This window comes from Apodemus sylvaticus, chromosome 15 (assembly GCF_947179515.1).
Source record: "Apodemus sylvaticus chromosome 15, mApoSyl1.1, whole genome shotgun sequence".
In the NCBI taxonomy this organism is placed as follows: domain Eukaryota; kingdom Metazoa; phylum Chordata; class Mammalia; order Rodentia; family Muridae; genus Apodemus; species Apodemus sylvaticus.
Window position 1 is genome coordinate 75,175,706 of NC_067486.1, and position 288,358 is coordinate 75,464,063.

General features: G+C 39.7%; 1 protein-coding gene, 1 long non-coding RNA gene and 1 pseudogene across 2 annotated transcripts in view; 1 reads left to right on the plus strand and 2 right to left on the minus strand.

Moving 5' to 3' along the window:
* The first annotated feature begins 106,829 nt into the window (after window positions 1-106,829).
* LOC127665663 (heterogeneous nuclear ribonucleoprotein H2-like) lies at window positions 106,830-108,133 on the plus strand (annotated as a pseudogene).
* Window positions 108,134-125,558: 17,425 nt separating this feature from the next.
* On the minus strand, window positions 125,559-239,222 carry Tprg1 (tumor protein p63 regulated 1). The gene is made up of 5 exons (XM_052158817.1): window positions 239,001-239,222; window positions 229,210-229,301; window positions 190,936-191,112; window positions 135,140-135,293; window positions 125,559-125,753 (listed from the first exon to the last, which is right to left on the minus strand). The coding sequence occupies exons 1-5, from the start codon at window positions 239,220-239,222 to the stop codon at window positions 125,559-125,561; spliced, it is 840 nt and encodes a 279-aa protein (XP_052014777.1).
* Window positions 239,223-275,778: 36,556 nt separating this feature from the next.
* LOC127666165 (uncharacterized) overlaps window positions 275,779-288,358 on the minus strand; it is a 20,997-nt gene continuing 8,417 nt past the window's right edge. The window contains exons 2-3 of the long non-coding RNA XR_007973555.1: window positions 277,626-277,746; window positions 275,779-276,220 (exon numbers count right to left, since the gene is read on the minus strand). This is a non-coding gene — a long non-coding RNA (uncharacterized LOC127666165). The remainder of the gene's footprint in view (window positions 276,221-277,625; window positions 277,747-288,358) is intronic.

Genomic DNA, 288,358 nt, shown 5'->3' on the forward strand with positions numbered 1-288,358 from the left:
TCTTTCATTTCTCAGTTTTGGGTTCTTTCCCTCACCCCCCAGGGAAATTCTGTCCCTGTGATAAAAACAAATGTAAAGTAGTTCTCTTTGACTATATGTAAGTTCCCAGTAATATCAGCCACAAATTAAGACCTGGAATACTCTAGTAGTGAATGCTACACAGTAGTTTGCCTAGGTGGTGTCTTAGTCAGGGTTTCCATTGCTGTGAGGAGGCACCATGACCAAGACAACTCTTATAAAGGACTACATTTAATTGAGGCTGGCTTACAGATTTAGAGGTTCATTCCATTAGCATCAAGGCAGTGTCCAGGCAGGCATGGTGCTAGACACAGAGCTAAGAGTTCTACATCTTGTTCTGAAAGGAACCAGAAGACTGTCTTCCAAGCATCTAGAAGGGTCTCAAAGTCAACCCCCACAGAGGTTGAATTTCTCCAACAAGGCCACACCTACTCCAAAAAGGCTACACCTCCTATTAGTGCAACTCCCTGGGCCAAGAATACTTAAACCACCTTAGGTAGGAATCCATGACAAAAGAATGAGTTCAAGTTTATGACTAAAGCCATAGAGTCTTAAATACATTATGAATTAAATATTGATAATTTGATCATAATAAGTGAATAATAAACTTCAGCTTTTGGTTAGGACATGGAAAGATAGGTATTAAAAGCTTCCTTACAGATAGCATGAACCACAGATTCATAGCTTCAATTTGTTGGATAAAAGAAATTAGTCCCTGGTTTTCTACTTGGCAGAATAAAAGTGATAGAGGATATTACCACAATGGGAGTAATTACTGTTTGCCCTTCAAAGTTTAGTCTCAGTGTAAGCTGTAATGTCTGAGTTCATTGCTGATGGTCAGGAGACATTCAAACACAGGTAAGTGAGTATATAACAAAATATAGTCTTAATATTTCCCCTCAATATATACTTTTCTGGTGTTCCATTTCTTCTCAAAATTTGGACTTCCCTCTGAGAAAATTTCCTTTTCTCCAGCATACTTTATTATCATTTCTTAAAATGCCAAGATAGTAATGCACTGTAGGCTTTATTTCAGTTGCTTCACATACTTAGTAAAAAGTATGGTTAATAAAAATTAAGTAAATAAACCAATAAAAGAAAAAAATAAAGTATGAAAGGATTAAGAGGACAAGAGCCTAAAGAAGATGGTAGGATTTACGAAATCCTCAATAAGTACACCAAGTGTAGGAATAAACATTGAAATTAATAAGCAGTGACTATCAGGCTGAATTTAAGTGGTAAGATGCAACTATTTGTTTTGTTTTGTTTTCAGTTCTTGGTTCTTTATTACTGTGAACCCCAAGCCACTGGTAACCAGAACAATCCAGTAAGACAGGGAAAGACACAGTTTTAAAGTAAAATACACAGAATATAGTGAATCCAAATAAAAGCTTTAAAAAATGACCCAGACAGGGGCATTTGCTGTTAAGAAATCCCCTTGTGACCAGGGTATATTGTGCAAACACACAGGTTTGCAAACTAGTAAAAGGGCTAAGGGAAGATATCTTGGCTTTGGTATGGGCCAAATGGTAGCTTCATGCTGTGGTGCAGAGGCTGTGGGAAGGGATAGGAGCAGAAACTGATGGTCAGCAGCTGGTACCACAGGCTCCAGGTGGGCAGTGCCTGGTTGCCTTAGGGAAAGTCAAGGGGCACCCAGGCCTTTCCAGTGTCACCTGCAGCACTAACTGGAATGGGGCCACATGGGATGGAATCTGCAGTGGCTGGTTCCCCTGACTGACAACTTGTGATGCTGACAATTTGTCCAGTGTCTGATAAAATGCTAAATGTATTTCAAATGTAAAATTGTAAAATAGTGAAAATAAATAAAAATGTTTAAATGAAAAAGAAAGGTAAGTGACAAACTCCATCTTGAGTCTCCCCTTTCTCTAAGATAAGAAGTGGGCTCAGAAGGAAAAGCTCTTCATAGTATACTTGTAAACAATGTAAGTGTCAACCATTTGATGGTAAACATGACAAGGATCAAAAGACATTTTAGGATAATACAACAGAAAGATGGCTGAGCCATATTTTATTGATTAATGATCTGCTAAAGCCTCCTAGGCTTCATTATGAGGAAAAGTTATTCCAATTGTGTAACCTTCATTCTCAAGTATTTTTTTTAAATTGGCATCCTATTTATTTCCAACTATTCTTATTTCTGAAAATAAAGAGCTGCAAATTAAAAAATAAGCACGTTGAATTTCTCTACCATTACATCAGCACTAAGTTGTAGACATAGAAGAAGAGGCAGGAAGGATGAAGAGATTCTCATTCCACAAGAGTTGGCAAGTCAGCATCGCGCCTTGGATGACAATTTAACAATAGTTAATAATTTGGGGTCATGCCTGTCTTAAAATTAATTTCAATTCTTTAGAGAAATATCCCATGCTACTTAAGTAGATACAAAGTAGGATGTGTATTATAATTTTTTCTCTCAAGAATGACTGTAAATCTATCAATTAATTAGATATATCAACAAATCATGGAATAGACTTATAGAATTGAAGTATCAAATAGGTGTATTGTGCTAATATGAATGAATCTTGAAGACATCATTTTGAATGATAATGTGGTATTTGGAGAAATGGGCCTAAAGAAAGTGCCACTCACAGGAAATCAGTCTGAAGGCATGTGTGCATTTTACAGTTTTCATGGACATACACTTTGCATTGGAATATTAGCCTTTCCCAGAGATTTATCTTTACTTCATTGTGGTATGTTTTCCTTTAATATCGGAGAATTCTGAATCTGTATATTTTTTCTTTAAAAATCTATATTTACATTAAAATGGTCATTTTGTTAAAATCTTAAAACAAAATCAAGTGAATGAGCAATATTGTTCTAATTTTGAGCACATCTTTTTAATGTCTGATTTTATGTGAGACAGGTGGAATCTCATATCTCTGCATTTAATCCATAGTTGTGTTGTTTTTACTTAAAATAGGAAGAAATTTTCCTTTATGTGCCATTGATGCAAGAAAAGTAAGGTTTTTGAAGACACCTGGAAAATTACCAAGAATTCCAAGAGCCCTGACTCTGAGCTCAGAAAGCTGTTACCTTTGGAAGGTATAAGATGGAGAAAGTTCACAGCACAGAAGCTGACTACCTACCCAGAGTCTCCACCTCACAGGAACCTACATTTCTGCCTGCCTTAGGCCAGTGTGCTTGGAAGACTGTAGATCTTAAAGTTTATTTTATACTCCAAGCAACATAAACACTAGATAAGGTATATATACACACACACACACACACGTGTGTGTGTGTGTGTGTGTGTGTAAATATTGTAGTTCTATAATTATTCAAATAGATTTGTTTGTGTGATATTCTATATGTGTCATAAAAGAGAGAGAGAGAGGTAATATAGTTATAAACTTTTAAGATAATAATTAGGTTTTCTTTGGGTTAGAATACTGCCATATGTACACACACACACACACACACACAGGGCAAGGCTTAGAAAGATCACCTCTATGACCTGGTGGTACTCCCCTAAATTCATTTATTAGCCTTGTGCAGTGGTATTAGAAGGTGAGTTCTTTGGGGGGTAACAATATTATAAGGCTAGAACCTTCAGGGATAAGATTAACATTTTCTAGGAGAAAACCAGAAGACTAGTCAGCTCTTTTGCACCAGTGGGGTTTCATGGAGAAGTTGGCACTCTACAATGGGAAAGAGCTATCACCAGAACTTGGTGATGCAACACTGCAAAACCACATTTCTGTAAAGCTTTTGGCAGAGTGAGGATCAAGTGTTTGTTCTTTTACTGGATACATAGATGGTGGTAGTTCATTTTAGCAACCAACACTGACTAAAAGAACTCCAGATGTGATTGCATAGTTTATTTGGTCTAAAAATATGTTTGAAAAAAAGTTGACCTATATATCAGCCTTTGCTAACTATGCATAGTATGTACTTGGTTAATAGTAAACCATTTCCTATATGTAAGAGTTCTATAACAAACATTTTAGGAGAACTATTGAACAGAAAACTGAATCTATATCTGTGCAGCATGTCTCCTTGTGCTCTCAAGATATCAATTTTTGTTGTTTTTCTTCACATATAGAAAGTTTGACCTTAGGAAACACTGCAGATTTATAGTTATTCAAAAAGATAATCAAATGAGTTAATTAAGAAAGGAGAGTATGCATGCATGATTAAATGCATAAGGAATCTTTTACACATTACCATGTTTACCTCAAATCTTTTAAAGGAACAAATATGTTTTCTTAGGGTAGAATACTAATATATATTTTCATTGTATTACTTATTGTGATACTGGTTTTTAAATGCAAACTTTTGAAATAATGCTTATTAGTAATTATTACATACTTTATATATTTACAATTCAAAAATGGTGTGGCAATCCATTATTTTGCACTGTTGTGGATAACAATATTCCTATTTATTAGGTAGTATCTACATTATTAATATACTATAACATTATAGGGAAACAAAGATGCAGAGAAGTTAAGCAGTGTCCTCAAGGCCACATAACAAGTTCAGCTATTTATTTAAATGCCAAATAAATTTTGCATTTGAATCTAAACCTATAACTTTATTTGAATTTTTTTTCAAAATGTAGGAAGTAAGGGATCACTTCCATTGACCTGAATATCAGGATTATCAGCCATTCTAAGCCACAAGCTTATGTGGAGGACAGGCAGGCATGCCTGTATGTTCATGACTGTATGTACCTGTCTGTGTAGTGTAAATCTTGCCATTTTCTGAGACTGTCAAAGGGTGCTACCTTTCCTAAGTGTTTTGCCACACTTCAGACCAAAGGAAATACATTCTGCTGACAAAGTTTGTTTCAATGTCTACTGGGTTGACAATCAGTCTATTCCATAGCAACCAAGGTGTTTCTGTAATTTGTATGAACGCCTTCTTTGTATTAGATGACATAAAATAAGGCAAACACCAGTGTGTGATCTAGACATTGTTCTCCAAAAGCAGTAGAGCATGTATATTGTTACATACTCTATAACAAGTTCAGCTATTTATTTAAATGCCCAAATAAATTTTGCATTTGAATCTAAACCTATAACTTTATTTGAATTTTTTTCAAAATGTAGGAAGTAAGGGATCAATTAATTTATATATATATAAATTAATTGGGCTAAGCTTTCATGTCAAGCTTGAACTTGTTTATATATTTGGTTTGTCTTCAAACTTGGAACCAGCAGTTACATAGGCAACAAAACAAAAGTCTCTGCCAAAACTCCCTGCATATGTTACTTTTGTATTATCCAAAGAGTACAGAATAAAGAACGGTTTTAGTGTTCTTGAGCAGGGAGCTATACATTCAGGGACCTAGCACTTCCCCTGGTGGTTTGTTCAGAGAACTCTCCAGGCCAGGCAGAGTTACCTCACAGTAGACACAGGATACTCACAGCTGTGGAAAGTCCCTTGATGTCACTGGAACATACACCGGAGTGTGTGTGTCCATGGATATAAATATAAAATGCTTCACTCATTTCAACCACTGAGCCTGACCTCAATTATCAGTGCTACCTTGGCTGGGTGCAGAGGTTAAGGAAGAGGACCATCCTGACCAGCTGATGCTTTGACAGGTGTGGGTGGGGCATGCGTACCCAAGGCAGACACTAAGCCCTGGTAAAGCCAATCTGGCTTCTGCAGCCTGGAGAGCAAGTTCCAGATTCTTCTGTTGCTGGGTTTTGTTGAACATAATTATTCCTTATAAAAGTATGCCATCTGAATATTTACAGCGTAAAATATAAAAGAAAAAAGAAATTTATAATTTTTACCAAGCAGCATAATCACTTTAGAACTTTGGTAAAGATATTGTGGTCTTTTCTACCATTTAAAAATGTTTTTCTTTTACTCCTGACATTCATTTCATATAAAACATAGCAAAGGAAAATGGCTGTGCTATTTCTAGAGTGGTCATATGAGTTTAATCAGGACAATTTTGAGAAATTAGTGATAACTATAACTTTCAAAGATATTGAAGTACCAGAGTAAAATCTTCAAAATTGACTTTACAAACTTAAAAGTTCATTCTACAAATTAAAGTAATTTATATATTTCAAAGTAGAAAAATATTTCTTTATAGTTGCATTCTATAATCAATTTGAAAGGCTTAACAGTTTCCACTTATTCTCCTAGTAGACATTGTAAATGAAATTTAGTCATTGAAACAACTGATAACCTCAAACAAATCTATACAAAATGAATGATCTTCTCTGTCCTAGTATATTTTATATGAAATAGATATTTTAGCCCAGAACTCCTCACAAGCATTAACTTTTCATTTTGGCTAAATGAGTCTTCAATAAATATGTCTATAACTCAAACCTAAGGACACAAATTATCCATTTTTTATCTGAAAGCTTCAACAAACCTAATATTAAATAAAATGATTATTTCATATTGTTTTTAGTGTAAAATAGAATATAAATTGATCTACTGCAAATAGGAAGTTCATTAAAAGTCTTAACAATTTAACATAATGTAAAACATCATTCACCAATCTCAGATGAGGTATTCTACAGTTTATTCTTTCATCTTTATATTTGTTTGCTCCACTTTTGTATTTATAAGAATATAATTCCAGACCTCTTGTTTGTAAGTTTTATTTTTAATTACTACTTGTTCATTCACTGAATATATAGGTTTATCTGTCCAATTACTAATAGATGAAAGATAAATAAAATGTCTTGTACTTCACTGAAAAAAATTCCTTTCATTGAAGGACAGTTCATTCTTCTTGTATAATAATGCCTTATTTCTGTGTCTACATGGTAGCATTAGCTGCCACATAGGCACTTTGAAGGAGAGGCATGATTACAAGCTTCTTGTCAACCAGAATTAGAAACTGAGACTGTCTTTTAAAAAAAAAAAAAAAAAAGCAACAAGAAACTGAAATATTTAAACAGTCGATGGCTAACAGTTTGACAATCTTTTTAATCTATTCAAAGAACCAACTCTAAGCTAAAAAAGGAAACAGAGGAGAAAATGAGGAATGGGGCTGTGAGCAATAGGACTCGTGAGCCCAGAAATGGTAGCAAGAGAATACATAAGCCAGGGAAGCAGAAAGGAGGTTAGACAAGAAGCCCAAGATCACCAAAATGGGCAGAGAAGTAGGGAAAGGAGAGTTAACAGAAGTCATTTCTTAGGGTGCTGTAATAAAAAATGGTATGCATACTGATTTAAAAAAAAAAAGAAACTCTGAAAAGCGTTAATGGAGACAAGATGTGCAAATGAAGCAGTTAGCACTTCCATGCTGCAGTATTTATGGTTTTAGTGTTGGCCAATTGTTGCATCATAAACAAGAAGGTGATGGCTCTGGGTATCACTTGTGGTGCATTTTTCTGCTTGGCTGTCGTCCTCAGTGCTTGGGAACTCTCTTGGAGGCAACACTGGGCACAAGTTTTCCAGGACTTTGGGCTCCTGAATGATATGAATTTGCAAGCAGGTCTTGTTTGTCTTTGGGTTTCCCCATGTTTAGCTAAATAGTTGTAAAGTAATCTCTCTGTCTCCCCTCACAGAACAGTACAGAGAGTCTCCAGGATGAGGAAGTAAAGTTTGATATCTGATCTCACCTGGCCTCCATCTCACAGTTAATGAGCTGGACAAAGCAGGCTCTGCCTTTCTTCTCTTCCTGGGAGCTCAATGTCTTCTTTTAACAAAATGCTACAGCCAAGACAGTCAGACTTTGTTAAAGCAGGAAATGGGAGAATTGAGGACTTTCGTCTCTTTGTTAACCAGCCTAATTTTCATTTGATTATCTTCCTGTGACCATAAAGTGCCAATTTTGCTCATCAGAATCAAAATTAACTTTCTTCTTTCTACATTCCTAATAGAACAGTCACAATTGTGGTTTCCATCTCTGATGATCCAAGCTGAGTGGGGTGATAGTCAGGTATAAATAAGTGCAAAAGAGAAAAGCATATTCACAGATTTCCAAAATATTACTGTCACATAATGTATTAGTACAGGACTAATTACTACTCAAAATGTTTCATATGAAATATTGTTATCTGATAATATTTACAGGTTGAATTGTAACAGATTTTTTTCAGTCTTTTCACACCATACATGAGAACACATGGGTTTTCATGACATCTTTGTGAACACCACCACTTTCAAAGTCTTGTTGATTTAATAATCAGTGATTAACCAAGGAATAGTATGTAAATTGTCCCTTTTATCCTAGTGTCAATAATCCCTCAAGTGGCTAGCCTGAACTAATGAGATGCACAACTTAATAACTTGACTATTAATTAAGACTAGGGGGGCAATGTAGCAAAGCAATATGCGCAAATAAGACTAAAACTTTAATTATTGAGATCAAGACACACCCATGTTGTCTTTTATACCAGGGTTCTATCTCAGCTATTTCATAGTATGACAATCTTTTAGGTTTGTTTAGCTCTAAAACTTTCAATTGTTTTCTGTTTTACATTTTAAATATTATAAAGTGCTATCAGTCAGATTTCCCAGGGAGAGTAAATAAATAGTATTAGTCTAAATTGGTATTCTGACTCTATGTTCTTTCTGAGATGGTCTAAGAATTTCCTAACATCCTTAAATTGATATTTTTCTCTGCCAATCAAAAATGTAGATACAAGCTCTTATGATTATACGGATATAAAATGATAATTCTATTATACCATTTTCCTCTTGGTTGCCCACCAGAACTTGAGGATAATAGCTTGTTCCTGAAGCCATCAGACATCTCAGTTGCAATATATAAAGAAAACTTGCTGAAGCTGAGTTGGATGCTTTCTCCTTGCTGTCTACTTTTCAAAGTACCATAAGATATTCAGCAGGCTGCTGGGGAAAGAAGCCACCAATGGTCTTACAGCTCTGTGAACCTGTGAATTTAGAAACCAAAAGGCCACATAAGATGTGCTCACTTGAGCCAGCCCACCAAGCACCAAAAGACATCTGCAAGCACATGGTGACACAGAAAGCCATATTAAATTCCAGGGGTCACAAAACAAGATGAATGTAGGCATAGATGTGAAAAAAATAGAACTAAGGAAAAGATCAGAAGTAGAGGAAGAAAAGAGATGGAAAAGAATAGAAGGGGGCAGTAACTGGTACACATAATGGATTCGGATGAAACTGGCAGAGAACAAAGTAGTTAAGATTTTTAAGTCTTAAAAAAATTGCAAAGGATTGTAAAAGAGGGAGAAAAAATGTCCTGCTACTTGCAAAAGATGCTTTATCCAGTAGTTGGAAGGTGGCAACCAGTTAATGGATGATAACAACAGTGCCAGGATTGCTCTTTTCCACTATGATATCTTTTTAACAAATCTGTTTAAACTTAGAACATGATATAATGGCATTATAGCAAGGATCGGAGTAACGAAAGGGAAATTGGCTAGAGGGGGTTTAATTTTGAACTTACAATGCAAAATGATAGAAGGAACAGTCTAGAACTGTGAGATTATTATATATTGACATCTCTAACCAGCCATAGAAAATTGAGTGTGGAATGGTAATAGAAGAGTCAGGGATCGGTGGGTCGGGTTCTAGGAAAAGGAAAATCCAGTTCTGTTTTCTTTTAGAGTCAGGGTCACCAAAATCAGATCCAGGTTTTCTAATAAATGAAATGTTTTATCCTTTGCAAATCAGGCAAGAAGACCCATGGGGTTTACCCATGAGAAGCAGGAAGTCTTGCCAAAATTCCGACCAGCTCTGCACACTTTCTGGGCATCTGCCGAGGACCAGGGCTGATGCCAAGTGTTCTGGGGCACAGAGTTGAGTAAGTCATGGTCATTGCTCTCACATTCAGTGCTGAAAGCAGGAGCGCACTCAAGCAACCGGATCCCAAAGCCGGCTGTGATAAGTGTTAGCTTAGATCCCTGCAGGAGACAGGTCACACGACTGGAATAGCATGAAGTCAGGCCTGCGGCTGAGGGCATGCTGTTATTTAGGAAACCTATCAGGTTCATCTCACCACTTGGCAATGACCCCCTCCCCCACAACCCCATCCCTGCAGTTTCTTGTCCTGAGTGTGCTGGGTCAGGGCATTTCCATTTGCCTCTCCTGGAGTCTACTGTTAAGGCTACTGGTGTTTGAGGGTGCCTAATGAGAGGGAAGGAAAGATTGGTCCCATTTTCTTTGCAAAGTTTCTAAGCTCACTGGCACTATGGAGAAATGGTGCATTTAGAGGTATCTCTCTTCTCTTCTAACATGTCAGGAGGGGTGCCAAATTCTGGAGGCCCAGTATTTTATGCATCCAAAAAGTGAATGAAGCTGAAAATATCTTCTTAATCTCATTTGGTTTTGCCCCAGTTGTTTGCCTGTCTTTTTTCCTGTCTGGAACTGGGCACTGCCAGCAAACAGAGACCCCCTGATTTAACGCTTGATCTCTTAGAACACTGAGCAGAAGCTTCAGCAAATGAAGCCACTCAGTTCCCTCCTACTGAATTCAGTCTCCATGCTGTGCCTTAAGCTCATGCCCATTTCCAAAGTGGCTGCCAAGTTTTCCAAAGGGCCTCTAAGGCTGGATTTAAAAGTAAAAGGAAAGAAATAAGACCTTTCTCTACCAGATATTATATCATTTTCGAGTTGGTTTAAAATACTAAGCTTAAGGGAGAAATTAATTTGAATGGCGAAAGGAACAAAGGCTTAAAAGGAAGTCAGAGTTATGACTTGGACACTGTCCGTAACCTCTGATAACTTCGGCTTCTTCTAAGAACTGTTCTTCTTTTTGAGGGACCTATCCCCTTATTTACTCATTCTTTGCACTCTCTACAATAAGAACAATAATGATCTACAGATTTATAGTTTATAAAGGATTGATTCTATACAACGCAAAGATAAGCCCACCCTTTCAATGTCACAGTGCCGTGACCAAGACCTATTTAAACGGAAGGCAAACTGAAGCCAAGTAGCGCTCCACCCCAGACTTGCTTTAAGGCAGGACTGACCTCGATGGCTGACTATCCTATGAGTCAGACGCCTGTGGTGTAACTGAGACGCAAAAGAAGCACTGTGGCTTTGGAATGGTCTGCTCTCTGATCTGAAGAGATCCAAGGAAGCCACAAGTTTGGGCTTCTGCTCAGGGTTGTCACTGCGAGCAGAGTTCAAGGAAAGCTTCCTGCTTCTTTGCCCTTCAGTCTTCACTGCTCCTGTTCACCCAGGGTTCCAGTCACCCCTCAATAGCGACAGTGAATCAACTCAGGAAGAAAACACGGAGTTGGCATTGCAGCTCGTGTCTTGCTTGTCTAATCACCTCTCAACTGTGTCCATGAAGGTCCGGGCGACCCACACCTCATAACACAGTAACCTCCCTGGCTTTCTAACCCTGGTAATACTTGCCTTTGCAATTTGACTCCACCATCCTGTTTTCCCTTCATGACTTCTACAGCTGATCAATAATCAAGTCTAAGAGACACCCTGCTCCTGTGATCGATATAACCGGATGACATTTATATCTCCAAGTAAATTGTATCATTTACTTAGACAAAGACATTAGCATTTTTCATTGAGTTGGGAAGACACAGGTTCTGATGGAAGCAGAGGCTGACCTTGAACTCACTAAGGTATATGTAAGGTAGGCATCCAGTTCCAAATGCTCCTGCCTTTACCTGATAAATGCTGGGATTAAAAGTGTGCTCCACAATACCTGGCATCCTTTATTATGTGCTCTCTGAACTATTTCATAGGCTTGAACTTCTTTTTATTCACTTGACATTTCTGAAGTTCAGACACATTGTCTCCTGCTTCCTTTCACCCATCTCTCTGTTTAAACACTGGTGCCCAAGGTGCTCTGAAATCTGACATCAACCATTCTGGGTATATTGTTTTCCCACTGTGTGAACTATGTTATTATTATCCAAACTTGCCCCCACATACACACATGCCTTTCAAACACTGATAACTTAGTGCTGCTACCCTAGTTCTCCATGGTTCATTCAAATACAACTCCATTTTCAGAGACACACCTTAAATGATAGCTCCCCCATTACATGTTGACTAGGCTAGATATCTCTTCATTTTCTGACCATTCTTTGTTGTAGTTTCTTCCTAGGGAAAGGCACTCATAATATCTTACTTAATTCGAACAGTTCTATACTTCTGGTAGACTCGCAGAAATGAGGACTCTACTTTGCTCTAGGGCTTGGTCATTGGTGGATAAGAGGCAAGTGAGCTACACCAAAAAGAAAACGATCAACAACACTCAGCCAGGTTGAGAAAACGGTGGCCAGGCAGCTCTGTCAAGCTCCTTTTAAGCTTCACATCCATGTGTGGAAGCACATTTCTGGTATTATATTTCTCATCCTGGCTTGCCTGTCAATGTGCGTCACTGGAAAGCTCAACACAAGGAAAAAGCCCTCAATAGCAACATGGGTGCAGTGACACGACAGAGGAGCATCTCAAAGAAAGTCAGCCACAAAGGGGCTTATGGGACTTTCGGGGAGTGGGGGGGCTAGAAAAGGGGAAATCATTTGAAATGTAAATAAAAAATTATATTGAATAAAAAAAAAAGTCAGCCACAATGGATAAAGGCAAGATTTTACAGCTTAGACGTTGCATGTCTGCTTCATTCTTGTCTGCTACATTCATTTCATGTAAGCAGCTTCCAGCTACAGCATGACTACCCTTGACCGACTTTCTTAGAAAAACTGGTTCATGGCAATCTTAAAATTCCATACCTAGGTGGAGCTTTAGAAAAAAAATGCAACTCAGAGTAAGAAAGCAGTTTCTACCAAAGTACAAATTTCAGTTAGCCACTGAACCATTATAAAGTCTCTTTATTCTGATATTTAGCGTGCCCCATGTCTACTGTTATTCTAAGCATAATTATTGACTTAGTCAAGGATTCAGCGGGCAGAGATACCTATGTTTGAGTAGTATTAACCTTACATTGATAAAGGATGATTGGTTTTCTCCAAACCTAAACTCAGTCTTTGCTTGCCTAAGATAAAAGTAGTATCAGATAAAGTAATATACATAGGACTTTTCTGTCTGTCACCCAAACAAGAACTCTGTCTGGAGGACATAGCCCCTCAAACTTGTCTGTTCGTGATATAGCACATAAGCTAAAATCAACTTAAAATTTTCAGTCAGTGGCTAAACTAAATGGAGCAAATGCAGCCTCGTGGTGTTTCAAAGCTCTTCCCCACGTATGAGTTTTCATTACAGTCTCCATGGGCTTTCTGACCTAACCTTGCCAGGTAGGATTCCTCTTGCAAAAGAATAAATTTGTTCCATGCATTCCTAATAACCATTCAACCCCCACAGGACAAGAAACTGGATTCCCAGTCCAAATAGCCAGGCTTTTGGACACAAAGTGAGCACACTGTGCCCAGCCAGGCCTCAGAGCAGGGACATAGCATGCCTGAGGCCAAAGCCTGGCCCTCTGTCCCAGCAGCTGCACTCTGAGGATGAGGGGCAGGGACATGGCCACCTGGTGCTTACCCGCCCCTTCCACCTGACAGGAAGATGGTTTAAACTTTCTCTTGCACAATGTGCTGGACGTGGAAGAAGGAAGGGGACAAAAAGAATTGGGCAGGTGGATTTCATCAGCCTCGTGGCTGGGGTAGCACCCCAGCTTTTCTTTGAGAAAAGATGTTTGGCAGCTTAGGCCCAGCATGCTCAGACAGATTCCACTTAACAGGACATCTGAGCAGACTCCAGCTTTCTCCTCCCTACCTCACCTCTCCTCTTTCTCCTACCCTCCAGAAAGAAGTTTTTTAATCGGATGGTAAAAGAGGTTTATGTGTTTAATTTCAGCAAACATGAACTTTTCTTCAATAGTAAGTTCTCTGCAGCTATTGGGAAATAAGCATGCAATATACATTTATCTCTCTGTTTAAAAATAACTGGGGTCTGTTTGTTGTTCTTGTTGTCCCCTATATAAGAGTAAAATGCTCATTTTAGGAATTTGGAGCATTTTATTACATACACGTACATAAGAACCACACATTCATCAAAGCCTATGTTGACATAAGCAAATTTACTTGAATATGTTACTTAAATATGTATATGTAATTAAATATATACTATATACTGTACATATATGTATATGTATATATGTATATGACTGAAGGCATGTGTTCATGTATGTGTATGGATATATGCATGGATGTGTGTGCATATCCAGTGGAGACCATAGGTTGCTACCAAGTATTGTTTTCTTAAGTATAGAGTATTTTTTCAAATAGGGTCTTTCACTGTGAACTGGGGCTTCCCAGTTAGGCTGGCTGGCCTACAGATCTACCCATCTCTGCTTCCTCTGGGAATTGCACATACACAACAGCATGCTCATGTTATTGTGTGTGTTCTGGGAAATCAAACTCAAGTTCTTGTACTTGTACAGCAAGAAATTTACCAAATGAACTGTCTCCTAACACATCGAGTATATATTAGAGACTTAAAACATCAGTACACAGAAGAACTCTGATTATACATGCTCCTGGTATAGTGTCTTGATAAAAAGAAATTAACTTAACTCTATATTTGTGAACACTCAAAGTCGATTTCTTGGTTACTACATGCAGATGGTGGCATATTTCCTGCTCAGGATTTTTTGGTGTAGGTATTCATATGGGGAAAAAATAAGAGAAATAGAAAAGAATGTTCTTTCTCTTGTGTAAGCAATGGATGGACTTGGATTCACAGACATAGTGAACAGATCCAAGATTGGGCTATATGGGAGGTTTGAGACTTATAGAGAATGAGGAAGGAAAGATAAATTCTGAGGCTACAATTGGCTCATTACAGACTACAATTTACCATTGCCAAGATCCCTCCTTATTAAGCAACCCTCCCCAAGATGCTCAGACTTTAATTGAAAAGCAGCTTTTTAATTTTCTCTTCCTTTTAATTACAGTCCTAAAGTACTCAGAGACCAATGTGGCTCAATCCATGAACTACAGTTCAACTGGTGTAGTTGCAATAGGTGAAAGTAATTACAGAAAGTTCATTCTTTACTTTGAACAATTTAATGACTTTAAGATGCATCCAAATAAGCAATCTATAGCAACGATTACAGAATTTTAGAAGTTGCTTAATCACATGACAACTATGACACCATTGTCTTAGCCCGTTTATTTTGTATACCAATTCACTCTCCTCAGTGATTAGAACCTTTCCTCAATAGAACATAAAAAAAAATTGTAAAGAGACTAGAGGATTCAGCTCTCTGGGATGACTAAAGAAAGTCAGTACTTGCATAATCTGGAGCAGTCAGTTATTTCTGTTCTATATCATGGATATTCCTCAAATGCTTCCTGGACCTGGAAAGCTAGAATCTGTGCCAGCTCATATAAGGAAGACAACCTCTCCCACTGAGAAAGTTGAAAGTTTGAATGGTGAAGTGTTTGAGAAGGGACCTGGTTTCCCATCACAAAACCTCAAGTTCTGTATTATTGGTTCCTAGTTCCTTGTTTCTGTTGCATCATGGGAAGGATACACATCCAGATTGTGTATGTAAAAGCTTAGCTAAAGATACAAGCAAGAGGAGCCCTGTAAAAATACATTTCACACTTAGTTTAACCAGTGGGACTTTGCATTTATAGTTAGACTACTAACATCCTTTCTTGTGGAATCGTGGCTAAACAATTATTAAAGGAATTATATGAAAGGTAAGTACCAACAAATTTTGAAGAAATAACATGTCCAGAGCAGTTGGTTAGAAAGGGTTAAGGAAAGAAATAGAGGTTATAGAACTAGGATGGGGTTTTCCTTTCTTGTAGAAGAGAGTAAATATCTTCAGTTAGCACCACTTACTGTAATGGGCCTGGTGTGTTTACTATGAGCTACATGATACGTCATCATATTCTGGATATCCCAATACGGACCAAACATGGAACCCCACTATAGTTACCATGAGGAGAACACACTCACATTTGCAGGGTAGGTTCTATACTTTATTCAAAGGTTTTAGACAATAGGTGATAAATTTCTACAGTAGACATTATTAACTCTACCATCTATGAAAGCAAACCCAGTAAGGCAAACCACAGGCAAGGGAAAGAGGAAATATGCCTCGGCGTCTGCACTTGTCTCACAGGTTCAGTCTGCATTCTACCCGTGGGTCTGGATTTTATACAAATGAAGTGATCTTTAGTCCTCTCATCCAGGATTATTCAGTTGAACAATTGCAATGATCATTTGTAATTTGTTTCTTAGATATTTGTCTGTTTCTTAATTTAGAGCTTTAATATTCTAACAATTGGGTGAGATAGCTTCTGGCATCTGGGACTAAATTGTCTGCTTTCTATGACATTTACTGAGAGCCAAAGAGTTGGCTGAATTTATTAGTCAGCTATGCATAATTTCCATGTGTTTTTCTCAAATTTTATGTTGAAACATTTAATTTTCCAGTCTCCTATAACTTTATGTAAGTTTGGATCTCCTATGTCATATTATTTGTTCTAGCATAAAACATGAGTCAATTTTCTGCATTTTAATTTTATAGTATTTGTAGAAAATTAATATATATATATATAAATCATATAATATATTAACATAATATCTACCAATACTATAAAATTCAAATGCAGAAAAATAACTCATGCTATATTTTAGAATAGATATGACATAATATTAATACATTACACACACACACACACACACACACACACACACACACACATATATATATATATATATATATATATATATATATATATATATATATATATTATATTTTAGAGTTTGGAAGTAGTTTCAGCCTTCTAAGCTGTTGAAATTTAGTTCTCAATGTCACCTTCTGAAGATGTAAGGTGTTGACTGATGGCAGCTGTAGGAGATACAGAATTGGGAGGGCAATGCCCTCAAGAGGAGTCAATGCTGTCATCAAAAGACAGAAAAACTCTTAAAACAGTCAGCAACTCTTGTTCTTATGAGATCAAATAATTGCCAAAGATGGTGTTACTACAACACACAGTGAGCTTCTTGCACATTTGCTTACCTTTCTACTACATTTTGTGGTATCATGATGCCACATGAGGCCTTGTTAAGATGGAGCCATTGGATCATGGACTTCTACCTTCCAGATTTATAACTAAAAAGAAGTCTTTTTTGTACATTACTCAGTTTGGGGGGTTTTGTCATGACAGAAAATGAAATAATATAAATATGATATTAGAAAATAATCATTATCTAATAGTTCTAGTGATCTGGCAATTGCAGTAAATTATAAATATGCCTTTCATGTAAACCAAAAAATAATTGTGTGACAACCTTATTCTGACTGAATATTTTGCACTTACATGTCTCTCTTTTTCAAAACAAACAGAAGAGCTCCTACTTTACAAGTAAATCAAGGCTCTTATAACCCTATTTGCTCCCCTAATATCACATGCCTAGCTAGTGAAAATAAAACCAACCAACCACACAAACAAACCAACCAACAAACAAAAACCAGGCCATGTCCAAATGAATAATTTTCCCTTCAGGATTAAAACATGGAAATGAAATTGTCCCTGACAGTAACTAAAGCCTTGTATTGTTGAAATTGTTCAATTTGGTACCTAGAATTAAATGTTGGCTAGTTCCATTCACTGATGTCCTATTAATACATTTGTGGCAGACTCAAATTTTGAAGTTTTATCATTAACAATGAAACAATAAGTCCATTGCTATTATAACAGACATCATTTTCCTTCCTTATGGATTTGCTTTTGCTTGGCAACTTCTCTTAGTGTTCTTATGCAAATGTGTAATCTGATCATCTCAGGGTTTCCTCCTCCCCAATTTCCACCCCCACAATGTACTTACTTTCAATGGAAGCAGTCTCCCTAACAGAAGGTCCTGGAGAGAATTCTATCTCAACACTGCCAGATGATAAAATGACACCTTTCTTCTGGTGACTGTGAAGGGCTCTTGAAAATAGTCTCATCTCATCGGCAATATGGTCCCACATAATACTTGGAGAATGTAGTACGTACTGTGCTTCATTTTTCTCAGTGTTTAGTTTCTCACTCTTGAGTAAAAGACATCAGAACCAAGGTCAATAAAGTTAATGAAGAGACATGAAATATTTACCATTTACTTATTTGAGAAATTAAACGTTCTTTCCTTAAAGTTAAAATCTTCAGGCTTGTCTTAGAGTTTCTATTTTTGTCATAAAACATCACAGCCGACAGCATCTGCTGATAACTAAAGGGCTAGTTTGATCTTCCAATGTTCCAATACTGCTCCATCAGTGAGGAAAGTCAGGGCAGGAACTCAAGGCAGGAACGTGGAGGCAGGAACTAAAGTAGAAGCCATGTAGGAAGCTGGATTACTGCCTGGCTCGTCATGGTTTCCTTAGCTTCCTTTTGTATCCAGCTCCAGTGGGCTATGTCCTTCCACCTCAATCATTTATCAAGTAAATGCTCAGAGTATTACTGTGGTAGTTTGAATATGCTTGGCTCAGAGAGTGACACTATTAGGAGCCTTGTTGGAGAAAGTGTTGCCTTGTTGGAGGAAGTGTGTCACTATGGGGGTCAGCTTTGAGACCTTCCTCCTAGCTGTTTGAGGTCAGTCTGCTACTGGCTTATTTTAGATGAAGATGTAGAAATTTCAACTCCTACAGTACCAGGCCTGCCTGGATGCTACAGTGCTTCCTGCCTTGGTGATAATGGACTGAAATTCTGAACCTGTGAGCCAGCAGCTATTAAACACTGCTTTTCCCTAACTAAGACACTGACCCAAAGAGTCTGGTGGAGACATATTTTTTTTTCAGTTGAGGTTCCTGCTTTCTAAATGACTCCACCTTGTATCAATTTGAGAAACATTAACCAGGAAAAGATTTTTTGTCACATTGTCACATCTGTCTTATACTTCTGCTCCAGTATAATAGGGGCTTTGATTTTGCTTTGATAGATTGACTCACCTTCCAAAGCAAATGTGTTCTCAAAATTGTTAGTACTAAGATAAAATGCACAGTCAGGCTCCATGTGACTCACAAACCTGTCCAGGACCACTCAGAGTAGTTAATCATGAGTGGAGTGAGTATATGTCTAGACCAGAAGACTGAGTGTCTTCCTAGACATTAGTTTTTCTGTACACAGTTAACCTCATCTTCATATGAGGTAGTGTTTTAGGGAAACAGTTCTTGCATAATTTAGAAGGGACAGGAAATACACTATTAAATACTAGGCACAGTTCTACATGTGGACATACTGCAGAGTAGCTGTAGGTGCTTATATTTGAGACTTTTTTCCAACTCCTTTCCATAAAATGAAAAGATTGACATGGTCTATTTAGCAAGGATTACCGGGAGCCTCCTACATATCATAACACATTCTTGGACATGTGTAATACATATGTGTGAGGGTACATTTCTTGATTCCAGATGTGGAACAACTAGTGGGGAAAATAGAATTAAACCAATGACAATAATTGAATCAACAATCTCTTATGACACTTCTAGTTTGGGATTAAAAATGGAATCCACCATCTTCATTACTATGTGTGGATTGCAAATACACACATTGTCATAAGCAAACTGGTTGTAGAAAAATTCATCAGAGATACACTCAAAAGAAAATTGTCAATTATAGATTACCTATCCTGCCCAAGTACTCAGAGCTTATCCTGTGCCACAGCACTACATATGTAAATAAGACCAGGAGAGAGCTAGTCTCCCAGGAGTGCAGACATGACTGTGAGCACAGGTAAGAACAACATTTCTGATCAAATTCCTGGCCCAAGAGGGACCAACCCAGAGCCCACAAGACACAGGAACCTAGAAGAAACCTGGGACACGATCCTTCAGATTTCCATCTGTGTGCGGAATTGACCCTGAGCCACAGCTCTCCATATCCAAAGAACAACAGGAGAGAGCTGGTCTTCCAGAAGTGCTGACACTCATGTGAGCACAGGTAAGACCACCATTTCTGCTCAAAATTCTGGCCCAAGAGGGACCTGCCCAGAGTTATTAGGACACAGGAACCAAGGAACAGCCTGGGACAGGATCCTTCCTGTTTCCCTCAGTACCCCAGAGTTGACCCTGTGCCACAGTTCTCCATACACAGTCCCCCTGAAGAAAACTTGTCTCCCAGTAGTACTGACTCACAGGCTTGCAGGAGGGACAAGCTACAGTCAGAAACAGCAAGACCAGTTAACACCAGAGATAGCCAGATGGCAAGAGGCAAGGGCAAGAACATAAGTCAAGATACTCCAAGGCTACTTGGAATCATCAGAACCCAGTTCTCCCACCACTTCAAGTCCTGGATACCCCAAAACACCAGAAAATCAAGACTTTTGATTTAAAATCACCTCTCATGATGATGATAGAGGACTTTTAAAAAGACAGAAATAACTTCCTTAAAGAAATACAGGAGAGTACAAATAAACAGATAAAGGAATTGAAGAAAGCCATCCAGGATCTAAAAATAGAAATAGAAACAATAAAGAAATCACAAAGGAAGACAACCTTGAAGATAGAAAACCTAGAAAGAAAACCAGTTGTCATAGATGCAAGCAAGCATCATCAACAGAATACAAAAGATAGAAGAAAGAATCTCAGGTGCAAAAGGTACCATAGAAAACATTGACAGAACAGTCAAAGAAAATGAAAAATGCAAAAAACTCCTAACCCAAAACATCTAGGAAATCCAAGACACAGTGACAAGACCCAACATCCAGGAAATTTAAGACACAGTGAGAAGAGCAAACATCCAGGAAATCCAATACACAATGAGAAGAGAGCAAAGATTTCCAACTTAAAGGGCCAGTAAATATCTTCAACAAAACTATACAAAACTTTCCTGCCAGTGGTGGTGGCGCAGACCTTTAATCCCAGCACTTGGGAGGCAGAGGTAGGCAAATTTCTGAGTTTGAGGCCAGCCTGGTCTACAGTGTTAGTTCCAGGACAGCCAGGGCTATTCAGAGAAATCCTGTCTCAAAAACAAAACAAAACAACAAAACAAAACAAAAGCCAAAACTTTCCTAACCTGAAGAAAGAGCTGAAGAAAGACAAGAAATCTAGAGAACTTCAAATGGACTGGACCAGAAAAGAAATTCCTCCTGTTAAATAATAGTCAAATACCAAATGCACAAAACAATGAAAGAACATTAAAAGCATTAAGGCAAATATGTCAAGTGGTATATAAAGGCAGACCTATCAGAATTATGCTAGACTTCTTACTAGAGACTATGAAAGCTAAAAGATCCTGGGTCAGATGTCATACAGACCCTAAGAAAGAACAAATGTCAGCCTAGGCTACTATGCCCATCAAAACTCTCAATTACCATAGATGGAAAAACCAAGATATTTCATGACAAAATCAAATTTATACAATATCTTTCCACAAATCCAGCCCTACAAAGAATAATAGATGGAAAACGCTAACACAAGGAGGGAAACACTACCCTAGAAAAAGGAAGAAAGTAATCTTTCAACAAATCCAAAAGAAGGTAACCACAGAAACATAACTTCACATCTAAACAACAAAAATGACAGGAAACAATAATCACTATTCCTTAATATCTATTAAAATCAATGGGCTCAATTACCTGATAAAAAGACATAGACTAACAGACTGCATAAGTAAACAGGACCCAACTTTTTGCTGCATACAAGAAACACACCTCAGTGTCAAAGACAGACACTACCTCAGAGTAAAGGGCTGGAAAATAATTTTCCAAGCAAATGGTCCCAAGAAACAAACTGTAATAGCCATTCTAATATTGAATAAAATCAACTATTAACCAAAAGTTATCAAAAAGCATAAGAAAGGATACTTCATAATTATCAAAGAAAAAAATATACCAAGAATAACTCACAATTCTGAACATCTATGCTCTAAATGCAAGAGTACCAACATTTTTAAAAGAAACTTTACTAAATTTTAAAGCACACATTGAAACTTACACAACAATAGTGAGAGACTTCAGCAACTCACTCTCATCAATGGACAGCTCACAGAAACACAAACTAAACAGAAACATATTGAAACTAACAGAAGTTATAGACAAAATAGATTTTACAGATATCTACAGAACATTTCATTCTAAAATCTGAATTTCCTACTAATGTGCCTAGTGGTGGGAATTATTTGTGGCAGATATAAAAATGGGAATGGGAATGCTGTTATTGTAGTAGAGAGCTTTCTGAGCATTCATGGAGCCTTGGATCTCAGTCCCATGAGTCCCAGGTATGATAGTGTAAACACCAAGTAATCTTAGCATTATAGAGGTGATGGCAGGGGCATAAGACATTCAATGCCATCAGACTACAGAGTGAGTTTCAGTCCAACATGGGATATTTAAGACACTTCATGAAATGGGAAAATAGTATGCAACAAGATAAATGATTTTATAGAAAGAGTTTTAGGGGAAAGGAGTTTTGTCTTTTAAATAGGAATGGCTCTCATAGGTTCATTTGAATACTTAGTCATCAGGGAATGGTACTAAGGATTAGAATATATGACTTTGTTGAAGGAATTATGTCACTAGGAATGGGATTTGGGGTTTCACTAGAAGCCTGAACCACCCAGTGTCTCTCTCACTTCCTGCTCAAATTTGGATCCTGATGTTTGCCTGCATGCCATCGATCTCCCCACCATGAACATAAAGGACTAAAACTCTGAAACTACAAAAATAATTTTAAAAAGAAAGATTGATTATACATCATGGAGCTCTTGGTGTGCAACTAGATATTTCTCATACTGCCAGTCTTCCCATACTTCTGTTGTGGAAACAATATCTCTACCTTACTGCAAGTTCCCTAAAGTGCAGCCATTTTGATTAATCAAGAGACTGTCTTAAGTACTATACTGACTAGTTTTACATCAACATGATACAAGTTAAGTCATATGAGACATTAAGAAAATGTGTACAGAAGATTGGACTATAAACATGCTTACAGGGCATTTTCTTACTTGGTCATTTATGGGAGAGGAGAGAATGCCACCCATTGTGGGCAGTGCCAGTCCTGAGCTAGTGGTTTTGGGTTCTGTAAGAATGCAGGCTGAGCAAGTTATGTAGAGCAAGCCAGTAAGCAGCACAGCTCCAAGACCTGTACATCAGTTCTTGCTTCCAAGTTCCTGTTCTGTGTAAGTCACTGCCCTCACTACTTTTGATAATAAACTATTATATGGAAATATTTCCTATCCTGTCTATTAATCATATCCACAGCCAACATTGGGCAATAACCCTACGGATACAGTAATATGCATACATTGGTGGTAATCAATTGTTCTCTAATTGGACTTAAGATACACTCAACAAGAGGAGTACCAATCCTGTTCTTGGAGCCCTACCTAACTGCTCAATGCTTGTAAAATCGTGATTGATAGAGAAAAATCTGCAATCACTAATTTACTAAACCAGCATATTCCATAATAACAACCTACAAAACATTGTTCTCATGCCTACAGATAACTATAGTCTTTACCTGATATCAAAGAAACTTTTCTTTGTAACAGATAGATAACACTATAGAAAACTACAGCCTATCAAGGTGTATAGAGCTTTGGAGTGCCATCTCAATGGATATATGTTTAAAATAGTCCCATACCTAGGAGAGTATTGTGAAAGAAGGGATAGAAAGACTATAAGAACCAGAGGATTGAAGGTGTCCATAAAGTCTCTAACGTGGCCAACATAACCATCAAAATTTGAGCTGAACAAAAGGGTACCAATGAGCATGTCACACTTGACAGAGAAAATTCCATGAGGCCTCAATCTTACAAAAGGAAAAACAAATAATTTAGTAAAGCTGACAGAGGAAGAAACAGTCTTTCATTGGGAAGAGCACACCAATCAGTTGTGTTGTGCCAAATAGTATTCCTAAAAGCATTTATATAAGTAACATTATGCAGACTTAGTGGGTTATTTTCAGGAATATATGCAAATATATATATACATACATACCCAAATACATATATGTATAAAATAACAGTTGATGAAAAAAGAGACTGATTTTGAAGGAGAGTAGAGAAGGATACATGGGAAGGTTTGGAGGGAGAAAGGGGAAGGGAGAAATGTAATTAAAATACCATTTCAAAAATAACAGAAAACATATAATACATGTAATTTGGTGTATAAATGTACATATATAGTTTTAATGAACTTTTCTCATCTGGGCAACAATAATTCCTCTAAGAGCCAAAGACTAGCTAATAGAAATTCCTATACTTCAATTCACTTGACAGTTTCTTTCTAGATGGAATTTTCTATTCACAAAGTATATTTTCTCAGGAGAAACTTTCTCTAAGGACACTGAGACATATTAAGAAATAACTGTGAAAGTTTTTTTAGTCAGGATTCTGAATTCCTATGTCTTCGGATGCCCCATGCTTCCTTTCAGTGTTTATTCTAGAATAACATTTCATTATACTTATTCTTTGTAGAACTTGGAGTCAGATTCAGGGCCTAATGTGTGCAAGACCAGTACTCAGCCACAGTGTTCCACGCTGTTCCATGAACCTTGCCTTTTTGGCCTTCCTTCGGAGAGAAATTCATCCAAACCCTCTTGTATTTCCAGCTAGCCTTCACACACTCCTCTGGCTCACAGACAACCTGAAGCTATAAAAGTCACAGTGACCATCAGGAAAAGAATTATGCATAGGCCTTGCCATAAGTTTTTTTTTTTCATTTAAAATTTTTAATTAGGTCTGTAAATAATATACAGACTAATGAGTTTCACTGTATTTTCTCTCATCTCATTTTAGTTTCTAAAATCTTTCTAAAGATATATATTGTGTGCAGACCATATTCCCCTTAGCCCTGCCCCCCATTCCCAGAGTTAATCCCCTTGTTCCTTTAGAAGTTTTGACTTTTATTTTCATTTCACATGTATACATGTGAAATTTTGTTATTATACAAACTCTAGGAGCCATAAAAGAGTAAACAACATCAGATGCGTGTTGGTTGATATGATGGTTTGAAAGAAAATGACCCCCATATGCCCATAGGGAATGACAGTATTAAGAGGTATGGTTTTATTACAATAGGTGTGGCTTTGTTGGAGGAAGTATGTCATTGTGGGGATAATCTTATAATTCTCAAGCAATCCACAGTGTGGTACAGTCTTCTTCTGTTGCCTATGAATGAAGATGTAGAACGCTCTGATCCTCTGCAACATCATGACTAGCTGCATGCCGCCATGTTTCCTAGTATGATGATAATGGGCTTATCCTCTGAAACTGTAAATCAACCCCAATTAAATGTTTTCCTTTATAAGAGTGGTCATGGTGACTTTTTACAGCAATAGAAACCCTAAGACAGTTTGTTTTTAGTTTTTTCTTTTGAGCAGAACCACAAAATGCTCTTTGTCCTTCCTGTATCTAAGATGAGTCTGGTAAACAGTTTTGATACATAGTGGTCATATCTCCTTAAACAAAGGGCAGTCACTTTACATTTCAAAACCCAGCACTCCCTGAGCCTCCATTTGTAACTTTCTATGTGTTGACATCTCTTCAACCAATAGCAGATCTATGGCTATCAGACTGTTCCTACAGCACAGAGGAATTGTCCACGACCTACCAGACCAATGCCTTCTGCCAGCATGCACAAAAATCACACCCTTACAAATTTCCAATTGTTGGCTGAACCGTAGCTTCTACCTAGCTTTGCTATTAAGTATGTTTCCATTTATTTATCAGTTCTACCCTCATGGACAATTAATTTCATTCCTGCTTCAGAAGGCGTCTTAATCAGTATGTGCTATGAAGAAACACCATGACCAAAATGCAAGTTGGAGAGGAAAGGATTTACACTTCCATATCACAATCCATTATTGGAGCAAGTCAGGACAGGAATGTAAGCAGGGTTGGCACTTGGAGGCAGAAACTGATGCAGAGACCATTTAGGGATTCTGCTTACTGGCTTGCTTCCCCTGACTTGCTCAGCTTACTTATAGAACCCATGACCTCCATCCCAGGGATGACACCATACACAATGGGCAGGGCTCTCCCCCATTGATCACTAACTGATATAATGCCTTGCTGCTGCATCTCATGGAGGCATTTCCTCTACTGAAGTTTCTTCCTGTCCAATTATACTAGCTTGTGTCAAGTTGACACACAGAATCAGCCAAGAGATAAAGAATGGTTGACCAAGATGTCAAGGTTAAGGGGTCAATGGACTTGGTACAATGGAGGCAGTTTCTAGTTCTTTTAAAATCAGAGGAGGAAAAACCTTTTACCTCTCATGGGGTGATGCCATGATTCCCCAGTAAGTACAATATCTAGTGACATTTCAGCCATCTTTCCACAGCCCTGGAGATGACATATCCAGATACCAGGAAGCCAGAGATCAAATAATTGGTTCTGATTTCAAACATGAAGCCACCTGTTAGACAGCTATTATATGGGACAATGTGTTCCTCCTTATCCCTTATTGTCTCTTTGGAGGCTTCAATTTATTTTCATCCATGTATTTCCTGACATAAAAGTATAGGCTATGTATTTACTATATGTTTTCTATCGTCCCATTGCAGGGAGACTTCTGTAACCCCTATAACAATGACTTTAATCATTAATTATTTGTTGTTGCTTCAGTATACACAGGGTCGGTATGATAAATATTGTAATTAAACTTTAACATTTCTGCAGTTAGCATACAAAGTATTTTGTTTTATTACACTACTTTTCAAACAAAAGTTGTGCTGCTTATTCACCTTCCCTGCTCTTTGTCCCTACACCCCAACAACCTCTTGTACTGTTCCACCATCCCTATAGCCTCTTTTCTCCTTCCATGCCCCATGCACTCTCTCCATCCCCCTTTTCTTTCCCCCTCTTCCCTCTCTACTTCTGGTCTCTTTTCTACTTTCATAGCCCATACTCATTCAAACTTACAAGCATATACATAATCATTATGAACTAGGATCCACATACAAGAGAGAACATGAAATTTTTGTCTCTCTGAATCTGAGTTATCTCACTTAATATAAATCACTCCAGCTTCTGATCCTAAGGTCCTATTCCCCAGTTGGTTCTTGACTTGTCAGTAAAGAAAGCCCGGGGTTAATTGCTGTGAGAAAGGTACAGGAGGGACTTCTGCTTCCCAGAAGGCACAAAGAAAGAGAAAGGAGTTTTCTGTCATGCTTTGAGGAAGAAAAATATAACAACCATGTGAAGTCTCAAGGAGAGCTGGTTCCTGTGGCTACCACTAGATGCAGGTGGTCATGAATGTTTGGCAGGGGCTAGATGGTAATAACCAATGGAATTTAAGGGCAGGTGGAGAGACATAGATAAAAATAATAAGGGCATGTCTTTCCAGGTGGGAGACAGTAACACCCAGTAATTGTGCGAAGAAGGCAAATTGTAAAGGAACAAACTATGTATGTGTTTCTTTTACCCACCAATTCAAGGGAAGCTGGGAAGGGGCTGGAAGTACAGTCACTTCCCAGAGCTAAAGGCTGGTAGAGCAAAAGGGAAGCAGGCTAGGGGCTTTCCCCGAGCAAAGGCAGTAGCATAAACTGCATAAAACAAGCTCCATTCATTTCTCTACAAATTTTATTCTGTTTCCTTCCTTTACAGATAAATACAATACAATTGTGTGTATGTATCTGCTACATTTTTCTCCACTAGTTTTCTCCAGCTAGTTTTTCTCCACTTTCCTGATACTGTGTATATAATGCAGTGATAAACACAGATGAGCAAAGATATCTGTAGTAAGTTACTTGGTGATGTGTCCAGGGGATGTGTAGCTGGGTTATACTAAAGTTCTACTCTTAAGCTTTTAAGTTTTGACATTTTTTGCTAACTTTCACACTGATTTCTAGAATGACTGAACTAAATTACATTTCTTCTAGCCATGAATGAGGGCTCCTCTTTGCTTATATCCTCACCAGCTCTTCTGTCATAGGAAATTTTGATCTGAGCCGTTCTAACTAGAGCAAGATGCAATATATAAAAATTTGCATATATTTGGAGGAATGGAATGTTGAACATTTTTTTAAATATTTAATGGTCATTGTGTTTCCTTAGAAAACTCTCCATTTTCCTGACTCATTTGTGACCCAGCAGTTTTGATTCTCTGGTTTTGAACTTTCCCCATTCTTTATGTAGTCTAGTCTGAGATGTAGTTGGCAAAGATTTTCTCCCATGCCATGGGCTGTCGGTTATCTCTGTTGCTACTTTCCTTTGCCACGCAGAAAGTTTTTACTTTTACGTACTCCCATTTATTGATCCTTGGAAATAATTCCTATGCTGTTGGAAGCCTGATCATAAAGTTTGAAAGGGGAAAGCTTTTGGAATGTAAGCAAAGAATATAGAAAATAGAAATTAAAAAAAAAGAAAGTTTTGTTCCTATATATTGAAGCAGCACATTATTTGTGGTTTTTATCTGGAAGTTTCAATATTTCAGGTTTGAAATGTAGGTCTGTGATTCACTATGATCTAAAGTTTTACATTTTGAAATAAAGCCAGACCTCAATCATACATTATGTAATCAAATATTGGAGGCATAGCAGAAGGCCCCTCATATGTTACTCAAACCATCATCCCTCACTCTCCTCCTAGACATACCAGCTATCTAAAATTTTGCTATAGCCACTAGGATCTTTTCTTCAGTGCTTCTTCCTTGAGAATGTACTCCCAGTTAGTATAGGTCAGCTCTTGAACTACCTATAAACAGAATGCTACTCTCTATATTGTTTTTTATATCCATCAGTATCTTTGCTTTTCATCTTTTTAATTTTTTTTTGAGACAAGGTCTTGCTTTGAGATCTTTTGGCCGTTTGGTGTGTAGCTCAGGCTGGCCTTGATCTGGGCACACTTATCCTGCCTCAGCCCCCACAGTGCTAGTATTAAAGGCCTGTGCCACCATACACATTGTCTTTATAGTATATCCATGAGTACTGTGTAAAAACATCCTCATTTGCATCATTGAATACTATTTTATTGTTTGATTATGCTGCCATTTACCACAGTTGGTAGGTATTCAGGTGATTTTTTCAGTTGAAACAAGGAATAAAATCCTGACACCCACAGCCTTGTAAATAAATCTCAGTTGATATCTTTAAGATGTTTTTCTAGATTATATACCTAGAGGAGAAATTTCTGGATAATAAGTTATGCATGCTTTCAATTTTACAGGAAAATGCCAAACGTGTTTTTTCAAAATGCCAACAAATTTATACTCCCACTAAAAATATGTGAGATTATTCCTCATACCACACTCTCAGCAAAGTATTACTAGACTTTACATATTTTTTCCAAAGCCGTTAAGGAAATTTCATTGTTCTTTTCATTTGCATTTATATGATTACTAATTAAGTAGTAATCGTTTATATTTTAATGAACATTTGCTTATATCCAGTTGAAATTTGCATATATAAACAATTAACACATTTCTTTATCATGTTGTCTACCTTTTTATGCTTATTATAAGAGCTCTTTGTATATGCAGGCATTGAGTCTAGATATTTTGCTAGAAAGAGAATCCACTATTGTGTGTGGGTTTCTTTAATTTATGATGATTTAAATAATACAAGTTCAAATATGCATTTTTGTACATTACCAAATCCTTTCTGTTTACTAGGTTTTCAGGCTAACTAAGAAAATCCTTCCTTAAATTAAGGCAATGAGGAACCTGTATATTATTTTCTCAAACTTTTGGGTTTAATCCACATGAAATTTATGGCACACTTATGGCAATTTATGGCAAATGTCTTAGCACCACCTCTGTCAAAACCTCAGTAAAGGACCTCTTCTGTCAGAAACAAGTGTCCAATGTCTGTTTATAAGTCCTCCATGATGTTCAGAAGATAAATGACATGGCCACCACAAAATGTAAAATAATATGACTGACATGTGTTCAGTGTTCAAAAAGGCAAGTGGGAAATGGGTTCCTTCTATGTAGTCTCTAAGAACAGTCAAATGATTGTATTTTGTTCAGAGAATTGACTGTCTCTGAGAAGGTGAGTGGATCCCCACGATCTGAACCTGGGTGTTTATTTCAAACGCATCATTACTGATGAGTTGGCACTCAGAGGTCTTTATATGCCCATAACTTATTTTTTTTTACCTCTGAGAAAAGAGGTATGACACCAGTCAGGACAGTATTTTTCTCAAGGCAAGTTTTGTCATTAAAACAGATTTAAACATGTTCAGATAATCACCATAACTAGAGCAAAGCATTTCTTTTCTTATTCTTGAGAACTTTTATTTTGTTTATATTGTTATTAATCAAAGTTCTCTAAAGTAGCAGAAATGATAGAATCAATACAACCCTGTCTGTGTGCCTCTCTCACTCTGCTCACTCTGTGTGTATGTGTGTGTGCGTGTGTGTGTGTGTGTGTGTGTGTGTGTGTGTGTGTGGTATATGAATGCATGCAATCACACATGCACACACATGTGCACGCTTATGTGTTTATAAAGTGGCACACAGATTGGCTATTGATGGAATCCATGTGCTCCAACAATGGCCATTTATGTTGGAGAGACACCTTTCTCCAAAATACAAATGAACTGAATAGAATCAAACAGAACAGAGCTAAACTAATGCAAACAAACTAAACAGAATGGAATAGATCTGAACTGAACCAAAATAGAACCTTTTAGAGCCATGCAAATCTGAACAGAGGAGATACACCCAGTACTAAACCTAACTGTACTAGATAGAATAAAACATAACATCACACTGCATTGTCACAATCATAATAATAGCCCCACCTAGAGAGAACCATTTTTCTTAGGTCACTGGTAGGTTGTTCATGCAAGCACAGATTCACTCCATACACATGTGCACATGGGGAACACTAAGTGAATTCAGTGAGTTATTAAAAAGAAGAGGGCATGAAGTTGTGAGGGAGGTATGTCAGGAGAGTCCAACTGGAGTTGAAATCATTGGGAAGTGAATGTGACCAATGTTCACTGTATAGATGTATGACATTGTCAAAGAACTTAAAAATTCATTATACCAGCACTCACCATGTAACACCTACCATATCCAAGTCAGTGAGTCAAATGTATGGGATGTCCTGGCCAGTTGTCCCCATCATCTCTTAGCTCTGTCCAGCCTCAAAAGAGTTGAATGTTATTGGCGAGGAAAAGCCATGGGTTCAGGCTTGAATCAATGGTTGTTATGTTGTTAGTTTGAACAACACAGATTTCTGCTCTCAGCTACTACTTGATGTCAAACAGAGAAGGCCAGAGGTGAATTCCCAATATAATTTCATGCTTTGGGAGGATGATCATCCTTGGCTGGAAGTGGACTACATTATGTTGTATCTTGTAGAAGTCAATAGTCATATACACTGGAATGGATTTTTCTTCTTTGCCTTTGTTGACCTTTCTAACCCTACTAGGCAAGGGTGTTTCAGTATGCTCAGCTATTTAGCACTCAGTCATAAATTCATCTTTGTGTCAAATTAGATCCACCAATAAGTACATGAGTAGTTCATGCTTGTTACATGACTCAGGCATTGCCAGCACACATTATAGCGCGGTAGTCTTTTGAAGCCATAGGAGATATAGCTGGTAGCCATAGCCTGGTAGCCAGGCTAGGATGTCATTCTCCAGCAAGTGATGTAAAACTGACTGGGTGAGCATTGCAGGGTACTGCTCCCAGTAGGCAGGACAGAGAAGTATAAGAAACAAGAGCAACCAAAGTATGTAATTTACCATCACAGCCATCACTACTCTTGTGGTATCTGTATTCCATATCTCAGCATCTCTTGTCCCTAGTATCTCTCAGCTCTTTCCAGCCTCAAAAGAGTTGAATGCTATTGGTAACAAAAAGCCACGGGTGCAAGCTTGAATTTATGGTTGTTATGTTGCCAGTATGAACAACATACACATACATACATCATCTTTGTGTGTTTCAATCTCTCATTTTCATGCAAAGTATTATTTGAAACGAATAACAGATAAAGATGTGGTCACAGATTTTATAGTAATAAGATAGAAAACTGGAATAAATTATAGTAATAAAAGGAGCGATCACAATTATTTTGAAAACACAGAGAGGAAGCTAAAATGAATGTGTTTTCTATTGTTCTGGATGTATGCTTGTCCTGCATTTCACGGGGAGACAGGAATGGAGTCAAGAGAATGATACGTGGCATGAAAGGTGATGGTGAGATGGCTCAGTGGGTAAGAGTGTCTGATGAATGAGCTGAGCATCAGAGTTTAGATCCAATCATTCTCCAGTGAGTGCCATGAGCTCAGCACAGGAAGGTGACACCAAAGGGATCAGTGAGTCTTAATGGAAGCAAGCTTCTCTCAAGTTTCAGCGAGAAACATTCTCTTAGGGGAGAGTGTTAAAGCAGCACACTTAGCAATTTATCTTTTTTATAACCTACAGTAGGGCACAGAGGTGCACACAAATGTGCACACATAGCACACCCACATGCATACATACATTCACATACAAAATAAATGTTTAAAGAAACAGCAGAATAGACTTCCAGAACAAAGTAAAGTGGATCTGGGATGGAAAGAGTAGTTAGCCATGTTGATATGGAAGAGGAAGCCGTTTGGGCACAAGCGATCCTGTGTGAAAATGAGGATGTGTTGAGATTTCAATAACTGGATTGAGAAGGAGTGAAACTGAAAGGAATAGGCCAGGATCACTACAGAGCAGAGAGAAGACAAGAACAGCTCCTTTGAACCAAGGCCACTGGGTCCAGCAGAAAGCTTTCATGAGGAAGAGGGCATCCAGTGCACTGAGCAAACTGGTGTAAGAAGCACATCTGGCATCTCCTGTCCTCATGCCCTCATTCAAAAGAGAAAAGCCTTGCTTTACAAAACATAACTGTATCTTCAAATAATCATACAGCTCAGAACCAAATGTTCTTTTGATGGAGGAAGATAATATTCAATAATAATGGCCATTTTCCTCTTATGTGTTTGTGTCTCTTGTTTTGGTTGATGGAAGAAGGAAGAGAGAACATTTGATTTCTGGAACATCAGGCAGCATATCAAAGAACCAGGTTAGAATATGATTACTTCTGTAACTTGCTGGCTGAGAGACTCTAGTTTCACTAGGAGAACCTTCCACAGAATCCTCCAGAGCCACACTGCTGGGTCATAGTTCTGTGAAGAACTGTTAAAATTAAATACAAGATTGCATTTGCTGAGAGGCAGGAATAAGAAAAAGAAAAATATAAATTAAGATGATAGCTGACTTCTTTAATGAAGTGTCTGCATCCCTGGCAGTCCTGAAGAACATTTACTCCTGAGCAGTATTCTGTCTGCAGTGTGCAGTGGAGTTTCAAGTGGACAGCCCAGGATGCATTAGGAAACTTGAATCATTGATTACATGAATTCTTTTCTACTGCTTCAGTTTTTTTCTTTTACCGTTTATAATTACCATGAATGAACCCTCTATCTTCAAGATTTACATTTTGCAGTTGGCTTCTGTGCCCGTCTCATGGCATTGCTACTGCCCAAGTTGGTAGAGGTTCTAGGTCGGAGAAATCTTGAATTTAATCAGAGGGATCCTGCCATTTTCCAGAGGCCTGGGCTGACTAAACTCACTAGGTGACCAATGGTATGGCTATCAATGGAGCCACAAGCACTCTAATGGAGTCCTTATATTGGCCCTTTGCCAAGTGGACCTTGGTCAAGATATTCATAAGAATCATATAAGAACCTTCTTAAAAGCCTATGCCAGTTTCTATTCTTAGATAATATAATTTGATAGACCAAGGGATTTGTATTCTTTTGTTAAATTTTCTAACATAATATTTAATGTATAGACAAAGTTGTAAACCATAGTGCTTAAAAAATTATCCCAGCTACAACCCATGGAATGTAGCACAAATAATCCCAAGGCCACAATACTGTTCTTCCCTCACCTAACCAGCAAATCCCAGAGGCATGTTAGAGGCTATTACTGCAGATAGCAGACTCTCGGGCAACTCTCCTGCCGATATGAGGGCTAAGCAGGGAAGCCAAAGACTCTTCACTTCACTTACTTAGCTTGTAGCTACTCCACACCTTCCTCTTTTAACAATTCAGAACAGGACATTTTCCAGGAAGCTTTGTGCTCTGCCCATAGTCCTTGGAAGAGCCTGGTGAGTTAAGAATATGAACTGATGTTTGGGTAAATCTTTGCTATCAATGCAAATCTCCATTCAGCTGGTACACGGACCCTAGCTCTCTGATGTCTGTCTACAGAGGAGACTCTGCCAACTTTTAGTGAGACTCAGAGGCTGTGAAGATGACACGGACCATAGAACAGACATGTTTCTCACTGCCACCAGACTTGTCTCAACCAGTTGTTCTCAATCTTTAACATGGATCAGAAATACCAGAGGATTAGAAGGAGTACAAACAAAGAATCAAAGATGAGTTGAATAACTTAAAAATATATAAACCTAATAAATAGTATTGATAAATATAAAATGTAAGGATGAAGATATGAAAAAAAAAAGAACTCATTTAGTGAAAATCAGTCCCAGGGCCTAACTCTCCATTCTCAGTATCTCTGCTGAGGTTCTTCACTGTGAGAGGTATGCATTCCTGTGCAAGGCTGATGGAATGGATCCAAGGACTAACCTATGCTCACACTTCAAGGGCAATCACATCACAGAGCTCCTGAGATAGATGTATAATAAAGAACTGGTAATAAAGAACTTATTTATTCTGCTTTTTTCAGTGGGCTTTGATTATATTTTGATAATTAATATAGGTGTAAATAAAGGACTCTTTTTTTATTCTGGAAAACAAGTCAAATATTTAAAAATACCATTATGAAGAGTGTTGGGTTTTGTTTGTTTTCTCTACTAGAAGTGATGTAAGATCAGTTGCCAGCTCAGATAGAAGACTGGACAATGAGGATCCTGAAGGGAGGAGAGAGAAGTTTAATATCAGCAATAAAGATGCTTTGTCAGGAGTTTATTACGTTTTGCTCTTCTTTAAATAATGATTCTGGAAAAGTTCTATGTGTTATGTCAAAATATCACCAATTTACCTGTTTGTTCACATATTTTAGTTTTTTTCCAAAAGCCCTTCTATCGAAATGACTATTTTTACTCTATAATTCATATACTTTTCACCATTTGTCATTATTCTTCATTTTTATTTAATTAATGGGTAAATGGACTAACCAAACACACCTCTACTGTGTGTGAAATGCACTATTTTCTCTTCTTATTTTGAATTCAAATATATAGGATGCAAATTGATTGTGGAGATATGAAAGCAATGTGTAGCAAAGGAGGAAAGAGCACTTTGTTCTGGGTTATTAGGTGAAACAGTCACTTATATATCACAAACACATGTATTTTGGTAAACTCTTTTTCCTTTGTTCAGTACTTAATTAGGAGAGAAAATTTTAATAATTCTAGAGACTGGCATTTTGAATTCAGTATAACACAATTTCTTCTCAAAGAAATTTCTTCTTTTGTTCTTACATTTATTTTGAATCATACCTCGAAATTTAGTGGTTCTTACCTTCCTAGTACTGCAACCCTTTATGAGAGCTGCTTATGTTGTGATGACCCCATAACACAATGCTATTTTTGTTGCTGTTTCATAATATTGCTTGTATTTTTGCTCATAATCTTGCTATTTTTATGAATTGTAAAGTAAATATCTGTGTTTTCCAATGGTCTTTGGGGACCCCTGTGAAACCTTGTTTGACCCTTAAAGATGTTATGGTGCACAGGTTGAGAACTACTGTTTTATGACAATATTAGTTTATTCTATATCATAAAAGTGTGTGTGTGTGTGTGTGTGTGTGTGTGTGTGTGTGTGTGTGTGTGTGTAACTTATAGAAAACAAAGCACGATGTCTTATTTTGGAAAACTTTTCCCTGACATTTATTTAGAAGAAATGTTCCAGGTATATTATAAAAACTAGTGATGTCAATTTAATAGATGTTATTTAATAACCACAGGAAGTTCCACTATGTAAAAGTGTACTTCAAAAGTCACAGTATGACCCTACCACAAGAATACATATCTTAAACATAAATAGCTTATTTTAAAAGTAACATTAAAAATCAAACTAGAGCCAAGCATAGTGGCACAAACCTTTAATGCCAGCACTTGAGATGTAAAGGAAGGTGTTCTTGGTGAGCTCACGTCCAGCCAGGACTGCATGGTGTGACCCTTTCTTCCTTGTACAAAAAAGTAAAATCAAAATCAAGCAGTGTTACTATTTATGTAAAATAATTTGGATTTTTACCACAATAACTTAATAAATCTCACTAACTCTTAAAATATCTGTAACCACATTAAAATCATCCTAATGGGACATATGGACAGCAGAGCATAATCAAAACTTATCAGTGATGGTCAACAAATTTCTAAAAACCCATGTATAAAGATATATAATCAACTAAAAATTAAAATTTTCATTAAATCTTATAAAATATTATTAAAATTGTATAAACATCATTAATATTTTTGTAAATTCTATTTAATAATAATAACACTGACAAAAAAATAAAATAATGTGGCAAGAGTTCTTAAAAAGTTGCCACCATTTGTCCCCAAAGACTTGTGGAAATCAGTGGAGCAAAAAAAGTTCTAAATTTGGGAAAAAATAAATCTTAGAACAAAGAGAAAATAAAGGTAGCTTATAAATGTTAAACTATGTTTACCCTACTAGGAAAAATGCAAATAAAATAAGATAATGTTCAATACAAAATCAAAGGTGAAAGACAATCCATGTTACTTTACAGTATCAATAGACACTGTTGACAGGTGCTGTGTAACTGCCACAAAATGCACCCTGCCTTTTGGTTTTTTTTAGAATTTTATATATGATTGCTATAGTTAATCCATTTTTAATTAGTTGTTTTTCCCTTCAAAACTCCTCAGTTCCCTCACCCCCTCTCAACTCAAGGTCTCTTCTTCTTATGGCATGTGTGTATGTATATATGTGAATATACATGTGTGTGTATACATATGTATGTATCCTACTGCATGCATTTGGTGTTACTTATATATATATATGTTTGTTTGGAGAAAACCAGGTGGGATTGGATAACCAATCAAGAGGCTCATCCCTGGAGAACACTAACCCAAAGCCCTTCATCTAGAAGAGCAGCCTTATGAGATTTTCCCATCCATGTTGGCATGTCAGCCAGTGTTGTCATGGTTCAGTTCTTGTTTAAGTGACAATATTTTGTGACTTTGTGAGTTCAGCTGCTATGAGATCATGTTTTCTAGACATGAGAGGGAGCCTTAGGTTTAATAACTGCATTGTACATGAATCACCTGGGGCTGGGCATGCCACTGACACTTATTTTCTGCATTTCAACCCATTCTAGATCTCTGTAATAGCTTCTACCTACTGCAAAAAAAAAGAAGCTTCTAGATGAAGAGTGTGAGCTAAGCATCTCTGTGGCTGTGACAATAAGCACTGGCATTAGGAATGGCATTTGCTTAGGAAAATGGCAGCTGTTGGTTCTCATTCTAGAGTCTATGGCCACAAAGAATGTTCTAGGTTTGCAATACCAGGACTGTATTCCTTCTTACTTTGAAGGTATTAAGACCAATTAGACAGCTGTTGGCTATCTCCAAGATAAAAGGTCAATTCTTGCACCATTAGGGATATCTTTCTGGGCTGTAGCTAAGCTTTCCAGTTGGGCCCTGACAGCTTTCAGAGCAACTCTGAATATTGTGAGAACTCCTTCAGGAAGGAGGTGTTGAGGTAGTTCCATCTGTGTTCCTCTAAATCTTGTGTCCAAAATCTATCCATGCACCAAGCGTGTATATACCTGCCTCTTAGGGTGGGGCTTTCACTGGGAAGTGCTACTCCATTTAGAGGGAACCATGTGATTAAGCAGTAGCCATGGAGCAGAAGGAAAGTTATGTTAGGCATTCTCAGGACTGCCCAGATTCTCTAGATTCAAACTTATTTTTCTACTACAGGTAGAGAGCATTAAGCAAGTTATACAATGTTTGTTCTCCTATATATGTAAGGTCTACATCAGAAAGGTATGAAAATTTACATGAACTAATACGTTGTCTGAAGGTCAGTAATTTATATGTATCATCAGTTCCAGTCAGGATTTCAGCATATGGTTCATTCCAAAACTTATGTTTTTCTGGTCTGAAACAGAAACCAGCAGGGTTCTGGGGAATCCCAGGGCATGCCATCCATGCTTCTGAGAGTCAGGAAAGTAATCCTCAGTTTATAGATGTCCTTAGTGGCATAAATCTAAGCTAGGATCCAGCATCCCTTATGAAGGTTATTTGGTGATCATGGAAGTGGGGAGATTTAGTACTGTGAGTTCATGAGAACCATCCCGCCCAGCTAAGAAAAACCCAACTGCAACCAACTAAAAAAGACAGGACATGTTTGTCCAGAGAGTTTGACCATAAAGTACTTGAAGGAGAGCTGGTATTTGTGTAAACAAATAATTGTGGTAAGAAATTAAAATGATAAGGCAGCCCAGATGTAACCTTAGAAAATACCTATCTTATCCTTTTGCCTTGAAGTAATTAGTTTCTTACAGCAGTTATGTCCTTAACAAGTATGTATAGTACTTACTATTTGGAAGGTATAATTTGGAATCACTGCATCAGTGCCCTGAGAACTTAAGCTCTGCTGTTCCCCTCACTAGGCTGAGGGACAAGTGTCCAAAAGGGTCATTTTTTTAGACTGCTTTATATTTCTTATAACACAAGATTTAAATGTGTATAGTAGGCACAATCACTTACTGCAGGGTCTCACTGAAGACACAACCAGTAAATAAGATAGCTGTGCATCTCGTTTACATGAGAAAACAAATCGAGGATCATAGAACTCAAAGTAATAATGTGGCTGACTTTCAGGTCTTGACTATTTAACTACCATACCACTGGTCTTTTTTTTTTTTCCACTTTACTCTCCTCAACTCTTTATTTTCCCTTAAGAATAATTTAAAATATGATTTTTCTTCAATGTTGGTAGAGTGATAATATCAAAGAGAAAGCCTTCTAAAAAAAAGAAATAGAAAGTTAAGCAATTCTGACAATTACTGAGAATGTTTGATTTCAATCTTTCAGGTAAGCCATTTACTTATTAAAAGCCATGCTGCCTTTTGAAGCTTGACACAATTGTACAGGATGACTGGGTAGAACATGGAAGTCCCACTTCCCCTTCATCTGCAGCCAGGACACTGGATTGCTGCTTTGCCAGTCAGGAAGTCGGGCATGTTGGGACATTGTGTAGGCAAGAACCTAGAGGTCTGGTAGGAAGGACCTTGAGACTGCAATAAGATGACCTGGAAACAAGTGCTACAGAATCCTAACTTACTATGGGCTGCCATAAACCTTTGTCCCTTTAGACATCACCTTCCCATGTGTTGACTAGAGAGTGGCTAGAGAAAAGTCCCACCAAACTTCTGGCTCCTGCACTGTTCTAAGTTCTTCCTCTGTGACTATGGACAAGTTGAATCTCTGTTTCCTCAGAAGTAATTTATAACTAATAATTTTCGTCCTGATCACCCAGCTTTCTGTAAAGATGAATGCATTAAATAGGAAATTAATACAAATTTAATTAAAAGATATGGTTTATATTGTAATTACTACCAGTAATTATTTTTTTAAATTGTCAGCATGTGGAAAAAATTATGAGTGATTTTTTTTTGTCTTTTTGTTTTTTTGTTTTTTTGTTTTTTTTTTTTTTTTGGATTTGGTTTTTTCAAGACAGGGTTTCTCTGTGTAGCCCTGGCTGTCCTGGAATTCACTCTGTAGACCAGGCTGGCCTCAAACTCAGAAATCTACCTGCCTCTGCCTCCCAGAATGCTGGGATTACACGCGTGCGCCACCACCGCCCGGCTTATGAGTGATCTTTACGGGGCTCTTGATGGGTTAAATGTTTGGGCATCTGATGAACTGCTGGCCTCAGCTGTTTAAGTGACATCTCAGTGGGTCAAGTTTCTCTTCTCTTTCCAGACCATCTGCTCACAGCTTGTCATGATAAACACTTCTGAGTTACAAAGCAGAGAGTACACAGCAACAAGACAGGGACAGTGTCCTGGATCTTGACTAGACAATAATATTAGAACAAAATAACATTCTGGCATCCACCCTTCAACCCAACCCCACCCCACCCTGCCTGCCTACCCTGGCTCTTCCTTTCTTTCCTGTGCCTTGCCTGTGTTTCTAAGTTGCATGCTGGACTGCGGGCTTCAGTGAAGAAATCAAACTACCATAAATAGCTGGAGGAAGAGGAGTTCTTTTGTGTCAAAATAATGCCAGGTGGAAAATTTAAGTGTCATTTATCCTTGGCTCAATGAAAGTAGCACATGCCATGTGGATAATACTTGTTAGAATTCTCTCAACACAGTGTCCAGGGGACCAGGATACTTGGTTTATCGGGACCCTGCAATTTGTTCTCAGACTTCTGGAGAACTACCGAAAGCCTTCCTCAGTATCTTCTCTTTCCATACCACTCTTGTCTTCAAGCTTAAAAAGTCTGTAACCAGATTAATGGCAAATGATATGAATAAGATAAGTCTCAAAAGAACCACAGATGGACAATAAATGTGTGAAATATGTTTGTTATCTTTATCCATCAAATAAATAGAATGAATATTATATTTAAATCCCATTTGACACTAGCCAGAACAGCCACCATTTTTTAAAGTAACAAATGCTGGAGAGGTTTGGTAAAAATAATAAAAAAAATTAAAAAAACCTTTATATACTGTTAGAAATAGCACAATCTAGTCATTATGGAAATTGATAGAGGTTCCATATAAAAACTAAATATATGAGTAGTATAGCATCCAGTTATAACAGTCCTGACCATAAAAATCAAAGGAAAAGAGGGTCAGATGCAAAGAACATACTTGCACACACAGGTTTATTATAGAGCTAGTAGTCACAGTAGCCAAGACGCTGAATCAGCACTATTGACAACTGCCAAGATATTAAACCAGTGCCCTGAAAATATGAAGTAAAGTACACCATAAATCATTATTCAACCATGAAGAAAAATGAAATCCTTTCATTTGCAGAAAAAAAATTGATATAATAGATTAAACTTGTAGATCAAACAGATTAAACTGGAAGTCAGCATGTTGAGTAAAACAAAAAAAAAGACACAAATATATGTTTAAATTGCTTTCTCACATATGTGAAAACAAAACCACATGGGGAGAAGGAAGAGGACGTGAGCAAGGCTGAGGAGAAGGCAGGATTGGGATGTGGGGAGAGGTCCAGAAAGGTGGGAGTGAGGAAGAATGGGTATGGCCAGTTCATGGTAGCACATGCATTCGAATGTCACAGTTCATCTCTCTTGTTTGTACCATTATCTTTAATAATTATAAGGACAAGCATCTTAGAATGTGGCACACAGGGGTAGCAATATATATTTTTCTAGTCTGTCAGAAAGAACATCTTGGTAAGAAGCTCTTGGTTGGATAACTGAGGATTGCATCCTTAAAACTATCTAGTCATGATCTGTGTTGCAGAACAAGGGAGGTCAATCATCAAGGTCAGGGCTCAGACTCCTCCCTCTGGTGTGTCCTTATGAAGAGTGAGGAGTTCTGCAGGAGCTCTTCCTTCAGCCCATGTTGCTCTGTTTCTTAAACATTTGGTTCCATTGAATGTCAAGATCTGTTGCCATCCAACACGCCTGTGTGTCAACAAACTCTCAGAAACCATACCCCAAACTATGTAAGTTACTAACATCCAAATGACTTTGACTAAATCCAGAGTCCTATTCGTGATTATTTCCTAATTGTACAATTTCAGAGGGTATTTTAAAAAATTATCCTATATCCAATAAAGGGCTAATATCTAATGTATACAAAGAACCCAAGAAGTTAGACTCCAGAGAGTCAAATAACTATTTTTAAAAAATGGCGTACATAGCTAAATAGAGGATTCTCAATGGAGGAAATTCAAATGGCTCTGAAGCACCTAAAGAAATGTTCAGCGTCCTTAGTTTTCAGGAAAATTCAAATCAAAACAACCCTAAGATTCTACCTCACACCAGTCAGAATGGCTAAGATGAAAAACTCAGGGGACAGCAGATGCTGGAGAGGAGGTGGAGAAAGAGGAACACTTCTCCATTGCTGGTGGGGTTGCAAGCTGGTACAACCACTCTGGAAATAAGTTTGGTGGTTCCTCAAAAAACTAGACACAGTACTACCTGAGGATGCAGCTATACCACTCCTGGGCATGTACCCAGATTATGCTCTAAAATGTAATAGGGACACATGCCCCACTATGTTCATAGCTACCTTATTTATAATAGCCAGAAGCTGGAAAGAACCCAGCTGTCCTTCAACAGAGAAATGGATACAGAAAATGTGGTATAGCTACACAATGGAGTATTATTCAGCTATTAAAAATAAATAATTCATGAAATTCGTAGGCAAATGGATGGAACTAGAAAGTGTCATCCTGAATAAGGTAACCCAATGACAAAAGAACACACATGGAATGCACTCATTGATAAGTGGATATTAGCCCATAAGCTCAAAATAAACAAGTTACAATTCACAGACCATAGGACGCTCAAGAAGAAGGAAGACCAAAGTGGGGGTGGTTCCTCGGAGAGAAGGAACAAAATACTCACAGAAGCAATTATGGAGACAAAGTGTGGAGCAGAGACTGAAGGAAAGGTCACCCAGATCCAGTCCTACCTGATGATTCATTCTATAAACAGACACCAAATCCCAACATTATTATGGATGACAAGAAGTACGTGCTGAAAGGTGCCTGTTATGGTTGTCTCTGGAGGGGCCTTGCCAGAGCCTTATAGATACAGAGGCAGATGCTAGCAACCAACCATTGGGCTGAGTACCAGGTCCCCAGTGGAGGAGCTGGAGGGAGAACTGGTAGAACTGAAGGGGTTTCCAGCCCCATGGGAAGACTGATGATGTCTGTTAACCAGACACCCCAGGGCTCCCAGGGACTAAGCCATCAACCAAGGGGTACAAATGGTTCCAGCCAAAAGTGTGGCAGAGGAATCCCTTATTGGGCATCAGTGGGAGTAGAAGGTTCTATGAAGGTTCAATAGATGCCCAAGTATGGGGAAATCAAGGTGGGATGGGGGAGTGGGTTGGGTTGAGGGGCATATTCTTGGAGGCAGAAGATGGGAAGATGAGTTGGGGGTGTTTACTGGGAGAGGGGAAACTGGGAAATGGTATAACATTTGAAATGTAAATGAAGAATATATTCAATAAAAAGAAGTGAGAAAAATAAAAACTTTAAATGTGAAAAAAATTATCCTTGAATAGAGCTTCTCATTCATCTCTCATGAATACAAATTCTTTATGCAATAAAAACAATAGAGGAGGTTATTTTACTAAGCAATAAAGGAAGGAATGCTATCAGAGGACAGGCAGAATGTAACAGCATCTTCCATTTAACAGCATTATCCAAATAATAACCTTTTATCTAATAGATCAGTAAAGTCATATTCATGTCTCCTCCCACTGGAAGAAATAAAAGTATATTTATTCCCCCTAAAACACACTGTATCTTCTCCTCTTCTCTTCTCTTCTCTTCTCTTCTCTTCTCTTCTCTTCTCTTCTCTTCTCTTCTCTTCTCTTCTCTTCTCTTCTCTTCTCTCTCTCTCTCTCACCTCTTCTCTCTCTCTCTCTCTCTCTCTCTCTCTCTCTCTCTCTCTCTCTCTCTCTCTCTCTCTCTCTCCCCCTCTGACTTTGCTTAGGTAACGCATTTCAATAATTTGCCTGAAAAGCAGAAATTACAGAAAACACTCATGTGCCAAGTACTGTGTTCTATGAAATTCAGGCCATATATAAATTATATACACTCTGTTTTTACAGATGTGACATAATGAAATTTTTATACTTGTGGGTAAGGGCAGATTGCATACCCACTATGATAGGAAACCAATTCATCTCATAGTCAGTTACCAGTAAGATACCTATGTTAGGACCAAGTATTTTGACACCTAGAAGGAAATAGTGAACATAGTCGGATGTTGGGACTGTGCACTCCAAAGTGACATGCATGCATGTTCAGGTGAGCAGAATGTGTAGCAGAAATTGATAAAACAGCAGCTCAAATATGCAAGTGAATGAACAGCTACATGGATCAATACAAATAGATTGCAGACCCGGCCATGATTTGAAAGCATACTTCAAATTCCTACATGTAATATGGCTGGCCTCATTTACATAGAAATTGAAACAATCCAAGTCAAGCAATATGGTGATTGGAGATGCAAACTGAAAAGCAAGCAAAAATAAACAGCAATTGCTAGTGAGAATGCTATCAATAGTTGATGTTCAGAATACTATTGCCTTTGGGAAGGGAGAAAAGGTCATTTGAAAGATTCAGACCACCTGGTGACCTTTAAAGATGCTTCAGTATACTGAGAAAAGCAGAAATAGCTGTATTACCATGCTTTATGTCCCTTGACAACTTGTGCAGATAATGACATTTCAAATAAAAGAAATAAAGTAATGTACACAAAATGGAACAATATTCATACCCAAAGTAACTCCATCTCATCTTCCAAGTCTGTTCAGTGTTTCCTCCCAGACTGAGGACTGGAAGCATCTGAGGAGTCATATTTGAGTCTTATCATCTCTGGCCACAGTGGGAGGTTTTAGTCCTTTCAATTTCTGTACTGTGTACCATGCTTGTTCTTTATGCTATAGCTATTTCTTGTATGTGTTGTTCCCTATCTCCATGTGTTCTCTAAGATTCTGGTGGCTTGTCACAGCTCCTTTCTCAACAACATCTTATAATTGAGAAAGAATAGTGTTGAAGTCCCCATCCACATTTTCACTGGAGACAGGGGTCTTGAGTGGCACCTTCCTCAGCATCTCAATACTATCCTTTACTGCAAGTCCTTGGTCCCATAATCCCCTCAGAGGTTCTGCCAGAGCCTAACCAATATAGGTGTAGAGGAACTCAGCTAACCATCGGACTGAACACAGGCACCCCAATGGAGGAGTTAGGGGAAGGACTGAAGGAGTTGAAGGGGTTTACAACCCCATGGGAAGAACAACAATATCAACCAATCAGACCCCCCCCCAAAGCTCCCATAGACTATACCACCAACCAAAGAGTACACACAAAGGGAACCATGGCTCCAGCTGCATATGTAGCTGATAAGGATTGCCTTATCTGCTAGCAGTGGGAGGAGTGGCCCTTGGTTCTGTGGAGGCTCAACGCCCCACCAAGGAGAATGCTAGGGTGGTGAGGTAGGGGTGGGTGGATGGGTCGGGGAGTACCCTCAAAGAATCAGAGGAGGGGGGACATAGGATAGGGGGTTTGCAGAGGGGAAACGGGGAAGGGGGACAACATTTGAAATGTACTAAAGTCATTATCCATGCCTCTGTAACAATTGTGGACATGAAACATGGTGAAGAGAGATACAGTCAAAACCACCCAACAAATGATTTCTGAAGATCTGCCATATCCACAGGCAAAATTGATGTATACAGCATGCTTAATCATGAGCTTGAACTCTCGCAGAAATCCAGAATGTTTGATTCTAGTATATAGAGGTTATCAGTGTTTTCTAGAGCTAGAGAATATTTGCTGGAGATCTCATCAGACCTAAGTCAAAAAATGAAGATCTAAAATGAAAGTTCTTAACTGAAGAGCCTAATATTCATCAGGTATGACCTACTTTATGTATAAAAACTTAGTTGTTAATTTATCAACACATTTCTATAAATGTAGAACTAGAACTTAAAGAAATTCTTACAGTTTTAGATTTTTTAAATTTGCTTCAAACTTTGTTACAATATTTTAAATATTCTAAAGCTATTTATTATCATTTTATTTAAAATTTTTAATAGAATACATGCAGTAAAACTGAATTTACTTTATTTTGGGTCAAATGCACAAACTTGCTTACTTTCAATGACTTTTTCTTATCTCCCACACCTTAAGAAGGATTGTTTCACTTGATGGTTGATGATCAATATTAAAAATTAGTGGGAAGGAATGGGGACAGTTACAGTCTTAAATTACTGACTAGATTTACACTTTTATATTTGACGTGTTTTCCTTCAGCACTTATGTTGCATGCAGCATTTGTTGGATATCCAAGAGTTTTATTTAGTCAAGTGCAAAAGTATATTACTTCAGAGTAGGGACATAGTGCATAATTAGGAAATTTTTAAAAAGCATCTTTTCTTACTCAGCATCTTGTAAGACCCATTTCTACTAAACTCCAAGAATCACAGACCACCCAGGCCCCTCAAACAAAGCACATATTTTGTCCTTGGTGGTTATCTACTACAGCAAGGATTTTCTCAGTTGCTTAAAAGGTAAAATGCAGATGGGCTGTTTCCTGACCAAAAAGGCTGGCTTCCTGAAGTTTTCCACCCACCAAAGAAGAGGCTTCCAGTTTGGCAGATGTAAGTCTTAAATTTTAAGTGAAATGCTTTCCTTTAAAGAGACTTCTGTAAATATCTTAATAATATTTATATCCTCAGGACTATCTACTGTGATTTCTGAGGATTTACCCATGTTACCTATGTAAGCTAAAATCTGGCTCTTCAGGTAAAAATGGATAAGAACTAAAACAAAGAAACAGAACTCTCTCTCTCTCTCTCTCTCTCTCTCTCTCTCTCTCTCTCTCTCTCTCTCTCTCTGTGTGTGTGTGTGTGTGTGTGTGTGTGTAATACTATCTTGTGAAGTATAATGATTTCTGGTACTGAAGACCTGGTCAAGCAAAGGTCAAGGCTTCATATATCACAAGTCACATTAGAATATACTGCTGGTGATTTGGTACATAGAAATACAGCCAAACTGCCTTGTAAATGTTCACCTTCATACCCACAGAGGTGTGCTGTTTTAGTCTTAGTCAGAGATGCTGTTCCATCTGCACAAGTCAGTGGCTAAAATGGTACAAAATGTTGAAAATAAATGACTGTTTACCATTCATTCTCAGCCATTAAGAGGACATCTTTATCACCTCCTCCTAGGATCAGAGAATATCACAAAGATGAGGCAAAACAATGTTTAGAACCAGAAAGTCATCTTCTGTAAGTGGCAGGGCTCTTGCAGTCATGAATGCACAGTACCCATGGACATCTGCAAAAAACCGTGCAAGACTGGTTCCTTCAACATTCCACCCTGGATGAGGAGATGGTGCAGGGAATTCATGATCACTAACAAGAATTACCACCTTACTTCTTGCCAAAAGGTTGGGGGAGATGAGAGGGATGGGATATAGTCAGAGTGTCATTTTCTTCCCTACTGTAACCAATGGTAAGTTGTTCATACTTCAGCAAATAAGCCCCATTCATACCCACATGAGCAAACGCAATTAAACCAAGCAGAGCAAAAAAAAACATTGAAAGCAGGAAGTGGAGCAGATGGGACGCCAGAGATCAAAAGGAAGAAAAGAAGATAAGAGAGGTAATAGGTGTGAATATGATCACAATATATTGTACATGTATATGACTTTTTAATAAAGATGTTAAATTAACAAATACAATAATCAAACAAGGTAAAACGGCCTAGACAGAGTCCCCTCATACCACATACCCAGTTTACCCCAACATCACTACCTTATCTATTTGTCAAAATTAAAAAGCCAATCAAGTCTTTTGCAGCTAAACTCCAGACTCTATTTTGAACTTATCAATACCTTACTCTAGAGTCCCTATTTTGTTGAAAAGCCAGTCTAGGATGCCTCATTGATTTTGTGAATTTCTTGCATAGGCAAATGATTTGTATGGCATGAACTAGAGAAATATTTGCATTATATTGAGTTTTCCATGTTCAGGAAAATGTTTATCAACCCCCAAATAACTGAGCAATAAAAAAAGAAAGAAATTGATACAAGGAGAAGGAATTATAGACTATCCTCAGCAGTATCTGGTGAAGCTTAGTTGGAAAAATCCTTGATGTGTTCTAGGCCTCATTTGCATACTGTATCCAGTGCTCTGCTTGAAACAAATGGCTAAAGAAATAGCTTTAAATGAAATAATCCTTTATGTTTTATCAATTCACAAACCATCAATTCTGGCAAAAGCATCGATGGACCACAATGGAGAAAGTAAGTACGGTCTCTTCAATACTGGCAAAATTGAATATCCATGCACAAAAGAATTAAAGTACAATCTTATCTTATGCTGTGCACACAAATCAACCCCAAATGGATTGAAGACTTAACTTAATAACACTGGAAGCTATGAAAGCAACTGGAAAAAAGGCGTAAGGGGAAAGGTCAGCAGCATTGTGCTAAGAAATGATTTTACAGGGTATGGCTCCAAAAGGAGATGCAACAAAAGCTAAAACATACACAGGTGATGGCATCTGCCTGAGAAACTTCTGCACAGTAAGACAATTAAAGGAGAGAAAGAAACTGGAGCTCAGGAGAGGGTTTGCAAACCACTTGTCTGAGAGAGACTTAAGAACCTTTAGTAAAAAGGAAACAAATGACTTGATTAGAAAGTAGACATGAGTTCTGTACTGATGTACTTCTAAAAGGAGAACACAGACATGACCAGCAAGAGAACTGGGTAAATAGCTCAGTTGACAAAGTGGTTGTTACATAGTATGAGGACTTGAGTTCAGATTCCCAGGACCCATGTACAAAGCAGGCATGGACATGGACACCAGTAATCCTGGTACTCATAAGGCAGAGACAGGAAGAGCGCCAGAACTTACTAGCTGGAGAAAAGGCCTAGTCAAGTAGGTGAGCTTCAAGACCCTATCTCAAAAAACAAGGCAGAAGAGCCAGTAAGATGGTTCAGTGGGAAAAGGTGCTTTCTGCAAGACCTAATGACAGTCTGATCCCTAGGACCCAGAGAAAATTTACTCCCGGAATTTGCACACTGACTTCCATACAATTATTATGCTCCACCCCCAAAAATCAATAAACAAATAATTGTGAATTTCTAAAAGGCAGAGTGTAATTGTGGAAGGTGATTAACATGGACCTCTGGCCTCCATGTGCATGCATGCAAATATCCATGCACAATTGCACACATGTGCACTCCATGAACATGTTCACACACAAATAGCTAGTAAGCACTTAATGTGTTCAGAACCACTGGTGGTTAGGAAAATGCACGTTTAAACTCAACTGGATATCAGTTTGCGTCTATGAATATGGCATTTTATCACAAAAGACAAAACATGTTGTCAAAGAGGTAGTTAAACAAGGACCTTCATATATACAAAATACAAAATACTATCTATATCCATTGTGGGAAAGAGTATGGATGGAGGCTACTTTAAAAAAAAAAAAAGAGGAGAAAAGAAAGAAAAAGAAAACAGAACTATCCTGCTATTCCTTAATCCTTCTGCTGATCAGGTCAGTATGAGATCTGTGATTATCTTTATTACACCATTATTCAGAGAAGCAAAGAAATGCAATCAACCTAAACAACGAATGTTTAAAGAAAATGTGTCCTATATGCACAATGAAGTACTACTCAGAATTATAAGTGAAATCGGGTCATATTTGATAATGTGGATGAAACTGGAAGATATGCTATTTAGTGACAAAAATCACCAAGAAAGAACAACATTTCTTTTAAGTTCACCTGTGTTCATAACTGAGCAAAGTTAAATTTAAACAAACACAGGGTACAATAGTGGTTACAAGGGGCAGGAAGGAAGGCAAGGACAGCAATAGAGAGTTGTGGATCAAATGGCACAACGTGTACAGATTATGACATTGGCCACAATAACTGAAAGTAAGATTTCCTCATAAAGAAATGATAAGTAATCCATCTATCCAATAGTTAGTAGTCTGCCTTAATCATTTTCAAAGAACCACAAGTGTAAATATACACAATTACAGATGACCTATCAAAAATGATATACCATACATTTCAAAAACTCCATTCAGATTGCTTTTCTTTCCAAATAACCAAGTAACTCAGTGCTGCCTTTGCATCCCCCGTACTGCAGACTGCTTGTGGTCTAAGCTGTCTGTTCAACAGTAAGCAGATGTACTTTTCACTCTTTCTTTGAATAATCTGTAAAAAAAAAAAAGACCACATGCATATTAACATAGCAAAACCATGTGCAAAATGACAAACCAAAAGTAACAAAAAGAACAAGGAAGGTTTTTAAATAAATTTTGTGGGATATCGTATCTTAGGATGAATGAGATACAGCACATAAAACCTTCTGCTCATGATACTCACAGAAGCTAATATTCCTGGAACAAACTAGAAGTTTCAAGATCACAAGATTCAGAAGTTAAAACTCTCTGGAAACCTGTTCAAGTCTGAAGTCTGAATACCAGACAGCAACTCTCTTTTAAATCCCACACTTGAGGGAGTAAGACTGATGCTCCTGCTACCATCCTCTGCCAGGAGATGGGATCCTGTCAGTCTAGCCTTAGTCTACCTGCTCCATGGATGCTAACATGCTAATAGAGTCTGATTATATCTCTCTCTTGAGTAAAATGTTCCCATTGCTCCATCTCCTGTGTCACATGAGCAAGGATATTTGGCTGGAAACATGCCTTTAGGGACAAATTAATTTTCCTTTGATGGTTTGAGGACTATCTGTCTCCATTGCTCAGGAAGAGAAGGAAAGTTCATCATGTGTCTTACTGCTACACGTATTTTGCTTGACAACGTTCTTCTGCCCAGAGAACTAAGCTAATAGAGTGTGTTGGAAGTCATAGCCGTACAGGTGGTACATTACGACTACTATTTCCAAAAGTCTCAAGTGAAACAGAGCCGTCTTCAGTGCAGACACCAAAATAACCCCATGTACTTTCAGAAAAAAAAATTGCATACATTAGATTTAGTTGCATGAGTTATGAAGACTTTTATGTTAAAGAAAACATATGGAGCAAAATAGTTTAATCTGCTAATATACAGTCAAAATAGATATTAATATAATAATAGCCAAAGAAACTAAAAACATTTGAGAAGGAAGCAAGATAAACCAGAGAGATGATGCTCACTTTTAAACCTTTGACTTCTCCCCAAGAATGCCGGTGACATGCCACTGTGCCTGTTCCTGGTACTAACTCTGTTCTTCCTTCCACAGAAGTCCAACATCGTTCATGTCCAAATATTAGGCAAAATTAGTTAGTTTGTGGTCCAGGACTTGTGACAAAACAAGGAAACTCGTCATTGGCCTGGGACTTGCTTAAGGTATTAGAGTAAGTGCCCAGGGGCTCAACCTTAGGGAGCATCGCTTCTCAATGTATTTGTTGTAATCAAATTCCCTCCTTCCCTCAACTCTTCATCGATCTGGAGCCCTGTTCCCTAGCACCCGCCTTTGTGCTCCCTCCCTCCCGCTCTTACTCTTTGCTCCCCCACCCACCTAAATCCAGCTTGTTCTTTTCATGTATTCTTCAACTCCATGATCAACCTACCAAGGACAACACTCTGAAAGAAAACTTACTCTCCCTCTCCCAGCAACTGTCAAATGCAAATAGATTCTCAGTTAGGACTGTATGACTTCATTCTCAGGGTCATCTCCCCGGACCACGCTGGGATTTGGTCTAGTTTGAGCTTGCACAGTGCTTGCTTGTAGAGAACATTGCCTTTTTAACAAACACATGTTCATACCCTGAACAACTTCAGGGCATGCATAGGTGTCCTGGGCCTTAGCAGAAATATCTACAGTAGCAAACCATCTCATTTCCATGGCCTTTTATTTTTTATTTTTTGCATTACAACTGTTAGAGGTAGAATGGAAGTAGTAGCTGGACTTTGGGGAAGACAGGATTTTCACCAGCTCTCCGAGAAATCCCTGTGGTTTCTAAGCTTCATTTCTCCATTCATGAAGCTTGTGATGCAGCTGGCCCTGTCCTTTCAGAGCAATAACAATAGATTGTTTCACCTATGACTTCGTGACTGAACGAGTTTTACATGTCCAGACAGTAAATTTCTACTACTTGGTGTTGTTCATGCTGTGTGCTTAGAAGTCATATGTTTACACTTACCTAGGAATCAGCTTATTGACACACTCCACTTGGGAACAAAGCACTATAAGGCTTAAGCCTACTCTGGAAAAAAGAAAAACATATTTAAGTCACCAGGGTCCAGTTAATGACTGTTCTTTCACAAAAGCAGTGAGACCAGGCTACCCAAGATTATTTTGTGTTCTTGTTCTTTTGTACTGTTTGTTAAGCATTTTCTTTGGATTCAAATATTTTATTAAAATTAGGCAAGCTCAAAATACTTTCAAATATATTTTTCTGCATGAAATAATCAAAGTGAGACAAAGGCTTATACTTCTATCTGATCCCCTGTTCTCTGGGGAATAAGAATTTAAGTCTCCATTTTAGGCAAATTATCTTCAACAAGATTGGAAATAAAGGGCTGGAAAATTGCTTCAGTGGGTAGAGACTCCTGCCACCAAGCCTGGGGACCAGACAGAGTTCAACCCCTGTATCCCACAAGGTGGAAGAGAAGTCCTAGACATTATCATCTGACTTCCATATGTACATGACACATGTACAAACACTCCCACCTACCTCTGATGCACAGACACAAGCTAAATGAATAAAGAGAGCTGTATTTATTTTAAGATTGAAAATTAGACCTGGAGGTAGTCATCAGAACTATTCAGTGTTGTGGCATTTAATAAGAATCTAAAACCATGCCTTAAACCTTGAAGGTAGTGAACATTGATAGTGAACAATGTTCTGAGAGTTGTCTGACTATATAATATTATTTTTCTTTAGAAAATATACTTGGAACATTGCCCTTGTTTGAGATTCTTACTCTACATTCCATTAAAACACCACTTGTTTCTTTTTAACCAAGGATCAAGAGCTGGTTGCATTAAATCTTAACCTGATAAGTAAGAGTGAATTAGGTGGAGGGAGCTTGTATTCCACTCTGCTTCTGCCCCTCTGCCTATCCTGGTAAAGTCCTCCATTTAGGCTATCTATCAATATTCTGGGATATTAAAGTGAATGTGACTATTTGAGGTTAGTCAAGCAAAGACCGGACAGTCAGGACAGGATAATACACAGCAGTTTGTATGTGTAAAAAACCGGCATTTTGATCCCTAACCCCAGACAGCCAGTAACACTCTAAATTTGAATGGAGGCAGAAGTAGAGATGGAATCTTCAGCTGCTGACGCTGTATACTGCATCCCTGAGGAGCAGTTTCTACCCTCTTACCTGCCTATCCCTCTCCCCATCCATAGCAATGTTGTTATTTTTCTCCATAACACAAGGCTCCTTTCAAGTCTTCAGTATGGCCATGTCTCCTTCCCCATCCCTCCCATTTATGCAAATCTATGACTTTGGAATCCATGAATCCCATTTCACCCCAGAAGGGCTTTCAAATCTTAAAAGCCAAAGGCCAGGATTATTTTCCACCTTCTTCTTGCTATGGCATCATTTCTTCATTGGGACTACATGAAGGATGCTTACGAAGTTGAATGAAAGAGGATTCTAACAGGACACACCAGAAATAAAAAAAAAAAACAAAAAACTACAAAATCAATGTTTCCAAAATGTTATCTCACGATAGCTTCTAAATGCCCTGGAGACATGAAAGAATAGAAACTCAAAGGAGTATATTAGTACTTTGTTACTTTAGGACTTTGAGAACAAATAGAGATCAACTGATTTGATTCCTTCACCCTTAGGGAGAAGTACCTCCATCCAGATGGAGAAAATGTATCACTCAATGTGAGAGCTTAAATTATTGAAAGATAATAGGATTCTAGATCAACCCTTTTTTTAATTTGGTTTATAATAAATAAAATTACTTTTAATATCTTTTTGTTATTTGTAGTGTGTCTGTGTGTCTCTGTGTGTGTGTGTGTGTGTGTGTGTGTGTGTATGTGTGTGTGTGTGTGTGTCGACAGGTATGTGTCACACTGCACATAAGGCAGTCATAGGATAATGTTCAGGCATTGGTTCTTCTACCATGTGAGTCCAAGGATCAAACCCAGGTAACCAAGTTTGGCACTTGGCAGCAGTTAGTTTGTTGTTGTTGTTGTTGTTGTTGTTGTTGTTGTTTTTACCTCCAAGCAATTTTACTGGTAATATTAGTAAAATAAAATCTTATTTATATTTGTACCTGAAATTTAAAAGAAAACAACTAAAGTTAAAGCAAACACTTCCTCAATTTATTAATTCATTTGACTGTAGGCAACCCAAAAACATCGCACACCTTAGCCTTAAGTGGAAATAACACTACATCTGAAAGCTTGTTATAATTAATATGTTCTGTAGCCCACAGGGATGGCTTATGATATGATGGTCTACTGTAATCAAAGCTCTTACACATAGTTACAAATGGCCATCTGAACTTGTTGGTAAAGGACACTACTTAGATGTTCAACTATAAAAGTATTGATCACCAAGCTATGTTAAAGGCCAGAATATCCCTTAGGAGGCATGGCTAAATTAAAGAGCTCTTCAACTTTGATTATTCACTTCTATAGAAAATCATGCAAGTAATAATGTAGCATCTGAAAATACAATTGTAATTGGGACAGTTCAGGCTGTCCGGAGAAAAAAGAACAGACTGTAGGAAATATAGGTAGATTTCTAATATATTTTTAACCAAACAAACAGAAACAAATGGACCCTTTGTATGGGTAAGAGTACACTTTTAAGGGAGCAAAACCATTTCATTGTATAGCAGTGTTTAGATTTCCAATATTAGATGTATAGAGTGTGTCACAAGACCATCTCTACCCTACTAGGAACTTGAGGATCAGGAGACATCCACCTCAGCCTTGTCCAGACTCTTTCTTCACCTTGACAGTCATGCAGCAACCATTGTGCACACGGTAAATTGCCTTTTGGAACCATAGGCCCTGTTGACACCAACAGAAGGAGATCACAAAGGACAGGTCTGAGCACCCAGTATTTTTGTTTCTGTCTCCCTTATATCTCTGAGCTACCTTTTTTTCTAGTGCCTTCTAAACTTGTACAGCTGCTAGATAGTGTTTTTAATCACTTGTTGACTTACAGAATTTTCTCACAAATCCATTTCCTTTGGAATTTGCTCATTTTTAAATGTCCATATCTTCAAATTAAGAGTAAAAGCTCACCGATACTTTTACAAAGGTGCATAACTTTTATAAAATAAAGGTGAATGAGGGTTTTTATTTGTTCTCTCTATTTCAATACATGAAAAATATCAATAAGCAGAAATAAGTAGAAACAACTGAGGCTTAACAAAAGAACTTTTTCAGAAACATCTCTATCACAAAGACACAGACAGTCAGACAAACACAAAGAATAATACAGACAAGTTTGAGCTGCCTGGGACACAGATGACCGAAATTCCAAAATATTTCCCTGTCATGCTCAACCTAAAAAATTTAAGTAAAGCCAATGCTATGGGGCAGTTTACAAAGACTTTTTCATGAAACCTAGATGACTGAAAATCCTTTACAACAAACTTATGGCTAAAGTAGAGACCACCACTCAGATCAGAATTCTGTAAACACAACAAAATAACAAGTATGAACACCAAGAGCTAAGTTCACAGATTCAGATACAACAGAATCAGGACTGCAGACCACAAGCAATATGTGCTGTGGCTAAGAAAGGAAGAATTTTTTTTTTCTATTTGTCACAGGCAACACTTTAATTTGTTTGATCTTCAATGGATGATACTTCAGTTAGACTTCCCCCTCCCCCGGCCTTCTGTACTGAGCCCCTAACCTTGATCCACTTGTTCAGTGCACAATGACATTTCAGATTTCAATGGACTCTGCGGCGAATCATTCACAATTCTTTGACTGTCTTTTCACAATGAAAGCCATTCATTTCTACAGACTTCGAGATTCCAAAGTTTTGATATCTCCCAACTGTGGAGAGAGAAAAAAATGGCCTCCAATCTAACCTCTTAGACAGTTTTAAGAATAAAGATACAGATGACAAATATTGGGCCTGAGGTACATTCACATAAGGCATCATCTGTTTCATAAATCTGAATTTTACTTTTTTTTACTTTTTTTTATTTTTTTATTATTCGATATAATTTTTTATTTACATTCCAAATGATTTCCCCTTTTCTAGCCCCCCGCTCCCCGAAAGTCCCGTAAGCCCCCTTCTCTCCCCCTGTCCTTCCACCCACCCCTTCCCACTTCCCCGTTCTGGTTTTGCCGAATACTGCTTCACTGAGTCTTTCCAGAACAAGGGGCCACTCCTCCTTTCTTCTTGTACCTCATTTGATGTGTGGATTATGTTTTGGGTATTCCAGTTTTCTAGGTTAATATCCACTTATTAGTGAGTGCATACCATGATTCACCTTTTGAGTCTGGGTTACCTCACTTAGTATGATGTTCTCTAGCTCCATCCATTTGCCTAAGAATTTCATGAATTCATTGTTTCCAATGGCTGAATAGTACTCCATTGTGTAGATATACCACATTTTTTGCATCCACTCTTCTGTTGAGGGATACCTGAGTTCTTTCCAGCATCTGGCAATTATAAATAGGGCTGCTATGAACATAGTAGAGCATGTATCCTTATTACATGGTGGGGAATCCTCTGGGTATATGCCCAGGTGTGGTATAACAGGATCTTCTGGAAGTGAGGTGCCCAGTTTTCTGAGGAACCGCCAGACTGACTTCCAGAGTGGTTGTACCAATTTGCAACCCCACCAGCAGTGGAGGAGTGTTCCTCTTTCTCCACACCCTCTCCAACACCTGCTGTCTCCTGAATTTTTAATCTTAGCCATTCTGACTGGTGTAAGATGAAATCTCAGGGTTGTTATGATTTGCATTTCCCTAATGACTAATGAAGTTGAGCATTTTTTAAGATGCTTCTCTGCCATCCGAAGTTCTTCAGGTGATAATTCTTTGTTTAACTCTGTACCCCATTTTTTAATACGGTTGTTTGGTTTTCTGGAGTCTAACTTCTTGAGTTCTTTATATATATTGGATATTAGCCCTCTATCTGATGTAGGATTGGTGAAGGTCTTTTCCCAATTTGTTGGTTGCCAATTTGTCCTCTTGATGGTGTCCTTTGCCTTACAGAAACTTTGTAATTTTATGAGGTCCCATTTGTCAATTCTTGATCTTAGAGCATATGCTATTGGTGTTCTGTTCAGAAACTTTCTCCCTGTACTGATGTCCTCAAGGGTCTTCCCCAGTTTCTTTTCTGTTAGCTTCAGAGTGTCTGGCTTTATGTGGAGGTCCTTGATCCATTTGGATTTGAGCTTAGTACAAGTAGACAAGGATGGATCAATTCGCATTCTTCTGCATGCTGACCTCCAGTTGAACCAGCACCATTTGTTAAAAAGGCTATCATTTTTCCATTGGATGTTTTCAGCCTCTTTGTCGAGGATCAAGTGGCCATAGGTGTGTGGGTTCATTTCTGGATCTTCAATCCTGTTCCATTGATCCTCCTGCCTGTCACTGTACCAATACCATGCAGTTTTTAACACTATTGCTCTGTAGTATTGCTTGAGGTCAGGGATACTGATTCCTCCAGACTTTCTTTTGTTGATGAGAATAGTTTTAGCTATCCTGGGTTTTTTGTTATTCCAGATGAATTTGATAATTGCTCTTTCTAACTCTGTGAAGAATTGAGTTGGGACTTTGATGGGTATTGCATTGAATCTGTATATTGCTTTTGGCAAAATGGCCATTTTAACTATATTGATTCTACCGATCCATGAGCATAGGAGGTTTTCCCATTTTTTGAGGACTTCTTCCATTTCCTTCTTCAGAGTCTTGAAGTTCTTGTCATACAGATCTTTCACATGTTTGGTAAGAGTCACCCCAAGATACTTTATACTGTTTGTGGCTATTGTGAAGGGGGTCATTTCCCTAATTTCTTTCTCAGCCTCCTTATCCTTTGAGTATAGGAAGGCAACTGATTTGCTTGAGTTGATTTTATAACCTGCCACTTTGCTGAAGTTGTTTATCAGCTGTAGGAGTTCTCTAGTGGAGTTTTTTGGGTCACTTAGGTAGACTATCATGTCATCTGCAAATAATGATAGTTTGACTTCTTCCTTTCCAATTTGTATCCCTTTGATGTCCTTATGTTGCCGAATTGCCTGAGCTAGTACCTCAAGTACAATATTGAAAAGATAAGGAGAAAGGGGGCAGCCTTGTCTGGTCCCTGATTTCAGTGGGATTGCTTCAAGTTTCTCTCCATTTAGTTTGATGCTGGCTACCGGTTTGCTGTATATTGCTTTTACTATGTTTAGGTATGGGCCTTGAATTCCTGTTCTCTCCAAGACTTTAAGCATGAAAGGATGCTGAATTTTGTCAAATGCTTTTTCAGCATCCAATGAAATGACCATGTGGTTTGTTTCTTTGAGTTTGTTTATGTAGTGGATTGCATTGATGGATTCCCGTATATTGAACCAACCCTGCATTCCCAGGATAAAGCCTACTTGATCATGGTGGATGATCATTTTGATGTGTTCTTGGATTCGGTTAGCAAGAATTTTATTGAGTATTTTTGCATCGATGTTCATAAGGGAAATTGGTCTGAAGTTCTCTTTCTTTGTTGGATCTTTGTGTGGTTTTGGTATCAGCTTAATTGTGGCTTCGTAGAAGGAACTGGGTAGTGTTCCTTCTGTTTCTATTTTGTGGAATAGTTTGAAGAGTATTGGTGTTAACTCTTCTTTGAAGGTCTGGTAGAATTCTGCACTGAAGCCATCTGGTCCTGTGCTTATTTTGGTTGGAAGACTTTCTATGACTCCTTCTATTTATTTAGGCATTATTGGACTGTTTAGATGGTCTATTTGGTCCTGATTTAATTTTGGTATTTGGTATCTGTCAAGGAAATTGTCCATTTCCTCCAGATTCTCCAGTTGTGTTGAGTAAAGGCTCTTTAGTAGGATCTGTCGACCATATAATTGGTCACAAGACAGACCTCAACAAATATAAGAAGATCGAGCTAATCCCATGCCTCCTATCAGATCACTATGGAGTAAAAGTGGTCTTCAATAGCAACAAAAACAACAGAAAACCCACATACACGTGGAAACTGAACAATATTCTACTCAATGATACCTTGGTCAAGGAAGAAATAAAGAAAGAAATTAAAGACTTTTTAGAACACAATGAAAATGGAGACACAACATACCGAAATCTATGGGACGCAATGAAAGCAGTGCTAAGAGGAAAACTCATAGCCCTGAGTGCTTCCAAAAAGAAAATGGAGAAAGCATACATTACCAGCTTAATGACACACCTGAAAGCCCTGGAACAAAAAGAAGCTATTTCACCCAGGAGGAGTAGAAGGCAGGAAATCATCAAACTCAGGGCCGAAATCAATCAAATAGAAACAAAGAGAACCATACAAAGAATCAATAAAACCAGGAGCTGGGTCTTTGAGAAAATCAACAAGATAGATAAACCCTTAGCCAGACTGACCAAAGGGCACAGAGAAAGTATCCAAATTAACAAACTTAGAAATGAAAAGGGAGATATAACAACGGAAACTGAGGAAATCCAAAAAATCATCAGAAAGGAAGAATTTTAATTGTTTTATAAATATGGAAATGATGTCTATTGTCATGAGAATGTTTTAATCAATATGAAGTATTTTAAATCTTTCCCTTTCCTACTTGTAGTGTTGAGAGTTCAAATGCCACACATGATCTGCCCTTAACCCACAGGTGCTTTTAGTATGGTGTTACTGAAAAACATTATCTGTGTGAGCAAGTATTTTCCTATTCATATCAAATTTTCCTGACTATATTGCAGTGTTGGGAATCTGTTTTTCACTTAAAGTTTTTGAATCTCTCTATTCTTCACATTATAAAATCATAGAAAAATAGCTGCTGTTCTGTTATATGACATAAATAACAAAGAGCAAATGGCATTTCTTTTCATTGTACTTATTTGGTTTTGGTGATAATTCTTTGAGATATTATTACTATTACAAATGCCTCTTTTCCAGGTGAATTAATTAGTCACAAAATAATCTCACTTTTACACAACTTATTCATGGCAAGAACTGAGATTCGAACACAAACCTGTCTGTATACTCAGGAGTTTGCAATGTTTAGAGTAGCATGCAAATTCATAAGGCTGTCCCCAGGCCCACTGTAGTTATCCTACCACCTCTCTCAGAGTTGCCATTCCTGTCAAACTGCTTCCAGCTATACCTCTTCTTCATACATGACTCTCTGTTCTGTGAATGAAATGATGGGGTTAACTGTCCAGGACCAGCTTGAATGTTCTGTCCCTGGAGATACTGTGTAGGTCACAATAAGCAATGCAATATGGTTCTTCTAGGCACCAGCAAAGGTATGCCATTCATACTTCTTGGCCCATTCTTGGCAGATGCTCTGTAGACACAGCACCTCTGTCCCCTCCCCCTATGAGGGTGGAAAACTTTGGAAATGAGACGTTTTCTTCCTTAAGCAAGCTTCCAGTGTCAGAGGGATCGAATCCATCGTGATAACCAAGGTATGGCAGCAGGAGTGTGAGTTAGCCTGAGAGTCAGGAATCAGCTGGATCACATTTCATCTGCATGATTCTTGTCTCCCTGCACAAAGCTCAAGTCCAAGTGGATCAAGGACCTCCACATAAAACCAAATACACTGACTCTAATAGAAGAGAAAGTGGAGAAAAGTTTCAAATACATGGGCTCAGGGGAAAAGTTTCTGAAAAGAACACCAAAGGCTTATGCTCTAAGATCAAGAATTGACAAATGGTATCTCATAAAATTGCAAAGGTTCTGTAAGGCAAAGAACACTGTCACTAGGACAGAATGGCAGCTAACATATTGGGAAAAGATCTTTACCAATATCACATCTGATAGCCGGCTAAAATCTAATATAGACAAAGAACCTTGACTCCAGAGACCCAAATAACCCTACTAAAAAAATGGGAAAGAGAGCTAAAGAGAGAATTATCAACTGAGGAAACTAGAATGGCTGAGAAGCACCTAAGGAAATTTTCAACATACTTAGTCATCAGGGAAATGCAAATCAAAACAACCCTGAGATTCTACCTCTCACCAGTCAGAATGACTAAGATCAAAAACTCAGGTGACAGTAGATGCTGGCAAGGATGTAGAGAAAGAGGAACACTTCTTCACTGCTGGTGGGATTGCAAGCTGGTACAACCACTCTGGAAATCAGTCTGGTGGTTCCTCAGAAAATTGGACATAGTACTACCTTACTATCCGAGGACTCAGCTATACCACTCCTGGACATATACCCAGAAGATGCTCCAACATGTAATAAGGACACATGCTCCACTATGTTCATAGCAGCCTTATATTTATAATAGCCAGAAACTGGAAACAATCCCGATGTCCCTCAACAAACAAATGGATACAGAAAATATAGTTCATTTACACAGTGGAATACTACTCAGCTATTAAAAAGAATGAATTCATGAAATTCGCAGGCAAATGGATAGAACTTGAAAATATTATCCTAAATGAGGTAACTCAGTCACAAAGGAACACATATGGTATGTACTCACTGATGGGTGGATGTTAGCCCAAAAGGTAGAAAGACCCAAGATTCAATTCACAGACTATATGAAGCCTAAGAAAAAGAAAAACAAAAATGTGGATGCTTTAGTGCTTCTTAGAAGGCTGAACAAAATCCTCACAGGAGGAAATATAGAGACAAAGTATGGAGCAGAGACTGAAGGAAAGACCAGCTATAGACTGCCCCCCCATCTGGGGATCCATCCCATATACAACCATCAAACCTGGACACTATTGTGGATTCTGGGAAGTGCTTACGGATGGAAGCCTGATATGGCTGTCTCCTGAGAGGCTTTGTCAGATCCTAACAAATACAGAGGCCAATGCTCACAGCCAACCATTGGACTGAGTATGGGGGAGGGAAGGTGGAGGTCCCCTATGGAAGAGTTGGAAAGGGGAATGAAGGAACTGAAGGGGTTTGAAGCCCCATGGATGGAGCAACAGTCTCAACAGGCCAGAGCACCTGGAGCTGCCAGGGTCTGGACCACAAACCAAAGAATACACATGGAGAAACCCATAGCCCTCACTGAATATGTGGCAGAGAATGGCCTTGTTGGATATCAATGACAGGAGCAGCCCTTGGGCCTGTGGGTGTTCGATGCCCCAGTGTAGAGAAATGCCAGGGCAGGAAGACTGGGATGGGTAGGTGGGCTGGGAAGCAGTCTCATAGAGGCAGGAGGGGGGGAAATGGGATGGAGGTTTCTGAAGGGGAGTCCAGGAAATGGAAAAACATTTGAAATGTTAATAAAGAATATATCCAAGAGGGAGAGAGAGAGCAGACAGACAGACAGACAAAGAAAGGGAGGATCAAAGGCACAAATAGAATCTCTCTCTCTCTCTCTCTCTCTCTCTCTCTCTCTCTCTCTCTCGTTTTTTTGAGACAGGATTTCTCTGTGAAGTCTTGACTATCCTAGAACTCATTCTGTAGACCAGGCTGGCCTCGAACTCAGAAATCTGCCTGCCCTTCCCTCCCAAGTGCTAGGATTACAGGAGTGCGCCACCACACCCAGCTACAAATAGAATCTCTTAAAGGACAGGATGTAGAGGTGACAGAGGGGTGTGAGGAATAGGAGACTCAGTCTTCTCCAGGGACCAAGTTCTCTGACAAGTTACCCAATCCCAAATGGTCAGCCCTAAACACATATGCACACAAGTTACACTAAAGAAATTCAGCAGTTTTGGGAGTTGGGGGGAAACTTTGTGTCTGTGACTGTGTGCACATATGTTTTTTTGTGTGTATGTCTGTATGTCTCTGTGTAAAAATTGTTTGGGTATATATGTGTGTGTCTGTGTAGGTACATTTTGTTTGTATATATATGTGTCTCTGTGTTTCTGTGTGCAAATATTGTGTGTGTGTGTGTGTGTGTTTAACACTATTAATTTTAAAAGAGGCCATGAATTGCAAAGGGAGGAGGAGGGGTGGAAAGGGTAAGTAAGTACAGTAATCCTATATACAATTCTCAAAATAAATAAGTAACTTTTTAAAAGTAATGTAAGAATAACTTGAAGGGCTTTGCTATGGGGATGGAGTTGGGGAGCAGATCAAGGCCACGGAGCTTGCTGACACAAGTGTCCCTGCAAAGCCCTAAGAATTGAAAGAAGTCACGGTTCTGTACATCTCAGGTCTGACACATGGACTGTCGTTTCATGGGTACCATAGCAATATTTTTCTATATGTAGCTGTTGTAGAGATTTCAGTGTAAAAAAGAAATCTTTTCCAGTTCTTTTCCCCAAATAAGTTTTCTTACATCATCGTGCCCATAGTGGTCTAAGGGATAACTATCTAAAGGGATCCTAGTTCATAGTAATACCACTCCACAGAACTTTTATTATTTAGCACATTTTGTGTTGCATGGGAGGAAAAAAGCTTTTGATGGGCACTAGAAATTATACTCAAAATAATTTAATACTATAGATATTTATATGTAATCAAGATAAAAATCTCAGCCACAATGGAGAGAGAGTATGTTGATGAAAACCCAAGGTCAAAATCAGTTTCAACCTGATGATTTTCTATTAATAATTGCCAGCATGCCTCTCTTTGTCTGATTGACAAACGCTTTCTTGTAGAAACTGTAGGGGTGCTAAATTATTCATCTTCCCTATTGGGAAGTCAAGACATATCAAAAGTGTATACATGAATAAATAGAAATCGAAGTCAGTATTTACAATTGCCAGCCTATCTGGCAGGGCAGTAAAAAAGTCACACTCTACATTGCTGAGGTTCAGTGTTGAGAGGAAGTGTAATTTTCATTTCCAAGGAGTCATTAGGTCCCATGTCAGCCAGAGTCTAAGCAGAAAACAGATGGCACACTGTTGCTGAAGAACACTCAGTAGAAAACAAGTTGTAAAGTTGAGAACAAGATTGAGGTTAAACAAAGTGGGGTGTTGAAGTATCAAATCCTGCCAAAGGCAAGAGACAGTTACCTTACCTGGAGACCTGTTGGTGCAGGATACAGTACTTACTGGGCCTGTTGCTCTGTTGCTGCAGCCTAATTGAGAGCCATTGTGAACCAGGGAAGAACAGAAGGCTACACAAGAAAACATTTTCCTGACGAGTACCAAGTCACTCAGCAGTCAGCCGTGTAGGTCCCAGTGGAGGGTAGGTGATGGTGGCAAGTGGATTTGGAGAAGCATAGGGATGTCTAGTATAGATATTGTCTTGATAGAAAGGCTGAGCATATCAATGTTGACTAGGTAAACTTACAAATGTCTACCAATATTTTTTAAATGCTGTCTTGAGAACATGCATACTACTTATGCTTGGGATTCAAAAACATATCAGCAAGTCCTTAGATCTTATTTGAGGTGCATATTAAATATCTTAAGTTGCATTCTCTGCAAGTACGTTATATTGAAACTCTATAAAATTGTGACTATAACATTTAAAATTACTTCAATTATTCTGTCCGCCTACATCTAATTTTGTTTTGATTATCTACCTGTCTTTTGAGATCTAAAATGACATGTAAATAATTTCAAAATAATAGTTGTTTCTGACTTGTAGTAATTCTTTTTAAAATTTACCCTTTGAATGTCCCTGAATTGATTTAATAATAATGATGATATGCAATTTCAATGACATAATAAAAATTAAAAGCTAAACTATGTATTCCTCTGAGGAGAGAAAATGCACCCAATGATGTGGGGATTAGTTTTTTCAAAGTTTCTTTTCTGTGAGTCCTTAACAGACAACCACAGTTATAATTTTTTCTCTTCATTATTTCTATTAAAGATGGAAATAGCCATTGTCAACAGAAAGGTGAATTATGATTGCTCATCTGACAAGGTCACGCTTGTGACTTGAATCTGGACTACCCCCTAAGAGTATAGTCATCTAGCTAGAGAAAGTAGGTCAATCAGGGCCTATAGTGCGCCCTGCATACTCTCCTCTCTGTCTCATTCTATTTCCTGAATGTCACATGGTGACATATTGCTCCTCTGTTGCAATGTTCCATCTCATCACAGACCCATGGCAATGGATCTAATATAAGTAGAGTCAAATCTCTCAATCTAGCAGCCCTGAACCAACCTTTCCTCCTTTAAACTATCTCCCATAGCCATGAAACATCTAGCACAATGAATATCATCAAAACCATTGTACCTTCAAAGAATACTCCAGGTTCAGTGAGTTTCAAGTAACTCAGCATGGCCAAAGAAGCATGTGACTGACTGGTAGCCATAAGGATCTAGAAGGAGAAAAGGAAGGGTTTGGAGAGTGGCCCTGCAATGACAGAAGCATGGAAGCTTTGACATGTTACGGTAATTTGTAATACTTCACTAGCCCAGTTTATGTTGGAGGAGGATGATAAATTTAAAAAAAAAAAATCTACCACAATAGTTAGTAGAAAAAAGGACATAGGCATTGAGGTAAAGCTGAAATGAAAATTGAATTTGAGGAGATTTAGGAGGCTGAATTAGTAGAGATTAAGATGCTCAAAGACTAATAAAGAGTGCACCTTAGACTATGACACTGGTTGAGGTAGCTGGCTGAGTATAGGCCTCAATAAGAAAGAGCTAACTTGATCATCTTTTAAATTATTGACATCTGGAATTATACTGCAAAGGAAAGCAAAGGTTGAGTTCTTCTTCCTTCATGGGCTGTTTATGCACACACACACACACCCACACCCACACACACACACACACACACACACACACACCTTTGTGGGTTGATGTTTGGCGTCAAGCCTGAGTTTTCCAGATCTTGACTTTTAGCTAACAACCAAATGACTGCTGTGACTTTAAACAATCCCAGCTTTTCTCAGAGTCTGAGGCATCAGGTTTTGGGGGTTGTTTTGTTTTGTTTTATCCCCTTAAAACCCACATGTTTAACTCCTTTGTAAACACTGAGAATAATTTATTCTGTGTAAGGATCTATCATTAATATTAAGAGAAGAGCAAAGTGTTGTGTGGAACCCAGAGAGGTGAGGCCTTATGAATAGGCCCAATGCAAACACCTCACAGAGTGAATTAGCTTTGATGTTTCAGACTGACTGACTGACTGAATGAATGAATGAGTGAGCACAAAAGTCCCTGAGGGATCCCCACCCCAGTATAATCTCCTCCACCACTTCTGAAATGAGCTAAGTGCAGACAAGAGACTCTGCACAGTGAGCATGATTAACTCACAATCGTTCACATCTTGATCACCATGTTGGCTGCTTGCTTGTCCACGTCTGTCTTTCCATTTGTTCAAATGCTGCGCTGCACTAAGCCCTGTTCCACCTACAGTTGCCACCCATTCATATTCACACCCTGTGATTCACCACACAGATTAGTTTTCTGGGGTTGTCATGAATTAAGCTACATTTGAACCGTGACAGATCCAGTGCACGATGTCAGCTTGTTCAGAAAGGCTCAGAGCTGAAGATCAAGCAATCTGATGTACCATCGACTCATTTCATTCCTTGAAGCGGGAACTTCAAGAAAGTCATTACTCAACTGCCACATCATAATGAAAACCACATAGAATGAGGCTGCAAGATTCTTCATGTGTTTGAAATCCTGGACAAAGGTGACGGATTATGACTCTCCTCTTTTACTCAATTCGTTCACAAATCCTGTCTGAATGATGTTATAACGTTGCTATAAATTTGCTTTCTTAATATAAGGATGGGGATACTGCTTTAACACAATAGTTATGAGAATAAAGTTAATTTTAAAAGCCCATCTTTATTTGAAGCAGTGTGCATTGACTATTAGGTGGTAATATTCTTGCTGTGTTATTCGTTATCATTTTTGATGATCCATCTTCACAGTAACTCTTGTCTGTTTGGGGCTTAGCCTAAAGCATAAAAAACATAGTCGTTGAGTAGTCTTCAGGCAGACTACAGAGGAACATTGCCACTGTGTATTCTATTCAGGACGTAGAACCTGCTGCTCATTGAAGAAATAGGTATGGCACAGGTCATGACTCTCCCTTACCCCAAAGAATTAACTTTGCTTAGATGGAGAAGCTATCTAAGCCTTGGTGGGATGAGTACCAAAGCAATGGTTCATGTGCATTTCCAACCTTACTAGCAGTGAGCTGGAGCGATTCCTCTTTCTTCTAGGGATATAGTTATTACAGACAAGTAAACAACATTGCTCTTTACAGTGCATGAAATGCTTAGGCTGCCCTTCACTTCACATGCTGGCTCTGGAGAATTGGAGAGGTCATTTGGCTAAACACCTCACTTCTAGGATGATGAGAGGAGAGAGGCAGAGACGAGCTATTTGCCAAATGTTACACAGCCCATCTCTGCAGACACTGGGCTGATGATTCTGACTCCCAGAAGGGTCTTGCCTCCTTCATTCTACGCTGGGTGAATTCAGGCTCAGCAGGCCAAGACCACCATGTTGCTGGCTTTCTGAGGCACAGCACCTGGGTGGTTTCTTATCGTAGCCTTGGACAGCAGCCAAGCATGTAAATGGGCAGGGAGGGCTGACTCAGACTTTGGAACAGTTTGTGCCTAAGGGGCCAAGAACAGTCTAAAGAAGGGTGTGGGCTCTGGGTGCTTCACTGAAGTGCCTATATTTTGTCAGCATGACTAGGTGAGGAAGGAGGAAGGACATGGCTTCTTCCTGCAGGGTTTCTGCTCATGTGTCCCAAGATTGAAAGTAGTTTTGGTTAGTCAGTCCACTCAAAATATATTTGGCTTAGATAATAAACTAAAGGAGACTCATTAAAGTAGAAATGGCAAAAAGAGCTTTGCTCAATCAAGAAAATGTTTTAACATTCATGTGTACGTTCATTATGCAGGCCGTGTTTATCTTACAAATGCACATGTCTACAAAGGCAAAGATGGCTCCTGTTCTTGTGTGAGGATTCCAAGAACTGGGTCATTTTCTACAATGTTGTAACAGAGGTAAACTGAATTAGGAAAAGTCCTGGAGGGGATGCATGTCCTGTGTTCATGTGGAGTGTGTGTGACATGCTTGTCCTTGTTGCTGTCTGCTAATTGAAAGGCCCCAGTTCACCTTAATGGAATATCAAGCAGACTAAAGTCATTCTCCCAAGAACATAGAGATAGAAAGCAACTAGCCACAGTCTGCAGCTTTTATGTATCTTTAACCCAAGACTCTGAAGGGCACTTTTAAAGAAACCACATCCTACCCCAAAGACAATGCAGGAGGTTAGAACTGAAATCTCAACCTATAGCAGCAGAATGTTGAAAATCAGGATGTGTGTATTCTGGGTACAACTCAGGTTTATCCCCCACAAAGCTAGTTAGTGTTAATGTGCTGACAATTCTGTGGCCAAATAAAGGCAAAACTGACTGAAGCAAAAACAAGTTTGTCTAGGGAAATGAGCCTCAGTTTGGAATGCTTGAGGAATTCTAGCTCGGTCTCTCTGTAGTTAGAGATGGAACCCTGATGTTCTCACGTGAGAGGCTCTTGGGGTCAGGAAGGAAACCCAGGGAAGAAGAATGTGAGTATGAAGCTATGGAGATCTCGGAGGTACAGGTCAAAGCATCTCTTTTAGAACAGGTCCTCCAAGTACAGCTTTGCACCTGGGTTCACCATCTCCATCCTTTGCCTTCTGTCTTTAAGAAACTCTGGTTGGGAGGTTCTGAAGTATGCTGCCATATTGATCTCTCTACAGACCCAGAGAACTTTCCCTTCCTCCTAAAACACCAGATCTTCAGACACTATAAAAGTCCAGGAATGAAATCCTCCAGTGCCCCTTATACTTTCTTCATGGAACTGTTTTTTCAAGTCAAAAGAGTGAACTCAGATCCTTCATGATGAGGGGGCCAAGGAAGGAATTCACTGCCTGGGGCTCTTGGACAGGGATAAGTGGGAGGAGTATAAATGCATTCAGTAGGTTTAGTTTCATCTTATGTGAACCTTCCTAAAACTAGCCATGGCCGGTGGGGGCTCAGTACAAGGGTACTTCTCAGCATCTTATGCCCAAGGTGCCCTCTGATGCTATGATCGTGGAGAGTTTAGGAAAAAAAAAATTGGAAGACAGAAAAGACAAAACGAAAACATCACAACACATGCAGATATTAGTCCCCTTTCACCCATTTTACTCTAAGAACCATGAAATGCTTTTATCTTGTTCTGTGACATTTCCAAAAACTAAACAATTAAAAATTTTAAGGTATAGATGTTTAAATGTGAGCAAAAGGTTTATTTAAATATAGGGGGGAGTCTCTAAAATTATCTAACCCAGCCTTTTCATTTCGCACATGCGTATCTTAGGTGTCTGAGGCTCACCCCAAATACAACCGTCATTCATTTCCAAAGCTTTAAAAAAAAAAAAAAAGCAAAAATGCTCCGATTTTCTTCACAATTAGAGTAGTTCAAATTTAACGAAGGTCGGGATTTTTAGATTCAAATTCTATGGCTTACAAATGATTCTGTAAAGATGGATGTGTGAGATTTCCCCCAAAAAAGTAGTTTACTTTGGGACTGGAGAGATGGTGCAGCAGTTAAGAGCATTGATTGTTCTTCCAAAGGTCCTGAGTTCAAATCCCAGCAACCACATGATGGCTCACAACCACCTGTAATGAGATCCTCCTCTGCTACTGTCTGAAGACAGCTACAGTATACTCGGATATAATGATAAATAAATCTTTAAAAAAGTAGTCGACTTGTGAAATAAGCTGAGAACTTAAAAATAAGCACGTCCGACAGATAGTGTCTCCTTTGGTAATAGTACATAGTAAGAACAAAAATCCCTTAGTCAAATCTATAAACAGAACACTTCTCAGAACAAATATTAAAAGATCCATGTGCTTCCCCTCTTAAACAGGTAATATTTACAAAGCCCAGCACACAAATCTGAGAAAGTTGTATTTTAGACTCCCTACATCAGCATGTGTTTGTAGAAGATGGAGGGCCGTGCCCTCCAATGCATATGCTGATCTGTGCTTACATAACACTTGCTTTGTATTCATGATAACCTAGGATGGTACCACTAGAAATTCTCTCTTTTTTAATCACATAATTTCTCTAATTACTTTATTAAAACTAAACACTCAGACTGAATCCTTCGGTTTGAGCTTTTGCTTGTTACCCTTGCTCTTAATATTATCATATCTTGGGAGATATGAAAATGAAGGTCAAAAACCTCCAAGCTAATAATAGCCCATGAAATAAGTTTACACCACTGTGTGATTTCATTCAGGAAATAAAACATTGCTTCTGCCATACTTCTTTACATTCTTTTTCTCTATGGAGAGACACATTGTGTCAGCCATTACTCCAAGTTGATGTCTGTTTGTACTTGGAAAATAATGTCCCATGTAGTTCAGAGTATCCTGGAAAGTATTTGCTTTAAATAATAGTACTTAAAAATTGCTGTCCCAAATGTATGCTTAAGACACTGTTCCCAAACATGTTTCTGGTTAAATTTTGAGTTTCAGCATACTACTTATTGAAATATATTAAACAAAAACATTTTTTTAACTTTAAATGATACTTTGTGCATTTCACATGGTTCACCCCAATCCCATTCATTTGCCTGCTCCTTTGTTTGTATCCTCTCTTAGCCCTTGTAATTGCCCCCACCAAAAGAAAATTAAAAAAACTAATATATACAAAAATATATAATACTTAATTTCATCATGAAAGGTGTAGTCTCATACTTTATTCTTTTGTCCACATATTGCAAGGAGCCAGGATCTTGCAAGGAGCCCAGGCCCAGACATCACCATGACTCCAGGTGGTCGTGCAGACTCCTCAGATCTGCCTATCTCCATTACCACTGAGTCTCTAGTCCATCTCTTTCCACAGGGCACAGACGACTCAGCTTTCTTTTTCTCTCCAATCTCTGTTCCACGTGTTCCCTGTCTCCATCACACACTTGCACACTGTAGTGGACCTGGGATATGCCTTGGGTTTCTCGATATTTCAGCAGCTCCAGGGCCACAGGGGGTTCATATTTCCTCTCAAAATGGCATCTGCTGCATAACAAAAGGACAAACCAACTGTATTATCCTTCAAAGCTGGCAAAATTTACTTCATAAAATGAACAGAGTGCATGATTAATTTGCTTTATAATACAAATCTTAAAAGTTCAATAACAGCAAACCTGTAAGAGAGGCTCTTCATATTCCGGGGGAGGGGGACTCCGATTATCAGTTCAATTTTTCATAAACTCTATTCTTTTAATTACTACTTACTAAAATTGCTCCTTTACATTTAGGGTGTCCTAAACACGACAATTTACAATTATTTTCTAAAAAGTATCAGCAGTGTTTATCCATACTTCCTATTGAGAGTTTGTTATTATTTATTAAATGTTTAGCATTTCATACACCTATATTTGTTCATTGTCTTCCTTTTTCTAGAGTAGATTTGGAGACATGTCTACTCTGATTAGTAGAAATGACCTTGATTTTCTTGTTCAGTTTTCTGCTTCTGTGTTTGGCCTTTGTAATTTGTATCCCATTCCTTTTGGGCTTTCTCCACTTTTACAAGGTCTCATCTTTCTTCCTCTCTTTCTTTTTTCTTATTTTTCTTCCTTTCTTCATAAAGCTTTGCTCATGAACTCACAAATTAAAATCTATTTCTTCAGTTTTTTACCATATACTGTTGTAATATATGGAGGATTAAGTTTTCTTGTTTATGTGATTTTTAATTTAATACTTCTCTTGTTTATAATTGTAATTTGTTTAAAATTTCCAAAATTCAGGATTTCAAAAACCTGGCAGCAACTTTTTACTACCTTTTTGTTTAGATAGTTTCACAGCTGCCCTAGTTACCCTTATCTTCAAGTACTTAATGATATATTGCTAATAGCTCAATTTGGGCTGTGTAAATGTTTAAAACAACCCACTGTGATTATGAATTTGTGCAGTCCCTTTGGGAAGTAAACATTTTGAAGCAATATGGATTAGGAACTGTAACTATAAAAATCATAATTATACTACAATTTCCATTAAAATTATTTTTGTTTTTCTTAATTTCATAAAACTAAATAAGTCATGATTTATATTCTATTATATAGAAAATATCTACAAAATTATATGATATTCTAGTTTACAAATTATTGACATAGTATTACTCAGTTTTTTTATGTGTCCCAAGGTTTCTAAGAAAGGGAGTTACAATTTTCATGAATCCAAAATCCATGAAAATAATTAACTGGGGTGATTTCTGCAATGCCATATTGGATTAACGGCATACTGCTTGTGGTACCATATGAAAGTGTAACATAAATTTGTGTTTGAGAATAAACATATGAAACAATTTGGGTGCAAAGATTTGAAATGTGCTAGTGATGCCATCCTCTAAATCTTTTCAGTTTTACAATTGAAACTGTAATTAATAGTGCTAGCCCACTGAGCTGTCTCCCCAGTGCACTCCCCTATTTTAATTCTCAAGGGAATTAAGACTCAAAATGTCTCAGTGAGATAGTTACTATTATTATATCTCCATTATGGCTAACAGAACTAAGATGCAGATAATTTAAAGGATTGTCAAAGTCTCAGACAGAGAAAATAGTAGAAATAGAGTTTAAACCTGGGTATTAGATTCCAGATCTTAAAGATTTATACTATATATCAATTAACTAAGCACAGGAGAAAATGTTTAGAAGATCAACTGCTCTCCTAGAAAGGCATACAGATTAAATGTGTATTCTATGCCCTCAGCATGAATTATTAGCTTACTAGCTCTCTGTGAATTCTGCCCAGATACAAAGGCAAAGGCTGCATAGATGGGGGCTGGCAAAACCCCTAAGCCGAAGTGAGCCTATTACGATTTTACATGTTATTATTTGTTTTCACAATGAGAACTTGCATGTCACTTACTGTGGGAGACAGTGTTAAAATAAGCCTTCTGGAGAAAAGTTACAATTGACAACATCAGCTGCTCCTGTCACTGTGGAAATGCAAACGTGAATATTTCAGGTCCTCACCTTGCCCTAAAGTACTCATGGGCAAATACCATAGTATGTCTGAGTTATGGCCCAAAGCCAGCATCTTCCCACACATTCTTTGGACCCTAGTTGAATTCAAATGTTAAACTCAGGGTTCCAGTGAAGCCAGTTTCAATTTCATCTATCTCCTCGAAGACTTAGAGAGGATTCCTACCTCCAATACTGTCACTTGTGGGTGTGCTATATGAAACACATTAACTTTTCCAAATGAGATGTGGCTTTGATAATGTAGCGCTCCTTTAAATCACGGACACTGATTTTAAGGAATTGTCCTCAATGACCATCTCATTCTCTGCATCCTTACATCCTGTGCTAAATGTTCAGCAGCCCTTTCCACCTGGGAAATCTAAGCTTTGACTTTTAATGTCCAGTCTTTCTGTGATTATGGAACAATTTGTATAATGAAAATTGCATATTCCTTTCTTTCACTTTTTAATTAATGGTATTTTTTCCTTCAAAAAACACTCCCAATCCCATCCTACCAATCAATATTTGAAAAAACTGTACCTTGACTGTAAGGCCCAACTCAAGCACCATTTGGGAAAGGGGCTCTTTCTCAATTTGAATTCAAAAGTTTCTTTTAAAACATCTAAGGATGTACAGATTTCATGTGCTTGTTTGCAATATTGGGTACTGAATCCCAAATAGATCAATTAATAGATCAATTACAGGGTAAGAAGTGAGGAGAACCACAGCAACATGCTCAGAGCCAAATCTATACTCTACTTCTAGTATGTTTTATGGTAACTAATTTAGTCTTTCTGAGTCATGGGAAAATACACTAGATCATTTATTTCCATTGTACCCCATGATGTTCAAAACATGTTACTTTTTTATTTCCCAAACAATTTTATACATATAAAGTACAATCACATCCCTAATACAGTCTGAGAAATTCCATTTTAGTTTTGTGCATACGTAATGTACATGTATGATGTGTATGTGCATGTTCTTGTGTTTCTATATGTGAGACGGCACATTTGTACCATGGCATATGTGTGCAATAAGAGGACAACTTCAAGTATCCACCTTTGCCTTACACCTTGTTTGAAGCAGAGTCCCTTGTTGTTTATCATGGTGTTTGCCAGACTAGCTGGCCATATTCCACTATGCCACAGACACTGGGATAGAAGATACAGTCAATCCCATCTGGATTTTCAGGTGTTGTGGTTATCGAAACTTGCACTTGTATGGTACATACTTTATCCTCTGAGCCATGTCCTCCGCCCCCCAAAAATTCTCACTTTTATGATGAGTCCTGAAGTCTCCTCATTGTCTGCTAATAGGTTGCCTAGGGATGGTCCAACATGCTCTGGCATTCTTAAAGCCCAGGTTAGTCATAAAGACAGACCCAGTCTAAGAATATCTGAGTGTAGATTCAGTGAATACATCATGTAAATAGTCACAAGGTCTGACTCAGACATTTATCTACCAGAAATACCTTTTAGCAAATAAAATAAGATTTTAAATATGTAACTGAGTTGAAGAGACAAGGTTAGAGCTAATGGAGAGGAAAAGTAAAAGAAGCAAAAGTGTGTTTAAAGCTTCATCTGGTTTCTTAAATGTAGGTCAAATAAGTGCGTGGTTTGCAGGACAAGCTTGTACTGGCTAGTTTTGTGTGTCAACTTGACACAGGCTGGAGTTATCATGGAGAAAGGAGCTTCAGTTGGGAAAGTGCCTCCATGAGATCCAGTTGTGGGGCATTTTCTAAATTAGTGATCAAGTGGGGAGGGCCCCTTGTGGGTGGTACTATCTTTGGGCTGGTGTTCTTGGGTTCTATAAGAGAGCAGGCTGAGCAAGCTAGGGGAAGCAAGCCAGTAAGAAACATCCCTCTATGGCCTCTATATCAGCTCCTGCTTCCTGACCTGCTTGAGTTCCAGTCCTGACTTCCTTTAGTGATGAACTGCAACGTGGATGTGTACGCTCAATAAACCCTTTCCTCCCCAACTTGCTTCTTGGTCATGATGTTTGTGCAGGAATAGAAACCCTGACTAAGACAAAGCTGTATTTGTAGTGTCTATGACTATAATTTGGATATACATGTGGACAAAGTTTGCTTTTCTTAATTTTTATGATTCAGTCTAATATATGTATAAGATCTTCACTCTCCCAGGTAGTAGATAACTAAATCTTGGTGAACTTTTGGATCCAATCTTTTTCCTAAATTGTCATGAATGACCAAAGACATATCCTATGCCGAATCTCCTGAAAGCATCTGCTGCCATATACTCATCCACTGAAGCCACCTCTTCATTTTGATTTCCCTGCTTTCTCATCACAGGTCATTGCTTAGTCAACCCTCACCTCTTGACCTATAAGATTTCCCCGTATCTCCATGTACCTGTGGGGTCCTGGATGACACTGGTCCACACAAACCCGGAAAGCTAAGCTTCTTGTTTAACAGCAGCCAAGGAGGTGTTTCCATGCTGCAAGTTGCTTCTTGAATGTTTCATGGGAATCAGCACACAGGTCTCTCAGCTGTCTAATCCCATTACCGTATATAAGAATTCATATCACAACCATTCCCTTAAAGATTGGGTTTATATCAAAGGGGCAGAGTAACATCTTCAGAGTCTTGTGATACTTGAATATTCCTTGCTTTGGTCTCAGTTACTTTCTTCATTGAGTCTGGGTCCAGTTCCTTGTTGTAGGAAGAGTGAGGATAAGTGTAGTGTGCAGTGTCTGTCATAGGATGCTCTGGAGTGGTGCAAAATGATTTGAAAAAGCTATGAGAACAATATGGTTATCACTGAAAGCCAACCATTCCTAGAAATCATCAAGGACTTCCTTAGCATTCACACTTTTCCTAAAACTGAGACTGTCTAGTAAATACTTTCCAAACAATCTGAGCTGCTATACAACCAGCCATTGCTCATTGCTATTGATTAAAACATCCTCTAAGTCTAGCTTCATAGACAAGCAGGATCGTTCTAAATCTTCACACTTCACCTCCTAAAATCTTTCCTTGAAACCACCGGCTCCTTTGACCTTTGGAAAAACTGAATGTGAATTTCTTATGGCATCCTTTATCTGAACTGAGGATATTTTATAAGTGCATACCCCTGTATTAGCACAGGACACATATGCTTCAAATTGGCCTGGCTTAACCAAGCAAGAACACATTTTTCTTAACATAGCTTTCTATAGACTTTATTGGCTATCTGAACATTTTCTGCAAATGATCTTGTGGGGACATAGACCTATCCCCACTCTAAAGATAAGCCTCTTCAGTCGCCTGGGCAGCTCCTCTCTTTGCCAGCAGCCAACAGGGAGAGTGAAGGAGTTTGGGTTATGCTATGGACCGTGCTGAGTTTTGACACTCCAGACTTGGATATGAAGCCTATGTCTGCTACTTGCATGCCACATACACACTTTATGTAGAACATTATGTTCTACATTAATGTAAAACATCATAAGAAACAGTATGACAAGCTGTGTGCCTGCTGCGGGGAGGGAACCAGACTTCCAAATTGCCTTATCTCTGACTCACTATAATGGGTATATTTTTAAAGTTCCAAAGAATAGCCTTTAAAAATTATTCTCTTCTGTTATCCATTCTCTCTCTCTCTGTCTGTCTCTCTCTCTCTCTCTCTCTCTCTCTCTCTCTCTCTCTCTCTCTCTCTCTCTCTCTCTGTGTGTGTGTGTGTGTGTGTGTGTGTGTGTTAATTAATGTGTATTGCAGGTCAGTGAACACTTCAGATATCATGTTACAAGACCCATATACCTAAATAGTTGAAGCAAGGTCTCATACTGGTTTGAACTTGACCACTCAGTATGCTAAACTGGGTAGTCGGTGAGCTCCAAGCATCCTCCTATCTCTGTCTACTTCCTCTGTGCTGAGATTTCAAATCCAAGCCACTTTGTTATTTCATAACAAAGCCAAGTGACTTTGTTATGTGGTGTAGTGGCTCTTCCTGGTTATCAGTTTGACTATATCTGGAATGAACTACAATCCAGAATTGGAAGGCTCACCTATGATCCTATTCTGGAGGCTAAGAGATACAATTTTCTGACCTGGATCTTGGCATGGATATCTTGAAGCATAGTGGTTATGAATCCCATAAGCTAAAGACAAGGAGATCTCTGAGATCAAGGTCATCTGGCATAAGGCACAGTGGCACTAGAGACCTACATAAGGACATTGGAAGAAGGAAGACTCACTCTTTGCCTGCTCTGCCCCATAGGACTGAGCAACTGCTAGATCCTTGGACTTCCATTAATAGTTGCTGCTGACCATTGTTGGAGAGTTGGACTACAGACTATAAGTAATCAACAAATTCCCTAACTATATAAGACTACCCATATGTTCTGTGACTCTAGAGAACTCTGACTAACACATATGGGCTCTGGAATCAAACTCCAGTGTGCTGACAAGGCCATACTTCACTGACTGAGCTAACTGCCAGCTTCACTACATTTTCCTTATAAGTACAATTAGTTCATCTATTTTGGCTGAATAACATAATTGCGGTAAACATAGTACTAACAGCTGTGGGAAAAATACCAATTATTGCTTCATTTTTTACTATGAAATATATTTGATTTGAGTTTTGTTTAATGTGTATGGGTATGGATGTTTTACTTATATATATATATATATATATATATATATATATATATATATACTCCACATGTATCTCTGGTTTCCAGAGGGAGGTTAAAAGGGAACATTTAAATCTTCAGGAAGTCAAGATCCAGGTGGTTGTAAGGTTCCTGATGTTGGTGCTGGAAACTGAGCTTGGGTCCTCTGAACAAACACCAACTATTCTTAACTGCTCGTTCATCTCTCCAACCCCACTGAAATATTCCTTAAATAATAAGCTCATAGTAAAACAGAATATTGACTCTGATCTACTACAACACAGTTGGGTATACTTTGTTAATATAATTTCTGTCTGAGCATTGCTTCCAGTGCTTATAGAGAGACATTAATAGGACTTGTAGAGGTAGAGAAAGGCCTTAAGGAAAAGAGAACAAGCATTTTTTGAAAATAGTCATTGATACAAGGTGAAATCTTAGTAACTAGATATAAAATGAGGAAATGATATGGGGTTTTGCTTAATTTGGGGGGCAGTTATTGTTTTTGTTGGTTTTGCTTTAAACTGCTAAGTCAACCATTATTATTTTAAGCCTAATACTACAAAGCAAGCTTCTATGCTCATATCTTAATTTTTAATACTGTCACCAGAGTCTACATGAACCATTTTTAATAACTGCACCCATTTTGAACATTGAAAACCTGTTAAGATCAGAAACTGACTTAAATAAACTATAAAAAGATAGAAAATATACAGTTACAAATAGAACCCATAGAACTGCGTGTGGTGCTGTTTGTAAATGAACCATTTCCTTTTAAGGGGGGATTGGGTAAGAAAGACTTTTGTTATTGTTTTGACCCCTTGTTTTTGTTTTGGTTTCCTCTGTCATAGTTTCGCCTTAAGCATTGTGTACATCTGATCTCCAAATGCTTGGGAAAGGCGGGTTTGTCAAGGTGACCCTGGTCTGCTGGTTTCCCTGAGGCCTGAGGAATCCAGCTGGAAGTGAGAGCAGCTGTTCTGAGGCCCTTGTTTAGGCCACTTAAAGCACACTGTTGCTTTATCCTCTTCTAAGTACAGAAATGTCAAGATCCTGTGGAATGGGATTCGACCCATCTACTTTATATTTGGATACCACTCTTACTGAAGATAGATTCAGGGGTGGGGTAGGGAGAAGAGAAGGATAAAGTACCAGCCTGTTGATGCCAGGTCAAGGGAATCCATATTTTTAGAGGACCTTGAACTTCCGAGAATATGTCCAGAGTACCTCAGCATTCTTGGTCACGTCAACCCCTCAGAGGGAACGCAACTTAAAAGAAACCCAAGAGGCAGCTCCCTTGAGGGAGTAGAGCACCTCCTTGAGAATTGGATGTACCCAGCTTCATGGACTGCTCGCCCTGAAGAGCCGTTTCTCCCTGAGTGGAAAGCAGCCACCATTCCACTGTCCCACTGGCTGCCTATTTTTATGTTCAGGAAGTAGTTATTGCAGAATCATGAGAATTGGAGACGGAAAGAATTCACTAAGCTATCCATTCCAGCTTGAAGCTGCTTAAGAAGAAATTTTAGTCTGCTCTCCAAGGGTGTTTTGGGGCCACCAAATTCCTTTCATTATCTACTGAGCCAAATTCACGCAAAGCAAAGCTTGTATCAGTTTTAAAAACTAAAGCATAAAGGTCTTTAAAAGTCTTTGAATACATTTAGGTGGCTTGAGTTTACCACAAATCAGACATTTTTTATTTCCTATGTGGCAGCTTTCTGTAAATAAAAATCCCAAACCGCTGCATATATATATATATATATATATATATATATATATACATATGTATATATATGTATATACATACACACATTTGAAGATTAAAAAGCTCAAAAATTGCATGTAATATACATCAATCAATGAGCAATGAAACAAATCAAAATTTATGTGACAGATAATCATCTTGGTGATAATGAGATCCATTTTATCAATATTACTCTGAATATTTGCATAATATTCAAGATAGAATTATGCAATAGAAATGTGGGGAAGAAATTGTCCCTAAAAAGGACTCATAATTTAACAGATGATAGCACGAAGATTCGGAGAAATTGCAGACTGTCAGATAGGTATTAATAGGCATTTGCTTAGACACCAGCTAAGACTTTATGCACTGTAAGCAAAAAGTGTTGGTTATAGGTGCTCTTCAAAGCACTGATGTAAATGTTTAACTGTTATTGTTACTAAGCTGTGTCAGCAGGTCTTGGCATAGCCCCTGATGAGATATTTTAGTATTAGTATAATCTCCTACTTTGAAATCTTAGGTAATTTATGTCAATTACTTCTATAAAATGAAACACTTTAATTAAATTGTTCTTACTCTCTTTAAGAGTTCCAGCAGTTTACCCAGCCTAGCAATTCTTGATCAATAAAGACTTGTTGGATAAAGGTTGCACACATTTTTACTGAAATATTTTTCATCATAGGACTTTTAGAGTTTTTCATTGGGCCTTATCTGGACATATTGACTTATTCTATGGATGACTATTTGAAATGATGTTTCTGAGATATGTCCTGATGTTCTAGAAAAATAAGTAGGTACATTTTATGTTAAAATTTGTAAACAAAAATACTATGCAAAAATTAAAAAACTGCAATAATTAGACTCTCCAGAAAAACTAAGCAAATGCAATTTTCATGTATGACTGTCCATTTGACAGGGCAACCTAGCAATGTGAGTAATTTAACTAAAGGTTTGCAGCACTGACAGGGCCTCTCTGGAAAAAGTTATATCAGGATCCTGTCTGCAAGAACTTGTTGGCATTCACAATAGTGCCTGGGTTTGCTAACTATATATGGACTGGATCTCCCAGTGGGGCAATTTCTGGATGGTCTTTCCTTCAGTCTCTGCTCCATACTTTGTCTCTGTATTTCCTCCCATGCGTATTTTGTACCCTATCGAAAAAGGGCCTGAGTATCCACACTTTGGTCTTCCTTCTTAAGCTTCATGTGAATTATATATTGGGTATTCTAAGCTCCTTGGCTAATATCCACTTATCAGGGAGTACATACCATGTGTGTTCTTTTGTGATTAGGTTACCTCACTCAGAGTAATATTGATAAAATGGATGACTTTCTAGTTCCATCCATTTGCCTAAGAATTTCATGAATTAGACTGAAGTTCTAATTTTGGTTGTGCCACTCACAAGATGAGTGACCTTGAACACCAACCTCACCCTTTTATCTCTCATGAATCCTTGGTTGACAACAATGGCATTGATGATCTCCCATCACTGGTCTTCAGTGTCTAACAAGTTACAGTTTTAATAGCTTAGTAGTACTCTATTGTATAAATGTACCACATTTTCTGTGTCCATTCCCCTGTTGAGGCACATCTGGGTTCTTTTCACCCTCTGGCCATTATAAATAAGGCTGCTATGAACATAGTGGAGCATGTGTCCTTATTACATGTTGGAGCATTTTCTGGGTATATGCCCAGGAGTGGTATAGCTGGATCCTCCAGTAAGAGGGGAATGCTTTCATCCAACCATTGAACTGAGCACAGGATCCCCAATGGAGGAGCTAGAGAAAAGAACCCAAGGAGCTGAAAGGGTTTACAGCCCCATAGGAAATGTATGTGGAACAACAATATGAACCAACCAGTAATCCCAGAACTCCCAGGGACTTAATCACCAACCAAAGAGTACAAATGGAGGGACCCATGGCTCCAGCCACATATGTAGCAGGAATTCCATCAATGAGAGGAAAGGACCTTAGACCTGTGAAGGTTCATTGCCCCAGGGTAGGGGATGCCAGGGAAATGGGAGTGGGAGGGTTAGTGAGCAGGGGCGGGGGGGGGGGGGGGGTTGAGATAGGGGGTTGGGGGAGGGGAAACAAAGGAAGGGGATAACATTTGAAATGTAAATAAATAAAATATCTAATAAGAAATGTAAAAAAAAATAAATAGTAAGAGTAAAATAAAACATTGTTTAGTTTTAAAAAAAAAAGTTTGCACCAAGCTTATCAGGTTCACACGCTGTGTTCACTCCATGACTGAATTCTACATGACTCTGCTAACACTCCTTAAAGTTGAATGCACTCAAAAGCTCTGAATGGCATTAGCTTGCAAAGATGCCAAGAGTCTAGTCCTTGGCCTTTTGTTTCATGTGATTTCTTCTGCTTTCTGAGTTCCTTTCATGCATCTGCTCCTGTTCAGTGCTTTTCCCACCCCTGATGGGATGACCACTCACCAGTAGGCTTCTTGCAGATCTTCCTTAGATGTGCTACCTGCTGTGAAACCTCCATGGTTGCCTTACTGTCGAGTGCCCCTAATTTTTTTCTTATACTTTCTAGTTTTGCAATTCCAACATGAAGGTCAGAAACTCCCCATAACCAACTCCAGATTGATCATTATGTGGGACTACTGGTCTCAAACACTCACTGGAGTCTTTAAAACTGTAACTTGTTAGACACTGAAGACCATTGATGGGAGATCATCAATGCCATTGTTGTCAACCAAGGATTCATGAGAGATAAAAGGGTGGGGTTGGTGTTCAAGGTCACTCATCTTGTGAGTGGCACAACCAAAATTAGAACTTCAGTCTTGTGACTCCTAATATAGAGATCTTTCCATCGAACAATTGCCTCTTTTCTGAGGGACAAGGTTTTAAATACTTGGGATTGTCCAATACTTTTAAATGGCCAGGTGTAAATTCCAAGAGCCATTAAACTTCATTCCTCCTGGGGTCACCCTGATGACACACAACCCTGAGCCATCCATCCTCAGACTACTCCAGGCAAAGAAGAAGGTGAGCCTTATTTACTGTGTGTGTGTGCACTGGTTACTCCAAGTATCTGCAGTTTAAGGACTCATGGATCGCATTTCTCTGCAAGTTGCCCTACAGTGACCCAGACACAACACTGACAGCTGTGGTGTAAATAAATAAAAACAGAGTATTTTGATCTTAATGGAAGCAGGGTGATAGGTTGGGTATAAAGAGAGAGAGAGAGGCAGACAAGCTGAAACAACCACAGCTGTGAAAAGAACAGTTGCAGGCCAGGAGAGAGGGGGAGAGGAGGGAGGAGCCAGAAGATTAGGCTCCTGCCAATGTCAGAAATTCTGGAGGAGCCCTTGGAAAAGGACATGCATGCTTGGGACAGGTGGGAAGTGTTTACATTAAAATGAAAATATCAAATGCCTTCCTAAGTACTGGCCAGATCTTTACAGACCCAAGTTGACCGAAAGGGGAAAGCCAAAGTCCTCACCCTGAAAACTATCCCAGATGAAGCTTTCAGAATTCTTGATATTCCATTCAAATAACTGAATGTCACCATGTGCATCAAGATAATGTACTGATGCCAGTGACTAAGTGTGACCATTGAGTATTGGCATCGCTATCACAAAAAGAGAATTACATATTTCCTAGCTCCATCAAACCAAATAGATCAGACCAATCACCTGAGCTCCTCTGCTGTGTGCAGGATGCAGCTCAGCTTCTGCAGAGTTCTACGTACATCTGTCACCCTGATTCAAATGTCACACTGTGATCCATCAGTATCCTGCAGGACCCATGTTCTGTTTTTAGGAAGCCCAAGTCTCCAAACAGAGCTTCTGTGGAAGGAAAATAAATGATTTGTATCACCCATGGCTTAGGCACTAGACCAGCTAAATCAACATGGACTAGCCTCAAAACTCATGAATTCAGATTCATGGTATCCAATACATACCCCAGCCGTGCATTGTTGGTGCATGATGCTAGTGACCTGAGCCCTAAGGCCATTTAAATACTTCCCTACACTATATGCTAGCTAAGGAATGGAAAATATTTTTATTTTCCATTTTATTAAGCTCCACACAGGTGTTTAGGGAAGCTTTGGAAATTTGGGCCTGAAGGTACTTCAGTTTATTATGAATAAAAATGTATTCTTTATTCCTTGACACCATTTTTAGACACCGATGATATAATGACTTGATACCCAGAATTATAGTCACTAACTCTAGTTTTATATATATCTCTAACCAACTGTGAGCAACTGCTCTCTGACACCTAGAGGCTGCTTAACATGTTTTTGGTTTGGGTTTTCGATCTCTATCAGTGATGTCTTTGACAAGAAGTTGGTTGGCTAGTTGAGTCAACTACATCAATCACTAGCATAAGCGTTCTAAGTTCAAATCTCTACATGGCATACATGGCTAGCTCCATGATCCTTTTTTATGTATCTGTTCATTTGTTTCCAGATAATTCTGGTGATTCAATCTGTATGAACTGGCACAGACAGATCAATATTCCCTTTGGTGAAGACAGCTACACTGTGCTCTATGCCTGATGGTAATACAGCTCCAACTGGAAGAAAATGACAAAATTATTAACAAAGAACCTGTTTCAAAGAGTAAAAGAGAGTTTGTAAGTACAGAAACCCTGTATTTTGGTTTCATATGATGCCCTTCCCACATGTTATTTCTCTCAAAATAGTCTCCAAGAAGACTCTCAGTTGCCAAGAGACACAATACTAAAATTACATAATATAATTACTTTCCTTTTTGTGTGCACTGGTGTTAACGGAGGAAGAAAGAATTATCAATGTAGTATTGATTCTGTGGAGACCTTTACACATGAAAAATCATTTCACTGTGCTCAGATGAAGACCATTTGCCATCCACTTTTCTCGTTTTGTCAGTGGGAAGCCTGAATTCCCAAAGGAAATTCTATCTTCTCTCCTTTCCATCCTCCTTTGAATATCTAGAGGCAAAGCATCTATCTAAACGGAAAATGCCTGTCTAGCGTTTTTCATTACTACTACCCAATTCAAAAGTAACAGCCCTTACTCCTTGCAGGTAACAACTCAGGGGATTCTAACAGGGGATTCCACCAAAAAGAACTTACATCTTCAGATTCTGGGGAATCCCAAAAGGAGATCTGTAGACACAGCATAAACTTGCTGGCAAAATCTAATAATGGTAAAGATGTTGTAGTGCTAAAGATAGATAAGTATGAGGTAGATCTCTCTCTCTCTCTCTTTCTCTCTCTCTGTCTTTCTGTTTGTGTGCACACGCATGTGCAAGGAAACAGGCATCACTAATTAGGAGTCATCTTAAACATCTGCCTGCCTGCAATACCACTTGTGCAATTATAAAGTAATTGTGTGTGTATATATGTGTATATGTGAATTTGAAAGGTATTATAATACCTAACACCATCAAAAAAAAATCACCTGTTTCATTTATACAATGGTGGCAGCTCTTAGAATGTGGGAAAATTATTTCATATCTCCTAAGCCTTAGTATTTTATCACGAAAATGAGGTTAGTTAACCATCCTTTATAGGCCTTATACATTAATCTGGAAAGCAATTATAATGGTGAATGTGAGTGGAAATGATGAACTGCAGAAAGTGATACAGGGTCAGAGAATGTGTTCTGAGGAAATGGATTTCCATCCCTGGTGGTAATGAAGGTAGGCCTCAGCTGGCATTCTTAGTCCATGAGCCATCACTTAAACCAACCCCAGTCATAAAGCAAAAGGCAAGTCTGAACTATTCTTTGATTTGTTGTGGTTTTATGCTATTTAAAACCACACCCACCTATATAAGAAGCACAAACTTACTGGAAACGCATATGAGACACTTTGTCTATTGGATATCCTAACCTCCGGTCCAACCCTTTCATGATAAGGCCAGGTTAAATTTGTTAACAGCTTGCATCTGGTTCCCAAACCTGCCCTTATATAACCCCAGGGATCCCTAATTCAACCCCAGTTGTTACTGAAGATGCAAACCTTGCACATCTGGCCAAGGAACCCTTGTTCTTCACTAACCTCCAGTCAGAACAGCTTGTGCTTCCAAAGCTGCACAAAGGATGTTAGTGTTTCCTACACTTAATGACCAAGCAGAGGTGCCCAGGACTCATCCTGGACTCTTTACCATAATCCATTTTAAGAGTACCAGCCCCACAAAGCTATTGCTGTGTATGCTGTTACAGGCACCACACTGAAGCTGGGTTCCTGAGTGCCTGAAGGCCAGGGAGCTGTTGAACAGCGCGGCCTCCAGGAGCCGGTGGGGGAACTGCTGGAATGTTGTTTATCTTCTGACTGCAACAACTGCTCCAGTGTTTCACAACAGCAAGGTCTGACCCAAAGCAAAGCTAGGCTGTTGAAGGCTTAGAGAAGCAAGACCTGAAATAACCCCCACTTCTCTGATACCTTCCATCCCCCAATGCTGTTGAACCCCTCTACCTCCCCACACTATAGTCATGATGCTGTGAGACAGCCAGAGCTGAGACCATGAAATAGACAAAGCTTTTGGAGAAGCTTGAGGACACTAGAAGTATGCATTCTTGCTCTCTTACCTCTGTGGATCTTATCAATTATTCTTCCTGTGCAGCATTAGTGTTTTTAATTCAGATTTTTATTTCCTTCCTGATCTCTTATATGTAAAGAGAAAATGTTATGAATTCAATTCTAAAGTCATAGGCAAAGCCTGGTAATTTTAATTTAGTCACAAATGATTTGGAGAAATGAAGTTTGAAACAGGCTAATTAGAACTCCATGGTCTTAGACACTTTGGGTACCCTCTTGAGTAGCAGTATTCAAAGAAATAGTAGGAGCCTGTGTTTGAGCTGTAAAAGGGACAAGTAGCCCTTCCTCTGGAAGCAACTAAGTCCCTGTGGAAAAGAGCACAGAATCCTTAATGTGCTGCAAATAGGATATTGTTGAAGGAATAGCTGTAGAGTGCAGACAATGCAGATGTGCTGTCATGTCATATTTATGAGCAAATCCAGCCACCCCAACTATTTTCACATAATCTACTTCAAGTTGACTTTACTGTGGAGGAAGGAACAAAATGGGAACAAAGAAAGAAATGGGTTTGTTTGTTAGCACGTGCCATAATGGAGAACCAGTTTCCATGAAGAAAGATCATGAATAATTAAGAAAAGAAAAATAATTTAATCTCAAACTCTTTCTTAGAAACACCTAACCCCTCCTAGAGTGGCAGATCACAATATGCTTGAGAAATGAGGACATTCTATTAGCCAGCAAACTGCAAACATTCCTCATTCGGAATAAACCAATGAACACTATCTACCACTTTCCCTCTGGAGGCACCTAAGAAACTCATGGAACAGACAAAAGTGGTCGACTCTGACATGAGGCTGTATAAAGTAATGCCTGAGTAATGGAAAAAGCAAATGGATTCTGACAACAGGTTTCAGAAAGACTGGTAAGAAATCAGGAGCCTGAAGATTAGACTACAGCAAAAAAGAGGGGGCACTAAGACAGTAGAAACCAAGGCAAAAGCAGGTCATGTGAAAAACCTAGAGTACATGTCATATGATCCTTCCAGTTTCCATCTGTGCTGGGAGCTGATCCTATGCCACAGTGCTCTATACCCAAAGACCACCAGGAGATAGATGGAGTCTCCCAGGAGTGCCAACATACCAGTGAGTATAGGTAAGACCACCATTTCTCGTCCAAGGGACCTGCCCAACCCTCAGGACACAGGAACAGAGGAGCTACCTGGAACAGGATGCTTCGGGTTTCTGTGTACATCCCAGAGCTGACCCTGTGCCACAGTTTTCCATACCCAATTTTCTCCGGGAGAAAACTGGTCTCCCAGAAGTACGGACACACAGGCTTGCAGGAGGGACAAGCCACAGTCAGAGACAGGAAGACCAGTTAACACCAGAGATAACCAGATAGCAAGAGGCAAGGGCAAGAACATAAGAAACAGAAACCAAGGCGAATTGGTATCACCAGAACCCAGCTCTCCTACCACAGCACAGCCAGACCAGCATACGTCAACATATCAGAAAAGTAAGACTCTGATTTAAAATCATATCTCATGATGATGATAGAAGACTTTTAAGAAGGACATGATTAAAGAAATACAGGAGAACACAGGAAAACAAATAGAAGCCCTTAAGAAGAAAATGCAAAAGGCCCTTAAAGAAATACAGGAAAACACAAACAAACAGGTGAAGGAATTGAACAAAGCCATACAGGATCTAAAAATGGAAATAGAAATAATAAAGAAATCACAAAGGGAGACAACCCTGGAGATAGAAAACCTAGAAAAGAGACTAGAAGACGCAGAGTACGTCACGTGACAAAGCCTAGCGTACCATTAGGACATGGCAGCACTTGGTTGGCCAACATGGCGTCTGAACTCATCCTTTCCTAGAGGATTCTGTCCTCACATGCCTGTGGCACCTATGGGGTTTCTGTAAGCAGAACACTGATCCTTTTCCAGACACAGAATGTGTGTCCATTACATGAGTTTGGTCAATCTACCTTGAACAAGTTTTCTGACTTCGTAAGCCTTCACGCTCCTCTCCTATCACTGGAAGATAATTAAAATACCCATTGTATTGTGCAGGGTTTTAAATCCTGCAGAACATCAACACAGCACCTGCTGCAGACAACACAGGGCACTATTAGTATGACTTACTTGTTTTCTTTCTCTTACTAGATCAAGAAGTCACAGAACAAAATAGTCCTATGTCATCCAAATAGCCCAAAACCTAAAAGAGATTTTCCTGAAAACGTTCACACATACTTGAATGAATGAATGACTGTGTCAATAATAATGAGAACAGCCAATGTCCTATCTAAAATTTTCTTTTTAGCACATTTGATTTCAGCACTTGTCATCAAGCAGAGCATCCACTATAAGGCACTCAGAGTTCAGGACTGCAGCAGGCATGCTGGCTATGGTGATGGGAAGGCTCTGAGACACCTGGACAGAGCAGATGTTAAGATGCAGGAGAATATTGTGGACTGCTGCTGTTGCCGACCTCTCTGGAAGGCCTGTGGCTAAATTCTATCAACTGTAAAATGGAAAAATAATTACAATGATCATTTAATAGGGTGGATAGATGCCTCTAAAAAAAACTCCCGTGATTGATTAAAATGTAGCTGGATAATGAGGTGGTACTAAATACAGAAAGAACTGTAAGAAACTGACATTTAAGAAAACCGCTATGTGATCTTTTTAATACTCTCTCCAAATTCAAAATTATTAATGAAAAAGGCCAATGTTGTCAGCTACGTGCTATTCAAAACTTTCAGATACTTAAATAGCGAACTCAAACACAAAATCAATAACTCACTCTTTTCTGGGTAAGATTGTGTACACATGAATGTTTGTACCCCTTCCTCTCATTTGCTACTGGCCAGCTAAAAGTTTTTTGACAGCAGAGGAATATAACAGGCAAGAACATAAATGGTAAGCTTTGAACAACATGGGGAAAACATTTGGAGGTACAAATGTGGAGACCGCTTTTATTGTTGTTACCATAGAAGCTGAAAAGATTGCTGAGTGGTTTAGAACAGTCTTTGCTCTTGTAGAAGACCTAGGTTCAATTCCCTTCAGCCACATGGTAGGTCACAAGCCCTGCAAATCCAGTCCCAAAGGATCCGACATCCTCTTCTGCTCTCACCAGCCACTAAGTATACACAAAAACTCACAGACATGCATGCAGGCAAAACTCTCATACATGTAAAATAAAATGAATAAATATAAATCTATTTCAAAATGTTATTGAAAACATTATTATACCTCACAAAACATTGGCCATTTCTGTATGATAAACCTTGAAATGATATTTCTATATAAAAGCTCATAGCTGTTTTTAAAACTATTGTAGCACATTGTACTTCCTGCTCTTATATAAGGGACCTGATCCTGAGACCCTGGTCACAGGGTCTATTGGATTTTTTTAAGTAGTCATAAGAAAAATGGAATGATTCAACCTTACATTGTTCACATCAATTTATATGGCATCTTAGAAGAGATGAAAGTATTTGTAGGAACAGGAATCCGGATCTGGGCAGGAGCAGATCCTCTACAGCATGCATAAGAAAAGTATGAGGAAGGCAGTGTTCTGAGTCTTTAGAAATCTGCAAATGTCAGCTCCCCACCATGCTTCTGTTATCCTTATCCTTACTGTTGACTGTTGAATTGTCCCTTGAACACAGAACAATACCCAACGAACTTATTTTCCCACAGTGAGTAACAATGGATAATAAGTACTACAAAAGCATTTGCTGAGTGAATGTGTATGAAAACTTAACTTTCTGACTTAGAAGACTCCTTAACAGTTAACCTCTAAAACTCAAAGAAGGGTGGGACATAGCAAGATTTCCCAGTCTGAATTTCATGTATGCTTTAGCATAACCTACCTAATAGTCTTTGTGTTGCAGAAGCGTTTGAGGTCAACCCAAGGACAGGGACTATAATTTTCCAATGTTGATGTCAGCTGAAATGAAGATACATTTGCATGAGACAATAATCACATAACTGCCTTGATGCTAAGCACACTAATATTTTGGTCCTTTTCAAACATGCTCTACAATGTAATTAGGAGACATTTGAAAAATGACACCCACAGTAAAATTCAGCTTTACCACCTTTTCTTCAACCCCAGTTTCAGATCCCTTAAAACCTCCCTTGGAAATACTTCTCTGTCCTTTGCTGTGTGTTTATAGAAGGAGACCTCTTCTGAGACTCCTACATGGCAAGCTATCCCTTATTTCTATAGGCAATATTTAACTCTCTGTGCTTAAAATAAACCCAAATTTTCTGGTCCGTTCAGGCAGTGGAATTCTATGCTAGACTGTATGTTTATTCTTTGGAGATGCAGTTTAGCAGAAAGTTACTTTTTGCTTTTTGGTTTCAATTTTCTTCCTTCCCATTCCCTGATATCATAGATATCACAATTCCATTTCCCTGCCTCTACTGGCCAGTATAAGGTCAGGCTTGGAAGGGTCGTGATGCAAGATCCTTCTGTAGGTCCCTGCCAATGGCCATAGACTGCAGTGAGACCTCCATAGAGCTCTCTGCCAATCAGAGGAGGTTTGTGCCCATTGTTGAACAACAATGGCTATTTTACCTTGCCACAAAACCTTCCCTGTAACTTGTGGGTTAGTCTGAACTCAACATTTAAAGCCAAAGAATACAAATGTAATTTATTCGTTACACTTTCTGTTCAGATAGACCAGCGGTTCTCAAACTTCTTAATGCTTCGACCTTTAATACAGTTCCTCATGTAGTGGTGACCCTCATCTGTAAAATTATTTTTATTGCTACTGCATAACTATAACTTTGCTACTGTTACGAATTTTAATGTCAATGCTTTTGGAGACAGATGTTTCCCAAAGGGGTCACGACCCACAGCTGAGCATTGCTGAGACCGATGAAGCTGATGACGACAATTTCATTGAGTCTTCAGCAAGTTATTCTTCTGGGGAGGAGTGAGTTTTGCTTCTCTAAACAGGCTTCTACCTGTCAATGTCACTCAAAAATTGGGCCCTTGGAATCATTCAGAACACAAAAATAACCTCATTCTATACCTCCCCCCTCAGCTGGCAATGGGTTCACCTCTTCCCCTCTCCCTCCTTCCCCCTCCTTCCTCCTCCCTCCCTCCCTCTTCTCTCTCCCTCTCCCTGTCCCTCTCCCTCTCCCTCTTCTTCTCCCTCTCCCTCCCTCTCCCTCTCCCTGTCCCTCTCCCTCTCCCTGTCCCTCTCCCTCTCCCTGTCCCTCTCCCTCTCCCTCTCTCTCTCTCTCTCTCTCTCTCTCTCTCTCTCTCTCTCACACACACACACACACACACATATTTCATTCTGTCTTCAAATATGCCTTTCAGCTTACCCTTTAATTATCCTTGATATTCATCATGTTATCCTCCCATTTAAACAATCTGTTCAGGATTGGGTTTGATGAATGAAAACATGAAGTAGATACCCCATAGAATATTAGTCAGCTACAAAAAAGGGAAATCATAAAATTTGCAGGTAAATAGACAAAACTGGGAAATACCTTATTCAACAGGGCCAGCTAGACTCCAAAAGACAAACATTATTTTGTTTCTTATGATTGAATTCCTGGATCCATATCTTTAGATGTGAGTATATAACCAGGAACAATTACAGGGCTATAAAATGAAATGGAAACTATGGGCTAGGGAGCAATGCTGAGGACAGAAAGGGTGCAAGTAATTTAAAGGGAAAAAAAAAGAAGGGAGATAAACTCAGAAGGGGAGAACTGGGCAAAATCATAATAGGAATATCTGAACTCATAATACTTCATTAATGTCTATTTACCTAAAATTATATGTAATACAAATAAGGCTGTGTAGATCCATATAGTTTAAATAAACTGTACCTTCTAGACTGACAATGTTCTCCCGAGAACCATATACTATTAAAAAAAAAAAAGAAAGAAAGAAGAAACCTTTTGATTTGCTGATTCTGGTTGTCCCAAAAATTCCCCAAACATTTTAGACCATTTATATTCCCAAGAGACGTCTCCATTGCTGAATATGTCCCAATAGGCATGCTAGGGTTTAGGGGAAAATCTCACGAAAAACTACAAGAAACTAAGAAATTCTCAGAGCAGGAAAAGTAGTTTTCCTCAAGGAAGACCCCAAAAATTGGTTATCCACTACCAAGCTGTCAGCCCAGAGATTTTACAGACTGAGCAAGTAATATTTGTATACTTAGAAATTCATGAGTGTGCATGTGTGTGTGTGCCTGTGTATGTGTGCATGTGTGTGTGCTTCTGTCTCTCTCTCTCTCTCTCTCTGAGTGTGTGATGTGTGTGTGATGTGTGTGTGTGTGTGTGTGTGTGTGTGTGTGTGAACAAATAAAGAAATAGAGGATATGATGAACTTGAAAGTCAGCAAAAGGTATACATTAGAAGGGATGGAGGGAAAATGGAGTAGGGGTGGGATATTTTATAATTTATTATAATTTCAAAAGATAAAAATACAATAAAATATAGCACACACAAAACTGCTAATTAATAAGAACAAAATAAAGATTCTCATCCTTTTTCCTGTAGAACTTTCCACCCCTGTGTGTTCATTTATTTTGTTGATTGTCCATTCCTTTCCCCTCTCTCTTCACTCTCCATCAGCAAAATGTCACTGAAGTAGAAGTCTTTTTTCTTTTCTTTATTACTGAATCTTGGTTTATAAGAACAGACCCATGTATATAATTTGCCCTTAAATTCTCTTGGCTAATCCAGATGTTACAAAGATTTACCCATATGCTCTCCATTACTTTGAATGGCTTCCCTTGTTGACAATGGGATTTTTCCTCGGCCTACAAGCTGCTGACCCAAGCCCTCTGCCATTGCTCTCGCAGGAAAGAGGATAACCAAGCATGCGTAGTCTAGCATCCTGTATGCCTAAGCTTTAACTCAACTTTCACCCCAAGGGATATTGTTGGTCTCTAGAAGACACCCCACAAATGACATGAACACAGATCTTAGTTAAACAGGGATGATTTGCTGAGTGCACACCCCAAGACTGACCCACCAGGTCAACAGCTTTGCACCCCAAGACTGATCCACAAGGTCAACAGCTCAAAGCTGTATGCTGGACATTTCTCAGGCCACTTTATAAAGGCTAACACAGCAAAAACCACAATGAGCTCATACACAGGTGCTAGAACTGCCACCCAGGGGTCATCCCTGACTCAAGCCATTTTAGATGTAACAGTTCATATTGACCCTTAATTGGATGGGCCCTACGTGAAGCTTATGGTTGTAAAATTTCTTTAGATTAACAAACCTCAGAACATACAGAACACAACAGACTATGAGGTCAGGATGACCCTGCTCTGAGTCAAGTTATTTTTCTATGTCAATGATTGGTAGGTATATTATAGCAACACTATGAAATAGTGGGTGGGCACGGAACAAAATGCCTACAGCTATACTAGGGAGGCAGGCCTCGACAGATATGATGAGAATAGCCCTCATTTAAATGAATACTTTATTTGTTTTATAGTATTAATCTCCTGTGTAGTGAAAATCACAGGACTCAGTACTTCTAGATGAATTATCTCCTGTCCAGATGTGTTGAAATAATCGTGTGTTTGAAACAAAGGACAACAACACAACAACAACAACAAAAACAAAATCAACAAAATTCCCCAGGACCTTGGAAAGCGTTTCCTTGTCACTTGGGAGATATCAGGAAAGCACCAGGAAAAAGGGTCAGTCAGAAAAGCACAGCTAGAATTGGGGAGAAAACACAGTATCTTGAGAGGATAGAATGGGGGTAAGGAAGTCTTTTAGAATGTGTTAAGAGGCATGGAGGAGGATTTAAGCTGAGATGTCAGTCATTTTATTACATCTCTCTCCCCCACACCCAACTTTGCTATAATCCACTGTGAGCTGAGGTAATGCAAACTCATTTTCATATCAGCAAAGGGGATTAGGAAGGTAAATCTTCGAAGAAAAAAATTATTCATAACACGTTTAGAAGTCAAACGCCACATAAACTCTGTTTATCTCTTACTTTGTATTATTTATGCCCTGGGCCCCAGATATGGTCATGAATAAGTAAAGGTGATGAACGATTGTCAGGCCTGGTCCACAGATAACCTAGGAGCTAGGGGTCAGCGGTACCACTTCTCCAAGTCACAAAGAATAAAGCCAAAGATCGTCGTGGTAGCTGAAATCAAATGTGTTCCTTAATCATTTTTTAATTAAAAATAGATTTTTTTGCATACAACATATTTGATTATGGTTTTCACTCTTCCATCTCCTCCCAGATTCTCCCCACTTCCCTACCCATTCAAATCCACCTCTCTCTCTCTTTCTCTCTCTACATCTCTCATTAAAATTAAAAGAGGCATTCAAAATAATCATAATGATAATAACAGTAATAGTAGTAGCAAAATAAAATAAAGATGAACAAACTAGAAAATGACACAACAAATAGAAAAAAAAACAAGTTAAAGGAAAAGCACAAGAAATGCAGGCAGTCATTGAGACGTAGGCTCTTAAACACACAGAAAACTGCAAAACCAAAATCAGCAAACACAATATAAGCAAGGAAAAAAACATGTAGACCAAGCTCCTTTTCAGAAGGCCTCTCCCTCTCCTTCTCCCTCTCCCTCTCCTTCTCCCTCTCCCTCTCCCTCCTGTCCCTCTCTCTCTCTCAGCTCTCTCAGCTCTATCTCTCAATCTCTTCCATTTCTCACACACACAACACATGAAATTCAAGGTAAATATTGTTCCAAAAGGGAAATCAGCCCAACAGGAACGTGCCATGTGTTATTCTATTTCTTCATTGACTTTCAGAGTCCCTCCATCGAAAACCACATGCTAGACCATTGATAAAATATGTTCCATTGCCAAATTCTACAGAGCCCAGTGCTGAGAATGGGGCTCTGGAGTTAGCTTTGTCAGAGAAGTGCTTGTCACACCAACATGAATAAGGGGGTTCCCATCCCCAGTGCCCACACAGAGAAACAGGCATGGTATCTGTACCCAGAGTCATAGCACCAGACAGGCAGAAACAGGGGAGACCCCTATCTACAGTCAATCAGCAAGCTCCAGACTCAGTGAGAGTAAGGGAATGACAAGCTTTTTGCCGACCTCTGCCCTTTGCGTTCACATATATTCATACTCACATGCGCACACTGGCACACATGTGCACACAGGCATGCATGCACGCACACACATTTACATGCACATATGTATATTACAAATAAATAGTCAAACATGGGAGAAAGTATAAATAAAATACCTTATGACCTGTTGAATGTATATGACATTCTAAAGTTCAATGTCCCTGTCATGGTTTCCTTGAGATGTAGGCATACACACTAATATTGTCTGTAGCAGTAGCTTTCAACATTCCCAATGATGCAACGGTTTAATACAGTTCCTCATGATGTGGTGACCCTAACCATAAAATGACTTACGTTGCTGCTTCATAACTGGAATTTTGCTACTGTTATGAATTGTTATGCAAATGACTGTTTTTCAAGGGTCTTAGGAGGTCCCTGTGAAAAGGTGGTTCAACCACAAGAAATCAGGACCCACAGGTTGAAAATCGCTGGACTGCCCATCAACAGAAACAGCTAAGTACAGCAGAAACCATACAACCCTGAAAGCCTGAAGGACTCACTTCTGCCTGTCTATAGAGGAGACTGTTGATCACCTATAGTGGACATCTATGGCTTCTTTTAAAGATAAGCAAGTTTAAATCCAGGATGATGTTTCATCATAAAAGTCTCACAGCTGCCATATAACAGAAACAATTCTAGAATCCACCACCCTAATCCCACTTCGGATTTTGTCTCATTACTATATAACCTAAAAGCCCCAGGGATTACAAGGTATCAGCCAGTGACTATGCTACCAGAACCACAGTCTCTATTCAAAGGCTTCCAGGAAAACAAGTGGTCAATCAATATATCCCCTAAGGACAGGAGACAGCAACCTCTGACAGATGCTGTGGCTGGTTCACTTCATCCAAGCATACGCCCTGCTGTGTGACAGGGAAGGAGATGTGGTGTGCCCTCTGTGTCATCTGAACCGAACAGTGGGTATTTTGCTTGGAGAACTGTGCTATTTCCCCGTATTGTCATCCTGCCACTATATCATCCTGTGACTCAGGGATATTTCATATGATGCGGACTCTAGAGAAGCCTTAGAGATTGTGGACAAGGGAAAGAGTTGGGGTTAGTTTTCTGCTGTAGGCTACATTTTTATTTTTTATTTTGTCCTGGCTGGCACGCGTCTCCTTTTGTTTGGAATAATGGAGATAATTATACATTCAAGGGATCAGACTCTAAGCCCACTGAGCGATTAAGAGATCCTAGTGTAGGCAATCATGAGAAAATGGAAGGGAGGATTACCCAGAGAGACAGGAATCAGACTGCTTCCCACCCCTTGCTCAGTGCAAAGGCCTAATCACCACGCTCCTTCTCTTACCCTAATCGCAGATGTTCCAGGCCTCCCCTAGGACAAGCGCCTTTCCTAAGCTCTGGTCCTGGGACATCAGAAGTTTGGAAGAATTTATTGAGAAACCATTGCCTCCCTGATCAAGTTTTTTATTTTTTATTTTTTTGTGGAAGGAGGTAGGCACACTGACTTGTAGGCCTACTTCTAGGTACTGAGGCTCCTGCTTTCTGATTCAGAATGCAAGTTTTCATTTTCGTCAGTTAGGGAGAAATCATCCATCTACTTAGATAGCTATCTATGGAAAGCTGTGATTGGAAGATATTCTTTGGAAACCGAATCAAACTATGAAAGAATAGAGAGTTCCTGACTATAAAGCCTGTGTCTAGATAAGCTGGGAACATTCCAAGGAGCGAGGAAGTGCAAGCTGAGTACTGACTAAACATGAAAAATCTAAATGCAGGTTGACCTGGGGCTACCTTAGATTTTTTTTTAATCAGTTGAACATTTGTGTGTGTGTGTGTGTGTGTGTGTGTGTGTGTGTGTGTGTGTGTGTAGAATTAACTGAAATGGGGTTAGAGGAGACATTTGCCTGACAGAGTGAGTAAGTGTAACATTCTAACACAAGAAAGAACATGAGTCACTCAGAAAACTAGCGTAGGGCAAATAAAGCCAAAGGAAAGCAGTTGGATCCTGAGGGAGAGAACGTGAGGAAGGGTCTGGGAAGGACTGTACGCATCTACCACTAATATCTTCTCAGTAGTATCCCAAACTGAAGGAATGCAGCGTACCCTGCCTGAAAGCAATATAGTCTCTAAAGGTCTTTCCTTAACCATGACTCTGAGTGATAGGAACAGTTTTGCCTCTTTCTTGTTACCACAGAATAACTCTTTCTTACCTGGGGACCACAATATTTTGACTGGCTGTACACAAAGCTAGCTGCTGACATAACCATGACCACTACAGCAATAGCTAACAGCCTTGCACTAGAGCACACTCATTCATGCCTGAGGCAAGTTCATTACTGGTATGATTTCATTTAATCCTTAACCCCATCTTGTAAAGAAGGTTTCCTTTGCTCTGGGAGACAAGGAAATGGAAATTGGTAAGATGGATGAGGATATGCAAGGGATTTTGTTATGTTTCTTTGGAACAAGGTTTGACTATGTAGTGCAGGCCTGCTTCCCACTCTTGAAGCTCTTCCTGCCACTGCCTCCTGAGAGATGAGACTAAAGGAAGGCTTGAGCCACCAAGCCCAGTAAACATTAAGTGTTAAAGAGAGAAGTTAGAACTTAAACCCAAAGCATTTTGAGAGTTTGACTCCAGAGCTGAAATTGAGCATGGTCCACACAGTGTAAAAATAAATCAATTTCGATTTCTAACAGCGATCCTTGTGACTGGGTCACCTTGTCCTCCCTCCACTTCCAAGTTTCCTTGCCTTCAGATGAGGAGGGATAGATACATGAATGCCTTTATTAGCTTTAAAGTCAAAACCATTCAGCCTAGTCACCCAGCTCTTCTAACATGAACGGCAAAGACCAGAGTTAAATACAATTTACTGAAATGGAATGTGGTCATGGAAGGTGTATTTCTAAATCTTCCTCCTCTACTTTTCCCCCTCCAGTCCTGTTTCCCAGGTTCCAGAGACTTCCATAAACACCCACTGTCACCGCAGAAGAAAGCACATGTCACTATCATCAGGCTTTGACTTCTTTATGGCCCATCAACAGAAACAATAATCTAAGCTGTTTTCCTCTGTCAGTTACACTCCAAGCTGATCAGGGCGAGGCATTGCATTGAAGAAAAATCAACAGCTGTGAACATGTAGGTGTTAAAACCTGGCATCAGGTCTCCTGTGAAAATGTGGCTAACTATGTTTAGTGGGTTGGAAGTGGACAACAGTTCCCTTTGTTGACTTTCACAGCACCCTGTTACAGAAAGAAAGCCAGAATTGCTAAAACTCAGTGTCAGGTGGGGAGAGACACAACCTGTCTTGCTGCCCTCTGGTTGCCTGGGAACTATCAATATTTCGACCAGCTTTTCATTCTGCCAACATAAGCCAGTGGTCTCAGCTTCAGAATTCTTAGACTTCTTGGAACCGTGGGTTTAAAGTCTTGGCAAGCCTGAATAATGGCTTCAGTCTCTTGTCTCCTTCAAAAGTATGGAGAGTAAATGATTGCTGGTATGTTCTTCATGAAGAGCCCCAGCCGGGCCACTCAGTGGACTTTGAAAGATGCCCCCAGGTATCTTTATCCAAAGACAATCTCTGAGTGCTTATTATTCACTTTACTAGAGTGGAGACTCTTTAATCATTGTCTCTGTATTTGCTTTAATCTAGAAACTGTCAATTTATTAGCTCACAATGTGCCTGAAGCTCCTCTCTATCTTGCTGTGAGACAACTAGAATAAATTTAGAAGAGAATTCCGAAAAAGTCCAGTTGTCTGAGAGGAGGGTAATGCAGGGCCACAACTTAATTAGAATTCGGAATGAAAGTTTCTTTACCAAAAGACGTGTTCCACATTTTACCTCAAGTGGAGAAAGGCTCTGTGAGTGCTGTCTATAATAACAAGGAGTGAGTGAGAAAGCCCAACCGGAACCAGAATCCTAAAGGGATTAGTTAAAGGATTATTTGTTAAATACCTGAAGTTACACGTTGCCGAGAATTTTCAACACCAATGTTTTGTTTTGTTTTGTTTTGTTTTGGAAGTTTCTTTCTGAGGTACTATTGATGACAAATGTAATGACTGCAACAATAAAAGCTGGAGCTGAAACTCATTTAGAATACTGCATAAAATACCAGGAAGTTAGTTACTGGAGTAACCAGAGTGTCAAAAGACTAGTTAGTATTCTGAATAGAGGGATAGCTTAGCAGAGCAGGGCAGACAGTCCGCAACAGTAGATATGGGTCAGGCTAAAGAGAACTGAGAAGAATTCGAAGAAAGGATATGAAGCCATGCTGTGACCTTTGGCTACTGGGCCTCCTGAGGCCTGGCCAGTTCTTATCTAGTCACTGTTAGCACTGTCATCCCTGCAGGTTCATCCTTAGGTCTTCGCTATCTCAGCAACTCTCCTAGACTGACTCTCCTGCAAAGTAATGCATTTGTTTTGTTTTGTTTTGTTTTGTTTTGTTTTGTTTTGTTTTGTTTTGTTTTGTTTTGCTTTGCTTTGCTTTGCTTTGTTTTGTTGCTGACTTCCAAATGAGTTCTAAAGATTCACCAAGTTTCATCCAGTGGTTTCAAGAATAAGCAAACTAGAGCCCCCAGAGAGTTTCAAGCTCATTGGTCAAAGTGACTCAGGTAGGAAGCATGATGGAGTAGATAGAGCAAAATTAGATCATCCAGTCCCCAAAGTATACTTCACATTATTTTTTTTTCTCCCAAGTAATTATTACTTTCTTCTTAATAAAAAAAGATAGGTACTTTTACTAAGTCAAAAAACTTGTTGGAGGTGATTCTGAAACATTAGATTTATAAAGTATCTATATAAGAGCATGTATCTGTGGGGAACGCTACTCATTGGAAGGGAGCATAAGTACTACATTTGTTGGGAAAGTTTGGCATGTGACTTGCTGATTTCATATAAATTTAGCCTGCTCTACCATTTAACCATTCCTGTTATTATTTTTACCAGAAATCGACTGGAACATTAGAGGAACTTCAGGATCACTTCTTATGAATAAATACACTTCTTATGAATAAAAAAAGCAAAGCCACAAAAATCCTAGGCTTTGGAGGCAGGGAGGCAATATCAGTCTACCTCACTTTTAAACTTAGGAAAGTAGAATTGCAAAAGGTGATTATCCTAAAGCCTGTTTGCTACCATCTGGAATTTAAAACTGTTCCTATATCATCGTAGTTAGCTTGAAAATTGTAAAATAAATAAAATGATACAGTTCCTGGAGAATAGCTTTGCCGTGCTCTAGCTCACACTCATCTTTAGTACGCCATCAACAGCTAGTATTGTACGTGTGTTTATGAATTCTCGTGAACTGTTTTTTATCATTCCATACTTGTGCTTGCCCTTACTGCCAGTGTGTTGGTAGCTGAAAAGTACTCTGGCTTTGTAGGACAGTATAATATGCTTCCCAGAAAGATGCAGAAAGCCAAAGAAACACAACATTATAAACATTGTTAGTAGTATATACTTACTAACAGAGTCAGAGAGGTCGAGTATGGGGTCCTCCACAACATAGACCAACCCTCTCTGGAATTATCTCAGGTCTCCCGACCCTAGACTTTCTTCCCATTTCTTGACTGTCCTGTCCCTCTTACTTTAAAGCTCTGTGGATGCTTTCACCCCATCCTCCACCCCACCCCACCCCCATGCCTCCATTCAGAAAGGAATCCCTCCTCCGGAGCTGAGAAATTTCATACCAGGAACAATATACTCTTTGACTTCACACTTTGCTCTGAGCAAAAGGGCCAGCCAAGCAGACACCAGGCCTCCCTCGCCATTATGAATCTGTCAGCAATTAGAATTCTAAAACCCTATTCGGCTTTTACTTGCTTCAATCAGCATGTCACTGCGGGGAGGATTATCTGCTTTCTCAACATAAACATCAACAGAACCAAGCCAGTGGGTGCAGTAGCTGCATCCTAGGCTAAGGCACTGCCAAAGGAGAATTTTAAATAGCATTCAGCAGACAGGAGGGATCTGGGGCCTTAATGGGCCATAATTAGAGAAGGCATAGCCTAAACTACCCTTTGTGTGAAACTTCAGAACTTTGAGCTTTAGTGTAGGAGAGATTTAGATACACGAAGAACTGCTTCAGACCCTCTCTTCTATTTCCTGAGCTAGTGGGGGGGGGGAGCAGAAAAGAATAAAATGCATGCAATCGAGATGAGCTGCCACTCATGCACAAGGCCCTGGGGACTGTGTTTCCCACCCTCTTCATTTAAAGGATTAGAAATCAAGAGCAAGGGAAGCAAAGGCTTTGAGCACTATGCAGAGGTGTGCCTGGGACAGAACCCAGAGTTTACTTTATACACTGCCCTGAACAGCAGAGGTGGACCTTAGGACTAAGACTACCTTAGCTTGCTTCTGTGTCGCTTGGATAGCACACCTTGACCAAAACAACATGGGAAAGAAAGGGTTTAATTCAACTTAAACTTCTGCTTCACAGTCAATCATTATAGGGAGTCAAGGCAGGAAGTTAAAGCAGGAACCTAGAAGCAGGAACTTAAGCAGAGACAGAGGAATGATGGTTTTAGCTTGCAAAGATTGCTTTTGTTAATGTGGTTAAACTTTGTTGTTTTTGTTTGTGCTTGTTTTTTTTATATATACAGCCCATGACTACCTGCTAAGGGTGGCACCTCCATGAGTGGGCTGGGCCTCCCACATCATTCATTAATCAAGAAGATGTGACCCCCCCCATCCCCCCAGATTTGTCTATAGCATAACCTGGTATTTCCTCTACCCATGTAGTTCTAACTCATATCAAGTTCATGAATAATAATAATGTAGATATGAATTAGTATAAACTTTGTGCTTTCTAAAAAAATTCAATTACAGGTTTGCATGGCATCCAATTTTTCAAGCAATGCAAAATAATAATAACTTTAAAAATGTAAGGTCAGGACAAGCATAGGGTATCAAGTGGAGGAAAGACAGTCCTATTTCACTTTAACTCCTCTGAAGATAGTATATAAGTATATAAGCACATAAGTAGAAAATAATTATAACCCTTTCTAACAAAGCATTATAAACGTGATTACAGAAGTTGGAGTTAAGTTCATGAAGGTAAGAAATGTTTGATATATTATACTAGTAGCAATAGCTAATACTAGCTACAATAACTTACTTAATATTCCTAAAAAAATTAGAACACAATTACAACTACTATACTTATAACCATCTTTAAAATACAAATACAGAAACTGAACTTTAGGGTAACTTGTTGAAGTTTATATACACACTAATGGCAAAAGTAAGATTTAATTCTAGAGGTGCTTCCTGCAGAATCTCTACTGTGACCACACAGAAAGGATGACAAGCTGTCTTGGTTCAGCTAGAACTGTTATTGTTGATGTTTTGTCTAAGCTCCACCCCACACCTACCTGGCAATAGCCAGGTATGCACCACCGCAGAGATCTGGCCCACTATAAGAGGGGCTACTTGCCCCTCTTCTCTCTTTTTGCTCTCTGCTCTACCACATTCTCTCACCTCTCTGCCCCTTGTGCTCTTCCCCCCTCCACGTGGTCATGGCCAGCCTCCACTCCATTACTCTCTCTCTCTCTCTCTCTCTCTCTCTCTCTCTCTCTCTCTCTCTGCCTCTCTATACCACTAACTCCCATCCCCTACTCTGAATAAACTCTATTCTATACTATGCCTGTGTGTGTGTGGTCCCTCAGGGACAGAGGTGCCCAGGCAAGAGCCTGCCTGGACACCTTCCCCCACGCCGCTGAGCCACTCTCCTAACCCCCTATACTCTCCCCTTTTAAGCCCCTTCAGTTATAGTTTTAAGTTCCATATCTCATAACATCCATCAGGCAGAATAATTGTTCCTCTTCAATGTAATTAAATGCCTTGGTCCTTATGGAAGCACAAACAACATATGCAACCCAGCTAGTCAACTGCTATGACTACCTTCAAGTTCCTGCCACCTAGGGACTGGGGAGAGGGCTCATTGACTGCTTTTCCAGATGACTTGGATTTGTTTGCACCCACATAGTAGTTCACAGTCATCTGTAACTCTAGTCCCAGGGGATCTGACACTTTCTCCTTGGCTCCTCAAAGGCCATGCAGTAAAACTAAGACCTGTCTGGGCATTATGTCACTGTAAGTTCCCCATGCACCTTAAATGAGGCATATAGATAAACTGAAGCTCAGAGTCAGGAAATAAAGAAAGAGAGAAAGAGAAAGGGGGGTGGAGAGGGAAAGGGAGAGGGAGAGGGAGAGGGAGAGACAGACACAGACAGACACAGACACAGACACAGACACAGACACAGACACAGACACAGACACAGACACAGACAGACAGAGAGCAATGGACAAAGCCTGGACCCAAATGTCAGCCAGTGGAAAGATCTTGAGACATCTTTATGGTAAAATGGAGGAAGAACAGACATCCTCCGATCCGAGACTTTTGTTTGCATTTTCTCATTATAGGGAAATCCACACTAAGAAATGTAGTCACAGGCTAAGAATCCCATCATTCAGATAAGAGTTTAGCACTGCTCTCTGCTGCAAGCCAAACAGTGTAGCATCAGTGAGCAACCTACAGTCGGTTCCCTCTTCCCTTCCATGCTAGGTACACTCTGGTCTTTCTGTTTGGATGAGTAGTATCCATTCTGTGCATGGAAAAGTATTTCTGATCCTTTAGAGCCAATTGATTGCTACCTTGCTTAAACACTTAGATGGACTACGCAATCAAATTAGCCACCCATCCTCTTCCTTCAATCTATAATACCATACTTTAAAAATAAGAACCCAAGTCTTCCACATTCTGGGGTCACAGCGTAGAAATAGTAAGGCAGTTGTTGTACCCCTTGTTTACTGAAATGCCACCTAAGCCAAGTATTTTCTTGTTTCTTCTCTCACTCAGCTACTCTACCAGAGATAGCATCTGCTCACATGTTCATGTATCCATGTATCTAGTTATAAACTCTGATTTTTGTACATGGAGCTCTGGATAATCAACAAATATATTAAGGTTGAAGAGCCATTTCTTTATCATTTGGACCAAAATTGCTCTGAAAATCAATAAAAAATTAGAGGCAACTGGCTAAAAACAAATGCAACATGAATGTCAAATGCATGGATTATTTTAAGCGAAGTAACCCAGACCCAAAAGGATGCGCATGGTATGTATTCACTGATGTTCAGTTTTGAATAAAAGAGAATGTGTAGTAAAACATAAATAAGTAAATATATATATATATATGTGTGTGTGTGTGTGTGTGTGTGTGTGTGTGTATTTCCTCTCAAAAAAAAAGAGAATCTTTATCAATCAGAGGAGAGGCCCTTAGTCCAGTGAACGATGATTGATGCCCCGAGGGTAGGGGAATGCCAAAGGAAGGAGGCAAAAGTGGGTGGGTGGGTGTGGGGAAGCACCCTCGTAGAAGCAGGGGAGGGGGAATGGGATAGAGGGACTGCAGGGGGGAAACGACTAAGGGAGATAATATTTGAAATTAAATTAAAAAAATAACCAATAAAAAGAAAAGAAAAGGGGAAAAAAGGAACCATTACTTCAAAGAAATAAATACAAAGTATGGAGTCAATTTCTTGCCTATGACCCAGACTACAGTGTAAACTTTGGCCCTTTTTTTAATCCACACTAAAGGACCACCCTAAAGGACTACAGGATTTCTAGGATCCACCGAACTCCACATATTGGTCACCCAGTAACTCTAATATAGCACTCATTCTTCCATAGGAAGATATAACTGCTCCCCACTGCCCCAACCTTGGCACTTGGAGGAATCTGGATGAACAGTAATGTCAATAATAAATTGCTAAAGAACTGATTAAGCCACCCAAGGATAAGGGGGGTGGGGGAGTTGTGTTTAAAGAAAGGAAGCCAAAGACTCTGGAGGGATGCGATCTGTGAAATTCAGGCTGGGAGTTTAATGAGTTTGAGGCGTGAAAAATCCAAGCTTCAGTGCTGCATTCCCTGGCAGCACTGAGCAGGGCAGATTTCCATGCCCGCTGTGGCCGAGTTCTATTTTAGAATGTACTCTGTGTCTGAATCCAGCCACCCAGCTGTGAATGTCAGTTAACTCTTAGCTACAGCACTCCATTCAAGCCAAGGGATCTTGGTCAGACAGACAGACCTGCAAAAGAGGAATGTAGCTGAGGAAAGTTAGGAACAGACAAAGTTGATGGCTTTCTAAGGAATGACTGTGAAAGTGACGAAAGTAGAGAAAGCTTAGCCCAGTGGGCCAGACAAGTCATGAGATGTCTATAGGAAGTCTACAACAAGCAGCATTGGCAATTAAAAGTGGGTAGCACTGCCCACTAAGAAATATTTCATCTAGCATTCAAGATCCCTGTAACTCCTTCACTGTTAATATTCCTTCTTGGTTAGGACATGATCCTTGAGACCTCAACTCATTGAAAAAAAAAAAAAAGAGTCAAGAGGAGTGTTTTCATCAGACTCCTACCCTCTCTATTCTAGAATCCCTTCCAGGATCCAAAGTGCATAGCTGTCAAGTCTTGTTCTTGAATGCTTTGGTTAAATGGATGCCCAGCCCAACATAGGAAGCTGTGTCAGGTTTGGGTTAAGCTTTCCAGCTGCTGGGCACCACGGGTGTGATCATTGTGGAAGTTATGTTCCTTGTCAATCATTTAGAGACATCCAAAGAGGTCATTAGGATGCCAAAGGGACAGAATGCCATAGGAAGACTATTCTAGTCTACCTTAAAATTGCTTTTTGACTGCACTCTTAAAGGGCTGCTCCCAAAACAATGCAGATGGCTGTGTGCCAAGCTGGTACAAATCGGAGGTCCTGATCTGGGAAAGATTTTGTAATTGTGGCCAGTACTGTAATGGAAATCAGTGTCAGAGGTAGAAGCCCTTTGGGGGTTATCTTTTCAAAACAATTTTAAAAGTAATAACCAGGGGTCAGAAGGTAACTAACTTGCCCAAGGCTCACATAGCAAGTTAGAGGGAAAGTCTGGACTAGAATTACTGTCTTCCACTCTTAATTTATTAGTCCTTCCTGTACTCAGTGGATTTTACTGGAATGATAATAAAAGTTCCAAAAGATATCCCCTCAAGGTTCCTTCTGGGACCCTCTCAGAGAATGTAACAATCTATCCATTCCTTTTCTTGAATTTTAAACAGTAAGATACTTTAACAGCTGGTGGTTAAAACTGTGGTTCTTGCCCAGTTGTGCCCCCACCCTTAATCTTTCCTTCAGCTGATGATAACATGTGTGAGAATGGTTCAGGGCAACTGGGTGGGTTCGCATTTGGTCGGAGTGAAGTAGAACAAAATAACATGGCTGCCAGTGACTTTGGTGAAGAGTAAACCAATTGATTGCAACAACTTAAGACTGATAGGTTATTTCTCCACTGCAGGTAAAATGAGCCAATTCAAGCAGGTTTACTTAGAAGCTGCTCTAGGATGGGCAAGTTCACTGGCCCCAAGGGAAGTCACCATGAGGAAAATGGTGGTAAGGGAGAGAAAAACAAAGAAGGGGCATGCCACAGAGAAAGAAGAGGAGAGGAGAGAGAAAGAGAGACAAAAATGTCTGCATCATGTAGGGAGGAACTTCTGCAGGAAGTGCAGTCCAACCCCTGGGCTGTAAAGCTCATGGTTGGGGGCAGGGTATACCATGTAAGGACTAAGGGATGCTGGGAAAACCTGGAGGCCAGGTCTGCTTTGTTATGTGAAATATGCATCTCAATCTCTTGTCCAGGACTCTGAAACCAAAGACAACCTCCAAAAATATCTCTACTACCAACCAGTACTGAATTGCAAAGGCAGGGCAGGACCAATGCTTGGATATTGTAGAGAAAGACATGTCCCCAGGGCATGCGGCACAGAGAAGAGAATGGGAGAAACACAAGACTGAAAATTCATAAAATCAGGCGGTATCCTCTGAACATTCTTTCAAAATGTGAATAGTGTGTGTCAAGGAAATTTTATGTTTTCTTGAATTCAAAAGGAATTTTGTAAATCTACAAAAATATTGCCACTATGAATTATGAAATGAGTAAAACATATCTGATCTATCAATAAAAATTCTACAAAAATGCACCTCAGTCAACTAAGAAAACATTATTTAACTTCATAGAAAATGGTGTTGTAGGGCAACAGAGATGGTTCAGTGAACAAAGGCTCTTACCTCAAAGCTAAAGATCTGAGCTCAATCCCAGATTCCACATAGAGGTGGAAGGAGAGAACCAACTCCATGAAATTGTCCTCTGACCTCCACACATCCACCATGGAATACAAGCTCCCTCCACATGATAAAACTAAACTTACTTGAGAAGTATTCGGATCGTCTATTGTCTCTCTGTAGCCATTTAAGGAAAGAAAGAAGAACACCCCACTCCTGTCTCATTGAACTGTTGCAGCAAACATTTTTAAAGTATTTTTAAAGTATCTGTTGACTAGATTCCTGGAAGAAACTCTATCAGGGCTAAAAGTCACACTGAAATTGTATTGAGCCAAGATCATCTCCAGGAGCCTGTCAGTGGCCATGATGCTGAGCACAGAAGGCAGGGGCGGGGTTCATGGTGAAGGACAGGGGCCTACTCTGGTCCTGCTCAGCCAAGGAAGTGATGTGCTTCTCTGATTGCAAAATTCAAAATGGCATCAGGTTTTTGTTTTGTCTACACCAGAGAAGGCAGGCCACGTGGTAAAAAATTTGTCCAACTTGAATCAGAAGATGAAGTGAAACTGGCTTTAAGGAAAGACCACGGGACACAGATATGTTGAAGCATTCAAATCCGACAGTGTTGAGAAGATTTGGGTGTTAAAGTATACAGGTCCAAATATTCCTGATACTGCCAATAATGGATTTATATGACTCAGAGGTCTCCCATTTGGCTGTCACAAGGAAGAACTTGCTCAGTTCTTTTCAGGGCTGGAAATTGTGTCGAATGGGGTGACTTTGCCAGGGGACTTTCAGGGTGAAGCACAGGAGAAGCTTTTGTGCAGTTTGCTTCACAGGAGACAGCTGAAAGGACCAGAAAGAAACACAGAGGCAGAATAGGGCACAGCTACATTGAAATATTCAACAGTAGCAGAGCTGAAGCCCAAACCCACTACGGTCCTCTTCGAAAGCTCCTGATGATGCAGTGTCCAGGCCCTATTATAGGCCCTGGCCTGGAAGAGGGTATAATAGTATCAGCAGAGGACCTGGGTTTGAAAGAATGAGATGGGTGCCCATAGTAGATATGATGACTGGAGATTGTAACGACAGATGTGGTTTTGAGTCTGATAGATTTGGAAGAGACCTAAGCCACTGTTTGTCAGGAATGTGTGATCATAGATACAGAGATGGTGGATCCAGCTTCCAGAGCACCACAGGGCACTGTGTCTACATGACGGGGTTGCCATACAGAGCCACGGAGGGTGATATTTACTATTCTTTTCTCACCTCTTAACCCCATGAGAGTGCACAATTGAAATAGGTCCTGGTGGCAGAGTTACGAGTGAGGCAGATGTTGAGTTTGCTACTCATGAAGATGTTGTGGCAACTATTGCAAAAAGATAAAGCAAATATGCAGCACAGATATGTGGAGCTCTCCTTGAGCTCTACCGCAGGGACGAGTGGAGGAAGAGCTCTTTTTGAATTCTACAGAAAAGGCAAGCAGTAATGATTATGGTAGCCAGATAATGGGAGGGATGGGTTTATCCAAGCAGTCTAGTTATGGAGGTCCTGCCAATCAGCAGCTGAGTGGTGATTATGGAAGTGGTTATGGTGGTAAGAGCAGTATGAGGAGATATGACTAAGTTCTTCAGGAAAATGCAAGTGTCTATCAATCAAACCTCACTTAGGAAGAGAGGGAGCATCAAATAGCATCTACAGGAATGAAAAGCTGCGTTTATAGGACTGGAAGGAGTAGGAAGGATGTCCAGTATACCCAATATGATGGTAATTGGGAAATCCAATTGCTTCTGATCACTACTGGTCAGCTTCTTTCTCCTTTTGTTTTTAAAAGAACAAAATTTAACAGTTTTGCATTACAAACTTCAGATTCGTGCTTGCTGTAAAGGGAACATTATGATTGTTTTCAAACTTAAAGTACAGCAATCTTGATCATCTAGGATATAATAACAAGTTCAATATTGTCATCTCCGCTTCCAGATTTCTTCAAGTTACTTATGTTGTAGGAGTGTTCTCAAGCAGTAAGCATCTTTCAATTTAAAGCAGATTTACTTACATTAAATGATGCTCTTATACAACAATACATTGAAAACTTGACATACATGTTGAAAACATACTTTACTGTGAAAATAAAATACAGGAGCTGTGTCTATGATTCAAAGTGACAACATTTGGCTTATTTGGTAATTCTAGATTTTGGTTTAATATCTTGTAAGGTTTGTAAGTGTACACTTTCTGTTTTTTTTTATTTATTTATTTTTTTAAGATCCAGGACAATATTGAGATGTGAGACTAATACTTTAGAAGTTTGGTCATGCTATTTGTATGGAATTCTGAGACTTTGATTTAAATCTTACCTTGTATTGTGAATTTCATTTAGATGTCTTGTACTAAGTGAAACTTGTTAAATAAGTCTTCCTTTTAAAAAGTGGAAAAATTTACTTTTGAAAGGTGATTCTTTTCTTTAAAATATCCTATGAATACATGATCATCCATTCCATAGTAAAAAGTGAGTATGTTTGAAGCTTAGGGGCTACATTAAATAATTAAGAATTTGTGTTATTTTCTCTGGTATTTTGTAATTTTTATCAGGTTTATATTATGTGCAATTGGTAAGATTAATTTTGTCATTTGAAACTATTCACTTTTGTGCTTTAGTTTTAATTCAAAATATTTTTCACAAAAATGTCTCTCTCTACATTATATCAGGTCTAGGTTCCCTGGAATTTAGGTTTCCCTTTTCCCAAAATGCCATTGTGATGGGTTCACACTGACCATAGGGACATCTAGTGTCTTGACCTCAGACACTGATGTCTCGGAATGGCAGGAAACTTCAAGATGAGCTTTATGTATTTGGAGCCCACACTTAGCTGTTCTAATGCCATCTTCCTTGGCGCTCCTTGATTTTAGAAATCATTGGCAATCTGTTCATATTTATACAGGAGCAATATTCCCTAACATCAATCCACCTGGTGGAATTTAACTGCTGGTTTCAGGAGCACAGCCCAAACACATTGCCCACCAAGCGATGTTCATTTTCTGCCTATGGGCCCCAAACCCAAACTACCTACATAATCTAAATTTTCATTTTACCAAACTCATTTTAACTTTGAACGTGTTCAATATTCAGATTATTCTCCCTCATTTTAGAGAAAGACATATCCCAATCATAGTGATAAATTATTGAAACTTGAGCTATTTAATTATATTTAGAGCATTGTTGGGATCATAAACAAGATAATGCATAGGAAATATATTCTAGCTCAGATGCCAGCACATAAATGCTTGGTAAATGTTAGCTTAATGTCAGATAGCTCCTTACCCGTAGCAAAGCATTTGTCAGCTTTGGTTCATGAAGCACCCTAATGCCTTGGAGGCATTTTTAGAGTTCCTTGAAAGAAACTGTGGTCACAGCACACAAGCTTCAAATTTCTTTGCCACAACACACAGTGTGGATTGTAAATATGAAACAAGAAACCTAACCCATGGTATTTTTGCAAAGCTAAATGGTTAAGAAGATTGTACTGAAACAATATCTGAGGAATTTGTCATCATTACATAGACCTGACTCAACTTTCCAACACCTCCCTTATATGACCTTGGTCACTTTATCCTACTTCTCAGCATCCTGCCTCCTTCACCAGAAAAAAAGAAAGATGTGTTGGTAACTTATGGATCTTTAGGAGACTGACAGTAAAACAAAATGTGTTCTTTTTTTGTTTGTTTGTTTGTTTTGTTTTTTTTTCAAGACAGGGTTTCTCTGTGTAGCCCTGGCTATCCTGGAACTCACTCTGTAGACCAGGCTGGCCTCGAACTCAGAAATCCACCTGCCTCTGCCTCCCAAGTGCTGGCATTAAAGGCATGCGCCACCAGCGCACAGCCAAAATGTGTTCTAAATCTTGGAAACACAGCACATTTCACATAGGCAAGAAGATATCATTATGCTTGTATAATAATAATAATAATAATAATAGGAAATAAGTAAGAAAACTAAAGGAAATGAGCAGATGATTACAAGCTCAGACACACTAAAACAAGCTGGAGACATTGTAACTTCAAGACACAAGGGAGTAATTTACAGTCTGGATAATATAAGAAATTTAAGAAAAAAAGCAAAAAATATTAAGTACAGAAGAAAATCCCTAGAATGTATCACCATAGTGAGAGAAATGACAGCAAATAAAGTTGATAAAAAGTAGAAATCAGAGCATATTATATCATTATAATGAATACAAACAAACCTGAACGTAAAAACAAAAACAAACAAACAAAAAAAAAACAAAAAAAAAAAGGAAAGGGACAGAAGTGTAATATGTAGACAAACTAAGCCAATCCCTCAGTGAGGAAATCAAGAAATGATGCTGATATGATCCAATGCATACAGTGAAATAGTGCCCTACTTCAACTATGAAAGTAACCTAAAGAATAAGAAAAGCCTTTGAAAATGACATTGAATTGAATGGCAAATTTGGGTTGAAAAGTTTTGAACACAAACAAGTTCATAGCATTTGGTTTTCTTAAATATGGGATGAAATACAGCAAAAACAGGCAATTCAAAAATGCTTGTATTTTCTTAAACATTCTTCGAAAGGATCAAAGATGCCATTATTTCCTCTGCACTGGCGCCATCAGGGTTCCATTAGTAGCTCTTTTCTTCATACCTAGTCTGCTCATTAGGATGACCTCTAGACATAAGCAGTTTTATCAATTTTAATTAATTACAACATAATAATTTTGATTCCTAAGTCTAAACCTGCCATATTTTGTGACTACTAGTCCCTGTGTCCAGCGACAACACAGAATGAAAAACTTTGGATGCTTCTTGTACCCCCCAAAAGGTTCTATTGCAATGTATTCCCATATATATCTAAAAATTTGAAGCAAGCAGCCACATATGAGAAGGAGCATTCTTTGTCTTTTTGGGTCTGTTTTGCCTCCTTCAGATTTATCATTTAAAAGGTCCCTCCAATTATGTGCAAATGTCATGATTTCACTTTTTAACATCTGAATAATTTCATGTAAACACAGCACATTTGCTTTATCCATTCATTCATCGCTGGGCATCTAGGTTATTACCTCATTAGGAGTTTCAACTAGTATTAATGCTTTTGAAGTTATTGTCTTTGTAACTTGGAAGACAGATGATCTTGCTGATATGGAAGGTCCTGTGCACACAATTGGAGGAGAAAAGTCATCATCTGTTTTACACAGTTGTGAACTCTGTGAGCTTCAATGACAAGAGCTCTGCTCACTGATATATTAGTGGCCATGACTGCAGCAGACTTGGATCTTAGGTTTCTGGAAGAAAGAAAAATTAAGTGGGACATAGTGGAATAAACACCCAAGCATTTAATCAGAGTAGCACAAACAAAGAAACAAGCAGGAACATTTTACACAAAGCATGGGGGCCGAGATAAGCAGCAATTTTCCCAACTATGGCAGATGTGAAACTTTGTCCTTCTACAGCATTGGTTTTCAATCTTCCTAGTGCTTCAACCCTTTAATACACTTTCTCATGTTATGGTGACCCCAACCAAAAGTGTTTTTTGTTGTTACTTCAAAATTGTAATTTTGCTACTGTTATGAATTGTAATGTAAAAATGTGATATTCAGATCATCATAGACAACCCCTTGTGAAAGGTACATTCACCGAAGTGAGTCGTGACCCGGGGGTGCAGAGCCAGTGTTCCACATGTAGTCTCAGTCCTGTGTCTCCCCCTCAGTATGCACTTCCAGGAAAAAAGATGATCTTCTTCAAAGTGCATCTTTTTTCTAAACTTGAGTTCATTATGACTAGATGTAATAACATTTTGTCCTTAAAGTTAAAATGTTCCCTGAATAAAAGATAAATGCACTCTCATCCTGCTTCCCTAATGAGGATGTCCCAGAAGTTTATGGGAGTCAATCCAGATGGAAACCAGTATCATCCATTTCCCTTTGCATCCTATCATCGGGTCCCTGAGCAGGCTCACCTGGAGAAACACATCCACTATCTTTGAATCTTGATTACACGACTTCTGCCACCTGCAACTTGTATTCTGTTGTAAGGTCCATGAACACTCCTACTAGTATTCCTTATATCCCATACTGAGGAGTCTTTTAGTCAGTCCTTCCTAGAGCTAACCAACTGTCTAACCTCATAACTTTTCAAATTTTATTTTTAATTGAAATAGAATTGGAAAACACTCTTCCTGTAGTAATAAAATATTTAAAATAGCAGCCTTGGACTTCTTCCCTGCCTTAGACCATTTATGTTCCCAGATTAAAAGGCATACACAGCCTTTATATTTTTAATATGCCCTACAACAGTTGGGCAGCTGCCCACCTGCCATCCTGTTAGAATCTACATTTTTTAAATCAATAAACCCAAGTTATTACTTACTAGTTACTATGCTCCATCTCAGCTGCTCTTAACTCCAAATGGCAAGCTCACATGACCATATTTTTATGGCTCAGTCATACCATAGAGATTCTCCTTTTCCTCTCCTGCATCTCCTTCCTCCTGCTCATACTCTTCCTCCTTCCACAGCCTCCTTTTTCTCCTCTTCTCTTCCTCTGCTTTCTTCTTCCATAATGGCTTCCTTTTCCTCCCTCTTCATAGTTCTCTCTCTCTCTCTAAGCCTTCAAAACCCCAACCCAACCCAGCTACTGGCTATCGTCACCTGCATTCACCAATCAGAATTAACTTGGGGGCAGGTTCCCAGGAGCTATATGCAGACTCCAGGTCTCAGGTTCACAAATAACATTACAATGGACAGACGGTATAAGACAAAACCTCAACATCTTTCTACTCCCTTTCCCCTAATCTCAAGTTGATAGCCTCATTTTCTTTATTACTGTTATACACACACACACACACACACACACACACACACAATATATATATATATATTTATATTTATTAGATATATATATTTATTAGATATATATTAGATATATATAATATATATATATATATATATATTAGATAAAATCTGCTAAGGCTGTTTTTTTTTTTTTTGTGTGTGTATGTAGCTGCTAGGCTGGCTACTCTGCATTTGGATTACCAAAAAAAAAAAAAAAAGGTAAATTACCAGGAGAGGCTAATTTTTCATCTCCCAAAAAAATCATTAGTTGTTTGTAGTTCTTTTTCTGGGAGTAGAAACCCATAAACCATCCTCCTTCCATGTAACCATGTCTTTTGTATTTGTATTCTTCTAGCCTTGTTTATGCAGCCATCTAAAATAAACTATTTTCTGGTGTTCTGGCATGATTTTTCCTTGTGTTGACTGTGTCTTAAGTCCCACTAGACAGCTCATGACTGCCACTGACACGTGGGGGCCAGTGTTTTACACATTTATCCATATCTTGTCAGGCCGATCATTGTCATGATTCATCAGTGGCTAAAACTGTTTCCTTGCTTCCTTCCCTCTGTAGCTTCTCTAGAACCATGGAATACTATTCAGCTGTGACACAAATGAATTTTTCAGATAAATGCACGTACCAAGAGTCAGAAAGACAAACCGTATTTTCGTTGTCCACTCATCTGCTGATTTAGGTGGTTTCCATTTCCTGGCTGTTGTGAATAGAGTGGCTATGGACACTGCTTTGCAAGCATCTGTGGAGTAGGATGCGGAGTCCTTCCAGCAAATGCCAAGCAGTGTTATAGTTGGAGTGCTCCTAGGGTAGATTTACTTTTAGGTTTTGGGTTTTGAATTTTTTTGAAGTATTGTGGTAGTGATTTCCAGTGGCCATATCAATTTGTGATTCCCACCAACAGCCGTTGCAGTAGGCAGCTAATGATACTTATATTGCCCGGTGGTGGTAGTGCGAGTTCCTCACTACCCAACCCAATGATCTGCATTCAAAAATGAAAGACATATACATGCAGCTTTATATTTAATATGTCTTGATCAACTCAATGGTTTGACCACTCCTAGAACCAGTTAGTTTCCAAACTCCTACATGGCTAACCCACTCTCCCCTCCAATATTCCTGAATTCTTACTTACTAAAACCTATATTCCATCCTGGCTACCTCTGACCCAGGTCTGCAGCCTTCATGGGCCATGATCCCTGACTCTTACATGTTAGCTCTCTCCCTGTCCTGCACTCGTTCTTCTCTCTCTGTCCCTTGACTGTAAATTCTAAAGTCCCACTTCTGTTTCCCTCCCCAGCCATTGGCCACTGGTAACTATATTTACCAGTCGAAACAAACTAGGAGCAAGGACACTCAATATCTTACATTTTGAGGAATCCAGTTAAACCAAATCCACAACAACAGTGAGTGAGGGTTACTCCAAACAACCTCAACTGGCAACTTGAATATATTAGTGTGGCTAAGAAGGCAAATCACAAACAGAAAGTACGCAGAGATAATCTATCCCTGAAGGCTCCTCTCCCAGTGATCCACTTATTTTAGTCAGAATCCTCAAGTTCATAACCACTAGGGATAGTGTATTTAAGCATACATATGAGCATGGGGAAGGGAGCAAGAATTTAACATCCAAACTACAATAAAACAATGAATATTTACCATTTAAGTTCTTCTTTTTAGATGGCCTACTAATCTACTACCTAGAAAATCACTAAAGTCAGCCAACTAGTCTGTATGGATTGTGGCTCATGTCCACTGAGTAGGTGACCAGAAGTGCCTCAGCTTCTCTTCTCATCCAGATAGCTTTTCTGTGCAGAATATCTTTCAGGTCACTGTGTTCTTCTGTTTGCAGGACTTAAGTTTCTGCTAACTAGACTGCTGTGGTTTAAAACTCCTAAACTCTACTAGCATGATCTCTAGACATCACCCATTTGGCCATCCTGATCAGGTTATCCCTGTCTGAATCTATGGCATGTGCCACTGTTACTATGTTTGTCTTCTGTTAGCTCTAACAATGTCTCTGAAAATAAGCTTTTGTGAAACAAAATGTTATGCTTTCTCAAATCAAGGAGAAGGTCCAGGTTAAGCCACTGTTTTATATAAACCACACCACAAAATACAGTGGTTTCACAAAACATTGGGCATGGGCTACGGAAAGACCTTGCTACAAAATATCCACAAATTAGTATCATAAATACATATATTGGATATTGGATGTGAGCAAACATAGGTATGCACCATCTATGGAGCAAGAATAGTTATCTTTAGCATTAAGTCAGGCTGTTAGTTCTCTAGAATAGTCATTCCAACCTATTTGTCTTACTCTCTGTAGTGTTTTTCTTCCTCCTTTAAAAATTAAAAAGTTTGACTTTATAATTCTTAGAATACTTATGGCTACATCCTGTACCAAATTATGTTTTTAGTTCAACCAATGTCTTCTTACCTTCCAAGTCCCATACCTTCATTGTCAAGTTTTTTAATAATTTTATTTTTCTTTATTTCGGTTTTGGTGCTTTATTTTCTCATGTCTGGGTCATAGAGATGGCATTAATATTATACATTTGAGAAAGCTAATTGAGAATTCATTGGCGTACACAATGTAGAGATCCTAATGTGTTGCCAGAAGTAAATACTCCACAAACTATTCAAACTGCTACGGAGAGGAAGAATGGAAATGTTCTTCCCAGGTCTTGCTCCAGGAGAATTTCTGAGGAAGAGAGCAGAAAGTATTGCGTGTTATCTATTTAACTGTGGCAGGCATGGTGTAGCTCAAGAGGAACATTCAGAGGCATTCTCCACTGTATTAGGTGGTGTGAACTTGCTGCTTTCTCTTGGGATGGAAGTTTCTTGATTACCTAACTTCCTGCCTATGGAAGAGAGAGCTAATACTTTGGTGGAGGGCCAATTTTGCAGCATTGTTTGGGCAGTTACAACTATAATCCCAGCCTAGGGCTTCGCCCCCTGCTTATCTGAAGAAGTTCTAAGTGTTTTTACACCTCTTAAAATATGCCTGTTTACATTGATGTGGTATCACATGCCTGTGATCCCAGCATTTGAGAAGCTGAGCAGGAGTATTGTCTTGTATTCCAGTCCATCACAGGCTACACAGTGAGTTGAAGACCAGTATATGCTTCTATGTGGGACACTGTCTCAATAAATAAAGAAAACAACAACAAATAAGGTTTCAAATGAATTGATTTGTGCTATGCAACAATCTGATGTAGGTAGAATGGAAGAATTAAGAGTCATGCCTGAAACTATCACTCTGTGGTGGTTTTCTGAGGCATGCTTGTCTGTATTAGGGTCTAATCACTATTCTAACCATCACATTGCGTCATTCATAAGACAGATAGAGGTCCTGAGACAGATTATGGAAATGACATTCCTCTTATTTGGCTACTAGAAATCTCCTTTAGCCCATTTCTTAGGAGTCACAGAAATAATTGCCACATGTGTCCACTTTTGGGTGAGGCTACAAAAGCATGTGTATGGCTTTTCTACTCAGAACCTTGGTCATCAGAATCTCCCGGTGGGGTCATACCTTAGATGCTAAGAGAGAAAAACATGCAGTAGGAATACAAACAGTAATTCTCCAGATATTAGCTAGTGCAATTTTTTTGTGCCTATTGGATCACCAAGCATGATCTTGTACACACCTCCTCTAGCTGGTGATGGATGCTGCCGCATTTGCCCTTTAGAGTTAAAGGGGTCAGGTAGTGTCTAGTATAGCATAGCACCTTAGGCCACATGAAGCTCAATGCTCATGTTCTACCAGAGTCCAACAGCAAGACAAAAATTGTTACTCGATGGAAAATAGTTCTCTAGCTATATGGAATATGCCTATTTAAAATCCTTGAATCTATCCAGAGATTCACATAGAGACCCTGCATCAAGGGTCTATGCAGCATCTCTGTTTGCCACTGATACCTCAAGCTCCATTAAATCTACTGAAATGCAATGACAAATCTATCCAGGTAAAGCATGATTCATGCTAGCACTCACTCCTCATCCATACCGATCCTTCTCCTGGTCCAGGCTCAATGCAAGTGTGGCAGCCTTTTTAACTTGGTCAGTAAAATTCAAGCAATAGACCCAAATAAGGAACCTATATCACAAATCTTAAAGAAACAATAGTTATTGTGGCTCTTTCTTAGTAATGCAATGCAGCAACCTGTCACAGTCTTAGAAGATCTATATAGCTGTGGCCCAAATCACTGGTCTCATACTGTTACTTTTTGATACTTCTTTATATCTGTGTCTTATAGGAAACAAGTGATAGAACAATTGCTGCTTCCTGTTCAGCTGCTTCTGTCAACACAACAACCCCAATAAATGAGCCATTGTGATGCCTTTTTGAAGGGAAGTAATCAAGTTCTTCATTGCCTAGAATATAGGAAAGTAGAGTACACTATTGGTTCTGCTAAAATCTAGAAGCCAACTGCTTCTAATGATATAAGTAATAAGGAGATAGAGTATATGTGTGAGCTTGAGTGTGTGTGTGTGTAGAGAGTGTATATATGTGTGATTGTATAAATGTGAGTGTGTATGTGTGTATGTGTTTGGGTATATATATGTGTGCACATGTATAAATGCAATTGTACGCATGTATGCGTATATATGTGTTTTGTGTATGTATATTCATGTGTGTGTGTATGCGTACATGAATGTATGTGTGTGTGTGCTCTAGTTTGCTTTCCTGCTGCTGTGATAAAACATTCTGACCAATAGCAACTAGACAGAGGAAAGCATTTATTTCAGCTTACACATCGTAGTTCATCACTGAGAGAATACAAGGCATGTAACTGTAGGCAGGAACCAAAACAGATACCATGGAGGAATGCTGCTTATTGGCTTGCTTCTCATGGATTGTTCAGCATGCCAACTTCTTTTCTGACAGTCCAGGATGACCAACCGAGGGTGCCTCTATCCACAGTGGGCTAGGTATTCTCACATCTATCATTCATCAAGTACATCTCCCCACAGATTTGCCTACAGGCCTATCTGAAGGAGGTAATTCTTTAACAGAGACACTCACTTCCCAGGTGTCTCTAAATTGTGTCAAGTTGGCAAAAAAAGTAGTAAGTGAACAACAAGCCAAAATTAGTAAGTGAGCATTATACCTGTAACTACGCCAGGCACTAGGAAATGCACAAATCTATCCAAGCTGCAAATGCACCCTGTGACCAGCAGGCACAGTCATAGCTAGTCTGACATGTAGTTCTGCCTCATCTCTAAACTTATACCACAGATCAAGTCCTCAAAAAATTAAGTTAAAGTAGAACTCATATGAAATAAAAGATCCCCAAATAACTACAATGTTTTGCCAATTCCTTTCAATAGAAGACGGAGGGTTGTGTATGGGGGTATTTTGGGAGCTGATTTGTGCTATATGTCTGGAAACAGTGCAGAATAAGAGTATGCAACCTCATCTTAGATTAGCTATGGCTGCATCTGCTGATCCCAGGGTGTGTGTTTGCTGCTTGACTGTATTCATGCATTTCCTTGTGTCTGGTGATGTTAGTGATGTGATGTTCTTGCTCTCTTGCTCTCTCACTTCACTTGCTCCCCTGTCTTTAGTTGGTTGGTTGGTTGGTTAGTTGGTTGGTTGGTTGGTTGGTTGGTTGGTTGGTTGGTTTGGTTTTCTTGCCAACTTGACATAACTATAAACCATGAAATTATTTTTGTTTCTACATCATAGCTGTAATTGTCCTACTTTTATAAATTGTAATGTAAATACCTGTGTTTTTGTATGATTTTAGGTGGCAGGCACATACATGAAAGGGATATTTGACCCCCAAAGGAGTAATGACACACACGGTGAAATCTTCTGTTCTAGATCCTCTAAAGAAATCCATAGAGTTCTTCCTTAACACTATGTGAAGCACATTTCTGAGGGAGAATACTAATGTTCTTGAATAGCTCCACAGTGGCTATTCTCTGTAAACAAGACCATAGCAGGAATTGCTGTCATTGAACTGGAATCCTCAGGTTCGGGGAGGAAGATGCTGATGGAATAGCTAATTATAATTTCAGCTACACCTCAGTCAATTGTTCGTAGAGATTAATTAGGACTTGATGAAGCTGTCTGCCTATGCAGGAAGCACTGGGATGGATTCATCATTCCTGCTTTATCTTCTAGACTGAAAATAGGAAAAGAAAGCTCTGGTTAACAGATTTAGACTAGGTAAGGCAGTTCATGACTATAATTTCATCACCCGGGGCACTGAGGCTAGATGAATGCTCTAAGTTCCAGATCAGCGGAGGCTACAGAGTGATTGATGCTGTTTCAATACATTTCCAAAGAAAAGATTTCTGTTCAATAGTCAGAGAAATCATTCTGATATAGGTTATTACTGGCAGAATTAATTGCTTTAGAAAAGAGGATTGGTTAAAAATATTCAGTGGTGGAGTGCTTGACGGCCCTAGCCCTACTTGGAGACCTGGGTTCAGTTCTAAATACAAAGAAAAGAAGAAGAAGGCAAAGGAGGAGGAGGAGGAGGAGGAGGAGGAGGAGGAGGAGGAGGAGGAGAAGAAGAAGAAGAAGAAGAAGAAGAAGAAGAAGAAGAAGAAGAAGAAGAAGAAGAAGAAGAAGAAGAAGAAGAAGAAGAAGAAGAAAGAGGAGGAGGAGAGGAGGAGGAGGGGAGGAGGGAAGGAGGAGGAGGACAAGGAGGAGAAAGAAGAATTAAAAGTCGAAGTAAAAGAAGAAAATGAAAAAGAGGAGGAAGCAAAGGAAGAAAGAATAGGTGAAAAAGAAGAAAAAGAAAACAGAAGTGAAAATGAAGGGAATGGATAATTCTATGCACAGGAACATTAGTACAAAAGCAATCTATCAGGTTAAGACACTTGATTGCTTCCTTGAGCCAAGCAGCAAGCTTACAGGATAATCCATAAGGCTCTTTCAAACAGTTCCATGTGTCCCACAAAGAGGGAAGAGAGTGTTAAAGGGAAGGAAAGGAAGTTCTGAGTTGATGAGATAGCATTTGGACAAGATGCACAACAACTTGACAATGAGGAGACTTCAATTCCAACACATTTCTACACACATAATACAACCTGAACATGCCTCATGTATGAATTAAAATGAATTAACCCCTTGCCAGGTAGTGGTGGCGCACATCTTTAATCCCAGCACTTGGAGGCAGAGGCAGGCGGATTTCTGAGTTTGAGGCCAGCCTGGTGTACAGAGTGAGCTCCAGGTCATCCAGGCAGCGCTACACAGAGAAACCCTGTCTCGAAAAACCAAAAAAAAAAAAAAAAAAGAATTAACCCAAGCTTACACATTCCACCCAGTGTCACATAATGGAGACTTCTGAAATATTTGTTAAGAAATCACTGATGTGAGTGTAAGATCAGACTAGGCATGGAACAGAGGTGCGAAAGGACCTTGTGGCTTATGGCTGAAATGTGGCTTATCTTTTGCCTTGGACATGGGGGCTGAAATGAGTCTTACTATGAAATGGGCAGACAATATCATACTTTTCCTTTGTAGTTTACTGTGTCATGATAACCAGGTAGAATAATTATTGATCCAGCAGTATTACCTTTCAAATGGAGTTCTTCCTTAGCTTCCAGGAAGCAGCATCAGCAAGGAAATCTGAAGACTTGGCCCCAAAGTGGGTTTGGAGCTCATGGTGGGAGGTGCAGACCAAGGGTGAGTTTACACATCGGTGACTAAAGTTTCCTGTCACTGAGCATAAGAAGTCACTCATGAGCAGCGTCCCTAAACCACAGCTACAGGATGTGGGCACAAACCCTTGTATAATTGTTGGCCAAAAGCCAGGGAGCATTTCATCCCTGTGCAAATACTTGGGCTGTTGTTTTTTTTGTTGTTGTTCTTAACCTTTGAAAACCACAGGCATTAGCCTCTCTTTTTGTTCCCGTTGGCATAAGTCATCTTCTTTTCTCCAGCATGGTCTCTTGTGTGCAAAGAATTTCTAAGGAGCTTTTAAGCCTAAATTTAATACTTTTGCCCTCTCCCTGCTGCCCCATGAAATGCCAGGTAGAGGTAAAGCTACCTTACAAAACATCTGCTGGCTCTGCTGGCTTCCGTAGCTTTGTTTGGGCATTTTGATCAGATAGGAAGTCAGAGTGTTCCATGAGTTACCTTAGCCTTTAAGAAAATAAAGGTAATTTCTGGAAATCCCCCCCCTAAGCAACTATGGCCTATTGTTTTCTTACTCTTGAATTAACCCAACTATGTGATACAAATATGTAAATGAATCCTTTTCCCTGTAAATGGGGGTGCTATATGGAAGAGAGCAGTGGAGTAAAAATAGGAACTGGAAAATATAGTCTAATTCCAATATTGTCAAGAACTTACAATATTTTCTTTCTCTCTATTCTTTTCTCTCTCTCTTTTTTTTTGACTTTTAAAAAAGTTTCTAAGCCAGTGTTTCATGTTCTGCAAAATGAAAGCATTGGTTTGGAAGGTTTCTATCCTTCCTTAGCCCCAGGGCTCTGTAAATTGGCACCTTTAGTAATGTTTCAACAGAGACAATGAAACTGGCAAAGGATCTGGAAGCAGCCAAGACATAAGCTAGCTTCTTTTTTCTATGCTAAAGGATGGGCAGAAATCTAGCGACCAAAACAGTCCAACCAAACACAGGGAAATGAGGCATGTCAACCAGCCTTTCCTCATAAACTAAGAAATGTGGCAACCTTACTTCAGTTTCCAAATGCCCTCACACCCTGGCATGCAAAGTTAAACTATACTACACCAGTCAGCATGTTTTAAATGAAAGAGCTGGCAGAGAGACACTGCTTGTTCTGAGACAACAGAGGAGACTAATGTGAAATGGATCAGAAGTCTATGTGGCTTTCTGCTATGGGAATTCAAGCAGACTCTGAAGGAAGTGTCATTAGAAATTTGTATAGGGATCAAATGAATGAAGCAAAGACCAGATTAAAAAAGAACAGGTTTATAGGGATGTGATTTTAGTTTTAAGGTTCTTATATCCACTCTAGTTTCAAAATGGATGGATAATTTCCATTTGGGAGGCATTAGTGGAACATGTCAGATGAAAGAAGGGAAAATTCAGGGGCACGCGCCGCTCCCCAGGTCTGTGGCTGTCAGCTGAGCTCAAGAACAAAGAGTTCAGTGAGAATGCAAAGCATCAACTAATAGTAGCTTCATGTAACAAAGAAATAATTCTTGTTGGAAACTGAATTGAGTTATTCTGGATGCCTCACCATTGGTCTTCCACAGAAATCCTGTTATATATGCAGGAACTTAATGTTTTCTGTGTCAGTGAGATGTTTTGACACCATTTCACTGAGGCTCCACATCTGAGAAATAAGCATAAATGCCCCTCAGATTGGATATTAGAAAATTAACTAATAAAGTTACAGTAATTTTATAGGAAATAGCATAGCTACTTAAGGTCTTTCCAAAACAGGTATCTAATTATCTGAGTGTTTAGCAACAACTGTTTAGAGAAGTTTTATACCGACTTCTCAGATATTGTACTACACCAATGCTGCTCACAGTGTACATGCTATCTAATCACCTTATATCAAGTGAGTTGAGGATCCAGAATTCAAGAAGTAGTCCTTCAAACTTTGGATATTTAACATCAAAAAGATGTTCATGCTTACTGAGAAACATCTCTCAAATTCCTGAGAGCTCTTTCTTATGTATAACTCAGAGAAATCTTGCATGGAAGCTATGTGCTTGCTTTTCAACATATGAAACAGATACTAGATCTTGGGATTAAGTAGCCTCTTTGCATCTCCTTCATTCTGAGTAGCTTTCATTGAGGATGCTACACTGTGTCCTATATTGTGGATGCCAAGAAGTGCATGCTGACAGGAAGTGTATATCTGTCTCCTGAGAGGCTCTACCAGAGCCTGACATATACAGAGGCAGACGCTCACAGCCAATCACTGAACTGCTCATGAGGTCCCCAGTGGAGAAGTTAGAGAAAGGACTGAAGGAGCTGAAGGGGTTTGCACCCCCATAGGAAAAACAACAATATCAACCAACCAGAGCTCCCAGGCTCTAAACCACCAATCAAGGAGTACACATGGAGGGACCCATGGCTCCAGCCATATATGTAGCAGAGAATGGTATCAGTGGCATCAATGGATAGAGAAGCCCTTAGCCCCAGTATAGGGGAATGTGAGGGCAGGAGGTGGGAGTGGATGGATGGGTGGGGGCACACCTTCATAGAAGCAGGAGGAGGGGTAATGAGATAGAGGGTTTCTGGGCCAGGGGGAAATTAGGAAAGGAGATAACATTTGAAGTGTAAATTTTAAAAAAATAATCTAATTAAAAAAAAAAAACAGAAAGTCACATAGGGATGTCTGACTGAGCTTTACAAGAGGAACAAACATACACAAAGAAATTAGTCATCAAGGAGAGCCTTAAACAGTAACTCAAGAGAACAAGCCAGGCATTTCAGAGGCTTCTGCCAGCAAATGCCACTACCTGGAGGCATATGGGGGGTTTCAGGCAACAATATTAAAATAATTGGCCAATAACGCCTTCTTCAGAAGTGTTGCCAGAACTATTCAATGACTTTTCATTTCACTACTGTTGACAGGACAGCTAAGGATTTCAACATTTCCTCTCAAGGTCTCAATAGAAGTTCCTTGCCTTAGGGACTTGAACAATGTTTGCCATCGTAGGGTGAAGAAGTGGGTGTGACAAAGAGGGACAGAGGAAGGGACAAAATAGTAATGGAAGTAAAGAGAATGAGACAAGGACTGTTCAAGTTCTGCTTTTGAATGTGTGTACCGGAACTGATAACTGACTGTACCTGAGTCTTTGATTCTGAGGAAGCAAGATTTCTAAAATGAGAAACACTATAAAAATAACCTTTGGATGAGCCAAAGAATGAATTAGCTGTAACATTCAGCTATAACATCTAGGTAAACATCTCAACTTTGAGTCTCAGGAGAGGCGGGGAAACAAAGCAAAACAAAACAAGAAAAACAACAACAGCCAGCAACAACAAAACTCTTCCTGTATTAAAGTTTATAGTGATCCATTCAGAGTTTCTATGATAAAGAAACGTTAAGATTTAAAGTTTTAAAAAGGAAGAAACTTAAAGAAATGACATACTGTCCTGGGTTGTTCAAAGTTACAGTTAAGTCAAGAGGACAGAAGAAATGAAAGGGAAAAGATGGGTAGGAAGTGAATGAAGACAAATGTTTTGAAATTATGCCCTCAATTCAAACCATCTTAAATCACAAACTCAACCACAGAGGAAGCCAGCCTATGGCCAGAGCAGCCACAGTGCTCTTGATTTTCCTGTTTTCCAGACTGACACTCCGCAAAAGATAGACAAGGCTATGTCATTGACAAATAATTGAAAAACAAAGCTGCAAAAGAGAAGGAGCTACTTGGACAGTATTGACCAACTGTAAAATGTTATAATCAAATTGTGCTTTAGGAGCTGACAGAAAGGTACATGACTAATTGAAAAAGCCTTGGCATGGGGATCCTAATTAAGAGACCGCGGTAACAATGAAAGATTTGATCCAACACTATGAGTGAAGGATGGAATTCAGGAAGGTGGGGCAATTTATTTTTCTTTTTCTCTTTAGTGCTAAAGGATCAAATTTAAGACTTTGTGTAAGTTGGGTAAGCTCTATGCTAATGAGTTATATCTCATTACCTTAGCCTTAGGAGAATGCATTTTAACCTTGGATACAATAATGCTATGTCACATATCCATGTATTAGTATAACAGGAAGCATTTGGCATAGAGTTCAAACCAACCGAAACTGGCAGGTTTTGGGGATGGATTATAAAATACACCACAGAGAAACCTGGATTTGGAAAATGCTGAGGACAAGGGGGGGGGGTGCTGGAAACACTGATGTACGGATGACTGGCAGATATAAGGAAGAACCTGAATCTTGGGATAAATATCAGAGAAGGAACTATGGATTGGAGTGCCCTCATAAACAGTAGCTAAAATAACAGAGCCAGTGGGAGTCTAATGCGAGTAAAACATGGTTTGAGATATAAAAACAAAGATGAGGAAAGTATCTGTAGATGTGAGGGAAAGTTTACATTTTAGCAAACTGAAATTTAAATTGCTTCATAGATGGAAACTCAATTTCTCTCATATGAGACCTAAATTGTCTACCAGCCTAATCAAGCTTTTAGATTTCCTAAAACACCTATAAGTCAGTCCTTTAAGGATTACCTGAAAATAACTACAATATTCCAAAAATGTAGTGAATTTAAGCAAATTGGTTATCTATAGATAATATACTTTATAACAAAGAGTCTCAAAAGCCAATACTCCCACGAGCAAGGGAATAGCCAAGTTTGTTGCGGTTTCCGATGAATGACATGAGCCCTGTGTAGGTCTCAATGAGGATCGGTTGGGTTAACACCATCAGTTCCTTTCCACTTCCAGATCCAGCAGAATTCTTGTGGGCATTCTCAAGAGCTGGAAGAAGCTTAGATGTGAACCCAGACAACTGTAAAACAAAAGGCGAAGCATAAAGTTAGTGACTCCAGGGAAGCTCAAGAGCATCCTCTCCCTAGTCAGTCTCCAGTTGGGTGATGGCCTGCCTGGGGTCAGCAAGTCTTCTGTTTTAGCCATGAACCGCTTGTCAGGAAAGTTGGCCTTGCTCTTTCTTGGCATTTAATATAATACTCAGCCATAAAGCATGCACATAGTAAAATGATCTGCCTTATTTATTTTTTATTATTCATAACTTGTACAACATTAAAGAGCCAGCTTAATATTTGCCCGTAGTCTATTATGAATTAGATATTTGTTGGGGCCTGCTGAACGTGAAAGTCAAATACGAACAACTGCTAAAGTCAAAGTCAATTGAGTAGTCTATGAACTACAGCAACTGTAGTAATGTGAAGGTCATTATAGTAAGCAGGAAAAGAGACAGAAAATGCCTATGAACACAAAACAGGAAATGTCATCCACAGTTACAGGATATGAAGAATGATGTCAAAAGGAGACCCTTAGGCAATCCTGAGAGGTTAGCAATATTCCAGTGGATAGAAATGAGGTTCAGCAAGTTAGACAGGGCCTAGAGATGGGCACTGTGTCTTCCAGCTCAGCCTCGTTCCTGCCACGTGGAGTCACTCATGCTTCTCACCACTACAAAGATGCAGAGAGAGAGAATACATTGCATCTCAAAATTCCAAACCATATTCCTTAAGCACAATATTTGAGCAACAATGTGAAACTTTTGCTATTGATTTTTTTATTTTTGAGAACTACATATAAGAATATTGCAGCAACATCACTCCTGTCCACCCATAACCCCCTAGCTCCCCACATGCTTCCTCTTCCTTCCATACTTCATGATCTCAACTTCTTTATTATTGTTATACAAGATACACATATATGCACATATATGTACACATATACTATATATAATACATATGTATAATATATACATATATGGAAACAGGGAGGGCATTTAGTGGTGTATGTATATATTCTGGGCTTACCATCTGGCATTGAACAACCTATGAGAGAGCTTGTCCCTGGAGGAAAACTGTTCTCCCCTCTCTCTGCTACCACTGAGCACTAGAGCCAGTAGGGACAGGACCCTTGGAATTTCATCCTATCCATGTCTTTAATTTCATCCCATCCATAATGATCTCATTATGTATGTCTTCTTATGGATACCTTTTCCTTGAAAATTCAGGCATTCATATTTTCTATCATGGCAAAAAGGACTCTATCTAGAAGCAGGCATCCTGGTCTTCTGGCTCTTACAATATTTCTACTTCTCTTCACTGTTCCTCAATGCTCTATGGCCCTCAGTTGTGTGGTCGTGTTGCAGATATATAAGCTGAGGTTGAGCATTCAAGGGAAACTTCTTCTCTTCATTTTGATCAGTTGTGAATCTATGTCAAAGGCCCCGTGTGATCCAAAAAGAAGGTTTGGTGAGAGATGAGATAAGTGAAGATATTACAACTTGGAAATCAAATGTACATGGGTTAGAGGTTTTTTTACAGTTTAAGTATACAGAAAACTCTGTAATACCTGTCCCTCAGATACCTAGAGCATTGCTAGGTACACAAGAAATCTCTACTCATTCTAACTTCCTCTCCCATCCTATGAAGCCAACCTAAGCACCACCAGGTTTTCCCTCTGAAAACACACACACACACACACACACACACACACCACAGAGAAAGAGAGAGAGAGAGAGAGAGAGAGAGAGAGAGAGAGAGAGAGAGAGACTTTAAATTTCATATAAAATCACTTAATCACTATTTAAGACATTTTCATATGGCTTTATTATTTGTAGCTTTTGGCCTCATTTCCTTTGTTTAAAAAGGAATCCTTTTGCCTTCTCTTTAGAATTTTGGAACAACCAAAAGAAATCCCTTATATCACTAAATATTGTTTAGTGGTAAAGATTTCACTAACTATCCCTTAATGATCAAAAGTTGCTCCTCTTTAAGACGTAGGTTAATGCATGTCTGCAATCCAAATACTAATGACAAGAAGATGAAGAGTTCAAGGCTAGCCTGAGCTATGTAGCAAGACCCTATCTCATTAAAAAGACTTAATGCTACATATATTGTGTATCTTCACAATATATGTAGCATTAAGTACTGGGATTAGAAAGATCTTAACCTGTAAACAAGGTATCCAGCAGCTGTGAGCCCTTGGGTTAATTATTAAGCCTTCCTGAGTTTCATATTCTCTTTCCCTAAAAAGGGAGTATACTGATACTATCAAATTCATAGGAAAAATGAGAGAAAGAAGCACTCACACTCACACACACACACACACACACACACACACGAGAGAGAGAGAGAGAGAGAGAGAGAGAGAGAGAGAGAGAGAGATTGAGATCCTATGTGCTCATCTGTAGTAGTAGTAGTAGGGGCAAGACAGTGCAATGGTATAAGGCTAGGATTCAGAATCATTGCAAAAACCATTAAGAAGTTTGTTTCTTACAAGCAATACTTATCTCTTATCACCATCACCATCACCAACTAAAATCCACAGTCTCCTACAAGGTACAACAATTCATCTCAACATTTCCATTTGCCAAGACCACCTGTCTGATGGAAAAGCCTTCTTAGAGATTAGTGTTTGTCAAACTAGATTCCCAAACACTTCCTCGGCTCTCACATGAAGCCTCATTTCTCGTGGATCCCCGTGGTCTCAGAATCTAAGTGCTGGAAAGAAAATATTGACACTATTTCCTACTCACACACTGCATTTCACGAGATACACTTCATACCCAGCCGTGTCTGGGACACTCTCAAAGGAGGTAGGCATGCTTCCAAAGACAAGCTGCTCCTTAAAGAGTGGCAGACAAAAGGCCATGTCCCCAAGCTGCCTCTTGAGCTTTTCAAGCACCTGAGCTCAATCTTTGTGACAGGAACGCTGTGTCATCTGATATGAGTGCCACCAGCCGCATACTTTTGTCTAAAAGCTTTTATACTCCCACCTCTGTCTCCCACTTTTATTTCTGTCTCAAAAACAGAGGGTCAAGTTTTAACAACTCCAGTTACACAGGGGCTGTGTGAGGGTTGGGGTGAAGCACACCAGCCTTGGTGGTGGTGGAGGAGGAGGAGGTGGAGCAGAAGGAGGAGGAGGAAGAGGAGGAAGAGGAGGAGGAGGTACAGTATTCTTGACTTTACAGCAATTATTTACCAGCTGAGTGCCTGGGCCCCTGGGTGCCTCAGGTGTCTGCCAGCAGCTCCTGCTGGCCTAGAATCTCAGTTTTCTTTCCTAGGACCATCTCTTACTTCCTGTTTATACTGGGCAAAGAGACCAGGTTTCATGCCTGCAGGCCTGCATTCCTGAGCTCGGCGGGTTTCCTAAGCCTTCAGGCCACAGGTTTTCAACCTTTTTCTGTAGAGAAGGAGGCACCCTGGGTTGAAAAACTAATTGTCCAACACTGAAGTGAAACTACTTGGCAAGCTCCAGTGCTGGTCAATGTGTCTGGTGTGTGTGCACATTTTACCTGGAATTATCAATTGCTTTGTATGGACACTGTAACCGTGGGAAACTCAGTTTCTTTTCTACACAAGTTTCCACACATTCTGACTTACATTCTCATCCTATCCACCCAACTCTCTGCTCTGAAGACTACACACTCACACACACACACACACACAGACACACACACACAGACACACAGACACACACACACAGGCACACATATACACACAGAGACACATACATGCTCACACACACTCAAAACACAAATATACAACACACACACTTTAAATTTGATATAAAATGAGTTAGTCATTGTTGAGGGAAATTTTAAAAAAGATCCTGCCATCTCTCCAGCCCTGCCAAGCCAGAACACAATGTCCTGATTTCGATTTCAGCCGCAGCTGAGCTATTCTCTCCCAGATAGCTCCCACAGCATCCCAGCTGTGTTCCTCTCCGCCGTCAGCAGATCCACAGTCCAGTAACTAAGTAAATCAAAACTTTTGAAGCTTAATTGATCATATTTATGTATAAATAATATCACAATTTACAAGATGCCAATACAGTAATTTAAGAACCAATTGATAATGATAAAAGCTTTAGCCCAATATTTCTAACCTTATAAAAACCTAGCTATTTGCAGCTAGTAAGTGCCACAGCCACACAGGTCCACGTCTGAAGCCATCTCAGGTCTCTTTTCCTGTCCAATCACAGGCCCTCCACTGACTTAATGTGATTGGACATGAAAAATCCCTCAACAAGTCATCATTAAAGAACATTTCACAGGGCTTTGTCATTTGTAGCTTTTGGTCATAGTTCCTTTGCTTAAAATGTCTTAGCTTGCCTAATGTGATGTTTATATCACTCAGACCTTGAGTTTTGCATAAAATGTCATCGTTCTTGCCACTTTTCAGATATTTCTGTTCCCATATTTTTTGAGATCCCATAATACCCTGTAATTCCCTGTATTAACCGTCTTATGAACAGTACAGAAAAATCTGTAAATAACCTTTTCTGAAAACCACCCCCCTTCTCTCACTGCAAGTGTCTCCAGAGTGAAGTCTATTGAATATTCCTTAGGATTCTAGTTTCCTAGCATGCTGTCATTTTGTTGGGCTCAACATCAGGAAGATAGCCAATAAGTATTTGCTGAGTTCATGTGAATGGAAAACACGTGGCTAAGGTTAAACGTGCTTACAAAAAGATGAACTCTATTTCAATATTCCCTGGAAAAGATGGCTAAATGGTCCAGGAAATTAAAAAGGTGACTGACTGTTCAATGGATTGCTGTGAATTTCTGTAGGTGGTTTGTGATCCATTCAAGGTGTACATAAGCTTCAGTCTGGGTCACCAGTGATTCTCTACTGGTGTATGTCCTAAAGTTGGGCAATTCAGCAAAACAAGGGTTAAAGAAGAAAGGCAAGGCAATGCCTTCTAAATACAAAGTGGGTCAAACAGATTGAGCCTGAGAGGCAAGATGGAAAGATACAAGTCTACATTGTCATATAGGTGCACACAAATTCGCCCTTCCTTGATTTTAGTTTCCCTGGTTGGCTATCTATACCCTTTCATCGCCTATGTCTTTCTGTCTCTGTCTCTGTCTCTCTGTCTATCTCTCTGTCTCTCCCTCTGGCTCTATCAGTATGTGTCTCTCTCCATCCCTCTTTGTCTCTGTGTCTCTCTGCCTCTGTCTTTGCTCTCTCTGTCTCTCTTTCACACACAAACACACACACACCCCATCTCACGTATACACACAAAGAGGTACTGTAGGTTTATAGCATGTTCCGTGAATATTAGCAACTGTTAGGTAGGCATAGATGTATCTCTCTGAATGTGGCCTTAGTTCTATTAATCAGTTAATCCCTTTGCTTAAGCGCCTTGATTTTTAAAATGAAGATGTTGATATCTATTTTATAATCTTTTGTTAGTTTATTTACATGACAATATATACCATAAACAATAAAAATAAGGTAAACTGATATAATAATGTGAGATTCTTTCTGTGCACTATGCAAGTATCTTAAATGCAAAGTAATCTTGTATCTTACATTTTCACATTTGTGTATTAGAAGCAGTACAGAGCATGGCACATGTGCAGATTTCAAAAGATTTTAAAGTGGGCAGGTAAGAAGAACTTCTAGAAAGAAACCTTTTGAGCCAAATGTTTGCTTGATGTGGAAGTGACCTACATCTGCTGTGATAATACCATGAAGTTACATCTCATTTTAGAAACAAGATTAGGTGGCAACGTTTAGAGAAATGTATAAACTTGAATGTGAATACCTATGTGTATTAATACTTCCCTGTTAAGTACCTTCCTAAGCAATTAGGCAGTTACTCAACTCATGTCATGTCACCTGAGCTGAATTCTCTCTCCAGTTCAACATTCTCTATAGCAGTTCAGACCTAAAATTCTACCTGCCTGTCTATTCTACTGATATTTCAAACATAACAGCTCATAAGCTAAATTAAGTCCTCCCACTCATGATTATCTCTATTCAGAGTTAGTATAACAGCCCTCTAACAACCCAGTAACTACCTCAACCTATCTTCTCTACCATTTTCTATATCATATCAGTCATGTACTTTTTATTAACTCCCTGCTGAGTAATTCCAAATTTTCTCACTTCACACTTTTACTCCTAACATCTTGGTCTCTAATTTTTAAGATTTCTAATGATTATCTAAGTCATTATATATTCATATTAGAGGAATCTATAAGATTACACACCAGCAGAACTACTCTTTTTCTGTGAACTTTGTATACACCTTTATCTACCTCCAGTCTTTTTCACTAGAATCAAACTTCTGTTTTAGTGCATTGGTTTTTCACATTTAAATCTCTATTTACCTACCTTTTCTGTTAAATACTTATAATCATATTGTTCAAATATTATCTCATTTATGTTTCTGTCCTTAGGAACAATTCTAGCAGTAGTCTGCAAAGAAATTATTTGGTGAACAAAGCGATTCTAAGTGAAGTGCTCTAGGAAAGGATGAGTTTGAATAGATCTTTAATAATAGGTTGTTTCATTAGCTTGTAAGTTATTTGAACATTTTGATGACATGTAACTCAACTTCACAGTTTCTTATCCCTGCGTGTGACATAGTGTTTGTGAAATTGACGTGAACTGCTTCCTGAGTTTGATTTAGCATTTCTGCCATTTGTCTCTTCTTCCTATTTTATTAATAAGAGAAATTGAAAAAATCTTAATCCTTTAAAAATCTCATGTTATATGAAAATATTCACATAAGCACAATTCAAGATTCAAGAAGCCCTCTTCAAATCTCCTCTCCTCCATTAGTTTAGAAAAGCCTTACTCAAACTCAATCCTGGAAAATGCCATGATTACATACAATGTTATGACGTAAACCAACAACAAAAAGAACCTAAGACTCAGAGACCAAAGACTTAACATTCTATATGGAGAGTGTTTGCTTTCCCAGAGGCCTTCATTTGGAAGGTTCTTTGAGTAAGAATTGGCTTTAAAAAATGAAAGTCCCAGGCTGATGCTAGGAAGAAACAAGAGACCTTGAATATGGATGGACTAATAGTTTAAAAAGAAATGATCTTGCAGTTATCTCCCTGGCCATGCTCTAAACTTGTTCCTCCAGACTGTAACCTACACAATGACCCCTTGGTCATTGTCCACTCTCATCCCTTGAATAAACCTCTTACTCTGCTCTGTAAGGAATTCTCCCTATCTATACACTCACATAGAGAAAGGGGAACCTTAAGATCAACACATTTAACAGAGCCATTTAATAATATGATTGACTAAAAAAAAAAAAACCCAAACAAGTAATATTCATAATATTCATATAACCATGAATATGCTTCATATTCATACACACACACATGTGCATGCATGTGCACACACACAAACATGCACATGCATGCACATAGATATGTATGCACACACACACACACACACACACACACACACACACACACACACACGGAGCTCTAGTACTTACACAAGGCTCTAATCTTCCAACTACACTCATGAGTGCTTAGGCAATGATTCAAATTCCCTTTAATATTTTACCTTTCATGTTCTTTGAACAACTATTAAAAGTATCACCAGGGTACCACATTTCTCTGTAGCTCATAGAACATACTCCTAAATCATTCATTATAAACTTCTTCCAGCAAAGGAGACTCAGAATAGTTAAGTGCCTACTGCAGCAAGTCCAAGGAATAAGAGAAGACTTGTCCCAGGGTGTGACACATTTAAAAATGCTCGGTATTTATATTAGCTAATAAGAAAATTCAGCTATTAATACAAAAATGTATCATTTTCATTACTAAATATAGTTTTTCTTTAAAATAAAAGGACATTCCCTTCAGAAAATTCATCATTGTGCTTTTTAGTCTGGATTAATAAGCATCTTAATAAATGTCTCTTCCATCGCTACTCATAATAACAATGAAAACCAGGAGTTTGGGTAGGGTATGAACTGGAGAAGACAGAGGATATGATGGAAGCATGTGTGTTTCTCAAAAGGACTCCTGAACAAAGGGTGATCTGGCACCCTGAAGTTGGGCACTTTAGTAAGAAACTCTCCCTCACCTCTTGACTCCTTCAGTGAGTCTGTTCTTAGAGCAAGCAGGGTGGGCAAGTGGGGGAGTGGGGGGTGGTTGGAAGCTTTAAGGTGCTGGTCTTGGTTTTCACTTTGTTTTGTTTTCTGGGCTGTAAGTGGTGAAGAGTCAACCTGGGAGCTGATGTTGATGCTTTGCCTGTGGGATTTCGAAACTGATATCATATGAAGGGTGGCAACATGATCCCTGAACTAATTCAGTATGGGCAGCAGTAGGAGCCAGGGTCAGCCCTGAAACCATGAACCTCTGAGGACACCTGCATGAGTCCCAAGAGGACCACTGTTTTTCCCTGGGAGCAGAAAGAATCAAAGCTAATTTCTCTCTGCATTAGTGGGAATTAAGATCCCATCTAGCTTTGAATCACAGACATGGAGCCTCAAAGGATTGTAGTAAGGTACTTAGCAATTTATTTATTTATACCACGCAAACTGACCTGAATAAATGTGTAAATTAATGGAAGAATTCTAATGTGCCATTGACAGGATTTACCAACAACCAAGTTTCGAATTTATACTAAACGAGTAATAGTATTTTAAAGTAAAAGACAGACATCAAGCTAAACATTTAAAAAGAACAGAAAGATGACAAATTCTCCATCTATAAGTACACACTCATAAGTGTATTTGGTTTTGTGAAAATAGCTTGATATTTCACTGAACCTTCAACCCCAGCTGTTTTACTTTCTAACTGTCTAGAATGTCCCTGAACTTATGCCATCTGGAAACAATCAGGGAATAGTCCGAGGGACTGTCCCTGACACGGAAGAGCTCAGAATCTGAAAGAAGAACAGTTGAAGGCAGAGCAAGGACCACAGATGTCTGAGTTCTGTTAACGTTGCTATTTATTTGAATGGTAACAGTCCAGTGAGGTCAGAGAAAGGGTAGAGTCTACCACATTCACTCTAGACATGAGACCACCAAGCCCATCCCACGGAAAGAAATGCCCTCCTATGGTATGACCACAGAGCCAGTATGACATACGTCACACTATTCCATATTTCTTCCTAGAATATGCCAATTACAATGTTCCTGTATAGAGAAAAATCACTTACCAACCTCTTGCAATAAATACAGTCAAGTTAAACATAAGAGCTGTATTTTTTATAATCTATTAAAAGAAAATACCAAGAGGGAAGGGGCACATTGTGGTCTCATAAATATATAAATGGTTTCACTGAAGAAGCTATACTCTTTACATGTCTAAAGGGGCATCAAACTTTTATTTGAACTTCAGGTTGCATCTGAATAATTTTTAAGACATATTATGTTCTAGAAGCACACAGCTTTGCCGACAGAACTAACATGTGACAAGGTGCCACTTACCTTACAGATCTCAAGGAACTTCTCACTGGTCTGTTTCATTGGATGCTCAGTGAAGGTAGCATAGGGAACCTCAGTGGACCACGGGTTCCAACGAGACAATAGAGACCACCTGTCAGTGCTCCCCCAGAAAATCCTTAGGCCTTCTCCTGGTCTCCTAAGCAGATGAGATTTTTATTAGATTGAAGATTTATTTCTCTTAGATAAATCAGCAAGGCAAACATGGCAATGAACTATGACCCTCCAGGGACTGTGACTCTCCTCTTAGCCTATTTCACCTGAGGTAAGCGGTTTACTTTAAACCAAACTAATAAGGAATGTCAGAGGTAAAATGATGAACTTGCTTTCAAGCTTAGTAGGTGCTAAAGGCTGTTGAGAATCCACATGGATTCTCACTCTCGGGTCAGAGGCCATAGCTGGAAAGATACTGGTCTCATGCTGATGTTCTGATGAGAGGAAATAAGGAGGAAGTGTCAAACAATGGATCATGGGAGAATCCCTGTGAGATAGGAGATGACATGAGGAGAAGCCATCATTTAATCTTTTTAGACATTATTATTTTGAAATTTTATGTGCATTGGTGTTTTGTCTGTATGTATGTGTGAGTGTGTTGGTTCCTCTGGAACTGGAGTTACAGACAGTTGTGAGCTACCATGTGAGTGCTGAGAATTGAACCCAGGTCCTCTGGAAGAGTAGCCACTGCTCTTAACCACTGAGCCATCTCCCCAGGCTCAGAACCAATCATTTAAACAGAGTAGTAAGCAGAAGGAATAAGTGACTGAGAAAGAACAAATGTGGGCAGAAATCTATGACCTTCTATGACCTTTGAGAAAGAAGAGGACAATTCAAAATCCTCACTTTCCTAAGTCAGTGTCTCCTCCCTCTCTTGTATCTCCTGGTTCTCTGCTTGCACAAAGTCGATCTGATGAAGCTGCAGCAAAGATCACACCCACCAAGAGATTCTGCCTGCTTCTACCCCTTACCTTGTCCTGGATCCTAAGGTGTAGAAGAAAGCTATTGTCTAATATAACCTAGTCATCCATTGACTCCAAATGCAAAGCAAGGGAAATTCAAACGGAAATAGTAAGTCATGGTAGAAGAAGAGTGTGGATACACTGAAAAGAACTCTCAAGTCCATAGCATCTTCTTGATGTGCTTATCAGAATTTAGGGTTTGTATTTTCAGCCAGCTCAAGATGCAGAGAGGTGCCTGGAGGTAATTTACGCCAAGCCTAGGTGCCCTGCATTCAACAAGCTTTAGAAACATGTTGGCTGTAATTCTAAGCCGCCCCATGAAGCGTCCCATTCGTCTCATTTCTTCTAGAAATTCAATCCTGGGATTTTGTGATTGAAAACCCAGAGCTTAATTGTGGTGCCTTCACAAAGCTGTCACTTCCTGTATTAAGGAAGGATTCCTTCAGGAATATCAAGTGTTTTCTGAATGTTTATCCATACGGAGGTGCGTGTCAACAGTCTCTTGCACACACTCACACAGTCCCACCCTCTCAACAACTGATCTCAAACTGGGTCCTACAAAAGGAAAGAAAGAAAGGAACCTGGCACAACTTACTGCCCAGTTCTCAGGTATTTAGTGATTGTATTTGAAAGCTGAAACTCAACATTTCTTGTATATAATCCCTTGCCCAAAAAAAGTATAAGAGAAAGAAAAAAGAAAGAAAAGGAAGGAAGGAAGGAAGGAAGGAAGGAAGGAAGGAAGGAAGGAAGGAAGGAAGGAAGGAAGGAAGGAAGCAAGGAAGCAAGGAAGCAAGGAAGAAGGAAGGGAGGGAGGGAGGGTAGGGAGAAAGGAAGGAAGGAAGGGAGGAAGGAAGGAGGGAGGGAGGGAGGGGAAGGGAAGGAAGGTAGGAAGAAAGGAAGGAAGGAAGGAAGGAAAGAAAGAAAGGAAGAAAGAAAGTAAAAATCTGAAGCAAGCCTCTGAACTTTCCTTTCAAATCTACCTTCCCAGGTGCTGCACTGACCCTTGTTAAACCCTGTGTTTTTCTCATTTTTTTTTCTGCCCAGGCAATAAATCTCAAGCTTTATAAATACATGCTTGCTGGTTTATGGAGTATTCTGGCTTGAGCCAATTAAAACAACTTGCACAATAGAACTATTTACTGCTTTATATGTCAACTTAGGCACCAAGTACAATTTTGTTTATCCAAAAGGGATGAATAAAATCTATCAAGATAGATTCCCCTAATAAGCCCACTTTTCCTTTTATTCAAGGAAGGCTTAAATGAAAGCCAAACCTAAAATTCAAGAAGTGTAAGTTAAATATCTTATCATCCTTACCATGGTCATGACATTTTTCAGAACATTAGAATCTGTTATGAAACTGGGAAGTAAATATAAAATTAAGTATCCCCTCCAATGGTAGCATTTAAAGTGAGGCATTCTGGGCTCCAGATCTGGGAGGAGTTGGTAAGGACTGTGATGGGGGTGCATTGTATGAGATTTCCAAATAATTAATAAAAATACTACATTGAAGGAAAAATGTTTGTGGTATCCTTCTCTTCTGTTAAACATCATTCACCATTCTGGTGACAATACATACTTTTATGCCCAGAAATATTTAATGCAACAGTAACTTATGTTCACCAAATAAAAATGCTAATTAAAAAACAGAGAATGAGGCCTAACATGGTATCAAGGGCCTTCTGTCAGTCAGGATTTTGAGGCTTAATAAAGTAGGGTTATGGACAAATCAGGTTTCCCTTTCTGAAACTTTTTGTGAATTGGAATCTGATTTATTTCTCGTTCTGAATCTTCTGAATGTGTTTGTACATACAATAAAAATTATATGACCTCCACTACCATTCTTTAGTCTTTTAGAGTTCGTGACATTTAGTTATGTCAGTAACTGGGAGACATATAGATGCCTGATCATAACACATGCATCAGGTAGCTCCTAAGCAGCTGGAACTGCAGCTGCAAGGACCCTGAAGCCCTCCTCCATCACCCTGTTCCCCACTACACATACATACTTACATGCACTCAGATAAAAATGTAAATAATAAAATCTTTTAAAAAATCATGAAAAAGATTTGCATGCTGTATGACATTATCCAATTAACATATATCCAAAGCATGATATATAATTTACATTTTTTTATTTTATTTAATTGTGATCGTAATGTGTCTTAAACAAACTTGAGAGACATAAATGTAACTATAGAAAACAAAGGACAGACTTCATCAGGTCATCCAGTCAAGAACTGCTAGCGAATTAGAACAAATAGAAGGAAGAAAGCTTCAGCACATAGTAAGTCACAGAAGGTTTTTTGCTTATCAAAGCCATCAATCCCTTTCTTCTACAGGATTTTGCCCCCTGAACCCTTTCTATGTGCTCTGGCTGCTTTTCAAGTCCTGGTCTAATCCAGTGGTTCTCAAGCTGCGACACTTTAATACACTTCTTCATGTTGTGGTGATCCCCCAACCATAATTTTTTTCTTGGTCGCAACTTTATAATTGTAATTTTACTTATTGTTATAAATTGTAACATAAATATCTGCTACTCAGGATATCTGATACAGGACCCCTGTAAAAGGGTCGTTCGACCTCCAAAGGTGTCAGAACCCACAGGCTGAGAACCACTGGCTTAGTGTCTATCATTCCCTCCACTTAAGTTCTTTGAACTGAACTCTGAGTGGAAAGGGTTTTCAATTCTGATTTCTTCAAATGAAAGGAATGAACCTCCCGAACTAGCTTTTCTACTAGGATAAGTGAATCTCTTCAGTTTGCTCAGAAGTGGTCACCTAACCCATCCAACATGCCCTGTCATCAGTGCCATCATTTACTTAAACAGACCCTGTTCATGCAGTTGTATCCAGTGAGGGACACAGATCCCATGTTCCAGAAGCAAATCAGATGATCACTGAGCCTGCTTGGCCACCATTTGATCTTTCCAGACCAACACAAGCACACATATAAAAACCTTGAAGAAGTGAAAGATTCTCCTTGTGACGTTGTTTGTTTCTGTGTTCTAGCCTCTGCCTTTGCCTCCATTTCCATAGTTCTGAAAGCAAGGAAGGAGATGTGCTATTTGCTCCTGGCAAACTTCAATGTCTTACAGAAAGAGGCCAAGGCAGAGCAACACCTTCATGAGAGAGCAAGTCTCTCTGGGAGAGTTTATTGGAAAGTCTGTGAGGGTCAATTAGAATCCTAGACTTTGTAAGTTAGAAAGAACTTTCCAAGATGTTTTCCATATTGTCTCCCTTTCTATCTCCTTCTTCCTCCCTCTTTCCCTCTCGCTCTCTATCTCCTTCCCTCCCTCCCTCCTCTCTCTGTCTCTCTGTCTCTCTATCTCTCTGTCTCTGTCTCTGTCTCTGCCTCTCTCCCTCTCTCTCTCTCTCTCTCTCTCTCTCTCTCTCTCTCTCTCTCTCACACACACACACACACACACACACACACACACACACACACGCTAAGAACTAGAATTTTCAAAAGGCCTCAGCTCTTTTTAGAGCCATGTTAATTATCTGCTTTACCCAGTGACTCACATTTCTAAAATACAGTTATTGGCAGTGTAGAAAGCCGAGGCAATTACTATTTTCAACCACCACAGCAAACTGGGTTTACCTTCTATAGCAACAAAGCAAGGGCACGCTGAAGGAGTGAGTTTATAATGAAGAAATTATGCACACAAGACCAGAGGACTATGTACAGGAAGAAGTGTGTTTTAAGCACACAAAGTAACTCCAAGTTGAATGGAAACATGGATTCCTTTTAATCACATCCTTTATAAGGCAGGATAGAGTCTTTTTAGGAAGGCCTCCTCTCCCTCTTCCTGAACTAAGATATATGCTCTATCCTTGGCCTTCTCTGAGTTAAAATTTATTCATTCCCTGAATTTATTTTTCTTGTGGGAGAAGCCATGCATTGTTTTGTGTAGGACAGCACAGCCAACGTCCTGACTTCTGCTCCCCTAGCTTTAAAGAGTCCTCTAGGCCTCCCAAGAGTCTCTGCTAAGGCCTGAGCCAAAGACTGCTCCCCAGAATGAGAAATAGCAGCTTCCATTATTACCTCGTCAGCTGCCCCTCCTTTCCACTCATCTCAAATCTCAAAGCTGCACCACAGAATTAAAAACATAGCTTGAGGCACTGAATGGAGATTTATGAGGAAGCACAGATATTAACTCTTACTCTAAACGCAGGGCGTGTGCTTGTAAGTACTGGTGAGCAAACACAGGGAGGCCACAGGAGGGGTGGGGGCAGGACAGAGCAGCTCCGAATGGCACGGCTTATTTTCTTCCTGTCTCCTTTCTCCTACCTCACAGCTTTCATTGTTGAAAGGCTGATCTTCTGGACCACTGAAATGTTAGTCCCTTGCTTATTTAATCTGGACAAAAGCAGGGGCCGAGTTGGCATCGTGGTGGGTATTCACGGCTCCCTTGTTCATTGAATGACCTCAGATGAAATATTTTCCATGACAAGAACCCAAAAGACGCTGGCAAGGAGTCAGACAATGAGATCTGCAGAATGTGTTTACATTCTCTCAGTGTCCCTAGGCTGTTCCAAGCCCATAGGCAGGTGCTGTCTTTATCTGCTCTCTTTGCTCACCTGGCTCCCTCCCAGAAGTTTCCAGAGCCTTGGGCTCTGTGAGATTAACCATTTACTGGCATGGGCACCCAAGAAACTCCATAGGTATGTTACAGGAGGGAAAAGTAAGCCACAAAGTCAGAAGTACTGCAGCCTTCATAAGCAGTCTTGGAGACTTTGTGGTTCCATGTAGAACTTTCCAGAACCCCAGTACCCTGATAGATAGCTACCTTACTTGATGAGTTGAACAGGTAACTTCACTCCAGGTATCCAACTCTGAAACCACAGAGATAATGATAGATTATCTCTCGGGGTTTTGTTCTCTGTTTTCCTTCAGAAAAAGGACCAGTGCTCAAAGACCACATTTTGTATTGCATCCACTAAACTAGATAGACATCAATGAAAATGGGACTTGCTGAGACCTGACCTGAAGGTGGTCTTTAACTTCAGGCATACAGACCTCAAGGTATTAAATCAAAGGCACAAACCAAATAAACTGAGAGTGAATTGTTACAAAAAGGCTCGCTGAGTGGGTTGTGGGTATCCCACACTGAGGGGCCTTAAGACCCATACAAAGTATCTGCCTTGGAAGAACTATCTGACCAGTCAAGTCCACAGTGGAGGGGAAGAAGACTAAATCCCCCACCAAGGATTTACCCCAAGTTTTTATGATTCATAGTGTTAAAATGTACATGTGAATGAGATTGTCAAATTACACCAGTATTGCAATTCTACATTTTAGGATAATAAGCTTCTTAGACTGGCAATCAGCTAAACAAGGATTCAGGCTCACAATAATAGTCTTTGTGGCTTGGAGCTGGGTACTCCTCTGAGTCACCATTTCTCTTCTTATAAGATAATAGTAACTCTACATTAGATCATCTCTGGGGGAATTCTAGTGTCCAGCACGTCTGTCCCACCAGGGCCAAAGGATCCCGTACATTTGCATTCTGTTTAAATGACATGGAACTGTACTTTTTTTAAAATTCAGAACTTATGAGGGTAGATATTTTAGAAGGAAGTTATTCTAAAAATCATCCACTAATTGTCTTAGATTATGTAAAAAAATAACTAATTTTTCAATGCCTTAATAAAAGTTGTCCCAGTCCCCACATGTTTTGGCCAAGAAAGAATTTACTATTTATCACTTATGCCCCATTCCTCTTAGCTCCTGATTGCTACAGCAACAGAGACTGGACTCTATAAGGCTCCCCTGATTATACTTAAAGCTCATAGGATCTGCATGCTCTCTAGCACGTCCCTCTATGAAAGTAGCCGCCAACTGCCAGGTGAAATGATTTGTCCAGAGTCTAGGCAATGCTCAACTGCTAAGTCCATTGGTTTCATGTCCTACCACCATCCCACTGCTGTTTCCTATGGTTATCAACACGTGACTCCTGTCTGTCATTTCTCTTCTTCTATCTTGATTTTTTAAAAACTACTAAGAGGGAACCTAGTCACTATTACTATTGGTCACAGGCAAATGATTAAATAAAAATAACACTCTTCTCAGGCCATTTTCTCTAATGGAAATACATGTTTCACAGGGAAAAGCTTAGTTTCTCTGGTGTCATTTAAGTGGAGAGCTAATCCAGCTGACAGTGATGCTAACAGATAAAACTTAGGATTCTTTTAGAGTTGAGCATTTACATGGCCTATTTGGCATCTGTATCTGTCATGCAGGCATTAAAAATGATGCCTGGGATTAGAGATATCTTGGAGGGTAAAGTGCTTCAAGCTGAAACCATGAAGCCCTGGCTTTGGCTTCCCCAGAATCCACCGAAAAAGCTGAGTGTGGCCACATGGACCCGTAATCATAGAGCCATAGGCACAGAGTCAGGAAGACCCCTGGAGCTTTTTGACCATCTACTCTTCCCAAATCAGCAAGCTCCAGGTTCATTGGAAGACTGACTCAAAAAGTAAGGTGAAATGTGAGAAAATCAGGCAACTGATACCAGTCTCTGGCTTTCACATGCTTGAGCAACACGAGAACCATCCATAAACACGTCTCCTGTATACACCACAGAGACAGACAGACAGACAGACACACACACACACACATACCTTTCTACTGATGGGACTTGTCACTTTTAGAGTCATATTCTGGAAAACTCTGATACTGTCGTTCTCTGGGCAACAAGCCTGGTGTTCTGTAATGTTTTTGAGTGTTATTCCCATAATATGTAACTATTACTTTAAGTAGAAATTCATATTTGCCAACCTATTTTTCATAAGAAGAAGGGAGATTTCTCTGGATTATATTGTAATGTGAACTGAGAGAAAGGAGCAAGCTTGAGAATGCAGTGTATGAAAGAAGGCTCCAATTGTTAACTACGTGTTTACCGGTCACAAGTTCATACCAAATCCTAGGCAAGTACTTTGAAAGTTGCATAGCTCCCAAGAAACCCATACTAGGCTTCAGAAAAGAGGCGGCCTCTTATATGGTGGTTGACAGACAGACAGAAAACCGGAGAAAGTGAATTTTAAAATATAACATGAAGTTAATTGAAGATAAAGGAACCCAAGAAAACTATATAAGAAAAAAATGCACCATAAGCTATGATTTGTGCCTTTGTGTAACAATATTTATTTCTAGTTAGGGTACTTTTGAACAAACTGTTGGAAGGGAGCAGGCCAGAAGAACTCTAGAAGTCTGTAGAAGTTGTGATGGGAAGTTAGTGGTGGTGTTGAGCAAGACAATGAATTGTCTAATGAAGCCTAATGTTAACATGGAAGCCTCAGTGGGGAGTGGTTTAATTAACTGAGGAAACTTGTCTCTGGCTGCCAAGCTCCCAGCTCTAGAACGAAGAGGCATTGTGTTCACAGAGGTGAGTGGGAAACACTACAAGGCCAGATGTCCTCCTTGGTCGTCAGCCATGAGTGGGGCTGAGCACTTCCATCTGTCAGCCTCCTACTGCGTGTCATCAAGAAGGTAAAGGGGAAGGAGACAAAGCATCGCATCAAAGTTTGGGTGGTAGCAGTGGTGATGGAGACAGTAAGAAATGAAGGACTAGCTGCTAAAAGATACATAACAAGTCAAGTAGCAGGCTTTCTATTTTAAAGAAGGATAGTGATAACTTTTCTCTAAGGTACACTGTAAGAGTTAAACTAGGAAGTTTTGAGCTACATTTGCTGCAGGACAGACAATCAATGTTTGCTAGTTAGACTGGGTTGTGGAGAACACAAAACACTTTTACATACTTAATCCCACTGTCCCTTGTAAATTTGCTATTACTTCTAAGAGATCATATTAAACATGTAAGACACAGAGCCAATTTTTCTGAGCTAAGGTGGCAGTCACTTGTGAACACTGCAAGTGCTAGCTAACTAGGGGACACTTGAGGGAGAGGTTATCTATTCCTAGCAAAGTCTGGAGCTGGACTGTATCTGAAGTAGTGGTAAATCAAGGCCACTTGCAGCAATCCATAGTCAGTATGGGCAATTCTAGTCATTCTAAACTGGAAAGCAAGCTTGCCTGGCCATAGCATCTTCTTGCTAGTCCACTGCCCTGGCATTGAACCTGAAGCACAGAAAATAGTTTCAAAAAAGTACTAGAAAGGTAGCACTCTTGATGGAACTAGGGCATTATTATTTTTTTTTCTTCATTCAAAAAGTGTGGCTCCAAAGGATTTACATTTGTTAAGTGTGGTGACAATAACATACCCGTTTAAGAAACAGGTATCATCATAAGGCAAAGACTCTCAGGCAAGGGTCTAACACCATCTTTAAATCTTAGGAAAGCAGGTTCCGAGCCTCTGTTCTACACATAATGAAACTGAGGCCCAAAGTCTTCCAGCAGCAACTGCAGGAACTGATACCAGAATTAAATTTGATAGTTCCTAATAATCCAGTGCTCTCCTGTGGCCAACAAGACCATGGAGAATGGAACCACGCATCCTGGGAGTTCACCTCCACACCCAGGCAGATAAAAATCAGTGGCCTGATAGTTCTAGTCTTACTGGTAGCCATTCTTCTCTTGAACCCAACTTAGCTTCTGCCTTTTAAAAGGTACTAGAGTTTTGATTTGTTGTTATTTATTTGTTTTACCACCAAATGTTAAAACTTTTGATTCAACTAGGGCATTTTTTTCTCATTCACTCTTACTCCATGGGGCCTATATTGTTCTAGTGCGGAAATAATAACTTTTGTTTTTTAAGGGATAAGCATCGCGTGGAGGCAAAGACTGAAACTGGCTCAGAACCATGCAGTTGCCGATGAGCTTCTGAAATGACCTTTTGGGCCTGAAGTTCAAGACATTTGAGTGCAGTTCAGTCATATATTCCCAATATCCAATACCATGGCTCCTCAGAGCTGCAACCAAATGCTTTAGCTTGCTGATGCCATCTTACAGTAATTATGAGCATTTCAATAACACTTCACCAACATATGACAAGGTTATCTTATTATGTAACCAAATGAACTCAGGACTTTTCAGAAATAGCTGCTGTACCAATGTCATGCCCACTGTTCCCATGGTCCCGTCGTCTTTTTTTTTTTTTTTTTTTTGTATTGAAAATGTTCATTTGCATTTCAAATGTTTTAACCTTTAGAGGTTCCCCCTCTCCCAGAAAACCCCCAAACTATCCTTCCTCCCTCTGCCTCCATGAAAATGCCCCTTCACCCAACCCACTCCCACCTACCTACCTCTCTATTTTCCCCACACTGGGGAAATCTATCAAGCCTTCATAGGACCAAGGACCTCTTTTCCCACCAATGCTGGACAAGGCATTCCTCTGCCACAAATGTGGCTGGAACCTTGTGTACCCCTTGGATGATTGCTTAATCCGTGGGAGCCTTGGGGGGGGGGTCTGGTTGGCTACATCATCGGTCTTTCCATGAGGCTGCAAAGCCCTTCAGCTCCTCCAGTCATACCTCTGACTCTTCCTTTGGGGACCCTACGCCCAGTCCAATCAATGGTTGGCTGCTAGCATCTGCCTCTGTACATGTAGGCTCCTTTAAGCAAGCACTTCTTGGCATCCACAACAATGTCAGGGTTTGGTGACTCTTTATAAGATGAATCCCCAGGTATGGCAGTCTCTAGATGGCCTTCCCTTCAGTCTCTGCCCCATACTTTGTCTTCATAATTGCTCCTGTGAGTATTTTGTTGCCTTTCTCAGAAAAACTGAAGCAACCACACTTTAGTCTTCCTTCTTCTTGAGCTTCATGTGATCTGTGAATTGTATCTTGTTTATTCTGGGCTTTTTGGCTAATATTCACTTATCACTGAGTGCATACCATGTGTGCTCTTTTGTGATTGTGTTACCTCACTCAGGATGACACTTTCTAGTTCCATTCATTTGCCTATGAATTTCATGAATTCATTGTTTTTAATAACTGAGTGGTACTCCATTGTACAAATATACAACATTTTCTGTAACCATTCTTCTGTTGAAAGACATTTGGGTTCTTTCCAGTTCCTGGCTATTATAAATAATGCTGCTACAAACATAGTAGAGCATGTGTCCTTATTACATGCTGGAGCATCTTCTGGGTATAGCTGAGATGGTCCCTGTCTTCTAATACATAACTAAATGCTTTAAAAAATAATGCAACTATAGTCCTTACTATAGAAAAATTATAATTTACATTTAATTGAAAAGTTTCATTCCTCACACTAAAGGGATCAGGCCACCCTTGTTTTTAATCTGTCATTCCAAATTGCATAGATGATTTAGGACTGTCAAGACAGATAAAAGAAACCCTATGTCAATTATGAAGTTTACAAAAAGTTGGAGCTTTAGAGAAATGCCCAGGTGGGAGGTGCTGAATCCTGTATGTACATTGGTTGAGAAGTTCTGAGTGTAGTTTGCTATAGTTGTTCACATAGACACTGGCCATTTCTATGCCAATGGGCTGCCAGAGAAAGAGACAAGGAATAGCTCTATGCCAGGCTGCAAGAAAAAATGCCATATGATTATGGAAACATCTTGTGACAACTGTATGATGAATTGATTGTGACATTAGGTAAATTATCTGAGTCCTGTATTGGGGTTAGTTTTCATCTTCCATCTGAAAATGAACTTATTTTGGAGTGTACTAAATATGCAAGCTTCAACATGTATCAACTATCTAGGTTAAATGTGGGTTATACCTTCTGAGAAAAACATGTTCTTCCAAATCTACTAATTCCATTTCCTGTTCAGAGAGACTGAAAGGAAATGGTATGGAATCCATACAGGGGCAGTCAAAAGGAAAGGGAGCAGAGCTGTCTGGCCCCAGGCCACACCCCTTTGTAAAGTGCCAGGGATGCCCAGGAGAGTGCAGATGTCAATGCTTAGCCCACAGATCAGAAGCCCAGTCTCTCCATGTACTTAATGGTCCCACAGCGAAAACCAAGTTCACCTTTCCTACTTTAGGGGAATTAGAATGGAACGAGCTTTAATGATTACATATGATATATATTTTCCTCTTTAAATTTGTTAGTGGTACAAATATTGTGGGAAGAACAAAACTGTTCATCTCAACTATTTGTTTAAGATTTGTTTTGTTTTACGTGTATGAGTGTTTCACCTATGGAATGGGCATCATGTCTACACCTGGTGCCTGAAGAGCTTAGAAGAGGGCATCAGATCCCTTGGACCTAGAGTTCAGGATGTTCGTGAGCTGCCATGAGAGTACTGAGAACCAAGTCTAACTCCTTTGCAAGAACAGCAAGAGTTCTTCAGCATTGAAGCATACCTACACCATCTCTAATGTCTAACACAGCTTTAGCCTACACTCAATGTTTGCCCTTAATTGGTTATGGTCAACAACAGTCAGTCTAGTTGTCCTGCAAGAATGGTGTGGTTCAGAGCCTGTTCCCTCCCTACCAAAGAAAAATGCCATTCTACCGAATACAGATGAAATTAATTTAGGAAATAACCCCAGCTGCTCATGAGGTACTCTGATATAATGAAAAAACAAAGGCTATGGCTTAGGGAATATCAGATTATATTTCATTATGCATTACTACAATATACATTTCTATTTGACCTTGGAAAAGCCACTATGGAGTCGAATTCCATTTCCACATCTATCTGTTTAACTGACCCACCCATAAGCCTTTATATAGAATGCTGGCTACCTCTCATTGCAGGTTTGAAGCTGCCCTTTACTAGAACTGAAAGGTAAACATGAAGTAACAGAGAACTCCATGTACTCATACCAATTCAGAAATGCATAGGGTAGAAAGGAAGAAGAAAGTGAGCCAAAAAGAAAAAAAAGATACTAAGCTATGTACAAAAAATAAAAAATCAAGAAATTCTAGACATTTCCTGAAATAGAAGTGATTCACCCACATTCCGTAGCACGGATTTGCTTTGAGGGAAATGAGCTAACTTTTCCTGGGGCCTTTGATGTATTATTGTGATACAAAAGCTTTGCCGTGTGCATGTGAGTTTGAAGCTTTAGTATCTCTTGACCACTTGAACTTTGCATTTCTCCCCAGGTCCAAAACAAAGGAATTGATCCTCTCTAAGAGTCCCTTTTTCCAGTCCTAGTGTTGGTTCTTCAATGGGGCAGGTTTTGCCTTCGTGGATTAGATGGAACTAACTTATGCACTTATGATTCCACATTCCATCACTGATTTACTCTTCAAAAGAGCACCTCTTGGTCATCCCTCAGACCCAAATATATATCCAGTGACATGAAAATATTCTCTTGGAGGGAGAGAACTATCAAAGAGCTCACACAGGCCTAGAAGTCAATGCGAGACCTTTGGGGTAGGGCACTGTGGAGTCTCAAGGCAGGAGGAGCATCATCTAGAGCACTGGTTCTCAACCTGTGGGTGGAAACCAGTGGAAAATCCATATGTCACATGGTAAGTAGCATCACCGCTCAGTAACAAAATTACAGTTATGAAGTAGCAATGCAAACAAATTCATGGCTGGGGGTTCCTAATACTATTGGGGGAAATGTGACTCAAAGATTGAGAAGCACTGGTCTATAACAATGCTTTATTAACTTTAATATGCATTAAAATCATCATCATCTAGGACCTGTGAAACTGTAGATTCTTATTCAGTTGATCCAAAGTAGGATCCAAAGTTTGTGACTCTCTACATATAAGCTCCTAGGCATCCTGCTGCTACTGAACCTAAGAACAAATAACTGGATGGAAAAATTTGGCATTAGGATTAGCCAATTCCCTTGTCCCTAAGGGCTCTTTGTATGGATTGCCACAATGAAGTTAGGGCCAATAGTGCTGTAGGAAATGTAGGTCCAAGGCATAGGTCTTCATTGAATAGTGAAAGTGATCAGGGGTTTTATCCAATAGACAGGAGTCTATGTAGAAGAAGTTTCTAGCAATGATCTACAGCTAAGTCAGTCTCAAACCACAATCAAAATGAACATCTTACCATACAGTGGATGTACTGAACTTAATCTCTCTTCAAATTAATGTTTCATTTAGAAAACAGGCTAGTTCTGTGCTTACAGGTTAAACTGAAATAATTATTTATGATAGATTCTCTCTATATTCAGGTGTATGTTTGTGTATATATGTGTAAGAGTACATGCATGTGTATCAGTATGCATGCCTGTATGTGTGTGGGAGTATGTATGTGTATGTGCATGTATGTATGTATGTGCATGTGTATGTATGTCTGTGTATATGTGTCTGTGTATCGGTATATGTGTCTGTGTGTGTCTATGTGGGACTCTCTCTCTCTCTCTCTCTCTCTCTCTCTGTGTGTGTGTGTGTGTGTGTGTGTGTGTATGTGTGTGTACTTCTTTTAGAAGATCACTAGTCACTACAAACACCTCATCATTTCAACTCCTCCTCATTCAAGAAGGAAAAATTCCCTGGCCAGCCAGGCTCTTCTTGCCTGCATGTGGCTTAGTTCCCCAATGTCCTTATTAAGATACCTGATCAAGAAGAGAAAACAATACTGCAACAGTGAGCCCATCACTGGGGCCATGCCATGGCAACCTCCTCCTGCTTCTGTAGGCAGAGAACCTACCCCTTAGCCAACATCAACAGTCATTGTGTTGGTGACTTGCCATGCTGAGGCTCACCTGGAGTTTACCCTCAAATAACAGTTTCTAACTTCTGTTCTTTCTACTCCCAGATAGGATTTCTTACAGCAGAAGTGAAGTGTGGCAACAACAGGGGGGTGATTTCTGAGTCTCCATACCACCTGCTGCTGCAAAGTCCATTGTGAAAAGTTGATTTTTCTAATTGACTTTGGGAGGCATTAGGCATGGAAAATGTACCTCACAGCTTAATTCCACATTTGGCACTTGATCTTTCATAAGGAAGCTTTTGATCAGAAACTTTAAGGCAGAACAAACAAACCGTGTGATGAGTTATTTAGGCTAAGTGCTCAAGGCAAAAGCAAAAGTAGAGAAGGTTGTAAAGTCTTGGGAAGACAGGCACATCATGAAGTGTACCAGCATTTTAGAAATGTTCCTGAACTGAGAAGGTTGATCTCCATTGGGTTCAAATACCTTGGTCAAAGCTTAAGAAATGTCTGGCATGTTCAAAGACCAAATGATGTTAATCACTAAAAATGAAAATAAATAAACCATCTTTTTACATCATAATTTGGAAGTGGTTGAACAATTCAATGCCTGGCAAATTAACCAATGTGTATTGCAAGTGTCATCCAAGTGTGGGTAACGGCCAAGAAGGCAATGCTTGAGCATAGCTGTTAATTAATCCTGCCTCATGCCTAAAGCAGACCTGTTCCTTTGAGAAGACTTTTCTTGATCATTTACATTTCAAGTCCCCAGAACATACTTTGGATACAAATGAAGTCTTTGCACAGCATGTCCCATGGATTTTTACAGAAAGCAGAGACTAATGATGACTTTAGGATATCAAAGCATATTCTTGATAAGACTGTATTGGTGTCAGTCTTTTGTGAGGCCTTTTGTGTCCCTTTGTTTTTAAGACAGGAGTTCAGGTCAAGAAGGGTTGAATACAATAATAAAGAAAACCATTAAAAGGACAAAAGGTACTGAATTATAGCTCACCAACATTATTATTCAACAAAGTGTACTGAATGGGACCATGCACAAAATACTCTTAGAGGCGGTGTGCACCATGGGTGACTAAGGAAATTCCTCTATGCTCAGGTTGCTCAGCATCTATTAGGAGAGAGCATGCTAAGAAAGGCAGAAGAAGAAAAGTCACAAGATGGGGAGCAAATGCCACAGATGGGAAGCTAATACAGCTGGACTTGATCAGTGTCCATCACTTTCAACACTGCCAGTTAATTTGAATGCTAAAAGATACAAAGTGGCCATTAAAAGATTAAGAGAATGTTCCAGCTAATAGGAGCAATGCATGAAACTTAGTATTGAAGTTTCCTACCTGGAAAGAGCAATGAGCTTTTCTTTTTAAGCTTGAAATATTTAATAACCAGTACCTTCTAACCTCTCAATCCCCACCCCCACCCCAAGCAACTGGAGTAGTATAGAAAATAGAATGATCTAGAAGACTAAGCATTCACGTTCTGCCTGAGTGCATTGTGTTTACACACAGCAAAGGTTCCGTGGTGACTGACAGCATGGAATGATAAGACATAGTGCCTATTTATTAACCAGGTGCTTTGTAATCACTGTCTACATATCTCACAGCAATTTATGTATCAGACATTGTTTTCTATATTTAACAAAAAGATTAAAGTTCACAGAATTGACTTTAAATTGCTGAACTATTTATTGTCTTTGGTCTGCTGGACCTCAAGGCTTATATTTCCCCCTTAGGAAATACAATTTATCATCTGTCTGGAGGGAAAAAAGAGTTGGGTGCTAGTAATAGGGCATGGTAATTGTAGCTATATTTCCAAGCCAAACCTCCTACAAGAGTCTTATAGAATGTAGAATGCTTCAAGGGTGCCAATTTATCATTCCAATTTGATCCTTCAGTCATTTTCTTCCACATGAGTAGCAAAGGAAGCCCCACAGATGAATATAGCTATTTTATCTGTCATGTAGAGACATTATGCCACCAGTCTTGTTATTTCATGCTTTAGAATTGCTTTCAAGAGAAAGCTTTCTTTGCTTACCCAGCTCCATAGGTTTATCGGTATAGATATGTGTGGTGATCAATTGTCTTCATAATCATTCTCAGAACACAAACTTGACTTTAAAAGTCATGCCCACGCTCCATGGACATCATCTGGTGAGAAAGGTAAATTGTTGGATTCTCCAGTTTGCTGCCTCCTCTTTCTTTCTTCTTCACATCCCACATAGCATAATTTGAAGACATTGTAAAGCTTTGTACAAAATCTTCTGAATGTCTGAGAGTGGCGTAAACTTATAAAATAAATCAACCAAAAGTTTGGAGCTGGGAAACAGAAGGGGGATAAAGGCCAGTCTAAGCAAGTTATCTTGTCCTGTAACATTATTCTATAAACAACAAAGGACAAGGAAAGACTTTTACTGGGGAAAGAAAGGTAAATTTGACCAGGATTTTGAATTCTGAAGATTAAGTGGCAGAATTAGACAGGCAGGATAGATTTTATAGAGTGTAACTAAGGAAGACCAAACAGCAGCCTCTGCTTGGAGAGTGTGAGGACTAGGATTGGGAAGGTGATAGTAATACAGGGGACAGACTTCAGAGTCAAAGACAACAGGCTCTTAACTGTCAGTTGGGACTGTCCTTGAAAAACCATGTCATGGGCTCTTCTATCTGCTCCATGAGGCAGCTGCTCTCAGAGAGTAAGAAGAAAGACAGCTAGGCCCTAACCAGAACATCTCCTGCTGAGCATTTGGGTGAGGAGAGGGATCGACTCCTGCACCTGCTAAACCAGAAGATTCTGTAGTTCTGCAAGCCGGGTCTTGACATCTGAGCTTCTTTTCTTGTCAAGAGGCCTTCAATTTGAAGTTCAGCAGAAAGGAAGACAATGGCTTGCCATCATTTGTGGAGGTGGAGATAGGAACTGAGAGACTCCCTTCCCAACAGACCCAGCCTGCAACTTGCTGAATTTGGCAGTGAAGCTAAGCACTCTGCCAGAGCAGCCAGCCTATCACCTCACTTATAACCTGGAGAGCAACAGAGCAGATATGTATGGGTCGTACACAATCTCTCCCCACAATCTGGCAACTCTAAAGAAAAGGAATTCCTGATGAATGACATCAACCAATTAGAGAGGAACTAGACTGAGCCCAAGTCTTAAACAGAGGCTCCAGCTCCTAGTAGATGGAAAGATCTGAGCATGGCCAAGATGAGCAGATGGGGGAACCTTAAAATTCTTGCATCCCAACCTTTCCTGGAATGCATCGTTACAATGCAGAGACCCTCTTCTTTGTCCCCTGTCTTCTGGGATCATCCCATGGAAATAGTTCTTTGCAACATTTCTCCTAGAATAATCTAAACAAGTGTCTGATGGCTGACACACAGCATTTCATTAGGAAGGATGTGAAATCCACTCATGAAAGGACACCTGGGAAAGAACTGAGACCAAGTATTATCCCCAGGTCACCTTTAAGGCTTCGCTGAGATGCTTTCACAAAATTGTATGGCTTATTCCATATAGAATCTAGAGGCAGTCCATAAACTTCTCTAGGTCTGACTAGTGAAAGTAGAGCCATTCCTTTAAGATCTGTTGCAGGACACAGCCCAGTCTTCACATTCCATTACTTCTTTATAAATTCTTCACAAATCAAAGAGCTGTTATTTCCTTTTTCAAGATTTTATTTCTAGTATATGTGTATGAGTGCTCTGCCCATATATATATATGGACATGTTCCTGGTACCCATGGAAGCCCAAAGAAGGTGACAGGTGGTCACCTGGAATTAGAGTTATGAGCCATCATGTAGGTACTGGAAACTGAACCAAGGGCCTCTGTGAAAGCAACAAGTGCTCTAACCACTGAACCATCTCTCTAGCCTCATTATTATTTCTACCCTACAGAGGACAAACCAAGGAGGCAAAAAGATGTTTCCAAAATTGCCAAAGTAAGTGGAAACACAGAAACAAAGCCAAAGGTGAGGCATGGTGTGCTTGTTAACTCCATATAACTGCTGTTATCACATGAAGCTTCATATAACTGCTGTTATCACATGAAGCTTCATATAACTGCTGTTATGACATGAAGCTTCATGGGCAGTAAGTAGGGAGAACAGAAATAAAGCTCAAGTCAGGATAAAAAGAAAACCAAAATGAAAGTTACATCTAATCCCACCATTCAGAGATAATCAGTATTACTGTTTGTTTAAATCCTGCAGTCCCTTACATTTTAAGTACTTGCCTGAGTTCCTTCAATCATAATTATTTTTTTAATTTTAATTTTGTTTTGTTTTGGTTTTGTTTTTTCAAGACAGGGTTTCTCGGTGTAATCAGCCCTGACTGTCTAGACGTTCTTTGTAGACCAGGTTGGCAAATCTCACTGAGATTTGCCTGCCTCTGCCTCCTGAGCATGTGTCACAGTGCCCAACTAGAAAGTTTTAAAGAGATTGCATCTTTTCTCTCATACTCAAAATCATCAAGGCATCTCTGCCTTGATAAATAGACATGTTGTTCCCATATGTGTCTCATCTTTCCTCTGTCAGAGTGGAATTATAGACCCTCCCTTTTCACCTCTTATGAATCACTTAATCATGTCTGCATTAAACACAGATAGCTTTGCATCTCTGCAAAGTGACTTTAAGAAGGAGTTACCAAGTCCCAATCCTGCTTGCAAGCTGCTTATAATGGAGAAAACCAGAAATAGGCCACATGTGTGGCCCTGTGACCTGTCTTTGTAACAATCAGCTGAAGATGGAGGTGAAGAGTGGGCCAGAATTCTTTAGGGTCAATTCTACAGGAGTCTTCTGCAATCATCAGGTACATTCTTTCTGTGACTATGACCAGAAAGCAGTTCCCCAGCTTCACTGTGTCTGTCTGACTGGCAGTCATGACTCATGCCTGCTTAATATTCAAGGTTGTTTTCAGGAGTTAATGCAGTCAATACTTGCAAATACCATTTGAAGTAAACAAAGCATTGCATAAGCAAATGACAGTTTTAAGATTCTGCTTTCATAAACACAGGCCAGCCCTAGAAAAAAGAATTTTCTAAGAAGTTGCAAAGTTGCTGTTACTAAATCATATAATCAGTCTCAAACAACACCAAAATGCTACTATCACTACTATCATCACGTCCTGTCTGATCCCTGATGTAGAGCATACTCAGCAGTGAGTGGTGATCAGGAAATAAAGATGGCCGCACCTCTTGGATATGCTGTTCCGGAGACCTTGTAAATCTGTACCCTTCATGGATTCCCCACTGAATTCTCATGTACCAACCAAGTGAAGAAACACATTCCATCTCACAGATAAGGAAACCATTATGAAGTGATTAAGTCATCGCATTTGGTTCTCATATAGCCATTCTTATTTCTTCTTTGTTGGATGATGGAAGTATGATGCAGACTTGTAGAAGCTAGTAAAGGGTTAATAACTGTCCTTCCAAAATTTTCCAACTCAGATCTACAGGTATTCATTCATAAGATGTCAAAAAGTTTACCAGTGTAGGGAATTGTGAAATACTCCAACATCAGCCGCATCCTCAAGATTTTAAAAGAGGGTTTCCTGACTTAGTCCCAGCCTTTCTCCCAAAACTCCTTTTGGACTTAAAAAAGTTCACAATAAACATGACTGCATCTGCCCTGGAATTACGTGGGGATTTTTTTATTTATATTTTTTATTTTTAAGTTGTTATTTCTTCTGCAGGAAATGAACGGTATATTAATATATATTCATTTAATTGCTGGTTTCATTAATAGCAAATAATGTCTATTTGTTTGTTTAATTTATTCCTAGCAAAGTTTACAAAAATATTTTCTACATTAAGGTCTTCAGGGGAAGACATCTTCAAGTTATCTTCCTTCCTTCTCTTTATCACCCTTTGTCAGTTAATCGGCAACCCTTGGACTGCCTGGCATGGATGAATGTGTAATGGGGACATGATTAAGTGATTCATAAGGGGTAAAAAGGGAGGGTCTATAATTCCACTCTGACAGAGGAAAGATGAGACACATATGGGAACATCAGGATGTCTATTTAATAAGGTTATAAATTATGTAACAGGAATCCAGGAATGGAAAAACTAGAAAAGTAGGTTGGATACATATTGCAAAAGTCTTGTACATCAAGCTATAAAGTTGCAAATTAATGTTTCTCACACTTCAGACATTGGAATATTCCCACCACTATAGGACCTGTGCTACTTGACATAGACACTAGATTTACTTGCAATCTCTATTTTGTCCCTAATATTTTTTTTAATTCAACTGTACTTAAACTAGAGGATCTAAACTCAAAAAGAACTTTCCAAAATGTTAACTATTTACCAATCAAACTGAAGGCTCTGGGTACATACACTGTTCTTATCCTTCAGTTTCTCACAGCTGCTATGATGATTCTGTTACCTGAGATAGTCTGTAATCCAGTTTGTGGACTCTAAGTCGATAATGAGGCATCACTAAAAACTTCTGAGCACAGAGATGAGATGATCAGGCGGTATTTTAAGAAGATAATCTGATTGTGTTAAATTGAATGGATGTGAAGCCAGTAGAGACTTAAGTCAGGATGTTCTTCAAATTTCATGGTGCTTCATATTTACTTTAGTGTGTAGATTCAGGCATCATCAGTTAAAAGCCTACAACCTCGCTATCCTATGCAGCACAAACTACCCTTGTTTTCCTCTCAGATAAAAAGAAGCAAAGGAAAGACAATGGAAAGGAGTGTCTCAGTCCTAGTTGAAAAAGGACTGAAAGTGAGTCAGTACCTCATAGCCAGTGTCATACTCTTAACCTCCAGTAGAAGTACAAAGCAGGAAACCTTGACAACCACTGAAGTCAGCCTTCACAAAGGTATCTATTGGGAGCCTGCCCAGCAGGAGGAATGGAAGGGGTTAGTTTTAAGAAGTGAGGCAAAGAAAGACTTGACATAATTTGACAACCTGATTAGGTTGAAAGGAAGAAGAGAAACACTTCAGAGATGACTGATTGTTCAGGCCTGCATAATTGGGCCGATAATGAGGCTATCTTCATAAATAAAGGTCTCCAGAAGAAGAGCAGGTTGCTGGGACAACAGAAGCTGGGGAAAGGTGACACACTGAGTTTGAGATGCCTGTGGGGCAAACAGGTGGCTACAGCCAAGGGGAAGAAACGCAGGTGGAGTGTGTTTCCCATCACTTGGGCCCCAGACTTGCTAAAGGTCCAATCGGAGTTTGTCAGCACCCAGATTCAGCTGGTGAGATGTAACATTTTACTGAACTATTTATACAGGAAGAATTTCTACTAAGTGCTTCTGAAAAAAAGTTAGAGTATGCTCAGATTCATCTGCAGCCACCTTCAAACCTAGCTACCATACGACAAGCTGAAATAAATCGCTTTCAAAATCATTTTAGGTCTTTTGTTTCTTTGTTGCAAAATTCAGAGTATTAGGCACGAATCAGTGGCTTATGAATAGATCTGATAACCGCTGGGCCAAATTGTTTCTGCAGGATAAGGGATTCTACTAAGCTACATTTTTGTTTTTCACTTCTTGTTTTTGTTTTGTTTTGTTTTGTTTTTGGTCTACAGCTGAGTCTAAGAAGCCCGCACCCCACCTGCCTACCTGTGGTGGGAACAGAAAATATAGAAGGAGACACTGGAACATAGAGTGACCAGAGCCCCACCATCACTAGCGAATCAGCTTCAATTACTTGGGATTCTTGATCATAAGACTGGTTGGCTTGAGCAAACTGCCCCTTAAACACACGACTTAACTAGCTCACCCACACACTTCCGGAGCCTGCCCTTCCTGGAGATGTATGCTGACCCTTGGAGTCACCCATGCTCCTTGCAGAAGTTTCACTCCACATTCCAGAAATAACTTGTCAGAATGTATAGGCATTGCTCTTAGTTTATCACAGATAGCATCTGTTTCTTACATGCAATATGCTATCCACTTGAAAACTCAAAGCATGCACACGATTGATCCAAATCCAAACACTGTGAGAACTACTTTTATTATTTAGCTGAAGTTTGGGTGTCTACACACTCAAACACATATCTCCCATACACAAACACACGATTTTGTATACTCACACACATATGCACACACATTCTGACATATACTTTCTCAAGCACACACACACATCCTCATGAAAGCTCACACAAACAGATGTGTGTGCTCACACAGATTCTTACACACACTCATACTTTCTACACACAGCTCTCTGAGTCTCTTCCCTGTGTCTGTTACTCTGTCTCTCTGTCTCTGTCTCCCTCTCTCTTTCACACACACACACACACACACACACACACACACACACAAAACACACACATACACACACACACACACACATACCTCACTGTTCCTGATACCTTTTAAAATACTACTTAAGAACAAAACCACTAACTTCCCTGGTGAAGTCATATATAACCACCATGGCCTCAGTTGTCAGTTATTGGTACCTTCCACACATATTTCAAACTAAAATCACTTTCTTAACAAACCATGTCTTACATTTAGGGCAAGATATTAAAAGAAAAAGACATTTGAGTTCTGCTTTGTGAGTTTATGCTGTAGAATGTAGCTCAGGTGGAGGACACCTGTCTAGTGTGCTCAAGATCCTAGATATTATTCCTTCCTGAGTTTTCAATCACTCATTATGAATGTGCCATGGTTTTTGCAGACCACATTATCTCAGGATTTTCAATCAAAACAACAGATACCATGTTCACACTCTTCTTTTTGGCCACCTTCATATGAAACCAAAAAAAGCCAGCTATGATTGCTTGGCAGAGGCTGCCCCAGGACAGTCTGAATTGCAAGAGGCAGGAGGACTTCCAAAATATAATGCTCCATGACAAAAGAGGGCAACTTCCGTGTTAAGATGTTTTGGCTTTCTTTCACCTTCTCCTTTGTTTTGCAGGAAGCACAATCTCAGGGTGAGGCCATTTAGATGCAATGAAATTTTACAGCTGTGAGCTAGAGAGTGAAGGCCCTGGGCTTTGCACAAAGGACAGCAGAGTGGAAAGATGAAGGAAAGCAGGGACCCTGATGGCCGCATCAATCACTCAGCCCTGACTTCTGACCAACAAATGAAGCCACTGTTAGTTTTCAGAGCGACATACAATCCTCAAAGCTCAACTCTTCAAACTGGCCCAAGTGAAAAGGAGAGCCGTCATAGGCTTGCAAGTATCATTCCAATACCTATGAAAAGACAAAGACTGCTTTCTTAGTAGGTAGCAACACAGCATAGTAAACATCAGCAACCAGGCAGCCATCATCTTCTCTCTATCCCAGCCACACATCTCCAGTGGTTGCTCAACACACCTCTGTTGCCACTTATACACAACTATGTTTCACACTTGATCGGATGTCTTCTACTAACCTATTCCCCTAGGTCTCAATTCTCATGTAGTGTCTCTAAGTCTTACTTACTCCAGGCCATAGATGCATTCACACATATGCTCTCAATATGTATTTCCTGAGGCCCTATTCTGAGAAGACTATGTTCAAAACACTGGCAATCAAGTTGAAAATCAAAACAAGACCTAGTTCTTACCTTATGATTCTTGGGGAGAGTAAGAAAAAAACATGTGTGTGGGTGTGTGCATGTGCACGCGATGCAGTTGAATTCAAGTCAGACAGCTCACTGGGTAAATAAATCACCTGCTGCCAAGACCATGGACCTGAGTTTGATCCCCAGGACCAACACAGTAGACGTAAAGAATGGAACTGGAGAGATGGCTCAATGGTTAAGAGCACTGACTGCTCTTCCAGAGGTCCTGAGTATAATTCCCAGCAACCACATGGTGGCTCACAACCATCTGTAGTAGGATTTGATACCCTCTCCCCGTGTGTGTGAAGACAGAGCACTCACGTACATAAAATGAATATTTTTTTAAAAAAACTGACTCCCACAAGTCCTCCTATGACATACACAGGGCACTGTGGCATTTACACACCCACATGCAATACACACATTCACACATACACACATACACACTCACACACACACACACACACACACACACACACTCACACAAATAAATAAATAAAAATATGAAAAATGTTAAAATAAAACAGAAAATTGAATATAAAGAAACAAAACAGTGTAAATCAATCAAAAGGATTTCTGTAACAGAAGAAACAACCATTTCTACAGGATGACCAAAGTTGTGGTAACATGCTTTTTGATCAGAAATCTAAAGAATAAGAGCTTAATCCCGTGAAACAGTATTGTAAGCCGAGGAGCTAACAAAGACCATGATCCAAACATTAGCTATGCTGCTTGATATGAAATGCCCAAAGCCAATATGCCCTCAGCAGAGTAGGCAAGGAGGCAACTGTACCATGGAGTCAAGAGAAGTGCCAGAAGTCACACTCAGGGAAGTCAAGAAAGGCAGATAGTATCTGCTAAGTTCCTATAACACCAAGGCAGGAATGACAGGACAGTGACTGCACATGGAATGTCACAGAAGCATTGATGGAGATCATCCCCAGCCAAACTGCCTAAGAGAAAGATGTCATCATCTCAGCCAGACAGGCATAAACTGGAATTCCAAACAGACTCTAAATATTCTATTAGAAATGTAGGACCTGGGGCAAATGAATTGACCTCTGATTTGGGGGGGAAAATGGAGTTAGTTAATGCCTGCCCTAAAGAAATGTTATAAGAATAATGCAGATTTGCTGTTGTTGTCATAGCTATTTAAGATGGGCTCCAAAGAAAGAACTCCATGCTGTAAAAATTTTAGGAAACATCTCCGTTTTAGATCGTCATAGTGCATACCTGCCTAGTAATCTCAAAATAGTGCATAGGTAAAAGGCCTGTTGAATCTTGTGTATTGTGATCCTGCCCCATCAGCTTGAAGCTTTCTTGCATGCATGAGTATATGGAATACATCAAGGCAGATGTCCTCAGAGGGCCTTTCTACCTCTGACATCCAGAGAGACTGCACAGCATCTCTAGAATGAGATGTTACACATCAAGGTTCCATCAGCCATAGGTCCTGATGTTCCAGACCCCATGAGATAACTGAGATCATTCCTGAGGCAGAGTCCAATTCTTACCCAAATCATATGGAACATCCTCTAAAATTAGTATTGGAGGAAACTAATGAAGTTTAAGAACAAAAGAGACATGTAGAAAGGAAAGAAAGCATGTGGGAGCAGGGGGAACAGGCAGGCAAATTTTTCCAACATTAATGGAGAAACATTAGCCAAGCTCCGGGACCTGGGCAGAGCTGCGCTACAGTCATATCTTGTAGCATGTGACTTTATTCAATGCCTTTGGCCTGCCTCTGGCTTGGGTACAAGGCATCCACAGAAGAAGCTGCCCCCAAATACCTTGCTCTTTGCTTACTCTAGCTACGGAGAGATCTGGATTGCTGGCCATATCCCAGTTGCATCTTTCCAGATCTGACCCAAGATTCAGGTTTTAATCCTGCCTCTTATAGTCCTCTGACCTACACAAGGAATTTAGGAACCCATGTCTGACTTTTTCCTCCTTTTTAAAACAAAATAATTTTCCATCTTAGAGTTACAGTAAGGATTTAAAAAAACAAAACAAACAAACAAAAAAAACCCTGAGGTGATGATGTCCTGCCACCCTTAGTATTCATAACTTCATGAAATGAACTGCAGGCTTGGGCATGGTGACCACACCTCTCCTCGGCCTTCTCTTTCAGCTTTCGGTAACCCAGACATCCCACCTACTGTTGTTTATAAGGGAACTGTTGATAACTTCTGCTTCATAGTCGGCAAATTGCAGTTACATTCAGCTACTTCCCATTAAAGCAGTCATTAAAAACAAAATACTCTGATTTTACAGTGTCACCTATCCCCCAAATCATATTGTACAAAAGTCTTGCTTTATTTGTTAATGTCTATTACCAATAAGAAAAGGTGAGTTGGCTTTTTGAAAGAAAATAACCAACTAGAACCTGAAAGCCGTGTGGGAGGCAATTGCATCCTAAATTCTGGCAAAGCTGAGAGCCGCCCAAATGGGTCTGGAAGCTGTTACCAGTCACTCAGTTCTGAGCCACCCGATTGCATTAGAAAACTGGCAGAAGCAGAAGCAGAAAGCACAAATGCAGATGGTTTTGTCAAAATGAAAACATGAGGCCAGAGAATCCCAAATCCTTTAATAATTAATATATAAACTTTCTGGTAATTTAAATTATGGGCTAGGTCACTAAGACCCAGTACACAAATTTACCTTGAGAGTGGGTTGATTTAAAGTTTCCTTTTTAGATATGCACGGTTTACTCTGTAATAACAATAAAAGAGAACCACAAATTCCACACGCACAGCATCACTCCTTCTGAGCCAGCCCCGGCATGCCAGGCTCCAGAGCACTTAAACCCACACACCAAGAGTTTAACTTGAGTTTGGCTGGGGGACTTGGACAAGACTTTCACTATTCAGAGACAGAAAATATTAATTATCAGCAAGTCTGTCATTATCACCCCATGCCCCGCCACACATCCTTTGCTTGCCTATCTGCTCCTTCCCCCTCCAGCCAACAAAATGAAAAGCAGTGATTCGCTGAGCAGATTGTGGTTTTACTCAAAAAGAGACGGGCCAGCTGTGTGCACCTACTCAGAGGAACCAAGACAGAGAGGAGGGAAGAAGTGGGCCCGTCAAGTGCTCCAGGCGATTCTGTAGAGAAGCCAGAAAATATCACCTCATTGAAGAAGCTCTCAAAGATAGGGGGAAAAAGATGGGAGAGGCCAAAAAGGGGGAAACGGGAAACGGGAGGAAAGGAAGAAGAAGGGGAAAAGGGAGAGAAGAAGGGAAGGTGGGAGAGAGGGAGGGAGAGAGGGAGGAAGGGAGGGAGGGAGGGTGAAAAAGAGAGAGAAAAGCTAAGGAAAGGGCAGACCAGAAAGAAGGGGGGATGGAGAGACAGCGGCGCAAACAAAAGATGTCTGAATTTGCCCCTAGCGCCCTCTCCCCGAGTCTTTCTGACCTCTCAGCTGCATGTCCAGACAGATACAGTATTTGAAGAGAATGTGGAAGCAAGAGCCAACAATGGCCTAGCTTGTTGAAAGGACAGGCAAACGCCCACAAGATATGACCTCACAAGCGCCCGGATGACCCTCCACCCAAAATAACACACTGCATCCACTGGCTGACACTGAAAATTCCACGCTTCCTGCTTCATGTGTTTGGACAGCGTTTTGATGTCTGTTGACATTTCCCTGGGTTAGAAGGCTCACCTAGCCTGTGTTTTGCACCCATTTAAAAAATGTGGGTGTCTTCCCTGGTTAATAGTTTGGCCCGGGGACTGAAGGAGAAACAGTGAGGCTAGCAGATGTCTGTGCTGGAAAACAGCTCAAACTAAGAAAGATCAGTCATTGGGAACAAAATTCAGTTGTCTGGCAAACCAACAGTACTGGAAGGCAGGCTGAAAGGGCTTGGCTTGCAGTCAGAAACTTAAAAAGGTGAAAAATACTAATTACCCCCTGATTTTATATTTGTAAAATTGTACCATATAATTAATATATAAAAAATTCCAATGTCTCTGTCTCTGTCTCTTTTTCATACACATACACACACACACACACACAACACACACACACACACACACACACACAGATGTGCATGCGCAAAAAACACACAAAAACAACCTGTGGGCTAGTTGTCCCAACAGCTAAGTTTTGATTTAAGCTATATTCTCTTGCTGTTTTGTTGTCTCTACATTTTATCCGTGTTTTTTGTCATAACACTACCCATGTTTTTGCCATGTTAGCACTACCCATGAAATTATACCAGGTTTCTCACGCACAGCCAATGATATAGAGTATCTTCCCATTAAGAGAAAATAGTAACTAAAATGTCTCCTTAGCTAGTAGTCTTTCACTTAGGTGAGAAGTAATATTGCCTACAGACTAGCAACACAGCTTTGGGGCCTAGACTCTTGAGTTAGAGCCTAACTCTACCAATTGTTAGCTGTGTGTGGTTCCTTGTCCTTGTTGTTGTTTACTTGTTTGTTTGTTTTAGACTAACTGCAACCTCTTTGTCCATCAGTTTCCTCATTTGTAAGATAAATTTAAAATTAACAACAACCTCATGATATGTTGCCCTTGTTAATGTATTTAATGTATCTGGTTTGTACCAAGGCCTATTATAGGATCCCTATAGGACTGAACTGATACGTTAAACCTATGACAGTAACTGAACAGGGAAGGAGTTGGACATCACCAATTCCTGGGCATCACCGATTCCTAGGGCTACATATCTCTCTCGAAATGCAACTTTTCAGGGAAAAGAAGATGCATAATGAACGTGATTTTAGTTAAATACAGGGAAGGTAGAAGTGGGGGTTGGGAGGCAACAAACACTCTCTGTGTCTCATACTGCCTCTGTTCATCAGTGTTGCCTCCCTGGGATACAGATAGCACCATGTTCCTGTTGCTGAATCCAAGATGTTACAGATCTGCTGCTGCCTAAGTCAAAAAAACAAAAACAAAAACAAAAACAAAACAAAACAAAAAACCACACCTAGTTGGCAGTCCTGAAGCCCCTCCCATCCTCGGCTTCTTCTAAGGGAGGTCCAAAAAGCCACATGGTTCTTCAGTTAGCTCTAGTTAGATGCATGCCTTTCTTTGGCCCCATGCAAAACAAAGGTGTTCTGTGATTGATTTAAGCTTGACTTTAGACAGGAAGAAATGGAAAACGTGGGTAGGAGGTAAAAAAGAAAGAAAAGGAAGTTCTCCATTTGTTACTATCGCGGTGAGTTAAGTGGATTGAGCTTTCTCTCATTTGTGACACTCAGACCTTTAAGAGCATTTTCCCTTGCAAAAAAAGAACCAAATTCCAATAGGACCCAGGCCAGTACCCCAAGTGTCCTGTGTGGGACTTGTGTGAGATGTATGTTGCCAGCAATCCCTGGGTAGTGAAAGAGAAAGTCTAGGACTATGACTAGCCTTTTAGATCTGAAATAGTCACCCTACCACCAAGCTGCAGAGGACTGGGGAAAGGCTACACATCTACTTATGGTTCTTCTGGGTACAGACCTTCAATCTTCCAGAAGATTCTAATGCCTTACTAAGTGACTTCTTCCATTCTCCCCCTGCCCTTCTGAAGGACCAGGTCCTGGCTGCCCTTTCCCCTTTATAGTTGTCCACAGGTGTTAGTTAGAAAATCATCATGGCTCTGCAATCACATTTGCATCCTACAGGCTGGTAAAAACCTCCTGACAGTCACAAACTGGAAAGGAAGCCCTGTGCCTCTCTAATGAGTCAGTTTATGACATATCCCCACCAAGCTACTTCTCCTCCTAGAGGCAGAACTCACTTGGTCTTGCTTGTTCATCAGTAAGGTTTCTATGATCTCTAAAGAGTGTGTGAGAGACACTGTGTTAAGCTGTTCATATATGTCATAGAATCCAGTCCTTGACATGATCCAACCACAGGAAAAATTATGGCTATTTTGACAGGTGTAGAAAATCGACTCAAGCCAGAGAGAATGGTGCATGCCTGTAATCTCAAGACTTGGGAGGCTGAGGCAGGAAAATCACAAGTTCAAGGCTGGCTTGGACTGTATAGTGAGACTCTATCTTAAAAGATAGGAAAGAAAAGAGAAGAGAAAGGAAGAGAAGAGGAGGGGAAGAGAGGGGAAGGAAGGAAAGAGAAGGGGAGGGGAGGGGAGGCGAGGGGAGGAAGACGAATGTCAAATGCTTTGCACAAGTGTCCTCCTAAATAGAAGGAAGTAGAGCTATAATTGAGAGCAAATTTCCCTAACACCAAAGGTAATGATTAACCTTTGGGCCATGCCTTCCTCTTTCTGCATCCTAACTTTGTCATAAGGTATATTAGTAATCACTCTTTCCTGAAATATGAAGATGCACTGGCTGCAATCTCTATCACTAATTGTCTCATGCCCATGTAGAGAACAGGGTAAGGTCTTTCTAGAGAAGGGCTCTCCGCCAAGGAGAAGACGGTAGAATATGGCCCACAGGGTATGATTAGCTTATTGTCTGTTTTAAACTTTACTGGAACATAGAAAACTTATTGATTGGCACTTTGTTGATAGTTGCTTTTGTACAGCAGGCTTTAGTGCCCATGCAACTGGTAGGGCATGGTCTATAGGTCTAACATATTTAGTATCATCTCCTTTGGGGATAAATTTTACTGACATCCAAGCTAGAAGAACATCCTTGATCCCCAGTACATCCTGATTTCTGGGTTAGTTCATTGAAACTTATTTCATCCTATGGACAGTCTTCCTGAGAACACTGACAGTAGGATGACTGAAGCTGACAATGGAGCTCCACCTCTCTTTCTACAAAGGACAAAGGGAAAGAAAAGTGTGGTTTTGCAAAATGTGGTTATAGAGTGGGCATGATACCCTCTGGTTATATCCCTGCAACCTGAAAACTTATAAGGATTAGAGTTCATAAGTAGGGGGCCAGGGACCTGAGAAGATAGTGAAGGGTCTATTGTGAGCATGTCAGCTAGAACAAAGGACTTAGACAGTGAAGCTGTGGTGTGCACTCCGTCCATGGACTGCTACTCCCAGTCCTGCTCCTCATTTGTTTCTGTAGGTGCTGTGACTACATCGGTTTTCTAATAGATCTGACTAATTGATTAATTGGTGTCCCAAACTTAAAGATCGCAAGCCTCCATGGATTCTCCTGTGTCCTATGCTGGACAAATGTGTGCCCACTACCAAATTCTAATTAGGAATACATTTTTTTTGTGGAGACCTGAGCCATTAATGAAAAATGTACTTTAACATCTTGAATATGACTTCAAATTCAGTATTGCTTTATATTTCCCCTCATTCTTACCATGTGTGGTTGTTCTGACACCTACCCATTAGACTATGTAAAACCCCTCCCATCCTTTCCCTTCCTTTCTTATATACTGTTTCCTTGAAATATGTATGTGGTTTTCAAATTCCCCTGGGACCTTACAGTATGAGGTGCTGTGTGTTTATAGTTATACATTTAAGGTTCTTCCTAAATACCCCTGGTAATTACGACTGTGTTAGTATTGCAGATGAATTTATCTCCATCCCATGCCTGATACTTAAAGAGCCTCAGGAGAGCTGGAAATGGGAGGGGAAGTGGCCTTTGTTGGGCAGAAAGCCACACACTACACATTTCACACAGGCCTTCTGTTCCCTGTTGTTTCCTTTCTACCCTTCTGCTGCCAAACCACCACCGTTCAGCTAATTCCTCCTCAAGCAGTGTCTCACCCAATGCTGCAATTACAGTGGAGACAGAAATGGAGTTAGAAATGAAGTAATATAGAGGCAAGGGGAGGAAGCTTCCATGATTCATCTCTGGAGCATGTGGGATCATTAAAAATATAGATGTGGTCCGGCAATCACCAATTTTACCCAAGAACCAAAAAGAAAGGAGAAAGAAATGAAAATGAGCTGTTTCGGTAAAATCTTGCCTCCCTTGGTTTCTTCCCAAGGAAGCAGGTTGTTTCAGGGGCAGGTATACGTTCCAGGGAGAGTGTCAGGCCTGTCATCATAAATAATCACAAATGTTTTACTTAGAAGAACAAAGAGTCAAGCCAAGGAAAAGGCTGGGAGCTGTTAAGAGTGTCTGGTCTTTACACTTTGCAGTGAATGTGCATGGCCTCCTAAGATTGTCCCAAACAGAACCATTTAGCCATCAATACTTCAAAGAGATCTGGAGATAGTATCTGGACAGTTGTGTTATAGTTTCAGTTTTCAAGTAAAGAGAGGGGAATCCTGATACCATAACTAAGAATTTTCATTTTTGGAATGATTTTATGCTACGATTTGTTTGTCTGTTGTGATGAAGTTACTCACCATGGAATCCAGCGCAATTCCCTTGGGCCAGTTTCTCCTGACAGGCACATCCCTGCAAAAGTATTTTGTTTCCATCCCAGAATTTCAGTCATAATTTATTTTAACATTTTTTGAGCCTTTTCTCTTCTGAAATCTTCATTTTTACTTGAACTTCCAGCATGAAGTCAAGATCTGGGGTATGTCTCTCCCATAAGGCCACCAGTCCACCACCGTTCTATTTCTATTAGGAGGTCAGACTCCCAGTTCTGAGTACATTTCTGCCATGGTGGCTGCCCAGATCACCCACTCTCCCAGACTCTCCCCTATGCTATTTTCCACACAAATATTCCTCCTTGTATTCATATTTTATCTGTTCCACAGATGTGTTCAACAGTCTTTATTGGAACAGCATTTATCTTTCCCATCACTTGGAAGTCCTTCTCCAATATCTAAAACTTACTTCTTCTAGGAACATTTCCAAGACTCCATACCATTATCTAAATAAAATGCCCTCCAATTCTCATAACTACCAAAATAATAGTATTTCTCCAAAAGGGGAGATAGGGCAGGGAAGGAAGGAAGGAAGGAGGGAAGGAAGGAAGGAAGGAAGGAAGGAAGGAAGGATGGAAGGAAGGAAGGGACAGAGGAAAGAAGGAAATTATTCCAATTAACATACTATACCACCTTTCAAAGTCCCTCCCACTTTTTTATTATCCAGTGAGCCTCCATCATAAGAAATACCATCAGCTCACCATTTTCTGAGAGTCTCTATCCTTTCTCACCATATGGAGATATTCTCAACCCATGTTCCAGGGAGAGAAGCCCTTTCTACTGACCAAGTTCATCAAATTGCAATCACCTATTTGTACCCAATCTCTAAGGCCATGCCATAGGCTGTTTTCCTTCCTGTTTCTTAGGTGGATCATAGCTAATTGTTGTCAGAGTATGGATTCACCTCAGCTGCCATAAACACATTGTACTTCACAGTGTACTTTTCCATATCCTTAAATTGTCTCTGCAATTACACCAGGCATCATTAGTAGCAAAGGCTGTGTCACTTGGATCCACAGCACTTCAACAGCTGAAGTAGCAACTTAGATACATTCACGTTCTGTGCATGCTTGTTGTATTTAAAGAACATGTTTAAACTTGGCTTCAAATAGTATTTCTATGCATGCTTCCAAGTTATGAAGATCAAGGCTGTTTTGGAGGAGTACAGCCAGTAAGGAAAAGGCCCAGTATCTCCCCCACAGGTGACAGGTCTTCTATTCTTTTCTTCTTGTGGTTATAAAAAGATATACATGCATACAACACCTTCACCTTAGCACATATTTGTTAAATTACCTGCTTATGGGCTATGATTGTAAGAGTCAACTATTACGTCAGTTTTTTACATACAATATTTACTAAATTTTCCAGGTATGTTCTTGCAAAAATGTAGTATTCTTTCTTCAAAGATGAAATTACAATAGTGATCAAAGCTAAGCAAAAACATACTAGAAACTTTGTGCCCTGCCTTATGGTCTGGATGCTAAGTGTTCTCTGGAGGGTCATGTGGTGAAAGCTTGGATATAGCCTATAGAATAGAAGTGTTTGGACATACTAGAACTTTCTGGAGAGGGACTCAGCAAGATGGACTTAGATCACCGGAGCACCACCTTGAACTTTGTTCCTTCTCTTTTTGCTTTCTGGTGACCATGACCTAAGCAGATTTCCTCACCAAATCCATCAGCCATGTCTGCCTCATCACAGGCCCCAAAACAGGACTAAGAGACCACATAAACTATAGAAACTAAGAAAAAAGTAGATCTTTTCTCTTTTATTTTATGTTGATTTCCTCAAGTATTTTCCTGAGTGGACAACTGGTTAAAACACCTAGGGCCTAGGGAAGTCTGGGTGATACTATCAGGTTTCATACCTCAGTGAAGAACCCCCACTATACTGTACACAGGAGAACCTTTACAAATGAAAATATCAGTCACACAAAGCTTAACTTCCATAAATATAGAAAGCCCCCCAAGTCCACAGTGACTTTTACCTGGAAATGCATCTGATTTAAAGGCATACAATTACATTTTAGGGCATTTTAAAGAAAAGAATCCTGTGACCAGACTTAGGAACTGGATCTCATATCCTAGTGTTAAGAGGTTTCACTCCAATGGCTGTGAGTAGCCCTCTGTTTCCCATTAGCTACAGGAAAACTGTCAGTCTAGCTGAATTAGATAGGAGGAATGCTCATGCCCTTCTAGCAGAGATTTCAGACCAATGAAAAACTTTCGACTGTATGAATTTTTGCAAGAAAGGATTTAATGTAGTAAGGCATCTGTGCCTCAAAATAGGCTGTCATCAGGCCATTTTCAACATATATTTTTTTCCTTCTGGCTTCTAGACAAATACAACATGATTTCCACATAAGAGTGGGCAGATAGTGCCCTCGTCATCGTCTTTGTGCTGGTCAATGGAAAGACCTTGGGGGCAGCTTCTAATATGCCTGGGCACGTTAACAATTTTTGTGGCTTTTCTCAACAGTGTTTTCCAGTTAAGAACTGTGAACATTTCAACCACAAGCTAAGGGCCCCCCAGTAAAGATCTATGTAATGGAAAATGGGGTACACTGAACTTAAGAAAGCCAAGACTTAGAAAAGATACACTGCTGTTATTTTCCTAGGCTAAACGATGGGGAAAAGAAAGAGAGACATAGACCAATTAGACAGCGAGGTTGGAACAACCTATCCTGCTTGCCTCCTCCATCCATCTTTGTTCAGGGACAATAATAATAAGCCTGGGTTGAGAACTCAAGTGTCCTCAGTCTTCCTGTGACTTCGCTTAATGTGTTCCCCTTCACTTTCTACCAGAATAGTCAGCTCAAGGAGGTCTGAAATGAAGGACAGAATGGCTATTTTTCAAAGTCTGGATCTTTGGTGTATCCTTCTTGTAACCTCTTCTGAGCGAGTCCAGTCCCCTTCACTCCTTCTGTGCTACCTGGGTCACCATTTATCAGCATTTGCCACATGCCATATATAACATACTTAATGCTTCCCAAATCTTACCATTTTCCCTGGTAAGATTAATATTTCACATGTTACCCCCAAGAACCCAGATCTGGCATGCAGAGAACTGCAATAACTGCAGGAACTGAATATATATTGAATTAATGACCTGATTCCTTTCCATGGAGATACAGAAGACAAAGATTGGGAGCGACTCTTAGAGAAGCTGATTTCCACTTCACTCAGGGAAAATTATGGCAACTAAAGTCTCCCCGAAGTCAATTCTGTTTTACCAGAAGTCCTCTGAGGCTGGACAACCACTACTTGCTGGTGTTCCTGAAGAAGGAAGACTGCTTTAAATGGTAACCAGTTCATTGATTCTGTGGTTATTCCATTCCAGGCTATTAGCCTCCTTGTTAAGAGAAGAGTCTCTCGCGCCACCTTCCTGTAGGAGGCGGTATTGTTTCCCAGGTCTGTCTGCATCTGAGCTGGCTACTGAATTCAACTGAGCTCTAGCAGTAAATTTAAAAAGAAAACTATTATTGAGCAGGAGAGGTCTGTTGTTGGGAAATCATCTTAAATCATCCACTATTCAGCAGATTTGATTATAAGAGTGATCTCAGCACTCAACCTGAAAACTTACACAGACAGCAGAAGTCTCAGGTGCATTGACAGAAGAAAAGGCACACAAATGAAATCTGGAAGCTGGTCATAACCAATTTTTCTTTTTTTTTTGAACTATCACTTTATGGATTAGAAAGGAAATTCACGTACAATCACAGAGCTGGGGCCATGTAGAGTTGGCACAAAATTCAGCTGATTACAAGGCCAGAATTCATTTCATTGCCCAATGCTGTGGAGCCCACTATAATATAACACTTAATTACACAGGTTTGGCAATACAAGTCAAAGCATATCCCAAACATAATAATAGATGCTTAAACTACATATGGGAAAAGCATGCTATAACTTGGTTAGCCTGTGACGTGAATAAATTCTGAAGTGACTGTATGCACTGTTTTCCCATCAAGGGCTGAGTTGTACTCTTGTATCAGGTGGGGAGGGTTAACTGTGCTATAAACTGTAAAGCACATGATCTCACCAAGAGTACAAACCAAATTCAAGGGAGTGCATATGATCAAACCATTAGACTTTCCAGTAGAGCACCTGTTTATCCTGATCAACATCCCTGAAAAGCTGTTATTATTTTGTGTTTTCACTGATAAGAATTAACTGACAAGAAATGAGTCAGCATGCGAAGCCACTTTGCTTTGTGATCCAAGCCCATTAATTTTCCTGAGTAGTCAGGGCACCAGAGTTGTTTGTGTCTCTATAACTGTTATTTTACCTAAGTTGTGTTGCCCATCTGGGTCTTATATAGTCTCTAAAGACTCCTCTATCTCTGGAATTTTTCTGACACAAATATTAGCATTGGGAAAAAAAGATTTATATGTCAATAATGTAGAGAAGTAATGAAACAGTTTTCTTTGAGGCTGTAACCCCAGGTGGGTCAACTACCATTCTGCAGAAAGTCACATTTCCAGGACTATATGGGCAATACAAATTGGACTTGATGGGTTTTAACTAAGGAAGAGGAAACAATGTCAGGTAAGTAGGAGAGGTCTGGGAAGAGTCGGGGGAGGGAGATGAATATGTTGTTGAGATGAAATTCTCAAAGATCTAATAAAAAATTGCAAAAACAAAACAAAATGCAAGCACAATGGCCAGAAGAGTCAGCTACCTTCTGCCTTCTGCTAGATTCCTGTAGAAGCAGAGAATAACTGAGGGACCTCAGTAAAGGAGCAGGACTGTCACTGTGCTCTATGTGCGTGTGCAGAAGCTTTGCTTACACACCCATTCTGTGTACAGCTGCAGCTGCAGCTGCCATCACCCTAAATGGAGCCAGGAATCAGCTAGTGCTGAAAGATACACCCCGTCAACAGAACAGGACCATCTTGACTCCGTACACTGGAGCCTAAGGCTGCGCCTCTTCTTTGAAGCAACTTAGAGAACTCATGGGTAAAGAAAACAACCCATCTCTTTAAAGCACTGTTTAAGTGTGGTGGGAAACATCCTACACAGCCTAGCAACAATGAGACTCAAAATGTCCCAGTATTTACTGTTTAGACACTTATTTCATACCAAGTGGCCTCAATTTCTTTATAAAATTCAAAATTAATCATCATTTCGTCTCTGCCATGTGTATGAGAGTATGTATATGCATTCCTGTGTGTGTGTGTGTGTGTGTGTGTGTTTCCCTCCAGGACAGAGGTAAGCAAGCGTGCAGACGTTCTTGCAGCCCTGCCCTCCTGCACTTTCCTTAATCACTGCTGGAGCACATCTACTGCCACCCAGCAGCTGCCAGGGTAACTACATGGATTTCAGATATGCTGTACTAGAAAGGGAAGTTATTTGAAAATGACACAACATGATTATTGTAGAAAGGCTCCTCCCAGTAATGACTGTTTAGAAAGTTATGAGGGTTAACTGCTAAGACAGAGTTAACTTCAATGATCCTGGGGGAACAGACTGGCTCCTCCCCATAGGTTCACTACCTGGAAAGCCCCCAGACCTTTATTTCACATCATCACATTGATATTTTTCCCAGAGGACAACAGTAATAATTTGAAACTGTAGAATTTTAGTTCTGAAAGATATCTTGAGTCTCTTTGCTCTATGAGAAAAAAATCTATAGAGAAAACAGAAGACAATCAGCATAAAACTTTCCTTTATGAAAAGTCAACTTTCTAACTTCACATTTCCCATCTCATCTGTCCAAGTGACATGTCATCCCTTAGACACACCAAGAGGGCAGGCTCCCGTCTCCTGATGACATTACAAGAAAAAAAAAATCCTACACATAGTCAGTGGACAACCTCCTCGGTTGTGTCAGGTCCTGATCCTAGATTCTCCATCCAGGTTCTTCATTCTTAAACTGTGGAGTAAGGGAATTCTTTCCCATCCTAAATATTCATAGCTTTTCTCTTTCATTCTCATTTATCTATAATAATGGCATCTTGGAAGAATTTCAGCATATCATAATTAACTTGATTTTTCCTGCCATGCACCTGAAGAAACACATCCTGAACGCTGATGCTCTGTCAAGCATTTTTCAGCCTCATGCCATTTCTAGGGAGGATTCTTTTAGGGATAATCTTTATATGAGCCTCAGGGCTCATCCCAGTCTGTGAAGATCCTTCCACATCTGTGCTGTGAATATTATTATAATTTCAATCGACAAGGATCCAGAATGAAACCAAAAGTAATATTTGTCTCCTTGTTGAAGAATATCTAGGAAAATCATGGAGACGGTCCCAGCTTTGTTCTGTTACCATGTTCCAGACAGGGTCCAATTTTAAGCACTTTGGGGCCTTAAAGATATGGCAGGCCTGTGTTTGCCTCCCCCAAATGCTGGTACTATAAACATGTGTTGCCATATCCAGCTTATGGTACATGATCTTGAAACTAGACATTGTTGTAAGGAATATAGAAAAGGACTAGAGCATTTTGACTTTTCTAACAAAAAGTTGGAGTAAGTCCTTTTCCCTAGGATTTTGTTTTCTACCCAGCCTCTCGTTGGTCTTTTTGTTTATTAAAAAAAAATAATTTATTTAATTTTATTTCACTTGCATTGGTTTGAGGGTGTTGAATCCCCTGGAACTGGAGTTGTAAACAGTTGTGAGCTGTCATGTGGGTGACTGAACCCAGGTCCTCTGGAAGAGCTACCAGTGCTCTTAACCACAGAGTCATCTCTCCAGCCCCTGTTCTGAATATTTTTATTCTCATTTGTTCTATGTTCTTTTTACAAGGTCAAAATTTGGATATTAGTAATTACAGATGATCTAAAAATTGACATAAGATTTAATTGCTAAGTCTCATTTGTCTCATCCAACAAAGGAAGTACATAGAACAAAGTTCTTCCCATGAAGAGAGTCACTTGCTGGTGACTGAGAAAAACAATATTAAACATTGACAGCAAGCGAGGGCAACTCAAGGGTATAAGAACCCAAGATTCTAGACTCTGGGACTGCTAGAAAAGAGCCAGCTCTGCAGAAAACCCCCAAGTCTTCAGTGACTCTGTGTGTGTTTCAGACTCCTGTCCTGACACCATCATCCTGATGCTGGACACTAACAGCACTTTCCAGCAGAAATGCTTTATCTCTAATATTTTCTTGTTATTCAGAGGAACAGACTTTGACACAAGGCAAAGCAGATGCCTTCACATTATACACTGAGTGCTGAGTAAATTTAGGGTCCACTCAGGCATTCCTCAGGAGGCGTGGGATCCATGTGTGCAGGATCCCTAGCCAGCAACTTCCTCAGGAGGTATTTCTCCTTTAAATATAACTTCTTGGCAACCAAATATTTATCTGGAAGAAATTGGAAATGGTCTTGTCCAATCGGGCACCTGGGTTTAGTCCACTGCTCAAAAATAACATGATTGTGGCATTTGGGGAACGCCTCCCCACACAAGCTTGCCAAGAAATAGCTCAGAGATCCTCCAGCATCCACCCATCCTTGTCAGCACGCCTCTCTGGTCATTATGAGTGAGTGGACAGGGCCACACCCAGGATCAAGATCAAGTCCAGGGCATTCTTGGCACTGATTCCCAGTGGCAAAGTCAGGGTGTGCGTGACAAAATCCCCTGTTGCCTATCATCACAACTTGACCTTTTCTGAAAATGGTAGGTCTATAAACCCCAAGGCAATTCTGTTTCAGACTGTACACCCTTTTGAGTAAATCTTGAGTGACCTTGTGCCTCTAAGAAGGTGATAACTCAGAATTTTATGAAGAACCTTTCCTGCCAATACTTCTCACCTGGACTTGTTCAAAGACCCTGTGGTGCTTTTCTCAGTGGTCTAATCCATCTCACATACCACACAGTTCCAATTACGCACTTAACACGCACTGAGCACGAAGCGACGTGCTTGTCACACAAGATGTTGTGCTGCACACAGTAGAACAAAAAGGTGTGCAAAGCCTCCAGGCTCTAAAACAGTTGACTCAAATTAGCCAATCAAAATAAACAAAACACTCTGTCCTGACTGTCTGCACAGGCTGTGAGCATGCCATCCTCTGTCTGTCACTCTGAAGTGTGCCCTCTGCACACACTTCAGTTACCCAGGAGACACTGCAATGGTTTCCTAAGCAACTTGTTACTCGTTTGTATCTTCTTATCTCTTTGGAAAACTTTTCCCCACAGTCTAGGGGCCACTTCCCTCTTCCCAGTCAAAATCTATTCATCTATGAATGTCTAAGCCCTAAATCAAGATCGCCTGGTTTTCCCGTAGGCTCTCTCTTCTATTTTTCACTTATGGGTTGTCAAGTTATATTTCAAAAGTAATTTTTTTGTTGCATATTTATCTCATAGTACACAATGAGCACTCAAGCAGCTTGAGAACAGGGACACTATATTTCATCTTTTCCCTAAAAAGTCTGCTAGTCTTCCAATTCTTGCATAACCACATTTAACTTACCGTAACTAATCATTGTTTCTAAGACCTAGGTGCTTACAATTCTAATTTACTATTAAAGGAAAGAGACAGTCACCAGGAAAACACATATGGCAGTTATCACACAAAATGCACAACAGGCTGTTCTGACTTCATGTAGACCAGGCTTGTCTCTAACCACAGTGATCCACCTGCCTTGGCATCCCAGTTAGGAATGTTCATCTTGTTTGGAGTTTCACAGGTCACAGTGACCCACCATACCTGACATATAAACCATAAAGATCAGGAGATACTTGTCACTTAAATTCTTGTTTGTAAGTTACATTTTTTTGAGAACAACCTTCTCCTCACTATTAAATGTTCCAAATAGAGCCACTGGAGCTTCGTGTGACCATGTAGTGGTTTTAAAATCATGTGTTTCCCGTTTGGTCTGAGTTGGGGCATACCATCACGTTCATCTGAGCAATTTTATATGTAACTTCCTGGTCAAGAAATACTCTGTCTCTAGTGCTTCATTGTCTTAGAGCAAGGCGTCAATGTTGCTATTGCCATCATAAACCTGACTCCCACTCTCTGAGAGTCACAGCGTAGATCTCCAATGAAGGGGATAGCTAAGACCCCTCTCCTCACATCACAGACCTGATACCTGCCTTCTCGGCTCTAGGACTCAGTAGCTTATCAAGATTAGCTACCCATTAGTATTTGTTCTATCTCCAGGATATCTGAGAAGAAATTACCATCTTCCAAGGAAAGAAAAAAAGGAAAATAAATAAACTGAATGGAAAGCAAAAGAAAGCTAATGTGTGTGGAACATGTTACTTGTATATGTGCACCACATACATACACACATATGTATGTACATATGTATAGGTATTCATATCTACACATACTTACATATGTGTATAATATATGTATAATACATACATGTATACATATACATGTATATGTATATTATACATATTTGTGTACATATACATGTATATGTACACATATATGTTATATATACATGTATATACCTACATATTTTATGAATATATATACATGTATTACATATGTATACCTATATATGTATACATACATATATACATACATGCACACATATATTTTTTCCAAATGATATTAAGCTCCTATGTTATGAACAATGGCAAATCTTTTCTCTTGATGAAGAAAGACCAAAAGCAGGCAAAGCAGGAGAACAGAGGGGATGCCTGCCTACAGCTGCTCTGCTGTCCTTAGTCCCACATTAGTTTTAGAGAAAACAGAAGAGGGTACCCTTACCTACCCTACTGGACTCAACTTAAACTTGGGGAGGCTTGGCTCTGCAGTACCCTGTGTCCATTATACACTATTTCAGTTGGGTATATGGCTGCTTCAGTAACTGAGGTATCCTCTCAGAGAAGGAGACAGGAGAATCCCTAGGCACCCACACCACACTTTCAGCACTGAACACACCTTTCTTCTACACCAATGACTGATTTAAGGGTGTGAGAACAGAAATTTCAAGATTCTAACAGAACAGAGAGGTGGAGAAAAATAATTTTTTATTCATGACTGAAAAACACTCTGTGGAGAAACTGTTGCTTCTTGCCAGAGGGGAAGAAGAGAGACCCCATGTGCCATGTCTTTTCCAACTTGATGCTGTTCCTCAGAAGAGGCGGTGCATCTTGCACCTTGCTCTATTAAGCACTTATATAGACAACCACAAGAAGACTCTCAAAAAAGGCTGTGGTCCTCTCCACACAAGCGCAGATCAAAATACAAACCCAAGTAAATAACAAGGAACAGCATGCACATGAATGCCAATATCAAATTAGCTTCTTTCTAGTGTTCTTAGTTTTAAAACCTGGGGAAGGTAACTTTTTAATGGTGTTCGTTTCAATGACATGTTTCAAGGTTGTTCAGACCCTGCCTGTGTGCCTCCTGGGTAGTTCAAAACTGTTTGTAATTGCTTTTCAGAGTTCAGTGGCTCCAGATTTTTTATCCTGATTCGTATGGACTAGAGACCTATTTCCACAGTCACTAATTTGTAAGAGGCGAAAAGAAATGTCCTGTCTCCTTGAGTTATACTGAAGAGTGATCCCAGAAGGAAAGAATGGGAAGTTCAGGGCGCAGTCCATAGGAATGACAACCACCCCAAACCCTATACATCAGTTTCTTAGCCCATCTTCTCAATGGAATTTCTTTCATTCCTCTAGTGGATAGGTAATCTTAGGTATCAGAGATATGCAAATAAAGAAAATTTGAACTTACTTCATACCTAACTATATTTGGTATTACTGTAGTTGTTCTGGTTTGAGTCAGAGTCTCACTTTGTAACTAACCCAGGGTAGCCTTGAACTCGGCCCTTACCCTCTCAGTACTGAAACTACACTAGCCCAGCTAATTCCTAGGTGGTTTTAATTGGACAAAAATAGGAATTATAACAGGAAAACATAGGATTTATATGATCAGTGTTGAGGGTTTGAACTTAGAAGGGAAGGGGTAAGAAAAACAGAAAAAGAATATGGGAGTTGAACAGGGAAAAGAAATATCAGCTCTGGTCTATCTCCCCTCTCCCATGTCACTCTTCTTTTAGGCTGTGCAATAAATGGGTCTATGCTCAAGTGTACCATTTATTTGAAGTGTTAAATATTCCCAAAGCAAAAGAAAAAATGGCTTTTGGTTACTATGTTCTTTGCCCCTGACAGAGTTCTTATTTTTCTCATGTAATCAAAGAAACATCAGAAGCTTCTAACGTTTTGATTACTCATTAACACCAGGCATGACAGAATTACCATTAACTCATTTAAACCTTTGCATGTTAATGGGGAGCAAGCCAAGACTGCAGAAGAAGACATGGCACAAGATGGAGAGGGAATGGGGACAATCCAGGTTTTCTTCTCCAGAGGTGGAGAATCTGTGATCTCTTTATAAGCAGTTGCCCTCCTTTAACTAGGATTAAAAGGCACAGCTGCTCATTATAAGTAAATTAGCCAGAAAAGCCACACTTGCCCTCCCCAACCATCCACACCAGCACTCATCCCAACCACCAGCAATGCTCTCCTCTCTCCACTCATTTACTTGAAGTGACCCTTTGAAGTCAATACCTGTGATATCCAGATGCACTTCTCACTTCAATCTTTCCCACTGCTCCTTCCTCAATAATAAAGATGTCTGTTTATAGAATCTCTCCTACCACAGAAGCTGGGTGATTTATGGGCATTATCTCATTACACAAGAAGTAGTTATCCTAAGAGGCAAGTGGGCAGTTTTCCTCAGTTTTATACTCTGAATCATACCTATTTCTCCACAGCCCCATAGTTTGCCTCAGTGCTTTCCATACTGTTCTAACTATGAGCCCTCTCACTCTTTTGTGAGTGTCCATACAAGCAAAACACGAGGTAGGACTGTCACAGCTGCCCCCATGTGGTCATAGCTTCTCAATGAATAAGTAGAAAACTCATCTCCATGTCTGTCCTTCAGGCCTTCCACAGCAGACTAGAGTCACAGTAACAGTTACAGCTCCTTGGGGATGCATGCTCCCTCTCTTACTTTGCATAGATTCTTGCTTGCTGCAACATATACATCACATTGTCCTTCACTCTAACTTACGGCCATCACCAGAATTCCTGTTTTAGAGAAGTCTTTCCTTACATGCGTCCTCACCCCTCCAGTCTAGGTCAATGGCTGTAATAAAGGTTCTAGTGTCCTGAGAGTGGGAAGCTGTCTGTCAATGGCCTCCAGTAATGTCTCCTCTCTGATCAGCACGTCTTAGGTCATAGCCTCCCTTGGGTTGGATTACTGACTTGCCTCTCAAACAATGCAGAATGTTGTAGAACTGATGAGATGTTCCTTCTCAGATCTGGTTAACAAACTCTGGTTCTTAGCTTGCCCAACTCCTCCCCACACCCAACTCTCTTTTTCCCTCCACAGGGTAAGCCAGCAACCATGTTGTCAGTGGCTTTATGGAGAGGCACATATCACAGGGAAACTGATACCTCTGTCAACTGTCAGTAAGGACCTGGTCTGCCAACAGCAACCTGAGTGTGGAAGTGGTAGTCTTTGACATAGATTTCATATACTATTGGCAGTTTGATGGATGTTTTAGGAGAAAGTCGGAAAAACAGGACTATGCTGTTGGTTTATAAAATCAAGTTCTGATTCAATTGTAATAGTATCAACTATCAAAATATCTCAACTCTCATATTTTCCCCTTGTCTCTTAATGCACTCCAAACACTGTAATAATAGACACAGAGCATCTTCACCAGTATGCTTTGTCTGAACCTTACCCACCTTACCCACCTTACCCACACCACAAAATCCATTCTCCCACCTCATGCCAGAGAGCCCTGTGTGACCATTCCTTCTCATTCTTGAGTTCTCCTTTTTTTCTATCCACCAGCCCAGATCAAAACTCTTGTGATTTTTCCAACCCTACTCTTAAGGGGGTTATCTCCTAGTTAGCCACTTTCTCTGGCTTAATTAATTTTTTTCAACCAAACCATTTCCCCTATTGTTACTACTCTTATCATCTCAAGGGAAAAATATAATGGTTTCAGGATCCATTCCCCAGAACCCTCAACACCGTGCCGGGATATGACTAAACTCCAATTTCCTCATCCTATCATTTAAGATCATTCAGTAATTTCTAACAAAGCTTTAAAACAGCTGAGCCCTAAGACATGGTTGACTTGGCACATCACAATAACCAAACATCACCCATCCACCCCTCTTGCTGTCTACAGGTGACTCTACAGCAACCTTTCCATTATAACCCCTCCTGAGGCCCCCTTTATTCCATCCACAAGCAATTCTCTATGCTTCCCCTGTGACCATAACAAATTGGCTCACTACGGGAAGCTAAATCAGAGCCTGCTTTGAAGCATGCGTACGTGTACAGTGTGTGCCAATCTGCCTCCCTTCAAGTTAAATGTCTTGGATGCAGGGACTATCTTCTTGTTCCGGGGTACTCAATATCCCAATACACACACTATGGCCTGATCTCAAAAAGGACTCACCAAACAGGATTTAAATATTAGTTGGAAAGAACTACACTTCTGGAGCTCTGTTTGATTTTTCAAAATGCTGCTGCAGGGAGGAAAGATTATTAATAAGTGGCTTAAAAAAAAAAAACCTAAAGCAAAGACCACAAACCACCTCTAAAGCCAAAGGGGGAAATGTGATAAGAAAGAATTCCATTGGTGTCTTTAATCCCACGAGTTTGAGAAAACAACAAAATACCAGCTTGCTCCAGATCATTTCTTCTTAATTAAAAGTTATTCGGATTCCTTTGGTACACTCAATTTTCTGGTCAGGTCAACACAAAAGTAACTAACATGACTTTGTAGCAGCATTCATACCTCCCTGTCTCCCCAACCTCACTCCTGGAGTTATGCAACCTTTGGGGGCGGCATACACTTCAACTATTTGCTCTGTGCTCATAATTACATTGTCTAGACAGGAGATGTTGCTGGAGCAATAGGAAAATATTTTACAAGGTGTTCCACAGAACCACACTTATAACAGTGATTAGAACACACTGACAGACGCGAAGCCAGCAGAATGAGCCTGGGCCAGGAGCCGATTTTACGCAGAGGAGAAGCTCTTTGAAGCTCTCAGCTGAGGAAGAGATGCCAAATTAGAATGCTGAGGGGCACAGAGCATCATCGTGGCCTTCAGATTCTTGAGTTCACAAACTCAAGTCTGAGACTACAGAAGAGTGTCTAGGAAGGTTCTACTTCCCTCTTCAACATGCTCGCACCAAGTCCCCCCCAGGGGCAGGAGATACTCGAGTTGTGTGAGTCTCTCCAGAGATAAGGACAGGTGTTAGTAACAGAAACCAGCTTCTCGGGCCTGTGAGCAAATCCCTATGTTTGCAGAATGCAAATGAAAACTTCACTGAGAGATATATGTATAATAGCTCCTCTTGTAGGATACCATTTCTTGGTCTGGGCCACTCAGCTTTGTCTGGCATATCAATGTGACAGCAACACTATTTCCCTGCAGAAAATCTCTTTAGAGCTATTTTTCAAAGGAGGAATTGATCACTTAAAATCATTTTTTTCCACAAAAATGAATAGCTTATGTAAGAAGAGGCCCAGGTGCGTACATATAACAGTCAATACCACGAAGAAATAGGGAAGTCTAGATGCATTATCACGTCAGCAAAATGAGATTCAGAAAGGACAAGAGACTGACAGACATATCAGAAAATTTTGTCAGGACAAGGTCCCGCCAAGCCTTTACATTTGCTTCTGTCTCTCAAACACTTATTCCTCATCAGATAATGTTCCAAGTATGGGCCATGTTTAGGTCATCAGAGACTGGCATCATTACATCCCATTTCCGGTTTGCAAATGAGACTGAGCCAAAGGATTCAAGCCATTTGCTCCTGGTCATTCAGAAGCAGATCTGTCTGCTAGGATTCAAAAGAAAACACAGTGAGAAGTGGCCCCTCAATAATTAAAATGTGCTTGAGAATAAGAATTAGGTGTAGATGGGCAGACAGCATACACCTTTAGCCCATCCCATCAAGAGATAAAGGAAGACTGATATCTGAGTTCGAGGCCAATCTGATCTACAGAGAGGGTTTCAGGTCAGCCAGGGCTACATGGAGAACCATGTCTCAAAAAACAAACAAACAAACAAAAGAATAAATAAATAAATAAATAAGGCAGAGAACCCCTACCTGGGATGACTCCCCCTCTGTTTCCAGAAGCAGAAGAGGCATTTGACTACTTGGAGTCTGACCTTCCTGACTATCCTCGGTGAACTTATTTTTAAGAGCATCAAGGTTAAAAAGTCAACGTGGATTTTTCAGTCTTTAAATGCATTTACGAAATACTTCCTCACTGATCACTTAAGTCTACCTATGAGGTAACCAATAAGGATTTTATTACTTTATTTACATCTTATATTTATATAAATTTTAATCTTTATTACACAATTATTTTATTATGGATATTTCATCAATTGGAAATTGAGGCACATTAGAAATTAAAGTCACATCAAGACAAATGACTGTAGCCCTGTCTGGATTAAACAAGTAAATCTCTTTCCCAAAAGAAACAGAAAGTTCTAGTGTTTTGTCCAAATTCACAAGACATGGAATAAATGGGTAGGCTTTACTCCTATAATTAAAGGCCAGTCTTCATCGCCATTTTTTGGAGAGATTAGAAACACAATTATTAATTAGTTTTCAATGAAAATCTGGGAACAGAACTAATTAAGATAGAAACAATATTGGGTTCCATCATAGATCCGAGGCTACTTCCTAGTTTTGACTATGGTGAGTGCTCTAAACCAAAAGAATCTCTCATTTTTGATTTCACTAAAAAGTCATCTCTACTCTTTAGGATTCCCTTGCCAGTACCCCTTTCTTTCCTTTACACCCAAAACAAACTGAATTGAAACAACAGTTTTGTGAAGGCCAGCATATAGTAAACACTGTTATCTGTTCTGCTCAATTCTGATGACCTCCATTGAGGCCTTAGGAGAAGGCATAGCTCCAATATCAGGAGACGAGATCTTCACCCTGAGTTGCAGAGACAAATAGAAGAAAGATCAAGAGCAGAAGCAAAAACAACAACAACAACAACAACAACAACAAAAACCAAAGCCCAAACATAAACCAAAAGGTAGGGTTTGAGAAAAGAGTACACTGGAGTGAAGAGGAAGATAAGAAAGAAAAGGAGAAGAGGGGAGGAGAAGAGAGGAGGGAGGGTAGGAGAGGGAAGGGAAGGTGGAGGGGGAAGGTAGGAGAGGAGAGGGGAGTGGAAGGGAAATGAGAGGAGAGGAGAATTCTAGAGTAAGGGGAAAGAAAAAAGAAAAAAGAGGTGCTAGAGAAATGGCTCAGAGGTTAAGAGCACTGGCTGCTCTTTCAGAGGTCCTGAGTTCAATTCTTAGCAACCATATGGTGGCTCATAATTCATCTATAATGGGATTTGATGCCATCTTCTGGTGTGTCTGAAGACAGCAACAATGTACTCAAACTAATAAATCAAAAAAAAGAAAGAAAAAAGAAGGGAGAAGGAAGAAAGGAAGGAAGGAAGGAAGGAAGGAAGGAAGGAAGGAAGGAAGGAAGGAAGGAAGGAAGGAAGGAAGGAAGGAAGGAAGGAAGGAAGGTGGAAGAAGGAGGAGGAAGGAAAGAAAGAAATGAAGGAAGGAAGGAAGGAAGGAGGGAAGGAAGGAGGAAGAAGGAGGAGGAGGAAGGAAAGAAAGGACAGAAGGAAGGAGGGAAGGAAGGAAGAAAGAAAGAAAGAAAGAAAGAAAGAAAGAAAGAAAGAAAGAAAGAAAGAAAGAAAGAAAGAGAAAGAAAGAAAGAAAGAAAGAAAGAAAGAAAGAAAGAAAGAAAGAAAGAAAGAAAGAAAGAAAGAAAGAAAGAAAGAAAGTCTCACTTTCCTTAAGTATAAAATGAAGGCAATCAGCCTTGCTTACTGTTGGTTGTTGAAAGTCACTTGTTACAGTGGAGACAGGGGCCCTTAAGCAGCAATTTCTCCAGCAATCAGGTGTATTAGTGTTCTTAGTTCTTGTTTCTTTTAAGAAGGAAACTAACTGCACTCTGTCCAGGATTTTCTCAGGAGTCCATTTGTCTTGCTCTTTTGCAGTTGGTTCTCCCTTGTCACCTACTCTACCTGGTGCTGCTGCTGCCTTACTGCTGACCTAATAATGGTGACTTAATACCCAAGATAGGTCAACTTGGTTGGAAGTAAAGATAACAATCAAATGAATCTACTTAGTTCCATGTTAACAAAACCTATAATCTAAAAGAAAAGCAGAACTTGTTAACACACCCAACAACCATGAAGTATATTATAAAGTGCTTCATATCATGTCATTAGAATGGACCTAACACTAAAATTGTTAATGAAGCAGGACTATTAACTGCAGCTTTTTAAAGATGAGGAAACAATGTTAACCACTACAAGAAACTGGAAATAGAATCCAGTGCTGTGCTCCTAACCTAGCATTCTGACATGAAAGTTCTGCTAACTGACCCTCAACAATGCTCACTCAGGAACTCCTTTATACTAGACCTCTGGCATTCAGAGGCAGACATCTGGCTAGTCTCTCTCACTCTATCTGCAGATCACAAAGCCAGATAAAGCCACACAGGTTAATTAGGAGACCTGGCTTTACATCAGTTTCTAGTAGTAATAATTGGATACCTCGTGGGAGAGTGAATAAAATATTCCATAAAAGTAAAATCGTGTTTGGTAAAACTAAGGTATGAAGGAGGTGAGGATGCGAGGCTTGAAGAAATATGCAGAGCTCTCAGCTTTCAGAGTAGTGGCTCAGTGTAAATGACGAGAGAATGTTAAATGGAAGCATTAATCAAGGAAATAATCGTTAAAGTAATAAGGCTTATTGTAAACATAACGTATTGAAATTTAATGATGCAGAAGTAGTGAAATAAATATCAAATATCGTGTTCATTTAGGCTTGGAACCAGTCTACAGTAAAATGAAACACAGACTACAAATGTAAATTTGGAAAAAACTCCACAGAGTTTAAAACAATGTAATCATTAATAATGTAATATATTTCTAAACTATAATAATAAATCAAGGTGAAAGAACAAAGACCAGGGCTATTATATGACTGTATTTAAACAGTTCATCTTAAACAACTTCCATGCTGAATCATAAGGTAAAATCTAATTCAGCACTACATACTAATAATATCAAAATCAAAGTGATTCAGAAAGTTGAAATTTAAAAATAGGTAACAATGTACCATAAAAATATTTTAAAAGAACATAAAGATTGGAGAATAGGCAGTTTATAATTAAAAAATATCTTAAACACCTATTAAAATTTGTACATAAACAACACATTACAAGTATCCATAATGTAAATTGATAAAAGCAAAACAATCACCACAGAAACAAGAAAATGTAATTCTTTTTCAGCCCAGAATGGATCAAGTAGTCAGCAAATTTACTAAACAAATGGGCAAAGAGAGAAAATATAAATACAATGGTAGTGTGTCTACCACTATACCATATATCAAGCTTGGAACGCAGAAAGCAAAAGCATTATTTCCAAATATTTGTCAATTTAAAAAATTAGATGTTTGAATGTAAAATATTCGTTAAATTATATACAGTTGGAAAATAAGAGATTGGCCCAGTGATCATGGATTGTAATGCTATTAATTACCAAGTGCCTTGTCATCCTGAAGGTGCAGAACTGATAGCAAAATCGAATGACCTTTAGAAGACACTTTTACACAGCCAATTATGGGGCAGCTACCTGGAGAGCTGGGCATAGACCTAGGCTGTATATTTTTTTTGAATTAGCATCCAGTGTTTAGTATGATTTCTCTCATAGCCAAGATCCATGATTTCAGAAATCAGTTTTATAAAACCTGTGTCAAGGTCCGAGTTGCCCAAGTCTAAGTGGAGCTCAGCTCAAATGGAGGGCTCCCTCTGTCAGCAGGGCTTCTATTTCTCTGCCTGACCTCATCTGGACAATGTTCCTGAACACAGGTGGCTGTCTTTATCTAAAGAATGTCCTTGTGCAGAGCTGTTTAAACTCAGCACACAAGTCCTATTCTGGCTTCCCTTCCTACATGATAATTAGGTATACTATTATGATCATTAACTCTTACCCTAAAAGCCCTTATATACCTTATTTCTGGAACAATAAAGTAGAATTGAGTCACAAAGTAGAAAGAAAGAAAGAAAGAAAGAAAGAAAGAAAGAAAGAAAGAAAGAAAGAAAGAAAGAAAGAAAGAAAGAAAGAAAGAAAGAAAGAAAGAAAGAAAGGAAGGAAGAAAGGAAGGAAGGAAGGAAGGAAGGAAGGAAGGAAGGAAGGAAGGAAGGAAGGAAGAAACAAAGAAACAAAGAAACAAAGAAACACAGAAAGGGAAGAGACTATATGATCATCCTCAGAGATCCAGAATCAAACACATAATCTTAAATAAATATTTCTGTGTCTACACAGACACAGACAACTTGGAAAGTCTATAAAGATCCAACTATGTGACATTCTGGAAAAGGCAAAACTAAAGAGATAGAAAGAACCCTGAGTGTTCTCTAGTGGTAGGTATGCATATAAGTTTCAGGAATACTGCTAAACACTATATAATGCAGAACAGTTTCCCAGAAAAAAATAACTCATCTGTCCAAGTCACTAATAATGTTAAGGTTAATTTCTGCCATAAAGTAGCCATGCTGTGGATTGCCCTGGTGTTGTTTGTATTTTGATGCTAATTCTGTTTCCTCAAGAGGGGTTGCCCTGACACAGAGTGGATCTTGTACTCAGGTGATTCCATGTGAGCCTTTTCTCCATTTTGTTTGGCTCAATAAAGATGGCAGGAGCTAATTGTTCGGTAAAGAAAGGATAAGGCAGGATTTCTGGGCAGAACAGGAAGAGAAAGGGGCCAAGAGGATGAGAGGTCAGAGCAGGTGGTGGAGTGGATAGGAAGCTGTAGCCATGTGTGTCTCTCAGAGCACCAGTAGTTTGTAGCCTCAGCAGGCAACTGCAGAGACCCAGGAGTATAGACAAGATATTCTTCACCCAGCCTTTGAGTTGTCTTGTCAGTTTTAAAATATAAAAGTCTCTAGTGTTTTCCTTCCACTGGGGTAAAAGGAGCTGGGTGAGATGGCCATTGTTGACATCAGGCAGGGAACAGACACTGCAGTGGCTTGTGGAAGATGGGTGAGAGACTGGCATTAGGCAAGGAGGAGCTGATGGTGCTCTCAGGAATACGGGCAGCAGCTGTTCTCAGAATAGCTGGGATTTGGGGAAAGCATTAGCTAGCCATGTGGGCTGACTAGACAGTGGTGAACAGCTGCTTATCCCAAAGCCAAGCCAGAGCAATTGAGCCATTTTTTTAAATAATACATAACACAACCACAATACATATCATAGATGAAAGCCAATAAATGGACTAGAAGCCAGTTATGACAAATATTTGATCAAAACATAAGCAAAATCGAACAAAGAAACCAAAAGTAAAGGAAAACAATAGAAAATGTGTAACAGGTATCAAAATTCACACAAAAAAATGTTGGGGGTTGGTTTGATGCTTCTATGTTCAGAATGCTAAATTCTGAACCTCAAGATCTGATTGCCATGGACAAGAAGATTCTCATGTGCACCAGCCTTTGCTGTGCAAATCTTGCTCCCCAACTTAAAGCTTTTGGTTAAATAAAAGTGGCTACAGCCACTTACTGGGGAGAACAGATGTAGGTGGGGGTTTCTGTTACCAGGCTGGTGGTTGCAGGTAATGATCCCAAGGGGAAAGAAGAGAGGAGAAGGAGAAAGATGGAGAAGTGGATCGACCTTTAAGAAACTATGCCTCTTGTTGAGGATCCAGGTTCAGGTCCCATCACCCACATCAGGTGGTTCACAACCTCTTGTGACTTTAGTTCCAAGGTATCTAATGCCCTCTGCTGGCCTCCTGAGGCACCCACACGAGTGTGATGCACAAGAACTCATACTTAACAACACCTATAACTTTCTGAACACTCATCACAGAAAACCAGACAAATCCTACATTAATATCCTTGGTTTCTTCTTTAAGCAGAGGGAAAGTAAACCCTGATAAACAGGTGAGAAAAACTCTAGAGAAAAGAGCAGAAAAATCCCAGTATATAGTATTCAAGCAGCAGGGAAATACAGGTAAAAGGCAAGTTAAAAGGGAACAAAAGGTGTGTCCACCGAAGACAAGGTTAATACAAAGTAGAAACTTCAGCCCACCCTTCACAGGAAGTGAAAAGCATTACTAAGATTCTACTGACATCAAAGGGGAAATAGGACTGCTCTTAATAACTTTATACCTTCAAGCCCAACTAATTACACTGAAGAGAGTTCTTGAAAAACACAGTTCACCAAAATTAAAGCAAATCAAAGAAAGTATAATTATATAATATTCATGAAATAATCTTATTTAAGAAACTATTCCACCTAGTAGTGTCAAGATTCCCCCGTGTAAATGCTATCAAATATTCAAGACAGAAGTAAATTACTCATAAACAAAATCTCCTAGAAAAATAAAGACTACAGTATTTCTTAACTTCTTGTATGAAAACAACGCAATGCATATATTCACTGTGACAACACAAAAATAACAAATGACAGACTAAAGGACCTCACATGCGGCAGCAGAATCCAAGAGAATAATCAAACCTGTTCTGTGCTTTGATGAGTAGAATGGAATAAAAAAAAATGTGTAAATATCTGGAGATGTGTGAGGAAGGGAATACATATGATGCAGGTGCATTTCAAGCCATGAGAGAAAGGAGAACTACCAAATGACTCATGGAGAAAAAATATTTAGCTGGTTGAATATTTCCCAACTCAAGCAAAATTTAGACCAAATAGCAACTTAGCCATGTTTAGAAGCTAAATTGTGAACTCAAAACTTGGAAATGTATAGTAGTATAAATCTGTTTCATATAGTGAATTCCTCAAAAAGACAAATTTCAAAACCCTGACAGAATGATAACTCTTACACTTAAGAATTAGAGGCTTTAAAATAACTTTATAATGTTGTAAGTGTTGTGACAGACTAGGACAAAATATGTACAACGTGCAGGGTAGAAAAGAGATATACTCTCTGATACACATGCATCTCTAAAAACCAGAATGGACAAATACTTTCTCTGGTCAAAAAGGTCTTCTTACAGAAAAAATATTCTCCTTTCACAATCTTGTAATGCAAATTAAATGAAGAATAATGTCTTTAATCTAGTTGACTGGCAAGGTAAGAATGTTTCATTAATGCAGTGTAGCAAAGGATATCCTCTTGTATCAACATTTACATTGCAGATGGCAGGCATTTGGCTATTTCTATGAATCAAGATTTACAAGAATTTAACCTAACAAATCTCACCCCTGGAACTCCAGTACAGATGCATTTGCACAATTACACAAATTATGCAAAGTCCCACAGGCAAGAATATTTGCAGGAGCACACTTAGCAAAGACAAACATAAATATCCACCACAACAAGCTAACTAAGTAGGTTTAACAGTAACACTTTTCAGTAGTAAATACTGAGACTGATCTTCAGCTGTATAAATTTTAAAGATATACACAGAGACTGTTTGGTATATTATATCTCTAGACAATGTCTTCAAAAGTGGGAAATGAATAACTGGTGTCCATGTAAAGAATTTTAGATAAAGGATATGGAGAAGAAATCCGTGGTCTTAAAAATAAATATTTTGTAACATTTAAATATATCTTAAATGTATATTATTATTATTATTATTATTATTATTATTATTATTAAACCTCCTGCTCTAAAAGTCAATAAACTAAGTTACTTTCTGTATCCATGAAAAGAGCAAATTAAGCACAAGTCTTTGGATAGGGTAAGCTTTGGCAAAGAAAACCATCTGCTTGTTCAAGGTACTCTCGGTTTTCAGAGTACTGAATGTGCCAAACCTAATACCAGGTACTTAATAGAAAACAAAAATGTTGCCTACCTTTTGTGAGCTCACAGTTCTATGAGAAGAGCTCACCTTCACCCATCAGTGAAGATGGCTAGCCTATGGCTTATGTCTATTAAATCTAAAAGAGTTGGAAAACACATGTATTTCCAAGATCAACACAGCAACTTAGCTAAGTCAACACTCCTCCTCTGTAGTCCTCAGCTGGTCCCTTGTTAATGGTCTGAGATTATTGAGCTTCCAGGAGGAGTTTGAAAGTACTATAAAGTGACTGACTACATTGAGGTCTGTCCATCTGGTTTTACAAAACAATGTGAATCACCAACCGTATCACATGCTGCCAGTCCTGCCTCACTCTTGGAGCCTATGCAGTTCTTCCCTCTTGGAATACCATTAACTATCTGCCTGTCTGGGTAGCTCCTACCCAACAACAAGTACTAGCTCAAGTGCTTCTCCAAGGAAACCTTCTCTAACTGTTTGCCATGTGAATTGAGAAGGAACCTTTTCGTTTTATGCTAATATCTCTCCCTACCTAAATATGTTCATCTATTTATTTAGGTTGTTATTCTGCTTAAAGTCACATCTGCAGTGCTTAACATCAATTAGAAACTAACTCAATACTTTGATGCACTTAATGGAAAGATTTCCCTCCCTTCCTCTCTGCTTTCTTCCAGCCTATCTTACTCAATGATATTGATTTCCCTGCATACGTCTGCCTTGCTTCACAGCTTCTTCAAGTCTGAAGCATTATACTCACTTGTCCAGAGACATCCCTGGGAAAACAAACGTGCCCAGGCAGATGCGGCAGATGGCACTCAGGGGAACCTGCTGCATCTGCACACAGCTGAGCATGATGAAGTCATATTTGCAGATCAAGAGGGTCTTGTCTGTGAGTAGCAGGATCTTCTCCTTCTCGTTGTTCCAGTGATCAATCCTGTAGGACCAAACACAGTGAAGAAGAAATTATTATATAGCCTCATATTATTATATATTATATATATAATATAATATATATAATAATATTATATTTAACAGTGTTCTGTAAGACATCAAGCACCACAGAATAAAGGAGAGGCTAAGAAATACCTACTGCTACCCTTAGTCAGTCTGCCCCAGGTATATGAGGGAAAAACAAAACAAAACAAAGAAACGAACAAGAGGGAAATGAATATCTTCTGAGCACACTGTTCAAGATAGTTCCCCATTAGATAAACTAATTTGAGGAAAGCCAAGTCTACTTCATCTTGGCCTCCAATCAATTTGAGTTTCTTGCCCTCCCTGCTTGCTAGGAAATCCTCATGGAGCATTCTTTCTTCAGTGATACCAGCAACTCATGCTGTACCACAAAGTCCTGTCACTTACAGGATTACAGCTTACACTTATCTCCAGGAACCATTATTAGTTATGCAGAGATGAGACAGAGACTTAAATGCAAGCTGCCATAATCTAAGCCCATCTCTCTATATCCATCTGGTGGATAGATAGCCAAGAAACTGAACAGCAGATGCTTGGTAAGTATAGATTGACTTGATTTGCTCCTAAAATGAGAGCTTTTAGGGGTGCATGTGAAACATTTTGACTGTGAATTAAGAATCCTAAAAGAAAATAGGAATGAAATAATAGTGCTTTCTATGTAAGAAAAAGTAATTTCTGCATATTCTCCATATTCTACAGCTCTTGCCTGTCCATCTAATATATCTTCAGAATATAAGATGTTATGACTTATGTGCCTGGAGCAATTGCTTAGCAGTTAAGACCTCTGACTACTCTTCCAAAGGACCTGAGTTTGATTCCCAGAACTCACATGGTGGCTCACAACCATCTGTGGTTCCAGTTCTATGGGATATTTCATCAGACTCTGAACACCAGACACATACATGGTGCACATACATGGATGCTAGCCAAATATGGATGTATATAAAAATAAGTTAATTTTAAAAGTCTTAATGGTTTATTAAAATTGTTTTAGTGTGTGCTTTTTTCTGAAAGATTGAAACATTATTCTGTGAACAATTTATGTCTTGAGTTCTGACCATACATAATCAATCTAGTCATTGTTATGGGCACCATGCTCGCAAACCATTACCTGAACAGTAGCCATGGTGGAGTTCATAAACTATGAGCTGAACAGCATTGCTCCCTTTACTTTGCTGCACAGCCCCCCTTTAACTTAGGATCAAATCCAAGGCTCCTAAGACAAATGACAGATCTCTATATGGCCTGGCCTTTGCCCAGAGTCATCTCATAGCACAGAGAAAAATCAAAGTCCTATTCATGCTTCAAATTCATAGGTTTCTTAGGCTGTTTTATGAGCCTGGATCCTTATTATGCTGTCTCAGAGCACCCTAACTCTTTCTCTTCTCACATATATCTACATAATTTATTTCTTATTTTAAATTTATTACAAATGTATTGTACATTTATTATATTTTTATTACATGGTTATAATTACTTATAATTTATTATAATTCCATAGATATATTTGGAAGTGAAAGTATAAGATCCAGTGTGAATTTCCGCAGTTCTCATTCTGAATGGCAACATTAACTGTATGGAACCTCATCGAATTATATAGTCTTTGGATCTGGCTAATTTTATTGTCTGAAGTTTTTTAATCTACATGATTTTCAAGAAAAAAAATAATATGCAAAGTGTTTAGTAATTATGTTTAGTGGATTCCATGAAGACACTGGCCATACAGAATAAATACTGATTACAGAAGTTAACATAATTCAAGTAAGTATGGGCCATTCACGCTATATGTAAGAAAATGCATGACAAAGTGTGTAGTATATATGTATGTATGAATGTATGTATGAAATACAAACATATCTGAACAAAAAGTGGATTTCAAACTTAACTTTGGATCCTTTGTGGGAAATAACTCTGTGAACAGAAATGTGTATTTCTATCACTTAATAACCCTGTATGATTAGACTTTAAACTTCCTTTGGCTTACGTAGCTTGTTTCTGAAATGGACACAAAACTTACCATGTTATTCTGTAGGGAGAAATCTTGGAAATGACTCCATTAGGATTCTAAACGTAGCAGTGCTTAGGAGTGGTATGACACTTATCACTAAGGGGCTTAAAGTGACTGAATATATATGCTACCTGTGGTGTAGTATAAAGATGAGTAAGAGAAAATAAAATGAACATCCATGGGAAGAGGAACAGGAGAAGTGTGAAAGAAGAAAATAGAGATAAGGGGAAAAAAGTAAGGGAAATCAAGGAGGAGCTGGTATAGAAGCAGAGCATTGATGGGCCTGTGGCACAGTGGCCATGGTGTATTTACAAGTGTGTGCTTTCCGTGTGCCCACAACCTTCTGAAGGAGGTTATATGCACAGTCATTGAACTAGAAAATTAAGTCAGTTACAGTATGGTGGGAAAAAAGACCTTTGAACCCAACAGGCTCTGTGGTTTTCACCCATGTTATGCAAGTAACATCAACTCCTACTCTACTGAGAGAAAACTATTTTTATTTATTTTTTTATTTTCTATATTCTTTGTTTACATTCCAAATGCTTTCCCCTTTCCAGGTTCCCCTGTCCCCATCGGTCTCATAAGCCCTCTTCCCTCCTCCCATTTCCCAATCACGCCCCTCCCATTTCTCTGTCCTGGTACTCACCTACAATACTGGATCAACTCTTTTCAGAACCAGGGCCCTCTCTTTCCCTCTTCTTGGGTATCATTTGATATGCTAATTGTGTCTTGAGAATTCAGAGCTTCTGGTCTAATTAATATCCAGCTATCGGAGACAGGCATTCCATGTGTATTCTTTTGTGATTGGGTTACCTCACATAGGATATTTTCCAGTTCCAACCATTTGCCTAAGAATTTCATGAATTCATTGTTTTTAATTGCTGAGTAGTATTCCATTGTGTAAATATACCACATTTTCTGTATCCATTCCTCCTTTGAGGGACACCTGGGTTCTTTCCAGATTCTGGCTATTATAAATAAGACCGCTATGAATATAGTGGAGGATGTGTCCTTATTGCATGCTGGGAATCCTCTGGGTATATGCCCGGGAGAGGTATAGCAGGATCCTCCGTAAGTGTCATGTCCAGTTTTCTGAGGAACCACCAGACTGATTTCCAGAGTGGTTGTACCATCTTGCAATCCCACCAGCAGTGGAGGAGTGTTCCTCTTTCTCCACATCCTCTCCAACACCTGCTGTCTCCTGAGTTTTTAACCTTAGCCATTCTGACTTGTGTGAGGTGAAATCTCAAGGTTATTTTGATTTGCATTTCCCTAATGATTAATGATGTTGAACATTTCTTAAGGTGCTTCTCAGCCATCTGAAGTTCTTTAGGTGAAAATTCTTTGTTTAGCTCTGTACCCCATTTTTTTATTCGATATAATTTATTTACATTTCAAATGATTTCCCCTTTTCTAGCCCCCCACTCCCCAAAAGTCCCGTAAGCCCCCTTCTCTTCCCCTGTCCTCCCACCCACCCCTTCCCACTTCCCCGTTCTGGTTTTGCCGAATACTGCTTCACTGAGTCTTTCCAGAACCAGGGGCCACTCCTCCTTTCTTCTTGTACCTCATTTGATGTGTGGATTATGTTTTGGGTATTCCAGTTTTCTAGGTTAATATCCACTTATTAGTGAGTGCATACCATGATTCACCTTTTGAGTCTGGGTTACCTCACTTAGTATGATGTTCTCTAGCTCCATCCATTAGCCTAAGAATTTCATGAATTCATTGTTTCTAATGGCTGAATAGTACTCCATTGTGTAGATATACCACATTTTTTGCATCCACTCTTCTGTTGAGGGATACCTGGGTTCTTTCCAGCTTCTGGCAATTATAAATAGGGCTGCTATGAACATAGTAGAGCATGTATCCTTATTACATAGTGGGGAATCCTCTGGGTATATGCCCAGGAGTGGTATAGCAGGATCTTCGGGAAGTGAGGTGCCCAGCTTTCGGAGGAATCGCCAGACTGATTTCCAGAGTGGTTGTACCATTTTGCAACCCCACCAGCAGTGGAGGAGTGTTCCTCTTTCTCCACACCCTCTCCAACACCTGCTGTCTCCTGAATTTTTAATCTTATCCATTCTGACTGGTGTAAGATGAAATCTCAGGGTTGTTTTGATTTGCATTTCCCTAATGACTAATGAAGTTGAGCATTTTTTAAGATGCTTCTCCGCCATCCGAAGTTCTTCAGGTGAGAATTCTTTGTTTAACTCTGTACCCCATTTTTAATAGGGTTGTTCAGTTTTCTGGAGTCTAACTTCTTGAGTTCTTTATATATATTGGATATTAGCCCTTCAGCAACAAAAGAAAATCTGGGGGAATCAGTATCCCTGACCTCAAGCAATACTACAGAGCAATAGTGTTAAAAACTGCATGGTATTGGTACAGTGACAGGCAGGAGGATCAATGGAACAGGATTGAAGATCCAGAAATGAACCCACACACCTATGGCCACTTGATCCTCGACAAAGAGGCTGAAAACATCCAATGGAAAAAAGATAGCCTTTTCAACAAATGGTGCTGATTCAACTGGAGGTCAGCATGCAGAAGAATGCGAATTGATCCATCCTTGTCTCCTTGTACTAAGCTCAAATCCAAATGGATCAAGGACCTCCACATAAAGCCAGACACTCTGAAGCTAATAGAAAAGAAACTGGGGAAGACCCTTGAGGACATCGGTACAGGGAGAAAGTTCCTGAACAGAACACCAATAGCGTATGCTCTAAGAGCAAGAATTGACAAATGGGACCTCATAAAATTACAAAGTTTCTGTAAGGCAAAGGACACCATCAAGAGGACAAATCGGCAACCAACAAATTGGGAAAAGATCTGCACCCCATTTTTAATAGGGTTATTTAGTTCTCTGGGTTCTAACTTCTTGAGTTCTTTGTATGTATTGGATATTAGCCCTCTGTCGGATTTAGGGTTGGTAAAAATCCTTTCCCAATCTGTTGGTTGCCATTTTGTACTGTTGACACTGTCCTGGGCCTTACAGAAACTTTGTAATTTTATCAGGTCCCATTTGTCAATTCTTGATCTTAGAGAGTAAGCTATTGGTGTTCTGTTCAGTAAATTTTCCCCTGTGGCCATGTCCTCAAAGGTCTTCCCCAGTTTCTTTTCTATTATTTTCAGTATGTCAGGTTTTATGTGGAGGTCCTTGATCCACTTGGAGTTGAGCTTAGTACAAGGAGATAAAATGGATCAATTCTCATTCTTCTGCATGCTGACCTCCAACTGAACCAGCACCATTTGTTGAAAAGGCCATCTTTTTTCCACTATATGTTTTCAGCTCTTTTGTCGAAGATCAAATGACAATAGGTGTGTGGATTCATTTCTGGATCTTCAATTCTAATCCATTGGTCCACTTACCTGTCATTGTACTAATACCATGCAGTTTTTATCACTATTGCTCTATAGTAATGTTTGAGGTCTGGGATACTGATTTCCACAGAAGTTCTTTTACTGTTGAGAATAGTTTTAGCTATCCTGGGTTTTTTGCTATTCCAGATGAATTTGAGAATTGCTCTTTCTAACTCTGTGAAGAACTGAGTTGGGATTTTGATGGTGATTGCATTGAATCTGTAGATTGATTTTGGCAAGATGGCCATTTTATCTATATTAATCCTGCCAATCCACGAGCATGGAAGATTTTTCCATTTTCTGAGGTCTTCTTCGATTTTCTTCTTCAGAGATCTGAAGTTCTTGTTGTATAGATCTTTCACTTGTTTGGTTAGAGTCACACCAAGATACTTTATGTTGTTTGTGGCTGTTGTAAAGAGTGTCATTTCCCTAATTTCTTTCTCAGTCTGCTTATCCTTTGAGTATAGGAAGAATACTGATTTGCTTGAGTTGATTTTGTAACCAAGCCACTTTGCTGAAGTTGTTTATCAGCTGTAGTAGTTCTCTGGTAGAGTTTTTGGGGTTACTTAAGTATACTATCATATCATCTGCAAATAATGATAGTTTGACTTCTTCTTTTCCAATTTGTATCCCTTTGACCTCCTTATGTTGTCTAATTGTTCTAGCTAGGACTTCAAGAACTATATTGAAAAGATATGAAAAGAGGGGTCAGTCTTGACTAGTCCCTGATATTAGTGTGATTGCTTCAAGTTTTTCTCCAATTGATTTGATGTTGGCTACCTGTTTGCTGTATATTGCTTTTACTATGTTTAGATATGGGCCTTGAATTCCTGTTCTTTTCAAGACTTTTAGTATGAAAGAATGCTGAATTTTGTCAAATGCTTTTTCAGCATCTAATGAAATGACCATGTGTTTTTTTTTCTTTGAGTTTATGTAGTGGATAGCATTGATGGATTTCCATATTGGATGGTTTGAACTATCCCTGCATCCCTGAGATGAAGCCTACTTGATCATGGTGGATGATCATTTAGATGTGTTCTTAGATTTGGTGGGGAAGAATTTTATTGAGTATTTTTGCTTTGATATTCATAAGGGAAATTGGCTTGAAGTTCTCTTTCTTTGTTGGATCTTTGTGTAATTTTGGTATCAGTGTAATTGTGGCTTCATAGAATGAGTTGGGTAGTATTCCTTCACTTTCTATTTTGTGGAATAGTTTGAAGAGTATTGGTGTTAAGTCTTCTTTGAAGGTCTGATAGAATTCTGCACTAAAATCATATGGCCCTGTGCTTTTGGGGGGGTTGGAACGATTTCTATGACCCCTTCTATTTCTTTAGGGGTTATGGGACTGTTTAGATGATCTATTTGATCCTGATTTAATTTTGGTATTCGGTATCTGTTTAAGAAATTGTCCATTTCCTCCAGATTCTCCAGTTGTGTTGAGTATAGGGTTTTGTAGTAGGATCTGATAATTTTTGGAATTTCCTCAGTTTTTGTTGTTATATCTCCCTTTTTATTTCTAATTTTGTTAATTTGGATACTGTCTTTGTGCCCTTTGATTAGTCTGGCTAGTGGTTTATCTCTCTTGTTGATTTTTTTCAAAGAACCAGCTCCTGGTTTTGTTGATTCTTTGTATGGTTCTCTTTGTTTCTACTTCATTGATTTCAGCCCTGAGTTTGATGATTTCCTGTCTTCTTCCCCTCCTGGGTGAATTAGCTTCTTTTTGTTCCAAGGCTTTCGATTGTGTTGTGCCATTAGGCTTCTAGTGTATGCTCTCTCCGTTTTCTTTTTGGAGGTATTCAGGGCTATGACTTTTCCTTTCATTGTGTCCCATAGATTTGGGTATGTTGTGCCTCCATTTTCGTAAAATTCTAGAAAGTCTTTGATTTCTTTCTTTATTTCTTCCTTGACCAGGGTATCATTCAGTGGAGTATTGTTCAGTTTCCATGTGCATGTAGGCTTTCTGTTGTTTTTGTTGCTATTGAAGATCACTTTTACCCCATAGTGATCTGATTGATGGCATGGAATTATTTCGATCTTCTTATATTTGTTGAGGTCTGTCTTGTGACCAATTATATGATCGATTTTGGAGAAAGTACCATGAGGTGCTGAGAAAAGGGTATATTGTTTTGATTTGGGATGAAATTTTATATATATATGTGTGTGTGTGTGTATACATATGTTAAATCCAATTGGTCCAAAGCTTCAATTAGTTTCACTGTGTCCCTCTTTAGTTTCTGTTTTCCTGATCGGTCCATTGAGTAGAGTGGGGTGTTGAAGTCACCCTCAATTATTGTGTTAGGTGCAATGTGTGCTTTGAGCTTTAGTAAAGCTTCTTTTATGAATTAGGGTGCCCTTGCATTTGGACCATAGATGTTCAGGATTGAGAGTTCTTCTTGGTGGATTTTTCCTTTGACCAGCAAGAAGTGTCTTTCCATGTCTCTTTTGATGACTTTAGGTTGAAAGTCAATTTTATCTGATATTAGAATGGCAACTCCAGCTTGTTTCCTGAGACCATTTGCTTGTAGAATTGTCTTCCAGCCTTTTACTCTAAGGTAGTTTTTGTCATTGACACTGAGGTATGTTCCCTGTATACAGCAAAATGTAGGGTCCTACTTACATATCCAGTCTGTTAGTCTGTCTTTTTTATTGGGAAATTGAGTCCATTGATGTTAAGAGATATTATTGCTTCCTGTCATTTTTGATGCTAATGTTATATTTGAATGGTTATCTTCTTTTGGGTTTGATGAAAGAAGGTTACTATCTTGCTTTTTCCAGGTTATAGTTTTTCTCCTTGTGTTGGTGTTTTCCCCCTATTATCCTTTGTAGGGTTGGGCTTGTGGAAAGATATTCTGTAAATTTGTTTTTGTCATGGAATATCTTGGTTTCTCCATCTATGGTGATTGAGAGTTTTGCTGGGTATAGTAGTCTTGGCTGGCATTTTTTGTTCTCTTAGAGTCTGCATGAGATCTGCCCAGGATCTTCTAGCTTTCACGGTCTCTAATGAGACATCTGGTGTAATTCTGATAGGTCTTCCTTTATATGTTACTTGGCCTTTTTCTCTTACTGCCTTTAGTATTCTTTCTTTGTTTAGTACATTTGGGGTTTTGATTATTATGTGACAGGAGGTATTTCTGTTCTGGTCCAGTCTGTTTGGAGTTCTGTATGCTTCTTGTATATTCATGGGCATCTCTCTTTAGGTTAGGGAAGTTTTCTTCCATAATTTTGTTGAAGATATTTGCTGGCCCGTTAAGTTGTAAATCTTCACTCTCATCTATGCCTATAATCCTTAGGTTTGGTCTTCTCATTTTGTCCTGGATTTCCTGGATGTTTTGGATTACAAGCTTTTTTGCATTTTGCATTTTCTTTGACTGTTGAATCCATGGTTTCTATGGTATCTTTGGCATCTGAGATTCTTTCTTCTATCTCTTGTATTCTGTTGTTGATATTTACATCTATGGCCCCTGATTTCTTCCCAAGGTTTTCTATCTCCAAAGTTGTCTCCCTTTGCAATTTTTTAGTTGTTTCTACTTCTGTTTTTAGATCCTGGATGGTTTTGCTCAGCTCTTTCGCTTGCTTGTTTGTGTTTTCCTGTAATTCTTTAAGAGATTTTTGTGTTTCCTCTTTAACGTCTTCTGCCTATTGTCCAAAGTTCTCCTGTATTTCTTTAAGTGATTTTTGCATTTCTTCCTTATTGGCTTCTATCTTTTGACCCATATTCTCCTGAATTTCTTTAAATGATTTTTGTGTTACCCTTTAAGGTCTTCTAACATTTCATCATTTTTCTCCTGAATTTCTTTAAGAGATTTATTTATGTCCTTTATGTGTTCCTCTAACAGCATCATGACCAGTGATTTTAAATCCAAATCTTGTTTTTCTGGTGTGTTGGAATATCCAGGACTTCTTGTTGTTGAATTGGGTTCAGATGCTGCCATATTGCCTTGATTTCTGTTAATAAAGTTCCTACATTTGCCTTTTGCCATCTAGTTCTCAGTGGTGTTAGTTGGTCTTGTCACTGACTGATGCTTCAACCTCCTGTGAGCCTGTAAGGCTATTTCCACAACACTGGATGACTGGGTTTCCCCTGGCAAAGATTGCTGATGTGCTGCCCTCCTTTTGTGTGCCATTGGTGCCCTGCTGAGTCTTGCCCCAAGTAATGTCATACTTGGGTTGTCTCAGTGAACCTGGTGCTCCCTGTCTGCTCTGTCATGGAGTGAACATGGTCGCGGGGAGTCACTCCAAATGCTGATCACAACGTAGGGCACAGGATCCACGACCAGCTGGCACACAGACAAACCACTGATCTACCCAGATGCTGGGCTCAGGCAGACCCCCAGTGGTTTGCACCACCAGAGATCTTAAACTCGGGATATCTCAGTACCTGGTGCTACCTTTTCTGAGAGATAATTCTTGATAGTCAGTGTTATATGTTCTGTCTTAGGAAGACAGAGAGACTGAGATGTCTTATCAGCTCTCCACATAAACATCTCTAAATAGATTGTATCTATTTAGCAGTATACATGGCAGCCTAATAAACCAGACTTGTTTTTAGTCTGAGGAAAAAGAAAAAGGAAAAAAAAAACCTTCAGCTTTTGGTTGAATGGGTTTACTGAAAATGTCAGCACTCCATAATGTGATTTATTTTAAAAGGTAAAGGATTCTGGGCAAAAGGAGAATTCTTTTTAGGAACACAGCGTGCTCTGCTATGACACAGACTCTGCATAATTTACATGTCGGGATGTCTGAATTCAAGTAAACACTCAGACCTAGAAATAGTTCAGACCAAGATCACCAACTCCTCAGTGATGGTGTTTATTTGGACTTGAGTTATACCTTCACTTCTTGAGGAACTCACGTAAACACTGAACCACATAGTCCTGATACTAATACTCTTGAAGTTCAGATGGCAATAATAACAAACAGAAAGGAATAACAGCCACACAAAACTGCTGTTGCTTGGGGAGATGGATTACTAAGACCTGGGACCTCAAGGTTCTCTTTTACTCCCCACAATAACCCTTTAGACTGAACGCAATCACTCATGTGTTAAAGATGTGTGAACTGAAACGGAACACTCAGTATGTTAGACACAGCAGGTTCATAGGTACAGGGGCTATGGAGACATCCAACCGAATCAAGACTTAGTTTTGGTTCTCACCCTAGTGACACCCCCAAACAAAGGATACTTGGTGTGTGTGCAAGTATGTTCAAACTCCTCTTTGGGGAGATATGACCCCACTTGCTATTGCAAGAGTTGTGCTGTCCAGAAAACTTCCCCAAACTTCCTCTTGCACTGGGCCTTGTTCTGGAAAAGAACTTGCGATCTATTTCTGCAGGCTTCCGTCACTGGAGTTCTTTACATGTAACATTCCACCTTCCACACCAGATTCTAACCTTTTCACTAAAAACTGTCTCTAAACCACCCCTTCTCTCCACTGCCACCATCGCCATCCATGACAGGTAGATGGTTGTTTCTAGACTGAAGCCACTTCGTGCTTGGCTCTGGTGATCACCTGCCTGCCTTACCTGCATCTGCTGCTCTTTTGCCAACTTCACCAAGGGCATTCCTGTCCTGAGTTTTGCTTTTGGTTCATTTGTGTATTTGTCTTTTGGGTGTTTATTAATTGCTTGCTTGCTTTTAGAAAATCTTCCTCTCATGCTGCTTAAAAAGCTTCCTTAGTTTCCTGTGTCTCTTATGGCAAATGACAGAACAGGCCAACCTTAGACTTTTGAGGACACTCTGCCTTTATCTCTCAAGTTTTGTGGTTCCAAGCCTGTGCCACTATGCCTGGAAAGTGACACAATATTTTAGCTCCTTTCTGCAAGGTCAGGCTCCATCAGCTTCATTGCAGGCCCAATCTTTGTATCCATTCTTCTTCACTGAAGCCATTTCTGATTTGTGGGTTTTAATTGGGTTTTGTACCGTGTCCTCTTTAAGAGCCTTTGTACACCTTGACCTTTTCCAGGCTCTGTTTTTGATTGCCTTTGCCTAGGTAATGCCTACAGACTGGAGCTCCACCCCTACTTGCTGCAGCACAGCCTGGCCTCTGGGAACACACCTACTCTTTCTGATATGCACTGACAGAGCCCCACTATTTCCTTTATCCCGGATGAAATCTTATGGTTATTTTTATGATTACATAATTTATGTCTCACTCATCTTGTACAGTATGTTCACACTGCTCATGCTGTCTGGGGATTCTGATCATGATTTTCAACAAATTGAAACATCCCTCCCCCCATAAAAATAGAACATTAAAAATATCAGTGCATTTTGGTGGAATACTCATGCCATAATAATGAGAAAGAATAAGACGTAAAAGCGAAGTGCTGCAGGCATCAAAAGCTTAACGTTCAATGCTATTCTCAGTGGCTGGATTTACAAAATGATTTTTCTTCTTGAATGTGCTTTTATTTAGTGGAACTCAGTTTATTTATTTATACATGTTTATAGGCACACATGTATGATTATATGTATAAATACATGTGTTTGTGTATGTGCATATAGTGAGAAATGCATGTGTGCATGGAATTACACATATACATACAGACACACACATATGCACACACATAGAGAGACAGAGACAGAAACAAAAAGACAGAGAGAGCGGAGGAAAAAGACAGAGACAGATAGACAGACAGAGGATATTCATTTATATCTGGCATGGGCACATACACATAACTGCTCTGGTATGTGCAGGTCAGAGGTCAAAGTCCAGTGTCTCCAGATGCTTCTCCAATTTATTTTTTGGAGAAGGGCCTCTCACTGAAACTGAAAGTCACAGATTGGCTAGAATGACTGGCCAGAATAGATCAGGTTGTTCAGTCTCTTTCTCCTAGTGTGAGTTTATAGATATTTGCCACAATGCCCAGTTTTTATGTGGGTTCTGGGGCTATGTACTTGGCCTCTCATTCATGCACAGCAAACACTTGAATGACAGTTGTTTCTCTAGCCACTAAAAGAATCACTTTTAAACTTAGAAAATACTTGCATTTCTCTGATTGATAAGGTTGCTAAACAGTTTTTGTTTTTAATTTATTTCTTGGCCATGTTCATTTCCTTTGTGGGCTTCCTTGTCAGGGCTATAGCCCATTCTTAAATTAGGTTGTTTGGTTTCTTGAATTTCTAAGATCATTGCATACTCTGGCTATTAACCTGTACTGGATGTACAACTGACAAAGATTCCTTCCACTCTGTGGACATCTTTACTTAACTGATTGTTTCCTTGGCAGTGCAAAGGTTTTTTGTTGTTTTGTTTTGTTTTGTTTTTTGCTTTAGGTGAATTTGGGGGAGTAATTCCTGAGCAAAGAGTTCTTAGTTTTTCATCTCATGCCAGCTAGAATGGCTAGGGAAACTGGTGAGAAATTTCAAGCTGCATCTACTGTAGAAATTGGTGTAAAGACTTTTCAAAAGGCTAAAAGTAGACACATCATATGATCCAGCTATGCCACTCCTGGCATATACCCAAAGGACTCAGCATCCTATTCCACAGACACGTGCTGTGCTTGGCCATGATTATTGCAGTTGCATTCCCAATGGCTAGAGAATGGAAGCAACCTAGATATTCATCAACTAATGCACAAATGATGACAATGTGGTACATAGGTACAATGGAATTCTGCTTAGCTATTGAGAAATTGAAATTTCAGGTAAGCGGATGGAATTCCAAAGCATTACACTGAGTGAGATACCCCAGACTCAGAAAGACAAACACTACATATTCTTTCTTATTTGTGAATCCTGGCTGTGCATCTTTGGGGCTGAGCATATACCCTGTACTATCAGTGGAAGCCAGGGAAGAAGAACAGGATTACTGGGAGTGAAGAGCTCTAGGGAAAGGAATAGAAAGACTCAGGTGCTATGAATAGGGAGTGGAAAAATTGGAGGAGGTCTTAACTGGAGAGAAGGGAGGGACAGAGGCTAACACAGAGGATGGAGAGGAGGGAGAGAGGCTTACACAGAGGATAGAGAGGAGGGAGGGAGGCTAACAGAGGATAGAGAGGAGGGAGGCTAACACAGAGGATGGAGAGGAGGGAGGGAGGCTAACAGAGGATAGAGAGGAGGGAGGCTTACACAGAGGATGGAGAGGAGGGAGGGAGGCTAACAGAGGATGGAGAGGAGGGAGGGAGGCTAACACAGAGGATGGAAAGGCGGGAGAGAGGCTTTAGATGATGGAGAGGAGGGAGGGAGAGAGGCTAACAGAAGATGGAGAGGAAGAAGGGAAGCTTATAAGATGGAGAGTAGGGTTAGAGGGAGTCTAACAGAGGATGGAGAAGAGGGAGGGTGGCTAACAGGATGGAAAGGAGGGAAGGAGGCTAAGAGAAGATGGAGAAGAGAAAGAGAGGGAGGCTAACAAGATGGAGTGGGAGGAGGGAAGGAAGCTAACACAGGATGAATAGGAGGAAGGGAGGAAGGGAGGCTAACAGGATGGAAAGGGAGGAGGGAGGCTAACCCAGGATGGAGAGGAGGAAGGGAGGGAGGGAGGCTAACAATATAATGGAGAGGTGGGAGGGAATCTAACAAGTCTAACACAGAGGAAGGGAAAGTGAGGGGTTGATGGGTGACATTGAGGACCAGAGTGACTATTTCATAATAATGCCTTCTGGACAGGACAGATATGCTGCGCATAAACACTCACCAGTGCATTGGCTCTCATAAGACCTGCATAGACCAGGTGACAGACCAATATGATGGGATGAAGAGCCACAGAATAGATGCTGAAGGAGGGAGGAGATTCTAATCCTAAGAAGTCAGCTTAAATACATGCACATAAGGACAGCATTAATAGGCTTCCATCATCCCTGCCCCCTCTGCGCGCGCGCACACACACACACACACACACACATTTCAACAGGTCATTAAATTGAGAGGGAAGGATTGAAGGAACATGTAAGGAGTTGGAGGGGGGCTGAAAATGATATAAATATGGTATACTCATTTATAAAATTCTCAAATAACTTTTGAGCAAAATAAAAATTAAGACAATTGAATTAAGGGGATGGAGAGACAGCTCAATAGTTAAGATCACTGGTTACTCTTCCAAGGGACCAAGGTTCAACTCCCAGTAAACATATGGCAACTCACACCTGTCTTTAACTCCAGTTCCAGGGGATCTGACACCTTCACCAAGATACACATGCAGACAAAAACACCAATGCATATTGGTTAATAAATTGTTAAACATTTAAATTAGTTAAATGTTGAATTCAAAGATAGAAACTACAAACTAGCCATCGAGTTTCCAGTTTATATCCTGTCTATTGCATGGACCCTTAGCCCCCAAGTGGGTGCCATTTTTTCAAAGAACACCAACACTATCTTCAGTATCTCTCTATGGCCCTAGTCACAACTCTCTCTGTATGAAAGCTTTTTTTATATGCTGGTCCAACCAATCACTCACCTCATGTGTTGAGTGGTCTTTCCTCTGTTGCAGAACCTATTTCTCATTTATTCCTGGGTTCCTGCACTGTACCCAGCAAGGTCTCAGCAAACTCAAAGAACAGAAACACAGGACCTGTCTCCCTCTGTGACACACAGCCCTCCATGGCGTCACTTCCTGTTTGCCACTGTCTCTCAGCACCAGTGTCCCCTTCATCTCTGGCAGCTTGAAAGGAGCCTCAGGGACCAGGATAAGAGACCATCTGAGAACTCCAGCTCCAGCTTCCTGCGATGACGACATTCACCAGCAGAGGGCAACAGCGAACTAGCAATGACAGGCCATCCTAAGCCTGCAAGTTCCCAAGCCAGATATCCAGTGACTCAGGTCACCCCAGGTACCCCTCCTGCAGCCCAGACCTGTGCCCAGTGAGACTTCAGTTTTTCAGTTGTTTTGAGACTAGAAAAATAAATTTGTTGTGTGTAAACAATCTTCTAAAGATTTTCTTCTAAAGATTCTCTCTCTCTCTCTCTCTCTCTCTCTTTCTCTCTCTCTCTGTGTGTATATGTGTGTGTGGGGGCACACACATGTATGTGTGCGTGTTCAGATAAACAGGGTGAAAACCTATAAATTAATACAGACATTTCCCTATTTTTCCCTGATGCTTAATAAAGTTATTATCTGTGATCTACAAGTCAAAGCAGGTATGGTGTTCAAGCCCTTGAAGAGGAGAGGAAGATGGCATCCTGGCTAGACCAGAGACAGCAACCTAGCGAGAAAACACTGAATCATTCATTCCTCATGCATTCCTTCAGCATCCACGAAGTTCTAGAGCCTGAAGACCATCCAATTTGGGTTTGCTGTTCAAACACAAACAGATGAAAACTACAGGGCATTGGAGCAAAGCATCTGCACCCTGAGTTAAGTGGAGTCTTGCGAAAAGTTTAACTAAATCACCCACATACATTTCTCTCAGTCGTTTGGTTAGCTTTTCCCTAAGCCACTCCAGTTTGTTTAAAATGGGAGACCCTCAAAAGAAACATGGTTTCTAATAAAAATCCAATAACCACAAACCTTCCCTATTCCCAGGTCTCCAAAACTGGCTGCTTATGACTCCCTTGTGTTTCTCCACTCACTCCCCTGTGCCATCAATCACACACTGGGCTCTGGGCTCCTTATTAGGAATCCTGAGAAGGATGTGACACACACAGCTCTGTGTGACGAGAAGGAACACATACAATGAAGAGTAGCATGGTGCCAGTGGTATGATGTGACTGGATGAAGGTAACGCAGAGCCACAGGGGTAAACTGTGGTCTAAAGATTCCTTGCCCGCTGCCCACAGGGCTGAGGAAAAAGAGTGCCTGGCACCTAGTCCAGGCCCTGGCAGAAGGTTCTCTGAAAGCATGCCATTTTCTACAGTCTGGTAACGAGCTGACTGCTGGGAAAGCACAAGCTGGAAAATCTGGATGACATTTCTTAAGGTGAAAAAGAGAAAAACTCAAGAGAATTTATTTCTTGAGTGCTTTTTTTTTTTAAAAAAAAAATGTGCACATAACAGTGGGCAGGTGGAGTATGCCAACAAGAAACAGATAGGAAGGGAATAGGACGTAGCTCAGTTAATACACTGCTCCCTTTGCAAGCAGAAGGACCTATGTTCAAGTCCCCAGACCACACCAATGCTGTGTGAGTGGTGACACATGCTTGTAATGCCAGGGCTTGGTGTAAAGTCAGGCAGATCTGTGGGGCTCTGATAGTCCACTGGACAGACAGAATATCCTACAACCAGAGTTTCAGGCCAAAGAGAGTCCCCATCTCAAAAACTCAATGGAGATGGATAGCACCTAAGGGACACATCTAGTTTCAGCAGTTCACACACATATGCCCACTTTACACACATGCAACAGCACGTGCACACACACACACACACAGAGGAAACACCTAGAAACATAACCAAATACCCTATCATATGCTATGATAATCTTCACCAGGCAATGCTCACAAATAAAGATAAATAAAGTGAGTCACAATAAAGTGCTGGCTGTTACCTGTTCAAATCAACTCCTATGCCAAAGCCTTCATCCCCATGGTAATAGCATTAGGATGTGGAACCTCAAGAGGTGGTTAGTTTTAGATGAGGTCTTAAGAGGCAAGCTTCATCAGTAGAATGTACACCCTCATGAAGAAAAGTCACTGGCTTCCTTTTTCAGCTCAAGCACCCAACTAGAAACAGCTTCCGCTGACGAGAAACAAGGCCCTTAATGAGAAGCATGTCAACTCAATCAGCAGACATGATCTTAGACTTTGAGCCTCTGGAGCTAAGGGAAAGCAATGTCTGCTGTATCACCCATCCAATGTATCATGTTCTGTTATGGCAAACAAGCAAGACAAGAAACTAACTTGTAAGTAAAATAACCAGCACTCATTCAAGATGTATGCAACATATTCTTGAGTTTGCCACATTACCATACCACCATCTATGGGTAAAGACATGAAATCTCTTCTGTTAGTCAGTAATGGCTACTGAGTGCCTGTGTAGGTCTATATAAAGATGCACCTCTGTATTGGACTAAGAAGGCCTCTACCATGTATCCTGCTCTCTATAAGGAGTATAATCTAGTGAGAGAGAAATGCAAGAAAACTATGTGCTATGTAGAGGTATAAATGAGATGCAGATTTATACAAGGGGAAAACTGACATCGAGTAAAAAGCTAACATTTACTTGATGTTCCTTTGTAAATTTTTCTCTATGTGTCTCATGTGAACTGCATCCTTTAGACTTTAGACTGCTGTGTGAGGAAGGTCACAATATCATCACCATCACAGATGAGGAACCACAGCATAAAGAGCTGAATTACCTTGCCCAGAGTCACATGGTAAAACATTGTGTATTTGAACTCAGTCTACCTCAAGAAGCAATGTTTTAAGAAATTATTTATTTATTTATTAATTCATTCATTCATTCATTTATTTTTTTTATTTATTGTGTGTGAACAAGTGTACACATAGAACAGCACATGCATGGATGAAAGCAGACAATTTATAGGCTTCTTGTTTGTCTACTTCTGTGTAGGGTCCAAGCACCAAATTTAGCTTGAAAGCCAGCTGTAGTGATGCTTAACTTTACCTGCTGAACCACCACACCCACTCCAGTCAATGCTCCTAATTAACCACTCTGCTGAAGAAAGCCATCTGACGTCACCTAGAAAGGCAAGGCTTTTGTGTGAATTGTGTTTGAGAGATGTCTTGAGAAATGATCCAGAGACATAGCTAGATACACATTTATTAGATTTAGAGAGAACAAAGGGCATAACCCCCAATACAGAACTTGTTACAGGATGACCTGCAGGATGAGATGTGTTACATATGAGATTATCGAAATCAGGAGGTGGAATCACTCAGAGAAGTTAGCTGGAATTCACAAGAAGTCTGATCCAGAAGCATGGAGATGGGGCCTAGGTATCCACTACCTTTAAAAAGGGAGCTACGTGTAGGAGGAGGATGGTGGTGTGGTGATGAACCTAACATTTTCAAAACCTACTTGAGAAACTGCAGTCCTATCTAAAAGCACTCAGCCCTCCTGGTAGTTGTTCTTTGAAGTGAGTCCTGAGGGGTATTTTAGGTGGCATGGAAAGATTTGTGCATTTACATAACCTTTTATGTTAGAATGCATCTGAGAATTTCCAGATATGTCTTGCCCAAGCCAGAGAATTAGTCCCTTGCTGTCCTAAGCCAGGAAAACCAACATGAAAGAATGCTACTTCTTCATGTCACTGACACAGCCTAGTCTGGGACAGAGAAACAAGATTATAAATATCTATTTCTTTTCTCATGTCCCTCCCCTGAAGACAATCTGTATGCATGCAGAAACTTTATCAAGATTCTTAGGAGCTCAGATTGTAGCAACAAGTCAATCTTCAAAAACTAGATTCCTGAGGAGGAGCCATCGAGCTATCACACAGACCAGGAGTGAACGATGCATCTCTGCCAATGTGCCAGCCATCTGAGACTTACCCTCCATGTCTCCAGAGGAAGACAACGCTATCATATTTCCTAAGGACCATATAGGAATGTGGTGAGAGTGAGGAGTACTCCCTACACAGAACATAATGAAACAGAAAGCACACATGAATTACTTAATTAAAATCAGCTAGCAATAGAATCACAATATAGGAGACAATTTTCAAATCCCCTAAGAATTGTTGAAACATGTATGGAATTAACAAACCAATTAGTGAATGATCAAGCCAAATTCCCTTGAAGAGACTATCTCAAGCCTATCAATCTTTTCCAGACACACAAAAAGCCTATTTTAACTTTCTAAAAATGCTATGAGATATTTATTGATTTCATACATATAGGGCAAACATGAATGGTTGTCCATTGGTCTAGCATGGCTGTTTTAATTTCCATTATATTAGATGTCCCATTCAAGTTCTAACTCAAATATAAGTCATATGTGAAATCCCTGTTAAAGGTGGCCAGTGTGGGCTGCACTGAAAGGTAAAGAGTTTCACAGCTGGGATAATCCATTTAGATAGCCTGAACAGTCCAGCCAACTGCAGACTCCTCTATGAGCACAACTCAGAAGTCACAAGGCAGCAAACAACTCAGAATTATGGCTCAAAAGAGAATTTAATTTTTACCAATTTGCAGTTGAACTTCCAACATGAAATAAAGAATCCCTGGCAAAGGACATTGTAAAAAGGACAAAATGGCAACCAACAAATTGGGAAAAGATCATTACCAATCCTACATCTGACAGAGAGCTTATATCCAAGATATACAAAGAACTCAAGAAGGTATACTACAGAAAGCCAAATAACCCTATTAAAAATGGGGTACAGAGCTAAACAAAGAATTTTCACCTGAGGAATATCAAATAGTTGAGAAACACCTAAAAAATGTTCAACATCCTTAGTCATCAGGGAAATGCAAATCAAAATAACCCTGAGATTCCACCTCACACCAGTCAGAATGGCTAAGATTAAAAAACTCAGGAGACAGCAGGTGTTGGCAAGGATGTGGAGAAAGAGGAACACTCCTTCACTGCTGGTGGGGTTAAAAACTGGTACAACTCTAGAAATCAGTCTGGCAGTTCCTCAGTAAACTGGGCATACTACCAGAGGACCCTGCTATACCACTCCTGGGAATATACCCAGAGGATTCCCCAGCATGTAATAAGGATACATGCTCCACTATGTTCATAGCAGCCCTATTTATAATAGCCAGAAGCTGGAAAGAACCCAGATGTTTCTCAACAGAGGAATAGATACAGAAAATGTGGTATATATACACAATGGAGTACTATTCAGCCATTAAAAACAATGAATTCATGAAATTCTTACACAAATGGATGGAACTGGAGAATATTATCCTGAGTGAGGTAACCCAATCACAAAAGATCACTTATGGTATGCACTCATTGATAAGTGGATATTAGGCCAGAAGCTTGGAATACCCAAGACACAATTCACATATCAAATGAGGCCCAAGAAGAAGGAAGGAGAGGCCCCTGGTCCTGGAAAGGCTCAGTGCAGCAGTGTAGGGGAATATCAGGGTAGGGAACTGGAAAGGGGTAGATTTGGGAACAGGGAGAGGGAAGAGAGTTTATGGGACTTTCAGGGATCCTGGAAAGGGGAAATCTTTGAAATGTAAATAAAGAATATATTGAATAAAAATATATGAAAAAATAACACTATTGCTCTGTAGTATTGCTTGAGGTCAGGAATACTTATACCCCCAGAATTTCTTTTATTGTTGAGAATAGTTTTAGCTATCCTGGGTTTTTTGTTATTCCAGGTGAATTTGAGGATTGCTCTTTCTAACTCTGTGAAGAATTGAGTTGGGATTTTGATGGGTATTGCGTTGAATCTGTATATTGCTTTTGGCAAAATGGCCATTTTAACTATATTAATCCTGCCGATCCATGAGCATGGGAGGTTTTTCCATTTTTTGAGGACTTCTTCCATTTCCTTCTTCAGAGTCTTGAAGTTCTTGTCATACAGATCTTTCACATGTTTGGTAAGAGTTACCCCAAGGTACTTTATACTGTTTGTGGCTATTGTGAAGGGGGTCATTTCCCTAATTTTTTACTCAGCCTGCTTATCCTTTGAGTATAGGAAGGCTACTGATTTGCTTGAGTTGATTTTATAACCTGCCACTTTGCTGAAGTTGTTTATCAGCTGTAGGAGTTCTCTAGTGGAGTTTTTTGGGTCACTTAGGTAGACTATCATATCACCTGCAAATAATGATAGTTTGACTTCTTCCTTTCCAATTTGTATCCCTTTGACCTCCTTATGTTGTCTAATTGCCTGAGCTAGTACCTCAAGTACAATATTGAAAAGATAAAGAGAAAGTGGGCAGCCCTGTCTAGTCCCTGATTTTAGTGGGATTGCTTCAAGTTTCTCTCCATTTAGTTTGATGCTGGCTACTGGTTTGCTGTATATTGCTTTTACTATGCTTAGGTATGGGCCTTGAATTCCTGTTCTTTCCAAGACTTTAAGCATGAAAGGATGCTGAATTTTGTCAAATGCTTTTTTAGCATCCAATGAAATGACCATGTGGTTTTTTTCTTTGAGTTTGTTTATGTAGTGGATGGCATTGATGGATTTCCGTATATTGGACCAACCCTGCATCCCTGGGATAATGCCTACTTGATCATAGTGGAAGCAATACTACAGAGCAATAGTGTTAAAAAAAAAACTGCATGGTATTGGTACAGTGACAGGCAGGCAGATCAATGGAACAGGATTGAAGATCCAGAAATGAACCCACACACCTATGGCCATTTGATCCTCGACAAAGGGGCAAAAAACATCCAATGGAAAAAAGATAGCCTTTTCAACAAATGGTGCTGGTTCAACTGGAGGTCAGCTTGCAGAAGAATGGGAATTGATCCATCCTTGTCTCCTTGTACTAAGCTCAATTCCAAATGGATCAAGGACCTCCACATAAAGCCAGACACTCTGAAACTAATAGAAAAGAAACTGGGGAAGACCCTTGAGGACATCGGTACAGGGGGAAAGTTTCTGAACAGAACACCAATAGCTTATGCTCTAAGATCAAGAATTGACAAATGGGACCTCATAAAATTACAAAGTTTCTGTGAGGCAAAAGACACCATCAAAAGGGCAAATCGGCAACCAACAAATTGGGAAAAGATCTTCACCAACCCTACATCAGATAGAGGGCTAATATCCAATATATGTAAAGAACTCAAGAAGTTAGACTCCAGAAAACCAAATAACCCTATTAAAAAATGGAGTACAGAGTTAAACAAAGAATTTTCACCTGAAGAACTTCAGATGGCAGAGAAGCATCTTAAAAAATGCTCTACTTCATTAGTCATTAGGTAAATTCAAATCAAAACAACCCTGAGATTTCACCTTACACCAGTCAGAATGGCTAAGATTAAAAATTCAGGAGACAGCAGATGTTGGTGAGGATGTGGAGAAAGAGAAATACTCCTTCACCGCTGGTGGGGTTGCAAATTGGTACAACCACTCTGGAAATCAGTCTGGCGGTTCCTCCGAAAACTGGGCACCTCACTTCCAGAAGATCCTGCTATACCACTCCTGGGCATATACCCAGAGGATTCCCAAGCATGTAATAAGGATACATGCTCTACTATGTTCATAGCAGCCCTATTTATAATTGCCAGAAGCTGGAAAGAACCCAGGTATCCCTCAACAGAAGAGTGGATGCAAAAAATGTGGTATATATACACAATGGAGTACTTCTCAGCCATTAAAAACAATGAATTCATGAAATTCTTAGGCAAATGGATGGAGCTAGAGAACATCATACTAAGTGAGTTAACCCAGACTCAAAAGATGAATCATGGTATGCACTCACTAATAAGTGGATATTAACCTAGAAAACTGGAATACCCAAAACAATCCACACATCAAATGAGGTACAAGAAGAACGGAGGAGTGGCCCCTTGTTCTGGAAAGACTCAGTGAAGCAGTATAGGGCAAAACCAGAACAGGGAAGTGGGAAGGGTTGGGTAGGAGAACAGGGGGAGGGAAGGGGGCTGATGGGACTTTCGGGAGTGGGGGTGTGGAAAAGAGGAAATCATTTGAAATGTAAATAAAAAATATATCGAATAAAAAAAATTTAAAAAATAATTTAAAAAAAGAAAAAGAAACAGTACCAGTAAACTAGATCAGAAGTAACTGTTATCCATACCCATCACCAAATGTAAATTTATTCAGTTATGGGCTTTAGAATGGTGGAGATGAACCAAAGGCAGACTTATGCTTCTGGCACTTACATTCCAGGAAGAGACACAGATGGATGAGGGTACAAAGTTCTGGCAAAGGGGTTTGATGAGGACTCGGGCCATGGCTCCGCAGAATGGTGGACTGGCTGTGCTTGTAGAGGACCTGAGTCCCTTTCGCAGGATTCATGTGATGGCTCACAACTCAAGTTCTAGGGTCCATGACAAACAGGTCTCCACGGATACATTCAGTCCACATACAGACATGAAGGCAAAAACACTCATATACAAAAATAAAAAACAAATTTTAAAGCAGCATCTGGAGAATTCCTGGGGGAATAACATTCAATGGAGAAAATCTGCAAAGTCCTTGAGATATATTTCAGAAATAGCCATATAAGACACAGGAAAGAGGGAGGGAATTTAAGCAAGGACTAGATCATAATGTGATCAGAAGTGATCACAATTTGTTTGGAACTTACTGCTTTTCACATTACAAGCCTATAATGTTGTATGTTACTGATGCAGGAGCCATGCCTCTATAATGGGACAGGGACCTAACAAGAACTGACCAAAGCAACAGCATGTTCAGCACTTCAGCTATCCTAGTCAGTATATAGTTCATCAAGTTATTTTTCCTTTTAATGTGTCCTACACTGTGAGACAATTTTTCTCTCCCCAAAATGCTGCCACCAGGAAGACAGCATTTTAATAGCTACATAAAAGAAAAAGATCTATATACACCCTACTCTTTATTTTTCCCCACAAAATTAATGAATAGATGTTAAATCACTCAAGTCATCTACAGCACACCAGGAGCTCATGAGAAGTCCAACCCCTGAAGCATCCTCTCCTCCCCTGAATTCTCTTTAAGGAATTCACTTGAACAGAAGCCAAGAACTCTACCCCATGGTGAGGAGCTAGAAGAAGGCTAGAGCAGAAGCACAGAACAGAACAACTGCACACATCTCTCATCCCGCACTGTTTTCTATTTATTGAGAGTAAAAACAAAGATCTGCTTGTTGTAGTCTGTTAATTATGGCTCTCTGGGTACAGAAAGCACAGTCCAAACCAGCCAAACCCAGGAGGTTGGTAGATGCTATAAAAATACATGGGGAATCCCACTGAAATCCAAGAACAGGAACCAATCACAGATAGTTTCCATGGGACCCAGAAATCTACAAGGAGCTAGAGGTAGACAGATCTACTCTGTTTAGAGGTAGTTTCTATCAAAACTTCTGTGCCTCTTACAATGGTCTGTTTCCTTTTGACTGAAATGGTCCCAGTGTTTGTGGTCACCTTTTATTTTTCTATAGTTCTGCCTTGACTCAAAATTATCAGTTACTTCCTATGCAGATCTGAATCTCTCACCCTCAGATCCTCAAGAGAGAATTTTGTTCCATGCAGATTAGCTCATTCATGTGAATTGTCCTTTTGGCTCTTAGGCAGGGATTAGTCTCTGAGTCTAACCAGATGTGGCCAAGAGCTAAAGTTCCAAAATGAAAAATACAAGGCATAAAGGACCAAATTGGAGAGAGACACTACACATTTTTCTGCTTCTTTGTGGATCTAAGGCAAAGCATCAACTTTAGTAATTTTAAAAATCCTAGTTCACAGGGTGTAGTGCTACATGACTTTAATCTCAGCACTTGGGAGGCAGAGGAAAACAACTCTCTGTCAGTTCTGGGCCAGCCTGATCTACAGAAAGTTCCAGAATAACCAGGGCCACACAGAGAAACCCTGTCTCAAAAAACATATAAACAAACAATAAATCCTCATTCATTCTAATAGGAACTAGGAAGTTCCTTTCTGTATTAGCCACATTAGAGATATAGTTGATGTTTCTACTTGCCTTCCTATTGTATTTTGATACCTGGCTTACTGTTAATTGTTGTTTTGTTATTGCTAGCTCCTTTCTTTCTCTGTCTGAAGAGGGAGAAGGTCACAAACCCAGGAGAAAGCTGGGTTTCCCAATGGAAAAGAAGAGTGAGAACATGGAAAACAAATTGAGAAGACATTATCTACCTCAACAGGCATGCCCATCACAGTACAAAAAGGTGAGAAACTTGAGAAGGCAAGGCAGTGACTTGTGCAAAAGCATATACCTTCTCAGTAACTCAACCCAAGATACTGACATGGCTAAAGTGATTTAGATTCGGAAATCTAAATTTTAAAATTAACAGGAGCATTCAGAGTATTGGAAAATAGATAAATACATTAGAGAAATTAATTTAGAATGTGGGAAGAGAGTGTGCAGCATGGATAGTAACCTCTGTGAAGAGGAACAGGACTCTTCAGTTCTGGATTTATCTACTTAATTTATGTATTTGTTTATTTTTAGTCTTTGAGAATTTATACAAGTTTACAATAAAACAGGATCATATCCGTTTTTCTCCATTGCAGTTTCTCTGGATCTCTCTCTCTCTCTCTCTCTCTCTCTCTCTCTCTCTCACACACACACACACACACACACACACACACACACACTAGTTTTCCAACTTAATATCATTGTATTTCTATTTTTTAATACCACTAAGTCCATGTACTGCTACCCATATGTGTATGAGTATGAGGACATCTATCAAAGCACAGACTACCTATTAGTGGTCACATCCCCCCACGAATGATTCTCCTTCTTCTATCAGTTACCATCTGCCAATAGGACTTCAGTCGGGAGTGGGGCCTTATGAGTTCTTCCATAAGGTGTGCTCTAATTTGGGCTGATTTAATCTTGTACATGTCATGTGGATATCACCATAGGTATGGTTTCATGTGTGCAATGGCTGTGTCATGCCCAGAAGACAGTATTTCAGAGCTCCTCCCCATCCTCTGGCAGGTTCACCCATTTTGTCCCCTTTCCATGATGTCCCCTAAGTCGTGCGTGCGTGAGTGTGTGTATGTGTGTGTATGTGTGTGTATGTGTGTGTGTGTGTGTATCTGTGTGTATATGTGTGTGTGTATGTGTGTGTCTGTGTGTATGTGTATGGTGGTAGAAAGGTAGTTGACATAGATGTTCCATACATAGCTGATCACACACAGTAACTTCTTAGCACAATGGGAGGAGCAGATATCAACAGCCTAGTCAGCAAGTTCTAGACTTGTAAGAAATAGTGCCTCAAAGGTGCACATTCAAGCACACACACACACACACACACACACATACTGAAAGCAACTGAAGATTTTTTTTCTTAAAATCTGGAAATGTTGAAAATAAAAGGTATAAGAGTTATAAATAAATATAAAGAGAATAGTGAAAACAAACATCAAGACTCAACAACATAGAAGAAAGAATATTAGCAATTGACAACAACACTAAGCAAGCATTATGTTCAGGCAGCAACAACAAACAAAAATAGTTGTGCAGTAGTAGTATACATCTTTAGTCCAAACACTTGGGAAGTAGACGCAGGTGGAGCTCTATGAGTTCCAAGGCAGCCTGGCCTACAGAGTGACTTCCTGCATGATCCTGTCTCAAAAATACTATACCAAACCAAACCAAACCAAACAGCAGCAGCAACAACAACAACAAAAGAATAATCAAGCATGGTAACTGTCACCACGCTAGAAGTGGTGGGACCTGGGATAATTCAGCTGATAAATATGGTAGACCAGAGTCCCCTGCAATAGTCAACTTTATTCAGAGGCTCAATTTATACTCTAAGGGTTAAAAAATGTCACATGAGTAAAGTTCTCATGAGTTCAAGCTGTATACAATTACAAGGACAAGCCACATGTTTTTCCATAGAGGAATAAATGATTAAACATTTAATTGAGTAACAGTAGCAAGCAATGAGCACTGTGAAGTAAAGTCTCTCCAATTCACTATACCTGGGAGAAGCATGAAAACACATTAAAATTTCCTAGAATTAAGTGGAAAAGAAAACAAAAGTTGTCAGAATCTTTTGATATGGTTAAGGTAATGCTCAAAGGGAACTCTATGTTTAAGTGTTTATATTTAAAAATCAGAAAATATTTTAATGATATTCTTCCAGGCCTTCAATAACAAAACAAATACCAAAATTCTTGGTCAACAAGAATACATAATAAAGATCAGAGTGGAAATTAATGAAAAGGAGATTGAAAGAACAGTTCAAAGAATCAGGAAAAGGCAGTTCGTTCTTCAAAAAGATAAAACATACTGATATCTGGGAGTATTACCTCACACCTTTGATCCCAGCACTCTGGAAACAAAGGCTAGCAGACCACCAAGTTCAAGACCACCCTGGTCTATATAGCAGTCTATCATGGCTACATATATCAGAAAACAAACAAACAAACAAAATGTCCACAAATAGTTCCCCCAACTAACTAACCAACTGAAAGAAAGAAGACCCAAATTAATGAAATTCAAATGAAGATGGCTTCATTAAAACAGACCCGAGTGAAATTTGAGGATTATGGTTCTGGCAGTTCAGGTTCTGTATAAGAACAGAATTTACAAAATGAATGCAAACACAGAGAGCCAGTGTGCCTCAAACTATTCCATGACATAGAAAGGGACAGAACTAGCAGTCTCATTCTATGAAGCCAAAAATTCTTTTACCAAAACTAGACACGAACAAAAATAATACTATAGACCAATTTTCCTGAAGTACATACATACAGAAATTATAACTAAAAATAATTCCATATTGATTTACAGATTAAACATATAGAGAAGTCTATACACTATAGCTATTTAGTTTTGTTCCAAAATGAAAGAATGATTAAACATACATAAACTAATCAATGTAATGCACAGACCCAGAGGCAAAAATCACATGATCATCGAAATAAATGTACAGAAGACCTTTGACAAAACTTGATATCACTCAGTTAATTTCCATTGGCACTTTATATTTTCAGTGTAAAAGTCCCTTGGATGTATGCTTCTTGGTTGCAAGATTATCCCATAACACTGGCATAATTGTCTCTTCCTCAGCACCTGGTGATTTACACCTGGTGATCTGCGTCTTGAAACTTGGCTAAATCTTTATTGCTTCTCAGAGCTTTCTTCGTAGTTCTTAGAATTACCCATATAGACAGTCATATCATATCTAGATGAGGTTATTAGGGTTCAGGGATGTGGCCATAGACAAATAAGACTTTTTAACCCATACTTCGGATGTACCTTTGACTTTGCTTGCCTTGCTTGGAGAGCTTAATCTTCTAGTACTTTGCAGAATGGCAATAGAGAAAACAGACGCATCCCTTTTCTGCTTCCCAGTCTCAGGCATGAAGCCTCAGTTTTTCTCAGTAGCATGATAATACTTCTAGGACTTAAGCACACATGTATTCTCAATCGCACAGAGGAGATCCCTGCGCTGACACTCTGAGAGTCCTTTTGTTCTTCAGGAATGACTGCTTAGTTTTCTTCAAATGCTTGTTCTGGACCAGTTGCAATGGTCATGTGGTCTTTCTCCTTTAGAGGGTTCACATGTTCCAGGACACAGTCCAAGATTTTTTCAGCTCCTAGTCACGATACATAACTCTCTTTATACATTGCTGAGTTCGATTTGTTATTATTTCAGGAATTTTTGCATTGGTATTTGATAAGGAATATTATGTTTTTTTTCTGCTTATTTTTATCATCTTTGTCAGGTTTGGGGACATTGTTTCATGCTTGCTACATAAAATGCTTGGAAGGTGTTTCCTTCTTTTACTTTCTGGGAAGATAACTTTATTTTCACCTTTTAGTGTGAATAATTAATGCAATTAAAACAATTCTCTGGTGAAGACAGCTGGACCTAAAGATTTCTTATGGAGTGGGTTTCTGAAACACTTAAATTTCTAAAGATCCTCTCTTGTGTTCATTGAGCATTTGTGGTGTGTGTGTGTGTGTGTGTGTGTGTGTGTGTGTGTGTGTGTGTGTAAAGCTAGAAATATAAGTTCTTAAACTTTCATGATAGAGCAGTGAGTTGTGATTCCTTGCCATTTCCTTTGGTGTTTGCAAGCCCAGTAATGGCGCCCTACCAAGCCCTATGGATCTCCCCTGGGGATGGACCTGTCCATCCCCCTCCTCCCACCACTCCCCTTCAGTGATTGAGTTGGGGATAACTCTTAGCTCTTTTGTCATTTCAGTAAATGTTGTCAGTTTGATGGACCCTTAGAGAACAGCCCCCCCCTTTTGTTTCATTAATTCTCTCTTGTTTTTTAAAATTGATTTTAGCGGCTGTCTCCATTGTTTCCTTTGTCCTCTTGCTTGGCATTCGCTCTTCTTCTTCCTACTAGATTTCTGTGATGTAGAAGCCTAGTTCACTTTTCCTTTTGTTCTCCAAGTACCCTTGTGGCCATTTCACATCATTCTCCACCTAAGGCCCACTGTGTGTTTCCCCTCAGTGCACTGCACTGGTGACTCCAAAGCACACCCTTTAATTTCCAATAACTCAAATATTGTCCTGGACATCTTTCTGATCTTGATTTTTTTCTTCTAACAAGATTTTACTTCTTTTGAATCAGGTCACATTTCTTTTGAGGCTCAAGATTTGGTGCACCAGAGCATGTGCTGTGTGTATTTTTGAAAAGAATGTGTCTTCTTCTATCAGATTGACTGATTTATAAAGTGATGATTACATTCTGGTCACTGTTGGTTGTCACGTAATTCTAAATCTTTTTAATTTTCTGTACAATTGCATCAACTGTTGAGATCTCCAACTGTACTGCTGACTCTGTCTCTGCTTTCAGTTCTACCAATTTTTATTCCACACATTCTCAGTTCTGCTCCTTGCTCCACGCAAATTTATATAGCTATGTCTTCTTAGTGGATTAGATGCATTTACTACCCATTATAACCCTCTTTGCCTCGTCATTTTCTTTACTTAGAACTCCAAGTTTTAATATATCTATTACAGCACACACACACACACACACACACACACACACACACACACACACACACTAAATCATGGAAGGTCAGGTTATAGTTACTGAATAGACCCCTGGGAGCACAGACTTCTTTTAATGCATTACACTGTGTTGTGCTGTATTTTTGTTTGTTTGTTCATATTTTAACACTGATTTCTCTGTCTTCACCCACCTATCTCTCCTATGACAGGACATTTGTAACAACTGATGGAGCTAGTGAAATGCAAATAACTCTTCTAGAACATTACTTGTGGATCAGGCAGTATTTTGAGACAGAAGAAACAACGACACTTTTAAAAATAACAGTTTTGATATAAGTATTAACAACTTCAGTATTAAGATTGAAAATGTACATTTTTAAAAGGAAATTTGTATTGGATAGTTTTCTAAATAACCAATAAAATTAAGTTTAAGTAACTTAATTATTGGGCAATTATTTCCAGAGCCAAATGTCTTCCTAGTAATGCCAACACCCTATTTGATAACATTTGGAGTAAAAAAAAAAATACCTGTAACGGTCATGAATGAAAGAAACATACTAGCAAACTATACATCAAAAAGCTCTGAATAATAATGTTATGATTTCATTATAAATACTTATCACAACCAATGTTAAGGTGCCAAGGAGAGGTCACAGAACACTTCATGTGAAGAGATGTATACTTGGCTTTCCTAAGTAGGTAAGAGATGACTTAACTCACTCTTGTCTCACGAAAATGGGGGAGGGAACATTTACAGAGTGGGGACAGGCAAGGCTCTTGCAATCCTAGGAGCACATATCATGTGTGCAGGGTATACAAATGGCTTATGGCTAGTCAGTGTGTACCTCCATAAAAGAAGCTAATTCACCTGCTTAGACAAGTCTTCAGAACTAGCTAGGAAGCAACTGAGCTGAGCATTTAGATGTATGAGACTTCTTTTTTGCCTCTTGGCTCTTTTCTGAGTTCTCCCTAATTGGTTGCAGTCATGGGAAAACAAGCACTTCCAAGTACAATTGTGACTACAGTAACTAAATGCTCTCACTGTCCTATAATGCAGGTCACTCGGGGAACATTAGCTCTCTGGATGAGGTTGCCACCATGGAGAATTTATAGAGAAAAGCAATGTGTTTAATTAAGTGGCTGTTGAAAATACCCACCAGGACAAATGGATTCTGGCAACAGAGGTGCTTTTGTTACTGCCAGAGTCCTGCCACAGGTCATTAAGATCTTGATAGATTTGAGGCACATTTCGACTTCGTTGGTTTCACCCAAAGAGGAGGCAAGTCTTCTGGGGCTTCAGTTACTGTGAAGACCCAGAGATTTGGAGACAGGGCCCGTGGAGGAGTCTATCAGAATTAAATTAAGTGGGTTCTGGGCCATACTATGTAAAGCTCAACATCAAAGCATTGCATCTCATCAAAGCACTGGCTACACAGTGCTCACAGTGAGAGGGGCTATGTAATAGAAAGTGAGTACAAAGATAGGGGACGAAATTATTTTGGTTGAATTAATATGGAACTGTTATGTGGACTTGGGACTCAGAAGGGCAGTGTCTTAGGGTTTCTGTTGTTGGGATGAAACACCAAGACTAATATGCAAGCGGGGGGAGGAAAGTGTTTATTCTGCTTACACTTTCATGATGCTACTCACCATCAAAGGAGGTCAGGACAGGAACTCAAACAGGGCAGAAACCCTGGGGGAGGAGCTGAGGAAGAGTCCATGGAGGGGTACTGCTTATTGGATTGCTCATGATTTGCTCAACCTACTTATAAAACCACCCAGGGTCACCAGTTCAGGGATGGCACCCCCACAATGAACTGGGCCCTTCCATCAATCACTGATTTTTAAAAAAAATGCCCCATGGGCTAGTCCACAGCCCAGTCTTATGGAGACATTTTCTCAATTGAGATTCCCTTCTCTTTCAGATGACTACAGTTTGCATGAAGTTGACATAAGTCTAGCCAGCACAGACAGCAAAAGTCTGGATTAATGCAAGGAAAGGAAACCAGGTAAGCACAATAACAAGGCCAAAGCACAGCATCAGGAATTTCAGAAGACATGAAAACTGATGGAATTTCTAAAGGTCAGACAATGGTAAATAGGGTTGGAGTGAGGATCTGACTCGCTGACTTCCAGAGCACAAGAGAAGCAGTAAGAGCCCATGGCAGCTCACGGATAAAGAGCAAAAGATTGATAGAGGCAGATGCTTCTCAGATTTAGTGTGTATATGCATCCTGTAAAAATCAAAGTTGAGGTTTAGCTCTGGGGCGAGGCCCGAGAGTCAGCATTGCTATCACGCTTCAGGTGATGCGTGTGCCACTGACCTCCTGACCACAGATTTGGCAATAGGCACCTAAAGTGCACTGAGTATACAGAAAATGAATGGAGATCAGCAGAGGCAGCAGCTTAGCATGTTAATGAAACAGGCATAGCCTTCGTATCCTTTAGTTTCTTGTAATTATAAAGGATTAGAAATTGACAATTTCCAGTTTTCTGGTCTTTTCCCCCTTTTAATTATTGTTAGCTGTATTTTCCATTACGGAGCTGTTTTGTAATCCTTATAACATAATTAGACTGTGACAAGATGGAAGTGTGGCTGGCTTTGGTCCATCAGCATCACTCACCATCTCCTCCAGGCATTTGACTATTTTAGCTGTTTCTGAGCGAAGACTAAATAAAGTCAAATGAACAGCCCACAGAGAGCATGGTCTGCGGAGGGAAAGAGGAAGGTTTCTAATCCTCTGACCCTCTTCCCTGCAAACAAAAGCCAATCGACAAAGAAGCCAGACAGGAGCACAAAGATCTTTAACCAATTTAAACCATAGCAATCTCTGTGTCAGGGGAGTGAGAAATTACAAAAGGCCCCAGGAGCACTGTAATGGAAAGACAACAGGCTGGGAGAAAGGAGTCACCAAGTCAGGCTCTCCTCTGACCTTCAATAAGTGGCTGCCTTTGGACAGGTCATTCAATCTCTACATTTCTTCATCCATAAAATAAAGCCAGCAGCTTGCATGGTCCTGCCCTTGAAGGCTACTTGAGGAAAGCGGGTGAGAAAGACTTCACATACACTGCAGCTCTGTGCATGGGTGTGGCCCAGAGTCAACTGTTGAGAAAATTGGGCACCAGCTCCCTTGTTCTCAGATCCCTGTCTCCCTACCTTTGTTTGTTTATTTAAAATTCTTTGGTTTTGTCCTGTGTGCGTGTGTGTGTGTGTGTGTGTGTGTGTGTGTGTGTGTGTGTGTGTAGGAGATCAGAAGTTGGTTACCTGGGAGTTCTTGGATTTGAATTCATGGTGCAAGGCTTTGCAGCAAGTACCTTACCTATCAAGCCATCTCAATTGCTCTGCCTCTGTTTTATTTAAGTATTTGGGGAAAACAGTCTGAGAAAACAGTCAGAGATGATCTGCACTCTTCCACTTATCTCACCAAAGCCTAAAAACAGAATTTTCATTATTTCAGTCATGCTCTACGGGAGGAGCCATGATGGACTCTTGAGATGTTACATATAAAAGAAGTGGTCCCCATCCATCCTGTAGCTTGAAAGCAAACCCAACGTACACATGGAGAGTATTTTGGCCCAACTCATGGCAGAATGATCCTTAACTTTGCTGCCATAACTCTAGGTGTCTTGGTTAGGGTTTTATTACTGTGAAGAGACACCATGACCATGGCAACTCTAATAAAGAAAAACATATTACTGGGGCTGGTTTACAGTTCTGAGATTTAGTCCATTATTGGTGTGGCAAGAAATACAGTGGTGTGCAAGAAGACATGGTGCTGGGGGAGTGGAGGTTTCTACATTTTGATCAGCAGGAAGCAGAAGGACACTGAGATACAAGGGACAGATTTAAGCTTTTAGGACCTCAAAGCACAATCCCAGTGACACTTCCTCCAACAAGGACACACCTACTGAAACAAGGCTCCTCCTGATAGTGCCACTCACACTCTATGGGCCAAGCGTAGAGACACAGGAGTCTCTGGGGGCCGTACTTATTATTTATTAGTGGACACTAGGGTCCCCCTCTGATCCTGGGCTTCTCACCTTACACAGGTGCATACTGTTACTGTGAAGCATTCACAAGGAAGAACACTTTAAAACGCTGTAGAAATGCTCTTAATTGCTTTTATCAAATAGCATGATGCTTCAATGTCTTTCCAGACAAAGTCTTTCTCCACCAGAATCTTTGACTGAGTGCTTTGGTTTTAAAGAACAATAATAAGCAGTTAATTTTGTGTTGTATGCCACTGGTGGCTTGAAAAGAAATGGTTAAATAAAATCTAAAACAAAACAACAAAGCAAACCAACCAAACAAAAAACCCAGTAACTTTCAAAACTACATGATATCTCAGAACAATACAGGAAAGATGCTGAGATCAGTGGCATTTAGAGGTCATCAACACTGCCTGGATTATAACTTTTCAGTGGCAAATGTAAAGACAGTATGTACATTTTAAGTATTCAGTTAAACACAATTATTAAAGTATAGCCATCTTTAGCAAAAAAACATGAAGTATGGCTAGACTAATATACTACAAAAACTTAACAGTGGGTGTGTTTCCTTCATGAGATTAAATTTTCTAATAGACTGAACAACATACGGAACCAAATGCATTCATTAGCTTAGACAAAAGATTGGTCCAGGTATAGCACTGCACACCTGTCATTCCATTTCTTTGAAAGTGGGGGCAAAAGCATTAAAATAAAGTCAGCAGTTCTCCTGTCTTTATTTTCCTACAACAATACTAGTGCTATTATTTCTTCACTCTTATCCTTGGCTACATATGAGTCCCTGTTGCAAACACACGGAAATGTACAAAGGAAACCTCACCATGTTTGTACAGTTGCTGCGACAAGAACTAAAATGTAGGACCCACACCCAAGTCTTCTGTTCCACTTTCAATCATTCAGTTCTGACAGCAGAGGTGCGGTTTAACCGCACATGTGTTCTACTCTCTGTGTGACAGACACAGGGACTTCATGAGATTTCACATACTAATCATTCCAAAGTCCTGAGATAGAAACTGGGTTGGGTGGGGGCAAAGCAGGTAAAAAAAAACATACTCTGAATGTTTTCACTGATGTGAAGAGAAAGAATCGCTTGGGCCCTGCCACTGTTAGCGGGCCTTCTCACTCCTCCACTAACAGTGAAGGGTGGGAACAGTGCCTTCCAATCTTGTGTACAGAGGGAGGAGCCCATCTACTCTGCTCCTCATGTCACTGGAGACATAAACACCTGAAGCACACTGGACGGAAGAGATTCCACTGCCATCGAACCACACTGTCTGCCACTCCACAGGATGTCAAGTTGTTCATGGTGTTGGCTTAATGGGACTCTTCTAAAAGGATGCATACAGGTTTTTAAAATGTCCTTTCTTAGAAGGGCCAAGAAGGAGAAGGAGAAGAGGGAGAAATGTTGAAATAAACATCATGTTTTCTTTATAACTGTGTAGCCATAAAAATCCCCTTTAAAAAGAGTGGCTCTGAGCCTGCATCCTAACAGTCTGCCTCAAGTACTTGGGATATTTTAGCAAACTGGACTCTAAGTGCAGTTTATGGCCCCCTTCACCAACCCATCCTCCCAGCTTCTCTGGGCATTGTCTACCTTCGCTTCCCAAATGCCTTCAAGCCATTTTTCTAGCATTACTGAATACTATATTTATATCAGTTTAGATTATCATGAGACTCAGCAGAACTAATATGGAAGACAGCTTTACTAACATGTTTTTATTACCTTTGCTTTATATGGAAGCCTTTCTACAAGAAACAGCCGAGAAAGGCTCACTCCCTATACTGAAGAGTGTTTAAATCCATATGTTAGAATGACCTAGTCAACCCTTTCTTTGTGGATACCCCATAATCCCCCCTTTTCCCTCAGAATTGTCCTTAATTCTGTAGATGATTAACAACAATCCTTGCAGAAAGATTGAGTAGGGCTGTAAGCCTGCTTTCTCCAGTGTTTCTTACAGAATGTTTCTTCAATATAGTAAGACTATATTGCTTTTTAAACCAACAGTGACCCAATCAATTCATCATTTTTCTAGGATCAAACCAAGAGTCACTGATGACTTTTCTTAGAAGCGGTGAAGTGCAAAGATCCACAAAGCCCAGCTCGGTCAGGTATCAGTTTCTCCTCTCAATTCCAAATGCATCCTTCAATAAAAGCCCTGGGATAAACAATGCTCTTCCTCTCCTCTGCAGTGGTGACATGTTAATCTTCAGTGATACTGGGCACAGCAGGCTATTACAGGGTACAGGAGAAAGGTGTCTTACCTTTCAGCATAGTCAAGATAGGAGAGAACCAGGTAAAACTGTCTCAGCTACAAGCCCAGAACAGGCCCTGCAAACACCCAGCTTCCATCTTCAAAACATTTCTAAAATTTTTGTATGCAAACTTTTCCATTCACTACCAGAAAGGGAAACCTCCATCAATTGAATGGCTGATTAGTACTTCATTAGTTTTTAAATGTTATCATAATGTTAATGCTATAGTCAGGGCCCGCATGAGTTTTCTATCTGCACTGTTAACAGGTTTTCCATCCCTGCCTCAAGTTTAGACAGTCTACAAAGTGATGGACTATGAAATTAAGTTATGGTCTTGTCTATGGTGTTTTCCAATTTTGCAAATATTGGTGTGAATATTGTTGTGAGGCTTACTTTAAGCTCTCTGGGATCCGTGTGCTTATCTTCCCTAACCAAAGCCAACATCATTTTATGTGTCAAACAAGGGCTCTCCCTTTGAATGAAGGACGGAGAAGGAGAATGAATCATAGATTTGTCCAAATGAATTAGTGAGAAGTTCAAGTCATAGGCTTTCCTTTTCATAAGTGGTAACTCAGAAGTAATAGAGATGGACAGGATATAAATGAACGAAGGAGAAAGAGGAAGAATGATGGAGACGAGAAGAAGCAAAATCAGGAGGAGGAACAGAGAAGCAGAGGAGCTGGAACAGAGGAGGAAAGAAAGAAGAGCAGAGGAGGAGTAGCAGAGGACCACAGGAGGAGTAGCGGAGGACCACAGGAGGAGTAGCGGAGGACCACAGGAGGAGGAGCAGAGGACCACAGGAGGAGGAGCTGAGGACCACAGGAGGAGGAGCTGAGGACCACAGGAGTAGGAGCTGAGAACCACAGGAGGAGGAGCAGAGGAGGAGGGAGACAATTCATGAAGAATTTTACAGTAACATTTCATTTTGTCCTTTCAAAATCACTTCAGTCTCATTACATAAATAAAGACACAAAGAATAAAGAATAACAGCAAAAATGTCAATTTTGAAGCTTCTTTTCATGCAGGTTTGGGAAGATGTTTGAAAGAATAATATAAAATGTAAATCAGTCAGGTCTGATTCTCTTTCCTGCTTGTTGGGGACTCCATTTTGACAGCCTGGATGGTTAAGTCTTCCAGATTTCCTTCTGGAAACTCAGCATTAGAAACTTTCCTGCACCAAAGGAAAACTACACATTTCACCCTACCGAAAGGATTGCTAGGTTACTGGAACTCAGATCCACTCCCCAGCTTAAAAACAGTCTTCATTGAACCCATCTAGAAACAAGGTGAGTGTTCTAAAGAAACTTCCACACAACACTATGGGTTCTGTAGTAGACATGCATCCTCTTTTACCCTTTAATATGTATCACAGAGTGTGTGAAAGGTCACAAGCAGTGCAATTTCTAAGATGGGCAGAGAGGTAATTGTTGCTGTGGTAGTATGCCCAGGAGAAGCTCTTTCTGCTAAGGGAAGCCTTAGGGTAATGAATTGTGTGACATGAGCAATAAAGGTCATATGCTCTTGTTATGTTCGCTTGGTTCTTATCCAAACTTTCCCTCCGCGGTGACCCCCTTTTTCCTATTCTAGCTGATTTCCCTAGTATCACAGTCCATACTCTACAAAGAAGGCAGGCTATATAGTAGACTGTGTGTGTACCTTTTTCACCCCCCTGCTCTGCACCTAGAAGGATGTAAAGTGTAGTTACAGGGAGCAGAGTTGTGATGGAGAAAGATCAGTGCTGGACACCTAGGAAGCTTCTCTCATTATTCTTGAACACAGTGACACAGACCTGAGCTATGGCTGCAGTGGCTGGGTGGAAGGAACAGTCCAGAAAGACAGAGTCAAATTCATCCACTCAGCCAGCTAAGGAAAAATCAATCCCTTGTTGGAAACGTCAAGAAATCACCATATACCGTACCCAGGGGAGCTTCTATGACGTGCTCTTCTCCTTTGCTGTTCCAGTAATGTCATCTATGTCCACTTCCCTTCACCCAGACACATACTTACTCTGTCAGGAGCCAGAAGCCTTGAACCTTCTCCCCCGAAGTCTGTGCTATGTGACCTTTCAAGTCTTCCACAGCAGTCTCAATGGCCCCCGGCTGAAGGGGAGAAGAAATCATTTCACTTAGAGAAGACCTAACACACACTGTACTTAGGATTAGTAAGAATGGACACACCTCCTCCCCAACATCCTCCAGGAGAGTAAAGGCGGTTCTTCATTTGCATATTCTGGTCACTGCCAGGCAAAGAACATGGTCTTGAACTCTGTTTTACTGTTAGCTCTTTTGTCCTGGCTAAAAGAATTCCAGGTCCTATCTTTACAAATCCTTTCACACTAAAATCAAAATAGCCATTTTTAGAATAACACTCCTTCCAGAGAAATAAGTTTATTGGAAAGTTGCATATATATATATATATATATATATATATATATATATATATATATAATGTTGGTAAAAGGCAAAAAGTAGCTTCCTGACCTTCAGTGTTGCTGACTCAGTATCTCAACTATCTCGGCCCTCCTCTCTCTCTCTCTCTCTCTCTCTCTCTCTCTCTCTCTCTCTCTCTCAGTTTCATACGTTTTGCAGAACAAGTGTTCCTACAATTGAGCTAATTCTATGCAGAAACTGGTTGACATATATATTTTAGTAAGGTCATGCCTTCTCTAGTTTGATTCTTAAACTTCAGTGTATATAAGACCCATGTTGAAATATTTCTAAGATGTATCATATTCAGTTTCTGATTCAGTTAGCATGGTTTGGGACTTAAGACTGCATTTCTACCATGTGATAGTGTTGGTATGAAGACTGTTCTTGAGAAAATATACTTCATTTACTTATACTCATGACAACCAATACTCTCTAAGCAGTTATTCTCAATGTTTTACTATATATCAGAATCATAAGGCAGCTTCAAAAAAATCCTAACCCAAGTTACATACAAGTCAATTATATCACAAACGCAGTGGATAGGTACATAAGTACATCTGGAATTTTTAAAGATACAGACTCTTCTATAGGGGAATCTGGACAAGAAAAGAGTGACAGTGCCTCAGATGAACTATGTGTAAATGGTGCAGAGGTTGAGCTTTTTCCCCTACCGGCTCCCTGGTTTGTTCTGTCCAGCCCAAGCCATCTACAAAATGACAGTATCCCTAAAATAAAGTGAGTGGCAAGAGTTGTCAATAATTAGCTCTGCTTTCATGACAAACCCTTTAGAGCCACTCTAAGGATCATAATGTGTTCTATATCTCTTAAGGAAAATGTGACAATAACTTTTATAGTCCAAGACCCTGATTCCATCATTTTAGCTACTTATCTCTTTAGTTGGAGAGTCAGTCACTGGACTCAATGATTTTCCCTGTGTCATTGTCTGCGGCTGGTTGAAGACTAGTCAGAAAGCTAATATTGGCACTCCATGTTTGCTAGAGGCCATGTGTCATAAAATCAGCAACTTCTGAGGTTTCAGTCAAAATGCCTAGCACCTGTGGCCAGACAAATCTATGCTGATGTCACACATTTCCAGTGACACTGCAGGCAGACAGTCTACCCCAGAGGGAAATTCCTATAGTCTCCTAGCTATTCTCAGTTCTCTTAAGCTTATTTCTGTGTGAAGCATTTTGACTCTCCAAAGCCCACTTTTCAAAGTCTTCTGAAGTATAGTGTGCTCTTTGATGAGTCAACATTGGTATTTCTCAAACAATTTCTTTACATAATTTTAGCTTCACAAATATAACTCACTTGTGAAACTAATACTTTTCAGAAAAAAAAGCAGATAGAATTGGAGAGTGCTTAAATAACTCTAAAATAAGTGTTTTGTTGAATGTTTTTATGTCAAGAAGTCTCCCAAAATATGTGAAGATAAATACAATAATGTATAAAAATTTAAAGCTTATGGTATTTTCTATACCAAAAGCAATTGCCAAATCATTCTACCAAAATGAAAAATAAGCTATATTTTATCCAGGTATGCTTCTGTGAAGTTATACTTCAGAAATTCTTTTACATATGCAAAATGGCATGGATGAAGGACTCTGCAGCCTTGTTTGTAGACAGCAATAAATGGGCATCAAGAAACAGATGCTGACCAAGAGGGTGCTGTAATATGGAATAAGTTTGGATAATCTAATATAACATAAGCTTACAAGTAATGAAGTATATTGATAAATAAAAAAAATAAAACAGGAAAGGGTTAGGTAGGCCCCCTTCCTTATAGAGAACTGTGTTGAGTAAATGCATTCTTGTTTGGTGACACATAATTAAAGTAACTATAAAAAGGTCTATGAAAAATATTGATGTTGGTTTTCTTGGACAGGAAAACATGAGATGGAAATGGAACATCATCATCAATAGAAGCAACTGATGCTTCCCTCCTATCCACCTCTTCAAAAGCTAAACACCAAAAGTGTGTTCTTTATGGAATACTTTGATGCTCTCTACAACTCTGTCCATGTTCTCACTGATTTTTTTTTAAATATAAACATTGTCTGGGCTCCTTGAGAACATAGAGCTGTACTTCCGGCCCTTTTAGTATTGTTAGTTAATTGATATTTTTTACTGTTTTAAAATAAATAAATTTGAATCTGATAATTTAAAATAAAAATTTAAAAATACATGAGTACTAAGGTCTAATCTCAGTCATTCTTACAGCACAGAATCTAGAGTCTGTGGTAAGTTGTCTTGGCATTCTTCATTAGTTGATTCATTTGTTAGATTGTTCTGATATTCATTACTGTAACTGAACTATTGAGAAGTACCTTGAGGTGCTGTATATTAACTAGTAACAAACATTGAATAACGAAAGGCTTTACTTTCATTCTCATTCTTGATGATATTAAATTAAAGGAAAATAGTCATACTAGAATTCAAGGGTCAAATGCTTAGTGAAATCAAGAACTTAGCTCTGAGAATGCATTCTAAGACAAACGGGAAACTATGATCAAGTGCATCACCTCACACAACATAATAACTCTACTGTCCCTCCCATATTAGCCCTGAGTAGTTCCAGGCAAAGCAGACCTTCGTGGGAAATTCCAGACTTGCCTATCTGTTCCCTTCCATTTCCTTCATCTAGACAAGTCCACAGCCAGTGCTGCCTCAAACAATACCCTTGATTTTGTCAATGGTTTCCATGCAATAAGCTCACTATCTCACAAAAAGAAGCAGCTGTTTCGGAAGGATTAATCTTAGAGACTCTGGCCCTCAGGCTTCTTCTGTAGCTACTGTGATGCCTAGATAGAACCCGTTTTGCAATGAACACATTATTAATAAAATTAGCTCGAAATCAGCCATAATATGTAAAGGCTGAGCAAATTTTTATGTCCTTGAAAAAAATGATGAAAATTCATCTTATCACAGCATTCCTGTGGTTTTTCTCTCACAAAAGAATAAATCATCTTTATGACAGTCCTGAAGGAGTTTCAATACAATGGAAGCTGAACAACCTCTTGCCCAGTGAGATGTTTATTTTCTAAACTAAATGGAAGCTCACACAGGCAATAACAATAAAACTAATAAATGTATTTGTTCCTAATGTGAGGGCAAGTCACTAGGAACCATCTAGCAAGAGAAGAGGAAAAGAGAGAGAGTATGAAAGCCAAATTAGTGTCATGGAAGCAATGACATCTCACTACACAATGGGAAGTCCTGAACCTGCTTATTAAAGTCTCGCTGCTCACAATAGAACACAGGCTATAAAAAGGCCATGGGGAACCATTAATTAAATATTAAAAGATCAAATAGTTTTAGTCCCATTAGTTTGTATGTAATTTACATTCTCTAGTATAAATTTAGAGATAATTCTCCATCTCGAATAGCTTTCAACTTTCTGATAAGGTATCTGCAAATACAGAGCCCTACAGGGAGTTTAAAAATATCTTTCTCCATGTGGGCTAAGCATTGTTCTTTTCATAAAAAGTTGCTTTTGAACATCAGTCTCCATAACTAAGATGATTATCATAATATACCTCAAGTTATTAGCCTTGAGGGATACTTTTGTTCAGAGAAGGCATGAGGCCCTTTTTAGATTTGTCTAAGCAATAATAGCAGATACACTAAAACAAGAGAAAAAGGTTGCAAATGGATGGAGAGAAAGTGTTTTAGACTTTCATTTGGGTGACCTTTTATTCAGGTCCCAAGGTCACGGGTAGTTAGTGGCAGTATCAGGACTCCTGCATTGCAAGTATACTTCCTAGGCCTGGCATGATCCTCAGGATGCTGGCTAACCATGGACAAGTAACACTTCCTCCATGTACCTTAGGAAGTTGACTGGCTATTTCTCAGGTTTCACTTTCTCTGAGCAAAATGCTCCCAAACTATGTCAGAAAGGCATAATTTTTATAAATAATGATAATGACCAGCAAACCACAAAGAGAGTTTAAGAGATCAACTTATTTTATGATCTGGTACTTAGACATGGGATATATTTGATATTATGATGCTAAAATTTTCACTTATTTGTCAAGATTTTCTAATTCCATGCCAGTCATTTCTTTGTAAATCCCTCTTGAAACTCATAGCATTCTTCCCCTTGTATCCTTGGGTATCACTTCCTGGCACCTGAAAAACTGTGCTATGTTATCACAGAAAGCAAATGAATACCTTTCATTTCCAGATCAGTAACATGAACAGAAAATATTATCAATATCCAGCTAAAGTTAAACACATTGTAGTAGATATCCTCGTTATGAGATGCTGTGTTGCTAATAAAAAATGATGTCACAGAATCGTGTAGCCATGTGAAACAACATTTAGCATAGAAACTCTAATTGCGTACAGAAATTTTATATATGAAAAACAAAACAAAAATCCATCGACAAGTGTGTACAAGCCCATGTAATTCACATTTTAGTTAATATTGAACTGTGATATTACAGTGACTTTTATGTTGTATGTCTATATTTTCTAATTTTTTATCAACAAACTACTTCTAGGGTGATAATCCTAAAGTTTTCTAATAAAACCCTTCAGCAACAAATTCTGCCACTTGCTCCCTCAGTGCTCTTCGCAATTTGCAATGCATAGACTTTAAATTCTCAGTCTGGAATATGTTGATTTGTCTGTGATTATGGCATGAAATCATAATACTATAAATAGGTAACTAGGAAACTAGTTCTAGCCCTAGGTTTTCTGGTTTGTACACTCTTGGGGAAAGTCAAATCTCACTCACTATTATGTTACCAAGAAAGAGTAACTTGAGCAACAATCGCACATCAGTATTGGCAGAGCACTTACAGAAATGCAGAATCCAATTTGTTCGCCAGCTGGACCATGACATCTGAGATCTCACTTCAGATCTAAGAAGTCATCACGTTACGTTGACTCTCACACATCTGAAACTTCAAGTGTTGTGATCTTACTTAATTATTCCTTGAGAAAGTCAACTAGCCTCCTCTTCACTGCCACAGACCCTTCTGTCAACAGTTACATCTCACCCTAGAGATCGTGGTGAGGTCATAGGCACCTTGCTGCCATTTTTATGACTATTTATAGAATTGTGAATGTAAGCAAAAATAAGAGAGAGGAAGTACTGAAAGTAACAATGTTTGAAATGTTTATAGATGTGTCATACACTATGAATATTGACAAAGTTAGCTCTTTTAGAGCTCTATACAAAGCTTGTGTTTTATTTATACTTTCTAGGTGAAGAAATCGAGACTCACATATCCATACATTCTCTCATTGATTTTTAAAAATGTTTATGGGACAATGTTCATCCCACAATAGGAATGTATATAGGGTAATCAAACAAAAATCTCTGTGCTAAGTGTGGGTTGCTTCCTACTGAACTTTTGATTAGGTGTTTCCCTGAGACCCACAAAACAATATGGGTTACTGACATTATTATTGGTCACCCACCAAAAATTGATAGTAAGGCTATTTATTGCTAAAGGCATCATACACTTTGGCCATGGGACATGATTCTGTATTGGATCAAGCCAATCAACAGCTCAGCACTCTCAAAGCCCTGTCCCTAGCTGAGGAGAGACAGTCTTCTTCAGCAATGTGGCCCATGGTTGCCCATGCCCCTTTGTATGTTACTCTACACCATAGATATATACAGGCTGCATTAACCAAACTCAATGGATTATAAAAATAGAAGAAAATGAAGAAAGAGGATAAAGAGAAGGAGAGGAGGAGAAAGAGGACATGACATGTTATGGAGTATCTATTTTGGAGGATTTAGAGGGAGTGTCAGAGAGATGATATAATCTAAATATTCATTATATTGTGTATGAAATTACAAAAGAATAAATTAAGAAACTTGTAAACTGTGACTGCTTGTATTATTTAAATTTGGGTCCCTGCATGTAAGATACTGAGGAACCTTGCCCCTAATTGGTTCTGATAAATAAATAAAGATGCTGGCAGCCAATTACTGGGCAGTGCAGGTAGAGGTAGGGACATAGAATTTCATGGGCTTGGGCCCAGGGAGGAAGACAAGAGAGGAGAAAGAATTTTAGCCATGCTGGGAGAAGAGGAGGGAAGATGCCACACCTGAGAAGATTCTGGACAGAGATTTTAGATACATTGTAGGAGCCAGAGTATAGTAGCCCAAGAGAGCTTCACCATGGGCCCAGGGCAACCAAGATGGAATATAGGATTTAGTAAGTACTAACTTAGGAATATTGGAGGGAGGTTCATTAGCCAGGTGGTGGTTAGGAAGTGGCCCAGTCATTAAGCTGATAAAGCCATATCAAAATATAAAGGCTGTATGTGTCCTTCATTTGGGAACCCAGAACACTGGGGGTGTGGTATCAAGGAAGGTGCAGTCACCAGGATCAATTTGACTATTTACTTGGGTACTACTATAATAAGCTAATCAGCATTAAAAGGCAATGGATTGTTTCTCACAACTGCATCTTCATTTTTCTCACACTTGTTCTTGCACACTTATTTCACACTCATATTTACACAACATTCTGTCCTCTATCTGCTATTTGAAAGGGAAGAGGGTGTCTTTCATCCTCAAGGCCACAAAGCACCACGACAGTGACTTAATTCTGTTTAAGACAGTTGTTTTTAGAAGCTCCTGAGAACTTGGGTTTGTTTTCTATAGGTCTGATGAAGAAGATACCATCATGTAAAGATTTATATAAATTGTACCTTTTATCTAGGAGGAACAGTGGATGTGCTGCACCTAGCTGAAGCTCTTGCACTATGTGGATCAGTTGACCTCATTCTCTTGACACATGTTCACTTTTTAAAAAAAAATGTTTATTTATATTTGGCATATATGAGCATTTTGCCTGCATGTAAATGCACCATGTGAGTGCCTGCTGCCTGAGGAAGCTTGAAGAAGATGCCAAATCCCCCAGAACTTGAGTTGTAAGTAGCTATGAGCCATCATGAGGGTGTTGGGAAGCAACCCTGGATCTTCTGCAAAAGCAACAAGTGCTTTTAACTATGAAATAATCTCTCCAGCCTCCTGTGTATTTACTTATAAGACAAAGGTAGTATGGTCTCTCCTGCCTGCTTCACTGTGTTGCACAGGGCCATGGTTCTTAAACAGAAGCTGTAAATATCTAATGACACATGTAATAGCTTTGTGACTGTGTCAGTTCATCTAAACAGGAACTATATGGTTTAGCTTTCCCTGTATGTTTCCAAATGGGAGTTAGGCACAGAGAAATTAATTTCAAAAGGCAAACATGAAACCAATTGTTTTACTTGCTGAAGGTTAATTCAAGTTACTATGTACTACAGCACAGTTAAGGAAATTGCTGCTCTGGCTCAGTTGCTGGCAAGGAGAAGCAAAATACCAACATCTCCTTTCATTACAGTTTTAGTTCATCCCTAAGATTATCCTATCCCCAGTTCATTGGCAAAAGCACTAGCTTCTAAAAGTGACTTGCCATTAAGATTATGGTGGTAGAAATCAGTTTTTCTTTATGAGTTCTACTTGTCAAGAGGAACTTATGTTATCTGTGTCAAGAGGTGCTATGTTATCTGTGTTTTTCCATGATGATATTCCCTGGTCCCACTGTAGATAGCCAACTGGTCAACCTCTGCCACCTTCAGGACTACCATTAGAAGCAAAGCAAAAATCTATACCTAGACTGTTCATTCTGCATTCATAATTGGAGCAACTCCAATCACCAGGCCCTTATTCTGAAGCACAGCTTTGTACATTCCCATCAAGCATTGCTTCATCCATATCTAGATCATAAAACTCCAAAGGCTGCTTACATTTCCTTTGCAGTTCCATCTCCACTTAGCTTTGCATATTCAATAAAGTTCATATATTTTGGAAAACAGACCATATGCTTGACATATGCAAAAAAACTCACGCAAACACAGATAACATAGCACCTACCAAAGTGCCTTGCACATAAGAGTCTACGTGATGTTTAAACACACACATATGCATACACACTCACACATTCAGTTGCTTTCGTCTGAACTTTATCTTAAATGAAAATATATATTTAAAGTCACTAAACCAGGATTCATTCAGGGTTGTAAATAACCTCAAATTCTTAACCTCTACTTATTTATGATATTGGGCTGGAAAAATACATTTTAAAGAGCCAGAAAAGTGAAACACAATCAGAGAACCTGAGCATGATCTCCAGAAACCACACACACACACACACACACACACACACACACACACACAAATAACACAGGAACTATATGAACTATATGGACTAGCTTTCCCTGTATGTTTCCAAATGGGAGTTATGCACAGAGAAATTAATTTCAAAAGACAAACATGAAACCAATTGTTTTACTTGCTGAAGATCAATTCAAGTCACTATGCACTACAGCACAGTTAAGGAAATTGCTGCCCTGGCACAAAAATAACTCCAGCACTCTTGTTGTGAGGTAGGATGAGGAGATGAGAGAATTGGTCAGAAGCTTTCAAGATAGCTAGTGTGGTATATGCACCATAGTAGACAAACCTGACAAGAAAGTTCATGTCTCAATAAAGTGGAAGGTGAGAATAAACTTCCAAATGTTTTCCTCTGCCCTGATATACAAAAACATTCCCACATGTGAAAGAAATGAAGAGAAACAGAGACAGAGAGACAGAGACACACAGAAAGACAAGTTTGTTTTTCAACTGTATTTTCATGGTTCACATCCCATATTTTTCCTCCAATAGGTTATGGCTATTGTGTTAATAAGAACTTTGGAGGATTGCAAAAGCAATTATAAAAAACAACCAACAAAGAAGTAATAAATCCATCAAGTACTTTCTACTTGATCCAAATGCTAGAAATTTATTATAGTAGCCTTTTACACCAGTATGTAAGCCTTGTCCATTTTCTTTCCTGGATCCAATGCTCATGTAAGAGCTCTGAGTCCCACACTGCAACTGCAGACAGAGTTTTAATGTCAAACCTTTGCTCCCATGGTAAAACCAGCATCCTAGCATCCATCCTGAGATTCAGATCAGCCTCAGCAACACATTCTACTTAACAGTCTGTGTCTTTCTAAAACAATAAGTTTATAGCTTTACCTTCTAGCTACTATATTACATGTTCTCTAGACATTAATCATTGATTCTTTGAAACCAGATTTTGCATCACTGCAGGAGAGAAACCAAAACATATAAAGGCCACAGGAACTGTATCTCCTTGATGCTGTCTGAGAGATAAAAGTTGATGGGTCTGGCTTGTCTTAAGTTTACAACCGTCATCCATACAATGGGAGTAAAGACAACTACATGAGAATTATGTTATGGTGAATATTAAAAGAGGTTTATGAGATGTGCAACTCTTGGCAAAATGCAGTACAGAGAAGGTGGTAAGATTTCAAAAGAAATTTTGAATAGAATTGAAATTATGATTTTACCCGTGTAACAAAGTACTTCCGTGAAACATAGGGCTGGTGATAAGGATTGGGGTACAGTGTCGCTTTAGTCATACTCTGCTGTCTTGAAATCCTCCTAGGTCCTGGGTCCTTGCCCAAATTCTCCTTTTTTGTGGACAAGTGGTCATTCTCAGAGGGTTGGTCCTCTTCCTCTTGCTTAAGAGACACGGGCTGGAAACCTTCAAAGCTCCCAATTGTTGACATTTTTTCAGCCTAAAACAATGAAATAATCTTTTCATTAAATGATAAAGCATCCCACCTATATCCCAGCTATGGAAAAACAGGTTACAAGAAGCAGAAGTTCTTCCCAAAATGGAAACAGTCCCACTTCAATTGGACAGAGGCACCAGTGGGATAGTGCAGAAGCACCATCACCTAAATTCAGAGGCTTTACTAGGGGAGAGAAGTAGAGACTCTCAGGACTGAGAAAATGAGGCTGTGAACCACTCCATTTCCTCAACATTAAGACCAGAACATAAACTGAACATAGGAAATGTAGCATGAAATCACTTCCAGGTAATTCATCTTAGTCATTTCCTGGCACTTTTGTCTAAAACTCTACCTACCTGGTTTGTATTTAAGAATGAAAGGCGGTGAGAATGAATCTCCTCATCAGCTTCAGCGACTGTTGTGAGAATGTGTGTGGTTTGAGTAAGGAGGGTCCCCATAGGTTCATGTTTTTGAATGCTTGGCCACCAGGGCATGGCACAACCTGAGAAAGATTAGGAGGTGTGACTTTGTTGGAGTAGGTGTAGCTTTATTGCAGGAAGTGTCATTGGGGGTGGACTTTGAGGTTTGAGAAATCCAAGCCAGATCAGGTGCCTTTTTTTATTGTATCTGTGAATGTGATGTAGAACCCTCATCTACTTCTCCAGACCATATGTATCTGTGTGCTCCCATGCTGTTTACCATGATGAGAATAGACTAGATCTCTGAAACTGTAAGCTAACCTCCAATTAAGTGTTTCCTCTTGTAAGAGTTGTCATGGCCATGATATCTCTTCAGAGCAATAGAACTGACTAATAGGATGTAAGCCACCTGGAACTGTCTTATTTTCAAATCAAATGGTCCAATTCTAACATTTTATTTTAAGGAAACAGCTCAGAAAAATGTCCAAAGACACATAAGCATACTTATAACCTTGTATTACATTGCATAAGTTCTTTGATAACACCATCATTTCTAGCAGAGAAATACTGTATGTAATAAATAGCAATATTAAGCATTCACACAATCTTGCATTTAATATAAAATAATTTAAATAAAACAAGGATTCTTACTGGACAAATGAAATGTATGCCAAATACAGTGCATCACTTAAAATCTGAATATATACTTTATCATAGAAAGACGTCCAAAATATATTTTTATGTTTATGGAAAAAGGAAGTTACCACACATGAATTATATTGCTTGGTTGTCTTAAAATCATTCACAGAGAAAGAAAGGAAATTTTACACATGTATTTTCCTATGTGTATACATATTCAAATGGACACTATTTGAAACTGAAAAAAAATGTTAAAAGTAGTTCTGCATTCATAATGATGTTGGGAGTATCTCTCTCAATTCAGTTTTTGTGTCCCTGGGTGCTAATAAAGTAATCATTTATCATTTAAATAAAAACAACAACTTGGTATCTATTTGGGACGTGTCTTATTTTGTTTTGTTTTGCTTTTCTTATAAGGACAAAATAGAAGGCACAAGCAGGCTTGTAAAAAGTCTGTCTAATCAATCTAGTGCTCTGTTTTCTAGCAGAATAATAAAGCCACACAGGGACATTGGCTACACCTAGGAACTTCGTCCAATCATCTAATCATCCCTACAGGAGGCCAGTTACTAATGTGTCCTGGAAGCAGGCTTCATGCCCAGGTTCACCATTAGAAGTGACATCTTAGTCTGAGCTGCCTCTATGTTCTTAATCATCTAAAAGGCATCTTTAATCCCATTTCCTGGGCTCCTGTGAAATGCCAGAAAGTCTGTGTGTGGGGGGGGAGGGGGGAAGCCTAGTTTGCCAGCATATTTTCACCCTTAAAATTGAGACAAACCAGAACATTCAAGAGTGGTAAAAATAGCATGATCACATAGTGTTGTAGAGAGCCCTTTCCTCCTAATTGAAATATTGTCTGTGGGAGGAAGGAGAGAAGCTCACACAGCCAAGACTGAGGAAGCTCAGAAAGTTACAGGAGTCACAAGGCTCCTAGCCAAGGTTTTATAAGTAGGAACGATGGCTGGGGGAGGGGACCCTCCAGCCAGCCAAGCAACTTACAAGTTCTGCAGAGAGCTTCCAGAGAGGTGCTTTCCTCCTAGAGTGGGCTTTGATGATAGAGCTGTCTTTGAGTCACCTATGCTCCTGTGAAGTAAGACCTCACCTATGCTACTGTAGGCAATCATCCTAATAAACTTCACTAAGGTAGTAGACCTGCACGGAATCATTTATTTGGTCAGCTGTCGGTGCCCTACATGAGGTAAATAGACTTTTGTGCCCATCTCTCCACCTAAAGTAACACATGTGCATTGCCTAACTCCAAGCACTTTGGCATAAGATGATGCTCTTAGCAGTTGTGTCAGGGTGGTAGGAGTAAACAGAACCATCTCTGGCAAGCATGGATGTCACTTTGAGGGGGTTGAATTCAGTAGAAAATACAGTTGGTTAAATTTGTGGATTGCCTTACGCAGCTCCCATTTCATTTTGTCTTAGCTGATCCTCCCTCCCAATAAGCAGTTCCAGTCTTGTTTACTCCCTACACTTCCTTCTGAGGATCCAGAGTAGGGAGGTACCACCTAAGGCATATTTGGCAGTACTTAAGGACATGCCTTTGAGTTCAGCTTGCCCACTATAGGCCTTCCTTGACTACTTGCATACAGAGGCAGGTACACAAAGGCTGAAATTGACCTTCGAGAATAAAAGGTATAGAGAAGCAGGAGAAGGGGGAGGGAGGGAAAACAAGAAGAAGGGAAGGAGAAGAGAGGGAGGGGAAGAAAAGAGGGAAGCAGAGAGGAAGCGAGGAAGGGAAAGACAGACAGAAAAAGACAGAGACAGAAAGAGACAGAGAGAGACAGAAGAGCACTTTGGCCTTGCCTGCAGTTCTGTGCTCTATACATGAGGGTTGGCACCTCCTTTACAGTGGGTGTTGGAAGGAAACACATTTCCAAAGTTCTCATGAAGGAAGGTTTGTGTCACTGGGAAGGGAAGCCTGCTTCTGTATTTGAGCACTCTGTGAACACACTAACAACAGACATCTGCTCAAGGCTCCTGTGCCTGGAAAACAGAGGGAGGATTTAATTAGCACCACTTCCTCTCCCCCAGGCTGTCTTCTCTGGAAACACTTGGGGAAGGCAGCACTCTGAGCTCTCAACTGTCTGAGATCCAGGAACTGAGGAAACTCTCAGCTCCATTTGCATTCTTTAAGCCTTAAACCTTGGAAGCTGAGCCAGCCTTCTTGGTTGGAACTGGCGCGCTGGGCAACCATCAGTGGACATCACCAAGGTCAAGAAATAAAATTCTTCAACAGCCTCCCCACTCCAGGTAGAGTAGGGCAGGCTTCTATCTCAGCAATCCATTTGGTTTTTCAGCCCTAACCACTACCAAATCGATAGAAAGTGCCCTCTCCTCTCTGTTTAGAAGCACTATATACACTGAAGTGGTAAGAACTCAGAAATCAACACCACTACCAAATCCTGCCTAAATCAAAGGACCAATTGCTTCAGCAGCACAAATTCTACATTGCAATGAACTCATCAAATACCACTTAGAACTGGAAAGGATTGTCATTCTGTGATGTGGTCTAATAGACTTACCACAACCTTTACTGCTCGAGTAGATGCAGCACAGTGTTATAAAGAGGTAAATACTCCCAGCTTAGAAAAAAAAATATGATGCAGTAGCCACTGTTGGTTAAATCTTCTCATTCTGGGAATTTGTGCAATGAAGATTTCACTTGAGAAAGAAAGATTTACAAATTGCTTGTTTATTCTGGGTGAAACTACTTAAACACCTGCTAGGTAAAGACATCTACCTACAGACAAGAAAAACAGAATCTCAACCGGTAGAGCAGCAGCATGAGAACAGAGAACAGGGGCTCTTGAAAAAAATGTAAAAAATGTAAAGCAGCCATTGGCCTTTGCAAAAAGATGATTCAGATTCATTGAAGGAGTGGGATTAGGAGAGATTTCTAAAGATTAAGTAATTTTACTGCTGTATATGTAACTAAAAAATACATATAGGAATAAATGCCAAGCAGTTCCCAAAGAATATGCTACTTTTCTTTTGGTTAGATAATAAAAGTTCTGAATCTCTCAGTTGCTAGAAAAAAATCAGAGCTAATTTTCACATATATATGTGTGTGTACATATGTATGTATATGATATGCAGATAAGTTACTTCTAGATCTTTATCTAAGTATAACTAACTGTCTCTATACAAAACTTCAGTTATCCCTCTGTGGCTTTTTCTAGTATTTCAGGATCATGTCGGGCATAAATTCTAAGTAAAGGATTTTTATCTGCTCCAACTCTTTTATCTTGTAAACACTGGCACAGAACTTTGGAGGAGCTGAAGGACTCGTTCAAGGTCATGCAGCTTCTGCCATGAGAACAGAAAGTCACGGCTCTCCTTTCCCACAGCCCCATCTTCCACAGCCTCACCTTTCTCAACCCGTCTTCCACAGCCCTCATTTTCCACAGCCCATCTTCCATGACTCTGGTCTTCTACAGCCTCATCTTCAGGTCTCCAGTTTTCTGGTTTTTTTTTCCCTATTCTATAATAAGTGACATTTAGCCAACGTACAGAACTTGCTTGTCCTGTATTGGGCTGTGACTCTACAACTGAAGAAGAAGAACTAAGTGGGAGGAGACCAAGAAGGAGTCTTTAAAAGAAGTGTTGGCAAAATGGAGGCCCTGGCAAAATGGAGGCCCTCTGGCGGCCATGGGATTGGAGACACAGCTCCGTGAAATAGGACTAATCAGAAGTTTCTCCATATTCATAGTCAGAGTCAGTCACAGCCATTGCTGTACTCTAAAGCCAATCTTCTTTCCCCAAATCAAGAGAGCTTTTAGAATCCTGTAGCATGTTTTGCATTCTTTTTCAACATCAAAAGAAACATAAATAAATGTTTTAGGCTAAAATCAATGCTTTGAATATTTTTTGTCTTATCAGTAAAAAAGTGAAATGTGTAACATACTGCAAACCTGCTACACATAAGAGAAAAAATACAAAGTTATTGAAATATTTCATAATTTTTTAAAATTTAACTTTTTTATTTTTATGCATGAATGTGTAATATTACATTAATACCACATGTGTGTGGGATTCCACCAAGGCCAAAAGAGTGCATCAGACCCCCTGAAACTAGAGATATAGATGTTTATGGGTCCTGGGGGTCATTCCAGGGTTCTCTAAGTGCAATTAATCATTAAGCCATCTCTTCAGCCTCAACTCATAACTTTTGTTAACAATATTATTACAGTGGCAAGGCCCTCAAAAACAATCGGGTCTTGGGCCCACTGATACTATATGCTTCTCTGGCTCAAATCTATACCACACTGTTCATATTCCCATTAAACGTTCTGCTCATTTTTTTCCAGTCTTAATCTTCAGAGTTAGAAACGTTCTCCTCAGAGTGTTTTCCCCTTGTTCTACCCCCAGAAACTCTATTACATCCTAGAGGTTCCTCCTGTACGGAAGTTATACAATCTTAAATAATCATATTTTTCTCTTCTAAAATCAAAGCAGAGGCAAGATGTTGACCCCAGAACACATTTGTTTCTCAGAGACATGAGTGAAAACCTATTCTCAGAATAGATTAGCTGAAAAGGAGTAGCTAGCCACATTTGCTTGGGCAGGTCTTGAGTCAAAAACATAACAAAGACTCTTGGGAAAATTTCCTCTCCCAAGAGTTCCATGAAATAAATAAACAAGTAAATAAATACGTATATAACAAAACACTTTGTATGCAAGAAAATCTTTCATAGTTCAGATCAAGCAAACAAGAGTGACATTAACCAGAGACAGGTGTAACGCAGAGCTCTTTCCTAATGAGCCTTTTCTCGTAGTCAGAGCAGTTGTTTTCAGACCACTTACTTCGCTTTCAGGTCTGCCTTCCTAGAGAAGCTGCACAACAGCATAAACTCTCATTCACTGTTCTCCCCATTACTGACACTGTATAAAGGTACATACATTTTTAAAAAGCCCCAACTTCAGTATCTTTAATATCTAAGTGTGAATTTTATACTGAAAAGTCCAGGCTCTTCACAAGTCCTTAAGACCTCGAGAAGACAGGCTTCCTCAGTACCAGCTCTTATCAACATTACCGACCACTGTATTAGTCCATTCAACCTGCTATAATAAAGTCCCTGAGGCTGGATAATGTAAGAACAACAGAAAACTATTCTCACTGTTCTAGGTGGGAAGTCCAAGATGGAGAAATTGGGTATTACATTTTGAAAAGGGGCCCAACAGTATACTAACATGGCACCTGGGACAGAAATGGGGAAAGGACCTGACTAGGTTGCTCCAGCACTTGCTTCAGGCATATGACCTGCAAGAGACAAAACCCATTGTCTAGTTACCTACTAAAGATCCCACTCCTTAATACTAACACACATGAAATTAACACAGTACATGAAATCTGGACAGTGCACAAATTTGAGCTATACATGAGGAAGCATAAACCCGAAAGGATTATGTGTCTCTTGAGAACCTGTGAGTAAATTACACTTTAAAAAGTTAAATACAGACAATAAAATTCAAATTACAGGCATCCTAGGACAGCAGTATCATACCCCAAAGAATACTTCCGGTCAGATTTAGACCCAAACGCCTTTAGCTTGTAAAGTAGAACTATTCAGTTTTCACAGGTTGCTGTGCAGGTGGCAGGAGAGAGAAAATGTTTGTTGCTGTGCTGTATTGCTCTCAGAAGTGTCAACTGTGCTTCCCACTGTTGGCACAGCTACCTACACGAAGGGGTTAACATTCTCCAGGCATGGCCCCAAAATAAAAATCCACTTTTAATTTTGACATTTTGTAAAGGTAATTTATGTGAATTTATGTGTTCAGCCTTTCTGAGTCTCTGTGCAAGCAGCCGACGGATGTGTGGTGGATAAACAACAATACTCCAACACCTCGCAGCTCTCCAGCAAGCTCGCTTCTGTGCCAGTGGAGATAAGAGTATTGGCAAATGATTCTCCACAATTTCACATTTTGTGCATTAGTGATAGCGTGCTAGCAAGGATGCCGAGACCTGGGGCAGGAGGAGCTGAAGGAGGGTTTCCTCTCTCCCAGCCCTCCCTGAGTCAGAGGAGCCCTTTGCTCTGCACCTGTGCCTTCATTTCAGAACAGCTGGCAGGGGTGGGGCTGGGGAAAAACCAGAACCACTGAGGAACACAGGCTGTATTCACAGTCACTATGACCAAGTAAGTCACTTCCTCACTGCTGCTGTCTGGACAAAAAGAGGGGCCAGACTTGCTCCAGAATTGTGCATCTGGAAACTGCAGAAGGTGTCTGCAGGGAGACTGAATGGAGCCTCCAGTCTCCAAACCCATTTTAGTGAGAGCAGATCCAATTATCTTTTGTGGAACTTTCTTCTTACCCTTTCATGTCAGTGAACAATGGCACTCAAGTTTGAAAGCCGACAGAGTAAATTATGTTTAAATTTCCTTCCAGCTCAGTGACTTTACAAGATCTTCCTGAATTTTACAGTTATAAGCCCACTGAGATAGTAAAGAGATTCTCCTGGCTTGTCAAATGTGAGGCAGAAGGCAGAGAGAAGAGTACGGTGAGAGCATCAAATTGGGTGACCATCATGGGGATTCTGGGACAATGAGCTGCTAGAGACACCAACAATGGAGAGCAGGGCATTTGGCCAGGCCACGGCCAGAGATGGATGAGCACCTCCAAATCTATTGATGCATTTAAAAGTAGCAAAGAATTGATGGGTCCATTGAGCATCTCACAAGACATTAATGCTTAGAGGGGTTCATCCAAACTATGTGAGGGAAATTTGGTCGAGTTAATAGTATTGTTCTTAGACAAAACTTTTCTATCATATCTTAAAGAGCTCTTCCACCTTCTCTTTTAATCTGGATTAGCACTTTGGTATTGATCACAATGTTCTAAAACTACTATTCTTTTTCATGTCTTCACTTATGAACCAGTAGCAACTCCAGAGCAGGGTATGTGCTACATACATCTTCATGGTCCAGTGGTTGGTATGGGCAGGCACAGATTTGCTGGTGGATGAGTGGTTGGTCTACTTGTTTCTCTACAATGTTTGAGCTCTGAAGGGCATAGTTGAGTGCTCAGGGACTACCTATGAACTGAACAGTGTGCAAGCATACCCATAAACCTTTCCTACACACTGTCTCATGCTACAGCCTGGCTCCAATCTACCGAAGATCATGGCCAAGGGTACAAGGGTATCTGCAAGTAGTGGCAGCCTTTGATGATTGAGCCACAGTGGCAGGTTATCCATGATATAAGGTGGAAAGGAAGAGAGGATGGCTGGTGGGTGGGGAGAGATGTAGAGAAAGGCACCCCAAAGCTAACCACACATTAGAGGATAGGCTGAGGACATTCCAGACAGAGGTGTGAGGTATGCTGTGTGTGCCAAGGAGAGAAGATAATACAGTATGTGTAAGCAACATGTCAGCTGGACAACTCCACGCACTATCCTTGGTGAACTGATTATGATTGGTGGGGAATGGTTTTAGTGGGTAACAGCAAAAAATCCTCCTGGCACTTCCTCTGTGTTCCCTTGTATTTGAATTCAGTCCTCCATCCATCTCTGCAGGGAAAGTTTCCTCCCAGAAATGCTAACAGAATCAAGGTCAGCACTTTAATGACTTCATCTGCCTCAAGGATTTCATTAAATTAAAGATGTAGAGGTCATAGAGATGTAAGTCCCATTTGTGTTTAGTCCAACATGACATCATCTCACGACTTTCTTTCCAAGATAACAAACCCTTCCGTGACTGTGCGTTTATTTAATCTGTCGATGTCACTTATATACTGAGGTCTCTCCAGTTCTCCCCTTCACAACCCCATAAGTATAAACTCTAGAAGTAGATGTTTATATAAGCCTACACAGGGACATTTTAGAGAGAGGACATTTAGCAGAAAGGATTTGGAACACAGAGAAGAACAAAGTCCATCAATAACCCTGGAGCAGAGTTGGGAAATTTTACTCAGGCAGTAACTGTGTCCTACTTTGAACTGGCTTGACTATTTGTGATGCCACAGTAGAAAGATGGGAAGGACAATAGTCCAGAATAAATCAATCACCACACTTCTTCCCTGCACACACAAAAGGGAGATAGGAAGGAATGCAAAGTAAAGTCGTATGCAAGGAACCACCCAAGAAGAGAATTCTGGTTCTGATGTGCTTTAGACTGTGCATAGGACTCAGGTCTTCATGCAGTGGAAAGGGGGCAGAGAGGTCCAAGCAGGCAGCCAAGGCTGATAACTCAGATCCCAAGGCAGCTCTTTTCTTCTCTCTTCAAGCACTACAGGAGCCCTAATTTTGTATTTGCTGATTTGAATTAAAGGGAATACAATAGTTAGAAATTAGAATAAATTTCAGTCCTGATTACTAGAACATCACAGAGAAATGTATGGATTAGTGTCCAGCAAAGATTCCTACATTCCTGTCTAGCTTACACCAGGCAGAAAGAGGAGCAGTCTTTCTACAACCACATACTCTCAGAAGCCAGCCTCCAGATTAAGCCAAAGATGACATCTCACATGCAGATTTAATAAAATTCAGGTTAAATAATTTACTCAACATTGATAGTATAGCATCTATTTCTCTGAAATAAAATGTCACAATGGGGATAGGAGGGGGCAATTGCAGGTGATTGGGTCAATTAATATACAGTAGGAAAAGCCAGTCTATAAGACCTTGAGAAATACATAAATGGTAGTCTTTATTATTCTAAAGGAGATTTTGTGAAGAAAATGTTTCACTGAATTACAGTGTGTGCTTGGGCTGGCAAATCATCACAGAATAAATCCTCCCATGCCACATCCCCAAGGTCAAGGAGTGCTATATGAATGGCTTCCTGGAAGCAGTATTTCTGTTTTCAAAAGCTCATATTCAATCAGTACTGCATGACAGACACCAGGGGCCCTGACACACATTTTCAGAAGCATCATTAGTCACTTTACAAATAAGAAGGCAGGTCCTGAGCTGAGAGCAGGGAGTGACAAAGGAAATTAGGGGTTGAGCAGGGCTCCAGGCCCCTCTTTCCTGTTCACAGCCTCCTATTCCTGAGAAGGTTTAGCTATCCTCTGAAGCAAGAAAAACCTGTTGTCCAAAGTAACTTTTATTCTGAGTCAGCGTTTAGTTCTACTCTTTCACCACAGAATCAGGCTGCAAGCACTTCCCTAGATACTGCTTAAAATCCTATTTAAACCATTGCTTCCTGTCTGGGGCACCCAACATATGCCAGGCACAAGGATTAATACTTTGGTGAATTAGCCAAGAGACTCTTCCAATTCTTTGGCAGATACTTTCTAAACTTGTCTGTTTCTGTGAACATTCTGATCCATCACTTGGTAAGGTGATGGGTCTCTTTTATAAAGGTGGTATCACATGGATGACAAGGGCCCTTTGACCTCGTCAATGGAGGAACAGTGGAGGCATTTATTTGAGAAGAGGAAAAATATACAGACTCTGACAGTTAAGGCTTGGCTGAGCAAAAAGCACAGTGATTTCATTTAACCTTAGAAAGCATAAGGCGAGTTAGTGAAGCTCTTGCTTTTCATGGTCAACCTTTACAAAAAGAGAAAATAAAGTGCAACCATTACCAACTCTGTCCTGTTTTGCTGGCTCTGTAACACACAACAAGCTGCTTCTTGGTCGGCGTACATTTGATCGACAAAGTTCTTACTGAGACTGAGTCTACATGGGCATTGTCCACTCTCTATCTCTGAGCTCTTTGACACTGCTGCCTGTTGCAATAGCCATCCAGAATGTCACTTCTCCTCCAGTTCCTTACAGCTGGGCTTCTAGGTTGTTTCCTTACTTGTGAACTACAGGCACTTCATAGACACTGCTACAGTTTAGCATAAAATGCCCCCTCCTAGCCTTGGGTGTTGGAACACTTGTTCTTCAACTGGTGTGAACTAAAGTTGTACAGCTTTGAAGACATAGGGCCTAGCTGGAGGGCATGGGTTCCTGAGGGGTGGCGCCAGCCTAGATCACAGTTCTAGGCCAAACTCTCAGGTCTCTGATCCACGAAGCCATAAAAAAGCAGCCTCACATTCCACCCTGGCCATTGCAACTGCCATGAACTCTACCATACTTTTCCTACCATTGTGGACTGACTCCTTCTCAATCCATGAGCAGCAGTAGCAGGCCCTTTGTCATGTTTCATTGCATAGTCCTTTGTTGAGTTGCATTGTACAGGTGCTTTGTCACAGTGTTGAAAATAGCAAGTACTACTGAAGGGGGCTCTCCTGTGCTGATGTGATGGGCTGTAGATGTAGTGACCTGAATCTCAGGAGGCTCAGTCTCTTCATTGCCCAAATGCAACCTCTCAGCTACCTAATGCCCACTCTTCTATCTGCCGTCAGCTCACTTGTTCAGGATGCAGGTGGTCTATACAACTGTTAACCAGTTACCTTGATGCATAGTAACTTCTAACTCACAGGGGAAAATAAAATTAGCAAGCTTTTATTTCATCTGTAAATATATCAGTCTCTAGTCAAAATCCAGGGAAATATATCACAACAGGAAAATTCCCCTTGTCATAAAAACTCCTTGATTCGATTTTCTTGCCCAGTCCTTACTCATCAAACACTTACTCTCCCTGCCTTCTGAACTAATAAAAGAAGGAAAAAGGAAACCAAGCATGACTGTTTTGAGGTCTGATGAAGGAGAAGAATGTGGGAGAGATGAGGATATCTGGAAGAGTCCAGAGTGACATAACCAGACAGAATTGTGTCATGTGGGGAGAAGGAGATGGAAAAGGAGATGGGAACCAGGTGTAGCAGCCAGGAGGACCAAGGATACAAAGAGAACGGGTAACCAAAAATGATCAGATTATACAGGGAAGAGTATCTCAGCTCCCTGGAGAGTTTAGAGTAGGGGACAGGGTATGCCAGCCAGGAGAGCCAGTCCCACCTCTGTAACAGGTGGGACTGAGGGGTTGCCATGAGAACCTGGAAGCCATACCTGTTTTGCTATGTTAAATAGGCACCTCAGACATTTGTCCTAGGTTTTAAACCTAACACCTTCCAATTCCTCAATGCCTACTAAATTTTCTACTTTCCTCCATTCTCACTCAGTGGCTGGTAGTTGATATCAGAGAGCTCACTGACTGACTATTTAATTGTCACCTGTGGTGGTTCACAGTAATAACTGTCGACTTAATAGAACCTAGAACCACCTGGGAAATAGACCTAATAGCATACCTATAGAAATTGTCTTTACTAACTGATGTGAGAACATGTATCTTAATCAAGAGCAAGACCTTTCTCTTGACAGGGGATCCTGGGCTATATGAAATGAAGAAAGTGAGCTAATACTAGCAAACTGTGGTGGTTTGAATATGCTTGCCCCAGGCAGTGGCACTATTAGGAAGTGTGGTCTTTAGAGGAAGTGTGTCACTGAGGAATGGGCTTTGAGACCCTCCTTCTAGTTGAAGACTGAGAGATTCAATCTTCTCTTTGTAGCCTTCAGATGAAGATATAGAACTCTCATCTCCTCCTGCACCATGCCTGCCTGGGTGCTGCCATGCTCCCATCTTGATGATAATGAACTGAACCTCTGAACCTGTAAGGCAGTCCAATTAAATGTTGTCCTTTGTAAGAGGTGCCTTGGTCATGGTATCTTTTCACCTCTAAAACCCTAATAATGACACAGATATTCCTTGCTCTCTTGTTTCTTGACTGTGGAAGCAATTTGAACAGCAGCTCTAAGCTCTAGATGTCATCCCTGCCATATAGGATTGATTATATGTTGAGACAGGAACCAGGATTAATACTTTCTCCCTTAGGTTGCTTTGATTAGGGCATTTTGTCATAATACCAGGAAAAAATTAATAATGTGTCCCTCCATTTTATTTGGATGTACAAATGCAAATGGTTGCATACCTCTTAATGTCTTTGCTGTACTCTGAAATGAATCCAACTCCAGAGAATGATGAGCCCATGGTATGATCAGCTACCTGCCTGTGCATATTCATGCCTCACTGTCTCTCCTATACCGTTCCTCTCCTGTCTTTTCGGTCCTCTGTAACATTCATTCCTTGGTTCTTGCACTCCCATTTTGAGTCCCACTCACTCACCAGCCTCCTCCTTTCCTTTCTCCCATGATTCCCTTTTCCCTAATTAGAGCACCAAGAAGAGAAACAAGCTTTCTCTGTCCTCCACAAATCTCTGTCGTATTGGTTAGTTATCCCTCAACTGTATCTTCCTGTAGCCTATGCCAAGCCTCTCAGAACCCCTGACTTGGTGTACTGCAGCTCCCCATTAATTGGCCTTAGCTTTATTATTCTCTCCTCTAATACAATCCTTGATGATCTTAACAGGGTTTTATTGGTACTCTGGTATCCGTAGCATCAAGTGGAGCATGTCGGATGTGTTCCTTATGTGTTTAGCTGAACAAATGCATAAGAGATGTCTTCAAATTGGTGAATCTCTGACAGTAAATGTAAAGGGCTGCCCATGCCTTGGGCAATATCAACCTGTAGTTTCAGCTCATGGGAGACTGAGTGGGTAGGATGACTGACCTCCAAGAGTATAGGTCAGTCTGGACAAAAGAGCAAAATCCTTCTAATTAAAACAAATGAACAAAGAAAGACAGAAAATGCAAAGAAGACTAGAGAATATCTCTCCTGGAGTGAGTCAGACTGACATTATGAGAGATTTGAGGTCTTTCGACTAGGTCCAACATCTATCATGCTATTCCCAGAAGCCTCTTGTGAATGTCGAAGAGCAATTTCTATTGCTTGCCAGATACCATTAGGTTGTATCAACAAGTTCTTTGTCATTGCCCAAGACTGGGCTCTGTGAACAGTGAGGTTTGGTAAGGGAAAGATCTACACCTGCTTTGGCCCTCAGGGATGCCTCCAAAAGGCAGAACCTGTGTAGCACAGTACACACAGTTACAGAGGATGCCCCAGAGGTAGCTTGCACCACCAGAGACAGACAGAACAAGAAAACACTTGCTTCATGCTGAAGTCACCTTGAGAGGCAAATATAATCTCAGTGTCTTTCCTGAGTGCAGTTCTAGTGACAGAAGAGGCAGAGGAGAAACTTATCATGAAGCCAATGGACACTGTTCCATTGGGTATGTGAGGACAGGAATAATGCCAAGAAGAGAACCCCAGAGCAGTGGTTCTCAATTCTCCTAATGCTGCGACCCTTTAATACAGTTAGTTCGCTATGGTGTGGTGACCCTCAACTATAAAATTATTTCATTGCTACTTCATAACTGCAATTTTTACTGTTATTAATTTCAATATACATATCTAATATATAGAATATCTGATATGCAACCCTCAAGAGAGTTGGGACCCACATGTTGAGAACCACTACCCTATAGTTTTAACAGTAGATACTGTTAACTTCTCACTGTTGGGCATTATCACTAAAAATGTGTTGGAGAAACACATATGAAATTCCTAATATGGCAAATGCTAAGCAAGGCAGCGCTTTAGACTAATTAGGTATAAGGTCTCCCGAGAATAGTATCATTTTAAGGCCAACTGACCCACTTGTACCCTGCCTGGGAAAGGAGGATAGCACCTGGGAAGCCAACCTGTTCTACAAGATGCCAGAACATCAAAACGACTCTAGAAAGTTCCACCCAGGGAAAGAAAACACCAGGGATCTAAAGCAACACTGATGGCTCATTGAAATAATAAGTCCTGAGATGAAAGTCACTCTGCATTAGAGGAACCATTTGGATTCACTCTGAGATGACTTAAGGGAAGTAGATGGTTCAGAATGTTAGTGAATAAAAAAGCACAAAATAGTTTTACATTGGATTGTCAATGGCAGACAGACATGAGCAAGAGTGACATTTTCCTTTTGTCCCAAAGAAGAAAAAATGAAACAACAACAACAACAAAACAACTCTATGGTCTTCAATGGAGCATTCAGGGAAATGATACAGGAGGGTTAATAGTTCAAGGAAAAGCTTGGGACATGTAGTAAGTTCGAGGCTGGACTTCATCTCAGTAACAGTAAAAAAACATTCATAAGAAACACAACTGTATAACTATTAGGTACATAAATGTGCTAAGAATAATAGAAAGTCAGGAAAGTTACAATTTGATGGGTGATGGACTATGAACATAGAACAGTGAGCAGTGGCAGCCAGAATACATAATAAATGTGCTGAGAAAGTTAAAATGCCTGCCCAAGACAGTCACACCCCTCTGCTTCCATGCTTGTGTATGTCTGGGCTGGATTACTGGGGAGAGATGGTATTTGGTTTGGGTCAGCCTTTCTGTAAATATATGTAGTCATTCACATACTGGCCAAGAGGGAATAGAGGTAAGAATGAGAAGGCTAGTCAAAGCACTTGTTACATAGTGTGGTCAGTATTGCAACTTTTGTTTAGTAAGAATATATAGAAGTTGTAATAACAACCAGACATGTCTCCAAAACTATCTAGGACAGAAGTTTGCCTGCTTTTTTCTAACTCTTGAGACTACTCTTGCTTTGTACTGTTTAATATTTTTCTCTCTTTCCTACCTGACTTGGCAATGTGAGTCTTCAAACACTCCTGCACTTGACTGTCAATCTCTGATTCATTCTTCCAAAACTTTGTCAGGAGATAGGCTTATTAGAAAATGCTGGCCAATAGTCCAAACCAACTGTCCTCCAGGAAACAGGACTGTGGTTATAGAATCTTTAAACCAGGAAGACCTTGCCCATTCTGGTTTAGCATCCCAGTTATCAGATGTCTCCAAGATTGCTAACTTGATTTACTAAAAGTCTTTCTTAACTATAGATTTAAAGCTCATGATAAAGAGAAAGAAATCACTTAATCTATTACCACAAGCTATTTGGAGATAATTGAGTTCATGAAAGAGAGGCATCCTTTAAAATAAATTTTGTCTATAAGTATGTTTTTAACTTATCACATTCCCATGGTAAGCCCATGTATGGCCTTTTATCCACCTCCCTTTATTATAGCAATAATGTCTCATTCATAATTAATTTGCCAACAGAAAATGAAATCTATCCAAAAGTAGTGTAGGTGGAATATTATATAGCCATTATAATGAACAGTATGCAAATTATCAACAGGACCCCAATATACTTTGGTTTTTATTCAAGCAACAAAGTAGAATATAACATATAGCATACATCAGGTTTATAAAGATAAAATACAAATACATAGGGAAAACACTATTACATTCATCAAAATGATGAGGCTAGTCTTCTCTGGGTTGTGGGAGGACAGACTTTTTATTCTTTATTATGTTTTTCTAATTTTCTACAAAGAGAATTACATAAAGAATATCTAAGGAGAAGAAGTATTATGCTCATAAAGTATCAAGGATAGAAAATGTTGTTCTCTGAGCACCCACATCCTCACCACAGACTTCCCTTTCCTCAGAACATTCCATTATGGAAAAATCTGTTTCACACAGAAAATATAACAAAATCTGACTTTTGTAAAATCTCAATAGCATCAAAAGTCAGAAAAAGATCAAAATGAATATCAGGGAAAGATTATACATGATATTTAGAAAGTCAGATTGGTAACTTATTTTGCTGCTCTTTAATATATAAATTGTTCCTTCAGAAAATAAAAGTTAAAGGACCTTTGGAGAGATGAGGAAAGACAATGTGTGCTGGGAAAGACTTTTTGTACAAGAAGTTATGAAATTTGTTTGCGGGCCAAGAAGCCACAAACCTGTTATGTAAATGATCTGAGCATATTGCAGAATGATATGTCTTAGATAAACTTAGTGCTTCCAAGAAATCAGTCTTCTGAGGATAAAAACTTCACTTGCAGATAGACTGGACACCTTGGCTTGGCAGAAATGTGAGTGTTCAAGCAAAAGTCTCATCTAGTGAAGGCTATGGAAGGAAAGGGAGAGAGAGGTGGGACTGGCTGCCTTAGGTCTGGGAGAGAGCACGGTTGGTTCAAGAGTGCTGTCCAAAGCAGCGTGCACCCTGACCTGACCTCATTCTTAGGCTTAAATCCAGTCAGGCACAAACCAAGCAAAACAAAACTCTTCCATTCTTTCCTTCCATTCTTTCTACGCTAAATATCTACAACACAACCTTGAAGGCTCAGGAAACAGGAGGCAGAAAGATTGTAAGGGCCAGAAGACGAGAATATTTCCTTCTAGACAGTGTTTTCTATATTTGACAGGGAATCTGCCATATCTCAGCAATATAGTTCCCTAGATAAGATCCAAGTGGCAACATGTAACATGCTAGTGCGGATGGAGGAAATTTCCCTAACCTCCATAGATTAAAAGCTATTAGCAGTCAATGGCTGCTGAGGGAGGAAGAGTAGGTCTTCTACAGAAATAAGCCCTACTATAGGTTATCTGATCCCAAGGGGCCAGCCTTAAACATACAAAGAAATACAAATAAATATTTAATGTATACAATATATAATTATTTTCTACATGTATCTGTACTCTATAGATTATTTTTATTTATTATATATAAAACAAAAGATTTAATATATATAAATGAATATAAATGCATAAATATTTATACAAATCTTTAATGTATTTTCTATATTTTTATATTATATAGATTATTTATATATAATAAATACAACATATATCAAATATAAATATATAAAACTATATAATATAAATAAATAAAATTTTATATATAATTACATATGTATGTAAATATATAAAGCAGTAATAATTAAAGAATAAGATCATGTGCACTTTATAGAGAATGAAAGAGATATGGGAGAAATTAGAGAGAGGAAAGTTTTGAGGGGAAATAATGCAAATATAGTATTCATATACGCAATTCTATATTTTTGTTGTGAGCCTAGCCTGTAAAGGCTGAGCCATCTCTCCAGCCCTCATACACACAATTCCAAAAAAATAAATAAAAATGGTTAGATTGTTTCTTCTAATACACATCTTCACTGTGGTTTGTGGTATTGTTTGTATTTGTAATGAGCTGAGTTTTCCATCAACAATAGTTTTTAGTTTTTTTTAATGTTTCCCATTGCTGTAGTCCCTTACATCAGCTGCTCGGTGGAGTGGCAAAGCCAGAGAACTGAGTTCTTTCCATCAGAGCCTGAAAGATGTCTGCACTTTTGATTTAAGCACAATGTGTGGGTTATGTGTCAAGATCACTCACGTACAATTTGAAGACACAAATGTTAGAAAAATTAATTAAGCCAACCCTTTCACAAGATAATGGATAAGAAGCAGTGAAGACAGAAATTGATTCATTTTGGACAATCAATATTTTCTCAGGGAACAGCATGGCAGAAGTAGAGAGCTTCGGAATCAGATAGACCTGGGCTTGAATCCAGGCTCCACAACTTACCAGCTGCCTGAGGTCATATAACAATTAAAACCTCTCAACCTGAGTTTTCTCAAAAGTGAAGTGAATCAAAAATATGCCTCAGGGAGAAGTTTAATGATTGTGTGAGCTAATGGGTCTAAGGAAAACCAGCAGAGCATTTAAATATCGCTGGAGTTCAGAACATAGCTTTTTAGGTGAAAGGGCTCGAAGAGGTGTGATAGTCAATTGAATCTGAGAAATATATCAATAGTCATGAGCCAAACAAGACATGAAGCTTAGCGATAGTAGACAAGGCTCTGGGTAGGACCAGCCTGGAATTCCGAGTTCAAAGGGAAGCTGGTTCTCACCCCTGAACATCCTCTTTCACTGATTTCACAAGGAGGCTACTCATCAACTACTTATTCTCAAGATAGCCTCCTATATCCAGGCTAGGGCTTTTCCCAGGTCAGGGTGGAGTACCCAAATTAAGACTAGGGAGAAAACTTAAAGTCATTTACAAAGGTGACCAAATGAAAATAATAAGACTGAGAGTGTCATAATGTTTTTATTTTAATTTCCTACTGTGTATCAGAACTTTCTGATCTGGATTTTGTTGTTGTTGTTGTTGTTGTTGTTGTTGTTGTTCAGATAAACTTGTATGTATGTGGAGCAGGAATAGGAAATATAGCAAGACAGCAGCTCCCATATTCTGCACCTCTCCTTCAAGTGCAGAAGCATTGCATGATGGCGACTTCCTATCTTGTTCATTATATAGCCAATGAAAACAACACTTTGGAGACAGTCTATGTGGGGTGCAGTTCCAGATAAAACACCCTTCCTGTTCCACCAGCCTCAACATCATGGGTCACTGCTGAGTCTGTAGCCTCTGTAATAAGCTCACCATGGTTTCTGGGATTCCTTTACTCAGAGAAAGCTTCCATTTAGGGTTTATCCCCCACAGCACAAGAATGTGATCATTGGTCCTTGCTTAAGCTACTAAATTAAACAGTGAATCAAAAATCAATTTCATTACATGTAATACAGAGCCTAGTGGGGAATGAGGTAAGTAGCAATACTAAATTGAAGAGGTTTAAAAAAATCCCAGCACTCAGGAGATAGAGGCAGGCAGACCTCTCTAGTTTAAGGCCAGCTTGGTCCAGGACAGCCAATGTCCTGGACCTCAAAGCCAAGGTACACAGAGAAACCCTGTCCTGTCTCAAGAGACCAATAAAAATAAAAACGAGAATAAAAACAAAGGTACTATCCTATAATACTCTGTAGATACAGCCACGGTAGTAACCATACCTCAGAAGAAAATTAAACATGGATGGAAAACTATCATCAAAGGCTACTCATACCCCGTGGTTTTATTTTAAAACACTGAAGTATATAAAATAATCAAAGAAGAAAGGTTAAAGATTAATGCTTGAATTATCAAGGTGTGGATGGAGCTTTGAAATAAAAGAAATATACAGCTCCCAACCAGAAGCGTCCTACAAGCAGCACACCTCCTCCTAAGAAACCCTTCTCTAGCCACCAGCTGGGCTCTCCAGCATTTCTCTCTGGAGGAAGCAAAAGCTCCTCTGGCTTAGAAAGCACCCTCTGGGCTCCCTTGTCTTTTACACCCACTGCCAATAACAAAGGCTCTAAAGGAAATAGCTGCTTACTGAGTGTGCTCATGGTGGGGTCCCATTTATTCACCAGCAGAAGACAGAACAGAGGGTAAGGGGGCTCAGAATTGAGCCCCTACCACTGTTAGCCATTGTGATGGTGACCTAATTGAGTAGATCCTGACCTTTAAGGATGAGAACTGAGAAGTCTCAGAGCCACTGCTCAAGGGATGCTCTTCATAAAGACTGATCGTATCACTATGTGGACCCCCATTCCTCACCATGCCACACAACAGCAAAAGAAACCTGTCCTTGGACTCACCTTGCAGAAGAAGTTATGAATGTAAATGATTTTGATGTAAGCCTTGGACTTTTCTACAGTTACCTTTTCACGATGTTATTTTTTTCTATGGTGAAAGTAGAGAACCCATGTAACTATCGAGTCACACACACACACCCATTTCTACACTTGTAGGAGGAAATCAGTACTGACCAAGGTAGCACTGTGACTCAGCTCATCTTAGTCTGGTGGCTCAGGACCCCTCATTATCTGCTCTTACAGATTAGAGAGCAAAATCTCAGAAGATTAAGCCATGTTTCAGAGTCACTCAGAGAGTGCGCGGCAGAGTTTTAAGCTGGCCAAAGGTCCCTCTGCCCCACACCTTTAATTTTCCACAGCATTAGAAGTTACTGTGTCACTTAATGAATAAATAGCTTCTTTATGCCTGAAAATTGGTGAGAAGGTACATTTTATGTCTTCTTCTTCTTCTTCTTCTTCTTCTTCTTCTTCTTCTTCTTCTTCTTCTTCTTCTTCTTCTTCTTCTCTATCTCTCTCTCACACTTTCTCTAAGTGATATAATAATTGTGCTATTAGACTTCTAGCTTAATTGTAATTATATCATGATGTATACATATTTCAAAACATCAGCTACATACCATGACCAATAATATATGCTATTTTTATTGTTGGTAATATTCCAATAAAGTTGGAAGCAAATAAATAAATTCTAATAATACTGTGCTGGTACCTATATAGGATCCCATTGTACAATCATATATTGTTTTTTTACTGATTCTCCATTATAAACGTTTACATCTTTCCCCTGATGTTTCATTATAAAACTATGTGCTAAATATATTTATATTTAAAACTCATATGGCTCAATTTATTATTCAATATTAATTCCTAGTCACAGAAACTATGGGTCAAGATACATAGATTTTAATAGTTGATTATTTGTGACCAAATTGCATTCTTTGAAATGCTTTACCAATTAAATTTTTTAAGTTTATTAATTTTAGTTCTTTTACATTTTTGATATTATAATTTAATTGTATTTCTCCCTTCCCTTTCTTGCCTCCAAACCTTACTTTATTTTTTAATAATTAATTTTAGTTATATGTGCATGCATGTGGTTGGGTAGCCATTGAAGTCAGCACTGAATATGTGGATCTGAGTCATAAGTGGTGCTTGTTCCAATAAATATGTTGAGAACCAAACTTTGGTCCTCTGCAAGAGCAGTGTTAACAGTTAATTGCTATCTCTCCATCATTAATATTTTTAAATATTATTCTTTTCCTACATTTCATCCTGACCATAGTTTCCCCTACCTGTACTCCTCTCAGTTCCGCCCCTCCCTCCCCTCCCTCCTATATTTATTCCTCTCTATTTCCTTTAAATAACATAGAATAGGCTTCCCAGGAATATTGATCAAACATAATTTAAATTTACTTATAATATACAAAGTTATGTATTTTGCTTTAGGAAAATCTACAGATGGATTTTCAGCTTTCAATGTATTAATTAGTCATTTAAAAATGTTTGCCCAGGGCTGGTGAGATGGCTCAGTGGGTAAGCACACTGACTGCTCTTCCCGATGGTACTGAGTTCAAATCCCAGCAACCACATGGTGGTTCACAACCATCTGTAATGAGATCTGATGCCTTCTTCTGGTGTGTCTAAAGACAACTACAGTATATTTACATATTATAATAAATAATTTAAAAAAATGTTTGCCCAATATTTGTTTTAATATTTAGTACTTGGCCAGTTGTCATGCTGCATACCTTTAATCTCAACACTTTAGATCTCTGTAAGTTCACAACCATCTGTAATGAGATCTGATGCCTTCTTCTGGTGTGTCTAAAGACAACTACAGTATATTTACATATTATAATAAATAATTTAAAAAAATGTTTGCCCAATATTTGTTTTAATATTTAGTACTTGGCCAGTTGTCATGCTGCATACCTTTAATCTCAACACTTTAGATCTCTGTAAGTTCATGGTCATCCTGGTGTACATAGATCTCAGGCTAGCCAAGGCTGCATAGTGATACCTTATCTCAAAACAACATAAAACTAACAACAAGAATAGCAATATTAAGACAGAATTTCCTTTTTATGTTGTGAGATTGTAAGGGTGAGATATGTAGGAATGTATAGACATTTTTCTCATTAATAATTTCATCTTTTCTTCTGACCAGGTAAATTCGTCTATTAAGTATACTCTCAAATAAATGTTCATGATGCCAGCAAATTTTAATAATTGCAACAATACAAATTCTGAGTTAAAAGTATGGGTAATAATGATGTCAGATTTTCAAAGTATACACATAAATTATTCAAATTTATGCTTCCTCAACTCAAGAGGAAAATGAATTGCACTAGTTGGTTTCTGAAGCTTTAGATTTGATTTGCCTAATTAATTAATTCTGCATATAAGACTGTCTTGAATTTAGGTACTTTACTCTTCTTTTCCCATCTGACATAAATTAAATGGCCTAGTGCTACTCTGCATAATATAAAAGAACACCACATTTATTTAATTAATTAAAACACATTTGGTAGAAAAGTGCTCTTGGCTAAGCACCATGCTAGAAAGAGAAGTGGTAATTAGGTAGACACAGTTTCTGCTATGGAGAAGTATTTTTCCAAAAAATTGGGGTCTTTGGCAATATGGATAGATGGATCCAATAGAAGATTGATCATTGCACAATGGCTAATTTAAGGCAGTAGACATCTAGAAAATGTGTACCAAGAGCATTCTAGATGTTCCATAGAGAGTCATACCAGCTTGTGCTACTTATGTATATAGGAGCTCTTCTACAAGGCACAGTAGGAAGATACCTAAGACTGAAGACCATGGTAATGGTTCCTATTTGGAGCCATCATTGATAGAAGAAAGCCACTCCACTAAAGAAATGGGAAAGGGAACAAAAGCTTCCTATTCTGGAGCTGAAGGGCTATGTCAAAATAACATATACTTGAATGCAGTCCTTATAAAGAACAGCAATGCCCCAACTGAGAGTCCAGGAAACCTGAAGACCAAGGAGCAGATGATAGAAGCTGTGTGTAGAGAGACCAGTGAGTATGTGTAGCATTTAAGTAGATAGCATGTGAAGGTACCAAGATGTTGGTAGGAGAGACCAATGTTCTCCCACAGGAAGGGAAAGGAGGCAGCCCGTCCATAAATATCAGTATCTGAAACTTGATTCCTATGCTCTAACATTAGACAGTCAACCTAAAGCTTTAATCGACACTATTTGGAAGAACTTTCACTTCTGTACATGCTAAGTTTCAGTTCCTTTCCAGGGCTCCAAATTTCCCATACTTAGTGCAAAAGTGCTCTGAGTTCAGGAGAAATTGTTGAGAAGTGTGCGTTCCCTAAGAGAAAAGGCTTTACAACAGTAGTAGCTCAGCGACATTTCTAAAGAATTCTGAAAGTTTAAGTGATTTCCAAACTCGCATGGATAGACTCTTCACTGTGAGAACCTTAAGCTCAAGTTTTCAGGACTCAGCCTTAAATCCCATCTGCTATTGGTATTGAGCAGATGACTTTAAGCTCCTGAGCCTGATTTTCTGTAACTGAAAGAATTATATGATGGTAATCTCATCTCAGCTACTCCACATGGTTTATAAAATATTAAATACGATGCTGTTATCTATGTGCACTGATCACATTTTAATCCCTATGAAAATATATTTCTAGCATCTTTCTCTCACCTTAAAAAAAGGAGGCCCCACTTCCTTTTCAGCTAGTATGAATTTCCCCATTTCACAGAATCTCTTATGGATGAATAGCTGAATATCTACAGCCATCATTTACAAAACTTCTCTGTTTTCTATTGAACTTCCATATTAAAGACTGCTCTGCCCTGTTCTCACTCACATCTGATTCCACTCCTGAGTAACATCCTACCTGCTTGTCTACTTTGGTCCCAGACTCACGACACTTGTGTAGTATGTACCACCACTCTGAATGATGTTCTTCTAGCTCTCACATGTTTGCAAACCAGAGCAGGGAGCAGGGAGCAGAAGGTGTGCTAAGTGTGGTCTGTGCTAGAGTGTGGGTGAGAAGATAAAACATTATCTACACAAAATACAAGGAAAATAATCTCTTTGTTAAGAAGGGATGGAAATCATAAATGATTCTAGTGATCAAATCCTCTTCGGCACTGGTGGAGACCCCCTGCAAACCCTCTTCTTGTTTGGTACACCACTGGGGCTGTGCCTCCACCAACCTCTATAACTCAAAGAAATTGCAGCATCCCCGAAGGCAGTTGAGAACTAATTATGTTTTCTGTCTATACTAACTTATTTGGTAATTTTAAATTACATATATGTGTGTGTGTTCATATGTACACATATAAGTATATGTATATATATATAAATATGTGTATATATATGTGTAAATGTAGATAGATAATAGATACATGATAAATAGATAGATAGATAGATGATAGATAGATAGATAGATAGATAGATAGATAGATAGATAGATAGACAGATTTAGGTGGAAATATCTTCTCTGAATTCTAGATTATTGACAAGTGAAATTCTCACATTTTATGTTATCCAAAGAAAGGCCCTAAATTTGTTCTGAAATCAGTTCCTATTATGCCCGTCTCCATCTGAGATGAAACCACTCCTTTCAACCTGTCACTCAGGCAGTCACAGGATCATTTTTGCTTTTTCACCATATGGTTGTTTCCCACTCAGTCAACCAGACACAAGAATCCCAACACTCTGTGCACCTACATCGTAAGGTGAGTGTCCATACGGACACACCATTCACCCTCACACTTTTGCTTGTCCTATTCCCAAACTTCCATACACTTCCTTTATACCATTCATACCTTTACCTTTGATACTTAGTGTTTTACATCAGTCTCTCCTCCTTGAAAGCAGGAGAGCTACTCACAGGGTTAGAGTAAAGAGGAAGATTGTTTGCTAAATACCCGATATCCAATAAACAGCTTTTAACAAATTAAATGGTTGTATTTTTAACTTAACAGGTTCTCAAAAATAGCATTAGGTGAATGGATTTTGTTCAAATACTTCCTTTTATCTAGGTCATAGCTCTCACTGACCTCCTTTAAAGTAGACATTTACATTTCCCATGCACCATGCATGGGAAAACAAGAAGCCCTAGCCTATTGCATGCTTGTGGCAGTCAGTGCAATTAAGATTCTGCCACAGGACCATCACTCCACACACAAGGACTGCTGTGGAACACATACTTGCACTCACATTTCTCACCAACTTTTTATTAAGGAAGAATGCCAAACAGGCTCATACAAGAACCCGCTCTAACTGCTTCTCACGGTGTTACTACCTCCTACACAGGAGGGTAATTTAGCAACACACACTCTCCAAATCACACACAATAAAACGTTCAGAGGAACCTGTGTAACACTACTTTTCTGACTTTGAAATAATCTGGAAGAATGTTAGGGGGCAGATTTAAAAAACTTTATCGCCGCCTTAAAAACCACTGGCAAGAGTTTCTCTATGCATGTGAGGCACCTTCCTCTATATTTCTAAGAAGGGTACATTTAACTCCTTGTCTCCCTTACTTAGCCCTGCTTACTATATAAAGAAACCCTGGGTCCTGAATGGGTTTTGCATGTTAATTTACCTGGAACTTTAAAGCAGTTTTTTAAGGTACACTTGAACAGGTGTTCTGTCTCAGCCAAATTGTGGGTTTCAATAATGAGGGGCCTGGCTCGGTGCCTGGCTGAGGGTGACAATGCTCACTTAACTCACCATGCCTGCACATGATCCACGGTTCTTAGCCGGCAATCTGGGGCAGACTCAGATTTCCAGCCAGGTTCGATTTCAATTCACCAGCCCCATCCACAGCCGCAGTGAGGATCTCCATCTATCCTTCAGAGGCACTTCAGGCAGCCTTGAATTGCAACCTTGTTCACTTTCCTTTCTTACTGGAAACTCTCTTATCTGTATCTGTCTACAGCTCATGTCAACTGTGTCTTCTTTTCCCTAAGGAGCATCTCCGATGGCAGTCCACTCACGTGTCGAGACTCTCTCCTTACCCTGTGGAACCTTTGTGTCCCCTTTGAGTTTACCGTTTGTTTCCCTGCGTCTGTGGCTTGTGTTTGCTTGCCTTTTCCACTGCCTTACACATTTCCAACAATGGATGAAAGTCCCTTTAGAGAAAGCTCGCATCTACTCTAAACACTCAACATTACAATTATATGCACCTGAAGCAATCAAAGGGCAATTATTGCATTAATAACCATATGATACAAATGTATTATTGGTACACTTTTCCATAATCCTAGAAATTTTTGTTACTTCCTTTGTACTGTAGTACATATAATCTCTTTCCTTAATTCTATGCAATTGATCTTTTGAGTAGAGGATATTGGTCTGCTATTGTCAGCTATCTTTTCTGTCTATTTTTGGTTACATAGTCACAGAGACTATAATACTGCAGCTTTGGTTTTATTGAGTCTCGATATCTAGCTCAAGGAAACAGTCTATATAGGTAACCCACCCAGTGGGTTGTACTACTGGGGCATCATCACACCTTCTGCCTCCTATAAACACAGAAACCTGGGCCAAGGAATTCACTTCGCTCCTCCCTGAAGATCACTTCCCACTATCTGTGGGCTGGCCGGCCCATCATAGACCTCCAGCATTCCTTCGAACGTGAGTGATTTAAGAGACTCTGATCCTTAAGAGGTTGGATGAGATTAGATGAGAAACACTTGGAATCTTCAGTGAGGAAGGATGGGAGCTGTGCAGCTCTGAGGGGTCTGTGTTCTGCCTATGGGGGACAGATACCTCACCGATCCATATGTGAATGTGGATCCAGCATTACCAAACCTCCTAACCATTCTGAATAATTAAATATTTTGCCTTGTGTTTCATTAAACACTTCCATTAAATACTTGTAACTAGCTTGATTTCGTTTAATAGTAAAGTAAAATCAAAACACATCTGCATGCTGGATTCACCTGTGTCTGCTGATCTTAAACCTTTTGATTAATCACATTTTTAGACTTGAACCTGCCATCAGGTCCTGGTGAGTAAAATCTAATTATTTTTTAAGACTTGAACTTATTATCTCAGAAAAATCCATGTCTGCTGAAAACAGGGATAGTGTCACTTCTTGTCCGTTTTCCTGCATATATCTAAAGAATAATCCAAAAATTTGCCTTAAAAAATGTACAAGAACCAAATGCTGCTTCTCTTGTAAATGCCCCTACCCTATATAGCACAATGACATTTCTACTAGGTACTAAGTAGAATACAAAGTATCTGAAGTATATAATGAAAGGAGTCTTATAGGATGACATCATCGCCATGCTGAGCCAGCCAGCTGCTGCTTTGAGATACTCAGTGTCATTCACTATATGCTCTGTCAGCAAAGGCATTAGAGACCTGTCTTTGACTTAATGGTTCTCGTGATGACCAGTGGCATAATGCCCCCACATCATGTTATCTTTGGGGGGGGACAAAGTTTCTCTATTTTGTATAAGGCATTTGATTACTTTCTTCAGGGCTGTTCCTTGACTCACTCTTTGCGATGGCCCTGCAGGAATGAATATTGGGCATTTTCATGATAAACTCACAGATACAGGGCTGACGGTGACATACGCTTCTCTAAATGAGACTGATCTATACCTATGAGAATGAAGAGAGAAATGATAACTAAGTTACCATCTTAAAAAAAATATACATCTTAATCACTCACTGAGGCTGAGACTTTCTTAAAACAGAGATATAATGAGAGATTTTGTAAGATGAGGAATCACAGGAGTCGCTGTGACAGAATTTGGGGCACCTCAGCACCACTGAGACTTATTTACCACATTTCACTATGAGAACCATAGCTACCGTTTTCCCTAGGACTTTATGATGCATACCTTGAAAATGCTTCTATGACATTAATAGATGGCAAATCAGCTTCAGGTTCCAAAATTTCTTCCACAGAGAACACACAGAAAGTGCCACTCAGTCATCTCATGAGTGCATATAACTTTTCAATTTACAAGTTCTTCCTTTCCCATTTGTCCTTTAACTTGCTGTCTAAAAGCAGCTGTATGTGATAAGGTCATATCCATTACTGTAAAAATATCTTTTAGTTCAACTTTTAAAAATAGGGCCAGATATGGTGCTACACACACCTTTAATCCCTGTGTGAGGGAGGCATATGCAGGTGAATCTCTGAGTTCAAGGCCAGGCTAGTCTACAGAGAGAGTTCCTAGCTGTCCAGGGCTCCACAGAGAAATCCTGTCATGGAAAAAACAAGCCTTCACATAAGAAAAACAATCACCCTTTGTTTAACATTTAAAGTTCAAGAAGATCCTTCAACTCTCTTGGCTTCTTACATGGCAGGATGACCTTAGGTGGTAAATAATAGGAGCTAGAAGTAATAGCCAGATTTCATCTTGTTCTTAACCAATGGTTTATACATGAATACATCTCCTCAACTGATAAGGCTTCAGTTTACTGAGCCACAGAATGGAGAAAACTTTGCCAGTCCAACAAAGCTCACAGAGAAGTTATGATTTTTTTTTAAAAAAAAAATCAACGTATAGATGAGTATGGCAACTGACCATATAGCCAGACAGCTTTCAGTCTATGAACCTTGAACAGTAAGGATGGAGGAATTTCACATGCAAGACTGTGAGCCTGGATCAACATATCATGTGACTGGAAAGCCAGTTTAGGAACAAGATCACTCAGCATGTAGAAGGACCTGGGCTTCTTTGTAGAACAAGAAACATACTTTGTGGTCTTACCTAGAAAGGTCCTCAAGGCTTTTCTTTTCTTCTCAGACTAGGGGAGGTAGACTGCAAACAGTGGCTACTGTAGCTGTCTGAGAGGAGTCTGGGCAGGAGACTAGCCAGGATCTGTCACCCCACTGATACAGAGCTGCACTTCTGGAGCTGAGCTGAGAGCTAACCGCTCCCTCTCAAAGGGGCAAAATTGAGTGAGAATGTTTACAGGGTGGAACTCTGTTGTCAGAGGCAAGGAACTAGGTTTGTGGGTGGAGACTTTCTGGTTCTGCAACAACACACCTAGCTTGCCTCTCTCAAGAAAGTCTGCAGTTTTCTGCCAACTTCCTCTCTGACTGAAATTTGACCAAAGCGAGGAGCAGCTTCGCTCTTCACATGCTCTGAATAGATAAAATCAAAGTGGACTTTGAAGACCATGATTGATATTAGCTACTAAATAATCCTCTATTTATGAGAGCCCTGTGACTTCTGTGTAAGAAGAAACATGCGGCAGCCTGGCTCTGAAAATGAGCACATATACACACAGAATCTCTCATTCTCTCCTTTTATTAACATGGTCACATGTGTGTCTGTAGATAGTGACAGCAATGGCCACATTCTATTCTCCCATATCCTTCCCACAAATCTTAACAGGTTGTGAGAAATTACTACATATTGAATGAATGGTAATCAAGTGCTATCTATTTGATCAATCTTGATTTCTCATTTAATGGATTCTCAGCTATGTTTTTGCTTTTAGGAATTTTTGTTGTTATTGTTTGTTTTTTTTGTATTTCTAAAGCAACCACTTGTGAACATCATTCTTCCTTTGGAGATAGAGTTGGAAATTCATTGTTGTGTGAAGGTAGGAGAAGCCTCCACATATCAATAATGGTAAAACATGAGATGAAAACCCAATGAATACATTTTTTAAACCTAAATAAGGGGGCCTTACATGGAGAGTTGGTATAAAACAAAGCATGATTGGCCTCGGGAAGTGAACTGCTGGAGACAGAAGAGAGAACAAAGTGGTATGTGCATAGGACAAATTTTCAATTTCCATTGTAAATCTTCTGCCACATTTATCAGACTAGTAAAGTCACATTATATTTATTTTATGGCTGGAGAAGCAAGGAAGTGAAAAAAGAAGTAAAAAAAAGAAGTCTGATTGGGTTCTACTCTTTTAAGAGAAATAACAGACATTCACCACTCAAAAAAAGTTTATCTCTAGTCCTGAGCATACTAGAGCCTTGGAGAGATTTCTTAGTATATTAGACACAAAGTTCACTCATTTATGGCTTCCTGGGTCCCAATGAGTAGGTAGTCTTTTTACTCCCTTTGTAATGTCAAGGAATGTCAATGTCCTTGAACTGGGTCATCACTTAGCACTAATACATTCAACTAACAAGGAGCTAAAAAACCGCCTTTCCCAAGCACAGTTCCCTCTGTAGCCAAGGTGGGGAAAAAAGTCATTGGGAGGGTCTCAGTTTGACAACGGATATTTAAGAAGTAAGTGAGTAAGCTGGTGTTGTGCAGTGGACCAAAAGTCCAGAACAGTGCTGAGGTCATTGGGAGAAGGGAGCCATTGGTAGATGGAGGCTCTGAAAAAAGTGGAGGTCGGCTTTGGATCTGAGGGCTTAGAAGACATGGAATTCATCAAATGCAGAGGGGAGATTTAGGCATGAATGTCCTCTGCATGGTGCACTGAGCTACATTAACTGACTTATGCTCCCCTCTACCACCACCCCCAGTACCGCCCCTGTGGCTATAGACGGGCTTTCACAGAACTGAGACCTAGGTCATACCACAAAATAAGGCAATGAGGAGGAACTGCAATACAAGTATCATCTCCAGTCAGACTGGGCAAATAGAGGTCAGAGCAGAGCAATGCTGGGTGCCACCCTGGCCTCTGAAGAGTAGGAGCAAGGGGACTACCACTGTTTCAACCACTAACATTAAAGGGAAAGCACCCGAGAAAGCAGTTGCTTGTCATTGGCTTCCGAGTGGTCACTGGGTACCTCTCAGCCTGGGCTAAAGTCTTGTGACACTCTAGCTTTCAAATGCTGGGGTGGCAAACACTGTGTGCCCTAGAGGAGCACAACAATAGAAAAACACCAAGCAAGAAAGCTAGTCCCTGTTCCCACGCCTGCAATTCACCGATGAATTGTACATAGAACTCAGTTGCCTATGCTCAGCTGCCTCTCTTCTACCGAGTGGGAGTCCCACACCCAACTGTTGAGAGAGGAATTGAGACTGTGGGGCAATATGAGCTCTGTAAATCAGAGCCATTGACATCAATATGAAGCACTATTTCTCAGAACATATGACTATACCTGACAAAGGATTAAAGGCTGTACACAGCATCCCCTCCCCCCAATAAAAAGCAGAGTCACAGAACACATGTACAGGGACAAGCATTTAAGCCTTTGCCTCTGAAGTTGAGACTGAACTCATATCTTCATGCATGCTAGGCAAGAACTTACTGAACTATGTTCAGGGCCCATTGTAGAAACATTTCTACAGAGAACATTTCTTATGGTGTCTTATCTAACATCTCCCCTCTGTGATCACTCTGGCAACTTGCCCTCCTCCTCATTCCCCTTCCGTCCCAGTGTCCATAAGAAGGAATGGAATTGCGTGTCTTTTTGGGTTAGGAACCTCTGGTTGATTACACCAGACTTCCTGTCATTTCCTGGAAGGTGACAAAGTAACCTATGCATGATCACACAGCCAATTCTGTCCCTGTTTAGCAGGATCATTCTCTTACCTGCCTCTTTGGGCTGCAGTTTCTCAGGTCTCCCCTATCCCTAAGAGACCACTCAAAAGATTACTGCAGAGTCATACATCACCAGGGTGTCTTGATCCTGTCTACAAGAGTCCTACACCCTGATTCTCCAGCTATAGCTCTCTTAGTAATTGTCTTTGAGAAATCATAGCATGTAATGATGTCTCAATTCTGGCATCAAGTTTTTAAATATGCAGAAGCAGGCTAGAGAGTTATAAACTGAGGGATTTATGTTTCCATAACACAAAACAAACATCTCTAGTACAACTGTATTTTATGGTTAGTTTCCTACCTTTATATACATATAGCTGCCTTCCTTAGAAATAGAGACTGGGCACTAAACATTCTTTTGAGAGTGGAACATAGTACATGCTAACTGCAGGTACTCAGTAGATGGATAACTGAATGAACAAGTAAACAAATATCTTCAAATTCAGTTTTCCTTCAGAGCCTTCGGAGTGCTTGCCACTAGAGGTAATTAGTGTTCAAGGAGAAGAAAGAAGCCCTCCTTGAATTTTGGTAAGGGACTAAATTATTCCCAAACATCACTTTCCCTGTGTTTACAGTGGGTAAACTGTCCCTTATCCAATGAGCTAAAGGCTGGTAGAAGGGATATGTATTTCACTTGAAAATGTCTGAGTCTTTCCAGTTTGATTTGTAGTACAGACTTCTGCCTGATGTGCCGCATGCTGTCAGACCAGACTGAGAACTGTCTGGGCTTTCTAAACTGTTTTGTCTTCTCCAGTCAGTTATCATTTGTCTGCTCCAGTCTTCTTACCAATTTCCCATCTAACTGCCAAGAGAAGAGGATAATTTCAGTGTTGTCAGACTCCATGGAGGGCCAGAGAGAGGCCAGCTAGAAGAGCAAGGGCCTTGGATAACATTCATATTCTACCAGTGAAAACGGTATCGCCATCTTGGACTTCTTTCTCTTCTGCAAAGTCAGGTCTGTTTTAAACAGCCACAGAATCTAAGCACAGGAGCTTGAGATTCTCCTGCTGGGGACCATGCCTCAGGAAGAGTTGTGTCCTTTTCTGCTCAGTGGAAATGAGAAGAACCATTAGCATTGATTTTGGTTGAAGGCAGCTGTTGAATACCCTTGGCTTGATGAGGCCTCTGCTCACCCTGAACCTAGATCAACATCTGACTCTGAGTGGCTTTGCCCTACTGTGCCCATCCTGAAGTTTGTAGACATTTTTCAATGTCAAGAGTACCATATTTTTGCTTTGTGACATCTTACACAAACTTTGTCTCCCCAAATACTATAGAACTTTAAATAACTAAGAAGACAACAGAAGTAGACATTACTGGCAGTGAAGAGGGCTCCCCTAAAGCACAGCACTTTGCTCTCAATGTTTGTCCTTTGAAACACAAATCCCAGGAAAATACATGCAGAATTTTTACCACAGGCCCCACTTCTGTGAACCCTCCTCTGCTGGATAGATTAGGGGTCTGACTCATGTCCAGGGCAGGGCTCATCATTCCTGCTAAACACCTAGGCCCCTCCCTGCCCATGAATCTCAGGAGGAAATGAGGGTGACCTAGAATGAATGCCATCATTCAATGTCACCAGATAGGAACAGAAAGTAGACCTTAGGCAGCCCACGCAGGTGCTGCCTTTATCAGATGAAAGAACCACCCATTTCACACTGGAGATTGCACACCATCCACTCCATGATAGAGGCTGTATGGATGCAAGTCCACACACCGAGCATTGGGGTTCCCATGCTCCTCTCAGCATGCATTCTCTTGATTTCCTTTTTCTATCACCATGGAAAGAACTTACACCCCTCTTGCCACATAGACATCATAATTCCATGGCCACTGCCGTGGAGCAGCGAGACTAACGCTCTAGGCATGGGATCAAAAAATAAAATACTTTAAAAAAAAAAAGAGAATGACTCAGATGTTTTAAAACTGCAGTGCAATCAGATGATTATTTCTGCTCCTTTCACCTATGCAAGATTAGAATATGACTTAGTCATTTTACATGTCTTGACAAAGAAGAAGCCAAAGCAAGATGGTGAACAAATTCTAAAGATGTAAATAAGAGTGGGTGGTGAATCACAATGCATAGAAACCAACCTCTGACTCAGAGGCTCTAAAGAAAGGAGGAAGGGCACCAGGCAGTCAGGATACAAGGCGTTCTATATCTGTGTACAGAACAGAGGGTCGCTGCTTAGACCACCAACTCCTGGAATATATTTTGCAAGTGCAGTCCTGACAAGATTCACTCTCAGCTGTCTTACTTTTTCTACAAAATGAAGAGGTTTAGAGGTGCTCAGAGAAAGAACTTCTTAAAAATGTTTTTAACAATTTTTATCTATGCTGTACGTGTGTGTGTGTGTGTGTGTGTGTGTGTACACGTATGTACATATATAGATGTAGCCAAGGACAACTTCTGTGGCATCAGTTCTCTCCTGCCACCTTTTATGTGGGTCCTGGAGATCACAGGTGGGCAGGCTTAAGCAGAAACAGGGGCCTTGACCCTCTACGCCATCTTGTCAGCCCAAAATGAAGGCTTTTTCTGTGCGTTGGCTTTCTGTGCTTCAACCTGTTCAACTATTATCACTGGAACTAATTTTCAGGGTAATGCTTAACTCTGGAAAATAATAAAGTGACCAGGGAGGAAGCTGTATGAAAGAGAGGCCTTCAGCTCTGATAACCGAGGGGTTGAGGGTTGATGGGCTGCAGGCCAGGAGTGGTCCTGAGACAGTGAAGGATCCCAACTCCAAGGGATTTCTTCATCCGTACTATATCCCAGAAGCAAGTCCAGTCACCCAACTTCACGTTTGAGGACACTGAATCCTCTAGTTTCTAGAGCTATCTCGGGAACAAGAATTCTCGGGCCCAAGGCCATATTTCTGAGGGCTTGGAATATTCATTTCAATTCATTTTCGTCTTTATTATATGACTAATCTTGCAAATAGACAACCCAAGTCATGTAGGAAAAAAGGGACGGGTTTCTTTTTGCCTTCGTTCCTAACCAGTCACACCCTTGATTGTGCTCCTGTAACAGAAGTATGCATACTTTCCTACATCCCCATAGTCAAGGCTGAACTCACAGCACAGTTGATAGCTCACAACTTCAGTCTTAACCCGGACTTTGTGGCAAGACATTGTTTTGTATCAAAACCAACTCTCTTCCAGAGGGCAGTCTGTGGACCACCTGTGTGAGAGCCATGTGTTAAATTACATATTCTCAGGTTCCAGTCTTTATTTACTAGACTGGTATCTCCCAAGGTAGGTCCAGAAGTCTCCCTTTAAAAGAGGCCTGCCAATGAGTTACCATGTACATAACGTTTAAGACTGAGAGTATTGCATTTTCTCCATCCACTCTGATAATCATTCCAAAATTTCTAATTCAGGAAAAATTAGTGCTATGGGCAGATACGGACGGCCTCTCCCTTTTACCCACACCTCCCTCTTGTTCCTCATTGTTTAGCAAGTTTCTGGGGCAGCCCTGAAGTTTCAACTGTCTCCATACATCCTTGACATAGACACCTTTACTTCCCCCAAATTTTCTTATATAATTGAGGTGTTTGCAATAGAGGTATAATTACACCAGTAATTGTATAAAAATCCACACAATAGAAAACCTGCAGCTGTTGGGAACAGGAATCTGATGGAAACCCAGCTTCCGATATGCTGCCACTGCAGAGCCACAGGCTACTGGGGAGAAGTTGGAGCTCTTTAGAGTTTGCTTAAAGCATGTTGGGGACCCCAGGTGACTTGGGAGCTGAGGAGGGAACCTGCCACACAACATTTCCTATCCGTTTTCAGAGGGTGTCAACACCCTCCTTCCCACACCTGCTGTTCCCAAATATCACAACCTGATTTTTTCCTCCAGCCTCCTGTCTTGATGATGGTGTTTAAATATGCATGGGGCGCTCTGATGCCAACATACTTTGTGAAATTTCAGATACCTTTTTTTAAACAGAGGCTTTTTTTTTTTTTTTTTGAATTCCTCTTTTAGTTGATCTCGGTTTTTAAGAGAGGTAAGATGAACGACGAATGAATGACAGATGCAGACGGCTGGGAAAGGAAAAACCGAGTCTGCAAAATCTTGATTTGTATTCAGAGGGTCTCACTTTGAGACAAAAGATCCAAAACAGAATGAACACCCCAAGAAATGAGCAACTTGTCTCATTAGAAAAGTAATCATTTACTTTGTAAAAGGACCTAAAGTTCCCAATTCTGCAAAATACAGGTAAATTTGTGTAAGTATATATTACTTATTTATTATGAAAAGATCATTATTTGTTTTATATCTATACATGTATATATGTGTGTGTGTATATACATAATCTTATTTTCAGATTACAGAGAATTTACAGACTATATCATTTACACATTTATTTCAGATGGATCTTACTGGGAGTTCTACCATGGTATGTCTGAGATGAGATCAGAAGAATCCAAGGATGGAATTTTTTTTTATTCAATATATTTTTTATTTACATTTCAAATGATTTCCCCTTTTCTAACCCCCCACTCCCCGAAAGTCCCATAAGCCCCCTTATCTCCCCCTGTCCTCCCACCCACCCCTTCCCACTTCCCATTCTGGTTTTGCCGAATACTGCTTCACTGAGTCTTTCCAGAACAAGGGGCCACTCCTCCTTTCTTCTTGTACCTCATTTGATGTGTGGATTATGTTTTGGGTATTCCAGTTTTCTAGGTTAATATCCACTTATTAGTGAGTGCATACCATGATTCACCTTTTGAGTCTGGGTTACCTCACTTAGTATGATGTTCTCTAGCTCCATCCATTTGCCTAAGAATTTCATGAATTCATTGTTTCTAATGGCTGAATAGTACTCCATTGTGTAGATATACCACATTTTTTGCATCCACTCTTCTGTTGAGGGATACCTGGGTTCTTTCCAGCATCTGGCAATTATAAATAGGGCTGCTATGAACATAGTAGAGCATGTATCCTTATTACATGCTGGAGAATCCTCTGGGTATATGCCCAGGAGTGGTATAGCAGGATCTTCTGGAAGTGAGGTGCCCACTTTTTGGAGGAACCGCCAGACTGATTTCCAGAGTGGTTGTACCAATTTGCAACCCCACCAGCAGTGGAGGAGTGTTCCTCTTTCTCCACACCCTCTCTAACACCTGCTGTCTCCTGAATTTTTAATCTTAGCCATTCTGACTGGTGTAAGGTGAAATCTCAGGGTTGCTTTGATTTGCATTTCCCTAATGACTAATGAAGTTGAGCATTTTTTTAAGATGCTTCTCTGCCATCCGAAGTTCTTCAGGTGAGAATTCTTTGTTTAACTCTACTCCAACTCAATCAGAGTGCTGCTTGTGTTGCTTAGATATCCTGTGGAGGCACACAAAATATTTATGTTTAAGAAGCCATGGAAATACCCCAGTAAAACTCACAGAAATCTGATTCCTTAACTCTAGAGTTACGAAACTAAAACAGAAATGTGTCGGTCTCTAAGTCCTAAGCTTCATTTTTAAGAAGAGTAAAAGACTTCTATTGTTCACTGTCTATTGTTTGCCCATGGATAGAGTTCATATTAAATCAGACAGGCTTGCTATGAACTAATCCCGCTGAAGGTGAGCTACAAACAGATCTTCCCTTGAATAAGCCTGGCATTTCTCAGAGTTTCAGATACACTGAATAATACCAGTGCTCATCACAGCTCTGCCTTGAGTAGGAGCAAGAAAACTCAAGCTACCACTCACCAAAATAAAGTTTAAAATATCAACAAAAGCAAGGTGTTAACCATCTGAATCAATGTGTCAGTGGGGAGTTATTCAAAGGAAAAAACCCATAAGAATCAGCTATTGAATCCATCTGAGTACTAAGAACCTTCTGTGGGCTTGATTTGTTTCCTATATTTATTTCATGTCATCTAACACGTGTTTGTAGCTTCTATGATGTGTTTTTAGCTATCCTAAACACATTGCAAATATTTTTGTTGTTCAATCTCTGCAACAACCATGTAATAAAGACACTATGTATTAATTTCATGACTCAAAGAAGTTTTGGTCATCTCTCCAAATTCTTCTTCTTTCTATAATATGTTTAGAACATCCTGGATCAATCTAATTTCAAGTAATTACAAATACTTTCCACCTGTATGCCATCTTCCTTGCTGTCGTATGGGCCTGGAACATAGACATCATTCTCCTTCTCTCTCCCTGACTAGCCATCAGATACCTAGACAGATTCTTCATTTGTCTGCCTCTGGATTCACATGTAAACTCCACACTGAGGACAAGTTCCTGCATCCCTGTTATCATAATCCTTGCTCTCCTACTCAAAAGAGTTCTGTTTCCTCATTACAAATCAAATGAATATAAATGCATTGTCTTGTCATTACAGACTCTTCATAATAATCCCCCACCCTCATGTCTCATAATCCCTCTTAGCATGACATATATTCTAGCCAAACTCAACTGCAACCATGCACCAAATATGTCTCATAGGCATCTACATCCAGGGCTTTTCTTACAAGGCTGCCTCTTTCTTTGCTCTTTGGAGTCACCTCCACTTACAGAAGGTCCACACAGTGCCCCAAATTCTATGTCTAAGGTACTTCTTCTGAGAAGCTCTGTCAAGTGTCTGTCTTCCATCATTCACTCTTGTGTTCACCTAGACCATGCAGACCCATTGCTTTCTTATAAAACATACAGCATCTGTCTAAGAACTAGTTCTAGATTATGTAACTCCCTGACCAAAGTGAGACTTCTTTCAGAAGACTGTCAGTACTAACCATCATTCTTGACGTGACAAATGGAGTGGAGAAAACAAACAAATGGATAAAAATGTACCACTCTTGTTGCCTTCATAGTCTGCTTGGAGGATTTGAAAATTGAAGAATTGAATCTTTCATACTGTAGAGCCGTGCCAAAAAACAAACAAAAAAATAAACAAATAAATAAATGACTGGGTAGTGACAAATGGGATTGCACAAAGAGGAAATAAGAGAAAGACCTAGTCAAGAACTGGAGCAATGAAATAAGGACTTGGTTCTCAAAACTTAAAATACAAATGACCAATATAAATGCCTTGGGAACTAGAAATGCAAATGAAAACTGTAGTATAATACTACTGCGGCCCAATTAGTGTAATTAACATTAAGACATTAATGATAGGATAGTGATAAGGATGGAGGGGAAAGAAAGCTTTATAAATTGCTGGTAAGAACATAAATTCAGCTACTATGCAAATCAGTATAGAGGTAGCATAATAATAATGATAATAATAATAATGAAAATAATTATGATAATAATAACAATAGAAGTTACATATGACCTAATTATATTACTTCTGTGTACAGCTAATTGATTATATAACAGAGGTACCTGCACATCCATGTTTATCACTACCACCTCCTGTTCTCAGTAGCCAAATGATGGAATCACCCTAAATATATGCCGTAAAAACAACATATACAAGACATGAAGAAATCAAGCTGGTATTTGTTATGACCGGTGGGTGAATGCAGCGGCTGCAGCATGGTCAGTGAATGGCTGCAGCAGCAGCAGCAGCAGCAGAGAGACCACACCAGGCGAAACAGTACCAGGTGGGGTTTATTGAGGAAAGGGGCAAAGGTGTTGGTTGGAAGAGGGCAAGAGAGAGAGGGAAGCACTACTCCCATATATATGGATGGTGATGTGGTCACAGGCAAAGGTGAACCCAGTGGACTCTGGAAACATGGTACCTGTTGCCTTGACAACAGGTGTATAGGTTGTACTGTCACCTATGTGATGTCACAGGTCTCGGAGGTCCCAATACCAACAGTACTGAACTGGAAAAATCCCTCTCTAGTGGTTCAATATATATGCTACATATGCTCCTGTGGGAGGAAAAATAATCAAAACTGTTATCTAGCCATGAAATCTGTGAATGACTGACCTTTGGCAAGATACAGAATAATGTCAATAACATTAATAAAATAAGCAACCACTTTCTGATTGGACTTAAGGCCCATTCCACAGTACAGAACTCATGCCTGGTCCTGGACACATGGCCAATGCCCTGTGATTCACAAAGTTAGAGGCTTGCCGTCATATGGCTGGCCACCATGCTGTCTCACCTCAAGAAAAATAGCTTTTTCTTTCTCTCTTCCATTTTCTTCTTCTTAGCAATTGCCATCCTTGGGCTTTTCTTTTTAATTGTAATATAATTGTTCTCGAGCTTTGAAAAAGACAATCCATCTCTAACATGCTTATCCAAGCTAATCTTAACTTTTCTGTAATATTGTTTTCTAGCACTCCTAATGTGCTTAGCTCATAAGATTAATAAGTTGTGTTGTTGTGTTAATCAAAGAAAATATGGTGCACACACACACACACACACACACACTAGAGATCACCCTATCAAACAAAATAAGTCAGATGCAGAAAGACAAACACTGCCTACCTTCTCTCATTTATGGGCTCTGAAATTTTTATAAATATGGCCATTAATTCTAATGTGTGGGTCATGTGGTTGAAAACAGAAGAGACTCTAATGAAGAGAAGGTGCAGGAGATTAGGAGAAAGGGGGAGAAAGTTTGGAAGTAGGGACTGGATGAGGGTGAATATGTTCAAAGTACATGATATACTTGAAGAAGACTGTCTCCAGCACTACATAGGATGAGATGAATGTACATCAATAGTAATTCAGCAAGAGAAAAGCAGCTAGTGCAGGGATGTGTAAATAAAGCGAAGAAGCTACAGGGCTAGCCACGCTTGCATTACTTCTTACAGTATCCCTCCATGTCATAGCCAACCTAACTGAGGAAACAGTGGGGTAAACTGGCCCATCACAGAGGTAGCCCACTCCTAAAGCCTGTGGCCTACTGCTCCCCGTCATGCAAGAGGAGTCATTTCTGTTCCCCAATCTCTTGCCTACAGCGATCTTAGAGAAACTGAGGAACTGTTAGAAAACATAGAAGAAATGTATCAGGGTGTGTGAATGGACAGTTTTAGACACAAACCTAAAGCCCAGAAGACAAAGATAGGCAAACAGTGATACGCTGAACTAAACATCTCACACACATCTGAAGAAACACTTCAGAGGAAAGAGGAAACCTACAGACTGGGGAGAATACTGGAAGTATATTTGAAAATGGAGTAGTGTCCAGATCCTTTAAAGAATCCCAAAACCCAATGGCAAAAACCAAAACAAACACAAAACAAACAAAAACAAAACAGCAAAAAATTACAAATGGAAACTAGCCACAGAGATACTCTGTTAGGCACCAAAAGGTAGTACCATGAGATTACATGCACAAGTGAAATCTAAAACAGTGGCTTTCATGCCAGTTGAGAGGCCGTGGTGAACCAGAGACTGGAAGGAGCAGAGAGAGGAGGTTTGAGTAGGAAAGGATGACTACATGATACTAGATTATAGGCAGCCAGGCACAGGAAGCCCTTGTGTGCTGCACAGTAGTGCGACTATAGATGATACCAAAACACTGTGTTTCTAAGGGCTCATTGTTATGGTGTCGGTAGCAAACATCCCTTCAGGTTCCTGTGGTGACAGCTTGGTCCCCAGACAATGGTGCTGCAACCAGTGACTAGACTGTGATGAAGTTCACAGAAACTGAGACCTTGTTAAAGGAAGTGGTCATTGTGGTGTGAGTTCAAGTGGACTTTTCCTCACCCATTCTCCCTCCCTCCCTCCCTCCCCCCTCTCTCTTTCTCTCTGCCCCCACCCTCTCTGCTTTGCCCTTTGCTGCCCCTTGTCCATGATATACACTGCCTCACCAGGACCCAGCAACAACATCACAGGCAAGACCAGCAACAAGGCAAACCAGTCCTTTTTAAATCGGCCCCTCTTAGGTACTTTGTCATAGTGCTGAGAGCCACCTAAGGCACTGGTGGAAAGAATGTGAGTTTTCACCATAAAGAAGGAACAAATGTTTAAGGAGGTACATGCATTTTTCCTGATGTATCAAACTGCACATATTTCTCAGAACATCACAGGATTACCCTACAGGATTAAATGTTTGAAGCATTCAGTTCAATAATTATAAATTTAAAATATAATAATTACCTCTGATACACCAATCAGCAAACAGATACATTTTAATTATTCCAGATTCTCCCGACTGTCCCCTGAGATAGCCACTATTATTCTTACTACAGGAGGAAAAATGAAGTTCCACAGGGTGTTCATGGTCGGCAGTGGTGAAACTGACCACCCTGCTTCACTGAGGCAAGGCAGAGGCCAATTCCTTCTCATAGATTCTAGCCATGGTGAGACATAGTGAAGTAATATTAAAGCTACCCTTAAAAGAACGGCTTGCTAGGTTTAATATGAAGAATGTCTCTTTTGCTGATCTCAGTTCCATTCCCCTGGAGAAGAAAATGCCTGGGTGAGGTCTGGGTTAAGCCTGAGGCCGCCCAGAGTCCCCACTCATCCTCTGAGCTTTCACCTTTCCCTAGAGTTCTTTTATTTTGATTCCTGTTGCCACCATCAAGCCCAGGCCCTCTCTCTTGGGTTGCAGAGGCAGAAAGAAGGATGACAAATACATTCCCTCTTTTCTTCACAGCTCAAGATAAACAGTTCTTTGCCTTAGTTTCCATAGAAGGGTTGAGATAGGCTGTTGCAAAGTAAAGTTTACCAAAACTGTGTTGTATCCAAATGAAAGTAGACCCAAATACATTATTGCTTTGATTGTGGGCTTCATGTGTATTGTACATAAATGTTTAAATGCTGGTGTGAGATCAGTTCACCACTACAAAGAAGAAATGAGCAAATCAGTCAACTTTATTTTTCTTCCTGACGATTCAGTGCACATTGTCAGGAAGTGCTATGTTGCATTTTTAATCCCCAAAGAGCTTGAGCACGTAGTCAGCTCACTGAGTCCTCACAGCACCTAGCAGACACCTGTACCTATCTACCCAGACATCCACCATTGGGTCACCATGGGGCAGTACTCCTGTATAATTTGAATGTAGAACTTATCATGACATTGATCATAGAGTATCAATGTGTGAGAGATACCCTCCCCTACTGTATTAGTTTGGATCAAATTAGGATCATAGGTGAGCCTTCCAATTCTAGACTGTAGTTCATTTCAGATAAAGTCAAGTTGACAACCAGGAATAGCCACTACAATCCACCCCCTTGTCAACTTGACACAAGTAATATCTCATGTCCACGTGAAACAATAACAAGGTTGTGAATACGCCTAACATGATATAACTATTCCTCGTACAATCGCAAATGCATTTATAAATTTACAATGGGGCAATGTCCCTTGGGAACATTCTTTTAGTGTCTCAATACCAATTGATGTTAAAGGAATTGGAAGAAAGACAAATGTATCCTTAACAAAATAAGTTAGAAGCATTCATATTACTTATAATCCTCGCTTCTGCAACTGGTTAAGTGGCCTTAGCTGGTATTTATATCTACCTTCCTCTGCTACCCATTCTGTATTTCCTTCATCTTCAGCAAGCACCTCAGTAGGTCTTGGCTCTTTTCCTGGAGGATTGACCCATACCTTCATTCCTGATGGGTCATCCTTTGTCATCCTGCTTGGATTAGGCTGTTGTAGTTTCCCATTGACTTTAATCACAGGACATGGTAGTACTAAGAGATGCCCTAGGGGATCTCCTGCACTCCAGACATAATCCTGCTTACTTCCATTGTGGAGAGGCAATCCAATTTCCCCATGGTAATCTGGATCTTTCACCCTCCTAACACAATTATTCCTTTCTTAGCCTGTTGGTTTAAGGGCATTAGAAGCCCAAAATGGCCAGGGGGAAATCTGAGCTTCCAGTTCAATGGAATGTTTGTTGTGGCTCCTGGTAGGAGCACTCCCCACTCTGGAACCAAAACTTCTAGGCCAGTAGAACCTAAAGTTGTGGGGACAGGAAGCAAAAATTTTCCTAGAGGGTCACTAGGAGTGATAGTGAATGGAACTATTCCCTTTTCCACCCTTTGATTCCTGGACCCATGGATCCTGGCTATGGGAGAAACTGTACCCTATATTGAATGCTAATTCAAAGCATATACTGCCTTCTGAAGAACTGTGCCCCAGCCCTCCATGCTGTGGCCACCTAATTGGCACTGTAACTGTGTCTTCAAAAGGCCATTCCATCTTTCTATTAGACCAACTGCTTCAGGATGATGGGGATCATGGTGAATTCCATGATCGTGGGCCCACTGTCGCACTTCTCTGGCTGTGAAATGAGTTCCTTGGTCAGAAGCAATACTGTGTAGAATACCATGACAATAGATAAGGCATTCTGTGAGTCCACGGATGGTGGTTTTGGCAGAAGCATTACATGCAGGAAAGGCAAATCCATAACCAGAATAAGTATCTACTCCAGTAAGAACAAAACGTTGTCCTTTCCAAGGGGGAAGTGGTCCAATATAGTCAACCTGCCACCAGGTTGCTGGCTGGTCACCTTGAAGAATTGTGCCATATCTGGGGCTCAGTGTTGGTTTCTGCTGTTGGCAGATCTGGCATTCAGTAGCAGCTATAGTCAGGTCAGCCTTGATGAATGGAAGTCAGTGTTGCTGAGCCCAAACATAACCTCCATCTCAGCCACCATGGCCACTTTGTTCATGTGCCCACTAGGCAATAACTGGGATGGCTGGGGAGAGAGGTTGACTGTCCATAGAACGGGTCATCTTATCCACTTGATTACTGAACTCCTCCTCAGCTGAAGTCACCTTTTGGTGAGCATTTACATGGGACACAAATATCTTCACATCCTTTGCCCATTTGGAGAGATTTATCCACATATGTCTTCCCCAGATGTCTTTCTCACCAATTTCCTTTTCCTCCTCAAAACATGGTCAGGTTGTCACAGGAATACCCCACTCCTGGTACCAACTTCTGTATTAGTTTGGGTTCTCTAGAGTCACAGAACGTATGGGCAGTCTCTATATAGTTAGGGAATTTGTCGCTGACTTATAGTCTATAGTCCAACTCTCCAGCAATCGTCAGCAGCAGCTGTGGATGGAAGTCCAAGGATCTAGCAGTTGCTCAGTCCCACGAGGCAAGCAGGCAAGGAAGAGTGAATAAATCTTCCTTCTTCCAATGTCCTTATATATCTCCAGCAGATGGTGTGGCCCAGATTAAAGGTGTTTGCCTCCATGCCTTTAATCCCAAATTAACTTGAACTCAGAGATCTCCTTGTCCTAATCTTCTGGAATTCATAGCCACTATCCTTCAAGATCTCCATACCAAGATCCAGGTCAGAAAGTTTTATCTCTGAGCCTCAAAATTAGGATCATAGATGAGCCTTCCAATTCTAGACTGTAGTTCATTCCATATATAGTCAAGTTGACAACCAGGAATAGCCACTACACCTACCTTATTAAAATGTTAATAGAGACTGACAGCTGTAGATCTTTGAAGCTCACAAAGTTATTATTAAAATGCTGCCTCCCAATGACATCTACTGTAGGGGATTTTACCAAAGGCTATGAAGATCAACCTGCAATACCCTTTCCCTCAAACAGCAGCCTGAGGTGTCCAGGCTCTCACTTCCTACCCTACATTGCATGATCAGGACCAAGATCAGCATTCCAGATCCTTCCACCCCATCTGTCTTAGTCAGGGTTTCTATTCCTGCACAAACATCATAACCAAGAAGCAAGTTGAGGAGGAAAGGGTTTATTCTGCTTACACTTCCACGTTGCAGTTCATCACTAAAGGAAGTCAGAACTGGAACTCAAGCAGGTTAGGAAGCAGGAGCTGATTCAGAGGCCATGGAGGGATGTTTCTTACTGGCTTGCTTCCCCTGGCTTGCTCAGCCTACTCTTTTATAGACCCCAAGAATACCAGCCCAGAGATGGTACCACTTACACGGGGCCCTCCCCCCTTAATCACTAATTGATAAAATGCCCCACAGCTGGATCTCATGGAGGCACTTCCCCAACTGAAGCTCCTTTCTTTGTGATAACTCTAACCTGTGTCAAGTTGACACACAAAACCAGCCACTACACCATAAGTCACTGAATGAGATCATTACTGTTTGGGACTCAAGGCTGACATCAGGGTTCTGGTGTCAAAACAAGAACACTGGACTACATTAGCATACTCCTTCTGCATTGGGGCATAACTGCTACAAGTTTTCCCATCTTCCATTTCTATTGAGCAAGCCAGGGTATGATGTTGTGTTTTCTTTTCCCATTCTATGCCTTCAAACTCATAGTCCATGCTGCCCTCATCCTCTTTCCATTTTCTCTCCCCATTCTCTTTACCCAAGCCACCACCCACCACCATTTCTCCCATCATTTGGTGACTATACCATCTTCTCAAGACCCTTTCTTGTAAAACTTGTAATTCCCAGAACTGGCTCTGCCCATGTATAACTCTGTCTCATGAGCTGGCAAGAAAATTTATCTTTTTTTAGGTGCATAGCTCAGATTAATTACCATTTTGAACATTTTGTAAAATATACTATAGCACTGAAACAAAAAAAAATGTAAGCACTCCCCGTGGCACAGAACCAGTGCAGTGGGGTGTAAGAGTGGTAAGAGAAGAACCACATTTTATCATTGTGAGAGTCACTGCCAGCTACTTAGGAACTTCTGGAGACAATAAACTTTACTACCTTAATAGCTTTCACAATTGCTCCGGGGAAGAAAATTTCTGTTGTCTGAGATGAAAAATGGTAAGTTGTCAGGATAAGATGTTTGCTTTTGAGCACAGCTCCTGAGAAATAGGTAAAAGATTATCCGAGAGAATAAGGATCATTTAGTTTGATATCCAGGAAAGAGAACATGAAGGGAAGAGATTAGGGTTATGAAGTAAAGAGTTGGAGGCAGGACAGACACAAGGATAAGATGGGTGAAACTGGCTGAGAGTAAAGAGATGTTGTGGTCAGGCCGTGTGTTCTAAGAGTGATGCCTGTTCTTCCCAGGAACACAACTTTGTAAGGGTTTCTATTCCTCCAAAGGGAGCCATATTTACGGAACTACCTGGCAGTCTATAGAAAAAATCTGGGTAAAAACAATTCAAAAGTCAGAAAATAATGACAGTAACTATTTTCTATCTGAGACGGCTTGGGACCCCTCCAATGGTATTGATAAATAACCATGATGTTGACGTTCATTCAACAGTTCTTTGTTCAAAATAATATTGGTCAATATCCTTGTTTAATCAGAATAGTCCTTTGGGAGCCCGTCTACCAAGTACATGGGTGGTGTGCTTTTCACTCATTTTCTCTCTTATTTGAGCCTCATTAGTCTCTAGAATACTCATCCCATAACTCTCAACACAAGCAATTCAATCTGAATGCTGCTAGGCACGACACACTTGCAGTAGTCAGAAAGTAGCAGAAGTGGCAATCCTAGAACACTTCTCACACAGGCCTGGCAGGTTCCAGGCCTTCCCTGGGACTCAGGAGGGCAGGCAGTTTTAAAGCCAGAGTGCCATCCACTGGGACTGCAGTTGTTTGTTTTGATTTCTTGCTTTCATGAAAACTTCCTCCCAGAAGGTCAAGATGCTTGCTGTGGCCCTCATGTGCCAATCTCTTCTTTCCTTGCTTTGTCCAATCTAGTTGTCTTTCTCCAAAATTATTATTAGGCGAACCATAACAGAATGTAGCTGGAACCCTTCAGAGCTCCCCATCAGTACAGGGCCACTCAGTGAGTCTGGCGTCCCACACTCAGTCTAGAAAGGATGTGTACCATCTTCCCTGGACCCCCTTGAAAGGAGTCAGTGAGTCATGGCCAGTTGGAAAAGCAAGGATGCCAACTGAAGCCTGGACAATGGCAAACATAGTCAGAGCTCAGCCAGATAAGACTGAAGGCGAGAGAAGACAGAAATAGGTCAGCGTCTACTCCTTGGAACTAGAGGCAGACAGCACTGAGACTCTGAATGGCTGAGAACTCACTTAAGCCTCTGACAGGCACTTCACAGACTCAGGCAAGAACCAGACACACCAGGGCTCTTGGAAAACCCTGGCCACAGCATCCTTAATGTGTGGCAGCAATGTGGAGCCTCAGAAAGAGCATCGTCTCAGTAACAGAGTCAGGGTTGTGGGATATTCCAGCTGCTTCCACAACACTGGAGCGACATGTTACGGGCCAAGGATTATCTTGAGTATGTTGTTTGTAAGTGATGCTCTCAGGAAATCGGTCCCTCATTCTAAAAAACCCATAAACCAAGCAGTTATGGTGCCCCCTAGTCAACAGGACTTACCTCAAAATAACATTTATGGTCCAGATATTTTCTTTTCTCTGTCTTAAAATAAAATGTATATATCTAATCTTAGATTCTGTATTACTGTAACATCATAGGAAGAACTGATGGACAGAGGCTGTACAGTGAGTGCCAGTGATAGTTTTAAATCAGCACAGAGTAAAGGCTATGAAGAAATCCACCTGGCCAGCAAGCTGAGAGGTTGTGTCATGAACACTGTTTCAGATCAACGCTGGCCATATTCTGAATGGAAGGAAGCTAGTGGAATGGACTGGAACCGTGTTGTTGGGAATAGGCCTTCTCCACCCTTCCAACTGCTCTCTCTCAAACTTGTATCATTACCTCTGGCTCCTCTGCACATCTCTACCCAGTTATCCAGAAGCATTGTTTGTGCTATTCCACAAGATAGCATGCATGTATCTGGCTCTTCTCACTCCTATAACAAATCTCAACAGAGTTAATAAAACAACTCCATTCCCCACCACCTTGTGGGTCTAAAGATCATGATATGCAAGGCTGTACTCCTGGCAGATCTGGAAAACAATTCCTTTGATATTTCTTGTTCCTAGAAGCCAACTCCTTTTCTTGGCTTGTAGTCCCACCCTCATCAGAGCCAGTAGTGTAACATGTCCGTTACTTCTTTCATCTTCATTCTTCTTATTATTCCCAGCCATATTGAGGTATAATAGAAAATGAAATGTATTATACTTAAGAAGGACAGTGTGATTTTTGAGTATAGGAGAGCCCTCAGAAGTAATTTCTATCACTAAGTGAAACATACATTATTTCACTCATAAGACACTTTTGCAATCAAAGAACACTTAAGACCCATCTTTTCTCTTTCAAATTTCAAATATTTGATTTAACTAAGTAATTGTGATAGGCATTTCATCTACACAGATTGTGCACCCTCCACAGACAAAATTATGTACCCAGCAGGCAACGTCTCATTTCCCTCACCTTCCAAACCCTTGTCAACTAAATTCTACTCTTTCTGTGATTTCCACAATTTTAGATTTCACAAAGAAGCAAGGCCATTCAATATGGTCCTTCTGTACCAATATATGTACTGTGTCTCTTAGTAAACTGTCCTCCAGGCCTAGCCACAGCTTTTCAAATAACAATATTTCTTTTGTTTTTAAGATTCAATCACATTCCTTTCTCTGTCTCTTTCTGTGCGTCCATTTCTCTATGTCTGTGTCTCTCTTTGTCTCCCTCTCCATGTATGTATTTGTGTATGCATATGTGTGCATGTGTGTATATATATATGTGAATTTCTCTATATGAGTATTTTTCTTTATAAAGATAGGAATATATCTATATTTAATCTATATCAAAATCAT

Excerpts from the sequence above, each read along its gene's own strand:
- Tprg1 (XM_052158817.1), bottom strand. The coding sequence starts at position 239,222 with ATGTCAACAATTGGGAGCTTTGAAGGTTTCCAGCCCGTGTCTCTTAAG. Across the intron at positions 191,113-229,209 it reads GGCTTCTGGCTCCTGACAGA|GATTGATCACTGGAACAACG; the intron begins GTAAGTATGTGT and ends TTGGTCCTACAG. Across the intron at positions 135,294-190,935 it reads CCAGGGATGTCTCTGGACAA|GAGACCAGGAGAAGGCCTAA; the intron begins GTGAGTATAATG and ends TCATCTGCTTAG.